The 288,358-nt window shown below is 38.6% G+C and overlaps 4 protein-coding genes and 1 pseudogene across 16 annotated transcripts; 3 read left to right on the top strand and 2 right to left on the bottom strand.

The window, feature by feature from the left end:
- The first annotated feature begins 52,900 nt into the window (after positions 1 to 52,900).
- On the top strand, positions 52,901 to 63,221 carry LOC113114238 (ubiquitin carboxyl-terminal hydrolase 38-like). Of its 3 annotated transcripts, none has more exons than XM_026281091.1 (12): positions 52,901 to 53,050; positions 55,396 to 56,130; positions 57,057 to 57,192; positions 57,501 to 57,630; positions 57,868 to 57,969; positions 58,125 to 58,136; positions 58,244 to 58,402; positions 58,641 to 58,834; positions 59,063 to 59,150; positions 59,266 to 59,372; positions 60,286 to 61,552; positions 62,707 to 63,221. In XM_026281091.1, exons 2-12 carry the CDS (start codon positions 55,449 to 55,451, stop codon positions 62,866 to 62,868), a joined length of 3,039 nt encoding a protein of 1,012 aa, XP_026136876.1. In that variant the 5' UTR covers positions 52,901 to 53,050; positions 55,396 to 55,448; the 3' UTR covers positions 62,869 to 63,221. The 3 variants fall into 3 exon arrangements, with proteins under 3 accessions (XP_026136876.1, XP_026136875.1, XP_026136877.1); XM_026281090.1 differs by having other exon boundaries at positions 59,057 to 59,150; XM_026281092.1 differs by lacking the exon at positions 58,125 to 58,136 and having other exon boundaries at positions 59,057 to 59,150.
- A 3,200-nt stretch (positions 63,222 to 66,421) lies between these two features.
- Positions 66,422 to 134,393, top strand: LOC113114235 (GRB2-associated-binding protein 1-like). Of its 9 annotated transcripts, none has more exons than XM_026281082.1 (13): positions 66,424 to 66,912; positions 67,001 to 67,122; positions 110,959 to 111,256; positions 114,336 to 114,561; positions 114,788 to 114,874; positions 115,799 to 116,433; positions 117,363 to 117,457; positions 117,567 to 117,861; positions 120,394 to 120,477; positions 123,362 to 123,458; positions 123,958 to 124,045; positions 128,334 to 128,462; positions 132,511 to 134,393. In XM_026281082.1, the coding sequence occupies exons 2-13, from the start codon at positions 67,051 to 67,053 to the stop codon at positions 132,667 to 132,669; spliced, it is 2,265 nt and encodes a 754-aa protein (XP_026136867.1). In that variant the 5' UTR covers positions 66,424 to 66,912; positions 67,001 to 67,050; the 3' UTR covers positions 132,670 to 134,393. The 9 variants fall into 9 exon arrangements, with proteins under 9 accessions (XP_026136874.1, XP_026136867.1, XP_026136866.1 ...); XM_026281081.1 differs by having other exon boundaries at positions 123,958 to 124,084; XM_026281083.1 differs by lacking the exon at positions 120,394 to 120,477 and having other exon boundaries at positions 123,958 to 124,084.
- A 549-nt stretch (positions 134,394 to 134,942) lies between these two features.
- On the bottom strand, positions 134,943 to 163,030 carry LOC113114236 (FRAS1-related extracellular matrix protein 2-like; annotated as a pseudogene).
- A 4,373-nt stretch (positions 163,031 to 167,403) lies between these two features.
- On the bottom strand, positions 167,404 to 184,363 carry LOC113114234 (uncharacterized). Of its 2 annotated transcripts, none has more exons than XM_026281078.1 (10): positions 184,232 to 184,363; positions 183,720 to 183,935; positions 183,419 to 183,529; positions 183,028 to 183,069; positions 182,809 to 182,891; positions 182,490 to 182,580; positions 182,087 to 182,176; positions 179,704 to 179,898; positions 179,111 to 179,197; positions 167,404 to 168,559 (listed from the first exon to the last, which is right to left on the bottom strand). In XM_026281078.1, exons 1-9 carry the CDS (start codon positions 184,260 to 184,262, stop codon positions 179,139 to 179,141), a joined length of 918 nt encoding a protein of 305 aa, XP_026136863.1. In that variant the 5' UTR covers positions 184,263 to 184,363; the 3' UTR covers positions 167,404 to 168,559; positions 179,111 to 179,138. The 2 variants fall into 2 exon arrangements, with proteins under 2 accessions (XP_026136863.1, XP_026136864.1); XM_026281079.1 differs by lacking the exon at positions 167,404 to 168,559 and adding an exon at positions 171,433 to 172,289.
- A 61,608-nt stretch (positions 184,364 to 245,971) lies between these two features.
- On the top strand, positions 245,972 to 280,367 carry LOC113114232 (hedgehog-interacting protein-like). Of its 2 annotated transcripts, none has more exons than XM_026281077.1 (13): positions 245,972 to 246,615; positions 249,417 to 249,609; positions 254,850 to 254,991; positions 257,581 to 257,782; positions 263,086 to 263,237; positions 263,845 to 264,018; positions 264,135 to 264,278; positions 264,796 to 264,917; positions 266,212 to 266,335; positions 267,268 to 267,398; positions 268,881 to 268,965; positions 277,721 to 277,869; positions 277,975 to 280,367. In XM_026281077.1, the coding sequence occupies exons 1-13, from the start codon at positions 246,430 to 246,432 to the stop codon at positions 278,169 to 278,171; spliced, it is 2,001 nt and encodes a 666-aa protein (XP_026136862.1). In that variant the 5' UTR covers positions 245,972 to 246,429; the 3' UTR covers positions 278,172 to 280,367. The 2 variants fall into 2 exon arrangements, with proteins under 2 accessions (XP_026136862.1, XP_026136861.1); XM_026281076.1 differs by having other exon boundaries at positions 245,978 to 246,699.
- The last annotated feature ends 7,991 nt before the right edge of the window (positions 280,368 to 288,358 follow it).

Here is a 288,358-nt window from a genome sequence, read left to right as displayed (position 1 = left end):
CTAGTTCTCCTTCAACAGAGTTAACTGAATTAAAAGCAATGTTAAAATTACAACAAGAGCAGAAAAATAAGCTTACCCAGGGTTTAGCTCGTTTGCAGGCTCCAAACTCACGTAGCCGATCCCCAAGTTATGGTCATGTTATCTGTAGGAGATGTCAACGCCCTGGCCATTTTGCTCGGGAGTACAGGGAAGAACCTCTGATTGGTAGTAGGCAGACTCGTCCAGCACAGCAGTCGGAAAACTAATCCCCACCGAGTTGCAGAGCCACAACTCGGTTGGGGAGTTATCAGGCTCAAGGGGGGCACGATGAGGCTTGTAGCAGCAACCTGTTCTGAGCATTATTCTACTGGTACTGTGCAGTTTGAACCACCTGAGGCGGGGTTACCTGCTGGGTTGCTGGCCTCCCCTGCACTGGTTCAAGTGACTCGGGGTACAGCCTATATACCTGTGGTGAATGTGGGTGTTACTGAGGTTGTACTCTAACCGAGGACATCTTTAGGTACCTTGAACGGTGTTTTTGTCATAAGTTTACCTGAAGGCATAAGTGAAGTGAGTTCAGTCACTGCTATGGTAAGTGTTCATATGACTCTGGTGGGTCCCACAGTAGAGGAGCAGATTAACTCTGTAGATTTGTAGATTTTGTCAGTGGAGGATCAAGCTCAGGCTCGGGCCCTACTCCAAAAATACCACTTTGTGTTCTCAGCCCATGAGGGGGATTTGGGTGGCACTAACCTTCTTTCACATGATATTCCACTTTTAGATGATACCCCTATCAGGCAACGGTACAGGACGGTTCCCCCTTCAAAGTACAAGGTGGTGAAGGCACATATTAACCAGCTACTGGAGTCACAGGTGATTAGAGAGAGCTGTAGTCCATACACCTCCCCTATTGTCCTGGTTAAAAAGAAGGACGGTAGTCTACGGATGTGTGTAGACTACCGTCAGTTAAATTCTCAAACCAGGAAGGACGCCTTCCCTTTACCTCGTATTAAGGAATCCCTTGATGCCCTGACTGGGGGCTGATGGTTCTCCACAATGGACTTGGCCAGCGGGTATAACCAGGTCCCTGTCACGGAGGCGGATCGACCTAAAACTGCTTTCTGTACTCCATTTGGCTTGTTTGAGTGGAACCGGATGCCGTTTGGTCTCTGCAATGCTCCCAGCACCTTCCAGCGATTGATGGAATGGTTGTTTGGTGACCAGCAATGCCAATCTTTGTTATAGTATTTGGACGACATTGTGGTGTTCTCTTCCTCTGTGTTCCAACATTTAGAACGGCTGGAAGTGGTGCTAGGTCGATTGGCGATTGAGGGACTTAAAGCTAAGCTCCAGGAGTTTGCATTTTTTCATCGCGAGGTGAAGTATTTAGGACATGTTGTATCATTTCAAGGTGTCGCTACGGATCCAAGCAAGGTGGAGGTAGTGGCCCAGTGGCAGACCCCAACTAGCGTTTCATAATTGCACTCCTTTCTGGGCTTCGTCAGCTATTATTGCCGTTTTGTGCAGGGGTTTGCTAAAATGGCAGCCCCTCTGCATAAACTGGTTGCTGAGCTGGCCGGAGGCAAGTCTAAGAAATGTAGGGGACAGAGTTTTGGTGTTTCCTGGACGGCACATTGTCAGAGTAGTTTTGAGGCACTAAAAGGTAAACTCACCTCTGCCCCTGTTCTTGCTTACGCTGACTTCTCCATTCCCTTCATTTTAGAGGTTGACGCTAGCTATAGTGGCTTAGGCGCTATCCTTTCCCAAGAACAAGGGGGAAAGGTGCGGCCTATTGCCTACTCTAGTCATAGTCTTCAGCCCACTGAGCGCAACATGTCCAATTATAGCTCCATGAAGTTGGAGTTCTTGGTGCTCAAGTGGGCCATGACGGAGAAGTTTCGTGAGTATTTGCTGGGGCACATGTGTAGTTTTTACTGATAATAACCCCCTTAGTCATCTTGCGTCAGCAAAGTTGGAGGCGACTTAACAACGCTGGGCTGCACAACTTGCTGCTTTTGATTTTGAGTTAAAGTATAGGTCAAGGAAAAGTAACCGAAATGCCGATGCTCTGTCGAGGCGGCACCCACCTGATTGCAGTGGGCTGGAGGATTGGCTTCCAGGCACTGCAGTCCCCCATGTTGTGCAGCAAACAGGATGTGTAGATGTGATTCCTCAAGCTACTCAAACAATTATTTCTGTTTTGCCTAGTCATTCTACTACCGACTTGGTTTCTCTGCAGCGGGTAGACCCAGTTATTAAGGGGGTTCTGAGTTTTTGGAAACAAAAAGTGTTTCCTCGTGTAGAAGAACGTAGACAGTTGTCTAAGTCCAGTCTAGTGTTGCTCCGGCAGTGGGATCGTTTGGTGGAAAGAGCCGGTGTGTTATACCGACGGGTTTTTCGCCCTGATGGGGGTGAGGAGCTTTATCAGTTGATTTTGCCCACCATTTTGAAAGCGGATGTTCTGACACAGCTCCATCAAGTGCATGGACATCAGGGCATCGAACGAACCACTGAGTTGTTAAGGCAACGATGCTATTGGCCGGGTATGTCTGCAGAGGTGGCCCGTTGGTGCCAGGAATGTGAAAGGTGTCAGTCTGCCAAAGATGTGCAGTCCATTGGCCATACCTTCATGGGCCATCTGCTGACTTCGAGGCCAAATGAGATTTTGGCCATTGATTTCACTATGCTTGAACCTTCTCGTTCAGGCATTGAAAATATTTTAGTTATGACTGACGTTTTTACTAAATATACCCTGGCTGTCCCTACAAGGGACCAACGTGCTGCAACGGTGGCTCAGGTTTTGGTGGAGAAGTGTTTTTTTAAGTTTGGGGTTCCTGGTCGGATTCATTCAGATCAGGGCCGCAACTTTGAATCCTCCCTTATTCAGAAGCTCTGTAACCTTTATAAGGTGGAGAAGTCTCGCACTATTCCCTACCATCCAGCCGGTAATGGCCAGTGTGAGCGCTTCAATAGGACTCTGCCTAATCTTCTCCGCACACTGCCTGTTTCAAGGAAGAGAGACTGGGCGTCTTGTCTTCCGCAGGTACTCTTCTGTTATAACACCAGTCTGTGTTCCAACATTTAGAACGGCTGGAAGTGGTGCTGGGTCGATTGGCGATTGAGGGACTTAAAGCTAAGCTCCAGAAGTGTGCATTTTTTCATTGCGAGGTGAAGTATTTAGGACATGTTGTATCATTTCAAGGTGTCGCTACGGATCCAAGCAAGGTGGAGGTAGTGGCCCAGTGGCAGACCCCAACTAGCGTTTCATAATTGCACTCCTTTCTGGGCTTCACCAGCTATTATTGTCCCTGTATTATTTGATGTTTGGGCAAGAACCGCAGCTCTCAGTTGACTTTTTGCTGGGGAGAGTTCAAGAAGAGGTGGCAGGTAGCGTCCATGACTGGATTGTGGATCATCAGACTAGGTTCCAGGTGGCATTTGAGGGTGCATGTGAGCGTTGGAGGGCTGTTGCTGAACGACGTAAGGCACATCATGATCGAAATGTGCAGTGTACACAATTAGAGGATTTTGTCACCACAAAATCCAGGATCTGTGGGATTCGGTGGTGTTCCAAATTGTGAAAGCACCAAAAGATGGTGGTGCTGTATACACAATCGCGCCGATGGACGAGCTGAGCAAGGTAAAGCATGTTCACCATTCCCTGTTTGAAGCCAGGATTCAAAGATGTCCTCCAGATCAGAATCCTAATTATAGCCCTTTGAGTGGAAGAGCGTTGCCTTCTGAAGATGAGCTGGATGAGGGTGACTTTGTTGGCTTTAGTGCCCGAAGTCCCTCAAGCTTGCCTCTCCATGCAACCTAGGTCGGCATTAAGAGATTCTGTCTTAATGGTCGAATCTGCACCATAGAGTGGGCACCCTCTGGGTCTGTGACCGGGGTGCCAGAGGCCTCAGGACACTTGTGCTCTGGAGATGGTAGCTTGCCTCCTGTATCCATGGCTGTAACTACAGACCTCCCTGTTCCTGATTTGGCCGTATTGAAAAGGACTACAAGAACTACTGCTGGCCAACACCCTAACATTTATCGTCTCCCACGAGCCGTGGGAGTGGTTAGGGGTGAGCATATAAAAGGTGGAGTTGTGTCACAAGGATGTGTTGCTCTTAGGTGCCCCGCCTCTTTCTGGTACCAGTGTTTACATTGTGGTTAGCAGTGTGGCTAACTTGGTCACGGCTCACTTAGGGTTCTTTTTGTGCATCTATCCAAAAGCCGCATGAAGTCAACTGGTTAATGTTGCGACCGGTGTTTGGTCAGACTGCTTACTAGGCAGTTCGTTGTTGCCCACTCCTGGCTCCCAAACCATCGTGTACATCGTTTATGGCTTTGCTTCAGTGTGATGTTTGGCTGAATTTTTCCAGTTTTGATTAACAATTTTTGGTTCAGATTCAGTTCCGTGCTCGTGCTGGCCCTGTCCTTTTAACGTGGCTGAGGTGCTTGTGTGTTGGAGAGTTCCTGCTGCAGTGCAAGACTCCGAACATCAGTATTAAGAAGTGTTGCTGTCTTGTTCCTAGTTTGTTTGTGCGTTTGTTTTTATTTGAATTTTCTTTGTTGGATGGCTTATATTGCCTTCTATGTACTCAATGTGGAAGGCTGGGTGATTTGAATTATTTAAATTTATTATTTGATTGTCATTTCTTGTTGAGCCAAGTGTGTATTTCATTTTTTTTTTTTTTTTTTTAGTTTGTTAACTTCTTTATTTTCTTGTGAATGTTTTGTTTGGAATTGTAAATTGTCTTCCTTTTTGTTTTTTTGATCTGGTTTGTTCATTTACAGGTGCTGTGGGTCAAACCCCAAAAGGGCAGGGAGGCAGATTTCCACATGTGTGCGATGGTGATGCTATCTTGTCACCATATGCAATGTTGTGCCGTGTCGATCACCAACCAAAATCTCACTGGGTATCGAGTGTGTGTGTGTGTGTATGTGAATGGGTGCACCAAAAGTGTGTGATAATTGCATTTTGTGATTCTTTAGGAGTTGATTCCAGCTGACCACAGCCCTGTAAATCTTTGCTCTTTTTGTGTGATCAGCAACAAGTAACCAAACATTAAGTGTGTCAGTGCTCATGTGATTTCCCCTTTTTTAGCAATTTATTATTTGGATTAATAAAGCTTTGTATTTTGGTTCCCATGTCTCTCGCTCTATTTTGTGGAACCGAACCTGCATTGCCTTGATTAGCACCTGTGAGTGCGTAGTATTTCCCTGGGTGCAAGTCTTGGGGTGGCGTAGTCCTTTGTCTTGTGTTATAGTTTCTTTTTGCCTATGGCCATGCTGCTTCACATTTATAAACCAAAAGACAGCTTATGAGAGAGGAAGATGATTTCGTAATGAAAGTCATTTATTTATGTTTGATGTGACCTTTGTATAGCCCAGTGAATTCTCAGTATGTTTGTACTTCCCCATTCATTCTGCATGCAAATAATTCAAATCATCAGGTTTGGACCTGATGCATATTGACACTAACCACGAATGTAGTGTAAAGCTTGTTGAATACACACACACACACACACACACCGATAGGAAAGAAAAATCAAAAGTAAGATCTCTTTAACATCTCAAATATTTCTCCTAGACGACTTCAGTCTCCTGCTTCTCAAACTTGTCTCCTGAGACAAAATCTCTAACAATCTCTCAATGGTCTCCTTTAAAGATTTTGGATCTCTCACATTTGTCTCTTTTAAAGCTTCAGAAGAGATCACAACAAAATCACACACTGTGATCAGATTTCTTTTCATAGTCTAAAGACTCTGGTGGTCTCATATTTGTCTCCTTTAATTCTTGAAAAGAGATCTCATCAAAATCACACATTATTCTCTGATATGTCTCCTTAGCTAGAGACTCTGGTGGTCTCACATTTGTCTCATCCAAAGTTTCTAACAAGATCTCAAAAACATCGCATACTTCATTTTTCTCCTTAGCTTGAGACTCTGGATCTCTCACATTGGTCCTCTCAAAAATTTAGATTAGAGATCTCAAGACACACACTGCTTAGATTTGTCTCTTTAGCCTAATAATCTGGAGGTCTCATATTTGTCTCCTGTAATGCTTTAGAAGAGATCTCAACTTTACAAAGTTTGTTGTGATAAACTCAGAGTTAAAGTCTACATTGAGAGAGAAATAATGTAGAACTAAAGACACTGTTACTTTTTATACGACAATGTTTATGTTCTTTAGGAACATAATTTTTTGTTGGAAATGGCAGTGTACTGCACTGTAAAAAAAATTGCCGTTAAATAACAGTAATTTTCTGGCAGCAGGGGCGCCAGTAAAGTACTGTTAATTTACAGCTCTTAACCATTAATTTACCACTCTTATTTTTTAACAGTATTTTACCGTAAATTCTACCATGGAAATTAACTCCACTCCCACTGCTTCAAACAGTTCGAGTTTTTAAAACTAGCATTCCTACAATGTTACCACTATGAACTTATTTCATTTGAGTCCACTGAGAAGGAATATTTCTTAATATAACGATGCAAACACTTAATGTGCAGTAATAAAGTAACTAAATACATGACTTTTACTCAAATCACTGCAGCTCATTGTCAGCTATAGCACACATGTATGTGCTGAAGAACTTAACGCAGAGATCATCACTGTATCAGCGACTCCACATTTACTGCCTTTACATAAAGCAGCAGAAAATCAGAAATTGTGGCTCATCATTGACTGAAGCAAAGGCTCTACTCTCCAGCACAATGGTGAACAACAAAACTACATTAAACTAAACGATTTCTCTTGTGCAAACACACATTAATACAGTCAAGTTCAGTATTTACTCTCATTATCAGTGTATGACTTTGCCTAGTTTTTTTTCTATGGATGTTCACAAATATTTTAGTTAAATTAACTTTTTTTTCATTTGGTAAATCTGACGTTTACATTTTACAGTATATTACTGTTTTTCCTTGACTTAACGGCAACAAACTGTAGAAAAACACTTTTTTTGCTGGCAACCATTAATTTACGGCAAGAAACAGTTGAAAAACAGTTTTTTACTGGCAGCAGGGGCGCCAGTAAATAACTGTTTTTCTACAGTTTGTTTCCTGTAAATTAATTACAGTTTATTACTGTTAAATTATGTTTCATGCTGTTTTTTCTTCATCTTAAATCTTTAACCCTTTAAACCCCACAAGAAAATCCTCAGTTTTAAATGAACACTTATAATGTGTGCACACTACAGAGTGTTAGAGTAACACTGAATCAGTGAAGTTAATGAGATAATTCGGTGATTAATTGATGATTGAGCATTAGTATAAACACCTGCAGAATCACTGAAGGAAAGGGAAACACAAGATCTACAAATGACTTCAGCCACAGGCTTAGATGAAATCAACTGAATAAAAGAATACATCAAATCTCTCAAGATCTGATTAAACAACTACTAAAACAGCTTCACCAGATTCACATTACTAACCAGACTGACTTTATTTCTGTCAGATGTCTACAGAAGAACTTATGGAGAGTTAAATAGGTTTAGGTGTTTTTTTTCACTACCATGATGGAGATCAGTGTTTACTTTAGTTGGGCTCTTGAACATGACTTTTCAACAACTAAGGTTTTTTTTAACATGCTATAACAATGTGTCTTTGGAACTTGTTATAGCAAAACAAAAGTACACAGAAGAAAAAAAAATCTGATATTGTTGTTTATATATTGACAAGAACAAACACTATTATTTCTGATCTAATCCCGTGTCTCTTCTCTTATTGAATATTGATACTACAGAATAAGAAGGAACACTTCTGAGCCATAAGTTATAAAAGACTGTTGAGAAAATTTCAATCATAAAAAAAAAACCTTTGCTGAAATTTAGACAGAAACATCAAGAATCAGCGTATGAATCACAACAATGGTGACAATCCACAAAATAAATGAACAGATCAGTTCTGAACATCACAACACATGCTACTAAAACTTAAAACAAATGCAAAATTATAAGCACATAAGAATTCAAGAAAATAAGTGAACAATTCAGGGGCATAATTTATTCATGCCCCAATGCATGCTGGGAGTCATGGATGAGTTTTATCCTGTGCTGGTACCCAGCATGCATTGCATCATAAACCTTTTGATTGTCACCATTGTTGAGATTAATATGCTGATTGTTGATGTCTCTCTTTCAGTGTTGTGAGGACTGCTGCCCAAAATATTTAAAGCTCAAAATTTCATTAAATCCATATCCAGATAATCACATTACCGTTCAATCTTATAAAATTGAAGAAACAAACAAAAGAAAAGTGTTATTCACTCATATATTTCAACACCAAATTATGAATTGACTATAATAGCAACAAGTCAGTCTAGTAGATCATGCTTGACAGAAACCGTCATAGTCACTTGACCATGAAGATTAATATTGCTGTAACAGATGTATCATAAAAATACAAATATAACAATGAAACAAAAGTTGAAGTACAAAAGTCAAGGGTCAGGAGCCCAACTAAAGCAAACACTGATCTCCACAATGGTGACGTCAGACGAAACAGTAACATTATCATCTAAATCTCTGTAATTCTCAATAAGATCTTTTGATCTTTGATCTCTGATCTGATAGAAATAAAGTCAGTCTGGTTAGTAATGAGTGAAGTTGGTAAAGCTGTTTGTTGATTGTTTAAATCTTCAGTTGATTTCATCTAAAGCTGTGGCTGAAGTCAGTTGTATTTCTTGTGTTTGTCTTGTTTCTTTTTTCTTCAGTGATTCTACTCGTTAACAGCAGCTGTTGATCATTGTCTGAATTCACTAATTAGTTTTCATTCTCTCTGTTAGGTGGATTATATTAGTAAACTCATGTGGAATAGTGAATGAGGGTGTAGGGTGTGATTTGAAACACAGCCGCTGAGTGTCGACTTTGAACGTTGTTAATTTACGATATATAGCAGCAGGCTACCTTCTCGAAAACGATGAATATTACCCAGAATGCACTGTTTTACTGAAAAACAGTATGTTACTGTCGAAATTTGGCCGTTTTTTTACAGCGATTTTTAACAGTGTGGTTGCCTCAAAACTGATATACAGAAAATTTAACTCTGGAGCTTTCTTTGCTGAAAGGCACATAAATGGCTATTAATGCATATTATATGGAATATATCATTGAGCATTTGACTTGGTGCATACTTTGTTATTGAGATCACTTCTGAAATTTAGGAGACTTTAGGATAAATGTTTACATTTAAACTAGTAACCCTTGATATTCTGAAATGTTTAATGCAATTTAAATGATTGTATACTGGTTTTAGTATTTACAATGTGAGTAAAAGTTTAACGCTTCTCTTAAAATAAAACTGAAGACAGCGTAAGACAAAGCTGATATCTCAATTAGACATATAAGAGAATCAGCCCTTAGTATCTTGAGCATAGATTAGCCACTGTCAGAGCCATATAGTCTTGTGGGCAGCGCATTAACATGAAAGCACATCTGCACGTCAAAAAACATAGGTTTGAATCCCAGCTAAAGGTACTTTCAATTCTTACCTGTCCAATTGTTTCCAGTCTCTACTCCTACTGTTCCCCATTGCAATAAAAAAAGCAAACGCAACCTCTGTGCAGTAAAAATTTTTTATCATGAAGTCTTGCATGAGATTACAGCAAGACAATAAAGAGATCTCCCATGTTTCTCACATGTTTCTCTCCCATTGTCACTTTGGACTCCTTTCTTTCAGAACTTTCTCATGCCTCAGTTGTGTCTTCTTTTAATTATCCTAAGGATTTTTAGGAGAAACATCTGAGACGCTGTTTATACTAAACTAAGAAATACATGGGAATCATGGGAGTCTTCTGAGGTTAGAAAGAGTAACCACTGAGCAATAAAATATGCACATAATGGAGTCTTGATAGAGATTGCAGCAACACGATAAAGAAATAATTATGTTTCTTCCAACACATTCTCTATTTTGACTCTTATTTTCTCAAATATTTCTCATGTCACATTTGTGTCTACTTCCATTTCTCATAAGAGAAACATCTGAAATGCTGTTGATATTAAAATGAGAGATATATGAGAATCTCATCTAAGCCTCCTGAGTTTAGAAAAAGCAACCACTGAGCAATACATTTTTCCTATGGGCACATCTAAATATTAAACTGTAAATGTGAACTGAATTTATAAAATCAAATACACACTAATTCAATTGGGCCAACTGAAATATTTAGATGTGATTAATAATTCACACAAATTCAGTTAGGACAACTGAAAAATTTAGATGTGATCAGTCAGTAGAAAATTTTGAATTGGAGAGGTCAGATTTATTTTTATTTTTTTACAGTGACATCCTATATTAGTTTCTGTGAGGATATATGCTTTCCTACCAGGACTTATTTAACACTTATTTAACTTGTTCAACAATGAGAAGCCATGGTTTACAGCAAAACTCAGACATCTTCGTCATGCCGAAGAGGATGCCTACAGAAATGGGGACAGAGTCTTGTACATTCAGGCCAGGAACACACTGAATAAGGAGATTTGAGCAGCTAAAAGGACCTACGCTAAAAAGTCAGAAGATCAGTTCACTTCCAAAGACTCAACTTCAGTGTGGAAAGGTCTGAGAGCCATCACAAACAGACACCATCCCCCTGCACTGAGGTGAATCAAAAACTTACTAAAGACCTAAATGAGTTTAACTGTAGATTCAAAACCCACCCACACCCGTTCTGACCATCTCTCTACAGAACCGTAAACACCTCCTGCAATCCCCCCAGCACTTCTGATCAGTGAGGATAATGTGAATCATGTCTTCATGAAGAACAAAAGAAGAAAGGCACCAGGCCCAGACGGTGTGACACCAGTCTGTCTGAAAACCTGTGCTGACCAGCTGGACCCATCTTTTCACAGATCTTCAACAGATCTCTGGAAATGTGTGAAGTCCCTTCCTGCTTCAAACGCTCCACCATTATCTCCATCCCAAAGTAAGCCAAGATAACAGGACAGCCAGGCACAAGAACAGTTTCTTCCCCTAGACAATCTACCTCATGAACAGTTAAATGTTCCCCACATTATGCAATAAAAATGTGCAATAACCTTATATTTATTTGTTACTGCCTCCATCCTAACACATCCCTGCATCTCATTCTATTCTAATCTATTCTAAAGTGCAACTGTGCATACAATTCATTTTTTTTTCAATTTCTTTTTCAATATTTGTCTATTTATATCTACATATATGTTTTTTATATTTTTATTCTCATCTTATTTTTATTGTCTGTGTGTTGTTGTTGTCTCGGTGTACTGAAGCTTTTGTCACTAAAACAAATTCCTTGTATGCACAAAGATCAGATCAGTCTCTAAACCAGGATATTCATAGAAAAGTTCAAATCCACTGCAGGAGCACTGGTGTTTCAAAAACTGCCAACATGATGCTTCAGAAAGTCCCCGCAATCCTTGGGTCATCAGTGGAAAGACCATTACTGTAGTTTATGTGTATGCAAAAACTAAACAAGCCACTATCTTTTGTAAAATGTTTAGCTGTAAGCTGTGGAGTATTACATGAAAATAATAAATTATGTTACAGAAATCGAATATGAAAAATACGTTTAATCACTTACCACCATTTTATAAAAAACATTGGGCTATACTTATCATTAATGCCTTATTCTGCCACATTATTAGAACAATGTTTGTACATAATTTATCAAACGAAGTATATCTATCATTCCTTTCTGTTGACTTATTTATTTAATTTACCTTTATTTAACCAGGGGAAATCAGACTCACTGAGATTGAAATCCCTTTTGCCGGAGTGTCCTGGCCTAGATAGGCAGCCAAGTTTGCATATACAAATGTATACAATAGAAAAACCAACATACCAACAAATAACCAATCAAAAACAATCAAACACCATTAACTCACTCTCTAAATTAGATAGTAAAAGCTTAAAATCAAGTTTTTAACTTCAGCTCCTTTTGGAGAAGATCCAATCTGAAGTGGCGGCATATTTAAAGGAAGTTTTACCAAGCTCAGTTCTGATGAGGGGCCCCCAAGGATGTTTGGAAATGAGTAATTTCCAGACAAAGTCCTTGGAATAAAACAACAGCGATAAAATGGAAATAACTACCAATATGGCTTTTATTAATCAACAGATACAAATGCATTTTTTCAGAATACTCAAAGAAGGCCATGCAACTCTTTAGTATAGTTCACAATGATGAAAGCGTATGGTGAAAGCGTAGCGTGTCTTAGCATGTTTCTTTATTTGTAATATTACATTTGTAGGTAGTTTGGAGAATGAGTTCGTGATTATGGGTCAGCAAATTTTGTAGGCTATAAGAATTATAAAACGAGGTCAGGTTAGAAATCACATTTATTAAAGTGTTAATATAAAACATAATTAATTAATAAATGTGTTCTATTATTTTATAATGATTTGTCCACGTGTCTTCCACCTGGAGCCCAAGAGACAAGCTCCAGCATCACAGCGAAGCGGTTTGGAGAATGGATGGATCTATCCCTCCATCTGCTGGTGAGTCTCCATAAATACATTACATTCGTTGATAGCAAAGACTATCTGGGACTGGTATTGTCTCTACAATTGAAAACTCTTGAAATCCAGATTTGAGGAAATAGAAAAGAATAAACCAAAATGACCACATGATGGAGATACGTAGATAAATAAATACACATACATGCATACATACTCAAACATCTGTCATCGTAATAATATTTGTTATTCTTGTAGTTCTAGCTAATAAATTGTGGACCAGTAGCATGATGCTGGAGTTGTCTTACTGCCCATCTGTATGCACAACCAACACCATTCTTTGTCTTTTTTTAACAAATCTATCCAGTAATAATAAGAAGAATAAGAATAAAATAATAATGAAAAAAAAATAAGCACAATTAAAGCGCCATAAATGTTGCTTTGACCCAGTCCTGAGACCAATATCTTCCTTTACAGGGTGTTTTTTTATTTGTTTTTGCGTGAGGGACATCAATGTCACAGTCCTCAGCTGGTGTACACTAGATGGCCACCAGAGGGCACTCCTGTATATTTGTTTTAGCACATGGCTTGCAGTGTGATTCTCATGACTGCGAAATTCAGATGAAGGGCAGGAAGTGTAAGCAGAATGGATGAGATGGAGGATAGTCCGTACTGTACTGGTTTATACACTATTACAAGAGAAATGTATAAACAGAAAATCACAGCATACATTGGACATGATCCTTATGTTATAAAGAGAACTGATTTTTCAACTAAATTGAAATACTTGCCTGCCATTTGTCACGTGTGTTACTGTTTGTCCTTATTTGGTTTTAATTCCCGTTTCCTGTTCTTGTTATTAGTTAATCATCGTTCATTCTGTTCACCTCTTAAGTTTTATTATCCTTTTTGTCTCCACTCCATTTAAGCCCTGTGTTCTACATGTGTTTCTTTGTCTGGAATGGTTTGTGTCTACTTTTGCTACTTGTGTTAGTTTGTGTGAAACTCCTGTTTCCTTGGACATTATTAAAGACTGTATGTTTGATTTGGACTCTGCGTCTCCTCGTTCCTCGCTCTGTGCTTCTCACAGTGGCAACACATGTCAGATTTCCAGACCAGCAAAGATTGAGTGGTGCCTGTCCTCCCTGTGTTTCTTTTCCTGTTTTGAAAGATTTCCCCGCATCTATGGAAGTTGCCGTTTGGTTCACCGCCCTAGATTTCCTAGATCTCCCTTTGTGGAGTATGCGTGTAGGTTCTGTGGGATCTACGGCACGGCATAGACGACATGACGCACCACTCGCTGTTCTGGATTGGGCTAATGGCAATCACCCCGTGGACCTCCCAGACACCACTGGACTCAGCTGGAAGGAAGGGATCCTCCGATGTTTGGAGAGTGCCTGGCCCGGCCCCAACCCAGAACCAGCTCAACTTACTCGGCTCTCTATTGGACATGGCGCTACCTCCAGAGTTCTCATCTCCTATCCTTACCCCAGAATTTGCTTCAGAAAGTTTTCCTTAATCTCCGCTGGTCTCATCCAGCCCTCCTTCGTCTCCTGATTCACCAGAGTTAGCCAGCTCTGCACCTCCAGAGCACCCTCCAGTGCCCACTCCTCCAGAACACTCCCCATAATTCCTCATTTCCCGGAGCTCTCTGATCCTCTCTGGTCCTCTCTGGTCCCCCCGTGTAACTGTTATGGTTACGGTTTGTCCTTATTTGGTTTAATTCCTATTTTTGTTTCTATTCTTGTTATTAGCTAATCATCATTCATTCTGTTCACCTCTTATGTTTCATTATCCCTTTTGTCTCTACTCCATTTAAGCCCTGTGTTCTCCTGAGTTTCTTTATCTGGAATTGTTTGTGTCTATTTTTGCTATGTGTGTTTAAGCAACTAATAAGCAACTAACTGCAAAAACTTCTAAAGTGAATCCCACTTTTACATGATGGATGCAGTATATATGCCAGTTCTTAAACTTTGCTGCATACACAGGGTATGTTATTTGTTTGTAAAACAAAACTTGTATTCAGAATCTGAATTGATTATAGCCTAGAAAGCGAGTTAAAAGCGCTTCCATACAATCACTAAAAAACTGTCACTCACTTCAGTTTATCACAATCTCACAGTGTTCTGTTATAATCAGTGAAGCTCTCTAAACTGTACATATTGTATTGAGTTGGCAGCCCTGTAACTATTTACAAATGATTTACAAATTAAAAATAATTAAAACAATATGGCCGCAGCATGAGTGAACGTGTCTCAAGCTCAAGCTTTAATTTTGAGTTGTTTTTTTAATAAGTTATCAGAGAATTGTTTGTTTTACACCTGCAAGTGTTTTCGCTCTTTGTCATAATGGATGAGTGGCATATTACGATGCAAACTTTGTGGGATGCTATTGAAAAGATTAAGACTGACATGCTGGCTCACTTTGATGAAAAATCTGACTCCATTCATAGTAGTTTAAGCAGAATTCAGAATTCTTTAAGCACTTTGGGAGATTAAGTTGACTTGTTAGAGCAGCGTGTTGGTGCTAATGAGGACAATGTGCAAGTGTGTGTTATACTCGGATTCAACAGATAACTCCTAAAAAAGATAAAAGATAACTCCTACCTGATCATCAAAGTTGACAATTTGGAGAATCTAAGTCGGCGCTATAATCTTCGCTTTATTGGAACACTGGAATCGTCGGAAGGCAATGATATCACCAGTTATTTGTCAAGCTGATTCCACAACTTTTAGGACGAGATAACTTTCCTACTCCTGATCAATGGGCTTATCGTTTTCTAACAGCTCGCCAAAGTGATAGAGCTAGTCCGAGGCCTATTATGATCCAGCTCCTTAATTTTCAGGACAAAGTGCAGATTCTTTGCATTGTAAGGGAAAGGAAACTGGATTAGCCTATAACGGGACGCGCATAGGATTTTTTTACTTAAATGCATTCAAATAAGGTGTAGTTCATTGAGTTCACATATTTAACATTTACTACATTTTTTTAAGTGTAAAACTGATTGACCAAAACGTTTTTAGTTTGCAGCTCTTCTGGACATGAGAGCAACTATTCCTGGTATCGAGTGATGATGGAGTCTTACAGTTTTATAGTGTTCACCACAGTATGTATAAGCTTCAGTCCCAGTAATCTGACCTGTAGTCAGTCCAAGGGCAAACAGGAAAACTTCAGTGAGAGTCATCATCATCTCTGCTGTGTTGAGCTGCTTTGGTTTAAGGATGGTTGAGCTGAACAGTTTATCACTTTCACTGGACTGCTGACACAGAACATTCAAATTCTACAGCAGCATCATCTATTTTGTTTATTTAAAGAATCTGTGAAGTCACACAGTGTCTTCATCCAACAATGAAAATGGTGTAGAAACATTCAGAATTTGCTAGTAAATTTCACAAATAACTACAAAGAACTAACCCATTAAAGAATACATAAGATTTTTAAATAGAACCACTTAAATATTGTTTTCTTATAAACCAAATAATCTTTGTTTTAGGGCTATTTACAAATTTGAACAATATTTGACAGAGGCATCTACTGAAGCAGCTTTCTTTATTTTAAAACCAGTGAAAGCCATATTATTCACAATCCTATAAATCTCTATAGTCATAATTGATGAAAAGTGATACAGCTGATCACAAACACACGAAAAAAAATGCATCATATTAAATACATATTTAAATAGCAGACTTTGACTTCACTTTTGATATTCATATTTAAGTTTCACTGTCAAAGGGTTAATCAGTAAATACAAAATAATAATCAGTACATCATCACCGAATATGTATAATCCATGGTGTAATAATTTATCATGATCGTGCTAAGAAATTTAAATGCAGACAAAGGCGAATCATAATTTCTTGTATTTGAATGAAGATTGTGGATGTGGATTTTTTATATGCAGAAATAGATGACCAACCATGCAAAAAACAGCTAAGTTGGATTGTCTTTTAATTTTATTTTCAGCTCATGTTTGACAAACAATATGTTGGTCAGGGAAATGCCTCTTCAATGTGTTTGAAACACAGTCCACGCTTTATGTGTTTAAATGAACCTTGAATGACCGATACAGTCAGACAACCAATAAAATAAATAAAACCACAGATCAGATCCATTGCCTCCGCATGTAATTTGGCATAATGCATTTTAAACAGAAGATAGTTTATTAGAATGGGATATGTGTGTTTGTATGTGTCATTTAATCCTTGTTCGTCAATATGAATAGTAAGTTGAATGCAGTCAATCTGTTTACATTTCATCTGTTCTGCAAAGATTTATCGACTGAATTGGAATTGATGTATATTGACATCACTAACCATGATTATAGCTTAATGCTTGTTACAGTACTGTCATTTTTCTCATTTGTTGATGAATAGGAGAAAAGTGCTGAAGTTTATCACACACACACACACACACAGAGAGAGAGAGAGAGAGAGAGAGAGAGAGACAAAGCATTGAAAAAAAACATACTGTGTGTGTGTGTGTGTGTGTGTGTGTCTGTGTGTGTGTTCTTCACTTCAATTAGAAGGTATCTGAAGGTCTGTCAGCACTGAGTATGTATCATGTTCATTCAATGAAATGTAAATGTAGACAAAAGCAAATCACAATTTCACTTATTTGAATGATGGTTGTTTTTGAAGCAATGCAAACAACAGCTACATCTGTTTGCTGTTTTTCTAAATAATTTTAAGATGACGCTTGACAAGCAATCTGTTGGTCAGGACAATACCACTGCTGTATGTAAATTGAAATACTAGCCTTCCATCTAATTACCATCGCCCCTTGAACCTCCCAGACACCACTGGACTCAGCTGGAGAGAAGGGATTCGTAATTAAAAGTAATTAGTTACTGTTTCAAATTACTTCTCCAACACAAATTTAACAAATTTAAACTTGGGTAAAAAGAAACAAAGGCAAACCTGGCCATTAGTGCAAATCTCTGTAACTGTATATTAGGCCTTAAGTTACTGCACAATAAACAGAACACTATCCAACTCTTATGGTGCGTTCACACCATTAGAAGACAAATTTGCGTCTGTTGTGAAGTTAATTTCACGTGCAAATGAAGCGTATGAACTCAAAATGTTCAAGCATCCAACTTACACGTCTAGTTTGAACACAGCATTAAATATTCAGTACAGTAACATGTTAGCATGTGTTGATGTGAGGTGGTTCATAAGATTTGAGTTGCTTTGAAGCAGATGTGGATAACGTCTTTTTTCCTGGGCATAGTGTGCATGTTACAGAAACATTCTCGCCTTTAATTTCTGGTACTTCCAGTTCAAGAACGCCATTATCGCTGATGCTGTCTTGTGTTTAGTGGTTTTCAGAGCGTGCATTGAGACAGCTTGAGCAGGGTACCGCCCACCCAGCAAATCATCATCGGATTTGCAACAGTGTCAGGCAGCTGATGTGTAGCCAAAGCATGACACCTCGCACTTTATTCAACCAAATTGTAGTAATGCAACACTTTACATTCTCAGTAAAGACAACGGTGTTGCAACGATGGGAAAAGTAATTAATTAGATTACTCCGTTACTGAAAATTAAACTTCGTTAGTAATGCCATTATACTTAAAGCAGTTACTTCCAACACTTCTGGAGAGCGCCCGGCCCCGATCCAGAACCAGCTCACCATCTGCTGACACAGTGTTCCTGGACATAGTGCTACCTCCAGAGTTGCTGAGCCGGCTAAGGTCATGGAGGATCCACCATGGCAACCTGAACTGCCAGTTATGCCATGTACTATTGAACTGCCTCCTCCACTGCCATGGCTTCCTAGTCTGCCTCCTCTGCTTTGGCACCCTGAGTTAAAAGCTTCACCACGGCCCCCTGAGTCAAGGCCCCCTGAGTCAAGGCCCCCTGAGTTAACAGCTTCACCACGGCCCTCTGAGTCAAGACCTCCTGGGTTAACAGCTTCACCACGGCCCTCTGAGTTAACAGCTTCACCACGGCCCTCTGAGTCAAGGCCCCCTGAGTTAACAGCTTCACCACGCCCCCCTGAGTCAAGGCCCCCTGAGTTAACAGCTTCACCATGGCCCTCTGAGTCAAGGCGCCCTGAGTTAACAGCTTCACCACGCCCCCCTGAGTCAAGGCCCCCTGAGTTAACAGCTTCACCACGGCCCTCTGAGTCAAGGCGCCCTGAGTTAACAGCTTCACCATGGCCCTCTGAGTTAACAGCTTCACCACGGTCCTCTGAGTCAAGGCCCCCTGAGTTAACAGCTTCACCACGGCCCTCTGAGTCAAGGCCCCTGAGTTAACAGCTTCACCATGGCCCTCTGAGTCAAGGCCCCCTGAGTTAACAGCTTCATCACGGGCATCTGAGTCAAGGCCCCCTGAGTTAACAGCTTCACCACAGCCCCCTGAATCACCAGCTTGACAACGGCCCCTTGAGTCACCAGCTTCACCACGGCCCCTGAGTTAACTGCTTCACCACGGCCCCCTAAGTTAACAGCTTCACCACTGCCCCCTGAATTAACAGCTTCACCACGGCCCCCTGAATCACCAGCTTCACCACGGCCCCCTGAGTCACCAGCTTCACCACGGCCCCTGAGTCACCAGCTTCACCACGGCCCCCTGAATTAACAGCTTCACCACGGCTCCCTGAATCACCAGCATCACCATCGCCCCCCGAGTTAACAGCTTCACCACGGCATGTCTCCCGGAGCTCCCTGATCTGCTCTGTAGGCCCCAGTTGTCTCCTTCTAGTTCCAGGGCACCCATGCCTTCCGGGAGTGGGGAGTAATGTCACATGTATGTTACTGCTTGTCCTTATTTGGTTTGATTCCTATTCATGTTATTAGTTCATTATTGTTCATTCTGTTCACCTCTTATGTTTCATTATCCCTTTTGTCTTTTAAGTCATGTGTTCTCCTGAGTTTATTTATCTAGAATTATTCATGTATACTTTTGCTACTTGTGTTTTCCTGTTTACTTGAACATTATTAAAGACTGTATGATTCAGGGGGAGGGACGGAGGGACGGACGAACAGAGAGGAACAGGGACAGGAGTGAATACAAAAACAAAAAACGAAAAACAACATGAAGCCCCCCGGGGCGGAGCAGAAGACCACCACAGCCATATGGTCAGGATTGAAGCCCCCCAGGGCGGAGCAGAAGACCACCACGTGCTTGTGGTCGGCACCAGAGCCCTCCTGGGCGGAGCGGAAGACCACCACAACCGTGTGGTCAGGGCAGAAGCCCCCAGGGCGGAGCGGAAGACCACCACATCCTTGTGGTCGAGGCCGGAGTCCCCCAGGGCAGAGCAGAAGACCACCACAACCGTGTGGTCAGGGCGGAAACCCCCCAGGTCGGAGCAGAAGACCACCACAGCCGTGTGTTCAGGACGAGAGCCCCCCAAGGCGGAGCAGACCTCCGTGCGGCCGGACCAACGGGACGACGAAACTCTGGTAATCCCCTGGTATCTTTACTGGACTCCAGAAGATCGGTGCTGGCCTGAATCTGCTAGCGAAGATCATTGGTGACTGGCATTTGTTTATGAAGACCATCGGTGACTTGCACTTGTACATGAAGATCATTGGTGGCTTGTATTTGCTCATGAAGATCAATGGTGACTTGCCTTTGTTCGTGAAGATCACTGGTGACTTGCCTTTGTTCATGAAGACCACCAGTGACTTGACTCAGTCCTAGAAGATCACCCGTGACTTGACTCTGTCCTTGAAAATCACCAGTGACTTGACTCAGTCCTTGAAGATCACCAGTGACTTGACACAGTCCTTGAAGATTACCAGTGACTTGGCTTGACTCTGAAAGGTCAATGGTGACCAGCCTTGTCTCTGGAAAGTCCATGGTACCTAGCCCTGCCTCTGGAAGGTCATCAGTGACTAGCCCTGACTCTGGAAGGTCAGCTGTGACTAGCCCTGACTCTGGAAGGTCAGCGGTGATTAGCCCCGACTCTGGAAGATCATTGGTGACTAGCCCTGGCTCTGGAAGGTCATCGGTGACTAGCCCTGGCTCTGGACGGTCATCGGTGACTAGCCCCGGCTCTGGAGGGTCAGCGGTGACTAGCCCCGACTCTGGAGGGTCAGCGGTGACTAGCCCTGACTCTGGAGGATCAGCGGTGACTAGCCCTGACTCTGGAGGGTCCACGAACACCTGACTCGACTCTTGAGAGTTCACTGTAAACTGACTTGACTCTGGAGAGTTCACTGGAATCTGACTTGACTCTGGAGAGTTCACTGGAACCTGACTCGACTCTGGAGAGTTCACTGGAACCTGACTCGACTCTGGAGAGTTCACTGGAACCTGACTTGACTCTAGAGAGTTCACTGGAGCCTGACTCGACTCTGGAGGGTCAGCTGTGACTGCCATCCCGTGCAGCAGCGCTGGGCAAGCAGCCATCTTGTGCCATGACTCTGGACCGGTGGCCATCTTGGGCATTGGCACTGGGTTAGCGGCCATCTTGGGCTGTGGCGCTGGCTCAGCAGCCATGACTTGAACAGTTTTGGGAATCTCGAGGATCTTTGACAGCATAGCAAAATAATCAAGAAATGTGTCAGCGGCCATGAGCCATCTTGCACCGTGGCGCTGGACTGGTGACCACCTTGTGCTGTGGCGCTGTGCTGGTGTCCATATTGCCTCGTGGCGCTGGGCTGGCGGCCATCTTGTACTGTGGCATGGGGCTGGCTTCCATCTTGCCTTGTGGTGCTGGGCTGGTGGCCATCTTGTGCAGTGGCACTGGACCTGCGGCCATCATGGGCAGTGGCGCTGGCTTTCTCCATCCGCCATGGTGAGACGGCGGCTCTGGTCCCTCCCACATGAGCCCTGAGTCGAAGGGGGGCCATGGTGGGGAGCGATGCTGAGCCTCGTCTCGCCCACTTCCTCCTCGGCGACCTCTCCTGGTCCCGCGAAACACGACCAGATGGGATCCCTCAAACCGACTGCTTCTGTCACGCTCGGTGGCTGGGGAGGAAACATCCACCGACATACCGCTGGATCTCGTGTTGACGGAGTCCTTCTGTCACGTTCGGTGATACAGGAATACAGGAAGAGATCCAAGTGTGGGTATGATATTTATTCAGGGGTATTCCAAAAGGGGTAAACAGTCCAGGCAAGGTCAAAACCAGAATATCCAATAAACGTGAACAGACAAAACACAAGGCAGGATCAAGACTAAGGATTAGCATAACACATAAGACATTAGACAAGGACTCCGTGACACATACTCAGACAGACCGGGTATAAATACACAGAAGGTAATGAGGGAACTGGAGACAGGTGGGGAATAATCAATTAACCCAGACACCGTGGGAAAGGAGGACATCTAGTGGAAACCCAGGGAACACAACCCAGACACTGTGACATATTATGTCAATTTAAAACATAAATAATACTGTCTTAATTGTTTAGATTTTTAGAAGGCACACTAACTTCTTTCTCACTTACAACACTATGTGTTTGCTGCATAAAAACGAGTTGATATTTGCATTGATCTGACCAGGGCAGTGGGGTAAGATAAGCCATATTTTACTTATGTGGTCCTCAAGATAAGGAAAAGTACAATGAAAGCATGACACAAGAGAAGTACAGTGAAATAATTTCAGGATGTTTCTTATCATTTTAAATGATCAAAATGTATCTATGACGAAAGCTTCTGAAAAATATGGCTTCTTAAAAAAAGTGTTCCCATGGCTCAATTTGCCCAAGTTTAGGAGTAAGCTGATCCGAGTCAGTGGGTAAGATGCGCCATCTGCGTGTCAACTGACCAACTGAATCTGATTCACACTCATGTGTAATTGATCATTTACCTCTTTTAAAAACTCATTTAACAATCAAATGTGACCCTGTACCACAAAACCAGTCTTAAGTTATATTTTTAGCAATAGCCAAAAAAAAACCTAATTATTTATTTTTCTTTTATGCCAAAAATCATTAGGATATTGAGTAAAGATCATGTTCCATGAATATATTTAGTAAATTTCCTACTGTAAATATATAAAAAATGCTATTTTCTCCGAATTTAGAAAAAAAATTTTGCACCCTCAAATTCCATATTTGGAAGTTAACCCGTTAACTGTCACCCCATCCCATATACAGGACGCCTACATTTACTTCACTATATTACAATTACATCTAAATCTAATCTTAACAAACTATATATCGTTGGAAAGCTCTAAGACTCCCAAATATATATTTTACAAATGTTTTTTGTTAAAAATTATGTAGGAAAAGTAATAGATTAATTTATGACAAGAGTGCTCCCTCAAAAATCTACATCATAACAGGAGTTTTGACCTTTGTTTCAAAAAATGTGTAAAATCACATTTTAGAAATCATCTGAAATTTTGTATCGACTGAAAACTTAAAATCTCAAAATTCATACTTTAAAAACCATTTTAAAATCAGACATTGCATTAACACAACATCCAACCAAAAGAAGAACACTCTCTAGGAGGTCTATACTCAATAGAAGACTTCACGAGAGCAAAAACAGAGCACTCACCACAAGGTGCAAACCATAGCCTCAAGAATGGAAAGGTCAGATTAGACTTTGCCAAAAAACATCTAAAAAGGAAGACCACTTCTGGAGTAGAATTCTTTGGATGAATTTAAGATCAGTCTGTACCTGAATGACGAGAAGAGAAGGCTTGAGAACAGCTCATGATCCAAATCATACAACATCTTCTGTGAAACATGGTGAAGGTAGCGTGATGGCATGGGCATGCATGGCTTCCTGTTCCAGTGGCACTTTCTGGTGTTTACTGATGACGCTACAGAAGACAGAAGCAGCTGGAGGAATTTTTAAGTGTATAGGGATATAGTGTCTGCCCAGATTCAGCTAAATGCAGCAAAGTTGATTGGATAGCACTTAGTAGTACAAATGGACTATGAACCAAAACATACAGCAAAATCAACCCAGGAGTTTTTGAAGGTAAAAAGTGGAATATTCTGCAATGGCCAAGTCAATCTTCTGATCTCAAACTGGTTGAGCATGCATTTTACTCGCTGAAGACAAAACTGAAGGCAGAAAAACCCACAAGCAAACAACAACTGAAGTCAGCTACAGTAAAGGCCTAGGAGAGCATCGCAAGGAGGCAATCCAGTCTTGGTGATGTCCATGAGTTCCAGACTTAAGACACTCATTACCTGCAAACGATTCTCAACAAAATATAAAAAATTAACTATAATAAGTTTTTTGGGAGGAAAGGAAGAGGACAAAGGGGTCGGCTGGACTGCTGACGTATTTATTAAGTTAAAAATAACTTAAACTTCACAAACACCAAATGGTGACTTTTACTCTGACATCAACAGAGACATGTTCACACAACACTTCCGGTTTACTCGTTCCGGTTTCCGTTTCCGGTTCAGGTCAGCAGTCCGTCTCTCTCTCGACTGCTTCTGTCTCTCCTGGCATTTTATAATCTCTCCGCGCCAATTACTGAAACAAGAAACAGGTGTTGATAGTTTTTGCCCAAACCACTCACTTACCGCTCGTCTCCTGATTCTCTCTCCCGCTGCAGACTTTGCTAAACCATGCCCCCCCTGCCACATACCCCCACCGCCCGTCTCAGGCCGGGGAGCCATCAGGCCTGCAGCCCCCCCTCCCCATTTCTGGAGAGGGAGTCGGCAGCCGCCATCTGAACACCTGGCCTGTGGATCACCTTGAACTTAAAAGGCTGAAGAGCTAGATAACAACGAGTGATCCACGCGTTGGTATCCTTCATGCGGTGGAGCCACTGCAGCGGAGCGTGGTCCGAACAGAGGGTGAACTCCCTTCCCAGGAGATAATAGCGGAGGGTGAGGACGGCCCATCTGATGGCAAGGCTCTCTTTCTCTATGGTGCTGTACTTAGCCTCTCTCTTCGAGAGCTTCCGGCTAATGTACAGCACAGGCCGTTCCTCCCCCTCTATCTCCTGGGACAGGACTGCCCCCAGCCCCCTGTCCGACGTGTCTGTCTGCAACAGAAAAGGGAGAGAAAAATCAGGAGAGTGTAACAACGGCCCGCCACACAGAGCAGCCTTGCCCTGGGTAAAGGCCTGCTGACATGGCTCCATCCACTGGACCGTATCTGGCACCTCCTTTTTAGTAAGGTCAGTCAAAGGGCTGGTGAGGTCCAAATAATTAGGAATAAACCGTCTATAATATCCCGCCAGCCCCAATAACTGCCTTACCTCTTTTTTGGTCTTGGGACGTGGGCAGGTCGCAATAGTGGCTGTTTTATCAATTTGGGGACGCACCTGTCCATGCCCCAAAAGGAAGTCCAGATACCTTACTTCCAATCGCACACTTCTTTGGGTTGGCCGTGAGCCCCGCTCCCCTCAGCGACCTCAGGACAGCCCTCAGATGCTGCATATGCCGCTGCCAATCATTACTAAATATAATGATATCATCCAGGTAGGCAGCCGCATAGCAGCATGGGGCCGCAGAATCTTATCCATGAGGCGCTGAAAGGTAGCTGGTGCCCCAAACAAGCCAAATGGAAGGGTAACAAACTGGTGTAATCCAAACGGCGTTGTGAAAGCTGTCTTTTCTCTGGATAATGGGGATAAAGGGGCTCTTTCAATAGCCCTTTGTTAAGTCCAATGTCGAATAAAAACGATGTCGTGCCTAGCCGATCAAGCAACTCGTCAACCCGCGGCATTGGATACGCGTCGAATTTCGACACAGCATTCACCTTGCGGTAATCCACATAGAACCGGACTGAGCCGTCCGTTTTCGGAACTAAAACTATCGGGCTCGCCCAGTTACTATTGGATTCTTCTAATACCCCCATGTCAAGCATAGTGCCTAATTCAGCCTGAACTACTTTTTTCTTGTGCTCAGGTAAGCGATTCGGCCGGCTGCGAACTACCACGCCTGGCTCGGTCTCTATATGGTGCTGAATCAGGTTAGTATGGCCCAGTAGGGGCGAGAAGACATCGGCAAACTCTGCCTGTAATTTCGTTAAATCAGTGAGTTGGGACGGCGAGAGGTGATCTCCACCTGGAGCCAGGGCGAGGGATTGTGGTTTGATATTCGCTTCTGGTCCAAAATCATCCTCCCCCCAATCACCATTGCCAACATCACTGATTCCGCCTCATTCCATTTTTTAGGAGGTTGAGGTGATAGATTTGACGGGACCCGTTCCTATGGGACCGTATTACCTCATAATCGAGATCTCCGATTTGTCGTGCGACCTCAAACGGTCCCTGCCACTAAGCCATTAACTTAGAGCTCGACGTTGGGAGTAATACAAGTACTTTCTCTCCCGGTGCAAATTTGCATAATCTAGTTCCCCTCTTATACAGCTGGCTCTGGCGGTCCTGGGCTTGTAACAAATTCTCCATTGATAGCTGCCCCAACATGTGGAGTTTTGTTCTCAAGCCCAGCAGATACTGAATTTCGTTTTTGCCCTGAGATGGTCCCTTCTCCCAAGTTTCTCTCAGTACATCGAGCACCCCCCGGGGCTGGCGTCCATAGAGAAGCTCAAAGGGAGAAAGTGTTACATAATCAACTATGACTAATGCAAAGCAATGTCCTCGTGCCGATCACTGTAATGGCCCGATGAGGTCCGTACCAATTCTCTCGAAGGGAACCTGCATTAAGGGAAGAGGGCGCAAAGGCACTTTTGGGGCGCCCGGTGGATTCACCAACCGACATTTGGACAAGTCTCATCCTGAGACTGCTCCAGAGGAAAGTCATCACGCTCTGAAAGAATCCCGATTTTGTTTGGTTCCCCTGAAGCAGAACCCAGCGGTCCTGGCTCAGTTTCTCCCACCTGTACCCGCGCGGTATCCTTCTGTGCCTTAATTCCCCAAGAGGCATCCGCACATAACGACCCCAATAAAACCGTAAACGCGGGCCAATTTGTTCCCAAAATTATCGGATGTTGGAGGTGGGGACTAACCGCCACCTCTACACTATGCTTTTGTCCCCGGAATTGAATAATAATTGGGACAACCGATACTCCACCACATCCCCGTGTACGCACCACACCTTAACCAAGCGGCTTGTATCCAATACTCCCGGTTGAATCAGGCTTTGATGGATTGAGGTTTGGTTACATCCTGAATCCACCAAGGCCGGATATGTACTTCCCTTGATACTCACAGGTATTTGGTACTCCCCAGCCTGACCGGGGGTGACCTGTGGGATGACCGGGACCCGGATCATTGTCCCCACCTCCATCACTGGACACCTGTCCTCGAAATGCTCCGGGTCCCCGCAACACCAACAGGCCAGCCCAGACCTACCCGCCGCCCCAGTGGCAGGGAGTGGATTGGAGAATTGGCACGGAGAGAGCAGAGAAACGGAAGCACTGTCCCCTCCGGCAGCCACAAGCCCGGGGCCGGACACGAGGAGGGCCGGGTGGACGGGACCTAGGGAGAGGGACAGGGGGAGAGAGAGAAGGAGAGAGAGAGTTAGAGGGCAGGGGTTCACCGACCCCTGGGCACGCCACCATGTGGTCCACTGGTGGAAAATCACCAGTGACTTGACTCAGTCCTTGAAGATCACCAGTGACTTGACACAGTCCTTGAAGATTACCAGTGACTTGGCTTGACTCTGAAAGGTCAATGGTGACCAGCCTTGTCTCTGGAAAGTCCATGGTACCTAGCCCTGCCTCTGGAAGGTCATCAGTGACTAGCCCTGACTCTGGAAGGTCAGCTGTGACTAGCCCTGACTCTGGAAGGTCAGCGGTGATTAGCCCCGACTCTGGAAGATCATTGGTGACTAGCCCTGGCTCTGGAAGGTCATCGGTGACTAGCCCTGGCTCTGGACGGTCATCGGTGACTAGCCCCGGCTCTGGAGGGTCAGCGGTGACTAGCCCCGACTCTGGAGGGTCAGCGGTGACTAGCCCTGACTCTGGAGGATCAGCGGTGACTAGCCCTGACTCTGGAGGGTCCACGAACACCTGACTCGACTCTTGAGAGTTCACTGTAACCTGACTTGACTCTGGAGAGTTCACTGGAATCTGACTTGACTCTGGAGAGTTCACTGGAACCTGACTCGACTCTGGAGAGTTCACTGGAACCTGACTCGACTCTGGAGAGTTCACTGGAACCTGACTTGACTCTAGAGAGTTCACTGGAGCCTGACTCGACTCTGGAGGGTCAGCTGTGACTGCCATCCCGTGCAGCAGCGCTGGGCAAGCAGCCATCTTGTGCCATGACTCTGGACCGGTGGCCATCTTGGGCATTGGCACTGGGTTAGCGGCCATCTTGGGCTGTGGCGCTGGCTCAGCAGCCATGACTTGAACAGTTTTGGGAATCTCGAGGATCTTTGACAGCATAGCAAAATAATCAAGAAATGTGTCAGCGGCCATGAGCCATCTTGCACCGTGGCGCTGGACTGGTGACCACCTTGTGCTGTGGCGCTGTGCTGGTGTCCATATTGCCTCGTGGCGCTGGGCTGGCGGCCATCTTGTACTGTGGCATGGGGCTGGCTTCCATCTTGCCTTGTGGTGCTGGGCTGGTGGCCATCTTGTGCAGTGGCACTGGACCTGCGGCCATCATGGGCAGTGGCGCTGGCTTTCTCCATCCGCCATGGTGAGACGGCGGCTCTGGTCCCTCCCACATGAGCCCTGAGTCGAAGGGGGGCCATGGTGGGGAGCGATGCTGAGCCTCGTCTCGCCCACTTCCTCCTCGGCGACCTCTCCTGGTCCCGCGAAACACGACCAGATGGGATCCCTCAAACCGACTGCTTCTGTCACGCTCGGTGGCTGGGGAGGAAACATCCACCGACATACCGCTGGATCTCGTGTTGACGGAGTCCTTCTGTCACGTTCGGTGATACAGGAATACAGGAAGAGATCCAAGTGTGGGTATGATATTTATTCAGGGGTATTCCAAAAGGGGTAAACAGTCCAGGCAAGGTCAAAACCAGAATATCCAATAAACGTGAACAGACAAAACACAAGGCAGGATCAAGACTAAGGATTAGCATAACACATAAGACATTAGACAAGGACTCCGTGACACATACTCAGACAGACCGGGTATAAATACACAGAAGGTAATGAGGGAACTGGAGACAGGTGGGGAATAATCAATTAACCCAGACACCGTGGGAAAGGAGGACATCTAGTGGAAACCCAGGGAACACAACCCAGACACTGTGACATATTATGTCAATTTAAAACATAAATAATACTGTCTTAATTGTTTAGATTTTTAGAAGGCACACTAACTTCTTTCTCACTTACAACACTATGTGTTTGCTGCATAAAAACGAGTTGATATTTGCATTGATCTGACCAGGGCAGTGGGGTAAGATAAGCCATATTTTACTTATGTGGTCCTCAAGATAAGGAAAAGTACAATGAAAGCATGACACAAGAGAAGTACAGTGAAATAATTTCAGGATGTTTCTTATCATTTTAAATGATCAAAATGTATCTATGACGAAAGCTTCTGAAAAATATGGCTTCTTAAAAAAAGTGTTCCCATGGCTCAATTTGCCCAAGTTTAGGAGTAAGCTGATCCGAGTCAGTGGGTAAGATGCGCCATCTGCGTGTCAACTGACCAACTGAATCTGATTCACACTCATGTGTAATTGATCATTTACCTCTTTTAAAAACTCATTTAACAATCAAATGTGACCCTGTACCACAAAACCAGTCTTAAGTTATATTTTTAGCAATAGCCAAAAAAAAACCTAATTATTTATTTTTCTTTTATGCCAAAAATCATTAGGATATTGAGTAAAGATCATGTTCCATGAATATATTTAGTAAATTTCCTACTGTAAATATATAAAAAATGCTATTTTCTCCGAATTTAGAAAAAAAATTTTGCACCCTCAAATTCCATATTTGGAAGTTAACCCGTTAACTGTCACCCCATCCCATATACAGGACGCCTACATTTACTTCACTATATTACAATTACATCTAAATCTAATCTTAACAAACTATATATCGTTGGAAAGCTCTAAGACTCCCAAATATATATTTTACAAATGTTTTTTGTTAAAAATTATGTAGGAAAAGTAATAGATTAATTTATGACAAGAGTGCTCCCTCAAAAATCTACATCATAACAGGAGTTTTGACCTTTGTTTCAAAAAATGTGTAAAATCACATTTTAGAAATCATCTGAAATTTTGTATCGACTGAAAACTTAAAATCTCAAAATTCATACTTTAAAAACCATTTTAAAATCAGACATTGCATTAACACAACATCCAACCAAAAGAAGAACACTCTCTAGGAGGTCTATACTCAATAGAAGACTTCACGAGAGCAAAAACAGAGCACTCACCACAAGGTGCAAACCATAGCCTCAAGAATGGAAAGGTCAGATTAGACTTTGCCAAAAAACATCTAAAAAGGAAGACCACTTCTGGAGTAGAATTCTTTGGATGAATTTAAGATCAGTCTGTACCTGAATGACGAGAAGAGAAGGCTTGAGAACAGCTCATGATCCAAATCATACAACATCTTCTGTGAAACATGGTGAAGGTAGCGTGATGGCATGGGCATGCATGGCTTCCTGTTCCAGTGGCACTTTCTGGTGTTTACTGATGACGCTACAGAAGACAGAAGCAGCTGGAGGAATTTTTAAGTGTATAGGGATATAGTGTCTGCCCAGATTCAGCTAAATGCAGCAAAGTTGATTGGATAGCACTTAGTAGTACAAATGGACTATGAACCAAAACATACAGCAAAATCAACCCAGGAGTTTTTGAAGGTAAAAAGTGGAATATTCTGCAATGGCCAAGTCAATCTTCTGATCTCAAACTGGTTGAGCATGCATTTTACTCGCTGAAGACAAAACTGAAGGCAGAAAAACCCACAAGCAAACAACAACTGAAGTCAGCTACAGTAAAGGCCTAGGAGAGCATCGCAAGGAGGCAATCCAGTCTTGGTGATGTCCATGAGTTCCAGACTTAAGACACTCATTACCTGCAAACGATTCTCAACAAAATATAAAAAATTAACTATAATAAGTTTTTTGGGAGGAAAGGAAGAGGACAAAGGGGTCGGCTGGACTGCTGACGTATTTATTAAGTTAAAAATAACTTAAACTTCACAAACACCAAATGGTGACTTTTACTCTGACATCAACAGAGACATGTTCACACAACACTTCCGGTTTACTCGTTCCAGTTTCCGTTTCCGGTTCAGGTCAGCAGTCCGTCTCTCTCTCGACTGCTTCTGTCTCTCCTGGCATTTTATAATCTCTCCGCGCCAATTACTGAAACAAGAAACAGGTGTTGATAGTTTTTGCCCAAACCACTCACTTACCGCTCGTCTCCTGATTCTCTCTCCCGCTGCAGACTTTGCTAAACCATGCCCCCCCTGCCACATACCCCCACCGCCCGTCTCAGGCCGGGGAGCCATCAGGCCTGCAGCCCCCCCTCCCCATTTCTGGAGAGGGAGTCGGCAGCCGCCATCTGAACACCTGGCCTGTGGATCACCTTGAACTTAAAAGGCTGAAGAGCTAGATAACAACGAGTGATCCACGCGTTGGTATCCTTCATGCGGTGGAGCCACTGCAGCGGAGCGTGGTCCGAACAGAGGGTGAACTCCCTTCCCAGGAGATAATAGCGGAGGGTGAGGACGGCCCATCTGATGGCAAGGCTCTCTTTCTCTATGGTGCTGTACTTAGCCTCTCTCTTCGAGAGCTTCCGGCTAATGTACAGCACAGGCCGTTCCTCCCCCTCTATCTCCTGGGACAGGACTGCCCCCAGCCCCCTGTCCGACGTGTCTGTCTGCAACAGAAAAGGGAGAGAAAAATCAGGAGAGTGTAACAACGGCCCGCCACACAGAGCAGCCTTGCCCTGGGTAAAGGCCTGCTGACATGGCTCCATCCACTGGACCGTATCTGGCACCTCCTTTTTAGTAAGGTCAGTCAAAGGGCTGGTGAGGTCCAAATAATTAGGAATAAACCGTCTATAATATCCCGCCAGCCCCAATAACTGCCTTACCTCTTTTTTGGTCTTGGGACGTGGGCAGGTCGCAATAGTGGCTGTTTTATCAATTTGGGGACGCACCTGTCCATGCCCCAAAAGGAAGTCCAGATACCTTACTTCCAATCGCACACTTCTTTGGGTTGGCCGTGAGCCCCGCTCCCCTCAGCGACCTCAGGACAGCCCTCAGATGCTGCATATGCCGCTGCCAATCATTACTAAATATAATGATATCATCCAGGTAGGCAGCCGCATAGCAGCATGGGGCCGCAGAATCTTATCCATGAGGCGCTGAAAGGTAGCTGGTGCCCCAAACAAGCCAAATGGAAGGGTAACAAACTGGTGTAATCCAAACGGCGTTGTGAAAGCTGTCTTTTCTCTGGATAATGGGGATAAAGGGGCTCTTTCAATAGCCCTTTGTTAAGTCCAATGTCGAATAAAAACGATGTCGTGCCTAGCCGATCAAGCAACTCGTCAACCCGCGGCATTGGATACGCGTCGAATTTCGACACAGCATTCACCTTGCGGTAATCCACATAGAACCGGACTGAGCCGTCCGTTTTCGGAACTAAAACTATCGGGCTCGCCCAGTTACTATTGGATTCTTCTAATACCCCCATGTCAAGCATAGTGCCTAATTCAGCCTGAACTACTTTTTTCTTGTGCTCAGGTAAGCGATTCGGCCGGCTGCGAACTACCACGCCTGGCTCGGTCTCTATATGGTGCTGAATCAGGTTAGTATGGCCCAGTAGGGGCGAGAAGACATCGGCAAACTCTGCCTGTAATTTCGTTAAATCAGTGAGTTGGGACGGCGAGAGGTGATCTCCACCTGGAGCCAGGGCGAGGGATTGTGGTTTGATATTCGCTTCTGGTCCAAAATCATCCTCCCCCCAATCACCATTGCCAACATCACTGATTCCGCCTCATTCCATTTTTTAGGAGGTTGAGGTGATAGATTTGACGGGACCCGTTCCTATGGGACCGTATTACCTCATAATCGAGATCTCCGATTTGTCGTGCGACCTCAAACGGTCCCTGCCACTAAGCCATTAACTTAGAGCTCGACGTTGGGAGTAATACAAGTACTTTCTCTCCCGGTGCAAATTTGCATAATCTAGTTCCCCTCTTATACAGCTGGCTCTGGCGGTCCTGGGCTTGTAACAAATTCTCCATTGATAGCTGCCCCAACATGTGGAGTTTTGTTCTCAAGCCCAGCAGATACTGAATTTCGTTTTTGCCCTGAGATGGTCCCTTCTCCCAAGTTTCTCTCAGTACATCGAGCACCCCCCGGGGCTGGCGTCCATAGAGAAGCTCAAAGGGAGAAAGTGTTACATAATCAACTATGACTAATGCAAAGCAATGTCCTCGTGCCGATCACTGTAATGGCCCGATGAGGTCCGTACCAATTCTCTCGAAGGGAACCTGCATTAAGGGAAGAGGGCGCAAAGGCACTTTTGGGGCGCCCGGTGGATTCACCAACCGACATTTGGACAAGTCTCATCCTGAGACTGCTCCAGAGGAAAGTCATCACGCTCTGAAAGAATCCCGATTTTGTTTGGTTCCCCTGAAGCAGAACCCAGCGGTCCTGGCTCAGTTTCTCCCACCTGTACCCGCGCGGTATCCTTCTGTGCCTTAATTCCCCAAGAGGCATCCGCACATAACGACCCCAATAAAACCGTAAACGCGGGCCAATTTGTTCCCAAAATTATCGGATGTTGGAGGTGGGGACTAACCGCCACCTCTACACTATGCTTTTGTCCCCGGAATTGAATAATAATTGGGACAACCGATACTCCACCACATCCCCGTGTACGCACCACACCTTAACCAAGCGGCTTGTATCCAATACTCCCGGTTGAATCAGGCTTTGATGGATTGAGGTTTGGTTACATCCTGAATCCACCAAGGCCGGATATGTACTTCCCTTGATACTCACAGGTATTTGGTACTCCCCAGCCTGACCGGGGGTGACCTGTGGGATGACCGGGACCCGGATCATTGTCCCCACCTCCATCACTGGACACCTGTCCTCGAAATGCTCCGGGTCCCCGCAACACCAACAGGCCAGCCCAGACCTACCCGCCGCCCCAGTGGCAGGGAGTGGATTGGAGAATTGGCACGGAGAGAGCAGAGAAACGGAAGCACTGTCCCCTCCGGCAGCCACAAGCCCGGGGCCGGACACGAGGAGGGCCGGGTGGACGGGACCTAGGGAGAGGGACAGGGGGAGAGAGAGAAGGAGAGAGAGAGTTAGAGGGCAGGGGTTCACCGACCCCTGGGCACGCCACCATGTGGTCCTCCGCCAGCGATGTGGGGTGGTGGCACTGGACCCTCTCGGCCGTCTTCTTGGGTAGCCGAGCAATGAACTGCTCCAGCACCACCAGGTCAATGACATGCTCCACGTCACTTCCCTCGGCCAGTAGCCACTTGCGGCAGGAGTCCCGGAGCTGTTGGCCCATTGCGAAGGCGCTGGCGATGTTGCTTGGGCGACCGGCCAACCCGCTGGATGATGGCCCTCTTCAGGTCGTCGAAGACCAGGAGGTTCGCCACCGGAAGTTGTTGTGCGGCCACCTGGGCTTCGCCAGAGAGCAGGGGGATGAGGCGCACCAGACACTGCTCGCGGGGCCATCCGCACGCCTCCGCCGACTTCTGGAACAGCTCCATGAACGCCTCCAGATCGTCCTGGGGCCACATCTTGTGTAACGGCAGCTGCATGGGCGTGGCGGGCGGCCCGGCGGCCTCGGCGCGAACCTCCCAATCAATCCAGCTCCGGAACCCCTGTGGTCCCCCTGCTGGGCCTGGATGATGGCTTGGAAGCGCCTTTCCTGGTCGGTCCTCAAGTCCAGCAGGGCCTGGTGTTGTTTGCGGTGCAGGATCGCGAGGGAGGCGATGATGTCCGCAAGCGGCGTGGAGGACGGGCTTTGCATGGCGGCGGCGGCGGTCCTTCTTCTTTCCTGGGATTCGGCACCATTGTAGTAAGTTCGTGGGAGGAAAGGAAGAGGACAAAGGGGTCGGCTGGACTGCTAATGTATTTATTAACTTAAAAATAACTTAAACTTCACAAACACCAAATGGTGACTTTTACTCTGACATCAACAGAGACACGTTCGCAAAACACTTTCGGTTTACTCATTCTGGTTTCCGTTCCGGTTCAGGTCAGCAGTCCGTCTCTCTCTCGACTGCTTCTGTCTGTCCTGGCATTTTATACTGTCTCTGCACCAATTACTGAAACAAGAAACAGGTGTTGATAGTTTTTGCCCAAACCACTCACTTACCGCTCGTCTCCTGATTCTCTCTCCCGCTGCAGACTTCACTCCCTTCCCCCCAAATGCAGTAAATTCATGGCACTTTTTTCCTTATCAAAATGCAATAAATCCATTAAATCAATATGAAAGTTATTTTCATATTGAAACTGATGAAAATACACAACATAGTAAGTTTATCCACATATGGCAACCTATGAACTTGGTAAATACTAATTATATTATATATTATATTATATATTATATCAATACTTATATACAGGCACTGGACTAAAAATAAATTCATCAGTCATAGCTTCCGAAATGAATTCAACGGGTCATCTTGTTGATACTATGAATTAATTACAACAATAAAATAACATTTCATCATGAACAAGAACATGAACATCACATTAGAAAAAAAAAATATACGTTTATGCTTCAGAGTCTCATGGTGGTTTAAGATCAACTAATAATATTAGACCTTTTTGATGTAACAGCCATTAAATCTGTCATGCCAAAATTTTTAATTGACCAGCCAAAACGTTTTTAAAGTACATGGGTGCCTTCCACTCCCATGTGTTTCTCCTTTTCAGGCAGAAATTATGGGTGGTTCCAAAATACATGGTCAAATGACAGTAAAAGTGTACAGCTGTCAAAACACAGGGAGTGGGTCAACTTAACCACTGTCTGAACTTACCCTACTCTCTCTTAATGAATGCTGTTGATCCTCAGATTGGTATACCACATTAATTTCATGCACAAAGGAAAACAATGTTCTTTCAAGGTTAGTGCATGCAGGTTAATTTTCATTTCTTTGCTTGCAAATGTGTGGTAAAAATGCAAAAGTGTGCTATTTGACTGAGTATTCAAGTTAGACAGGCATCAAACAACATGTAGAAAAGGGAGATTTCAATATGAAAACAAATATCTCCTATACAGCATGAAAGAGAAATACAAAATAATCACAGATAATCATGGGCTATATCAGGATATACTCATTTACTATTAATCATTCCCTTTAGGTATTCCCTCAAAAGAAACTCTCTGGTCAAAGCCAATTCCATTTTGACTGCAGTGACTTTATGTCAGGTACAGAAACACTGGATCCAGTTGTGAATGAAAAAGGTTTTTATTTAATACTCAAGAGAACAAGACAAGGCCAGATGGAAGGTACAAGGTCTCTGGTCTGCAGGTGTTCCTTGGCAGCGCAGGGACTGCAGTGGGCTGAATCCTTGAAGACAGGAACCGATACAAGAAATACAATGGCGAAAAACAAACTCAGGCAACAGTCCAAGGCACTAGCACCTAACCTGATTGCTCGTCAGCACAGCTGACGCTGATAGACAATCAGACCAGAACAGTAAACACCGAATGAACATAACCGTGACATAACCGTGACACTTTAAACAATCCACAACGTCTGTAACCGTAATATCATACACAACATAATTTTCAGTGAATTCATGTTAATTTAGTTATTAATTGTATTGCTAACTTAACCAATACAGAGATTTATATATATATATATAGACTGTGAGTTATGAGTCACGGTTTATTTAAGGTTAACCTAACCCCATGAAAGGTATTGTTTTACATTGTAAACAGCAATAAAATTAATGTAAAACATCATTACTTTGAAAATGACTCAGAAAAACAAATAACTGTTATTTGCATTTTTCCATTAATTTGAGCATTCAGAAGATTTCCATATCCAAGCCCCCCCCACCCCCCACCTAAATCAGTATATTATGTATTATATTACATACAGTTCTGACATATGGAACTACAAACTAAGCATTGTAATGAAAAGAGAGAGGTGAAAGTGACTTGCTATTCTTGCAAGTTTGAGTATTTCAGAAACTACTGGGATTCTCTGGCCAAAAAAACCTTGTTGATAACGAGCCAGAGAAGAATGACCAGGCTAGCTCAAGCTAAATATTTAAAATAAGCACTTGTTACAACCAGGGATGCAGAAAATAATCTTTTAATGTGCAACACGTCAAACTTTGAAGCAGATGGGCTACAGGATGTGGATTAACAGGAGTTTTGCATCACTGATGTGCAGCCCACAAATTTGCATCATCTGTCATGTAAATATGGATTGGTTTCCAGCACTTTGTTGAATCAATGGCACAAAAATTTAAGCCAGTTTTGAAGGCAAAGGGGGGTCCAACAAGTTGAATTTTGAGCTTTCATGTTCTTTAAATAAACATAACTTCTAGACACTGTCATATCTGCATGAGATTGATGATGTCCTAGGATTTGCATGTTCCATGTCAGAGCCCCAGTGAAGGTTATAAACAGTTCAGTGCTCAACCATCCCTAAACCAAAACAGCTCACTACAGCAGAGATCAAGATGACTCCCTTTGGACTTCTCCTGTTTGTCCTTGGACTGACTACAGGAGAAAATTATAAAATGCACATATATGTGCCCACTCCAATGACTTGGAGTCAAGCGTGTTCATATTGCAGACAATACTATACAGAGCTCTCCACCATCACCAGTCTGGAGGAACATCAGTCGTTGGTAGCAGCCGCAGGAGGAACATTCTCTGAAGCTTGGATTGGTTTATACAGAACAGTTGGAAATCCAGATATCTGGTTATGGTCTGATGGACAACCATATAGCTTCACTAAGTTACGCGTTGAAAAGGACAAGAATCTCGACTGTGTATACGCTACAGAGCTTAAATGGTATAATGGTTTTTGTCCAGATAAACGCCCTTTCTTCTGCTATTACATCTATAATTTGAAGCTTGTGACGTTGAGTATGACTTGGGAAGATGCCCTTATGTACTGTTGGGATAAGTTCTTTGACTTGGTCAGCGCAACAGAACAGTATCAGTTGGAAATTTTGCAAGATGCGAGCAATGCTTCCACTACAGAAGCTGTGTGGACAGGACTGCGTTTCCTGGCAGGAGAATGGCACTGGGTGAGCAAGTCTTTCAGCGATATTCCATATCAGGGCTCACTGCCATCATGCCCAGAAGAGCCGTACCGCTGTGGAGCTTACAACAAAAGAACAGCGCAATGGGAAATGAGAGACTGTCAGGAAAGGCTCAACTTCATCTGTTACTAGAAGTGAAAGAGTGTAACATCTTTTTTTTTTTTTTTCAATTAAATCAAACAGTAATAAAACATTCAGTGGGTTATTTTATTAAATGTATAAAATGCTTATTAAGATTGGATTTGCTTGCCTTAATTTCCATTAATAGTAATAATCAAGCTTTATTAAATGTCACTCATAATATAATACTGGGTGAGATGCATAACAACACCACAAAACTATTGATTTGGCTGCAATATTTTTGTCAACTAGACCATTTTTGAAGAATATATCAGTTGATTAATAATTTGGACTTTATCAAACTTTTTTGTAACACATTGCTTGAAAAGTGTGTTTATGCTTTGTTTTATGTTACCTACATGCAACATGGTTGGGTTTTATTCAATTTTGAAGTGGTTTAAGTGTACAAATATTTATAAAATGTACAGCATTTACAATGTAGGTTATGTTAATTGAAAAGTATATTATCATCAGTTCACATTCATGCACAATACATTAATGTTAAGGTATTGAACTTGAAATGTTAATGGTGTATTATTTGCAGAAATATGTAAAAACATTAACCTTCATTAATAAATAAAGTGCATTTATTGTTTATTATTAACTACTGCATTAATACCATAAATCCTACTATACATTTTATAAATCTATTCTTCTAAATTTCTCAAAAGTACAGGCCTCTAAACTGTCAACAGCAGTTGGGGGTTCGATTCCAATCGTGTTATTGAGGGTTTTTTTAGGTCTCTCTTGAAGTCTTTTTGCTGTGAAGTCTTTACTGATTTTTATAAAGTAAATGTCAAAATAACTTTTATATAGTTATTACAATTTCAAGATGAACATAAATAGACTGAAGCAACTTAGGTTCCCTCGATTTAGAAAAATCATGTTAAAAAGTTAGTATGAAATATGTTACATGAGGGGATGTTTATTTGTTTATCTTTCAATCGTCATTGTGTTGCATTGCATTATATGTTTCGTTCCCTATTCTACGATAAAAAAACACAGAGCATTAATCATAAACTAAGAAATGAAATGTCATTTTACTAAGACATTAGAATTGGGATATATATAGTGACAACTGATATTTACATTCATTTTATATATACTGTTATAAAGATCTCACTGATTACATTACTGGCTATGACAATTTAATCTTTTTTTTCGGCCATATAAATTCCAAAATCTGCACCAAATTGCATATTTTTGGGCAGCATATTTATGACAATTACAGTTTTAACAAGTCTTTCATAAATATGAAATAGATTATAATCCAAAGGAATCGGCATTAATTTACCCTATTTAAACTTTTCATTTGTAGCAGTGTGTTTCAGTACAAAGGATAGCCTTATGCCTAAGGAAATGGTTACTGTTCTCTTGTTATTAAAATATAATAAAAAAATTTGTTTAAACTTGAAACTAGAGTTCTGTTTAATGATTGTGAATCTATTCTATGAGTTCAGATGTAAAAAATGTATTGCCTTTATCTTCAATTTGTTTCAGAGATGAACAGAGAGTAATATTAACCAAAAATTTACTTGGCTTATGTTTTGTTTACAAAAATTACAAATAGGAGAGATGTAGGTGCTTCAGAAAATTGTACTGTATGTGCATGTAAACATATATACACTGATCAGCCAAATTAGAACTATTGACAGGTGAAGTGAAAAATATTGATGACATCATTCATTACAATGGCACATGTCTAAAGGTAGGATATATTAGACAGCAAGTGAACAGTCAGCTCTCAGATTTCATGATGTTGAATTTCAAGTGTTTATGCAAAATTATACAGTGAGCCAAAGATCCAAATGGTCGCATAGTTATGACTAGACATCTAGGTAAGAGCATCTCCAAAATGGCAAGTCGTATGGGGTGTTCCCAGTGTGCAGTGGTTAATACCAACTAATAGTGGTGCAAGGAAGGACAACCAGCTCTAGCCGTGGTGAGGCCATGGGCAGCAGCTCTGAGGGGTGTTCATGACAAGTAGCATCAATAAAACAGTAGCAAACAAACAAACAATGTACACATCCATAGGCAGAAACCCAAATAGTTCTGCCTCAAGCCCAGAGATCAAATCTTTAGAACAAAAGTTTCCACAAAGCCTTTTTTGTTGTTGTTGTTCTTAGGTAGCTTTAACCAGTCATAGAGGTAGTCTGTCAAAAGGAATCCTCCGCTGAAGATTGGGAGATGTAGCTGCATTCTGTAACAGGGGGACTGTTTCTGATGTACAGAGCTCCATTATATGATTATGTGATGATGTGATTTTCTCACTCTGCTCCACTTTCTCACCCTGAGCTTTCCCACACTTACAGGTACCAGCTCTTGGACAAGAGAAGTGGAACCAGGCCAGCCTCCTCCAAAACCTCCAAGTCTTCCTCACCCTCTTCTCCTCTCTCACCTTCCTCTCTCCTCCATCTTCCTCAGTACCAACACGCCTCTCATCACACTGATGAGGATTTGACATATTGGCGGTGGATTGTAATGGTGCACTTGGATGGGGCTATCTGGCGCTTTCTTCACACAAGAAATTCGCTGACCCATGATCACACAAACACACTGTCTCTACAAACTATACACAAAAGTGATATTTCACACCTGTACATACTGTCACATTCCACAACAGTCAATGAACTCTTTGAATTTTAAATGTGACATGATAAGGGAATCACAGAGAGCTGTCTGATAATCGGATATTAAAAATGAAAAAAAAAATAATAATAATCTAATTAATTAGAAACCTTTATAAAGTAGTCTGTTGAACTGTATAAATTAACGGTTTTATCCCAAAACTGCTAAATAAAGAAATAATAACTGCATAAATTAATTTTCATAAATTAGATAATAGTTTTGAGAAAAGGTCTACCATTAGTTGTTAACAGATCCCATATGATTTGATAATGCTGCACTGATTATACTGCATCTTATCCTTTTTAAATTGTTTTACATTCCAAATACATTTAAATATTTTTTTATTCCTTGCTTTTACTTTTTTTCTTATTTCTTATGGATGCTATTTTTATTTCATATATATATATATATATATATATATATATATATATGTGTGTGTGTGTGTGTGTGTGTGTGTGTGTGTGTGTGTTTAAAATCCTGTTTATGTAAAGCACTTTGAATTACCACTGTGTATGAAGTGCTATAAAATATAAACTTGCCTTGCCTAATGCAAAAATAAAAATGTAAATGGCAGTTATAATAAAAAAATAAACCTAAATGAAAAAGTAAATAAATATAATGGATCATTTCAAATGATTATTCTAAAGACACTTACCAGTAGTAAACTGTAATTATTGTTTTTCTTAACTCCCATTTTCTTTGCCATTTAAATAGCAGAATATAAGGGAATTCTGATATTCTGACATTATACAAGAAAGTGTAAGACTCCCTTAAACAAGAGAAACCTATTTGCTTTCAATGAAAGTAAGCCTAATTAAATTAGATGATATAAGCCTGTATTATGGAGTTTTTAATAGTCGCAAATCAGTCCATTTAGCTATTTGACAATTTTAACCTGAATTAAAAAAAAAAAAAAAAAAAACTTTATGTTTTCCGTTTTCTTTTTATTAGTCAGAAAAAAAATCTCTCTCAAAATACTTTGAAAAAAACTCTCAAATATATATTTTTTGCTATCAGTGTGAAAATATTTTCTCTAAAAAAAAAAGTGTTTCTCTCGAAACGCTTTTCTTTGCTCTTGATGCAATTTCTTGCTTTCGTGTCAGGATTTTGCTTTCACTGTGAGAATTGTGTCATGGGCGGGGCCACGTTCCTATTGGCCAGTCGGGTGAGCATCGTCTTGTCTTGGGAGTCGAACTGAATCATTACACCATTGTTCGGTTCACCTGCATAGATGCCGCCTCTGCCTTATGGCTAGTTTAAGTTGAGCACGGACACTCCAATGTTTGGGCAAGATGATGACACACAGCTGGCTGAGCAAGTTCAGTATCACTGAAGATTAAACATTAAAAATTAGCACTCATATTCATGAATGAATGTGTATTATATTATTTGCTTGCTAATCGCTAGTAAAGCTAACCAGCCATCATGCTAGGTAAACTTGCAAACTCACCTGGTTTATACTATGTTTAAATCAAATGCCAAATTAATGTTTTGATTTAGATAGTTTCACGCCTTATTTAGTGAGTAGTGAGCTAGTTTCTACCTTTGCACTTGCTAGCCTCAAAGCACCTGAAGAGTAACTGCTTGTTCATACAACCTCCCGTACAACTTTCAACTAACGTAAGTATGCATGGAAGGTGGCAACCCTACAACTAGCTAACGTTAGACAATGATTGACATACCGTTTGAAAGATTTAAAAGAAAAAATAATTACCATGACAGTACAGGCACAAACATATTTGTGGGTTGCTAATGTAAGAGTTAGTCCTAGACCTGCAATTTACCTTGTCAGCTTTAGACCTCGGCTAGATGGTAAAAAATATTTAGAATAAGCCCCGTGTAGCTGAGTTTGTGAGCTATACATGCAGTGTAGCTAAACATTTAGTGCAACAACCATACAAAGACTATTTTAAACAAAACTAGGTGGGACACTTTCAAACGGTATATCAATCACTGCTCACTACTCACTAAATAAGGCTTGAAACTATCTAAATCAAAACATTAATTTGGCATTTGATTTAAACAGTATAAACCAGGTGAGTTTGCAAGTTTACCTAGCATGATGGCTGGTTAGCTTTACTAGCGATTAGCAAGCAAATAATATAATACACATTCATTCATGAATATGAGTGCTAATTTTTAATGTTTAATCTTCAGTGATACTGAACTTGCTCAGCCAGCTGTGTGTCATCATCTTACCCAAACATTGGAGTGTCCGTGCTCAACTTAACTAGCCATAAGGCAGAGGCGGCATCTATGCAGGTGAACCGAACAATGGTGTAATGATTCAGTTCGACTCCCAAGACAAGACGATGCTCACCCGACTGGCCAATAGGAACGTGGCCCCGCCCATGACACAATTCTCACAGTGAAAGCAAAATCCTGACACCAGAGCAAGAAATTGCATCAAGAGCAAAGAAAAGCATTTCGAGAGAAACACTTTTTTTTTTTGAGAAAATATTTTCACACTGATAGCAAAAAATATATATTTGAGAGTTTTTTTCAAAGTATTTTGAGAGAGATTTTTTTTCTCAGAAAAAAAAAAAAAAATTCAAATGTATATTTTTTTATGTTCTTTGAGAAAATATTTACTCTCAAAACTTTTTTTAGTCTCAAATATTATTATTTTTTGCTATTGGCATGAAAACTTTTTCTCTCAAATATTCTTTTTTCTCTCATGAAATGTTTTTTTGTTATCAGTGTGATAACTTTTTCTCTCAAACTTTTTTTTTTCTCTCAGATCTTTTATTTTCTCGCATGTAATAAAGAACCAAAACTCACTCCATAACTTCTCATTCATTAGGTGATCATTTACTAGAAGAGGTTCTGTGTCCTCTCACACCACAACAAATCTCAGATTGTTGAAAAAGATGAAAAAGTCAGATTCAGAGGTGAAAAAATGTGTCCATTCTCAACGCAAACCATGTTTCTTTCATCTCCTTGAAGTTGGAAGAGTAAAACTGCCAAATAAACAAGCTGATTATTTAGTGGCAACAACGTTTAGTACATACAATATGAATAATAGAAAGTCAACAGAGGTTGTATAAATTTATTAGAACAAACAATTAAAGGTCAACACCAATAGATTAGTAAATATAGCAACCATACCCAAAACAGATGGTAAAATAGGCAAAATTAAGGGAAAAGAAATGGTAAAATGATTAAACAAATGTTCGTTAAGCAAAGACTGGCAAGATAGACAGAGAAAATCTGTTCCCTTTGCTTGTAAAACCAGTTGCAGTGCAGTGGTGTTGGTGTTACATGCTTACAAAATAAAGAAAACGTGAGAAACAAAACCAACATCTTTTAAGATATGAATCCATCCTCTGACTTTAATTTGCTTTTAACTAATTTCAGTCTATGTATGTTTATCTATTTATGTCTACTCTTTTGACTCTCTTTTTTAGATCTAAGCTTTATAAGAATTATTTACAAACCAATGTAAATAAAATAAAATAAAAAATATATTAAAAAGTATACTTTTTTTTTAAGTGTCTTAAATGTTCACAAAAAACTGATAAATGACTTCTTCTTTGTTGCAGACCAATGCATCTGTGCTCATTTCCTGTAAGGAAGAAATTAGTAAATTGTATTAATAAAAAAGTATGCATTTTATTTGTATTGTATAATTCTTTATTTAGAATCAGGTGTAATCTGCAAATTAAGTGAAATAAATGTTCATGTTATTTATTACTTGCCTTTAATAGAGACAAAAAAAGTTGAGCTTCTCCTCACAGTCTCTGTTCTCCCATTGCTCTGTCTTGGTGTTGCGGGCTCCACAACGGTACGGCTCAGGTGGGCATGAGGGCAGAGGGAAGTTGTTTTGACCATTTATCACATTCAGCCAATACCAGTTTCCATTCAGAAAGCGCAGGCCTGTCCACACACTATCTGTCTGGGCATTATTAGTCTCACTTTTAATCTGATTTACTGGCCAACCATAATAAAAAGAAGCCAGATCAGCGTAGTAAGACCTGCAGTACACCAGAGCTTCCTCCCACGTCTTATTCTCCTGCACCAGAATGAAGTTCTCATAGCAGAAGAAAGAGTAAGTATCCAAACATGATGTATTTTTCCAACTGTTCTCAGAAATGACAGCACAATAAGAGGGATTTTCAAGTAAGGTTTGCACAGCTGAAGTATTGGTATCCTCAGACTTCAGTGCCTTGCATGAGCTTTCTTTGCTGCTGATCCAACTTTCACCATATGTTCCCCCAGCGGCCTCTCCGAGCATCTGAAGATCCTTGTTGCTAGAGACTGTAGACAGCTTGTTATAAAACAGTTCGCAATGTTTCTTAGCATCATTGCAGGTCATTAGCTTGTTCACATGAATGTGTACTTTAACTACAGCAGCATCTGTTGTTAGTCCATAAAGGACAAACAGGAGAAGTCCAGTGAAAGTCATCATCTCTGCTGTAGTGAGCTGCTTTGGTTTAAGGATGGTTGAGCACTGAACAGTAGTTTATTCGCTTCACTGAGCTGCTGACAGAACATTCAAATCTTATGGCAGATCTATTTTGTTTATTTAAACAAGTTGGATTGATTAGAATTCAAGTGAAGCCATGTTAAAAGACTTGGACATTTTTGAAGGAAAGAAGTTAAAGTCCAAATAAAAGATGATCTCTGTAATTAATGTGTATATAAAGTCTTTCTCATGAAAGTCGATACATTCAAAATCAAGTGGTTTATACAGGGATTCAAAGATGAAACTATACTGAATTAAATGTTTGGATACGATACATTTCAGAAAATGGAGGATAAGAAAAATCAATAATATTGTTACCACACAATGTCAAGCCATAGCATTTTTTTAATTTGCCTTTGTCCACATTTACATTTCTTAGAATGCACATGATACAGTATTGTTCAAAATAATAGCAGTACAATGTGACTAACCAGAATAATCAAGGTTTTTAGTATATTTTTTATTGCTACGTGGCAAACAAGTTACCAGTAGGTTCAGTAGATTGTCAGAAAACAAACAAGACCCAGCATTCATGATATGCACGCTCTTAAGGCTGTGCAATTGGGCAATTAGTTGAAAGGGGTGTGTTCAAAAAAATAGCAGTGTCTACCTTTGACTGTACAAACTCAAAACTATTTTGTACAAACATTTTTTTTTCTTTCTGGGATTTAGCAATCCTGTGAATCACTAAACTAATATTTAGTTGTATGACCACAGTTTTTTCAAACTGCTTGACATCTGTGTGGCATGGAGTCAACCAACTTGTGGCACCTCTCAGCTGTTATTCCACTCCATGATTCTTTAACAACATTCCACAATTCATTCACATTTCTTGGTTTTGCTTCAGAAACAGCATTTTTGATATCACCCCACAAGTTCTCAATTGGATTAAGGTCTGGAGATTGGGCTGGCCACTCCATAACATTAATTTTGTTGCTTTGGAACCAATACTTTGCCCGTTTACTAGTGTGTTTTGGGTCATTGTCTTGTTGAAACAACCATTTCAAGGGCATGTCCTCTTCAGCATAGGGCAACATGACCTCTTCAAGTATTTTAACATATGCAAACTGATCCATGATCCCTGGTATGCGATAAATAGGCCCAACACCATAGTAGGAGAAACATGCCCATATCATGATGCTTGCACCTCCATGCTTCACTGTCTTCACTGTGTACTGTGGCTTGAATTCAGAGTTTGGGGGTCGTCTCACAAACTGCCTGTGGCCCTTGGACCCAAAAAGAACAATTTTACTCTCATCAGTCCACAAAATGTTCCTCCATTTCTCTTTAGGCCAGTTGATGTGTTCTTTGGCAAATTATAACCTCTTCTGCACATGCCTTTTTTTTAACAGAGGGACTTTGCGGGGGATTCTTGAAAATAGATTAGCTTCACACAGACGTCTTCTAACGGTCACAGTACTTACAGGTAACTCCAGACTGTCTTTGATCATCCTGGAGGTGATCATTGGCTGAGCCTTTGCCATTCTGGTTATTCTTCTATCCATTTTGATGGTTGTCTTCCGTTTTCTTCCACGTCTCTCTGGTTTTGCTCTCCATTTTAAGGCATTGGAGATCATTTTAGCTGAACAGCCTATCATTTTTTGCACCTCTTTATAGGTTTTCCCCTCTCTAATCAACTTTTTCATCAAAGTACGCTGTTCTTCTGAACAATGTCTTGAACGACCCATTTTCCTCAGCTTTCAAATGCATGTTCAACAAGTGTTGGCTTCATCCTTAAATAGGGGCCACCTGATTCACACCTGTTTCTTCACAAAATTGATGACCTCAGTGATTGAATGCCACACTGCTATTTTTTTGAACACACCCCTTTCAACTAATTCAACTAATTGCCCAATTGCACAGCCTTAAGAGCGTGCATATCATGAATGCTGGGTCTCATTTGTTTTCTGAGAATCTACTGAACCTACTGGTAACTTGTTTGCCACGTAGCAATAAAAAAATATACGAAAAACCTTGATTATTCTGGTTAGTCACATTGTACTGCTATTATTTTGAACAATACTGTACATACTCAGAACTGACAGACTGTTTCAGATAATACATTTTACAATAGTTTATTATGCATGTATATTTAAAGTTGCTTAAAGGGTTAGTTCAGCCAAAAATGAAAATTATGTCATCAATAACTCACCCTCGTGTCGTTCCAAACCCATAAGACCTCCGTTTATCTTCGGAACACAGTTTAAAGTAGATATTTTAGATTTAGTCCGCTCTCTGTCCCTCCACTGAAGCTGTGTGCACGGTAAATTGCTGAATTGTTTTCTGGTGCGCAAAATAACAAAGAAAACACGTCAGCAGCGTCGTACGTCAACAGTCACTGCAGTCGCGCTCACAACAGACCCGGAAGAGAAGACAATGCTGAATAAAGTCATAGTTTTTGTTATTTTTGGACCAAAATGTATTTTTGATGCTTCAACAAATTTTTTAACCGCCCCTCTGATGTCACATGGACTACTTTGATGATGTTTTTATTACCGTATTTTTCGGACTATAAGTCACACCTGAGTATAAGTCGCATCAGTCCAAAAATACGTTATGATGATGAAAAAAACATATATAAGTCGCACTGGACTATAAGTCACATTTATTTAGTACCAAGAACCAAGAGAAAACATAACTGTCTACAGCCGCAAAAGGGCGCTATATGTCTTCAGTGTAGACTACAGAGCACTGAGCAGCATAGAGCGCCCTCTGGTGGCTGTAGACGGTAATGTTTTCTCTTGGTTCATTTCTCTCGGTTCATGTCAAATTAATTTTCATAAATAAGTCACATCTTATAAGTCGCAGGACCAGCCAAACTATGAAAAAAGTGTGACTTATAGTCCAGAAAATACGATACCTTTCTGGACATGGACAGTTTACAGTACCAAGCACACAGTTTCAATGGAGGGACTGAGAGCTCTCGGACTAAATCTAAAATATCTTAAACTGTGTTCCGAAGGTGAACTGGTATGGTGAATTGGTATTAATGACATAATTTTTGGCTGAACTAACAATTTAAGCAAAAGTTTTTAAGACTTAAAAAAAAAAAAAAAATTGGGGAGACGTAGAATATATCCAATGTAATGTTTTGAATCAGACAATTTTAAGATTCAATCAAAAACATGATTGTAACACAAGGAGCCGAATTCCAGGTTGAAGACACAGGATGCATGTAAATCAAATCCTAGTGCCAGTGAAGCCTTTGTGGGGCCCTGGGCTAATGCAGCTGTGGGGCCCCCATTCCCCCGGTATAGCCTACGCATGTATATTCAATGAACAAACAGCATATAAAGAAAATCACATTCTGAAATAAACACTCGTGAAATAAAAATAAACAATGCGCAAGTCATAATCCCGTATAGGCTATTTACATAAATTAAACAGTATTATTGAGTAATAATCTTACAAATCAGAAACAACCTAGCAAATAAAATTAATAAAAAAAAATTCTCACCATTAAAAGGGCTTCTTCCTGCTCTTCTTCATAGAGAATTTCTCAATTAAATCCTCATTCGTCATATATAAATGTCATGTAATTGTGACTGCACATAGGTGTAATAATTTAGTAGGTTGTTATACTCTGAAATTACATACACACAATATGAACATTTGAAAGTCTATGAAACGTCAGTCAATAAAGAATTTTTAAACAATGACACTTGCAATTTTGAACTGACATTTTATTGCAACAATGTAGTCTATAAATGCATGAAAATTATTTTATTTCATTTATATTTTTATGAAAGAGAACATATAGATTGTGGGCCGTTTTTTTTTTTTTTTTGCTTGAATTTAGCTGTCAATGATGAGGTCCAAATTTAACAGCTAATACATTAGAAGTAAAAAAAAAATATATATATATATATATATATATATGTATATATATATATATATATATATATATATATATATATATATATATATATATATTAAATATATTTTTTTCTCAATTAAACAACATTCACTTATAATAGTGAAAGACATCTTCCCTCAGGTAGATTTTATGTTTTCTAGATGCAGGACTATCGCTAGCCTGACATCCCGGGGCTAGGTGTTTTCTAGTCGGTCAACCAAAATGTATCAGCACTCTTTCTAAGATCTCCTGCAGGTCCTTAAAACTCCTAAAGTGAATAGTATCAAACTTAATACCATGAAAAAAATTAAACATGTTAAAAATGCACCTATGAGGGTGGAGCTGCTTTGTGTACAGCCGTTACCGGGGAAACCGCTTATTCCAGCGCTCCTAAAGCGCCACCTCGTGGCAGAGAATAATTAGCATTTCCAAAAAGCCTTTCTTGCTGTTTGAATGCTCATGGGGATACGAGCCAGTTGCACCAGCTGGACTAGGTTGGATGTAAAATGCACTTTAAATCATGCATAGAATTTATAACCATTGCACCATCTCAGCATAAATCTACATCTAGTCAGAGACAAGTCAAGTCACCTTTATTTATATAGCACTTTTAACAATATAGATTGTAACAAAGCAACTGAACACCATTAAATAGGAAAAAAAGTGTGTCAATAAAGCAAAAATGGCAGTTCATCATTGAATTCAATAATGTCATCATCCAGCTCAGTTAAGTTTAAATAGTATCTGTGCAATCAAGTCAACAAAATCGCTGATAAATAAGTGTACGACAGCGATGAGAGGTAGGTGTAAAGTAAAAAGTCGTGATGTGCTCAGACATAATTTGTTTATAGGGATTCACATCTGTTTAGTTAATGTTTATGGTCTTTTCGGGAAGGATAAGCAATATCAATCTCAAAGCTCACTGTAGACTATACCACACTGCAGTCAGTAGCCTAATTGACCAATTAAAAAACTATATATCTGTACAGCATGTAATTATGCAGAAAAAACATAACATATGATCCTGGATTATTAAAAGAAACTGAACTATTCTGTTTGCTTGGAAGGATAGTATAAATGCTAGGAAATATTTCACGTTTTTAATTTCATTCATTATTTGTAGCATGCCTAAATGCCATTCAATAATTGAAGTAAGTTTTGTGCTTTATTTATTACTTTTAATGAAATAAATAAAGCTTTTAAATTCAACAAAAAAAGACAAAAAAAAAACAAAAAAAAAAAACAATCTGTAGTTAGAAAAAAAAAAAGGCAATGGGTAAGGAAACTTTATTACGCAAGAATGCTGCATGTTTTTGAATATTACATGGAATTACATGGAAACTTAATGTAAATTAGCATGTATTTGTTTTGTGGATGACTTTGATCCAGAGAATGCAAAGTCAAAAAAGGCAGAAATGTGACGAGCATGGCATCTGTACTGTAGGGGAATTACAGTTGAACCCCGTAGAGAGACCAATATGTAAAATGAAAACCAGCAGTCAAATTCAAGTTCAATCAGTTGACAGAGAGTTGACTGAGTTCTCCACACTTCCAAATGCCATATAAATTTAATAATATAAGCCAGCATTATAATGCAGAAACACTAGTAGGCCTACTTATACCTACTTATAGGGTTCTCAACTTTGGCCCACTGAGTCCATTACCAGCTTTAAAATTACATTTTGGTACTAGCGAAAGAGGCACTGGATGAGATGCCGAAGAAATAATCTTACTCAAAATAGCAATTTAAGAAACAAAAACTGGATGAATCCCTTTAAATAAAACAACGGATCAATGTCTTGTAGGTGTGGTGGTAACCTTAGTATAAGCGGAATATTTGAAGACGCGCCATTGAATTATTAGAAAAATAATGCACACCGCACGATGCAAACCACTTCATATAGTTAATAAATTTCCCACGAAGAGTGCTGTTTTTCGCAAAATATTAACATGATTATTTACATAATCAAAAAGGTAAATAAGGGACATACGTTTTAGACACCATATTGTCTGTTTTTGCTCTATTTCGCCAACAAAAAACTCATTACAAACACAGTCACTACAGTACGGTTTTGCGTCTCTGAGCAGCACTACAATGTTTAGTTGCTGAATGAATCAACCAATTAAATGATTCGGTTCAATCGCAATGACTCACTTACAGTGATTTGCTGCCACCTACTGGCATTTTAATTTCACATTTCAAATTTTTTCCCCATCGATTTTTCTTTTCACGTTTTAAATCAACACAAATATCAATATTTGACGTTTTGTGTCTAATATATCAAAACGTTAGATGCATTAATGTATTGCATTAAACAATGTAAATACATCTAAATGCCACTTCAGATGCAGCTTCTGTGTTTATTTCATTTGCATGGTTACAGCCCAAATGTCTTATTATTCTAATTCACTGATTAAACGTAATAATTTGACTAAAAAAATAATGGACACTTTAAAATGGCTATAAAATGTACAAAAAATTTAGTTTAAATTTACTGGAAAATATTTATTTCTATCAGTGTGAATTAAAAAATAAAAATAATATATTCATGTTAAATAATTTCATATAAAATATATGTATGATTATGAAAATATATGATTACGTATTCATCATAGGCTATGCTAGAAGAGAAGGGGACTGGAAATCCAATTATATTAAAATTATATATATATATTAAAAATATTTTACAAAGCAGAAAATATGGCAAAAAGTATAATGTGCTGGTGCATTTATCTGTGACGTTGCAGAAATGTAAATGTTGAACTTGGAAATGTAAAGTTTTAAAGATATTTTAATGAGTATTATTTCAATGCCTAGTTATTACCTGTGCATGGCTTGAGAACACTTCATCAGTGGTTGAGATTTTTATTTATTTATTTATTTAGATGTAGGCTACATTCTTCAAAAGTATGAATTCAAAATGTTGAGCTCCAGGCCATTTATAACAATGGAATTTACTAGTGCCAAATGCGAGCGAAACTGTCAAATGTACTGACTTGCTGTTTGGAAATTAATAAACAAGACATGTGAGGTATGGCCTATAAGACATCTGCGACTTGAAGTCATAATTAATAAATTTATTATTTCAAATTATCTATATGATTTATTGTAATTAATATGGTTTATTTATCAATTTATTATTGTAATTAATAAATGGATAACACACTACTTAGTATAAGAATACTTATTTATTATTTGGAATAATGAAGTAGTAATGAAGTTCTAAGCGGCCATGCATTATAACTTTTTCCCTGAATTATAATGCATGGCTGCTTAGAACTTCCGTAAAAGAAGTCAATTTGACAAGAAAAAACTGTAGATTAAGCCAGCAGGATAAGGTGAATGGTTTATTCTTTAAGGAAAAAATAACGATTGATGTGTCAGTGTGGTAACCAGACAGTAAAGGGTGGTAAAGTGTGAACGCAAGTTTGGGGTCCTGACCCTTTTACTGTCTATGGTCCTGACACAGTGTTGCCAACTAATTTTCAGAGAAAGTTGCTAAAGGAAGGTTGATTTGTTGCTAAAAGTTTCTAAATGATGCTGTGGTGTCATTGCGTGATGAGGGCGCTATGTAATCACTAAGCAAAATTGTGTCACTGCATTAAATCTGCAAAAATAGCCTACTTGATATGTTAATTTATATTTTAATTTAAATAATAATATGCATAATATAATATTAAAATATAAACAACTGTATTTTTTGATTTGTTGAACACTTACAAAAAATTTTTTTCAACAATTTCAGATTTTTTTTTATAGCTTGTAAAATAGTAAAACTACTACACATTCTGAGCAATAGTTTTAAGTATTGTATTAGTTAGTATGCTACACTCCAAAAATAGGGCAAAATCTATTATGTTAATATGAAGGAATTTTTGATATAGATTTTTCACACGTGTTTTACCTGCATTTTTAATTACACATTGCATTTAGTGTTTTCAGTTTACAATGGATAATGTTTAATGTCCTGGAAAAATACTTGTACCCTTTCCATTTTTCTAGATATTGTTCTTGCAATGTGATAAGTGGTGAGCAATCACAGTTACAAGCTAAAAACTTATCAAATTTGTATTTTTATTAATAAATCAAACAATTGCAAAGAGCAAGTAACTTGATTTACATGATGTGTACTCATATTTGGTTTCCTCTTTTTGTGTATATTAGATGAAAAAAAATTTTTTATCACTCAAGTCACTTATTAAACGTAGCTAAAAGTTGTCAAATAAATGTATACATTTGCTACATTGTTGCTAGGTGCTTTTTGGGGAAAAAAGTTGCTAGTGTAGTCTGAAAAGTTGCTAAATCTAGCAACAAAATTGCTAAGTTGGTAACATGTGGGGAACATGTCTATGGGGAACATTGTACTGTCATCATCTAGTGCGCGCGTTTAGATGACGTACACGTGTTTGAACAGCTGATTGAAAGAGGTCGCAGTTCACCGAACAGCTCTCAACGTTAATCTTCTAAATATATATATTTCGGCTTTTGATGTGATTTATATCCAGTTACATACCAACACATTTTCGGAATGACGTAACTCGGTGAGTATCGATGTAATTGTCCTCTTTTATTAAGGACTTTAGAGTAAATCTTGTTTTTGCTAAGTCAGTGCCGGGGCATTTGTGTGTATCTGCTTTGTCTCGGTTCATGAGTCAGGCTGCTTAACTGCTGATTTAGCCGATAACGATAGAAACAAACCTGATATGTAACGTATAAGCAGTTTGTGCGGATATTTCAGTTTTGTTTTTATTGTGTCGTGCCACTAAATGATTTGTTTAATTCGTTGCTCCTCTTTGTATTATTCAGGCTAGCTAGCTGAGTAGTTAGCAGGTAGCTTTATATTAATGACAGCTTCAGAGAAAACACTTCTGCTCTCACATTTAACAGACAACAACACAAGTTATTGATTATTTCAAGAATATTTTGTCTAGGGGAGTACCACACAATAAATACACATTTGTCAGGGTTGATTTTTTTTTGTAGAAAGACATTGTTTACATTAGCAGTTGGAATCTTCTCTCGTACTAGCAGCTTTTTCGGACTGCTAACTGCTTTATCTTTTTTACTAATTTAAACATCCATTACACCTTTAGGTCAGTGTTTTATAAAGGTCAAGAATTGGCAACATTTATTAAGATATTAAACCAAATATTCTGAGAGGGTTGTACATCTTTACCTTTATTATCCAAACGCCTTTATACAAACGAGTGTCAAATGTTATGAGGATAATTGTAATGTTCTTAAATATCTGGATGATATAGTTTTTCTTCGCTATCAAGCTCAAATTGTGTCTACAGTCATGCACTAATTAAGTTTATTACATGCTGTAATGAGGCAGAGTTGAGACTAAATATAACGAAAACAAAAGAGATGGTTATTGATATAAACATTTAAACAACAACAACAACCCAAAGGTGCAACCAGGGCTTATTAATAAGGATAAATCAGTTGATAGAGTAGAGGAGTAAAAATATTTTGGAACAAGCTTAAAGTTTCAACAAAATACAGAGGCTATTATCAAGAGGGTTCACCAAATAATGTTTGCCCTGAGGAAGCTGAACTCTCTCTGTGTACAAAATTCTATATTGAGTGCATTTAGTAATTGTTTTATTGAGAGCAATTTAAGGTTTCATTCCTATGCAGGTTTATTTCTAAAGAATAAAAATTGCCTCCAAACTGTAGTTAGGACTTACTTAGAAATTATTGGTGTACCACTGCGGAGCCTAACTGATTTTTTTGAGCAGCAAGTGAAAAGGAAAGCTTGGACATGCACTTTGAGATAATGCCTTCTGGCAGACGGCTTAGAAGTATTAAGAGTTTGGCCAAGTGATATAAGTTTACCTTTGTACCAGAAGCCATTCGTATTTGTAATAAAACATTTTTAATGATTCTTATTTATAGATTTTGTAAGTGGTTGAATTTACTATGAAGCATGTTGTTTTGTTGTAATCTTCTGTAATTATGTAAAATTGTCTGTATTAATGTGATTCAATTCTTATGTGTTTTTATGTTTATTTGGGAAGAAGTCTATGATGTGCTGCCCATGCCATACTGTAATTGCCCCCTGTTTATTTATATAAACATTTTTTTGTAAATAAAAAGATGGTATATTATTCAAAGAATAAATAAATGAATTAATTATATACTTGGTATGGATGGTCTGTTTTCGAAGAGTCACATATTTTTCTGGATGCCTATGACTTTGAGGCAAGGTCATAATAATTAAAATGAATCATTTCATTTTGTTGAATTTATTTTTATTTTTGTGTATTTAATAAATTAACAGTATTAATTGATTAATGAATATAATATAGTACTCAATATAAGAATCCTTCATTATTTGGAACATTGAAAAACCATTTGAAAGAAATCTTTTTTTTTGGTTAATACAGAAGTTTGGAGGTAAATGACTTTTTGCATAATACTTTGGAATAAACATAATTCCATAGTTAGAGGGTAATTGTTTCTTTAACATGATGGAAAAATGAGAAACTGGGTGAAATAGTCTTATTAACTTTCATTTTAACACAAGTTCATTTTTCAACTTAGTTCAGTGTAGATATATATATATTTTTAAAGCTATATATAAAAAAAAAAACTTTAAGTGGAATAAAGTTTCTGTGTCACTGACTTTATTATTTCAGAAATGTATACAGGCAGCTAAAAGATAAAGATCTGTTGTGCACTAAAGAAGTTGGCGTATAAACAATTTTACCTCAGAAATTAATATCAAATTGTACAATAGTGAACTGCAGGTACTACCTTGAATTGAACATAACAATTTTAAGTAGAAAGGATTATCTATGTATCTATAGCCAGACATAACTAATACTTTGACACAATCAGGAATTGCACCAGAAATAATATCACTGTCTCTCGTATACAGTTACAGCTCTATTGGCTTAGCTCACCTTTCCTGTGGTGCAATACAGTCCAGCCATGGATAAGATTTTGGAAGCGCTGGTCAGCTCCTCCCATCCTCTGGCTGTCAAACGGGCTATTGTGAAAAAAGTGATGGAGGCTGCAGAAAAGGAAGTGACCGAGGAGCAGTGCCAGGCCTTGTACCATCTCACCACCCGCCTTATTCTCCTGGGTGAGGATGCTTTTCAGCGGCAGGTTGGCCTCCAAGTGCAAGAAGCGTATGCGCGTTACCATCGCGATGAGTTTGCCCGCTTCTTCAGCAAGGAATACATGCTCGGTCTCCTACAGCAGGGCTATGGCTCTTTGGACCGCAGAGACCCTGCCATCTTGGACTTTCTACACAGTTCCCTCCGACTGCTCATCAGCTGCCCGGCTGTGTTGGAGTTGGCGCCGCTGCTACAGACGGAGGTCCTACGCATCATCTGTGAACGGCCAGAACCAGCAACTTGTGCCAAGCTGGCCACCATACTGACGGACTTCCCTCAGTGCGTCCCTCGAGAGAAGGCTGGGGTCCTGTTCTGCCAGCAGCTTGTGCGCACCTTTGCGTATTTCCACTGTCCTGCCACTGAAGAGCAGGAGTTGCGGGAGTATGTGACCCAGGTGACCAGGGTGAGCGTGCTGCTGCAGGGCATCTGGAAGGCTGAGCCGGCCACGCTGCTACCGTCACTGCAGGAGGTGTTTGCTATCATCTCATCCACAGGTCAGTAAGCAATGATTCCTATTGTGAGGAGATTTGAAATCAAGGGAATTAACCCAAAAATGAATAATAAATAATATCTTATTTACTCACCCTCATGTTGTTCCAACCCTTTATGACTTTCTTCAGTGGAAAGTAAAAGAGGAAAAATTGGTTGCTCTTTTACACACAGTTAGAATGAATGTGGATGAAGCTTTTAAAAGAATGCAGAAGCATCATGAAATATAATAAAAACTGCTTACAGTAGACATATAGACATGAAAATGAGTAAATGATCACCAATTATTATTATTATTATTTTTTATCTTTGCATTAACTAATCCAGAAACAGCATTGTTAAAATGTAGTCAAGATGTGTCAAGCTAAAGTGTACTTGCTTTTTTTTTTTTCATCTATATCGGGGTTTCCCCAAACAGTTTAGTTATTATTGTTATTATTATTATAAAAATGTAAAATGAAAATGAGTAATTTTGAAATAAAAACAAAATCAAAATAATTAAAACAGAATAATTCACATAAACTATGAAAATCTGATGAAATATTTATTTTTTTACCTGCCTGTCATGTGACCATGAACATGTGAACGTCTTGTTAAATTATACAGTCTTATCTTAAATCTTTGGGGTTACTTTATGTAAATATTTAGGGAAAATCAGTCAAACCATTAGGTAATCTTCCTAATTTTCTATATTTTACTTATACTTTTTATAAATGTTAGTTTTTATATTATACGATGCCTGCTAGACATACTTTTTTTATATGCATGAATGTGTTTTGTATTCTGAATGTTTCAGGAACCTCTAAAAGCATAGCATAAGAATAATAATAATAGTAAAAGATTAATTCTTACTTTTTAATATTATGCTAATTAGAATACATGTGTAAGTGTGAATTGGCAAGTATCCACCATGTGTTTGTTTTCATTTCAGACCCTTCATTTGAGCCCTCCATTGCTCTAGCAAGCCTGGTCCAGCACATCCCTCTGCAAATGATCACAGTCCTCATCAAAAGCCTCACCACTGACCAGAATGTTAAAGATGCCAGTATGACACAAGCACTCTGCAGGTCAGACTGTGTGTGTGTGTGTGTGCACGCTGTGTAAAGCTTGTGAATAGTGCTTTTGTGTCTGTTTGAAAGACTAAGCCCTTGATCCAAATGCCGTTTTCTCTGCTTCTTGCGGGCTTCAGTTTTGTGGTAATTGCAGTGTAGTGTTCTTCATGGCTTAACAGATTTTAAATGAGTAGTAATTGTGTTGTAGGGTTGAATTTTGAGGTCAACATATTTTCTTTTTTGTGGCACTGTTACTGTTATATAACGCTTTTATTTTATATGTTGCCTGTCCTGACCCAGTTTTCTCTCTCCATCTTTTCCAGGATGATTGACTGGTTGTCCTGGCCTCTAGCCAATCACGTGGACACGTGGGTCATTGCTTTATTAAAGGGACTTGCTGCTGTTCAAAAGTTCACCATCCTCATAGATGTCACACTGCTCAAAATTGAACAGGTTTGTGTGTATGTACTCGTTCAAAGTCAATGTTAAGAGAATTGCATACCACCCCAGCATAAGAGTTCTGATTTGTGGAAGGTAGAAGTGAAATAGATCAGAATTTAGTTGGTTATTTGAGTTTATCAACAAATTTTTTTGTCTTTGATACCTAAGAACTGGTTGGTAAGACCTGCCTGTCAGAGGCTTTTCTATGTGTTTACGTGTATGAATGTAGTTTTGTTTGTCTGTTTGCAGGTCTTTAATCGTCTCTGGTATCCCATTGTGAGACAGGCAGCGCTGGTGGTTCTTTCACACATGCTGCTTAGTTTCCAGCACTCTCCTGAAGCCTTCCACTTAGTAAGGCCACTGTGGACATTGCTTCTCTTTCTCCTTTTCAAAAGCCCTAGTTTTAAAACCCCTTGTGCCCTTAGATTGTCCCGTTAAAAAGTGCTTAAAGCCTAATTAAGCCTTATAAATCTGTTTTTTTTCCCTTTTATATTGAAATGAGTCAGAACATTCTAAAGGTTGGTAGTGCTTTTAAGGACCTTTTTGTTTTTAGTATCTTTTTAATGTCTGCTTTGCAATAATTTCAGTGTGGTGTGAATTGTTTTACCCCTGTCATTTATACCAGGTGGTTCCTCATATAGTCCCACTTGTAAAGTCATTGAAGAACGATGGCCTTCCCAACAGCAAAACCTTCCTGCTGCAGTTCGCAGAACTTGTCCACTGCATGATGTACCAGTATTCCGGCTTCCCAGACCTCTATGACAGCATTCTTGAGTCCATTAAAGTAAGCTATAGACAGGAAATCTCGGTTTCATCTCTTATGAACTGACTTAAATCACTGCTGAATTTATTTAGCATTTTGTCTTTGTATGTATTAACTAATTTGTTCAAGAATTGTTCAAATGTTTGAGGTCGGTATGGTTAATGTTTTTGAAAGAAGTCTCATGCTCCTCAAGACTGCAATTGTTTGATGAAAAATACAGTAATCATTTGTTTTATAACCCCGTCTGGTTCTGTTGTAGGAACTACCTAAACCTAATGAGGAGAAGATTAAATTTATTCTAAACCAAAGTGCCTGGACCTCTCAGTCAAATTCATTTGCCTCAGGCCTGCTTAAGATCACGGGAAAATCAGAAACGGGGAAGACGGGGCTTGTGAATCTGGGCAACACGTGCTACATGAACAGCATCATCCAGATTTTATTTATGGCTACCGAGTGAGTTTTAAATCTACTGCATAATATCTGATCTCTTCCTTAAAAATTTAACTGTTTAACGTTCTCCAAATGCAAATACCATTTCTTTGTATACTATAAAAACGGTTGCATGTAAACACAATATTAATAATACATGATAGAAATACTCATTGGGGATTTAAATGTTCAAAAAATGTACAGTACTTTTTCAACTTTTCAGCTCTTATAGTCTCTTTTTAAAAGTTTCAGACGGCATGTTATGTCTCTTCATCTGAATGGCAGCAGCACCCTCATGAAGAAGCTCCAGCTTCTGTTTGCCTTCTTGGCCCACACACAGGTATGTCTGTCTATCCTCTGAAGTGTTGCACAGCTTGGCATGACTGGGTAGGGTGTTAAATGAGACTGTTAAACATTCCTGCTGGTGTTTATTCATCATGCTATATGCCCACCAGAGAGCAGCATATTCTCCAAGGAGTTTTTTGGAAGTTTCTCGGCCACCGTGGTTTACAGCTGGATCCCAGCAAGACTGCTCAGAGTATCTGCGCTTTCTGCTGGACAGGTAAACTCAGAAAATGGCTATGGCATCCTTTCTTGTAAACAACAGTATGGACCAAACGTTTGGACACACCTTCTCATTCAAAGAGTTTTCTTTATTTTAGTGATTATGAAAATTGTAGATTCACACTGAAGGCATCAAAACTATGAATTAACACATGTGGAATTATATACATAACAAAAAAGTGTGAAACAACTGAAAATATGTCATATTGTAGGTTCTTCAAAGTAGCCAGCTTTAGCTTTGATTACTGCTTTGCACACTCTTGGCATTCTCTTGATGAGCTTCAAGAGGTAGTCACCTGAAATGGTCTTCCAACAGTCTTGAAGGAGTTCACCGAGAGATGCTTAGCACTTGTTGGCCCTTTTGCCTTCTGTCTGCGGTCCAGCTCACCCCTAAACCATCTGGGTTCAGGTCTGGTGACTGTGGAGGCCAGGTCATCTGGCGCAGCACCCCATCACTCTCCTTTTTAAGAAAACTCTTTGAATGAGAAGGTGTGTCCAAACTTTTGGTCTGTACTGTATATGAAAGATGTATGTTTAAAGCCATGTCATTCCAGACAGACTCTGGACTCCTTGGGCATCTTATTGTATTATTACAATTACTGTAAAATAGATATTTCCTACTGACACATTACAGCAAAAGATAACTGGCTTATAAAAAAATAACTGAATTTAAGAAAAAATAAACAAAAAATATTTTGGTGAAAATACTAGTGGCCTAAGATTGTTTTGCACAGCAGTGTATATCATTTTGTAATAATTTTTTATCTGCAAATAAATATGAGGTTTATCTGATTATTTTAACTGATTTGAATCCTAAACAATAAAATAGTATGTTTTCCTATTTACAACAGCAGGGGGAGCCAATGTAGTTCATGTATTTGTGGTGTTCTGTCTTTCTATGTGATATTCAGGTTGCATGAAGAAGAGAAGACTCTTTCGGCCTTTCAGGTGACCAGCCCAAAACCTGAACCTGCAACCACTTCTGCGGAAACTGTTCAAGCTGCTGCAGGTCAGCCAATCACTGATATGCCATCACATCCAGATCCTGTGGCAGCTAACGGAGATGGTCGCACTCTAGTGGAGCGTATGTTTGGTGGTAGACTCTCGACAGCCATCCGCTGCCTGCAGTGCCACAGCCTGTCAGAAAAAGAGGAGCCATTTACAGACCTCTCTCTTGCCTTCTGCCCTTCAATGTCCAAGTGCCACGGTCCTGCAGAGGAGCACAAAAGCTCCTCCTCTGTGAGACCCTGCCAGGGGGCGGTGAATGGAGGCAGTGAATCCTCAGAGGGCTCAGTAAAAGAAGGGGCAGGATCTGGGATGGAGAGGCCAGTGGTGGAGCCCACACTGTCTGTACCAGATTTAGTTGACTACTTCCTGGCTCCAGAAATCCTAGAGAACGAGAACTGCTACTTTTGTGAACGCTGCGCCTCACTGCAGAGGGCCAAGAAGGTTATGCAAGTGGTGATGGCACCTGAGTACCTCATTCTGACTCTGCTGCGCTTCTCGTATGATGCCACCTGCCACGTCCGTCGCAAGATCCTGGACAATGTAGGCATTCCGCTGCACATGAGCCTGCCTTTACGCCAGCACGGTGTCTCGGCTTTGTCCTCTTCCCCATCTGACTCCCCCGAGAGTGGTGAGAATCTAGCTAAGAAGCTCAAGCCTTCTCAAAAGGAGGATGGGATGATGGAAAACAGAAGAAATAGCGAGATAAACGACAGCGATTCGGAGATGCTGTCAGTGCCGTATGTTTTGAGTTCTGTTGTAGTGCATTCTGGGATGTCCTCCGAGAGCGGTCACTACTACTCGTATGGAAGGAATGCGAGTAGCACTAATAGTTATGTAGCTCACCCATGTCCTAAGACCCGGGAAAACTCCAGCCTGGCAGAGAGCTCGCCAGCCACACAGGAGGAAAGGGGATGCGCAGACCACAAGTCCACGGACTGGTTCTTGTTTAATGACAGCCGAGTGTCTTTTACAAACTTTGAATCATTGCAGAACGTCACCAGTCGCTTCCCTAAGGACACAGCCTATGTCCTGGTCTACAGGAAACAAGAGGTCAGTGGACAACCAGGAAGTCCAGGGCCAGTTGTAAATGGTTCAAGACTGAGTGGAGAGCCTCCCCTGCAGAAAGAGCTGATGGATGCCATTACCAAAGACAACAAACTCTTCCTACAGGTGAGAATGTTCTACTTTATGATGCTCTTATGCTCACCAAGACTACATTTATTTGATCAAAATACAATTAATGAAGGTAATGTTTTGAAATACTATTACAATGTAAAAAATATATGTATTTTAATGTGTTCAAAAGTATAATTTATTCCTGCGCTGGCAGAAGTGAATTTTTAGCTGCCATCACTGCAGTCTTCAGTGTCAGATGATCCTTTAGATGCATTCTATCTAATATGCTGATTTGCTGCTCAGGAAACATTATATTATTATCAGCATTGAAAGAAAACATTTGTGCCACTTCATATTTTTGTGAAACAATGAAACAAAAAATCTGGATTCTTCTATGAACAGAAAGTTCAAATGAACAGCATTTATTTAAATATATATTTTTTTGTAATGTTGTAAAAGTTTTTACGGTAAATGTAATGCATCTTTGCTGAATAAAAGTTTTTTTTTTTTTTTAATAAAAAATAAAAATAAAAAACTTTTTTGAATTGTAATATATAACTGTAATATTATCAGTGCATAACACTCATTTGTTTTGTTAGGATCTGTTTTTTTTTTTTTTTTTTTTTTTAGTATATGTATTTCTCATACAAGACTTGCATACAAATTATCTATCAACATTTATGATTTAAAATACATTTTATGGTTGTGAAACTGTTCTGATATCACAATGAAGAAGACTTCTGAGAAAACTTTATTAAGTAGTAATATTTTCACAAATAAAATTCATTTGAACAATTGCTAATAAAATCTTTAAAGTCATGTGGTGCAAATACATGAAGGGGAAAAAACAGGAAATTATATCATAGAGAAAAAACCCTGTTGAAAACTCCCATGACATATATCTCTTAAAACATCAGGTAATATGAATTACACCATTTTTAATTATTAATTCACAAATGTAATTAAATACTTTTTAACTTAAAGGATATTAAAGACTTATTTTTTTAAGCTTTGTTGAACATAATAACAAGATACTCTTTTTTTTTTTTCTGGTGTAATGAAATTATTTATTGTTATTCCACGTTATTTTTATTTTTTTTTTCAAAATCAAATGAAGCCTTTTCCTTTATCTTGGACAAGCTTATTAATCAGTTGATAAGAGTTGAACCTGGAGCATAGATTTAACCCTTCATTTCTTTTCCTTCCAGGAGCAGGAGCTGAATGCCAGAGCTCGGGCTCTTCAAGCAACCTCTGCTTCTTGCTCGTTCCGACCCAATGGTTCGGATGACAACGAGCCCCCTGGCAGCTGTGGACCCTCAGGTGGGGGTGGAGGAGGGGGCTTCAATACCATCAGTAGACTCGTCTTCTAAGGAAGAGTCACAGACACTCCCCTTAGGGCGCTGGACAGTCCCACTGACAACACCACCAGAATCACCAGATTTGTTTTGCCCTAATTCCCCACAATGGGGATAAGTGTGCCACCTCAGAACAGATGTCTTAATTTTTCTGGTTTGTGTGCTTTTTCCCATTTGCTGTGATGCCCATTTGAAATGAACTGAAGCACTTGAGTACTGTAGGTCAAAACTGGGCATGCAATAAATATGTACAGAATACAGTAATAATTATTGTCTCATCCTGGAATCTTAATCATTTCTTTTTATTAAACAGGAATCATTAGACCGAGAATGGTTTTAAAAATAAAAGCAAATATTTTTGGACCATACTATACTGTGAACTACTTGCATGAATATTTTAATTGGGAGTTTTTCAACTTCTAGTTTGGGGATTACAATAATATCTGTTTTGTCAATTATTTGATTACAATTAAGTTATTTTATTCATTCAGGGAATAGTTTTTGACTCAACTTTATAATGATAATTATTATTTTTTATTTTACTTTATGTGCTTTAAATACTTTAGATTTTACAAAATTATTGGACTAGCTACACAATAAACACCTTGCTCTTGCTGTACAGTGTTAATATGTAATAATTACGTTTTTTTGCTTTATAGTGAAGACTCGTCATAACTTTACATGATCTAATTGTATTATTTAAAATGCATGTTATGATTTATCAAATATCTGTCAAATTCTGTGTCATTTACTGGTTAAAAGATTTAATAAGACTGTGCATATTTTATTTCAAGGTTAGATATGTAATTTCAGAATGAAAGCTCAGTGTTATATCAAAAAGTGTTCAGTTACAGTAAGGCACAGATCATTTGACCTAAGGACAAATTCATTGATACATTTTCATTACAATATATAATAACAATGGTTTATACTGAACTTTAAAGCAACAATTATAACAAGTGTTATTCCTGTGAATATTCTGCTCTTGACATGTTCTAAGACAATAATCACGCTGAGGTCTGTTTTGACTATCAGAGCATGAGACCTTTGTTAGTCACCTTGTGGCTATCAATCCATTAGTCCACCCCCAACATCCGTGTGTCCTCAGTTTGAACCACTGCGCTCCTGTCCTTTGCTGAACCCTGATACAATGCTCTGCCTTTGAGCTAAAATCAGTGTGGCATTATTGTTGTGGTGCATTAGCTTAGAATAGACACTTAAGGCTGTGGTGAAGCACTCCTTAGATGCACATTTCTTAATTGAAGAACTAATACATGTAGAAAAATCAGCTTTGTGGTTTTCAAACGTGGGCACCTTTAGTTCTTCATTCCCTCCAGAGCCATTAGCTTTATGTCATGTTGGGCACTGCAGCATTGCAATCACTCACACAAGTCTCTAAAACCATTTGGTTAAATCAATGACTCTCAATTATTCAACAACTGAGAGCGTCACATGTCTTTGGCTACAGTTTAGGCCACTCCCACTGACAATTTATTCTGGGACATAGAAATTGTTATAATATTGTACTGTGATAATTATTTAAATAGCCACTTATATCGTATTCAGGTTTTTAGATCAGTAATCAAAGAAAACGACCAAGGTGTTGGTTGTGAATTATCAAATACTTAATATAAATTATAGGCTACAGCAAATAACACTCTGTTGCATACAGGTGCTGGACATATAATTAGAATATCATCAAAAAGTTGATTGAGTTAGTGTTTTGATTTAATTAGCCTATAGAGTGTGGTACCAGGTGTCTTCAATATTTAACCTTTTCACAATATTCTAATTTTCTGAGATACTGCATTTGGGATTTTCCTTAGTTGTCAGTTATAATCATCAAAAATAAACATTTGAAATATATCAGTCTGTGTGTAATGAATGAATATAATATACAAGTTTCACTTTTTGAATGGAATTAGTGAAATAAATCAACTTTTTGATGATATTCTAGTTATATGACCAGCACCTGTACTGTCATTATAAAGTCTTCATTTTGCGTTTGATTTATACAATTTGACCATTTGATGAGTAAGTTTAACAACAGACTTTTGTAACTGAATCTGATAAGACCATTTATCTGAGAAAAAATAAATAAAAATAATAAATATATACCTCAAAGATAAAAAAAAAAAAAAAAAATCACTGTGAACTGAAGTGAATAAATCAAATGCTTTCTAACTAAGTACCCTCCACCATCTTTCTGTATCTTTTCTATTTCTGATTTAAGTTTTTACATCTTTAGAGTTGTAATAAATGAGCAATAATTAGTAATACTGAAGTTTCCATACGCTACTCGACATCATTATAATTAGCTATCATTATATAAAAAAAGAAGATTAATTAAAATGATTAGTTTCAAGAATAAACCAAATCCTTAAATTGGATAAGTGATTCCTAATTTATTCATTGTATATACATTCTAAGTTTACTGGAAGTGCATCTCCATATTGCAGAGTTCATTTTAATCCACAACCTGAAATCACATGAAGATTTCAGGATAATAAACTGACTAAATCAGTCCTTTGCACTGAGCTGCAGTGAGTAGGCACAAAGCTTCAGAGATAACTAAGGCGTTTATCATTCCAAAGATACCAAACCCACGAACATGAAAGTTCTGTATTGAAACTGTTCACTTTCCATCATTATATTGCTAAGTACCAGTGATATAAACTTCAGTACCTTGTACTATGCTTTTTATGTTGTTTAAACACTGTGTGCATTTCTTCCATTTTAGTCATTATTTATAAACGTATAGCCTATGTGTATAAACTCCTGTATTTAAATAAACATAAGGGTCATAACTGCAGGCTAAACTCGGACAATACATGTAAGTGCAGTCTTTATCAAGACGTCCGCTTGTATATTTATATTGGAAATAGAAAAGTGACTCTTTTCTGCGATTCGGTTCTTTCGAACAGCTCGTTTGAAGAGTCGGTTCAAAATCAAATTCAATGATTCTTTTACGTGCTGACATAATTACGTCATCGTGTGTCGAATATTACATACCCTAGATGTTTAAAAAAGCCAAATGTAGACACACGTTGCTGTTTATTACTTTTTCGAATGGGCTTATTAATTGCAGTGTTTATTGGAATGTTCAGGTCATGTTTATTGCAGCATGATTCAGCTCATACAAATATAAACACACACACACACACACACACAAAACTAAAAAAAAAGTGTCTAAATATAATTTTCAATCTTATTAAACACTACAAACATACAAAGGCTTGCCAAATAATATATATATATACACTGATCGACTATGATTTTTATTGTTATTTTACAAACAAATTATTTTATAATTTTTTTTTTTTTACAAAAAGCTGGTTTGCGAACCGGTTCAGTCGAATCATTAAAAAAAATCTGACTTCAAAAACAACAACATACAAACTATTACTAATTTATTTTAACATTCTTAATCCGAACTCAAGCTATTTCATTTGGGACTTCATTGGGTAAGAGATTTGTTTAACACCGATTATTTCCTCCTCTTACGGAGGAATACTCCAAGACTACATTTCCCATGATGTAATGCTCTGTCTTGACCGACTTCTCCCTGCCTCCGCGGGCCAGAGGAGGCTGAGTTTAGGGAAAGTCTCGACGTCTCTGCTTGTCAATCAGCAAGGAGCCGCGGGGAGTGAAACTGGAGGGAAGGTCGACGACAGGGACGGATTTCTAGTCCAAAAAGCACTTCAGTGCCAATGCGACCACAATGTTTTGGAAAGAAATTATATATTTTCAAGGAAACTGTTTTGGTTTACTTTGAAATAAGGCAATAAAGCAAAGCTTTCACTACGCCGAGCTTGGCGAGTATTACTCGCTGCCTCGTTGCATTTCAGCTTTGGGGAAAACAAACGAAAACAGCGGATGATTTACTCTGACAAAGTATGTAAACTAAAAGGAGGCTCAACTACAGACGGATATTGCTGTGTTTAGACATATTGTGTTTGATCTATCAGAGGAGAGGACTTGATTCAGGAGAGTTTGTACCCGCGTCGCTGTCGGGAAGCTCTTCCCGTGTGGACGTGCTGCTGGAAACCAGGAGTGACGGTATTCCTGTTGTTTCAATACACGCACTCAAAACACTTGGGCGCAACTTCCACCTAATGTTTTGGGACTTTGGTTTCATATGTTGCAGGTTGAAACACGAAACCTAAAGCGCGTATTTTCCTGGAAGGTTAGAAGAAAATGAGCGGAGGAGATGTGGTGTACACGGGGTGGCTCAGAAAGTCTCCACCTGAAAAAAAGTTACGGCGTTATGTAAGTAACGTTTTAAACTTATTCAAATAGCCTTACAGTGTTGTAACCGCAGGACTGTTGGAGCGAGGTTCATGCAAATTAATAGTGCGCTTTTCAACAACCGCGGGTCAATCACTGCTCGCGAGCTTTCTGTTCAGGCTTTCTCGTTTCTGAAATGCTGACGATTCAAGAATAGTTTGAAAACGGGATCCGTTCCTCAAAAATATGCGACAGAGCGTGTGTTTGGACGCTTTGTGTCTGTTCAAAGCACTGAGATTGTTGTGAAATTCGCATGTGCAAAATCCTTTTTTGATCTGTTCCCCTAGACACACCTACCGGTGTTAGGAAATAACTTTTTTTAAGCATTTACACGGAAACTAAGAGCGTTTTTGTTGCTGTTGAGAAATAACCATGAATAATGTACACTTTGGGACTCTGATGCCGGTTTTTCTAGAAAAGGCTGTGTTTTTTTTCTACATGGAGTGGGTCGCTCCCTCATGGGCGGCGCCATGTTGACATCACATGACATAATTGACCTAGGTACGAGTCATTAGTTAAAACCCCTTAACTGTCACTCACGTTTTTGAAGATAGACTTTAATGTGCATGATACAAATCAAAATTTTTATAATTCATGACTGAAAACATTTTGTAATATGATATTGAATTACCATTTACATGCTAATGCAATGTCTGATTTGAAAATGTTTTTAAAGGATGAATATTGAGATTTTAAGTTTCAGTTGATATATAATTCCTGATGATTTCTAAAATGTGATAGAGAAAAAGGCAATGTAGAATTATTTTGGTCAAAACTCCTGTTATAATGTAGATTTTTGAGGGTGCACTCTTGTCATAAATTAATCCATTACATTTCCTACATCATTTTAAATAAAAAAAACATTGGTAAAATATATATTTGGGAGTCTTAGGCCTTTCCAAGATTGGACTAGATTTCATTGTAATATAGTGAAGTAAATGTAGGCGTCCCGTTTTCGGTAGTATAGTGGATGAGATGTGAAAAAACGGAACAAACTTTATGCATCTCTAACTATAGGAATCTGTCCCAAAGTGTCTAGTACAGTTGGGAACGATAAGAGCCAGTTATGCATAAACCTTAATGATGCTTACTGTTTTAATGGAATGTGGCTTGACCTGCAAACACCACGATCATACATCTCAATCTAAACATCTTTATGTTCTGTTTTCTCATGCAGAAGTTGTTAGCAACATTCTTTAATGCAAGAGACTGTGACAATATTGTGTGTGCACAATTTCTTTGCAGTAGCTATGGCTCTTTTGAAATCTAATTGGCCACTTTTGAAAGTCTGGTTCAAGCAAGTGTGTTCATAGATTCAATTTAGATTGAGTTTAATTGTACCAATTGCACTGCTAATCATTGACAGCTGGCTTCTTGATCTGTGCATTAAAAAATAATCTTTAGTTTTGTATTAAATATATAGTCACTTTACATTTTCAAGGATTTCAAGGTTTTTAGAATTTTTCACCAAATACAAGAATATAAAATGCCTTTGTTTGCTGCTACTTTAGTTGTCAAGACAACTGAACACTCACCTCTCCGTTCTCTCTGCACTGGATGACTCAATGCATTTAGTCATTCACACACTCTGTGTGTACCATGGGGTCTTCCCTTCCTCTTAGTGGTAATATACACCAATAATCTGTAATGAAATCACTCACTTATAGCTCTGCCTGCTATCGAGCCCCAACCAAACATGTTAGAAATCGCCTTCAGGCTCATGTGTGATGCTTTTTTTTATTGGATTCCTTTAATCTGGTGGAGCTCTGCTCGAAACATTGCTATTGTTTTGAATTCATGTTTTATCTCCTTGTACAATCAGCATCATGGTTTAGACTCAAACAGCCAGGTATTTTGCAAAAGTGGGATTTTTGGTATATTTGCCATTGTGTAGAAAGAACGTTTGATTGACAACTGTTGCATTTGGTCTTGTAGCTAATGCGTATGCTTGAGAGATGGGGAGTGATTTCACATGCTTTGAGCTTCCAGGGTAAACGGTAGTCTGTTGAACGTGATGAACAATATTTCATGGCTCCAAGTCTTAATTCAAATGATTTCTGAGCTCATCCACACAGCAAGAACAATTAGATTAAATCCAAGCAAGAACAAGTGCTGTGCTGTAACAAAGAATGTTCTCAAGTAATTGGTAGATTTCATTTTGTTTGAGACCTATTTAAGAAAAGGGATTGTGGACCAAAGCCTTTTTAGTTGTTTAGTTGGTTTTTAGAGTGAGATAAGAAACTTTAATTCCATTTATTTCTCCTTTCTTGTTGCAGTACATTCTAGGTTCACTATAGTTTTAAAGTGCCGTTCCTCGATATTGGTCTTCATTCTCAGCCTGTTTTCTGGTGCATGAAGATGGAGTGGTCTCAATGTATCACATGTGGCTGATTAGGACCAGACTGCTTTTATTGGAGCCAAGTGGCTGCTATACTCCTCAAAAGGAGCCCCATGCCAGGTGTACAGGCCTATTAGAGATTTTATATCCGTTTCTGACCAGCTATACATGGATAAACATGATCTCTAAATTTAGAATCCATTTTTCGATTTCTTATGCTGGGTCTGCACTCTGCACTGAGAAACTTCATAGTCGAATAACTTCATGTTATTCGCAGACATCCTACAAAAATGTACTGTAATGTCAAAAATGTTTGAGGATGGTAGGGTTTTTTTTTTAATTTTTTTTTTGAGAAATTGAGAAAGAAATGTTTCTCGGGCACCAAATCAGCATATTAGAATGATCATGTGACACTACTGAGAATTCAGCTTTCCATTACAGAAATAAATTACAGTTTATAATATCACAATAGAAATCAGTTTTTTTATATTGTAATATTATTTCACAATATTAATCTTATAATTGTATTTTTATCAAATAAATGCAGCCTTGGCAAGCATAAAATACTATTTTAAAAACATGAAATAGATCTTGCTGACCCCAAATGTTTGCAAAGTAGTATTTGTCATTCAAAATCCATTGATTATTAACCCTCATTCTGTGCCCTCTTGTGTCTATATTAAATCAATCTCTTCTTGAGTCTTTGAAGATACTCTTTAGGTAACTTATATCCTACTCATTAGTGGAATTCAAAAAGACCTGCAGCTTCCAAACAGGATGAACTTTTTTTTTTTTTTTATAATTAAAAAGATAGCATCATTTACATTTGAACCAGCTGGAAATTTGAATGCTTTGAACATGTTATGAAATCATAACAGTGGAAATGAGACAATAGCACTTTGTTTTGTTTCATTATATGAAAGATCGGAGGTGGTGTCTAGCTTCTCACGATACTTTTTTTGCATTTTATACTCTAAATCATACAAATCTAAATTGTAGGGACTAGAAAAAACGTAGAACAGCTGATTTTTCTGAAAAAAGTCATTGCATGTTCTCTGAATCCTCTTGTGCTGTAAAGCTTTAAACAGCATAGGGTCAAAAGTCTGATGTTTTTTTTGGCAGCAGTTCCAAGAGCAGAGCAGATCATTTGACTTAAATGTTTGCAGGGAATATTCTCGATGGCTCAAAGAGCACTGTTCTTTGCTAGGGTCTTCTCAGACAGTTAACTAACTAGTATTGCAGTAGTATAATAAAAGGGGCTAACTGACTATAACTTGTATTTTTTCTGATACATGTGACTGGTGGCATCAGAAGATCATGAGTTATTACTCCCCACAATAGCCATGTCATATTCCTCAAACTGGACTATTACGTCAGTTAGAAATGTCCTGTCGGCTCTTTTTTTTAGTGTCTTAGCATTTTCCATTTTGGCCTCATCCTCTCTTCTTTGTAAACTTCTTCTTTCACACCCTCCACATAATGCTTGGAGAGACTTATCGTGAAAGAGCCAAATGAAGTTGGTAACACACGTACGGTTAGGCAGCACACATTGAAGACTGGAGTGTTAATGCTCACTTCTGCTATTGAGACCATCTCATGTGATTTCTTACTGGATTGTATTTGCTTGTATATTTATATGTATTGTTTATGGTCCATTTCTGTGTAAACTGTTTTTGAGTGTATCCCAAAATATTAACACGATTCACGTTTAACGGCAATGCATATTTAATCGAATTTAAACCAATCAAATGTTCTTCAAAATCAGAATGCCACTCCCCCTTCATTGTTCATGTAACCTATTGGCTAAATAAAAACGTAGAGATGCAATAATAACATTCTGGCCAATACCTATAAGCCAGTTGATTTCCATGTTATGACTGATAAGCGATATAATATTACAATTAATTTTGCATAAATTAAAAATAAAGTGCTGAAACTAAAACCAGTCATTTAAATGCTACAGGTGAATCTAGGCATTACAACATTATAATATACCTTATGAAAAATGGATTTCCTTCACAAGATTTGCTAAAGTTTTCATCAAACATAAAACTTAATATAAACACAACAAATATATTGGATCTTTAACTATGCATAGATATCCCTTTAAATTAAATATCCAGTAGGGTAATCCTCTATTAACCAATGTTAATATATACAATATATATTGTGCATCCCTAAAAAAAGAGAAGCTAGTCTATGTCCTGCCCAAACTTCTTGTTTCAATAGGAAATGCCCACACATGACCTCTTTCAAGAAGCGTTCTAGTATGACAGTGGTATCGACTACAATATGTCCCACTGACAATAACGTGCACCTCAGTGTTTAGTGTTGCTTTTTCAACTCCTGCTTTGCAGTAGCCTTTTTCTGAGATTGTGAAATTATTGTTTATGGTTGGTATTACATAGCGGCTTTCCACAGTGCAATAAGCGTCAAGGAAGATTGAGAGGTTGGCGCAAAACAGGGAAAGAGAGCCAGAGGGGAAAAATGCAGGAATCTGGAGACTTGTGCAGCTCAACCGATCTAATCAAGAACACACTCCACCCTTCTGTTTTAATGCAACTCCGCAAGCTCTAAGCATTTACAAAGCACGGTTAGCTAGCGAGCCATATGCCATGCTATGCATTGGTGCCCTTGCTCACTACTTACACGTGTGCAGTTGCATTTTAAAAACTTGCTGGTCTGAATTCAGTGGGGTGCACAGAAAAACAAAAGAGTAGTTCTTTACTTAGTGGTTGAATTATTTATTTTAGTCAGGATTTATCAAATCTGCTTAGGTGGGGGAAACATAATCGCACAACTTTTTGCTGAAACAAACATGCATAGAGAACAGAAACAAACAGTGTTTGTGGCTGGGGTTATCGGCTTAGCTAGGTGCTGGTGCAGACATTTTGGCTCATTTGTTTTCTCTCTCACTCTCTTTCTTCCCTTCCCCCTCTTTCCCACCCTGACTGGTCATTTGTGTCCAGAGTAGTTCTGTTAGGGCTGAGAGGGGCCCTGATACTGGATTGCCTCTGCTATCAATTATTAACTCTAACAAATAAGAAAAGACCTTTTGCAATATTAATGTGCTTCACTCCTACCCGATATAGCTTTTCAATAGGTATGGACCGAAATGTAAATTCTCGGCTGAAACTGAAAGTTCTGGCCAAACTGGGCTGAAAACCAAAACTGAAAATGCTAATCTGGAATTAGCTTTTGTTTTCGAATGGCTTGCAAAACAGAGATGCTGTTGTTTCTTTGACATTATTATAATGTGCATACATAGAGAATAGATCATAGAAATCCATAATGATGTTACATATAATTTGACAAAATAATGATGGTATGTTTAGTAAAAGAAGCTTTTCTGCCTTGTCACATGAAAGATGAATTCGATTTTGGTCATTTCATTTGACGTTGCATTAAATAGCATCACAGCAAGCAAATATTCTTTATTATTGTGCCTGACCAAGAGGGTGACTGTTGTATGTTTAGTTTGGCTTGGAGAAAAATGCAAATACACACTGAATACAAACTAGTCTGTTTGTATTTTTCTGTGAGAGTCCCACCACACACAGTGTCTGGACTGACTGGTCAGTGTTAGCCTGGTCCAGGTGCCACTGGTCAATATATAATTTACATGTTATAATTAAAAAAATGGCATGTATTGCCTTTGTTACTGCTTGTTTTGTTGTTGATGTAGTAAACTTAGACGATTCACGTCAAGAGTTTTAGAGGAAAAGCATGCAGTCCTCACTCATTTCTGTCGAATGCCAGCGTTTCTCCATTCTCATTTATAATCACTGCTGAAATGGATTCTTATTTTATGAGTCTATATGCTGTGTTCGGTTAATGCGTGAACTTCATATTATTTGTTACGCACTTGCGATTGCTTTAGCAATTGCTTTAGCGTCTCAATTCAAGCAGCAGGTGAAACCATCATATCTTTCTCTTTATTAATACGAATTAAACATGAATGGACACTAAAAGGTTTATTATAAGATACAGTACAATTTACTGAAATGTCTCATGTAACCTCTAATTCAGTGTGGAAAACGTGTAAAGCTTGTAAACAATGTCACATAACAATGCATTTACTTCAGAATAACCAGTCAGTGTCCATAAGCTCATTAGTTAGCTATAAAAAAAAATAACTATTAAGAGGAGCATTTTGCTAAATCTATGGACTATATTGCATAGGAGCTAAAGATAAAATTTAACACCTCCTATATAATTGCATGTTACTAAGCCCATCCTTAAAAATATTCTTGTTTGCCGTAACCCGACAAAACAACTAATACAAAAGCAATAAAATAATGTTAATTATATTTTTGTAAGTATTGTAAATATATAAATTATCTAGGTCTACATACAAATTAAGTTTAAGTTATTTATTTTAAAGGTGGGGGGGGGTACCTATAGAGTAGTACTGCATCCTTCATATCTCCAAAAATTCTTCAGTTTTATTATATTTATAAGCGAAAAATAGTCTGTGCCGATTTTTTCCGGAAAAACACGAGCCGCTAGAAGCGTGACGTGTGGGCGGAGCTAAAGAATCACGAACGCGAGTAGGCTTTTGTGTTGAGAGCGTTTGGAAGTTGTGACATTACCGTGAGGAACAAAAAAAACATCATCCAAAACAAACCATGGCTAACAGTCAGATTCAGCCATTTATTTATCCCGAGGCTGAAACTGAACGAGAGCAGCAGCAGCAACGACTACAACAGCGTCTCTATGTGGTATGTATTGAAACTGTATATATGTGCTTATGTAACCCCTCTCTCCCGGGTCCTTTCTGATGCTCTTCGCACTCGCTCCGAGCGGGGCCCGAACCCGGGTCTCCTCTAACAAGGAGGCTAAATGGCTACAGCCACTAGTGTCTGTTGCTAGTGCGTCTCTTGAGATCGGGGAGGTTTTACCTGCACAGCACTACTCGCTGGCCTCCGTTACACTTAGCGGTTTTGGAAAATGACTAAGTTCCACTTTGTCGTCTTTTTTTTTCTTTAAAGGTGTACAAGGTTTACTTGATGTGCTTACTCACCGATAGCTAAGTTAACAACACAAAGATATTTGAAGCAGTTTTACTCACCGCCTGCGGTTCCAACACACGATCGTGACCCTTTTTCGTTTGGACTGCATTATCCTTAAGAAATAAACGATATGCAAATCCGGCATCAAACTGGGACTTCTGCATCTTTGAAATGCAGGGACTCCGTCGATGCTCTTTAAAAATAAACTCCGTCCACTGGTCCCTTGATGTTTTTTTTTTTTTTGGTAATCTGTGCAGGGTTGTCTTGCCCTGGCAACCAAAAATACACTTCTTTTGTGACATTTCGCGACGCTCTTGCTCTGATCAGTGAATGCCTCTTGTGCTCTCAGTGCTCTGCTATACGGGAGCGCGCGCTCTTACGGCAGAAGTGACCTTAGGACCCATATAAGGAAATTCCGCTCCATCTAACGTCACACAGAGCCATACTCGAAAAAAAACTTTACGAAACTTGTGACAAACCGGAAGGAGTATTTTTGGAACAAAAATACTCCTTCAAACGTACAACTTAATTTTTGAAACTTTGTCCATGTTTAGCATGGGAATCCAACTCTTTAACAGTGTAAAAAACTCAGTATGCATGAAATAGCATTTCACCCCCCCTTTAAATAAAAACCTGTGACGTCATCTGTGTTTACACTACTGGTTAATGGATGTCACACTATGGCCTGTGTGTTCGCTTCGTCTACTCTCATTCACTGTCAGAGTCAACGGTTTGTGCTTGGTAATGATGGCTGTGGCTGCAGTAAACATAATGTTTGCGGTCACCGTTCAAAGTCATACGGGTTCGCGCACTATAATACATAGAAAAAATGCATTAAAACAGCTCGACACTGCTTTAACTTAGCACAAAGTTCTGGAAAAACTGTGCTCAGATCTTTTCCCATCCCTTCTCCCGTCTAGTCTAACCGTGACCGTGTCGACTGTCACTTTATGTTCGAAAATCTATTGCACGAATCGATTGGACAAACAAACACAAGTTTCGAAAACGAAAATAGGAAATTGATTTTAACGGCCTTCTCTCGGAGCGCGTCCAGGTTTTTTTTTGGGAACGCACGTCACACAGCAACTGCAATGGCCCTTGATCAAGTTCGATTTTTGGCCTTTCACAGTAAAACAAAAAAAATGGGGCACCTTTATTCTTGTCCAGTTATTTGTTTAGTCAGGTACTTTTATTAACTTTAAAAAAATTATTTTATGCACTTTTACGTAAATAAATCAGTCATTTTGTTATATTACAACCAATTTTAATTGGATCTTTTCCCACACTCGCACTGATTTTCTCTGTCAAAGATTCTGTTTTCAGCTGTTAAAGTTGATATTGTTGACATTGTAGGCTAAAAAGATCATTTGTGGCTTCCTCTTTCAGCTGAGGCATTTTGTTACTGAAACCCCTAGTATACAAGTACACCTATATTTTTCTGATCTGGATTTAATTTTATCAGAAAGAGTTATCAGAATCAAGATTATATAATGGCTCAGTATTGTTAAAAAAAACACTGGCCAATTCCATCAATAGCTGTCACAATATCTTATCTGCATCAGTTGTGCTTCTTCTACACTCCGGTAATAAACCGTTTAGAAAAGAAGAAATAAAGGCTAAGGTAAACATTGGTTTAGTGGAGTGCATTTTCAGTCATTTTAATGCCTTGGCATTTAAAAAGCGAACGCATCTATGACTGTGATTATTGTCTGAATGGTTTTTAGAGAGGATAGAATGTGGAGTAACTAATAATATGTTGGAGTAATAATAATAATTAAAAAAGATTCATAAAAGTGGGAAACCGCTGGTATGATCCTGACATTTTGGGATACATATGATCATGTAGCTGCATTCATGGCGATATTTGTGCGGTTTGCTCAGGCCAGCTCTAGTGCCTTAGGTGTATGCAGATTCTCATGAGAGCATTACATTAGCATTGGGTAAGCATTTGTTGCTCGGTTGATTTGATTTTATTGGCAGGATGGTGTGTGTTTTAGGATTCCAGTGGTGAGGGAACAGGCCTCAGTTGTCTAAACTTATTCACACAGTCTGCTCTCTAGAGGGCCTCCAAAGGCAGCCTCTGTCTGGGAGTAAGGGAAGGGGGCCTGTCCCTTTAAAACACACACACACACACACACACACACACACCCCATACATTAGTCCCTCCCTTTACACTATGACCTTTCTATTTTTGCTGGGAAGCTAAAGAGTTTTTATTATTCACCAGGGCTCCATCCGTTTGATCCAGAGCACAGCATTTCATATACAGGCTATTTACATTCCTTATTTGTGGGAAACTATTTTGGAAAAATGCAGATAATAGGAAATGGTTCTTGAGCATATTAAAAGCATATGAGCATATTAGACTGATTTCTGAAGGATCATGTGACACTGAAGACTGGAATAATGGCATGGAATAATAAAAACACATTTCTAAAAATAAAATGTTATTATATTAAATAGGGTAAGTGTAAATATTAGCAGTGCAGTGTTAAAAAAAACACACAAAAAAACCCTGAACTACTGGCCTGACTGGAACAGCTGAAAAAAAATCCTTTGTTGTTGTGCCATGACTAATGTGTTTAAGAGCCCCAGTCTTGTAGCTCAGGATCATAAAATTAATTAAATTATTTTTCCTGCTACCACCTTTCTGTCTTGCTCAGTTTCTCAAGAAGTGGTTTTATTTCACAGTAATTTTGTCTGCATCTAGATTCCCACTGAAGTCACACACTTCGGGCTTTATCTGTAATGTTTGTTTGAAGTACTCGGTCATTGAGCATGACGAGTTTAGCTAATCATAACCGGCTGCAGTGCTCCGTGGCCCTTTGCTATCGATGCCTTCGACATCTGATTCACAACACGTTTGATTAGCTTTTGTTTTTTAATGTGTCATCGTCTACATATCTAGACTAGTGTTGTTTGGTCAGCTGATCCCGGATTAGTCTCCGGCCAAAGTGCTGAACTGTGAAAGTATGTACAGCAATGAGAGGCTTACAGGAAAAGGCAGTTTGTAAACAGATGGGAGCTTTTATTTGCAGGGGATATTTGTTCAGTCTTGTTCTTTTCCATGCAGAGATTAGATAAGAAGGAAATGGAAGTCTCTCACTTTCATTTTCTCAGTTGTTTTTGTTCTCTGTTTACCGTATAACATAGTTTGTTTTTCTGTATATATTTTTTTTTAATTCATTCAGTTTTTTCACAAGATCTTGCATGAAGCTGTAGAGTTATTTGACTGAATTGGTCGCAGTCTTGGGTCTTGGCCCTGATTAAAAGCCATGTCGATTGTATTCGGTCTCCCTTAAAGGGACAGTTCACCCAAAAAGGACAATTTTGTCATTAATTACTCTCTCATGTCGTTCCAAACCAATAAGACATTAATTTGTCTTCGGAACATGGACTAAGATATTTTTGATGAAATCTGGGAGCTTTCTGACCCTGCATAGACAGCAAGGGAACTACCATGTTCAAGGCCTAGAAACATAGTTAGGACATCGTTAAAATAGTCCTTGTGACATCAGTGGTTCAACCGTAATTTTATGAAGCTACGAAAATACTTTTTGTGTGCAAAAACCAAACAAAATAATGACCTTGTCAAGAAATTGTTGAAGCTCCTCATCTGCCCCCTTGCGCTCTTTCTCCTGTTCTCTCCTCAGCTGCTCCTGACGTGTCGTTCTGTTGCAGGCTGGGGTGCCTGACAGCAGCATGGAGACCATTTCCTGTGCTGCTGTGCTGCCACTGCTGATGGTTCCCAGATGGCTGTAGAGAACTCTGTTTCTATTTCTCTTTTCTTTATTTGGAATAAAGCCTAGTTATGGGCCTGAGCACATTAAGAGGAGGTGTTGGAGAGAGAGCGAAATGAGTAGGCTGCAGGACCAGAGCCGTATGGGATTGAAGTATCAGTTTTGGCTATTGCAGTGATGCTCCAGAATGACTGACGACATAATCCAAATTTACTGTAATAGAAAACACTTGTGCCTAATGAACATTACTTCAGAGCATTTACAGAGGCTTTCAGATATGCTGCCTGGATTAGTTTATTGTGCTGCTCCAAAATAAAATGAATGTTTTTGGGCATAACTAAAAAGTCTACATGAGATACTCTTCTTGTGCACTATATGATATGTTGTGCTAAGTAGCCTCACAAACCACGATCTCTGTGCAAGCACGCAAAAACAATCTTCATTAATGCACTAATAAAATCTAGGCATTAGAAGGCACAAACAGTAACCTGAGAGTGTGTGGCAGGCTAAAGGTTTATGGCAGTGATTCCTTCTTTACTATTCTCTGGTGGCACTCCTCCACCACTGCATCAATAATGCTATGGCAAGAGGAATTATATTTTACTCAATTTGAGTTAAAGCTGCAGTAGGGAACTTTTGTAAAAATATATTTTTTACATATTTGTTAAACCTGTCATTATGTCCTGACAGTAGAAATCAAGCTCCTCTGGCTCCTCCCAGTGGTCCTATTGCCATTTGCAGAAAGTCATCCGCTCCCAGTAAAAAACAACCAATCAGAGCTGCGGTCCGTAACTTTGTTTGTGTTCAAAATGTAGAAAAATGAACATAATAAGCGAGTACACATGAATCCATTTTCCAAACCGTGTTAGCTTGTCCTGAATCACTAGGGTACACCTATAATAAGTGTTTATATTCGGACTATTTTAGATTGCTTCGGGGATACCGCGGCGGAGTAACCCAGTACCTTTGTGATTCTTCATAGACAGAAACAGAGAGAATTAGCTCCGGCTACAATGTTCTTCCGCAAGACGCAAGCAGTTATGTTTATTAATCGCTAGAGCGTCAAAAGTTCCCTACCGCAGCTTTAATTCTGTGGAAGCTGTAAAATATTTGTGAGAAAAGCATGTTTATGTTACATTGTCTTTACCTGCTGTTCTCAAAAACAAACATGCACGAAGTATACTTTGGTTTTATCTTTTATTCTTTATGTAAATGTTATCTTATCTTTAGCGTATTATATGTGTACTGTATTTGTACAGTCAGATTTTTCTGACCTTGCATACTTTATGTAATTAAAGTTGTTAAACTTGAATCATTATCATTACTGACTGCTTGTTCATATGACAATATCTAGTTAAAAAGTACTGGTAAGAACACTTGGTATGACGTGTAATGTACGAGTCGAAAACGCTAGGCACGTTAACTTTCACTTAAGCTGGCATATGGTCTTCGCATCAGTGCAGAAAAACACCTGGTAAAAGAGTCGCGGGATAACGTGCGTCATCACTACAACACACCCTTTACGGCATTAGTTCTGGCTTTTGTTCACACAGAGCTCGTTCCAGGACTGAACCTGACAATGTTACTAGGTCCCCAACTCTGGATCGATCCCGAAATCAATCAACAAAGAAAGCGACCCGGCAGTTTTCCGGGTCCAATGTGCAGTGTGAAAGGGGCTATAGTGACATAGACATGTGGGGGCGTGTTTAAATTAACTGTTTTAGGAGGGCATGGATGGACGAGTCTTTACTTTTATGAAGAGTATCTGTTTGGTTCTAAGACTTTAGCTTTTGCAACTTTAGGGATCTTATCTATTCACAAACAGGGACGTTTTATTACAGATGCACGCACTTTTTCACGTCTTCTAAACTGTTGACAACAAACACCTGCTTACCCCTACTGAAAGGCTTGGAAGAGCAAGGACAGTATTTAATATAACCCCGACTGGATTATTCTGAACAAAGAAAGTCACATACACCTAGGATGCTTCGAGGGTGAGTAGAAGATCTAAGACTAACCCATTAAGAGGTGGATGATGATGGGCTTCTGGGTTTTGGTTAGGCTGTAACCCCAGTTTCTCCCTGTCCCTACTCAGGTGACAGTGGGCCACTAGTGTGTAGGAGGGGTCAAGCTGGAGACAAGCTGTTAAATGCCGCCGCCACACGGTGTAATTTCTCAGGTTACTGTGAGTCTGTTGGGGTCTGGCTCACATAGGACTACCCTTCCCCCTCACTGCGAGTGAGTGTGTGAAGGGAAGAGAGCTCTCAGCGACAGTCTGTGAGAGTGCTTTCTCTCCTGATTGCATTAGAAAGGCTGTTCAGTGTGGTTTGATATCTCCAGCCTGGCATAGTGCCAGATATACTCTTCATGTGTATAGCTGTGAGAAGCAAAAGACCTCTAATATAGACCATGCAGTTCACAGGCTTGTTTTTGATGTGAATGCAGTGGTGTGGACACCTCCTTCCACTCCAGAAGTGCTGATACGGGATGTCTTGTTTCCAGTCTACATTTGATTAATGACTTGCTCTGATTATTAGTTCATTACCCTTTTTTTTTTCAAGAACTTTGGATTAAGTTTCACTCCAGTAAATCTGCTCGATTCTCAAGGTCAGTACGGGCTCCTTTCATTTCCTCATTGCACGTTATGTTGTGCTGACAGATCTTGGAGAAAGACACCTTGCTTACAGTGCAGACGAGTGGCTCTGGAGTTCTGTTGTGCTCTCTATATAAGCAGGTGTTTGCAGCCTGCAGGTGTTTTAACCGCAGTGTGTTTGTAGGCTTGACTTTGGAACCTGAACCATTCACTGGGTTATTATATTCTCTGTTTGATGACCACCATTTACATATTTTCCACTAAATTGAAATTGGAATGTGCTGCATGTTTGAAACTTTTTTCTTTTCTTTTTTACTTTCTCCTATCTCAGCTGAATGGAAGTACTGGTAAAGTGAGTGTTTTTGTAGGATGATTTGCTTAAAGTATGTCGACGCTGTGATGTTTTGTGAGATTATGAAAACATTGGCGTTTTGGAACAACCAATGGAAACCATTAGAGAGTGTTCGGAAAACCTGCTTCTAAATGTTTGATGAATCTAGCTGCACCTAAATCATGCAATTTAACTTTTAGTTAGGCGTTTTATCTTATTATGATTGATTCATCCATGTAGTGCTGCAACTTGCTCATTGCATGATTCTGATATTCTTGTAAAGATTAAAAGTTATTGGTATGATCACCCGTAGCGGCTGAAGGAAGTAGGATAACGAGAACATAAAAAATAAAGTAAGTTACGGACACCGAACTACCTCCAGATCTCTGGATTCAAGACAAGACTCTCCGCTGTTTAATCAAAGAAATGTGACCGTGTTAACTTGTGACCTCTGTTTACCTATTATGAAAATAAACCATTGCAGAACCCTGACTACATTTTATGGTTTGTGATGCTAAAGAACATTTCATGACGTCTCAGACAACTGTAAATTTGTGGCTACTGTGGATTAATTATAAATGCTATTGTTAACTATCATAATAATTAATAAAAATTTATTTTAATAAAATTAATCGGTGGAGTAGTCGACTAATCGAAAAATAATCGTTAGATTAGTCGACAGAAAAAATAATTGTTAGTTGCAGCTCTACATCCATGGTGGTTTGTTTGTGTATTTATTTTACTGATTTATTTACTTATTTTTTAATTAAAATTGAATACCTTCTCTGTAATGTATGCTTGATGTTTCCAAAAAATAGTTCTTCACCCTTCCTTACAATCTGCAAACGTGCGTTCACATCTTTCAATCAACAACCAATTGATCGAACAAAGTTTTTCATTTCATTTGGATAAACATCAAAATACAGAAGAACATATTTGTTGCTAGTTCTGTTACAACGCAACTTTAGTAGAAAAATAGCTAGAAAAACATTCTTTAGTTTAGGTTGTCACGGTCATGGAAATATCAGGGAAATGTAAAATAAACCTAGAAAAATCAAGGAAATCAATACATGGAAATGTATTATGCACAGCTCTACAAAAAACCTTTGTCTGTGAGAAGTTGCACTCTGTGATTGCAGTTGCTGTGTTTTATGCATAACAGTAAAGGAAAGTGTTGGAAATGAATTTCCATGGCTTTGTTCAGAAGTAGTGAAAGCATATTTACAGGTTTTTCTAGCTGTTATGTTTGGCTTTGGTGTAGTAGAAGCACCCACGCAAGCTGAAAAACGAAGAAAGTATTATGTGGGTTTTCTTCCTGACACCTGAGTCGTGGAGGTCGCTGTCTGTTTTGGGCCCTGCTGAGCTGAGCACAGAGAGTTGGGTACTAAAAAGAGGGGATTGTTTGTACAGACCTAAGCAGTGCTCTAGTCATGTGAAGAGAGGCTGCCAAGGCCAGAAGAATGTGTTGAATGTGAATGACGCAGCTTTGACGGAGACATGTGACTTTGAGAGCGATAGATAGAAAGGAAAGGGTGTCAGGGAGGAGGGCAGTTGCCTCATGCAGGCAAAGTGCCACCCCGCTGACCTTTTTATGCTAGCGTAACTATCGCCCCCTTGGATCAAAGAGCTGGGATGGAGGGAACTGAAGACAAGAGTGCGCCTACCCTGTTTGCGTATGTCTGAGTTTGTTGATGTCATGCCCCTTTGTTTCTCTTCATCTTGGTCAGATGACTAGCCTATGCTTTACCACTTGGTGTGTGCTGCAGCTATTGCTTAGACGTAATCTATAACCTTTGAGATGTCCTTTTAGATGGCTTTATAAAGGGTAAACACTCTCATGCAAACTTTTGTGCCTTTGTTTTTAAATGTCAGCATTATTATACATATCTTTAAGTGTTGCTGCTCAGTGTGTTTAGGCATGACATGACAATATTTTCTGGTATTAGACCAATATATAATATATAATGATATTATTGGCTAACAGCAGTCGGCCTTGGACACCAGGTAGTCAGTTGAATTGTATCTTATATAAACACATCAGGATTTGCTGGATATTATCATTATATTGACTGTATATAGCAAAAGCTAAATCACAAATTGTTGAGGAAAAACTGGACCTTTTATGCAGAATATTTTCAGTATGCCATTAAATGCTATCCAAAGCATGCAATTGTTTAAAAAATTGTGGAAAACTACACAAAAAAGCATCTTTGGTTGTAAAATAGAAAAAAAAGAAAAAGTATAAGAAAAGATGGATACTTGAGACCAAAGATATTTTAAAGGGGGGGGGGGGTGAAATGCTTTTTCATGCATAATAGTTTTTTTTTTTACACTGTTAAAGAGTTGGATTCCCATGCTAAACATGGACAAAGTTTCAAAAATTAAGTTGTACGTTTGAAGGAGTATTTCTGTTCCAAAAATACTCCTTCCGGTTTGTCACAAGTTTCGGAATGTTTTTTTTCGAGTATGGCTCTGTGTGACGTTAGATGGAGCGGAATTTCCTTATATGGGTCCTGAGGGCACGTCTGCCGGAAGAGCGCGCGCTCCCGTATAGCAGAGCACTGAGAGCACAACAGGCATTCACTGATCAGAGCAAGAGCGTCGCGAAATGTCACAAAAGGAGTGTGTTTTTGGTTGCCAGGGCAAGACAACCCTGCACAGATTACCAAAAAAAAACAGCATTAAGGGACCAGTGGATGGAGTTTATTTTTACAGAGCATCAACGGAGTTGTGCAAGTGTTTGTGTTTGTTCCCTGCATTTCGAAGATGCTTGTTTTACAAACATGGCCCAGTTTGACGACGGATTTGCATATCGTTTATTTCTTAAGGATGATGCAATCCCAAAGAAAAAGGGTCACGATCGTGTGTTGGAACCGCAGGCGGTGAGTAAAACTGCTTCAAATATCTCTGCCTTCTTGTTAGTGCGTCCGCCTCCCATCGGAGACCCGGGTTCTAGCCCCGCTGGGAGCGAGTCGTTGCTGCTGCTCTCGTTCAGTTTCAGCCTTGGGATCTGATTCTGGATCATAAATATACGCTGAATCTGACTGTTAGCCATGGTTTGTTTTGGTTGTTTTTTTCCTCACGGTAATGTCACAGCTTCCAAACGCTATCAAAGCAAAAGCCTACTCGCGCTCGTGATTCTTTAGCTCCGCCCACACGTCACGCCTCCAGTCGGTCGTGTTTTTCCGGGAAAAATCGGTACAGACTATCTTTCTCTTATGAATATAATAAAACTAAAGACTTTTTGGAAATATGAAGGATGCAGTACTACTCTATAGGTACTCAAGATTAACAGGATATTGAGTGAAAACGAGCATTTCACCCCCCCTTTAATAATAATTTTTATTTATTAATAGTTGTTTCATTGCAGTGCGCATAAAAAAAAAGATGAATCAAATTAGCGATTTTAGTATCTAAATGTTATTGTATATTGACAGTGTTTTGCAAGTATTGCGATGTCGATAATAAAAGTCAGTCACAGACGATAATCGCCAGTATCGAGAAAAATAATTACAAATAGGATGGTCCCGTAGTTACCATTCACATATTTATGCACATGAAATAGCATGAATAAATATTTTGTAGCCTATGCTGGTGGCTAATTATTAGGGAATAAAAATCTGTTCTGGAATCACTTAATTTTCTGTGCACAGACGAGGACAGCACAGTATTTAGAGTCCCAGCCTCAGATGAGACCGAGCAGAGGATTTGATTTATTTATACATTGTTGCTGCCACACAGATCTAATATAAACATACGATTTCTTTCCCAGCTGTTTACCTTCACAGACATAAACAACTGTTTTCGTAACTCGTGTGTTTTTAACCTAAACTTGTGTGTGAAAGAAAACTTAATTTAATACTCAAATGCTGTGACCGCTGTTTCTGTCCGTGTGCTTCAGAGGTGTGCGTAAACGTATATCAAAAGTTTAAACTTATGTGGTTTAAAACATATGATGTTAGCACGATAAACATGATAATCAGTACCTGCAGTACGACCTGTAATGGCGCAGCCCTGTTCTAAAAAAGGGGGCGGGGAGCAGCAGCTCATTTGCATTTAAAGAGACATGCTCTAATACAGCATGTTTCTGCTTCCATTCCAAAAAGGCATTATCAGAAAGATATAATACATGATCTGTGTGGTATTCTGAGCTGTTTTGCCACATAAATGGATGAGAAAGAAAATGTGTGTATAACAGCAGACAATTGTTATCCCGGACATCAACCTATCCACTAAAGATGTTTATTTCGGTTTTAACCGACAATATTGTTACATTACAATTAAATTAAATTAGAATGGATAAGCTTCAGTGATTCATTTAAAAAAAAAACATTTATTTTCCAGCGTTTTCATTTTACATGCGTAAATACCATCATAAACAACTGAACAGGAGGATTCACATCACGCACTTGCTGAACAGAATTAATTAATTTAGCCTATATTAAAGGAATAAATACGCAAAAAAATGTTAACAGATTAACAAAGCTCTCCTCACAAACACGCTCAAGGAAAAGGAAACTTGAGGTGGAAGAAAGCGGTACCTGTTTATTTTACAAAAACAATGTTTTGTTTTTATGCATGTACACCGACAAAATTAGACTTGTTTTTACCAAAATGTTTATTTTTAAGTTGTTTTCATTGGTTTCACAGATATATATAAATCAGTGAAATCAGTGAAAACAACTTTATATATATTATAAACTTCAAAATAATGTCACTTACATAGGCTCTTTCAAAGTCTGAGTTTTTCAGTTCAGTTTTTTTCAGAAAGTTAATGTCCATCTCCATTCCCATATGTTAATCAAATCATCACATATGTTTTTACTCTCTTAATGAGTGACTTGCAGGCATGTTTTCTCGCAGTCTGCTCCTGCACACAATGCTCTCTGTAGGGGGTCACTGCTCTAATGGGCTGAAATCATGTGTTGTATGCACCTCTCAACCTTTACCACCTGCTCTGACTTTAACAAGACTGTAATTTATGTGTGTGCACAGCCACAAAAAAAGTTTTTTGAAAGCGTTTTAATGTGTAGCAATTTATATGATTTATTTTTGTATCAATTATCTTAATATTATCATTCGTTTATTCAGTGTATATTAATATTTATTTAGAAAGTTTAAATTGTGTATGCTTTATATTAAATAATAATATAAAACACACACACGGGTGCATTTATATTAAAGAGCAGGTCATATGGCATTTTAAAGTGTCCTAATATTGTGTTAGAGTCCTGTACAACAGGTTTATATGCATCTAAGGTCAGAAAATATTGTAATTTTTTCAGAATATACGTTTAATATTAGAATCATTTTTCAATTATTTCAAAACGATTCATTCAAAGTAGATCTGAGCTTAAGGTCTGTAAACTCTGTTCTGATTGGTCAGCTGGACAAGTCTGTTCTGATTGGTTTTGCCGGAAACAAAACACCCATTACCATTATTATTATTATTATTATTTATTTATTTATTTATTTATTTATTTTTTTGGTTAACTTGTATTAAAAAAAAAAAAAACTGGCCACTATACGCTCGCATTCAGATCCAGTTCTGCTGTGAAAATGTGAATGAGATTGTAGTAGAACTGATCACGAGTCATCTGTCCATTGTCCCACTTTCACATCTCTTTCCTCAAGTCACTCGCAGCATGTTGTGCATTGCCATTTGCCACTTAAAGAAGTTTTCCGTTGCTGCAGAGTTATATGGCAGTCATAAATAACTGAATGACAAATATCAGACGTGGTATTGTTTGGGACTTATCTAATCGGTGCAAGAAAAGCGTGTGAAGGATGCTCCGGGATGCGGCCTCCTTTTCCTTATCTCCACTACACCATGGCTCCATTTCCTGTGCCTCTCGCTTCTTTAGGTATATAGGGGCAATTAGATTTGGCCCAAATAAATTCTAGGCTCTGCACTAAATGTGATTTACTGTGGTTAGCCTTGGTCTGAGATTGGATTATGATGGGGTACTGGGATGACATATATTATCACAAGAGGCTACTGAAGAGAAGTGAGAAAGACTGCTAGTGTTCAAAGACACGCACACATGCTCACTCACAGTGCTGTATCAATACTACTGAGATCTTAGAAAATTGTGAATACCTTATTTTCTTAGTAAGGCTGGATCTTGCTAGTTCATTCTAAAAGTACTTATGCAAAATACATCTTTGTCTATTAACAACGTTTTACGGTCAAAAAACAAACAAACATACAAAAAAAAGCTACTTTTTCTCTTCTGCTTATGGCTCCCATAAACTGAGCATAAATACAGTAATAATACAGATAAATAATACAGTAAAATAAAATAACACTAATATTGCGTATATTTTAATTATTATAATTCCAGCCATTACTTCATTATTCAGTGTCACATGATCCTTCAGAAAGCATTCTAATATGTTGATTTGCTGATCAAGAACATTTCTTATGATTATCAATGACAAAAACAATTTTGCTACTTTTTTTTTTTTTCAGGGTATTTTGAATACAGTTCAAAGGAACAGCATTTATGTGAAATAACATGTCACTGATCTGACATTATAAATTGCTTTAATGTCATTTCAATATATCTCGAATAAAAATATTCATTTGTAAAAAAAAAAAAAAAAAAAAAAAAAAAAACTTTTACTGACCCCAACCTTTTTTACAGTGTTATTATATTTATCACAATTTATTCATTTTAGTTAGTAGTTCATTTTAGGTCATTCTTAGTCAAAATGTTGTTATTAAAAACACTTTAATTTAGAGCATTCTTGTTACTCGTTTTATCTACTTTAGTAATAACAGGTAAATTATGCATAATTTCATGAAATAACCATAAATGTCGTTAATTAGTATTACTCATATTAATTACACATTCATATTAATAACACCCAGTTACTCTCAAAGAGGAATAGTGTGCTTTGTGCAGAGACCTTGTATCAAAGCAGAATGTTCTTTCTAATGGGTATGCTGTTCAGGCACAGTCTTGCCGTGTATGGAAAAGACCCAGTGAGCTCTTGTGCAATCCTGGTGGAGATACAGGGCAAAGCGCTGTCTTGACAGGTATCTTTTGAGTGAATGCAAACTTTCTTCTTCACTGAAAAGGCTGTTGTTGTCATGAAAGGGAAGGTGGAGTGTAGGGAAAAGAAGAGAGGGAGAAAGGGGGAGGAGGAGGCCTCTCGTTATTTTCAGTCTATTGTGTATACTTCCTGTAGGTCAGGGGTTATTGGAGTAGGGAGTTGCAGACTAGCTGTGGAGCAAAAGAAAAAAGACAGAACTTCCATATACTCAGAACATCAACACCACAAAGGCAAGATCAGTTTGCCAAACACGTGGGACTACAAACAGTCAACCTCAACAGGTAGATACCAGACAGTCTGGTTGAATGATGCTGCTTCATGCATCCCGACTCTGTCCAGTTCTGTTTTCCGCATGTTCCCGGTCTGCTAGAACATATCCTGTTTTGGTAGAGCATTTGGTAAAGAATTGAAGTTGAAATTTTCCTTCAGTGTTGCTCAGAGGGGACTCTGGTTCTGCAGTCCATTTACGAGCGTTTGCGGTTTTCTGTGTGCATTAGTGCGCTCATTGATGTGTTTACTGGTTTTGCAGTCTCGTGACCGGAAGAGGTTGGAATTGTTTTTTTTAAATGTCTCTTATGTAACTCGTGGGCTTCTTGAGAGCAGCAATATTAAAGGGAACCTCTTTTACCATTAGCCAATATGGCCATGGCCAAATCACATTAACGCTGGACTGCAGTTCTGCAGGGAAGGATGCAAATCCAAACCACCATATCGTTCCTTCCAGTCCTGCATCACCTCTTGTGAATCAGGTTGGTGACTACATTGTTTTGATTAGCCTAGTTGCAAAAGTGACTAGCTAAATAGTCATTTGTGTGATTTAGTGGTTTCTACTTAATTCCTAGTGAGCCTACTGAATGTGAACAACCCAACTTTAACTGTTCTGAAAGTCTGTTTCTGAAATGCTACTAATAATTATTGTTAGTAGTAATAATACATGATATAATAACTCAAATGAAAAAGTAAAATACATTAAATTTGCTAGAGGTTGTAACGATACCCAAAGGTTAGTAGTTGATACCAGCACATTTTTAAAAACCGGTATCAAATGCAATGAAGTCACAGGATAAAATGTCTTGTGAACACCCTCTCTTATTTAAAAGCATTAAATATTAGCATATATTTGTTTCAACTGAAAACAATGATTTCTCAGTCAATTAAACATTCAAGCATAACAATCTTCATAGTTTTTCTTCAGGAAAAACAAAGAATCAGTAAAGAAGTCAGTAAAAAACAGAATAAGTCAGGTCATGAATGTTTGCTCGTTGCTAGTTCTGACATGAATGTGTTCCTGCACAAAATTTAGAGACAGATTGTTTCTTTAAAAAGCACAGTGTTCCATTTGCGACTGCATGTTAATCATTGTTAATCGTTGTTGTTGCAACTAATGTGTAAGAAGGATACCCTCCTGCACTTGGAGAATTTAAGGAAGCCCCCCTCCCACCACCAACATAAACCAGTCTAAAGTTAGTCGTGACCAACCGTGTAGTGAACGAGTGACAAAGGAGGAAAAACAGGATGTCTTTTTCTCAAAGTGTGTGTTGGGAACAGATGACCAACCAGGAAGATGAAAATTGCCAGCGAAGTGGAAACTTCCACTTTGTATCTTTGTGTTTTTGCCCAGTAGAGACCGGTTGCTCATCTGTTGTCCCACAGCCAAGCATGATGGTAAACTGTAAATGATTAAGCCCCTCTTTCCTTCTCCTGCTTGCGTTTTTGCTTTGCTCCACACTCTATTTCACGCTCCTTGGTTAATGATTAAATTCCATCTCAGTGCAGCATTTAGAGGTCCAGCCACTGCATCTGTACTGACTCACAGCTCACGTTTCTTCTGCAAAAGGGTAGAGAAAGAAACCGAACCAGTTGTAATTCCCTTGGAATTACTGTAAAGGGCTGTTGATCTCTCTCTCTCTCTCTCTCTCTCTCTCTCTCTCTCTCTCTCTCTCTCTCTCTCTATTTCTCTGCCCTAATGATTGATATGGATTGACCTCGGCTTGAAAACATGCTGCCGTTCTTGTCCTGCGTATCTGCCACCTTGGCAGTCATTTGCAAAGGGAGCAGTTTGGAATAAGAGATGGACACGGACTCAGCAGTTTAGGGCAACATTCAAGGGCAGCCACAGCCGGGATGGTGTTTAAGGACAGTGGATGGTGGGGCTTCTGATTAAACTAATATTTTACATTGAATGCGCTGCTGATGTTGCACACAGCTGGAAGTAGGACCATGTGCAGATTTGTATGGAGTCAGAGTTGCGGGACTCTCTAGCACCATCTTTTCATCTTGCGAACTTCTCATGCTGGATCAGTAGGTGAAGTTTCACAATATCCGGATTTCCCCAGAAAGACACACCATTACAGTATCAAGGTGAGAGAAATGGCAATGCATAGTTTTTATACTGAGTCATGTTTCACCGTAGCTTTTAATGTGTGTCCAAAAAAAGTTTGTGGTTTTTATATCAAGTTTGTTATTTTGCTGTTGCAACGGGTTATTTTGTAACCTAGTGCCGGTTATTTATTCAGTTGGTATTTATTCTATTACTTTATCTTTTGCTGGTGGTGTTTCTCATAGGCTGCATTCACAGTCAGTTTTTGGGATTGACAACTTTATTGTCTTTAATTGTCGTGTTCATAGAGAAGGAAACCTAAGAAATGTCTTGCTAGACCTTTAGTCGTATATGCGAGTAATTTGCTCACATTGTACTGTAGGAGGAATTATTGTCCTGTCCATACACAGGTACACGTGTCATCAGAATAGAGATGTGGTTGTGAGAAAGATGTGTTTCGCTTCATTACCAACATTGTAACAATACAAATCTGGTTGAAAATCCAAAGACTTGTCCTTTAACAATCAAACTTTTTTTACAGATTTATTTTTGGCCTTTTTTACATTTATTTTTATTAGGGATGCACCGGTTGACCGTCCATAAATCGGAACCGGACGTTTTTTGCTTAAAATACACGATCGGCAATCGGCCGGTTTTTGTTCTTTTCTCGGACGATTTTTCCCGGAAGTGCGCTCGCGTGCACAGACTACATTGTAATCGTTCGCTATGTCATTTGTGTGGAAGAGTATTTCGAAATCTGTGCGCAGGACACGGGCAGCCGATCAGCACTGCGCGAGCATATACTGTACCGGTCCGCGCCCTGAACACTGGTAGACCGTGATGTTCAGCTCAACTTCTCATGTGTTGGATGAGAAATGAAACGGACTAAAACTGTGACAAAACTGAAATGTTTTATTTTTTATTTTTATTTTTTATTAGAACTTGCATACACGTCTGAAAAGCCAGAAATAAACGTCAATTCTGCATTAGGATGATTATTTTTTGTTTACCTTAAAATAACAGACTTAATTTGATTTAGAAATCACCTGCTGTAGCACACTGAAAAAAGTGTTTCATTCATCCAATTAAAATATTTTAGGGTAATGCATAAATATCTTGTTTATGCACACTTTCCTTCTTTCTTGTTTGTTGCTTAAAAGAAAAAGAAAAATTGGAAATCGGTATTGGAATCGGCCAGTTTGCTTGTAAAAAGAAATTGGTATCGGAATCGGCCATGAAAAATCGTGATCGGTGCATCCCTAATTTTTATAGCTCAGTAAGTATTGACAGGAAGCGAAGTGGGAGACAGAGTGTATGGGGGTAGAATTGTTGCATTATTCCAAATAAGTAGATTATGATCCACAAATAAATGTAACACGAACAAGAACCAAACATATTCACAAAATATATAGAATAAGATCCAATAAATCTTGGTTTCACAAACATGAATTAAATTCACAAATTAAAAAAAGAGACTTGCAAAAAAAAAAAAAAATATGGTAACACTTTAGAATAGGTAACACTTGTTAACTATTAACTACAACATTTCTCTCAATAAATTATTAATTTGCTGCTTATTAATAGTAAGGTAGTTGTTTGGTTTAGGTATTGGGTAAGATTAGGGATGTAGAATAAGGTCAAGTAGAATAAGGCATTAATATTTTCTTAATTAGCACTAATACAAGACTAATATTCAAGTAATATGCATGTTAATAAACAACTAATATGTGTTACCTATTCTAAAGTGTTACCAAATATATATATATAATCTTTTTATTCTACAAACACAACTTTGTGTGGCATTTATTTGTGAATTGCATGCATTTTTAAACTGCTGTGCCCATTTGTGGATTTTGAGATAATTCTAGCATCAAGACGCATAACCAATCCACTAATGTGTGGAATCCAACTACATAATAAAGTGTTTGTGGCTCTCTGGATGACCTTCCTAAAGGTTTGGCTTCATAAAAAAAAAAAAAAAAAGGTTGAGAATGGGTGTTCTGTGAGGGCAGGGCCGCACAGCTGCCGGCATCATTCCCAAGGTTGTTTGAATCAAGGTTGAGACAACCGGCCTATCCCTTCTTATACTGACTATCTTTTTCACTTTCTCTTTTTCTCATGTAATGTCATGAAAGAGAGTGGGAATTCAGATTTCCTTCCAGATCTCCCACAGATTGCTGCTTTCAGAGTCCAGGTCATAGAGCATGAAGACCAGGGAGACTGAGGAATTTACCCAAGAACAGAGAGCAGAGCATTTTTATTCCAACCTTTGTTCCACTGGACTTCACTTTTAGGTCTTCCAGACCGCACATACTGAATGTGGATTCCAGAATAAAGCAGTCCACACTTCATGTTAGGTTATAGCTTACTACTTCTTTGTGCAAATCCTTATGTTGATGTTCTGTAGAAAAAAATGTAAACACATAGTTCCAAAATGTGTTGGGTGCTGATAGAAACTAATGGTAGGTGAGAAAAGAGCATTCAAGTTCAAGGTTGGACTTTCTGACTCATTCGCGTAAACATTCCTTCAGGTACTCGCATATGAACTGACTCTCGGCTGCCCAGCAACATTAACATTGTGAACTTGCACCTATTGCTTGGATTTGAGTAAAGGAAATGCATTTTGATGTGCATGTACAGTGTCTACAAAAAAAAAAAAAAAATGATTGCATTTAGTAAAGTTCCAGGGCTGTTGTGAACGAATTGTTAGCGCTAGTGGTAGTGCTAATCTCTGAATCTTTCAAGTTTATTTGGATGCACTTTTTATGTGTTTTTAAATGCATTTAAATCCTGTTAGCACTATGCTAACCGAACAAAGAAGAGTAATAAGCATTTTTATTTTAAAATCTGGCAACAAGATTTAGAGTATTCATTTATCCATGTTTAAGGGTCCAAGGGTGGATCTTGTTTGTCACTTGCTTACTTCATTTTGTCCTGGATGTTTTTACTGTTGAGGTTGATTTTGGTCAATCGATTGTAAGCGTAAGTATAGTCCAGGTCAAATTTTAAGCTTTAAATGGTGAAAATAATGACAAATATGGCAATATTCACATAAAGCATCACCAGGGTAAAGAGAAACACATGGAAAGTAAGTTTTGACTGAAGCATTATGCAGGGACAACTATCTTATTAGGCTCAGGTGAGTGCAGTCATATTGGCTGAGCTATCTCTAACATCTACCCTCAATTTCACAGACACTTTTTTTCTTCTTTTTTTTCTCATTAAGTTGACCAGTGAGTCCAGAATTGTAAAGATGAATGTAATGATTTCTATAAGTAGATGAGACATGTCTAACCTGTATTGCATCATCCCTGAAAAGCTGTTTAGCTGGTGACCTCATAATATGGCAGGTGTTTTATAAATCTCACTAAAGCTGTTCCTTTAAATGGTCTTCGCTTTATGTTCAGCTAAGAGAATCACTGTGTGATGGCTTCATTTGGTGGGTCTCTCTTGCATTCGATTAGATTACACAGGCCTGGAAAGCATTGGATTGTAATGGGCTGGTGAGCTGCTCAGGAGGCAGAACTTGAGTGCTTCAGAATGCTCTGCCAAAAATCTTTGCTATGAAATGTATTACTGGAATAAAGCATCCCCCACCTCCACAAATTCAGTAGAAACGCATATTTTAAATGGTTGTGGTTTGTGAAGTCTAGGCATTTAATTTTTGATAACGCATACCAAATATCTTTGTACAGAAAATTGCCTTCAACCCGAAAAACATATTATGCCATTCTTGACTCACCTTCATGCCATTCCAAACCCATGTAACACAAAACATTAATTTTTAAAGAAAATTCTGGCACTTTTCCATATAATATTTTTTCCATTTGAATAATATACTGTATTACAAGTCTTAAAAAAAAAAAAAAACATGCAATACATGTTGGTGTGTTCATTACTTGTAGATTTTCAACTCAACTGAAGAAATTTTATTGATTATAAAAATAGCATTTTGACAGGATTTAATACCAAACTTCTCTGGTTTTTGCATGTCTTCTCACATATCATAGTACCACATCTAATTTCTAATGGTGCCATAATTACTGTAAGAGCTACAGTGGGGGAGAACATTTTCAGTGAAGAGTTTTGTCAACTTCAGAAGATGTGTTAGATTTAATAAAGATTTCCATTACTACTTTTATGATAGTCTTTATTTTTATTTTTATTTTTTTTATTTTTTAAGAGCTTGACAACCCCAGTCACCATTCATTTTCATTGATTGGAAAAGAGTGGCCATGGTATTCTTATAATATTATTATTATTTTTGAAGTTTCACAGAAAAGTCAGTTTTAAATCAACATGAGGGTGTCAATAAAGTCTGTATGTATGTATATATGTATGTATATGTGTGTGTGTGTGTGTGTGTGTGTTTATGACTTAAAAGTGTATGGACTTGAGGCCACTCCCAAATACTTCAAAAATATGTTTTGCTTTCTTTTTCTTTCTGAAGTGTCCTGTCAGCATGAGTGCGTGTGTTTGTGTTTATTTGCGTGCACACCCTTTCTCTGCTTCTGCCTTCAGTCAACCCAAGCCCCTCTGATTTAGTGGTCATGGTTTTTAAGGCGTTCTGGGAGGGCCTGATTACCCATGCACAGGAAGTCAGAGGTGGGAGAGGTCCCTCCAGAGTTCCATGTAAAAAGACTGGTATTCTTGATAAAGACTCACTCGTGCTACACATAACAGACACATCCCTCTCGGATCTGCCCTGACTGCCATTGTAAACTGTATTTGAAAGGTAAGGCCGGTTGATTGCTTTAAGGTTTGATTTGACTCAGGATGGGCTCTGTAGGGTTAAGGTGCTGGTGTTTGTAGCAAAGGATAATTTTGCGCCATTTTGTCTTGCTTTTGGCTGCTAATTTGTCTTAAAGTTTTGCTATGGTGCCATTCTGAATTGAGGAGGTTCAGGGTGTTTTCTTTCTGCTAAAGCAATGCACCCTTAGGTTGGCCTCTGGTGTTGATATTACTTGGTGTTACTGTGAAAGTATTTGAATCTGTATGTAGGTAGTCTGTATTTGTGGGTAGTCAAACAGGATTGATACCTGGAAAAACCAAAAGGGAAGATTTTTTATTTTCAGATATTGGAGTTCTAATGTCTTTTTGGAAGCATGGTGCATGAGACAGAGCAAAATATGTTGCACTATTTGGACAGAAAGAATCAAAGTAGATTGATATATCATGGGTTCCACAAAGTTGTTAAGGGGTAAAACATATATCAACGTCATATCAGCATCTTAAAATGTTTTCTGAAGGATCGTGTTACACTGAAGACTGGAGTAATGGCTGCTGTAAATTCAGCACATTGTAAAATATATAAAATTAGATACATTTCATAATATTTCACTATTTCTTTATTTTTACTGTGTGTTTGATCAAATAAATGCAGCCTTAATAAGGGACTACTTTCAATAAGATGAAAAAACAAAACAAAAAAACAGACCCCACATTTTTTGAAGGGTATAGTCTTCCTTCAGAATGGAATGTTCCATAATTGAATGTATGTTGCATCATCATATCTGCTTCCAGTGCAGATTAGTTTTATGCGATTATGAGATTTTGACGGTATGATAACCTTAAGCAAAAATATAACAGTTTCACGGTATTGTTGCAGCTCTAAAATTTACTATTTTAAAATGTCTGAAAAAAAACTGAAAACAATATATTTTATTTTTTGAGCAACATACAGAATAATTGGAACAGTAATATTTTTCCTTTGATTTGTTTTTGAAATGCTGAGCTGTGGGCTGTCCTGCAGCTTTTGATGTGGATGGTTGATTTGCTGCTAGAGCTGCTGTTGCCATAAAAAGAAGAAAAATAAAGTCTGACGTCTTAATTTAACCGTAATCTATTATTTTATTTTAGTTACATTACATATCATTTATATAATTTCATATACATAATTTGAGTTAATACTAACCAAGTTTGATTTAAAAACAGAATGTTCTGATAGCTTTGTGAAATTATGCTGCTTGCCTGAATGAAACAATCAGCAGATGAACTGAATGTGATGCAGATTCACTCTCTGACAGCAGGTGGCGCTTATGGGACAGCGTTTCCTTGGTTGCAGCTGTAAACAAAGCAGTGCTGCGCTGAAACACTGCTTTAATATGAATTCTACAGAGACAAGATGAAAAGAAAATACCATCTAAACTTTTCAGTTCATCTCAGAAATGCATTCACGTTAACCCCCAAATCAATATTTAGAATTTTCTTCCAATAGTTTGTGCATCATGAACAGTGAGTGATCTGCCTGCTTCAGTATTTTTCTTTTTGCATCCGTCTTCAGCGCCTCTGACCTGTATTAATAGCAATTTACAGACTTCATATTTTCACATAAATTACATTTTGGAAAACGATTCCATTGCAATGCAGTTTGTGCAAGTCCAGAACAGCGATCGGCTGTAATAAAACTAAAAATGAACAGTTCCGATGATCACGTAAATTCCAGGGGAAGCCCCCTTCACGCTGCATTTTGGACCCAGAAAATTGCAGGATCATTGCCGGATTGCCTTCTGTGTGAACGCCAATACGTGCCGGGAGTGATTCTGGGATCGATCCTGGCTCAGGGACCTAATAACATTGCCGAGTTCAGTCCCGGAATGAGCTCTGTGTGAACAAAAGCCAGAACAAATGCAGTGTTGTAGTGATTACGTTATTGTGCACTTTTTTTTTTTACTGGGTGTTTTGAAGTCAGATCAACGTTCGCGACGAAAAAATATGTGTAAACAGTAATGAAGCAGAGAGATCAGGTATTTCCCCACTATCCATGCTGAAGCGGAGATCGTTCGCCAGTTTAAAGGAATTCTAACATGCCAAGCGTTTTCGCACGTACACTATACGTCACATCTTGATGTCACGTCATTATGAGATCTTTAAGGGTTGTATGTGAACGCACGCACACATTGCGGGAAATCACGGGCAGTGTGAAAGGGCCAAAATCGTGTTACTCTCTACAGTGCACTCAACATGAGGGAATCCTATACTTTCAGTCTTTCAGGAGACATTAAAAAATACATACCACAGGAAAGGTATAATGGAAAATGTTAGTGGTTTTGAAACTGTGACATTTTAAAATCATGGTATACGTTGAAACTGATAATCGGCCCATGCCTAATCGGAAATATCCTGCCTCCTGACCCTCTAGACCAGTAGGATTTAGGGGCCTGTGTAGAAACTAGAACCACCTCTTGATATTCAAAATGAGGAAATTTAAAGCTCAAAGTATACTTCGGCCATCCATCCGTGATCCTCTACAGTCTGCGGTTATTTGCGACTTAAGTATAGTTTGAAAGCTCTTGCACGGCTGTGCATTAGACGATATGGAATGGAATGTGGAAAGTGAAGTATACCCAAACAAAGACTGAACAGGCTGCTATTCAAACATTGAGTAAGAAATAGAATGAGTTCCTGTTGGTTGTAGATTTTATTGACAGTATAATTTTAGCTGTAAAAAACACACACACACAAAAACACAATGAAGTCTCAAACCAAAAACATCCAGAACAAAATTAAGATTTGTAGAGCAGGATAATTTTATCAGTTTGAATGCAGCCAGAAAGACCTTGGGAACTGTTCTCTTTGCTTGATCGATACTGTGTAGGTCTTTAATAGAAGAGTCTGCTCAACCATTCATTCTGCAAGGCCAGCCGTGCCTTTCAGAACTTTGGCTTTGAAGTCATCGCGAGGATGCAAGATAAGGATAGTTAATCAAAGGTCTTCTCGTCCATGCCATAGATGAGGAATGTGATGACGATGTATCAGTGTGACAGTAGGAGGTCGCAGCGCAACGCTTGCACATAAGTGGCCATCACTAATGGTGCATCGGTCTGACACAAATGCGGACGTTAAAATAAACTTTCATTTTTTGTTTTTATCACAGATAACAAAGGCTGATTTTCCAGAGCTATTGGAACAACACAAAAGGCCATTGTACATTCTCCTCCTCCTAGTCTTCATCTCCTCATGTGCTGTGTTAGCAAGGCCAGGGTGGCCAAAATCTCCTTACACTCCAGAGTGAAACGCCTTCAAGAACTGCATTGTTCCTCTACACAGCCTAGGGGACTTCAGAATGATTTGCATGGTTGTGGAATGGGGTTTGGTCTGATATTCAGAATGCTTTTTACAGATCCTAAAACTGTAATGCAACCTTTAACATCAGGAATTTAAAAATATCCTTATTGTTATTTAAAAAATATTTGAAGACATTCAGTTTACTTCCCTTTTTGCCAGTAACCAGTTTTTTAGTTTAGAATATTTTGTGGTTTAGGATAGTGGTCAACTGTCTACATAGCTGTGATACTTGACTGACATGGTACATATGAGCCTAAAAAGTTATGTAGCATAGTCTGTTTTCTCACCAGGTACTCAGGTTTTTCGTCTTTAACCCACTATACTCTCGTCTTTCAAAACATCTATGACTTTCTTCCTTGTAAGGCAAAAAAAAAAAAAAAAAAAAATTAGATGAACATACTGACATGTAAGGCATAATTAACTTAGAACGACTTGTGTGCATCTCGCTTCGACTCTTGAGTCGGACTTATTGTTTTTTCTTTCCTTTTTTATTAATTCAATTCAATTCAATTCAAGTTTATTTGTATAGCGCTTTTTACAAAATAAATCGTTACAAAGCAACTTTACACAAAATTATGTTTCTACAATATTTAGTAGTAGCTAGTAGTTTGTGCACATTTGACAGGATTTTAGAAAAAAAAATAATAATAATACAAGACGTAGTCAGCTAGACGATGAACTATCAATATTATTAATTAAGTTATTATATGATTCAGTCACACATTTAGCAATAATTGTTAGTTCTGTTTGTTGATTCAAGGTTAGCATCATCTGGGGTCCTCTGAGGGTCAGCATCATCTCTTCTCAGGTGTTCTGGATCCAGACTGGAGCTTGTGTAAATCCTAGTTACCACGGGATGTAAATCCCGTGGCGAAACATAGAAACAAAATACAGACATCATTAGCATAGCTGCTGATCCAACAAAGTAAAATTAGTTTAACCCAAGCTAATGAATAAAAATGCAACTTTGAACAGATGCAACTACACTCACAATTAAAAAGATACATTATTCGAATGCTTGGCGAAAGAGATGTGTTTTTAATCTAGATTTAAACAGAGAGAGTGTGTCTGAACCCCGAACATTATCAGGAAGGCTATTCCAGAGTTTGGGAGCCAAATGTGAGAAAGCTCTACCTCCTTTAGTGGACTTTGCTATCCTAGGAACGACCAAAAGTCCAGCGTTTTGTGACCTTAGGGTGCGTGATGGGTTGTAACGTGGTAGAAGGCTAGTTAGGTACGCTGGAGCTAAACCATTTAGGGCCTTATAGGTAAGTAATGATAATTTGTAACTGATACGGAACTTAATAGGTAGCCAGTGCAGAGACTGTAAAATTGGGGTAATATGATCATATTTTCTTGACCTCATAAGGACTCTAGCTGCTGCATTTTGGACTACCTGTAGCTTGTTTATTGAAGAAGCAGGACAACCACCTAGAAGTGCGTTACAATAGTCCAGTCTAGAGGTCATGAATGCATGAACTAGCTTTTCTGCATCAGAAACGGACAACATGTTTCGTAGCTTGGCAATGTTTCTATGATGGAAGAATGCAGTTTTTGTAACATTGGAAATTAATGTTTTGATCTTTAGACTTGAAATGTAATGCACGTTGAGTGGAAGGACAGAAATCTGTCAGGTTTCATTAAAATATCTTAATTTGTGATTTGAAGTTGAACAATGTTACAGTAAGAAAATGATGACAGATTTTTTTATTCTTTTTTTTGACAATTCTACACTTTAAGAAAATTCTGAAAAATATGACTTGAGTTGAACACCATAATTCACTGGAAGTTAATTGTTATTTGTTACATATATTTTGTGGTGGTAAACAACTTCATTGTTGAAAGCATTATGCAAAAATACTACTAGGGCTGCACGATTAATTGGAATTAAATCACAAAGGCGATACACCGTGAACAGGCAGAAGCTGCGATTGTCATGCATATCTTTCAGTGAAGCACGGTTCTGTGATCACTGGTAAATCTCCATCCAAAGGCCAGAGGGTGCTCTACCGCTGAGTTTGTTGAATCTGAGTTTGCCTTATTATAATCGCAAGTATAATAAAGTATATAATAATGCAATGCTAATCAAAATAACCTTTATCACTGCTTAGTATACTATGAAATATGTTGCATGCCTTATTCTGTGTAAGAAGCCACATCATCTCCCAGAAAGATTTATTTCAAACCCTTGTCTGGCATTATGAAGTGAGTTTGGAGTAAAAGGATGTACTTTCAGATGGAACAGCATTTATTACACAGAGCCATAGTTCACTGGCAAGTTATGCTGCTTTCCCTATCGCAGTACGATATCCTCGATGTCATTATTGAGTGTTTAAATCATCTGGGATTAAGAATGTGATTTTGGGTAGCTTATCAGTGAACTACGGCTCTGTGTAGTAAATGCTGCTCCATCTGAAAGCACGTGATGGAGATTTAGTACTGATTATAGAGCCAGCTTTACTGACAAGATGCGCATGACAATCGTATTATCAGAACAGCATAATACCACTGGCAAAATTGCTGATCTAATGATTCTTTAAAGTTTATGTGCCCATATCCTGTTATAAACATATACATGAATCATTGTATTTGCTAGACAGGATTAAACAATCAACCTTATGGTTTCCTGTAAGTGGCTAGTTGTTGGCCCAAATCATGTTGACGCTTATTTGAAACATTATGTGGAAAATGGGAGAAATGAGAAGTCCGATCTACTGCTCTCAGTTCTCTTTTCTTGTCTTTTTAGTTTCAGGAGGAGGAATTAACAAGAACCAGTATACCACTTACAATTGTGAACTTTCAGTCTTTTGGTAAAATCCTAGAGAAGTGCTAGCTAGTTGCTGTACAGAGTTCTTTTAGTAGTTGTAGTTTTTGATAGTTCATAGTTCAAACTATGCTCATCACCGAACTCAGCACAGGACAACAGGCTTTTCTGACTAAGAAAGCTTAAAACCACCTAACAATAATCTAGAAACTGACATGAACTGCATCCCTTTCGATTTTGTCAAGCTAACATTGGAAAGTCTGTCTTGACAAGCTTTGCTTTCATCTTTTTTTTTTTCAATCATGTTTTTAAGTAGCTAGTCATATGATCAGTTTTAGAATGAAATTAGGAAAACTTATTGCTGAGCTCAACAAAGGGCTATCAAACAAAAAGTTGGTTTGCGCTGTTCTTATTCCAGTAAGATGCATCTGAGATCATCAGAAGCAAGACTTGTTTTGAAAGGCAAATGTTATGTCAAAGACATACTTCTGTGTAAACCATTTTCAAACCAGCCTGTGGTGTTAATGTTTTTTTCTCATGTTGTTTCTGGCTTTTCTTAAGTTTCTGACAGTGTATGTCTTGTATCACAACATTGTAATAGAAACATTGCAGTAAAAAAATCTGACACTCTTTTAAAGTGAATTCCTCAATTGAAACGTTAAAAAAGTCAAATGAGTAACATATGTCTTAAAACCAAAAATGTATGTAGAATTAATAAAAGTATTTTGTCTTAAGCAGAGTTCAACAATAAGGATATGAGAGTGAGAAAATGTGCAAGTTTGTGGCGCTTAAGTTGTAATATTACCTTTTCATGCAGTTCTGCATTGTCATATATACATGTGTGTGTGTGTGTGTGTGTGTGTGTATGTGCTTATATTTATGCATGTAGCAAAACACATACATAAAAACAACTCTTGAATAAATAATTTTGTTGTTTTGAGAAAATGTTGCCAATCTTCCAAATGAGATTATACAGCGTCATTTCAGAGTTAGGAATCCAGGCTGTTTTGTAGTTTCATGCTGTCACTAGAAATGAAGTAAGAGCGAGAGCGTGAGTTGGAAGATGAACAAACAAGTGGCAGGTGTGACCCAACCTGGGCTTCGCCCTGACATGTAGTTGACAGCGTGTTGTTGGCAGAAAGGCATCCCGACACACCCCTCTTGACACTGGAGCATTTCAGCTGCAGCATTTGCATACTTGCACATGCTCTCATAGCTTGTTAGTGCCCGAGCACCAATAGTGCAAAGACCCTCTTGGAATTGTTCTTGTTATTCTTCTCAGTCTCCTTTTCCTTCTCCATGTAAGTGAATCACATTTTTGAGGGCCTAAACACGCTCAAACTCACTAAACTTTGCACACGCATCAGAACTGGTGAAAAATTACATCTGATATGGGTTTCAGAATTGGGTCTGGCAAAATGGCTCGATAGCACCAGTTATAAAATTTCAATGAAGCACCCCTCCCATTATGTTTTACGTACATGTATGAAATTTGGTACATACGTGTTATGTCCCAATAGCTACAAAAAAAAGTGAAGCCCTAAATGCAACAGTAAGTCAGCCATTTTGAATTTCCTGTACAATTTTTTTGCGTTTTTGGGCCTCGTATTTAACAAACCTCCTACAGTTTTAATCGGATTATCGTTAGATTTGGTGAGTGTTTGCGATGCTAAATTGCGAAGATCTTGATGTCATTGAAGGGTGTGTCCATGGCGTACAATGTCTGATCTGCCCCTGAAGACATCTAAAGGCCAATATTCAGTTATAAGCGCCACCTGTTGGCTACCGGATATGTCATGTTTAACACTAACTGAAACATAGCATGTTCAGTCTGCACCAGACTTCATGTTTGATAAAAGTCATGGCCTAAAGACATCTACATGCCATTATTCAGTTATAGTCATAGCGCCACCAGCTGGCAGCAGGAAGTTTGGCACATATAAATGACTTTGACATATTCCTCCTATGTTTACCACTTTAAATGCATATTGCCCAACATTCACTATTTTCCTAAGGCCACCGGGTGGAGGTGGCTCCAGGTGCGAGGGCCCTTTTAATGCTGCATGCAGCTTTAATTATTTCTGTGACCAAACCTGATACCCGACTCTTCCTCTTATCTCCCACATCTGTCCTGGTTTGACAAACTCTGACACACTGACCGCAAGCCACTGCACCATTAGTCTGCACATATACATCATTGTATTTGCTGGAGGTCATTCATGTGGTGCTATCATGTTAGATCTCATTTTTCTATTTAATGAGTGCAAAATCAACTTCGTTCTGCCAATCAAAATCCATTTAAATGAATCATCTTTGCATGTGGCTTAGTTGGCACTGACAGCCATGTTTACTGTTCATGGAATGACCTAAAGAAAGGGCTGTAGCGTAACGAGATGGATGGGAATGAGACTTAAGAGAATGATGTCATGAAGAGAGCTAGTGGATTTGTGAGGGGGAGGTGCCCACATGTGTCTTCATTAGTTCAGGTCTGGGCAGGCCAGTTCTATTATTATGCACTTAGCCGCCATCCCGTCGGTTACTAGCCTTTTAACCCAAACACACAGGGCTGTTTCCTCATGTTACTTAGGGTGGTGGTAAAAAGGAGTTTTATTAAGGTGTGACCAATGAGAAATTTAAATATTGATTAATCAGCATTAATCTCGCGTCACTGCAGGGTATGGCTACATGCTAGTCTTCTAGTCTGTTTGTAGTAGATTGAAGATGTGATCTATAATATGATATTATTTAATGTTATATTATTATGTCTACTAGATAAATGAAGGACGGCCATTTTTTTCATTTTATTAAATATTTAGTTTTATTGAGAAAATTAAGAAAAAAAAGAAACATCACAAAGTGGTAGTGAGCATCAAATAGACCTAGGACCCAATATAACAATCAATCAGTTAATAAAATAAGTGACAATAGTTAACATATCATAACAAACACAAACAAAAACATAGCATTGGCTTTAAACAAAACAGCAGCTTTTTACAATAGGGCTGCACTTAATAGTCGACTAACTTTTAGTCGATCAAAAAAAAAAAAAAAGACTGTCCATGGAAAGTGGCGAAGTCATTATAGTCCGTGACGGACAGATTATTAACAGCTGGTCTATGTGGTATTTACAGTACATCGGACATCCAAAAGTTTATTTTGTTCCTCAACCTCAAATGTGACTTACCATCTGAAACATGTAAGTAGCAGCAACATTACATGGCCGCTCACTTATGGTTAAACTGAATGACTTTAGTCGTTTACATTAAATTAAATTGGTGTCTGCTTTAACAAAAATGTTATTTCTCAGCATGTATCCTTTACATTGTCAATAAACGCACCCATCAAGTAGCTGTCCTGTAAAGTGCACACTATGGGACCCACGATATGTGCTGCTCTTTACTGTACAGTAAAGATGGAGTGGCTTTGGCAGGCAGATGCAAACATGTCACGGTTATTCCGTCTCGGAACGATCTCACACTTACAAATGATCCAACTGTCAGTTCTCACACAGTCTCCAGCTCTGATCTCCTTAGAAACCACTGATCTCATTTGTGTTCTCTTCTAGCGTTCACAAACACTGAACCATCTCATCTTACTGGTATGTGATATTTCAGTCAGGACCACTCTGTTTGATTAAGATTTTTGGTCCTGAACATTATTTGGTGGCAGGCTTTACTCTGAAGGATTCAGATTCTGTGCTGTTAATAGGCAGATTATCTATTAATAAATACTTTGTTTTGCAGGTTCCTTGCACTGTAGTATGTTAAGACCTCGAAATGCTTTTATATGGAATTAATTTTGTGCCAATATTCATCAAACAAATCCAGTGTTTTGCAAATAAACACAATCTGCTTTGCAAAGAAAAACTCGACTTTCATGTGATTTTGCAAATTACAAAACTCTGTTTAAGAGAAAATGCAGAGGTATGGACAAAGTGTTACCATTTGTTGAATGGCAGCTTTACTACACATACCATGGCATTCATTTATCAAAACCATAGTTAACTTTCGTAAGGGATTTTATTGTTTAGATTATATTTCAGTACATTTATACAGCTGAATCACAATAAAGCTTAACTTAAACTAGTTTTAAGTTGATTATAGTAGCCTATCTTTAGAATTAGACTAGTCTACTCCTTTCAGTAGGTTTTCTATGTGTAGTTTTATACTTGTTTAAACTTTTAATGCAGAGGTAGCCTACAACATTTCTCTCCACTGTAGGCTCAACATATATAGCAGAATAAAACATTGTAGTAGGCTCGCTTTTTGAAAACATCTAAATGGTTAATTATAGATAAGACAGAAACTTGCCTGTGCCCCAATCACGTTGGTCTGCTGTACTCCCTGAACGTTGCCAGGGTCAGGGAAGTTGTTTCGGGTCTCGGGAGACTAGCGTAAATTTTCCGACAGCGCCATCTGATGTTTTTGGAATAGGACGTTGCTAAACTGCATTTGTGAGAAAATCAAGCCAAGTTCCCTCATTTAAAAAAAAAAAGGCAAATGAGTCTCACAGTTGTAAAACACTTTGTCCATACCTCTGCCTTTTCTCTCAGTTTTGTATTTGCAAATTACTTTGCATTTGTTTGAAAGTCGAGTTTTTCTTTGCAAAGCAGATTGTGTTTATTTACAAAACACTGGATTTGTTTGATGAATATTGGCACAAAATTAAATCCATACTTTTACCACAGTGTAAAATTTGTAAAGTAATACATTTTGAAGTTTGCATCACATAATCTGCTCCATATGTATGATATGGTAAACTTGCTTGGTAGCTCAGCTGGTTAGACTTGCACCTGTGATGCCAAGCACTCTTATGCTTGTGTATTTTGTAAAACATTGAGACTCGTAGAAGTGAGCTAAAAGGGCATTGCTTCAGAAGATGTGTTGTAATCTCACGTTTGTCTTTGCTTATACTGTCAAATGGGATTAATGTAGGTGGCTACGTTATTGTCGTGCAATAGAGCACATTTTATTCCAACACTACTGTGATGCATACAACAAACAATGTAATGAAACATTGCCAGATCCATGTTCATCTCTTTCGGGTAACACTTTGCATGCTCTTAAGTGCCACTCACTGGACATTTCACTTCGAAAATGTTGCAAAACTTGCAACAATGTAATCTCATTTTGCAGGAATTTCATCACACGAAAGTATTTCCAGTGAGTCTGGCATGTGATTGTACTGTTTATTAATTTACTTGTAAGGTACTCATTTATTAGGGCTGTGCAAAAAATCGAATGTGATTTTCATGCGCATCTCATCAGTATAGACGCTCCTGTAATCAGAAGTATATCTCCAGCACGTGCATTCAGATCAGGGTTGCCAGGTTTTCACAACAAATCCTGCTCAGTTGCTTCTCAAAACTAGTCCAATCGCGTTTCCAGAAGGTTCCCCGATAAAAATTGCTTCCCGGGATGAAAATATACGTTTTTTGGCAGGGTTGCCTTGGTAAAATTCGCATTTTAGGGGCTCAATATCTGAACCTCCTGAAAACGCACTTGGGCTAGTTTCAGACTAGTTTTGAGAAGCAACTGGTCAGGATTTGTTGTGAAAACCTGGCAACCCAAATCCTGATTTGGAGATATACTTCTGATTACAGGAGCATCTTTAATGATGAGATGCGCATGAAAATTGCATTCGATTTTTTGCACAGCCCTAATATTTATCTGGAATCTTACATCCATCCTCTATTTTAACAGTCGTCCTCTATTTTAAGATATCTCTCTTCCAAGTCTTTCAAATTCGTTATTTCTGAGTGATGTATTTATTTTCCTGCTTAAATGACCTATATTCATATTCTGCAAAAATTTTGGACCTTTCAGTGCTCCATTCAAAATCCCAGATTCCAAAAGAGACGTAATTATTTCAAACAACGATGATGAGAACAGTAGAAGAGGATGCTGAGAAGTGGAGAAGCAAAACACTTTACATGTCTACATGTTTCAGAAAGCCCAATATGATTGTGCACCTCATCTAAAATGCGGTGCAGAGTAATGCGCTTGGAATTTCAGGCATGAGAGAAAGGAATGCTGATGCATTGACTGTCTACGAGAGTTGTGCAATTTTGCTATGACAGCAACAGCTTGTGGTCTCACATTGCTTAGAATTTTTTATAATTTCTATTTCTTTTTTTCCCATTGCTGTGCCTGATTACGTCAATTATCTGCAGAGAGACTGACCAGTCAGTGATTCAGTTCGGATGGCATTCCCCTATATTTTGTCCCTCAATGGCATCTCTGTTAAGTCAAGACAGTGACACTGTGGCCCTATGCCTCTGTATGCATCACACTTGTGTGTGTGTGTGTGTGTGTGTGACTGCGTGAGGCAGACAGCTGCTGCCACACTTGGAGGGGCCTCTTCAATTTCGTCCCACCCTGTCCCCACTCCCTCTCCTTCCTTATACACAAACGTTCATTTTACCTACTACTTCTGGAGCTGAATTACTTTTCGGGATGTAGACTCGATCTTGAAACTCTGTAGAAGTGTAAAGGGACTTTTGGATGCCTGTAGGATTTAAAGGTGACCAGCTGTGTCCGTTGTTCTTTGGTAAAAGGAGCATCTCACATGCACTTCTCTTCAGATCAGTCTTGATTTAAGAGTCTTTGGCTTCATGTGCTCTTGCAGGCTTACTGACATTAAACAAAATGGAACAGGCACTTACCACAGGTGGCTAAACACTACACACACTGTGCCTGCACTGGATTCAGGAGCTGGGACTCAAGGTAGGATTGATGTATTACAAAACCAGAGCAGGATGGCTGGACTGGTGTCATGTGGGAGTGTTTTTAACTGTACTGACAAAGGCGAGTGTGTCGATTAGATGCTAGTGTTGTGCAGGTGAGAGAGAGAAAGAGAGAGTGTCCACAAACTGGAGAGTGATGTTTATGGCTCACTCAGCTTGGCCACTTTACTCCAAAATTACCATTTTCAACTAATATAATGATAATGGCATAAAAACGCAGGTACACCTTTTCAAAGATCAATAAACTTTCATTTTATTTTATGGCAGATTCAGAGCCAGAAATACCAACATGTTGGTACAACAAAATTATACATTTTTTATGTTATATTATGTTTATATGCCAGTTAGGGATGCTCCTATAGACCATTTAACCGTTAACTGAAAGTAAACATTTTGACTGATGAAGGGGCCTTTTTTCACATCTTTTTTTGTGCTCAAGTTCGTTCGTATGCCCGCTCATAATGGAAGAGACCCGGTGCGACGCACTCGTTTTTTCCAGGCGCATCCGAACCACATCTAGTTAAAAACATCTCAGCTGATCAGAATGACACAAGCGCAGTAATTTTACTTTTCTTTCGAAAATAAATCTTGTAGCAGAGTTACAGCAAGGGTTTTTCGGTGGTGGAAATCCATTACTGAAATTCCCTTGTTGTAACGGAGATCGCAGCTGATGGATGCTTCGCAACGACAGGCGCCTCAGGAGCGCAACTGCACGAGCGCTTTGGAAAGAAGGAGAAAACGTGCATATATATATATATAATATGCGTGTGTGCATATACATTTTGGATGGAAAAAAGTAGCATCATTTGAATATTAAATAATATTTTATTGTTTTATTACATTTCCCCCTACCATTTTATTGATTGAAACTTTTCAGCAATTGTCTTGTTTGACGTGAGTTCTCCTGAATGTTCCCGGTTCACTGAAGCAGTGCTCTGCAGGATCTTGTTGTTCTGTCTGTGTCGTTGTACCCATGTAAGCTGATCCGTGTGACAGGTTAGCCGGGGCTCTCTCCTGCCAGTAAACATACACATGCACACACACTATCTGTGTAATATGAGCTTCAAATGCTTTGTTTTGAAGCGGCAGGCAAAATCTAAGAGGTCTCTGTGTCAGTTTAACCATAGTAGAGGAACAAAGCTAATGCTGTTAATTGTAGGACTTGTCCTGTCACACTCCATCTGATGTTTTTTTTTCCTATTATCATTTATTTTAAAATACAACTTCTATTGCAGTTAAAAGATTCAGCAGAGTGAAATATTCAGTTTGAGAATGTTGAGCTTTCTTGAACTTTCTTGAATGTTGACCTTACTATGGGAGATATGATGCTTGGATGATACTTCACTGGGAAATTTAGGTCACATAATACAATTAGGTCTGTCATGCTGATCAGATGTTGGGTGTCATGTTGTGTGTGTGTTTGGTTTGGCATGGCGGGCTGTTGCCTGTTGTGTTGCCATGCAGTGGGGTGATATCCAGAGGGCCAGAGCTTGGCTCTTTAACAAAGAGAACGCTGTGGATGGAAAAACAGCTGAGAGGGGGTAAAGTACAGCATTAATCCCCTCCAAACCTGTTGGTAAAAAATAAACAACAACACAGATTGAGATTCCTGGCAGTCTGGCAGTTTAATGACAGAAGCCTGTGATCTTTTCCTCAGGGTTAGTTTCCTAATCTTGTTTAAGACAGAGTGGTCTGTTGGAGTTTAAGGGGCATATCTAAGCAAAAAGTTGGAACTACTACTTGACCATATTTTAGATCCCTTAAACTACCCCAAACCTAAACCTGACAACTACCTTACTGATTATTAATAAGCCACAATTTATGAGTTTATTGAGGCAAAGGTTACCTTTTAGTTAAAAGTGAGAATTGGAATTTAGAATAGTGTAAATCATAACGAATATTAATAATAACTTAAGGTTGACCATTATACCAAACAGTATTATTTATCCAGTTTCAGTCCATCTTGTTGTGAAGGTATGTTTTTTTTTTTGTTCTCCATCTGATTAATTTATTTCATTCTTATGCTTTTAAGAATAGTGTTGCCCTCTTTTATTTTATTTCCCCTGTGCTTTACGGCCTCCCATCTGATAGATTCCTGTAGGCTAGTTTTCGAAGAGTTGAACTGCTGCCCCCTTCGCTTTGTCACATTCCATGACGTTTTGAACTCTGCTTTTTATGCAAATCCAGCATTTCCATTTTGCCTCTGTTTTAAATGGATAAAAGCATGCATAATCAAGCTGTAATTGTCAGTTACCTCTTTTAATGTGAGTGCTTCACAGGCTTTTTGGTGGTGTTAAATTAAAGTCTGTCTGTAGAGGGTTTAGCCAGTATCTCTAAGCAGAGTTTTGCCAGAGCGAGCCTGTATGAACCCACAGTGTCCACTGAATGTGGCTGGATCAGTAGTAGGACTGAAACATCTCTGAGTGCTTTTCCTGCAGTTAGTGTTAATTTGGTACTGTTCTCATGTAATAATATTACATAACAGCATGGTTATTCCAGAAAGTTCTGATGAACTCTTCGTAGGCTGTGGACATGTTCTAAGTTCAAACTCCATCCAGTCGATTTGTTTGATACAAGTGGAAAATTTCACATAAATTTCACCCCCAAAAAATGTTTTCACCAAAATGGCCATTATGGCTGCTGTACAAAAAAAATGGAAGTCTTGCCTTAGTTAAAATATCCTTTTAGTTTCTTCTTGATTTAGATTCATGCATTTAAGCAGACTATTTTTTCCAAAACTTGTAAAGATGGCGGTCAACCGAATTGACATGGCAAAATTGATCAGGAGAATAATTCAGCAAGTGACTTTTTCATCAGTCATGTGACTCTTTGAATGTGTTTCCTTTCAGGCATGGAAGAAGCGATGGTTTGTTCTGCGCAGTGGGAGGCTGTCAGGAGACCCAGACGTGCTGGAGTATTTCAAGAATGACCATGCCAAGAAGCCCATCCGCGTGATCGACCTGAACCTGTGTGAGCAGGTGGACGCCGGTCTGTCATTCAACAAGAAGGACCTGGAGCACAGCTTCATCTTTGACATCAAGACTATCGACCGGATCTTTTACCTGGTGGCAGACACTGAAGAGGAAATGAACAATTGGGTGCGCTGCATCTGTGAGATCTGTGGCTTTAACCCCACCGAGTCAGGAGGTGAATCATGACACATGCAAACACACACGAGATCATTTAATGATTACGATTTCAAATGATTAAACAGTACTTTTGAGGAAGATTTTTGATGGGAAAGAAATCCAATTTGTTCCAAATAATGAGAATACATTTTTTCAAAGGATGTTTACACGGATCATGTTTATGAGCGTGATCTAAAATCCCACCTTATACACATGCACTTTTGGTTATTGGCTAAAATAATAATAATAACAATACAAAGATTTTTAATACTTTTTTTTTTTTTTAATACTACTGGCAAAACTCATAATGCGCATCTTTAACTGCATATTGTGACATGAACTAGCAGTCAGTAACTACTGTGACGTCTCATGAGCATGAAGTCAACATAAATGAATTTCCAGAAGCCATTACTAAAGTCTTCAGGGTCACATGATCCTTCAGAAATCATTCTAATATGCTGATTTGCTGCTTAAAAAAACATTTTTATTTATATCAGTGTTTAAAACAGTTGCGCTGCTGAAATTTTTTGCATACATTGCTCAATTTTTTTCCAGGATTCTTTGATCAATAAATTCCTTTTTGTAATTTTTTACCAAAGAATTGTCAGTTTTAATCAATGTAGGGCATTCTTGATTTCTTGATCTTTGTATTTTTTTAAAATAAGTATTTTATTGACAAATCTATGCTTGGATGCTTGCACTCCTGCAGGCATGATGGTCATTCACTGTAATCCAGATGTGAGTCTGAAGTGCGAAAGCCCAAAGTGTCCCCTTAAGATTGATTCATTGTGGCACCTCAGGGTCTCCATCAGCTCAGCTGTATTGATCTCAGACGCTATCAGCTCACTTTGGCCTTTTCTTTTTTTTTTTTAAGTGATGTGAAGTCCAGAAGCTTGTGAGTACTGTTGTGGTAAATGATGCTCATGTTGGTTTCTAATGAGGAAGCGAACGTTTGAGCTATGGCTTAGGAAAACATTTGTGGTTGTGCATCTGGCCGGTTCGTGAACTTTTGCTCCTGTGTAGGATAGACACAGTCTAGAAAAGACCAGAAATAAAGTCCTAAGCTGATTGGTCAAAAAGTTAAGCCTTCTGGGAGAATAACACGTAACGATTTATAGGAAGCTTTTTCAATTTCAACTTTGTTAGAGTTTCAATGAAGTGTATTTAGCAACACAATCATAGTTTCTAGAAGGAAGTCTGATAGGAGTATTACTGCTGAATTTGGTATTGTGACAACTATATTTTTCTAGTTAAATGTTTGTGCGTTTGGAAATGTGGGACACATGCTCCTTCACTTTTTCAGCTGTATTGCATCATATCAAGAACAGGACCAAACAGTACGTTTCAAACTCTTCATTTTGTCTGTTACAAATACACATAGTCATTATTAGCCACCGATACTAAACAGGGTACTGAGAATGCAAATATGTAGGGGGATTTTCCAGGGCTTGGATGATTCAGCAGCAAGTCTGACAAACAAGAGCGGGGAGGGGAGAAGAATGAGGGAAAAAAAACTGAAGAGACCGAAAGAGACACAGTGGCCCTGACGGCCTTGAGCTGCCTGCACTTAGAGAGAGTCAAATGCACCCAGTAAATGAGTGGGTGTGAGTGGGTGTCAATGTGTGTGCGCACAAGTGATGTGTTTGTGTGCGTTTTACTGAATAACTGAAAGCAGAGTTTGAAGAGAGACTTGTAGAAAAACGCACAACCACCACGTTAACCGCACTCAACTGACCTTGAGAGTAGGCTGCTCAAAGAGAGATGGAAATAAAAATAAAAAAGTCAGATATAAAGAAAAGCTCTTTTAAAAGAACATAGACAAAAAGCTTAGATGCCACATAAAACTGAGACTCCGTCATGGATTAGTGGCACTTTCATTAGCGTCATGTGTTCAGGGTTCCTCTCTGCAGAGTTCTGCACTTTCACAAGGTCAAGGTCCTCGATCAGTCCCTTTACAAAAGCAAGCATTTCATTCTCCCTCAAAGTAACATGGTTATCTCTGTTCTGCCTTTGAATCTCATCTTCAGGCAATCCATCATTTTCAATTTTCAGTTTAATATAAATATGATCATACAATACAAACTTAAACACCCAGTAAAGTCAGAAGGGGAGTTTTGTATTTTTTTTTTTTACCCATATCTATTTGCTTCAAAGCTAATCTATGTTAGTGTACTCCTAAAAATTGGCCTCACGTTAGATGCTCACAATTTTGCCAAAATGACTTGAAGGCACTCTTCAACATGTTGCACATAAACATTTAGGTTTCAGTAGGAAGTCCGTCAACATAGGAAGGAAATTTCATGGGGTCTAGCCTGCTGTCGCCAACTTTTAGCTTTAAAAACAATAGAGAAACATGTTCATAATAATGCACTTACATTGGAGGTGTGTTTGTATTGCAATGGGACCAATTAAATTGGTTAAATCAAGCAGGTCATAGAACTAAAAGCTAGTTATCAATAAATGGCATATAAAATATAACTAATGGCATATATATATATATATATATATATATATATATATATATATATATATATATATATAGTTTATAAACTATAATAAATGATTATCATGAGATGCATCTCTCCATATTTTCCAAATGGCGTATTCTAAAAATATTCCAGTACCCAAAAGGCTCTCTGGTTTAAGCATGAAATAATTACACAAAAAATAAATGGATTGATGGATGGTTAGAAAGATAGATCAAATGTTAAAATAGGTAAACAATTTGCTAAATATTAGTGTTTAATTTTTTTGTACTTCCAATAAATTTACAAGCACACATTTTTACTAATATTTAGTATAGAAATATGCTAAATATTAGTATTTCAATCATTTTTTTAAACACCCAATATATTTGGCAACCACACATTGTATTTTCTTAATTTAATTTGATCAGTTCACACTTAGCTTACCAGAAGTCAGCCTGCGGAGAGGCTTTCACAATGCTAATTTGTTTTGAACAGGGATGGTTTCAGTAAAAGCTTTTGATTAAAACAATGCTGCCCTGAGCTTGGTCTGATCTTAAGTGTATTTCAAGGCTTATGATCTCATAAAGTGTGAAGCTCAGTGTTAATCTCTCCTCTCTTTTCTTTCTACAGACTCTGGAAAGATCTCTCACCAAGCAAATGTGCCAGGCGGTATGGTGGTGGATACGGCCCCTAGCGGCGGGCCAGGAGGAGCCTTAGGGGCTTCTGCACTGGCCAACCTGCCTCCTCCCTACCAGCCTGTTAGCATCAGACCCCTGGGGTCCTCCTCCAGTCTGGATGAGCCTCAGGACTACCTTTGGCTGCTCAACTGTGAGAGCAAGAAACCAGAGCCTAATAGGTAAGATGTGTAACGCATCGCACAACGTGAGGGGTATGTGTATATTAGCTATTTTAGAATGTGGCTCATCCAGTATTTTGTAATGTAGGCCTGTTACTGTTTTGTTTTTGTATTAGCTGTTATATAGACCATCCACTCCGACAAAGATGCTTTAGGACATTCGGGTGCTATGGGGGAAGACCTGCAGATATGGGTCTGATTGTATGTATTTGTGTGTGTGGTGTAGTCCAGTGGCTCCTCTTGCTCTAGGAGAGGAGCAGGAATACCTGCTTTTGGAGGAGTGTGGGAGCAGGAGCGCTCCTCCTGACTGTCAGTGAGTGAAGAGCATCAGTGTGAAGAAAACAATACTAAACAGCACACACAATAACTTTTTTTTTTTTTTACCTGAAAATCTGCACACTTATTATAACAACTTACTATGTATTCAACTTAAATTCTACTGACTAAAATAGGTTGGTATGTGTTTTTGCCTTCAGTGCTTAAAAGAGTGTGTATGCATATTTTGAACCAGGACTTGTGTGAAATGTGACATGCATGCTTGTGTTTGGCACTAACCTTGCCAGATGCTTATTATACAGATTTCTGGAATACTCGACAACATTTGGTTAATCGTTTCCTTATGTGATCAAATGTTGTGTAATGATCGTTAAACTATATTTGACTCTTGGTCCCTGGCTATGGAATCCGGAAAGTGAAGTATACCAGGGCCTTAAGACAGTTATTAATTCCCTTACCTGTCCAAGAAAAAAAGAAAAGGAAGAAACTTTCACTACTATTGGTATTATGCTGTAGCAATGTTTACACTGTTTATTTTTCTTTGTCAACCCTTCTGGTTTCACACCTTCTTAATGTGAAAAACTTTTTAACTTTGCACCAAACTACTGAATGAATGCATCTCTGATTGCCAAGTTGCTGTGTAATAAGCAGGATATTATAGTTGGCTGGTCAATATTGCAAATTAAACCACTTCAGGATTCAGTCATTATGCAGTAATGACCAACTGACTATATATTATCTTTTCCATGCCAAGTTAATTAAAACACAAAAACTAATTCACATTGTGATTTTTCATAATGACAAAAGTTATTTGCAGGCAGCATGATTTCACAAATAGCATAGTATGTGTTTGAAGGGGTGTTTTCTTTCAATATCTTTGTACTGATGAGGAGAAATGAGTTTGTTTTCATATAGTTTGGCAATCTGACAATCTTTATCTCATACGTGGGCTTCTTTACAGGTCCCGTGGTGAATGCTCCAAGTCTACCTCCTCCGAACCCGATTGTAATGACAACCTCCCATCCCACCACACTCCCACCTCCTCCTCCTCCAAGCACACTTCGGTCAATGGTTTCTTTCCTAGCCAGCATGGCGCTGGGCTCTATGATTCTCCTCCTTCACGCGGACAGTCGTTCTCAGCCGACTCACAGGGTGTGTACCACCTGCCCCGAAGTTACTCTCAGGACACTGTGCTGCTGCCGAAGTCGGCGTCCTCCCTTCCGGCTCCTGACGGTGAGGCCGGTGAACTCTATGTCTTTAATACGCCTGGTCGTAAACCCTCTTTAGAGGCCCATATGCGGAACTTGTCAGTTAGCTATGATATTCCACCAACACCTGGAAGTAACTGCACCTACCAGGTTCCTCGTACAGCTGGGATAGAGGCTGTTCCGGGGGCCACAGATGTGGTACCACCCCCCCGTCCGCCTAAGCCTTTACTGACCGCTGGATCAGTCCAACCAGAGCGCTCACCCACGGACACATATGTGGTGCCACGGTCGATGTCTGAGACTGACGGAACTTACTGCGTGCCATCCAGTGCAGGAGGGAGCAAAGCACTATGGAGCAACACTGGTACAGTGGATTGTCTGCGGAAAGGTAGGAGGATATCAGTTATCTCACCTGTGCTATTCCTTCATCATTATGAAAGCAACAGTTCAGTAACAATACAAGCTCAGTATCGTAAGTAGTTCAGGTAGCCTTACGGTTTAGTTTCTGAGCTGTCGATGGATTAAAATGTTTGATGACTCTCATATTAATTGCACATCAAATTTGACAGAGAAATGACCCACAACAAATCATTTAAAGCCATTATCGTTACATGAGAAGAACATGAAATATTTGTTACAAAAAGTGGCTTTAGAATGAGTCTTTTTTTGTGAACTATCCTTTTAATGATTTTTTTTTATTGATATTTTATTTTATTTAACCTTATTTTATTTTACAGTTTGCCAGAATGCTTGGAAATATATGATAAAAGGCACAAAAATGTTACCCACTCTTTTGTTGTTGTTGTTGTTTTTACCATTCGTGAGCAGGTACAGTATGAATACGGATATCTGCGCTGTGGACATTTTTATTTTGAGTCTAAATCCTGATTTTATTGACTTTTTCTTAATTTCTGGCAAATCAATGGCATTCACTCAGGAGATTTTAATAGGTGTTGATCAAGCTGTTTGTGCTGCAACAGTGTGGTCATGTAGTCATCAGTGGGTCCCTCTAGTGTTGTTTGGTGGAATTGTGGGATTGAGATTGTTACATACTGATTACATACAAGACTGGAAGTAATGGAGGCTGAAAATTCTGCATTGCCATCACAGGAATATATTACATTTTAAAATGTATTAAAATAGAAATAAGTTGTTTTAAATAATATAAAACATTTCACAATATTACCGTAGTTTTACTATAGTTTTAATAAAGATAAATGCAAACTTGCTGAGCATAATAGAGGTGGTTCTGTGACTTTATTTTTTATTAATTCTTTTTGCCTGCTTTCATTTTTTATTTTATTTTTTATTTCACAGATTACGGATCTCAAGACTGCTATGATATACCCCGTCCCTTCACCTCAGATAAAAGCTGCTCATTTGATTTTAACGAAAGCTTCAACAGCTATTTTGTAAGTTTTCATGATAATAATAATCTTTATCTATTTTAAAACTTGGTCCTGTCTTTTGAGTGTCTTAAGTATCCCTAACAGTTTCTTCTCTGCTCTTGGATGCATGTAGAAGAATAAAGGCATGGTGCCAGTAGGAGGTGAGGAGATGACTGAGAACTATGTGCCCATGAGCGTCCACTCTTCCTCACATCCGCGCTCCAGCAGCCTGTCAGAACCCATCCAGGAGCCCAACTATGTGCCCATGACACCGGGCACAGTGGAGTTCTCCTCCCTCGGAAAACAGGTGCCTCCTCCTGCCCACATGGGCTTCCGCTCCAGCCCCAAGACCCCACCACGTAGACCGGTGCACATCCCCGAATGCCAACCTCCACCCGTAGACCGCAACCTCAAACCTGACCGTAAAGGTGAGCCCTGGGGTTTGTTTCTTTTGTGGCGAATGTGTGTGTGTGATATACGTGAGGAGTTGTGTTCATGTGTACAGTGCTTTCGTCTCTTCAGCTTAGCAACTCTCATTACCACCTTTCTCACTAACAGGTGCCGGCCCATGCTTATAAAAAGGTTTAATTTCAACTTTTGATCAGTTCTCAGGCTCCTCGTTGCCATGCAATCATAACTTGCTTAGTGAACGAGTCCAAACTGCTGTTTCAATGACCTTCAATGCATTTTAATGGTTAGCATGTGACCTCACGAATAAAAGAAGCTATTGTCTACAGACTCAGAGCCCTGGGTATGAGGGAGCCTGGAGCGGTCACCTCTGTCCCCATTGTGTCTTAGTGAAAGATCCCTTTGATGGTGCAGACCTGCGAGGGGAATTTCAATCTGGTTTAGGAGAAAAAGGGGACGTACTGACAGTTGCACAAGTGGGCCGAAACATCAGGAGCCAGCTAGGACAGCACTATTGAACTAAACATTAATGGCAGCAGCTGTCTGCGCTCATCCGAAACCATTGTGTATCTTCAGTTATGGTTTAATGTTTCCGAGCTAATGTGTTAATGTTCCCGAGCACTGCTAATGCAAGAGACAGCAAGTTACATGCAGAGGAGATGAACCACGTGGCCATAACTATGTGAAAACACAGTGTAATGAACAGGTTTGGAGTTATCAGTGACACCCATGACTAGCAAATGCATGAACTCAAGCAGCAATGCACTCTTAGACAAATATTGTTAGTAGAAAATTTGAGTTATGACTTACATTATTCAAAAGCTGGGTGGAAACACAAAGGTGCAAATTAAACCCTTTGTATAAAGTATAAAAAAAAATCTAGGTGCAAATAAAAGTTTTCATATATATAACAATGAAAACGTTTATTTGCTATTTTTTTATTATTTTTTTTATACTGTTGTTGGAAACTCAGAAGGAGACTCTTGGCTAATCTTCAGCAGAATTATTTATTGAGAACGCTTGCTCTGCGTGGCGCTGTAGTCATCAAAAGTCTAACTAGTCATTAATACATTGTAGTTTATATACATTTCAAGGGGGCGGGATACACAGAGGTGGGAGCATGGAAATGCAATCAGGAAAGTGACAGACATTGGCATTTTCCCAGCCTTGATCTCATCAGCATAACAGTGTCATTTAAATACAGAAGTGCCTGATCGTATCACCAATACCTTCACATTATCATAGAAACAAAGGCACAGCTGTGCCTCGAGTTAAGCAGGCACCTTTATGTTGGGACCTTGCTCTACCATCAAGACAAAAGGTTAATGTCTCAGGAACCTGGGCTGCTTGACCTGATAATCTCAGAATGCCATAATCTTAACCTCAAAATGTAAAAACACAAAGTACATACTATTACGTTGGAAACTAGATTTAACATAGTACAAATTTGTAATCCCACACTGTACATGTTACATATTATTTAGTAATTCAATTAAATTATACATAAAAACAAGAAACTAATCCAAACCAAAACCTAACTCCATAGTAATTACATGTTGTAAATTAATAATTACTTAATCTGTAAATAATAAACGGCTATAAAACACATTGAGACAGACATATATATAAATATATTTTCTTTATTTATTTAAAAAAATATATAAATTACAACTGGTGTGATGTTCGGGTTTTCACATGCTTTTGGCCAAGTAGTGCATGTAGAGTAATGAAATAGGTCTTCTTTTAAAATCATTTTCTATTTTCTAAACATGGGCCAAGCACAACACTCAATGTTTTCCCGTCATTCTCAAATGTCCAGTGTCACTTCTGCTGCTCTTCTGACCACGGCTTATTGTGTTTGTTGTGTATTTGCAAGCTTTCTCTAAAAACGGCGTGATTCAAACAGCTTTGGTGGCATCTTATAGGCAGTTGTTGGGTACTTTGTGTCTTAATGTGTTTGTCCTCTCTCTATTCTTTCAGTGGCTGCTCTATACAGGTCGAAATATCAGTTTCTGTTCTATCTGGTTTCGGTCTCTTCCTGTATCAAACGTTTCTACCTGAACACACACCTAACTTTCAGTCCTAAAAATGATTGTGATATTCTGCTCTTTTTGGCCTGTTGTTTAATTGAGGCCATCATCACTGGTGACCTGTGGTATTTTCTTGTGGCAGCTATATGCATATATGTTGGTTTACTTCTCCTAATATTACATAGACATTACTGAACCCTTCTGTCTGGCTGAGCCACATGCTGGCGTGTCGTCGGTTGGTGTGAATGCTTTACTCACCCACGTGTGTCTGTTTAACCCTGTGCATGTCTCGCCCAAGTCCGTCTTTGTGGGGAAGCCTTGTTCATTGCATGTCTTAAATGCATGAAGAGTTGTTGCCATGGCAGCAGCCCAACACTTATCTGTTCGGTGAAAGAGAAGAGGCACGAGTGATGGAGGTGGCCGTGACTGTGCTAAATTGCATGGGTGTGAAGTTTAGAAGAAGACAAGGCCGATTCTTTCAAAGGAGACATGTAACAAAGAAGTTTTCTCTCACCAATTCAGGTCAGAGCCCTAAAATAAACAGAGCAGTCGGTCTTGAGCGAACCGACTCCCAAACCATAGGTGAATTCTCAAGACTGCGAAGGGGTACGTATCTCACTGTGTACCTCCTCAGTTCTGAGGGGTCATTTCAATAAGCTCTCATTGTGAATGACACATTGAATACAGTAATAGAACAAATAAAATGTAATCAAAAACTGACCTTCACTGTCAAGACCTTGATATACATACAGTAAGTGACTTACAAACTGAGAATTTGGCTATTTTCTCGAAGCAGAAGAATATGGTTCTAACTAGGAAGCTTTTGTAAGTTTAAATTGTAGAATTACTATCTATCTATCTATCTATCTATCTATCTATCTATCTATCTATCTATCTATCTATCTATCTATCTATCTATCTATCTATCTATCTATCTATCTATCTATCTATCTATTAAAAACCCTAAAATGTGATTTTCGGGATTTTTTTGTTTTTTTTGGGGCTGACTTTTTGCCACACTGTATCTATATAATATTGCACATTTATAATTTAATTACCGTGTTTTCCGGACTATACGTCGCACTTTTTTCATAGTTTGGCTGGTCCTGCAACTTATAGTCAGGTACGACTTATCAAAATTAATTTGACATGAACTGAGAGAAATGAACCAAGAGAAAACATTACCGTCTCCAGCCGTGAGAGGGCGCTATATGCTGCTCAGTGCTCCTGTAGACTACACTGAAGACATAGAGCGCCCTCTCGCGGTTCTAAATAAATGCGACTTATAGTTCAGTGCGATTTATGTTTTTTTTCCTCATCATGACGTATTTTTGAACTGATGCGACTTATACTCAGGTGCGACTTATAGTCCGAAAAATACGGTAGACAAAATATATGTATTGATGCAAATTTATTTTATTTTAATTTATTTATTGTTTTATCGGCCACAACATGAAAACGATTAAGTTGGTGTATTCCTTGTACTACTTTTTTTTTTTTTTTTAGAGTGCTCAATGTAGTTCTTTTTTCACATGTTATAAATGAAAGTGAGAATCACATTTTATACTTAAATACACTTCCGTAAATGGACTCATAACCATGTATATTACCCAACATTTACATAAGTAACTGTTATACTGGTTATAGGCATTATTTACAGCTTCATAGAATAGAGGGCTTGACTTTGCTTATTCTTTCATACAGAGAGCGTTTTCAAGCTACTTTGAGACCATTCATTGTAAATATGGTTTCCAGTCCCAAAAACTGACTGTGTGAATGTAGCCTATCATACAAACATTCACTACATGCAGTGTGTGGAAGAACTTGGCTTTCCACTCCAATATTTGTATTATTATGTCACTGATGCTATCCATTGCATTGTCTGTTGTGTGCACAGATTGCGGTCCCTGCGAAGACTGTTTGATTTATTACTTTAATTGGTCAGCTGGTTATTAAGCTAATGAATTTGTGATAGATGAGGTTTTAAGGTTCTGGTAGAGTTGATGCTTGTGTTTAACTGATGGAGGAAAGCTAACACACTTGATACCACAGTTAAAACTAACTGATTAACATCTGACAGACACTCAATCAGCAGTGTCTCTACAAACACCTTTCACTGTCAAACTGCTCACTGACCCACGAGTCATAAACATTATAAACACTTAACCAACTCATTTGCATTAGCATTTTTGAGTCATATTGACGAGCTGAAAGTGGGCGGATGAATCGTATTATGACTAACGGTGCGAAGAGCAATCCAGGTGTCTGGATAAAACCATGGGAGCGAGGTTTGCTTGCCATCAGGAAGTCTGCTCTTCAAAAGTTTGGGGTTGTTAAGATTTTTTAGCGTTTTTAATTGTATCTGAATACTGAATATGCAAATAATAATAATATGGCTTAAAGGAACAGTTCACTCTAAAATTAAAATTAGCTTGAAATGTACTCACCTTCAGGCCATCCAAGCTGTGTATGACTTTGTTTTTTCATGGAAACAGCTTTGGAGAAATGTAGCATTACATGACTTGCACACCAATGGATCGTCTGTGGTGAAAACATCACAAGTGGGTTCATCAACTCTTTGGACTTCTGACGGCACCCATTCAATGCTGATGAAATGCTATCAGAGCAGTACAAAGATGGCTATAAAAAAAAAAGTCATATTTTATACACACACACACACACACACACACACACACACACACACACACACACACACACACACACACACACACACACACACACACACACACATATATGTATTATATAATATATATGTGTGTGTGTGTATTAGCAGAAACTTGCTCAAGCCACATTATGTGTCCAAAAAGTTCAGGGCCTTGAGATGCATATCAGTCTGTGCTTTCTTCCCTCTCACACTGGCACCAGCTGGTGTGCATTTCAGCCAGCTACAGCTATTCCTCTGTTGCCAGATTGGGAGCATCTCATTTTAGCAGAGTTTTTGGCCAGCTGAATTAAATAAATCAGGTGCTGTGTGTATATGTGCGAAGGGGACGAGAGGAGGATGTACATGATTATCATTCGTTTTTTCCCTTCCTTTGGCAGTGGCCTTCTTTTCAACCTTTCCAGTTTTCACTCGGGTGTGATTTCATTTCTCATGACTTGGTCCTGAATTGGGCTTAAGTCTCTTGTTAAGTGCGAAAAAATTAAGTGAAGTATGCTTATTAAGAAAGGTGAATTAAATAAAGGTGACTTCTGACTCCAATTATGGACTAAATAGCAGACATCGCCCTCTACTGGCTAAAAGTAGAGAACCGCAATCTCAATTACATGCAAATCTGTGTTTAAATATTTGTAAATCTTTCATTCACTCAATTTATTGTAATTAATTATATTTTTTAATATTATTTATCTTGTTGATAATAACTATGTATCTGGCCAAACTTTTGGGGCGTATTATGTCATTTGAAAAAAAAAAAAATTCTTCTTTAAACTGATGGATTTTATATATATATATATATATATATTTTAGCAGGTAGGCCGGCCCCTTTGGAGATCAAGCCTCTAGCTGAGTTGGAGGAGTGTACGGCGCCGGTGCGTTCCCCCGTGACCAGGTCCTTCACGAGGGAGTAAGTGTCGGGCATGTTTCCTCTAAAAACAGATCAGTATTGAAGCATGGTTCTGCATGGACACCACAGGCTAAATAACTAATCATTCATGCATTCCTGTAGTCTTGTCCTAACATCCCATTTTAGTAAACTGGTAGAAAAATGTCATAATAAGTGATTCGGCTGTCATCACTAATTAACATCACATAATAACAAAAGTGGTGGTGATGACAGTCCAATAAAAGCATGAATTGTATTCTTGAATTATTTATTGATTTGATACATTGATGTAGGTGCTATGAGGTTCATGTGTCTGGATCGCTTAAAGTGTGTGTGAATCAATGCCACTGAAGGTCTTTTTGACTGCCAGTGTGTTTTGGGTTACACATTATCAGTCAAAGACATACAGCTCAGACCTTGCATAAATCCAGACAGGGAGTGTTTGTGTTGCTGTTCATTGTGTGTGTGTGTGTGTGTGAGAGAGAGCGAGCGTCAGTGTAAATGTTGTCCTGCTCCTCAGCCCTTCTAGGTGTACCGCGGCCCCCAGACCATCGTCAGGGCATACCACTGCCTCCAGCAGCGACTCCGACGACTGTGATGAGAATTATGTAACCATGCAACACACTAATATGTCTACAGATGAACCAGTATGTAAAAAAAACAAAACCAAAAAACACAACGGTTCCACTCAGTTATAAAAAATATATGAATTCAGGCAATATATTCAGTGTGTATATGAATATAAATTTATTTGCACAAACATTAACAGCTGGAAGTTTGAAGTCTGTAATATATATATATATATATATATATATATATATATATATATATATATATATATATATATATATATATATATATATATATATATATATATATATATTTACATACGTACTTATACATACTGTGTCTTATGTTTATCAAGGCTGCATTTAAAAATAGTTAAAACCGAAATAATGTGAAATATTGTTGCAATTTAAAATAACTGTTTTTTTTATATGTATAAATTTTAAAACGTTATTTACAATCCTGAGTGCAACATGAGCCTTCAGAAATTATTTCGTACATTTTATGCTGATTCGGTGTTCAAGAAACATTGTTTATTGTTATCTATATTAAACTCTTTTGCTGCCTAATATTCTATGATCAATAAAATAGAAATATGTTGAAATATCTATATTTTTAACAACGTAAAAGCATTGACTGAGCTTTCGATCACTTTAATTAATCCTTTTGATTCAACTTTTTAAAGTTATACGTTTTCTTCCATATTCTTTTCTGCAGATTTGAATTTAAAATAAACATTATGGATTTGTTCTGACACATCGTATATATTTAATCAATTCATTTTTGTTTTTTTTTGGCATAAATGCTAGGTCAAAAATGTAATAACAGGTTAACAAAGTTATTTTGTGGTCAGTCAACACACTGGATAGAAGGACCCCTCGCTGCTTTTCCTACCTTCACTTCTCCAGTCTTTCTTCTATTTCTGTTTTATCTTTCTTCCATTTTTTTTCTGTCTTGGTTTCACCTGAAGGACCTTTAATCTTTGTTGTTCCATGTTTGGTTTATTAATGTTTTTCTTAAACATTTTCTTGACATGGAGCTTTTCGTGCATGGCTTGTTTTGTTTGTTAACATTTTAGCACGCCAGCAGTAAAGTTATTGGTAACACTGCACAGTGTGGCTTTTGTTGCACCGGATTCAAATGCCAATGCTTGGGAGAGACATTTCTCTGCCTCTTTTCTGTTTCCTATTTCCTGCATTCTGTTTCTTGCTTTCTTTTGTTGATCCACTTGTCTGCCTCATTTGTATTTTGCATTTTCATTTCTAGTTTCTCTGCTGGCCTTTGCCATTTATTTCCTGTTTACTCTTTGATTTTTGTCTATACCTCCTTTCCTCCCGATTCGTCCATTTCACAGAGAAGAGTCCTTCTACTGTACTGTTCCCATCACTCCTATAAAGAGAGAAGTGTCAGGTCTAGACAACCTGGATGAGGTGAGGTGGACTGAACTCCACTCTGGATGTGTTTTAAAGGGATAGTTCAGCCAAAAATTTTAATTCTGCCATCTTTTACTCACCTTATGGAATATCAAAAAATATTATAGGGACCATTAGCTGTGTGGTTACATGCATTCTTCAAAAGAACTTTCTTTTGTGTTCGGCAAAAGAACAAAATGCATACAGGTTTGAGCAATTTGAGGGTGAGTAAATTATGACAGAATTTTTGTTTTTAGGTAAACTATCCCTTTCACAAGGGATGAAATCATGAAATGGAAATCATAGGCATTTATAATTAGTTTCACTGTTTGCATAAATAGCATTGTAATAATGTTTTCCAATATTACTATTTTTATAAAATGCAACCCTGGTGAGCATAAGAGACAAAAAAAAAAACCACCCCAAACTTTCAAACATTAATGTATGTGTCATTAGGCAGATTTTTATTTATTTATTTTCCATATTACATTCTTGTAAAAAAAAAAAATATATATATATATATACACATATACGCACGCACACACACTCTCTGGCCACTTTATTATGTATACTTTGCTAGTACTGGGTTGGACCCTTTTGCCTTCAGAACTGCCTTAATTCTTTGTTGCATAGATTCAACAAGGCGTTGGAAACATTCCTCAGAGATTTTGGTCCATATTGACATGATAGCATCACGCAGTTGCTGCAGATTTATCGGCTGCACATCCATTCCATGATGTTAATCTTCTGTTCCATCGAATCCGAAAGATGCTCTTTTGGATCGAGATCTGGTGACTGTGGAGACCATTTGAGTAAAGTGAACTCCTTATGTTCAAGAGTACAGTCTGAGATGATTTCACCTTTGTGACATGGTGCATTATCCTGCTGGAAGTAGCCATCAGAAGATAGGTCCACTGTAGTCATAAAGGGATGGACAATGGTCAGCTACACTACTCAGGCAGGCTGTGGCTTTTAAACAATGCTCAGTTGGTACTAAGGAGCCCAAAGTGTTCCAAGAAAATATCCCCCAAACCATTACACCACCAGCAGCAGCCTGAACCATTGAGACAAGGCAGGGTGGATCCATGATTTCATGTTCTTTACCCCAAATTCTGACCCCACCATCTGAATGTCACAGCAGAAATCGAGATACCTTGTTTGTAAAGAGGGGTTATTTAAGTTCCTGTTGCCTTTCTATCATTTCTAACCAGTCGGCCCTTTCTCCTCTGACATCAACAAGGCATTTTCATCCACACAACTACCACACAATGGATATTTTCTCTTTTTTGGACCATTCTCTGTAAACCCTAGAGATGAAAGTGCATGAAAATTCCAGTAGATCAGCAGTTTTTGAAATACTCAGACCAGCTTGTCTGGCACCAACAATCATTCCACGTTCAAAAACACTTAAATCCCCTTTCTTCCCCATAATGATGCTCTGTTTGAACAGCAAGTCATCTTCACGAAATCTAGATGCCTAAATTCATTGAGTTGCTGCCATGTGATTGGCTTATTAGCAATTTGCGTTACCGAGCAATTAAACAGGTGTACGTAATAAAGTGGCCAATGAGTGTATATATGTGTGTGTATGTGTATGTGTATGTGTATATATATATATATATATATGTATATATGTGTGTATATATATATATATATATATATGTGTATGTATGTGTGTGTGTGTGTGTGTGTGTATATATATATATATATATATATATATATATATATATATATATATATATATATATATATATATATATATATATATATACACACACACACACACACATACATATACATATATATACACACACATATACACATACATATATATATCCTGTTTATTTCAACATGAGTGGAACTTAAATTACTTGCATATAATTTGCAGTTTCAAGAGGTCTTACAGTATATGTCCAAAGATGATAATCATAGCTATACATGATTGTGTATATATATACTTTTTTATTATTATTATTATTTTTATTTTTTTTATTTTTTTTATTTATTTTTTTTTGTCAATTGTATACATCAGTGATTCTCAACTGGTTTGGTCAGGGGACCCACGATTTTCCCTGTTCATCAAGCCGCGACCCACTTAAATGTATGTGTAATTTGTAAAAAAAATAAATAAATAAAACAAAGCAAATTTATTTCACAAGAATTGTTTATACACTATTAATCAGGCTATTAATCAGCAGTCCCAAACTAGTTTTTGTTAATACAGTTAAGTTAGTATGAGCCAACGCAGTCATTTAAAAGTGTATAAAATAACTCTTAATGAAACATAGAAACTGCTCCTGAATAGAATGTATATCATATATGCAAATCCTTGCCGGAAAACAAAGTACCGGTTCTTTTGGGTTGTGAACCACCAGTTGAGAAACACCGTTATACATTATGCATTACATTGTACTGTTGTTCCCCAGACAGTCATTTGATGATTTCGATTTGTATTGAGTTACTAAACACTGCAGCATGAAATAAGGCTTGATATATTTTGAAACACGTATAGAAAAACTGTTTATACAATGCATAATTATTATATTATGACTCAAATGACTTGCAAATGACACTTGTAGATGTCCACCAGCAAAATCATCTAGAGTTAATAGAGCATTATTTTAAATTTCTTATATTTGAAAGAGTTTAGAAAGAGACTGATTTCCGATTTTGTTGACATAATGTGTACACAACACAACCCATTACCGACTGAATCAATCGAATGAGTGTTGGGTGAACGACCACATGTCACTGATAGATTGGTAGATTGGATTAGGTATTTTAAAAAATTCAGACTCTACACTTACATCATCTAGTATCATTGTAGTAGATTAATATATCTTTTAATAACTAATTCTGACCACAACATTGACCATTGAGCTCTTTGTATTCAACCTTTTTTCTATATATATCTCAGAACATGAAGCTAGGAGCACCAATGAATGCTGACGGAGGTGGCAGTCCCATGGTCAAGCCCAAAGGAGACAAGCAGGTGGAGTACCTGGACCTCGACTTGGACACTGGGATATCGACTCCTCCTCGGAAGGTAAGATATGAATAATAATTAAGCAGATGTAGACAAATTGTGCACTAAAATATTATGGAAGGATGCGTTTGGGTGAGGTTTTAATCATAAGCAGGGTTCTAAATTAACACCCGCCAATCCGCCAAATGCGGGTTAAAATTCATTTTGGCGGGTGTTAATTAAAATTTACTAGCCAGTTCGGCTGGTGATGCATGACATGAGGCTCTGTTCTCGGTCATTTATCCCCCTGGCAGCACTTCCTACATTTCCCATGAACACTGTGCTGTAATGCTACGTGATGACGTTTCATATGCTCATTGTCTGCACGCAGTTTGCAGTGAAACCAGCACGAAAAAACATGGAAACGAATAGCGTCCATCAGAAAACACAAGGAAAAAGAACGAATGGAGCCAGAGCAGGGAGCATAGACTGAAAGAGGAGGGAGTTAGCTATTAAAGAAAAAAATTAAGATTAAACTAAATGTGGCGGTGGTTGGGACAGATTTCTGGGGGCAAAAAGAGGAACGAGGCAGGGGATGAGGATATTACGGAGAGCCCCGCACGTCACCTGTAGGAGAAAAAAAAAATCAATCCGTGACGACGGTTTTGCAATCCGTCCCTTCAGTTTATAAACCGTACTCACGAATTCATAAACTGTTCACTTGGTTTAACAAATCGTGCCCACGGATTAACAAACCGTGCCCACGAATTCCCAATCCGTGCGCTCAGATTGTGTAAACCGTACCCTCGGTTTTTGAATCTGTACCCACGAATTCATAATCCGTGCGCACACTTTCACAATCCGTTCCCTCGGATTTGTATTTGTAAACTGACACGCATTTGTAGCTCCGCCCCCACCGGCAGATTCATTTCTGTTTATTAAACATTATTTTTCATAGTATTCAGTGAGTCCACGATCAGCATTCACAAATAGTCTTCTTTTTAGCATTTATTTTAATAGTGATTATTACATTAATCACCAATAGGATAAGACACAGCCGCCTGTATTTTATGAAAAAAAAAAAAAAAAACGCTAAAAGAAAATAAGGGTAAAAAGCAATACAAAACAAATAATATGCCGGTTATGTTTTCATTCCTTTTCTCTCTAACTGAATGCAATGTTATTTTCGGCCTCATTATTTATTAATAACATTAACAGTGAAAATTGCATCTAACTCCGGCAGGTGGGGTGGATGGAGCTTAGTATAATAAAATCAGAAAATAAGTCTTCATGCATGTTAAGAAAGAATTGTAGACAAACATTTACAAAACTGTCAAAGTTTATTTAAAAATAAAACAATTCATGAATTATTTTCTTGTACTCATTTATTTAGCCTACAAATTAAAATGATAAAAATAACTTATATATTATTATACAGGTTATGCATAAGAATCTTTTATCCAAAACAATTTACAACAGAGGAAAATTGTTTGCGAAACTGATTGCGAAAGTGTGCGCACGGATTATGAATTTGTGGGTACGGATTCAAAAACCGAGGGTACGGTTTACAAAAACTGAGCGCACGGATTGGAAATTCGTGGGCACGATTTGTTAAACCAAGGTAACAGTTTATGAATTCGTGAGTACGGTTTATAAACAGAAGTTTTTCATGCCAACAATGTTAATAAAATGATCAAATGCATTCAGTGGCACTCATAATTTGTTATTTTTACCGGGAAAAAAAATGGCTAGTGGAAATTCTGATTGGCTGGTAACTTTAGAAAGTTACCAGCCACATTGGCTGGTAATCAAAAAAATTAATTTAGAACCCTGATCATAAGGTGTCTGACAAGCGTAACAATATAGTGTTCTTTTCCTCAGGCTCTATGATTATATACCTACTATGTTTTTTTTTTTTTTTTTTTTTTTTTTTTTGCCAATTATCGGCTTTTTAAATAATAGAATTACCCATATTCCTTCTAATAAGCTAAATATAAGTATTTACAATTTAAATTAAAACAACATCATGCATCATGTAGAGTTAAAATATTTTTAAGTAAACTTGGGATGTGCCGATATTAGAATTAAATTTGATAGCCATAAGCCAATACTGGCTAGCACACACACACACACACACACACACACACACACACATATATATATAATTCAATAGAACAGTAACACATTTTATATAAAATGTTCGATATAAAGTTCATGTGCCAAAGGTGAATGAAACCTACAGTAGTTAAAGGCGCAGTTTGAGTGCATCACGTGGAGATACGTTTACTAGCTGATCAGTCTCAAACGTGCGCTGTGTGATCCTGCAAGAAGTGCTTGAATTCAGTGAAGCACACAAATGAGATCTCTACAATTTTTAGTTTAAAATTTTCTCAACAGCTCTGACACACAAGAAACTTTGTGCTATGAACATCTTCGTTGGAAGGCTTTTCCATGGATTTACTGTAGTAATGTTAACTGAACAATGGTATTGTGACAGAAATAAAGGGTATGTAATATGGAATTTTATTATCTTATTAATGTAGACATGTATTAAATGTACTAAAGGAAGTAATGGTTGTAATTAAGCTATAGCATTTGTATTTATACAGGCTACTGCTTTTCATACAAATACCACAGAAACCATATATTTATATGTCACCATGATAATGACCATGGTAGACCTTCGGTAATCCTGATTGTGTGAAGCTTTGAAAAACCTATGGTTAATTTAAATATAAGTACAGTCCTAACTCAAATATCTGCATCGTGCCATCAAGGTCAGGGAGCACAAACCTATTTCCTTGTTTGAAACAATATCACCTGTTAGAACATGCAGACACTTAAGAAATTAGTTTCTCTATTAAGATATTTTGTTCAGGAAAAATACTGAATAATAATTTATTATTGTAATTGTTTTGAATAGATTTAGATTTGTGAAACGTTCTCAGGTTTGCACATTTTAAAACAACAATTAACTGTCTGGTCACAACTTTCTCTCAGAAGAAATCTGCTTTTAAACTTGAAAGAGATATAGATTTGACATTTATTGTGATTGTCATTAATATTGACTGAAAGTTATTGTGATTTTTTTTTTTTTTTTTTTTTTTTGGCCATATTACTCAGCTCTACATATAAAATAGATAAACTAAAATTGTATTTTCAAAATAAAATTAAATATAATAAATAAAGTAAAATAGTAATAAATGAAAAATATATTTTTAATGCCGCAAGTGAATTTAGGATTCACAACATTTTCTAAACATTACATTTGAATAAATTATTAGTATTTTTGCAGATAAGCTTCATAAAAGTGTTACGTGACAGCAAAAGTAATTTAAATGCAAAAACAGGGTAATTTATACTATCATCTGAAAACCGATATTTTACCGATAATTGTGCATCCGTAAAGGAAACATTCTTTTCACATAATTATTCATTATAAAAATGTTTAATTAGTCTGTTTTATACTAACACTTAGACTAGATTTACTAAAATTCTTCTAGAATACTAGAAAAGTGTTGTTACATTGTTTTTAAGTATCAAATTGGTACCCAAATACTGGTACTTTTGTTCTTTTATTTTGATTCAAAGCAAGGTATCAATTTACAAAGCGCGGAGGTCAGGTACTCACTGAAAGGTTTTAACAGATTTCATTTATTTTATTTTATTTTATTTTGCAGCTATAGATGATGTCTTTAGTGTTGCAAATGATATGTTCTCATAAAAACCTTTTAAAATTGCTTACGATGCAAGATGTTATTAAAAAGGCTGTGTGCTGTATGAGATTCCTTCATGGAGGGGCAGAAAAGCCAGTCAAGTAGTTTCAGTAATTTTATGATGTTGCTTTATTCTTAATTTAAATGCAAAAACAGGGTAATTTATACTATCATCTGAAAACCGATATTTTACCGATAATTGTGCATCCGTAAAGGAAACATTCTTTTCACATAATTATTCATTATAAAAATGTTTAATTAGTCTTTTTTATACTAACACTTAGACTAGATTTACTAAAATACTTCTAGAATACTAGAAAAGTGTTGTTACATTGTTTTAAGTATCAAATTGGTACCCAAATACTGGTACTTTTGGTACTGTTTTGACTGTCTGTCCTATCTTGGCCTTGCAGAAGAAGAGTAACGGGGCTGGTATTTCAGCATCAGAGGAGCGGGTAGACTATGTGGTGGTGGATCAGCAACGAACGCAAGCACTGAAGAGCACACGTGAGGCCTGGAGTGACGAACGGCAGTCAACGGATCCAGATCCCAACAACAAAGGGGCCAAATGACACCCATCTCTATCCTCTTTTCTGCAAGGTCATGACTCACAGGGGCCGAGGAATGGAGGTCGCTGCACATGCTCTGAACCTCCTATCCAGTCTCCATGATTTTAGATACAGCTGTGTGACAGCGCCTAGGTCACAGCTCCCAGATCAGCTAGTTTACACTGCTTTCTGCTAGATGACGCACCCGCACAGGGGAGAGCTGATCCGAGGGATCCTCATGTATAAGCTGACAGACTCCAAGTAGGATGGACCGCACTCTGCACAGGGGCTGAAGGACTTGTCGAGCCTTTTTGGCTGAAAGCCTAGTGAAAAATACACTAACAGAGCAGCATTTTTCATACAACGTGGATAGACACTGCCCCCCCTCCACTCATCAGCTCAGACAGTTTCAGATTTTTTGATATCGTCTTTCCAACATCGTGGTGATAAAGCACATTATTCCATGGGCTGGGGTGCATCAGGTCTGTTGAATTTATCTGTCCTTAAGGGCTTTAAAAATAAAAATTAAACAATGTTCCATGTTCACAAAACTGCCACTGGGGTTTTAGGATGTTTTAGTTGCCTTTTTATTTTTATAGTTCCATGAAAATCTGAAACCTTTGCACATCTAGGTTTCTTTTTTTATTCTTTTCTTTTTTTTTTTCAATTTGTTTTATTCTTTTGAGCCTCAGTTGTAATTCGGTAGTGCAATCAAACGGTTTTGAGTTGCTTGAGCCACAAATCTACTAAGGTTGGTTTGTTTGAAAATGAATATAGTTTTGCATTTAAGACAGCAGACAGACTGTATAAAGTGTTACGTACATGAATAAAGGTGTCCTTTATTTGTATCTAATATCTAGTATGTTAAGGCTAAGGTGTAGATTCTGCAGGATAGAAGTCTACACGGTCTGAGATGGCATCAGAAGCTATGAAATCGTATCGGTGGAATCTGGAACTGTGATTGTTTTTAACAGAGAAGAGATTTCTCTGTTTTTTGTGTTTTATCCGCTCTTTTATTTTGATTCAAAGCAAGGTATCAATTTACAAAGCGCGGAGGTCAGGTACTCATTGAAAGGTTTTAACAGATTTCATTTATTTTATTTTATTTTATTTTGCAGCTATAGATGATGTCTTTAGTGTTGCAAATGATATGTTCTCATAAAAACCTTTTAAAATTGCTTACGACGCAAGATGTTATTAAAAAGGCTGTGTGCTGTATGAGATTCCTTCATGGAGGGGCAGAAAAGCCAGTCAAGTAGTTTCAGGAATTTTATGATGTTTCTTTATTCTCTGTGTGAATGGTCTATCAATGCATTTTTATTGCAACTTCGATAATTTATTTCAGATGTCCCACAGCTCTTGGAGACTAATCACCATTGCAGCTTTTTTTGAATGTTGTAAATATGATCCATTCAGTGATTTCAGCCCATGTCAGAATACATCAGCATAGAACTTTACTGTGTGTGTACAATAAAATAGCTTTACTAACTAACATTCTTAAGCCAAGAAGACATTGTTTCTGTGTTTCAACACCATTGGTGGCTTCTGAAGCTGTATATATGGACACAGGCTTTTCAAGCATGTCTTCTGATTCAAAGCTGTGCCTGTATTGTTTCCCTTCTACTCAAAACCTTTTCTTCTTTAAGTCCTCAGACCCTGATGCTTTATATCTTTTTTTTAATGAATCTGAAAGAAATGTACATTTTAAAATAAACTCAATAAAAAAAATAATACTTGAGATTATTGCAGACATTGCAAGTAATGTCATTTGTGATGATTGTAAACCGTTTTCAGAAATGCAATTTCAATTGCATAGATCATTATGGGTTAATATTAAATCATAAATGGTGTCCTGGTAGATGCACATTTTATGGATCTTATGTCAGTTGAATGATAGAAATTCAGCTAATCAGGTTATAGAAGTAGGCAGACACTTTATAATGAGACCAGTATCTTGACAGATTTTTTTTTTTTTAATCCGCAAAAAAGAAAAAGAAAATGGCATTAAATAATTATCAAAAACTGAGAAGCAACAAAATTAATAAAACAACTGAAATGCAAGCAAGGGTGTTAAATTATAATCAGCATATTAAACATTGTTTGCTTTGTCTAAATCTGTAATGATTATTTTAAATGAAAAAAAAAAGAAGTTAATGTGGGTCAAACGTTTTTCAAGTTTTATCAGGGTGTATTTTATCATGTACTAACTTGTTGATATCTTCTTTTAACACCAGATATGTAAATATGTAACCGGCAGCTGTATACACACAGAAGTAATGTGTGATCCTGAACCACATTTTACCTTCCTAAAAAAGGTATCTAAAAAAAGTACATTCTGAATAGTTACGAACTTGAGTTGATATTTTTAAACGTCACGCTCCCTTTACATCGCAACACATCGGTCATGTAAGAACACTGACCTGTGCTGTTGAACACAGCATTTCATGTCATGGAACATATAAAAATAGATACATTTTTACATAAACGTTTGAAGAAGCCAGTTCTTGCATCTTTCAATTTGCCTAACAAATCTGTCACACACACTCGAAGAAGAACTCTTAAATATTGAATGAAAATAAAATTAACTAATAATAATAAATAAATAAATAAACTAATGATCTTGAAAATATGAGTTATTGATGAGTTAATTTATGGAGCAATGCTTGTTATATTTGCAGATATTTAGAGTTTGCCACAAGCTAAAGCACAGATTCACTCTGTCTGAGCAGCTTCACTTTGGCCAAATCTGGTTCACAGATGACAGAAGCATGCTAAAGTTACATTAGTACTACGAAGCTCAAACCTAATCTTAAGAGAAAGGCAACAAGTAGCTTTGTTTGACCAAGTAAAATTAAGAGTCTTGGAGATATCTTCATTGAAGCTGTGGAGAGCTACTTTTGGATGTTGAAATCATCTGCCTCCTCAACTTGGGAAGAAGAGCACCATGGTGAGAGTTAGTTCTGGCATGTCTTAATGAACGGGTGGTTTATACCTCAGAGCTGTCCACATTGTGTCTCATGGGATCCCCGTTGTACGCTGTGCAGGACGAAGTGGAATAAGGTGGATACTTTTTCTCTTTCCTCTTGCGTCGCATCAAGAGAACCAGCAGAACTACAACCAGGCATACCAGCAGGATGAGCCCAGCCACCCCCAGGAATGTGGACGTGCCAGTGGGAAGAGAAGAATCTGAACCAGGCCCCTTACCCAGGCTCCCCTCCACCAGAGGGTGCTCCAGGTAGTTCTCACGACCCCATGGCTGACTCACCCGGAGTCTGTTTGAGCGATCCAGGGCAATGTGTTGAATGTTGGTGCCTCGGTTATTCTCAGCACTGATCTCGAAAGCTTCTGGGCCAGGGACTGCACGTCGGCTTCGGGATTTGGTGCCAGAGTCAGTAATGGCGGATATAGCGTTGTGGTACTCGAGGCTTCTTTTACCACGGCTGGCGTTCTCTCTAGAACGGAGTGCGTAGATGGCATGGATGAACCATTCACGGCCGGCAGCAACCTGATGACTCAAACATGAAAGAAGGTTCAAGTATCTGGTTCAAAATTGGGTTTGACTATGGGTCTAAAACATGGTGAAACTCTGACCTGGAAGAGGGGAGATGATGACAGGGTGAAACCATCAGATCCAGGTTGTTGGACCAAAGGCAGGGATCCAGGGGTATCTAAAGCAAGACTGGCATCGAACTTGACATTTCCAAAGGTGGTGGCTTGAGGTCTGGCTGAGCTTTGTCCTAAAGTTAAAAGACCAACAAGTTCATACATTCAGTGAACACAAGACAGATATTTAATAAACATGCAGTTACATACAATGACTTGAAAACACCTCTTCATGTTTTTATTTCTGTATCAAAATCTACATAAACTCAAAATATCAAGGTGATCCAACTGTCCCGGTGCAGGAAAAGGCATTATCATGGACAATCTTATACGTTATTGACATTTTGATCTTCTTCAATTCAAATAAATATCCACATGGATATACATTCATAATGAACATTTGTATGAAAGGGACAGTAATGTATGAAGGGTAAGAGAAAAATAAACATACCAGGATCTTGAGTCTATAGAGCAAGGATGGAGCATCAGCCAGGCATCCATACTCTTTATTGGTAGGATTGTACTTTGGCACGTAGCCGTCTGTGCCAGTACAAAGGAAAACCTTCTCTATGCTGCAGGAGAACGAGTCGCCCAGGTTCTGCACAGGGTCCACCATCACACGGCCATAGATGTTTGAATCTATAAGGGAACCGATCAGAATTAGGTTTCACACTCAATGCAGGAGATAAATTTATAATAAATTCAGCTGTTTTCTCCTAAACTAATATTTAAAGCATTATATTATACTGCTCTTGGAATCTTGTACCTTCCATGAAGGCAGTGTCCGTGCCCTCCCCAAAGCCCATGGAGCCATCAGACAGCCACAGCTCCTTCTTAGATAGCAGGAACATCTGTGTGTCCAGACTAAATTCTGCTGCTACAGGATCACTCACCTGAGAAACCGCATATATATATATATAGTTGCATCAATGATAAACAGGTCAATTCCTTATTCCAATTCCATGTCGATGAAAAAGCTGAAAGCAACCTGCTGGAAGCGGATGTCCATGTCGAAGGTGAGGGGCTCCCTCGGGTGACACACAGGGGGTATGCTGAACTCCCCGTTAGGTGAAGCAATGCATGGAATCAGCTTCACAGTATAGGTGCCGGAATAGTCCCTCACCTGCACACACATATGATCAGTTTACTTTTGTGATATTCATAAAATCTATAACCTACATTTATGAATACTATACTTGACCATCTAAAAGAAACAAAAAAAGGTTGAAAATAGGACTAAACTTACAGCAAAGTCAGAAACGTAGCTCCATTGCTGCATGGGCTGGTTGTAAGTGGGCTCAGTTCTGATCAGGGAGAACGTGAATGTGAGTCCAGCATGGTCCGCTGACATTACCATCGAGGACAAAGTGGTTCCTGAAAGCCAATACAAATCCCAAATATTTAAAATACTTCTAATTTAATAACTTCAGAAATATAAGAATGTAGAAGTTTGTGAAATGTAATGTCTCGGACAGTAACAGTAGAGGGCAGTAGAGGTCTGGACAGTGTCTGGCAGCATAATTGACAAAGAGAGCATGTCAATAGGTATGAGAGTGTCTGTGCCCATGTCAGTGTATTTTAGGTTACCTGGGTGAGTCATGACAAACTGTCCCCTAAATCGAGCCTCAGTCTTGAAGTTGACAACAAGACGGCCTTCATCGTTTATTCTCATGCTGGTGGGATACATGGCACCTATAAAAATAACATCAGAGACTTTCTTTGGTTTATGTGTAGACAAAAACTGATATATACTGATAAATGTTTTAAAAGCTGCATTAATCTATATTCATGTTAATTTAAATACATTTTAGATTTCTGATGCATCACTGTACTTGTAGTCAAAGCTGTGCTTCCAGTACTTGTGGCAGTTTGGCTTATCTGTACTACCTTGCAGCTCAGCTTCTGGTGGGCTTCCAATACCCTCTTGCCATAAGATGGCAGTGTCATACACAAAGGTGAGCCGCAGCTCAGACCGTAGGTCAAAATGTTGCCAGCCACCAACCGCAACCGGAGAGTGGAAGACATAGGACACAAACAGAGGCACCCGCAGGGTTACATAGGACTGAACAAGATTCAGCACCTAAAGACACGGGAACAGAGGAAAACACATTAAAATGTGTTTGTGTAAGGTGTCTTCATAATAAAAAATGCTGTTTTGGAGAGTTAAGGATTTTCAGTCTCTATGAAAATGTTTATGATAAGAATGTGCATTTATCTCTTTTTTTGGTCTACAACCAACTGGAGTTCTTGTACTTTTTTAATGTATAATCTATATACAAGATATTTAAATATGTTTCTTTGATATGTGACTTATTCAGACTGAACAATATATTATATATAATTACTTACATTTTAAAGTATATCAGAATAAAAATTTTTTAAATGGATTTTACATTGAAATAACATTTCACAATATTACTCTTTTACTGCATTTTTGATTGGAAGAGACTCCTTTCAGAAGCATTAAAAGGTTCATCCATTTAAAAAGGCTTAGAATTTTGATTGAACATAGTTTTGAGTGACACAGATTCTTGCAATCTTTACCTGTCCGTCTGTGCCAATGGATCCCCCACAGTCATTCAGCAGCTCTGACATGTCGTAGTAGCTACTGAACTCCCACAGGCAAGCCTCCTGATTGAGGCTGCGGTAAAATCGAAGGGAATTAGTGCTACGGATGGCCACGCTGTACTGGTACGGTAAAGTCTCGCCAATAATTTTGGGGTTCTTTGTGGCGTCAGTGATGAAACCATGTGCTGTCTGGATCTCGTTGAAATCCAAGAGGTTGGAGCAGCGGTGGTTACCTACTCGTGTGCCATCGGGACTTAGGGTTAGCTCAAAGTTTGAAAGGGGACGTGTGGAGATAACGGGCAGCATGCCTGAGGAAAAACTGGAGATGAATAGCCTGGACATTTTGATTGACATTTGCTTACTTATTAGTGCATTGTTTATGATGGAGGTGGTCCCTTACCATCCATGTGTGGCATGGTGACAGTGAGTTTGATCAAATTGGGGTAGTCAGGGTCATCCGGGCCGGTGTAACGGATTTTAGCAGAGAACGGTTCAGCACCCACTGTGCCAGGTATACGAGGCTGACACAGGCCTAAGGATGGCAGAAAACTTGATTACTACTGATTAATTTTCCTAGAATTTTCAAAAAACTGCAAAACAAACACACAAAACTCTGTGCTTCGTTGAATTTCACATTAATAATTCTTAAAGAATTGAGAAGCAGTCCAAATCATGGTGGCCACAATAGCCTCACCCTCCTCTCGGCTGATGACCACAATGGGTGAACTGAGCTCCAGCCCAGCATCTCCATTGGCATTGAAGGCTCGGGCGGCACACTGTACGCGGGAACCAGCCTGGAAGTAGATGGAGTCCAAGGTGATGGACTTGGTGTTAGTGAAGAAGGTGTTGGTGTCCACTTCTCGCATGGGGCTGGTGACTCCATCCGGTCCACTAGGGGCACTAACCAGCCAGCGGTACTGAGTCATTGTGTCATTGATGTTCTCCACCGAGCAAATGGAGCCAGTCTTGTCAAAGTCAAAGTATTTGGGGTTGCAGGCCTGATAGAACATAGACCGAAGAAAATATCAGAATTATTGATGGGTTGTTTTGGTAATGGGTTATTTTTTGGAATAATGAGAGACTATAACTGTTAGATGGCAACATTTAATTATTGGTTCAATTACTTAATTTTGACTGGCCTTTATGTGATGAGGTCACTTTGCTTTTTTGTCTTTATATGGTTAATGTAAAAAAAAATCAAGAAGATAAAAATAAATAGATCTATGGCATTACTCACCGTAACGCACACAACAGGATAGCCGGTCGGAGGGTGGGGATTGTCCTTGGCCCTCATTGTATCATCATACAGCAACAGTGACACCACCTGAGGCACTGCTGGGAATGTGACATCAGCTACACTATTCATCTCTTCGATGTACACAATAGCCTTATTCATCTACAAAAATTAAGAGAGAAAAAGACAACTATTTAGAATACCTCATTTATTTCATATCTCAGTGTCTCATTTTAGGAACGTCAGTATGTCAATCCTACAAGAACATACAGGTAAGAAGCGGTAAAATCAACTCACTGTGAACCTTTTTCCAAGTAAGCACTTGACATGATGATGACAAAATGTTGGTCTTTGTAATTCAGAGGTCAGTTTCACAAAACATTCTTAAAAAGTTAAGAATATTTTGCATTTTTAAAAACAGTTCTTGACTTCGATTTGCTAAAGACATAACAGTTTTTTTTTTTTTTTTTTTTTTACAAAATATTTTAAAGTTAGGATAATCTCTAAAGTCTGAAATATAAGACGTTTAATTGATTTATTGGGTTGATTCAAATATTTAAGCATTACAACATTGACATATTACAATTACTAGGGATGTGCATGAGTACCCAGAAGTGACACTGATAATGTAAACAGAGTATAAATTAATGCAAAGACCACCCCAGCTTGAGTCAGACTCTTTAAAAAATAAGTCTTTAAAATGAACAGCACATAAAAAAAAAAAAAAACACAAGATGGTGAATGCTAAACTCCTGCCAAGCCTGTCATGACAAAAATAGTGTGCATGCTTATTATGATTGTTGCTGTTATCTGCTGGCAATAATAATAATAATAATAATAATAATAATAATAATAATAATAATAATAAAAAATAAAAATGATAAAAAACTGTCTTTAAAGTATTTTTCAATGAGTTGATCAGCGAGACTTCGGCAACAATTGCCATACAGTGAAATAACACCAAATTACTTTGGAACATTCTTACAAACTTCTTAAAATTTATCTTAAAGAATTTTATAACTTCTTTATCAAGAAGATTTTACTATATCCAGCCCCAGGGCATTTCAATATAGAATTGAAAGGGTAATAGTATTCAACATAGCATTAATGGCCAGTTCAATATAGTAGTTGTAGTAGTCTAAGTAGTACAGTTCTCAACATATTTTAAATGTTCAGTTAGAGACTGAAAGTGTGACATTAAGGTTTTGTGCAGGCCAGTTCAAGAGCTCTTCTCAGTATCATTTCCTGTCGTCTCTCTAGCAACAACAAGATAACAAAAAGTCCACCAAAATGGCTTTTGTACATGTTCAGTGGATAACTGTGTTTATAGGTCACTGTATCTATTGAGGCCCATTTACATCATACAGACTCCTCTGAAAGAGACTGGAGACAGCGTTTGGCTCCTGCTGACAGAGGCTGCTGCCGCATGGCTATTTTAGCACGTTAGCTTGTCCCTGTGCAAGTGTGTGATGTGGCGTCTCTGGGGGTATTTTTAGAGATGACGGTCTCTGACCTGTGTCTCAGCCACCATATACTCGTCAGGCTTCATGTGCACTGTGAAAGCCTCACGAATCTCTCTTTGTCCGTCATAGAGGACTTGGATCTCCACCACATGCTCTGTCTCACCCTCTTTAAACTCCACATCTGTGAGGACATAGAGTACAAACAAAGATAACCATTATGCATATCTATGACTGTAATTGTAATTGTAATTGACTTGAAAAATTGGTTTTGTTTGCTGTGAGAGAAGCTCATCAAGATCTCTATGCAGATATTTGTCAAGAATGAAGAGAAAAAGAATACTTACTATCCTTATGGTCAGTGATGGTGACCAGAGATTCTTTTTGTTCCCCTACTGCAGCTCCATATGGTGATTTGGTCTTAGGTGCGCCCAAAACCAAGCGGAACTCCTCGTCCTCTTCATGGATCGTGTCATCCACTAAAGTCACTACACACGGCTTCTCGATCTCCCCTGTAAATGTGCAGATACACAAGATGAGCAAATCATGAGGGTGTACAGTAGATAGATAAAAGGTTGGTCGAGGAACAGGATGAATTAAAAAACAGACCTGGTAGGAACACGATGACAGACGCGTCAGTATTTGGTCGTTCATCATAGTCCATCATGACCTGGGCAGATCCCTGGCGCGTGTAACAGCGGACGGTGGACGTCTGACTGATGTCGCCACTGCGGTACACCATTGCCTTCACCTCTCCATCAGCCTCATCCACTTTGTACTCCGCCTCCCTAAACTGGACTTTGGGCACTGCAGAAATATTCAGCATTGATTGATCAACCAGTGTCCCTCAACTAACATTTCTGTTTGGAATTTTGGATTGGCACTAATTTACATTTTATCTGCATTTGATGTCTTCTTAAACTCTCAAAAAAGAGAGGTGTTTTTTTTTTTCTTTACTCACGGTCTGTGACAGTGTCGTTTATGGTGATGACAGTTTTGCTAGGTTCCCCAAGGACTGCGTTCATGGGCATATGCATCACCAACTCAAATGTCTCTGGTCCCTCCAGCTCTGGCTGGCCAAGGTCATCGAGAACCGTCACACGAAAAGTTTGCATGGTCACACCTGGAGCAAAGTCCAAGTTACGGCTGATTCCCACATAATCTAGACCGCTAGGTGGAAGAGAGAAGGGGGAGGGGGTTATCATATGCATGCAAATTGATATTATTAATATTATTTTATTTAATTTTTATTTTTTATATTTAAAAAATGTGATATCAGCTATTGTTGTTTTTGAAAACTCTAACATTCTTTACCTTCTGCTGAAACAGGGTCACTCTTCCTGGAACGGACTGTGACGGTGGCTGACTTTGAAAGGTCAGTTCCAGTTCTCCACACTTTCACCTCCACATAACCATCACTCTCATCCACCATGTATTCAGTCTCTCCAAAATAGAAAGATGGCTCTGTACCAAGGGGAAAGATCAGTCAACTTTCAACCAATTTTTTTTTTAAATTCATTTTCTGTATCCTGAGCAATCTATTTGAATGTAAAGGAATTTTAGCATTCAGTAGTTTGTAAAGTTGACATAAACTCCATAAGTCTTGATTCGTGTCATCCAGCATGAATTGACAGTGTGACAATCTCATGCATCAATGAAAGCAAAAACATTCAAACTTTTGTCCAAAGTTCACAGGGTCAGAGTTTTGCCTTTGTAATTAATAAAAACATTTGAAACGAGATTTGAAATCCAAGATTTTTTATGAATTTTCGGTCCCTGCAGTACCTTTAGCAACACAGAAGTCAGGAGGTATCCTTTCCAGCAGCTAAAACTACATTTTAAGCCATTGTTTTCAGAATTGTTAGGTCGTGTTTCATCTTACACAGAGATGTTTTAACCCATTAGTGCTTCAGACAAAGATCTGGATCTGACATCACCCCCATGACAGCACAGGAAACCTACCATCATTTCCTGTATGAGTGATGAAACCAGACCATTGAGTCTACTTCAGTCAAAATCCACTTGTCTTAGATTATTTTTGTATGTTTGTGTGTGTGTGTATGTGAGAGAGAGAGTGCTTGTGAGGTCTGAGAGGCGTCCAGAGCGATATCAGCATAAGATCATGATAAATGAATGCAGACGGCAGAGGGCTTTCTAGGGTGGGGAAAGAGGCCGTAAGTTTGAGAGGCCACACAAAGAAAAAAAGAGTAGTCACCCCTCCATAGACAACAAGTCAAAGTCAAAACAAAAAGATTCCAACTCTGGCTGGCATCCAGACCACAAGTCTATCCAACAGAGTCCCCATCCCCCCTGCAAATAGACACAAATACACTGCCGGGCCCTTCCAGACCCACCAAGACGCTGAACTACATTACGCACATTAATCTTCACTTCTTTCTTCTAAAAAATAAGGTTTAGGCATGTACACACATTATTTACACATAAATATTGTTTGGGGTATTTTGGCAAATTGTGGAGGATGAGACTGTTTGCAACTATTAAGGCCTTTCCACACTGAGCGCGATGACATTTCTATGGATGCATAGTGAAAAAACTTTCTACACATGAAATATGAAAACAATTACATGTGATTATGTGTTTTTTAAGAAGCTCATGGTATTTTTATAACAATAAAGGATGTTTATGACCAATATTTGCAGTGTAGCATTATTAATACAAAGAGTGCATGTATCTGCTTATTATTGATTCAAAATTAACAATAAATCACAATCGGAAGTTATTATAAGCACTCGATGCTGGTTTAAAGTGGGTAAGCAAACCCATTTTCAAGTGTAGCTTGATGCTAATTTTACTTCTAATTATATTCTAGGATATAGCCTATTCTTATCTGAGGAAAAATGCATTGTTAGTCAGCGCCACCTTGCATGCAGGTTTGAATTAGCAGAAGGCCAAAACATACCTTTCACGATCGGTATGAAAGCACTGTTATATATTAAACAGGGCAACCATTTTCAACTGTGATAATAAGAAATACTATAGCACCAACTAGAAACGATCATGTGACACAGAAGACTTTAAAATTCATTGAACTGGAAAACTGTTATTCTTAATTGAGTAAAATGATAAAGGATTTATTTAGTTCTAGCCAACTCACCATCATCACTATCGGCCAAGATTACCACTTTGGCGCTGGGGAACTTGGCTCCCACTTGGCCACCCATAGGCATACTGAGGGACACGTTGAAGCTCTCCTCTTCCTCAAAGAGGGAGTCATCAATTATTGAGATGCGACATAACTTCTCCCGCTCATCCTTATCAAAACGCAGAACACTGGTGTGGTCCTCTGGTCTCGTGATGTAGTCTGAATAGGAGAGCACAGTGCTGGGGGTGGTTCCGGTTGCACTGCCTGTATAGAAGGATTTCGTTTTTTTTATGCAAACAGACTACAGTTTTAGAATATACATCAGAAGTACAGCTGAAGTAAGGCCATGCAAGGTGCTGTAAATTGCAAAAGCCAATATTTGAATAATCCTATCATTGGATGATTGTATGATTAGAGTGATTTTTGTATTACTGAACAGAAAATAGTTCATGTTGTGATTAGGAAAGAAGGATCCATAGATCTCACCTTGTTGTGTATAACAAATAACCATTAGCTCTTGGCTGAAATCTCCTGATCTGTGTACTGGGACTAATATTTCTCCTATATCCTCTTCTATACGATATTCTGCTTGAGGGAAGAACACTGTGGACTCTGAAAAGACAGAAATTCCCAAGCTTAAAGGTGAACATATAAGATATGTTTATTTAATATTAATTTAAGCTTAGGAAGCCAAAAGTATGCAGAAATGTAAATTTGTGCTTTTTGAACATTTGATTTCAAAACCACTGGCATTAATAGGGAGTTGGTCCTCCCAAAAAGCTTCCACTCTTCTGAAAAGACTTTACCATTGTGGTGCACACACACTGATAATAATATGTGTTTTAATGTTCATAAACAAAGTAGGAAGTCATGAAGCATGGCAATAATTACCATCACCAGGATCTACAATCTCCACGGTGGCTATATCAGGGTATTCAAGAACAGCCATCACTGGCTCTGAAAGCTGGATTACAAACATCTCTGAAGTTTCAAACTCTTTGTCGGTGAATATCTTCACCCTCCAGATGGCGGATGTCTGGCCAGGGTTGAACTGGACCTGTTTCTGAGCTTTGCCAAGGAAATCTTTGTCCTGTTTTGCTGTACCATCTTTGGTGGCAATGCCTTTGAAAAAGAAAACACTTATTAGACCTTATAACTCAAAATGAGTGAACAGTTTATGGTATCTGCTGACTACTGCTAACTATATACTTTAAAAAACAGCTGTGGTCAAATTTAACCCTTGTGCATTGTTCAAATTCACTACCCTTTCGAGTTGTTCGTGGATGAAAACATCCACTCAATTAAACTGCTGTAAAAATGTATCAGATTCATATTTTTTTCAATTTTTTTTGCATAAATCTGTTAATCAACTTCAGTCCTGATTAAAACTACCAAATGTTAAAAAAAATCCAAGAATTTAACTCTTTAATTGCCAAGTTCATAAATGATGTCACTGATTTGGGGGGAAAACACACAAATGACTTATTTTCAATATAAAAGCAATTGTGGCTGGATTTTTTTTTTTTTTTTACTTTTTATAACAGTCTTGGGCATGTCAAAGATTAGTAGCAACATTGGCTTTGATGCATTGTTAGTTTTTGTGCAGCATTAGATTAACATTTTTTCTCCCTAATTAGTTGTTGGTGGCTGTTTTTGCCCCAATGACTTCCATTATAACTACATTTTTTGAATGCAAAGCCATGACACCATATAATCATGCTTAATTGTTTGTGGTTTTCCCTTTTGGGAAGAGGTAAAAAAATATATTTTTACAGTTGATCACCACGTGGGACCATTAACCCTTTAGATAGGCCTGTGCAAAAAAAGGCTTAGTTTCTGGCTTGTATATGGAGTTATATGGAGTATAACAGCAAATTATAGTGTTTGTGTATGTGTGAGATTATTGATTGTTGGTGGTTTTCCCTGTTGGGAAGAGGTAACATTTGTTATTTTTACAGTTGATCTCTAGGTGGGACCATTAACCCTTTGGATAGGCATGTGCAAAAAAAAAAGCTTAGTTTCTGACTTGTATATGAAGCTATATGGAGTATAACAGCATATTATATTGTGTGTATATGTGTGTGTGTTTGAGAAAGAGAGAGACAGAGTGTGTGAGAGAGACCTTTGCGCACTTACCTTGATGTATTTCAGAAAATCAAAATGTACACCTCAGCTCTCAGAAGTACATGGAGTAAACAAAAGTGTAATTATGCACCTGCTGCCTTTTAATGGTGGTGAAAGTATTCGGTTGTTAAGTGATGACGTAAGAAGCGCTGTTTCCGGTTCATGCCTCAACTCGCTTCAATTTAGAATATGACCTCAGCAGCCGTTTATGAGCATTTTTTATTCATATTGATAATTTAAGATAAACGCTTTCAAACTTACGATATACCCTACAGTCTCCATGCTCACAGTGTCCCAAACACAAATAATTTTTATATATATTTTTTTTAAATTTATATTTTCATTGTCTGGCTATCTGGTACTTCGGTATGGAGTTAAAGGTTAAGATTATAACTTTTTCGCTAGTATTCTATCACATTGTGAGTTTATATTAGCACCTTTTGTTGTTTGCTCATGGTAACTGATAGAGCGTTTGGACACGGAAGCGCTGCTACGTGACATCAGACTTAACAAGGGAATAGACTAAACAAAAGCAAAGTACATGGATTTAAACACTTGCATGGCATCGTGCTGGTCATTTAAAGGTGAGAAGAGCAGCAAGGAACTTGTACCAAAGTTTTAGAAATGATTATGTAGCGTGACCCCTCCAGCGAGCTGCAGCTTATTTGAAGTTGGTATTGCATTTTGGTTCATAATACATTATGTTCATAAATTTAATGCAAAGTAGATTTTTTTTACAGGATTTTAAGGTTTTAAACTGGCTTTACCATCAAGAAAAGACGAGCATTTCACATATAGGCCATCTGTACTTTTCACCATCAAAAGGCAGCATGTGCATAAACACACTTCTTTTTTTATTGTTTACTCCATGTAGTTCTGAGAGCATGAGGTGCATATTTGGATTTTTTCAGGTACTGTACATCAAGGTAAGTGCACAAAGGTCTCTCTCTCTCTCTCTCTCTCTCTCTCTCTCACACACACACACACATACTATAATTTGTTATTATACTCCATATAACTCAATATACAAGCCAGAAACTAAGCCTTTTTTCAGGCCTATCTAAAGGGTAAATGGTCCCACCTAGTGATCAATTGTAAAAAATAACAAATGTTACCTCTTCCCAACAGGGAAAACCACCAACAATCAAGAATCTCACACACACACAAACACTATAATTTGCTGTTATACTCCATATAACTCCATATACAAGCCAGAAACTAAGCCTTTTTTTTTGCACAGGCCTATCTAAAGGGTTAATGGTCCCACCTAGTAATCAACTGTAAAAATATATTTTTTTACCTCTTCCCAAAAGGGAAAACCACAAACAATCAAGAATGCATGATTTTATGGTGTCATGGCTTTGCAATCAAAAAATGTCGTTATAATGGAAGTCAATGGGGCAAAAACAGCCACCAACAACTAATTAGGCAGAAAAAATTTAAATCTAATGCTGCACAAAAACTAACAATGCATCAAAGCCAATTTTGTTTCTAATCTTTGACATGCCCAAGACTGTGATAAAAGGTAAAAAATATCCAGTCCACAATCACTTTTTATATTGAAAATATGTAATTTTGTGTGTTTTTTTTCCCAAATCAGTGACATCATTTATGAATTTATTTAACTTTATGAAGTTAAAATCTTGGATTTTTTTCAAACATTTGGTAGTTTTGATCAGGACTGAGGTTGATTAATAGATTCATGCAAAACAAACTAAAAAAAAAAAAAAATATCTGGGACATTTTTACAGCAGTTTAATTTAGTGGATGTTTTCATCCACGAACAACTCGAAAGGGTAGTGAATTTGCCCAGAGAGTACCGTTGAGTTTTTTAAAAAAAATTCAAAGCATTTTCCCAAAATATGGGTCAAAATAAGATTTGTCACTTTATTTGTTGGGTTGAAACATCCCAGCATTTTTTAGAGTGTAGGATTCCAGTATTTATTGAACTGTATTTTTTTTTTTTTTTTTATCTCCGTAAGACTAACAATGTTGTTGAACCTAAACAAATATTTTGTAACAGAAAACTGATGATAAAGTTTTTGACTCGTAACTGGGTAAATCCATGACTTTGAGAAGTACTAACTGACAAATGATGTCTCTCCCAAGTATCCCCGGCGTTTGAGGGTGACCTCCAGAACCTTTGCATCCTCATCCACAATGTAGTATTCCCTTTCTAGAGATATCCAGGCCCAATTCAGACGGAACAGCTGTGGTTTCAGTTTGTTGCCCCCTTTTTAAATAGAGAAAAGCACAATGAATGTAAAGATGCAAAATGACAAAATGTATATTTGAGCACCTTGAGAACACACAGTTTGCTAACGAGTTTAGAAATAAAAAAAGAAAGAGGCGCCAAAATGAGTGCAACTTGTCGTAGTCCTGCTTGTGGATGTCCTGGGGTGGTTTCGTTTTCTATTGACATTCTCCACCCTTTTTTGTCTTGCCCTCATGACTACTGTAAAATCAATACTCAACATTTCATGTTCACACTGCCTTCTTTTTTACTACTTTTGTTAGTAGATGAATGAGGTTCAATAGGAATGAGTCCAACAAGGTGTCAGGTTAATGGCGAAAACCCATACTATGATTGTGTAAAGAAGGCAGTTGTGGAATATTGTAGTTGGAGCAAATTAACACAGAAGATGGAGAGTTGAAAGAGAAACGGCAGTAAAAAAAAAAAAAGACTTAAATAATGTGCTACACCTATGTACTGTATGTGCCATCTCCATATTCCAACTGAAGGCTAATATTCAAGTTGACATAAACAAAATAGATATTGTACTGATATTTTAAACTTTTCTTTCTTTTTAATAGGTAGAGCTATTGAAATCTGTCCTCCATCAGCTGCCTTCTTTACCACCCTCCTCTTACTATAGGAAACTGCTCAGCTTGACAAGACAACATTGTCCTTGACCAATCTCAAGTGTCTGACAGCTCGGTCTAAATATATAGAACTCATTTATCATTTTTATCGTTGCACTAGATTGCTGAAGAGTCATTAAACAAGCTTATTGACATAGAAGGTCTGAGGAAGCCTCATACAAATTAGATGTTTTATCTCTTGTTAAGCTTAGTGTGAATACTGTGGTGCATTACAAATACACGGACTAAGATCTAGCTGCATAGCATAGCACATTAACACGTATTAAGCATAATCAAGTATTATGGGAAGAGCACTTCGCAAACCTTCTATCAAGGTGCAGTAATATCATCACTCCTGAAATCACCTCACGTTGGTTGTATTGACAGAAGTTAGAGGGAGAGGGGGAGGGGGAGTTTTCAGGAGTGATGATATTAGCTACTGCGCCGAGGTCGAAGTGCTGCGAAGTGCTCTTCCGCCTTACATTATAATTATAATTTTTTATCCGCCTAGAAAATCGCCACTTTTTTTTAGGGAAAAGATGGAAGTGTTTGGTAGCTTCTAAATTCTGTGTTTGGATCCTAGGGAATGAATGCTGCTAAGCTAAACACAAGCATAGTGACGCCGCGTGCTACAGTAATTGGTCGGGAGAGGTACATATCAACTCGTCTAAGTTGAGGGAAGAAAATAGTGGAATATGGAAAAATGGTGGCGATTTCCTTTCAAATCAAGCTGATTTATTAAACATCCCACAGCGTCACAGTGCGAAGAAAATTAAGCACGTTTCAAAAGCTTAATGGAAGGTGAACTGTATCATACCTTAACCAAGTGCCTCTTTCTTCAGGAGACAATTCTCCCAGGCATACTGCCCAGTTTGAGTATGAACTGATATTGAGCTTAGTGAGGCTGTATTAGAGGATTATCAAAATGATAACATGCAGACTGAAGGCTCTCTTTCAGTTAAGAATACAGCAGTCACCTGTGAGATGCTGAGGGCTTATGACATTTCTCTGGCCCTGGATAAGGGCAATTCGTTGGCAAGATGATGGAAAATAGTTTCACTTACAATGGAGACAATGTCCCTCTATTCTATAAATTCTGCACACAGAAATAATTTATCATGGTTATTCTATAGGAAAATGTGAATACAGGTTACTAAGTACTGTAGGAATAATCATTAAAATAAATAATCATTAAGCAATAATAACAAGCAATAATCACATAGCATGTTAATCAACCATGAAGAATATAAATTAATTAATAATATAATGATTTGAATTTTGTAAGATGATTGTAATAGGCTACATAATGGATTTTATAATTTATAATTCATATATAATATATATATATATATATAATTATAATCTAATCATTAATCAGAAAGTAATTATGAAAATAAATGTGGTATACTATAAAATTGGTTAAATGTGCATTGGACATTTAATAATATCTTTAGAGTTGATTTTCACTTTGACAGCCCTAAAAAGTTAGTTGGTAAAATCTTCATTAGATTTTCCAAATGTTTGTCAAACAGTTACATTTTCTTCACTGAATTGCACTTTATATTGCTAATACAAATATTGACTTGCCTCTACTGGGTTTCAGAACAGACTTTTTAAAACCCTTTTATAACCATGAAATCTAAACAGACCCATTTGCAACTTATGTTTTGATCCACCATCACTAATGTAATCCCGTTTCCACAGGGAACTTAGACGTCAGAGTTTCACTATCACCTGGGGAAATTTCCTTAACGGTTTTATTTCTATGTTTGGAAGGCAGGTGCTGTTTAACAGTGACTGTGGAGGCCACCTCAGTTTTCTGACTGTGCACATTTTCTTCTCTTTCTCACACCATTTCTTAGTGGTTTTCAGATTCCAAGAGTGGGAACTGACAACTGTATCCTCACTCCCTGCATATGACCCCTCCCTTGTTCTCCCCTTTTGACAGCTTTTATCTGTGCTTGGGAGCAACAACTGAGGCAGACAGCAGGCACTGTCTGGGTGGCCCAAACCCACTGGCATGGCTCTTTCTGCTTCTTTCTACACTCTAGGGGAATTTGTGTCTACAATGAACATCAACACAAAAGTGTCTCCCTTGAAATCAGAATGTTTTCTCATGAGTGTTTCAGATTGTTTTCTCACAATGTTGTTTTTAGTTCACTATAAGTCATGAGAATTGGAATGGTGCAATAGCAGTTTTGTGACGTGAAAGTATTTAATTTAAGGGTTTATGTTGTAAGCTGGAGCAGCAGTAAAGCCCAGTAAGTATCAGCATCACTGAGTTGTGCTAATTAATTTAATGGGTTCAGGCATCACAGAGGGTTGCCTGAAGTTCTGGAGGTATTTTTAACTGCAATAATATATAGAAAGAATGCAAGGCTAAGTAATGGTCACAGTTACACGTATTCAAGTCACCCCAGCCTTTGATATTGCAGTAGAAAGGGGGGGAAATGTAGAACTGAACCAATAGTAATTAAAGCTAACACTAATAGCTTTTTATGTCTGTTCCAAACCTGCAATAATAATACCCCAAGGAATTAATTGGCTTTGGTGCTATTATTATGCCTAAAAATACAACTACAACCCCCCCTTCCTGAGCACACACACAAAACAAAATCATAATAACCAATTTTCCCACTTTTTAATGCAATTTTGATATAGTCTCTAGTTTAAAGGAATTTATTAGGTCGACCAAATTATGTAACAAAATGGGTTTGGGTTGTAGAAAGTTTAATGTGCTATATGAAACAACTATTTGGAAAGTCTAGAGTTAATCGTTTTTATTGATCTTCCCCTCAGTGCCACTGGTCAAAAGATGTGTAGAGCCTCAGGCATGGGATGGAATGCTGGGAGGATATCAACATTTACTTCCAGGGGCATATTATAAGACTAAACTGGCCTACTACATCCATATCCCTTTATACTTATAAGGGCCATGTTAGGTATCCCAAACATGCAAAATGTAAGACCATGCTTCAGATTAGACCCCATCTGATTTCATGAGGCAGCATGAAGTCATATTTAAATATGGGTCACATCTTTCTGACCTGAGAAGCTTTGGCCATTTCCTCTGCATCTAATAATGGCGTCTCTGAAGCACTGAGCTCGGAAGTCTATGTTAGATGCCTCAGCTAATTCCAGGCATTCCAGAGAGGGAATATTTGACAACTGGATACTAGCAGGTACTGTACTTGTCCGTGTGAAATCTGCGAAAGCCAGGCACCTGATCCCCAGACTGCAGGGACAGGGGGATGAATATGGCATGGTAGACCAGCCATGACCCTTTTGACACCAGTCACCTAAGTTGTCTGCGTCAGGCAGAGGACGAGAGACCAAGAGAAAGTACTCTTTGGTGGGAAAGGCACCATAGGGTGATCTCAAGGCTCAGATCACAGGAAAAAGTCTACCATCTGTGAAAGATAAGAAAAAACCTAGAACCATACATCATATCCTCTAGCAAATATGAGAGTTGCAAGGAGAAAATAGTTCAATGGAGATGTGGCTCCACTGTTTTTAGTGTTTGTGGCAGCCACCGGCAACAAAGAGCAGTAAATATTTTTGGTGTTTATAAGTCTGACACACAGATTAGGTGCAGACATCTGTGATAAATAAGAAACTACAAAACTTGAAAAAGACTTTGTAGACCAGATATTGTGCATGCAATGCCTCCTTAGAACTTGGCAAGCAGAGCACTTATGATGCCTCAAAAGCTCACTAGGTTTTGGAACAGAGCTTGCTCCCTAGCTTTTTACCAATACTCATGTTTGATTATCTTGAGTAATTGTTGGAAGAATCCCAACCCAACCTAGCAGTATAATCTTCTTCTAAAGCTCATAGGATGAACTAGGCAAGGGAAAGCCCCAGGATTTTCAGCATATCATATAATGGCTTTGAGTTTCAGCCAGGCATAGGGAGACCTTTGAAAGGAGATCTAGCAGTCTGCTCCTTGACACACAAATCCCTTTCTGTAATGACTTCTACACTTGGGTCAGAGTAGCTGGTGCCACAAATCTCAGAGAAAATGCATTCCACCATCTAACAAATTATCATATTCCATTGCTTTGGATATGAGTTATGTTCGTATATAATCTCTGTTATGAAACCTAAGCTTGTACTTTATAGAAGTATATTTTATGTGAACACTGACAGCAAATGGAAGTTAAACTATTAAGTTGGCTAAGAATATGAACATGCAGTATATATATATATATATATATATATATATATATATATATATATATATATAAATTAATTAGATTATTGGCAACTTGACAATAAATAATTATACAAAGCTTGATGAATTAAGTGTATTTGCTCAGTTGAAACTTACAGGCAGTTTCAAATTTATTTTGATCTTATACTTACAAAGCAAGTACATGGTAGGGCTTGTTTAAAAATTAGATATAAGCTATAGATATATAAGCTAGATATAGATATATTAGATATATAAGCTTGACTTAAAATGATTTATGGGAATCCAAATTAAGTCCTTTGTGGTTCAACTTAGCAAATTTGGTGAAAATGTAACATATAGTATGTGAAGTTTAAATAAATCAAGCCAAATGACCTGTGTATGCATGTTATCCAACAGCAAGGGATTAAAATGTTACCATCTAGTCCACTGCATATAACTTTCATATTATGGCTAGCATTCTGCCGGTATCCATAACAGGAATTCCCTCTTCACACCTCATCTTCACACCTTCTGGCCTTAGAAACTCTGATCTATACATGGAAGTGAGTATTAGTGAATAGCACGCAAGCTAGTGTGCCTTTCTATAGCTCCGATTATTTTTCTTAGTTTGTGTGCAAACATGCTTAACCCCCTTAATGTTCTTACTGCAGTCTGAGAAATCTTAAAGCCTTTAAACTTAAACAAGCTTAATGTACTTGATAATCAGGATTATTAATTGGTATAAACAAACTGATAAACTCCAGATGCCCTCCATGAATAATGTTACATCTGTTATGGTTTGCAGAAAATTTATAAAACATCTATGTTCTTTCTTTCTTTCTTTCTTTCTTTCTTTACTAGTTTCTCAAACAGAAACTATTAAAATAATAATAATAAAAAAAAACATTTCGGGTAAGTTTGAAATTACTATTAATGAATTAACATGTCGTGAAAAAGTTTATTTATTTCAGTAATTCAACTCAAACTGTGAAACTTGTGTATTAGATAAATGCAATGCACACAGACTGAATTAGTTTAAGTCTTTGGTTCTTTTCATTGCGATGATTTAAGCTCACATTTAACAAAAATCCACCAAATACCAATCTCAACAATTTAGAATACTTCATAAGACCAACTTTTTTCTAATTTTCCTCTTGACAATACCTCATAGATTCTCTATGGGGTTCAGGTCTGGTGAGTTTGCTGGCCAGTCAAGCACACCAACACTATGGTCATTTAAACAACTTTTGGTGCTTTTGGCAGTGTGGGCAGGTGCCAAATCCTGCTGGAAAATTATATCAGTATCTACAAAAGCTGGTCAGCAGAAGGAAGCATGAAGTGCTCCAAAATATATTGGTAAACGGGTGCAGTGACTTTGGTTTCCAAAACCCACAACGGACCAACACCAGCAGATGACATGATACCTCAAATCATCAAAGACTGTGGAAAATTAACACTGGACTTCAAGCAACTTGGGCTATGAGCTTCTCCACCATCCTCCAGACTCAATACCTTGGTTTCCAAATGAAATACAAAACATGCTCTCATCTGAAAAGAGGACTTTGGACCACTGGGCAAAAGTCCAGTTCTTCTTCTCCTTCGCCCAAGTAAGACGCTTCAGGAGTAGCTTAACAAGAGGAATACGACAACTGTATCCAAATTCCTTGACACGTCTGTGTGTGGTGGCTCTTGAAGCCTTGACTCCAGCCTCAGTTCATTCCTTGTAAAGTTCACTCATATTCTTCATGACAATCATCTATTTTCCGTGACAATCCTCATAAAGCTGCAGTTGGTTGTGCATCTTTTTCTTCCGCACTTTTTCCTTCCACTCAACTTTCTGTTAATGCTTCAATACAGCACTCTGTGAACAGTCAGCTTCTTTGGCAATTAATGATTGTGGCTTACCCTTCTTGTGAAGGGTGTCAATGATTATCTTCTGGACAACTGTCTGATCATCAGTCTTCCCCATGATTGTGTAGCCTAGTTAACCAAACTGAGAGACCATTTTAAAAGTTCAGGAAACCTTTGCAAGTGTTTTGAATTGATTAGTTGATTGCCATGTCACCATATTCTAATTTGCTGAGTGAATTGGTGGGTTTTTGTTAAATGCGAGCCAAATCATTACAATTAAAAGAACCAAAAGACTAAAACTACTTCAGTCTGTGTGCACTGAAGTTATTTAATACCACAGTTTCACAATTTGAGTTGAATTACTGAAATAAATTATCTTTTTCACAACATTCTAATTTATTGAAAGGCACCTGCATTTATTTATAGCCTTAGGTAATCTGTGACCCCACACATAAAGATTGTAAATTCAGTTTTTACAAAAGGTAAGAGTTAATTTGAGAAATGTATATGTAAATACACCTCCAGCTAGGATGTGAACCTGTTTAATTATATGCATCAACTAAAGGCTATATGAATCTTAGATATCACAGTGTCAGTCTGAGGTTTGAAAATGTAATAAAAATGTATTAATGTTTGGAGAATACTGTTTGTAAGTACTGGATTATTTTGGGACTATGTCTGAATGTTATTGTTTCTATCATCTTGGCTAGGTCTCTGAAAATGTGTATTTTCTTGGCTCTTATAGCAGTGACTGTCTCCAGCTGAAATGTTGCCAAAGAGATGCAGTACCAGCCCTAGTGCAGGCTCCAGTTCCTCCGCAGTTAAATTGCCATCAGTTCAACTACTAACAAGCAAATGTCTGCACCTTTCTAAGTTTATAATTGAGGATTTCATACAAATACACAACCTTGTTTGTGCTGATCAAATGAATTAACATTGGCAGTGAATTCACATGTAAGTAAAAATGAATTCCTGGATGAAAAACTACAGACTTGCTTAAGGTAACTGGTAAATGCATAGACATTCAGTTAAGAAAATTATGAACCTCACTTCAAATTAGCCAGATGTTGTTATTTACTGACCACCAAAGATCTACCAACTTGTCCAGGCTCATCCAAGTTAAAAAAAAAAATGTTTAGTCATTGTTTCCTTTTTCATGTTTGAATGCATGTTTGTGTGTGCCATGACAAGGTGGCATACAGTATGATTTTCAAACCAGACACTTAAACTCGGAAAGTGTTGGCAATTTTACCAGATAAAATTAAGAAGCACTGAAGCATCAAACATTGGTTAATACTGACTCTGATAAAGAAATACACTGCTAATTATAAACCAACCTAGAATAGTCCCCTTCAGCAAAATTGATTTAAATGAGCAACTGAGAGCTTCTGAATTCCTACAGTAGCTTTAGTGACATATGACACTTCCAGTTAATGAGGGGGCAAGGAATATACATTCTTACCATTGTCTTCTACTGTGAAGTAGAATATGTCACTTGTGGCATCGGACCCGTCAAGAAGCGCATAGCAAATCTTCATGTCATCAATATCAGCTAATATGGAGAAAGGATAGAGTATGAGAAGTTGGAGATTAATAAATCTTAAATAACAGTTTTTGAAAAAAGACAGGTTTTGCATAGTATATTTCAGAAACAAAAAGGTAAACTAGAATGACTTACCCTGTGAAAATGACATGATGCTATCATTGCCCAAATCAGAATTCATGATAAAGCCATGAAGAGGAGTCTCAGTTACAACATACTTAAGCACTTTGTTTGGGCTGTCTCTGTCCTCAGCCTTTAGAGCTTTGCTGGTAATCAAAAATCCAAGGTGCCCAGTATGAAGGACCCTAAGTGTGGGTGCTGCTTTATTTACAACGATTTGAGGCGCATCATTGTCCACCGTGGTGATGTAAATAGTCATCACCTGAGGCTTACGAGTTTCATATACAGTATCAGGGAAAACATAAAATTCACTGTGAGTCCCATCAGTAACTGTAAAAGAAAAGCTGTCTTCATTTGTCTCTGTGCCATCATGCCTATAAGTTATAAGGTTTTCATTTAGGTCCTGCTTGGTAAATGATGCAATGACTTCTGTTCCATTGAACAAAAGCTGACCGTGAACTGGCACTTGAGTCACTATAAATCTCAACAGGTTGTCTGGAGTGTCACGGTCCTCTATTGTCAATTCAAAGGGTGTTATCAGCTTGGTTTCTCCCTCGCCCAACACCAACTTGTTGATTGTCAAGACTGGCGTCTTGTTGTCGACATCTGTAATGGATACACGGAAGGTGCGGAAGACAGGGTTGTAGCCATCTGTCACCTCAAACTCAAAGCTGTCCATCTTCACTTCATCATCAGATGTATGGATATAGTAGATCTTGTTGCCAGCTAGTTGCAGCTGAGTGAAGGTTGAGATGGGCACCCCTGGGAGATCAGTACTTTCAAGATGGCCCCTGCTAGGAGCACGAGTGATGCTGAAACTAAGATATTCATCTGGACTGTTGATGTCACTTGTGCTGAGAAGATCTGTGGTCAAGCTGACCTTACCTCCCTCTTTGAGGGTCACACCCTTGTTGATAACATCAGGGAAGACCATGTCCATGCTGCCAATATTAATGTAGAAGTAGTGATCAATGAGGGGATTGATTCCATCAGTTACATCAAACTTTAGCAGGTCACGGACACCCTCCTGGCCTGTGTGAACATACTGAATCAACTGTTTGTCAAGTTCATCTTGAGTGAAATTCATTCCAATGCTAATGTTGCCAATGACAAGTCCATGTTTGGTAATTCTCTGAAGATAGCCTTGGCCAGGACCGTAGCGGATAATGTAAGTAAGTTCTTTGTCTTCAGAATCTAGATCTGTGGCCTTCAGCACTCTGTTACTTATTACTTTTGTTTCTCCAATTTCTACTTCCAGGCCATCATTGATGGCCATTCTTGGAGTTTCATCATCAACAGGAATGACCATTATAATGACCTTCTCCTCAACAGTGTGCTTCCCATCAGTGAGTCGAATTTTAAAACTGTCTTCCTTTGTTTCAGAGTCATCATGCTCATAAACAATATTGGAAGTCTCCTTGATTTGCTCTAATGTAAATTTTACCACTGGAACTGTTCCAGTGCTCAACTGCTGAACTATGTTACCATGTTTTGGGTGTTTAAGTATTTCAAAAATTAATTCATTATTTGGGATGTCTGCATCAGCAGCATTCAGAATAGGAGCATCAATAACCAAGCTCATCCCCTCCATGACAACAAACTCACTAATGAAAATCTCTGGCTCTTCATCATTGGCTGGGATGATGACAATGGGGAAAAAGTGCCTTTCTGAAAAGTTACTGCCATCAGAGCAGCGGAAAGTGAATCTGTCCTCCACTGGCTCCACACCCTTGTGAATGCTTTGGACATAATATATGTGACCTAGACCAAGATCTTTAATGGTAAATGCAGTGATGGCAGTGCCTGTTCTGGATTTTTCGGAGCCAGGAGCTGGGGAGATGTTCTCCACATAGCCAGACGTGGACTGAACAATAATAGTACACAAGATGTCATCATTATCAGTGTCAATGTCCTCAGCTTGAATGTGCTCTAATGTGATAACATTTTTCTCACCCTCAACTACTACAAACTGGCTGCTAACAGTAACTACAGGTGGGATGCTGTCTACAGGGAGAATGGTGACATGGACACGGACCCCTTGGACTTTGTTGCCACCAACAACCCATTCATCTGACATGTCAGATATGGTAAGATTGAAGGAGTCATGCTCTTTAATGGGACCAATTTCACCACTAGTGTGAACATAGACAACCACACCATTAATTATGTCTTGCTGGGTGAAGCGCTCAGCTGGAGCTCCATTCACCATTATTTCTCCTAGCCTAGGAGGCTCCTCAACTATGAAAGTCAGCAAGAGGTCATCTGTGTCTTCGTCATGACCCTGGATAACATTACTGGTGATTTCTGTTATGCCATTCTCGAGTACATCAATTGACGCCCCTAACAAACCGGCCGGTAACATAATTTTTGGAGTTTCATCATCGACTGGCTTGATGCTGATCTTGACAGCAATGGGGACTTCATGGTAACCATCACTTATGTCCAGCTTAATGACATCATGAAGTGATTCTTCACCACTGTGGATGTAGGCAAGTCGGCTGTTTTCAATGTCCTCCAATACAAATGTTTGGCCATTAGACATGTCTATTCCTAAATATTGCAGCTGCCCGAACCTGGGAATCTGTGTCACTGCAAATGTAATGTTCTCATCCTCAGTGTCCTGATCAGAGGCATCCAGTTCTTTTTTTGGTTATTATATAAGTATTTCGCTCTAGAACAGTGAAACCAGAGTTAGTAATTAAAGGGGGTTTGTTGTCGACAGGTTGTAAAAAGATTATAAACAATCCATCAACTGAATTACTAGCAGTGTCCTGCACGCTGAATGTAAACTGGACCACTTTGGGAGTAATACCAAGCTCTTGGTCAGGGGGTTTGTAGGCCACTTTATGGTGGTTGACCTGAGCTTGCGTAAACTCACTAATTGTGATGTCAGGGCTATCAGTCAGCACAATGGCACCAAGAGGAACAGGATTGTTTTCATCTGTGTCAGAAGGAGGCTTGATGATGGTGTACTTAAGATCCCTGTCATCACAGTCCAGATCTGTGTAACGTAGATATTTTTTCTTTAAAAATGTCAACTCGTATTCTTTGACTTCCATGGGTAATGTGGTGCCAGGGTAAAGTTCTGGAGGAATGTCATCCACTGGATGTATTTTAATGGTGAATGTGTGCTCTCCTGATTGATTTGGTGGGTCATTGTCATCCTGGACTCTGAAGACAAACTGGTCAATCACAGTTGTGGTACTATGAGGTCCTTTATGACGATAGAACAGCTTCCCATCCAGGATATCCTGCTGAAACCATTCTGTCACCACCTGTTCAAACATCTCATCTGTGGCACTAAATTTCCAAGCAGATGGATCCAGAGGAGGCTCCACCTGCTTGAGGAGTAGCTCACCGATGTATGAGTATGGCTCTTCTAGTATGAATTTAATTGTTGAATCCTCAGAGTCAATGTCAGTGGCACTCAGGATAAAAGGGGAGATTTGCATCACTTCATTCTTGAAAAGCACAATACCAGTGTTTGCATTTATAATGGGAGGTTCATCATCAGTGGGGGCAATTGTGATGGGGAATAAAAACTCTACTTCATTACTGCCATCAGTCATTCTGAATATAATATTGTCACTGTATGTGTCACTTCCATCATGCTGGTACACAACAATGCCAGCATCTAGATCAGCTGGTGTGAAAAATCTTCTTTGAGACCCTAGCACTGTCAGCTCTCCATGTTTTAAGCCATCAACTACTGTAATCTTCACATCATCGAGATTATCCTCATCGCTGATCTCTAAATTTTGTAAGCTGGATAGTAGTCTTGATTGACCCTCAAAAAGCAGTTGTCCTGTATTTTTGGTTACCACTGGAGCTAAAGTTTTCATTGGCTTCACAACAATCATGAATGCAAAAGGATCAGAAACAGCACCATCTTTGTCAACTATTTCGAATTCAATCTGGAAAATTCTTTCTACATCTGAATCCTCAGAGGGAGGCTTGTATGCGATCTTCAGGTCTTTAATGTCTCTCTGATGGAAAGATGTGATTGGCTGGTTTTGATCATCTGTGCTGATTATATAGCCCTGCTGGGAGCCCAGGGGAGATGTTATGTTAAAAATTAATTCGTCAGAATCTGATTCAATATCCTCAGCTGCCAGCATATCTGAAGTAATGGCTGTCATCACAAATTGGTCAATCTCCATCATCATCATAGATATAAAGCTAGGCTTTGGTGATGTATTTCAGTACCCTCTTTGATTCTAACCATTATCTGGAAATGTTCCTGTTGAATAGTATTTCCGTCATTATCTTGTATTTCCACTAGCATTGGAATATAGTCTCTGTTAGGAGAGTTGGTGGTTGCTGTGTGTTGATACTGAATTCCTTTCTTGACAAAATCATCACAATTAATCATCTGGCCATTAACAGAGTTATCAGTAAGACTACCATACCTGGGAAGTTTGCCTGCACCAACCAGTGTGGTCACCTTACATGTAGTGACACCATCTTCAAATGCAAACTCCAAAGTTTTCTTGTCAATAGGGTTACTTAGCCCATTTAGCTTGTCCACAACCAGAGGCATGTTATGAGTGAGAATCTCCAGCTGCTGAAAGACCACTTCTACTTCAAGAATGAAAGGAACCACCACTGTGTCTGTTTGGGAGTCATACCTCAGTTGTAGTTTTATGTGGACTTTGCTTGGGCTCCGGGAACCAAAGTGAGTATATTTGACCTCTTCTGTTCCAAAAGCGCAGGTGAATTTCTTGGGTGTAAGCATTCCAGGTCTCTGGGCCAGTGGGTCATTGTCCAGAACTGTAATGTGACAGCGGTCTCCTGCATGCACTTCAGTCACAAGGTCATTGATAGGGTCCAGATAAACAGAGCGTCCAAAGGGAACTCTTATCCTATTGTTGGCTACCAATATTGTTTCAGCAGTAGGTCCAGGTTGGTGCCTATGACGGAAAGATGCATCAAAAGGATCTGCATCCACTTTAGAAAGATAACATCCTAATGAAATCAATATAAACAGGCGCTTCATAGTTGTTCCTGCTGCACTCAGCCTTCCTCTTTGCAGACAACCAGCCATATTTTTTATAGCTAGCTGCACTGGATGAACTTGCAAAAATAGATGAACTGCAGTGTCCATGCAAGATTTGATTCCCTTGATTTCACAAAGCTTGGTTTTGATCACACTGCTACTTTTCCCCCTCTCTCTGTCCTTACACCCAGCAAGTGCAGCTAACCTACTGAAGCACTGCAGGTAATACTTAACAAGGGAGATAGTGACAGCACAAAGCTCCACCCTCAGTCCAATCTCTCCCACGGCTAATTTAAGGCAGCACAAGGCAGCCCCCCAAAGAGTTGGATTCACTCTAACCCTTCCTCTCTTTTTCTCCTTTCTTACCCGCTGAAGGCAGTGAAGTTCATATTAAGACCAGTAAGGAAATAATTTTGCTATAGGAATAATAATAAAAAAAGGAATAAAATATATAAACCAAGATAAGACTGTTGTGAAATTCTGAAGTCCTTATTGATGGCGCCACTGATTTGTGATATGTGTGACAAATGTTTTAGGAATATGGAGTTGCCCAGGATTTTTTTTTTTTTTTTTTTTTTCATGGTTTAAGAAAAATGGTCAGGACATCTGATGTTCAACATTTCTTCTTCAAAAGTATTAATTTAGTTTACCTTACCAGAATAACTATAGGTATAGCTGAATAGTAGCAACAGCGCCTATTGTTGGAGTGTTTGAGAGAGAGAGAAAAAAAAATCTAAATCTGCTAAAAATATTAATACAAAAATTAAATGTAATATGTGTCCATACTTGATTTAAACATTTGTATAAAATATAAATAAGATTGGTGTCCTTTCTGGGAAAAAATATATTCTGAAAGTATATATTTTATTTTATTTAGTTTTTATACAATTTCAATTTTGTATATTGTTAATGTGTGTGTATGTTTGTGTGTGAATAGAGGTTAAATAAATTATAATTAATTGATATTGTACTTTCTGTATTTTATCTTATAACACTTTACAGACTTTTTGTTTTCAGTGTCAATACATTCATGCTGTGTTTGAATGAAATTGTGTGTCTATTAAGTTATTCATGTGCTTTTAACTTGTGGGGTCATTTCATGGGGCAGTTGAAAGTTCAAGCAACACAATACACATTCCAGTTGGTTAAACAGGTGGACAGAGGCTCTGTAGTATACTGAATAAAATAATAAAACTAGGGTTGCACCTCGAATTGTTAAGAACTCTTGAACTCAAATAATTTTTTATTTACTTTTACTTCCAGTTTTTGCCTTCCTAAAAAAATCCTCTCATATAATTTTATTTATAGAGACCAAATATATATTTTGTGATTGCAGTCACTGGGAATGGGATTTTAAATGTGTCCACCGGATGATGATGATGATGATGATGGAAATCCCCTGTGGCTGTCAGGAGTACATACTGTAGAGTTTATCCATTAATGTGACACATTATTTTGGGTCGCCGATACAAGTGCTCAACATCAATAAAAAAAAAATACCAAAAAATAAATTAGGAGAAATATTTGTAATTCTTTGATAAATATTTATTTATGTATGTATTAAACCTATAAGCCGGCTTTATTTTGTTCATGTTTTTATTTTGTGACTTCAGCGTAGCATGACCTGGAGAATCAGGGTAGATACTTGAGAATACATACTGTGTATAGAAACCCTGTTATAACCCTTTATATCTAGATATAAATACCCTCTTTCCATTTATGGAGCAGTGTTTCAAATGGCTATATGGGAATTGATACAACCGCACATATCCCATTTAATAACCAATAATATTTTTGTTTTGGTCATCAATTTCTCAGATAACTGATATTTCCTACTGTAGATTATAAGAACTCATTAACTCCATTAATGTCATTTACTTAAAGCATTACTGAACATATGCACGTGTTTTGAAGGTTATCATGTCCCAAAATACCGTTTATTGCTGTTTCCAAAATAATTTAACTAGTAAACATCTTGTTTGATAATATATAATGTATTACGAACTAACAATGAACAATACAGTTATTAATCAACTGTAATTTATGATTTGATAGATACTAATCAGATAGATAGATAGATAGATAGATAGATAGATAGATAGATAGATAGATAGATAGATAGATAGATAAGTAGATAGATAGATAAATCTAAAATTTTATTAAATATTTTGCTTCTAATACTTTGTGTGTGTGTGTGCGTGTATGTGTGTATGTGTGTGATTACTAATATTCTAAAAGTTTCCCTTGAAATTAATATAATTAGCATTTCCCTCTGGCACATTGGTGGATAGATGTTTTCTAGCAAAGCTTGAATTTATGAGTTGAAATTTACTGTGATCCAGACCTTTCAGCAGATTGTGAACCAGAAAACGTAAAGGCCGTAAATCTTCATGGCGAGTAAATATACACAGGATTTAGCAATGCAAATTGTGGAACTAGCGATGCACTGATTAATTGTTTGATGCCTTTAATAGCATGAACCAAAATAAAGTGCACTCTGTTTATTCGGATACATGATTCTGACAAAACTATGCCACTCTTAGCAACGCTTGTGAAAAACTCCTGTTAGCATTCACTGAATACCCAGCATGCCAGGTGTGCTAGATAAGTTAGTTTCTATTTTGTAACTTTGCTAAAATAACTTTTGGTGCACTTATAAACGATGCACATTCAAGCACCTTAAGTTTACACTTAGTGTAGTACTGATTGACCGGTGGGACTCAGTCTGCACAGTGCTATACATTTACACTTTGTCAGATTAAGTTAAATGTAAGTAAAGTAGTTCTGATCCTACCAGTCAGTTTTCTGACAAAAAAATAAAAATAAAATAAATAATAGTAATAATTTTACTGATCTAGGACTGCAAAACAACACTTTCTGAAAAGTAATTTACAAAAAATGTTTTGACTACATAAAACATAATTAGTTTAGAAACAAGGTCATACAGTATTAATCATTATTGACAGTACCATTCGCATGTCTAGTATTGTTATCTTAGCTGAAGATCTCCCAGCTTTAAATATGACATTTAGTCATGTTAACATATGGCTGTATCCAGCTGTACACAGCAGTTGTGTCCATGCATCACTGTCTCAGGATACATAGATTACAGACGAATGCCGCTGCCAGCACTCAACCTTTCACCTCTTCAGCCATAGTACAAGTCAAGCATGCTAACAGACAACATGCTACTATGTACTATGTCAATACAGTCAAGGTTGGGCTCTACATGTCCCCCATAAAGTGAAAATATTGTCAACAAGTATGTTAACAGCCAGCTAGTCAATCATCACATATAAATTCTGTTTCTTTAATGCAAAGCAGGCAGACTTTAGTACCATTAGGACATGTTTTATTACTGGGTTCCTAAGGGATGTCAGGATGTTCTGTGCTATACGTTTATTGTTATAATATTGGTTTATACAGAAAAAGACAGCTTAATAAAAATTAGAAATGGATGTTTCTGATGAATTCTGTACATACTTTGAATGGATTAGTTCAGGGCAGGTTCAGTGGACCAAGCCCTCAGTGTCGTTGTAGTTTTGTTATTCAGCTTTGCCAAAACTTTCTCTGCCTCAGAATAACTCTTTCCCAGAAAAGATGCCAGTGTTTTCACGTTGCTTTTGCACACTGCAGCATCCCAATCATCCACTGCTGTAAATATACACACTGTATAAATAGAGGATCCTAGGATAATTTACCCCACTGGATCCAGCTGAGGGTCCTCTTGCACTGCTGTCACGTCAGCATTCTTGCGATACCTTTCCTTCATCTCTCCTCCCTTTCTCCCAATCACACACCCGAATTCTGAGTATTGGTCACCATACTTGGCTGAATGTCATGTCACTTTCACTTTTTTTTTCACTTTCAAATGATTTCAGTTATTTCAGGGTGTGATAAATCGATTCGGTTTAAACTAAGCCTGGTGCGAATGGTCTGATAGTGCTGTTCATTTGAGTAAGTGTGAATGCTGCCATCTGAACCCTGGTGGGTACTAAACAAGCAGACCTTATGATTGTACCATTCGCAGAACCATGATTTTAGCAGTAAAATAGTCTAGCAGCTTAAAAGCTTCATTAATTTTTTTACTAGCATGGAAATAACTGCACTGTTTTTGAAGCAGATAAACTTAAAGTTTTGCTATTGTCTCTCTCTGCATTAATAACTGTATTAATCTATCAGCTTAGATGAGTTGATATGTACCTATCCCATCTTAGTGTGTGCACTTAATCACTGTAGCGTGCGGCGTCACTATGTTAGTGTTTAGCTTAGCACCATGAATTAATTAGGATCCAAACAGGGATGAATTTTGAAGCCACCAAACACTTCCATGTTTTCCCTATTTAAAGATGGTTACAGGAGTAGTTACAAAAGTAAGTATGGTGACCAAATAAAACGTGGCGTTTTTCTAAGCGGATAAAAAATTGTAACTATAATGTATGGCGGAAGAGAACTTCACAGCACTTCGACCATGGCGCAGTAATATCATCACTCCTGAAAACTTTTGCGTTTTCCTTTAATAGAATTCTTGACTTCCGTTTTTTTCTTCTTCTTCTTCTTTATTTATTTATTTTTACTGTGAAGGTCTCTGATGCTAGGCATTATCCACAAGGCAGCATAGATGCCCTCACTATACACCACTTACTATTTCCTCACATTCCTCTTCCTCTTGTTTTTATAAACATGTCAGTTCAGGGACTTCTGATGTTCAGGTGTTTGATTTTCGGAAGTAACAACTAATTCCTATCTTTTATCAGACAGCACAGATGGTTAAGGTATTTCAGTGAGCACTTAGAAGTTCACAAAAGGAGGCAATCTAAAGAAAATTGTACATAATTAAGAAATTCAAATGAATAACACTTTGTCAGAGACTTAACACATTTTAGATTAGTAAAAAAAAACACAATATATATATATATATATATATATATATATATATATATATATATATATATATATATATATATATATATATATATATATATATATATATATATAGTGGCAGCTCATAAATGCAGTCTAAACTTCTTTAAACCAGAAATAAAACTTTTATTGCAGGCTTGTTATGGATTCATCTAGTCTGGCATCTGCTTGGTTACATAAAGCAATTTCTAATACAGTTCTCAGTAAACTTGCTTTATTACAGACAGAACATGCACCTGACAAATTGATTTTGCAACTGTAGTTGCAGTAGTAATCAGTGTTAGATGGGCAGAAAAAACATGAACTTTTAATATTAGAAACTACAATTTGATATAGAAGTCTTCAACTAAAAGTATGTTTATTTAAAAACCAAGTCTGTTATTCCAGAAAGAGATTTATGTAAACTACAAGTAATAATAAATGATATTTATAATCAAGTTCAATTTTTATTGTTTTACTTGACAAAACTGATATAAGAAGGTAGAAGCACCTGATTATAAACCCATGTTGCACCCAACAATACAATAGACCGATATCTTTCGTCTGTGAAAATTAAAGTTTAAGAAAATAGATTAAAACAAATGAATAAAACTTTAACCCAAAACATAATGTCCAATGGACATTTTCAACAGTGAAAGCATTACACAGAGATTAAAAGAAATACAAAAATATAAAATTTAGAAATCAAAAACGTAAAGTGATGAAAGTTGTATTATGCCAATGTCTAAGTTTTACAGTTAACAGTTATAGGCATTATAACATAAATATACATACAACAGAGGAACTGTGAGCTCTATAGCACTATAGATTTCCGTATACGTAACTTTACACATCTATTTTAATTAAAAATGTATTCAATGTACAACGTACAAATATCCTTTTTGCTATAAATGTCAACACTCATAATACACTTTAGATCTTTATATATTTTATATATTGATAAATATGCTCTATCGATCCGACTTTCAAGCATCCTTTAGCTTGGAAAATAAACAGGAATATCAGGGTCCAATAACACGGAAAAAGAGTACACATTGTTCATTTACATACAATCACCAACAATACAACGCTGGTTGAAAATGTACAAATTATTCTTTTTAAGATTAGATTAGATTTTCATAAATTAGTATTAAAACATAATAGGTAATATTATTCTAAATGTAAAAGTACAAACTCCATTAAGTTTCTCCGTTAAGTTTATGTACAGTATATTTCATTTAACCCTTAAACAACACAAACCAATTAAAAATTTTAGTTTTTACAAAAAAAAAAAAAAAAAAAAAAAAAAAACAGTTCAGTTCAGTTCAGCTTTTGCTTCCAGTTTAAAAAAATCCATCAGTCTTGTTCAGAGAGCTGTAAAACAGAGAGTTGATATTGTTTTTAATAGCAATTATATATTATTACAATTATATTTATATATATATATATATATATATATATATATATATATATATATATATATATATATAACAATTATACACATGTATATATATTAGGGCTGCACAATTAATCAAATTTCTAATCGCAATTACAATTATGGATGCCACAATTATGTAATCGTTCAAAGCGGCAATTAATCGTTCAAAGTCCACTTATGTTGTTCTGCATGCTTACGAAATGTTGTATATTTCACATCTGAGGCTTAATACTATAGAAAAGAACTGAAGGATTTCAGTTAGAGGGTTTACAACTTGTTTATTTTCATATAAAAATAAAAAAAAGTGAAGTGACATTCAGCCAAGTATGGTGACCCATACTCAGAATTTGTGCTCTGCATTTAACCCATCCGAAATGCACACACACAGAGCAGTGAACACACACACACACTGTGAGCACACACCCGGAGCAGTGGGCAGCCATTTATGCTGCGGCGCCCGGGGAGCAGTTGGGGGTTCGATGCCTTGCTCAAGGGCACCTAAGTCGTGGTATTGAAGGTGGAGAGAGAGCTGTTCGTGCACTCCCCCCACCCACAATTCCGTCCGGCCCGAGACTAGAACTCACAACCCTTCGATTGGGAGTCCAACCCTCTAACCATTAGGCCACGACTTCCCCCTTCGGGGGATGCAGCATGCAGTTGCAACAAACAATGTTAAACATCACTCAATATAAATTGTGATAATAGCAATATAATAATATTATAATAATTTTGTCAATTGTGCAGGCTATATATATATATATATATATATATATATATATATATATATATATATATATATATATATATATATATATATATATATATATATATAAATTATTATAATGAATTATTATAATGAAATATAATATGTTCACATTTATTTAATACATCAACATACATCATGGGACATTTATCTTGCTAATAAAAGAAAATAGGCTCCAAAATGATCATATTTACTTTACTTTTTGCCCATGAGCTGTAAAGCCTGCTCATAACCTCCTATATGCATTTAGCCTTTGACATAACACCTCAAGCTAAAACATCAGAAGAAGAGCACTTGATGTGATTTGTGAAAAAGCCTGGCATACTGATATACAGTAAATGCATGCTGCTGATATATAATATATTTGGATTATTTCATTTTTATTTATTTCGTTTACAGACATGCTCACATTCATGGAAAACTAATAAGCTTCATGTTTTGTGTAACCTGTAGGCTTGTTCACACAATGGCTTGCAATGACATCTGTATTGAAATTTGTGAACGTCCACTCATTTATCAACAGAAAAGCTGCTTGTTATCCACTTTAACACAACTGCTTTCTTTATAGGCTTGCTCAAAGGCATGAGTGGACTACACATCAGAACAGATTCATTAGGCTTAGCTGGGGTACATAGTAAATTGATCGTGAGATAACAATCTCCCAACCCCCCATTTCATAGAGAGAAGAAAGCAGCTAACTGGAAGACAAGACATTCCTTTAAAGATGTATCAAGACAAAACCAATGGACTAATCCAAGAGCTACAACCTTTTAAACTGAAGTGGAATCTCTGTTAGGGCAGGTTTGTAGAGACAGTTTAAATTTATTTCTCAGTACCTTTTTGTCCCTTTCTATTCTAGATAACCAACTAAACTTGAAGTGCAACAGGTAGGGTGTAAAGCAGTTGTTGCAGTCTCCTAATTGAGATAGACATATATAATTTGTAATTCATCTCTTCTGACAGGACAACAAGATCAACCACTTGTGAACATCAATCGAACACTTTTTCTCCAGTCACAAATATATCTTGTAACATGAATAATCATGAATTACTACTATTTCTCATAATTGGCGCTCACAATGTAACTTTGCATGTCACAGTGTGATTTAATATCATAAAGTCGCAACTTCGGTCTCATGCAATTGCCATTTTATTTCATTTTATTGAAACTTTATTTTTACTTTGAGTCATTGAGTTTGTTCTATTCTCAGTTAATACTGACAGCTGAACATAAATAACTAAGGAAGCTTCTGCAATTTACTGAATAAAAGGATATTTTAATAAATTATAAATAATAATAATAATTATTATGTGACATAAAACTGTACTTCCAGCCACCTCTGTGCATCATGCCAAAGCTGCCTTGTGAAAACTTTCCTTTTACCAGCAGTTAAAAGAGTCTATGTTGTTAGAAAGATGTCCTGTCAATCCCACACTAAGGAATGTGGCAGATGTTTACAAATGTACAATTTATGACCATTTTGCTTATAAAGAAAAACAGTTTATTGTGCTTAGATGACCGCATATGTTGTCAGTTATGCTCACTGTGTCCCATGATTCCTGTTTAAAGGGAAAATTTCAAAATAAAACTTACATTGTTTTAGTGAATCATACCTTTAAGTGTATTAATGTCACCTCTGTGCAACAAACTGTATATATATATATATATATATATATATATATATATATATATATATATATATATATACATAGATGATGTATATATTTAATTGTTTAATAGTGATTATTTAACTTTAGGAATATTAAGAGTCCACATATGGAACTCAGATCCCATGAAATATTCCCTTCTGTGCACTTCTGACCAGACTTTAATGGTGGTCAAACTTGTCTTTGTTGTTCAGAGCAGCTGGTGAGTGTTTATTGCGTTTTAAACAATTGCAGTCTTGTGTTAGAAAATATATCTTTCCTACCTTGTAAACCTTGCCACAAAACTAGTAATAGCAACATAAACACACACACACACACACACACACACGCACGCACGCACGCACGCACACACACACACACACACACACACACACACACACACACACACACACCCATATATATACTGTATAGTGCATATATACTGTATATCAAATGAAATACAAGAATGAAAGAAAACCTATAAAGTTATACACAGAAGTTCCAAGATACTCACAGGATGTTTTGAAATATCTATGTATGTTTGCCATGAACTAATTAGCACCCCACTTAAATGACTTCACTGCTTGTGAAGTCACCCAAGCAAATTTATTCTCACTGAAAGCGACCATCATTAGAAGTGTGAGTAGCACAGGATGGATAAAAAAAGCCTAAGTGAAATGACAGCTTGAGAAGGACAAAATATAGATGAACTTTGAGTCTGACAGCCACTGTGTGACAACAGCACAGTAAGTATCCAGTAAGAGAGAACGTTATGCTTTTTTTTTTCTTTTTGGCTTACATTTTTGTTAGGATTACAAACTGCCATCAACTAAATTAAAAAGATTAAAACAATGTCAGTGTAACTGATTAAAAAAATACATAAATACAGGTTGCATGGTCTTTGAACAGGTGGGCGTATGGGTATGGTCTCAACATAAAAAACCCTTTCATGATTTCTCACTGAGGGTGAATCAGAGAAGCTTAAGAAATATGAGAGGGAATAAAGTAGCTAAATATATAAACACACATTTCCAACAACCTAAACCCAAATTCCCCAAGTCTTATTGCTAAATGGCCTTTAATGTTCATCTCTGTAATGTTTATGATACCTGTTATTGAGTGTCTTTAATACAAGATACATCAGTTTCAACAGAAACAGATTTTGCACACCTTTAAAATAATAGGTTGCCCAAAAAATTTCTGTTACCATTTACTGTTTTACCATTCATCATCCTCGATGTTCCAACTTATGTATTCTGAAGGACACAAAAAAAGATTTTAAAAAATTAGCATCAAACCTCATTGGTTATTGTGTGTCATATGATTTGGCATCATGGCACAAGAACCAATGGGTGATGATATTGATGGGTCACCATTTGTTGGACCCAAATGATTTTTATTGTATGGATAAAAACATTCTTGAAATATCTTTCTTCTGCAGAAAACAGAAAATTGACACAAGGGTGTGCAAATTGGGTTAAAATATCCCTGATAAACTTAGTCTGAACATTGTTTGCAACATTCTCTTTGCAACACTGCCTTTTAATGACTGCCCAAATATGTTTTTTCACTTGCCACCAAATACAGTCATCAGTGTTTGTGTACATGTAAAAATTGACAAATATGTGATTAATCCTATAAATAAAACCGTAATGTATCAATGGAACCATGGAAACAAAGTACTTACAATTAACACCAACAAAGAGAACGTCCCTAGTTTACGAATGTGACCCTAGTTCCTCGAGGGAACGAGACGCTGCGTTGAGCGCTTTTGGGGAACGCCTCTGGCAAGAACAACTCTGAATATCATGTGCAATCAGTCCAGTGGAAGAGCCTGACGTCACGGGCGGGGTGACGTAGCGACCAGGAAGCTATAAAGGCACCTGCCACACAGCTGACTTCAGCTTCGGGTAGGGAAGCAAGCGCCGGCAGGGGTGCAGGGAGTATGGCTCTGCGACGCAGCGTCTCGTTCCCACGAGGAACTAGGGTTACATTCGTAACCTAGGGACATTCCTCTTCGGGAACTTGAGCTGCGTTGAGCGCTTTTGGGGAACGATGTGCCAACGCTGCCAGACTACCAAACCCCTGCCTAGTGTGTATCCGAAGAGCACAGCTAAGGCGAGAGGACAGAAGAGCCAGGAGTGGCTTGCATATCGAGATTGTGAAATCTGGCAAATGTAGAGGGCGTGGACCACCCCACAGCGTTTCAGATGTCCAAGAGGGACACACCTGCTAGAAAGGCCTAGAGGCAGCCATAGCCCGAGTAGAGTGAGCCTTGGCTTCCAAAGGGGAATAACAATAATAAATATTTCAATGCTTGATGCACAGCTAGCATCTTTAGACAACTGGTATGCCATGTCAGATGGCGACCGCTCCACAGACCGCGGGCAGGGTGGCCACTCATGACTGCACCCCAACCGGTGAGGGATGCGTCCGTCGCTAGCATTACACGGCGACCAAGAGCTCCCAACACCGGGTCCTGATTCAAGAACCAAGGTTTCTTTCACATATCTAAGGCACGAAGGCATCGCTGCGTGACCTTGATAGTTTGTAATGGATTCCCCCTCGGGGAAAATCTCTTGGTCTTGATCCACCACTGTAGGGGTCTTATGTGCAGGAGGACAAAAGGTATCCCGTTGGACACAGCTGCCATAAGCCCTAACAGTCTCTGAAACTGCTTGACAGTGAGTGGCTGGCCTTCTCTGACTCTCTTGACTGAGGTAAGGATTGACTCGATCCGAGCAAGAGACAAATGTGCCTGCACTGTGGTCGAATCCCACACTACGCCTAGATAGGTGGTTCTCTGAACTGGAGAAAGTACACTCTTCTGGGTGTTCAGTCTCAGACCCGGCTCCCCCATATGTGCGAGAATGACATCTCGATGTCGAACCACCATTTGCTCTAATTGAGCTTAAATAGTCGATATAGTACAGAGTGCGTATGCCCTGCATACGGAGGGATACCAGAGCCACATCTACACATTTCGTGAATGTGCACCATGTTGAGAGTGCAAGGCCGAAGGGAAGTACTCGATATTGGTAGGCTTTACCCCCGAAAGCGAACCTCAGAGACTTCCTGTATATTTGGAAGTATGCGTCTTTGAGATCTATTGCGACAAACCAGTCCTCGGATCTGATTTGAGCTACAACCTGTTTGACAGTGAGCATTTTGAACTTCAGTGACATAACTGAGAGGTTTAGATGACGTAAGTCTAAGATCGGACGCAACCCCCCATCCTTCTTTGGAACTATGGCTGTACCGGCTGTAAAACCCGGACTCCCTGTCTAGATTAGGGACCACCTCGATGGCCGCCTTCCTTAATAGGGTATTCACTTCTTGTTCCATCACCAGAGCCTGCTGGGGGCTGACAACTGTCAGTGTAACCCCATTGAATGTCGGCGGTGGATGGCCGAACTGAATGCGATAGCCTCTTTCTACCGTGTACAAGACCCATTGAGATACATTTGATGTACTAAGGGAATCAGTCTCTCGAGACTGACCTCTGGTGTGAGAGGCCCCCGAAGGGGCAGCGAGCGTCTCAGCTCCGTTACGCTCACGGGCGGAAATAACTGAGAGCAGTGCTCACTGGAAACTGGCAGGGTTGGCAGACGCACCTCCCGAGGGCACTGAGGTGAGAGGGGCACCGTATAATGAGGCGGACACTGCTCTACCCCAGTAGGGGGCGCCCTCTGTAGTCGTGACTGAAATGCGTCATGACTTCTTGGCCGTGGACCTCCCAGCCTGACATCGGATTCGGATTAGGCTGAGAAGTCGCTGGCCTAGAGCGTTGCTTCAGCCTCTGGTCCTGAAGCGGGGAACACGGGCGGCAACGCTCTGTTTGTACATGGAGGGGGCTGCTCCCGCCCAGCAGTCCCTCCAGTACATCTAACTTCACATGCTCAATAACTGTCATTATATTCCTCAGAATTTAATGCAATCAAACAATCAGACAAGTAAACACGGTGTGGATTGTGATACAATTCACATTGAAGTGATATATTGAACTTCTTGAAGTTAGAAAACGGTCATTAGATTCCTCAGAATCTAATGAAATTCAGCAATCAGACAAGTAAACACAGTCTAGATTGAGATAAAGTACACATTGAAGTGCTGACTTCTCAAAGTCATTATTTTCCTCAGAATTTTAAACAAAATAAAACAATCAGACAAGTAAACATGGTCTGGATTGTGATACAATACACACTGAAGTGATATATTAACTTCTCAGTTATTACATTTCTTAAAATTTTATGAAATCAAAACAATCAGACAAGTAAACACGGTCTAGATTGTGACAAAGTAAACATTGAAGTGATAGAACTAACTCCTCCTTATTAAATGGAGTTTAAACAACCAGACAAGTGGTCGGGTATGTAAAGTTCACATGAAAACTGAAAATTATGTAATACAGGCATTGCCTTGACAGCGCGCGAATAATTAGTCACACAAACAATATTAATCCCCTCGGAGATTAAATAGCTGCTCATATAATGTTAGGCATAACACTGTTTATTGAATATGCCTATGCAACTGTAATATGAAATCTCCATACTCATCGGGAAGAAGGAGGCGGAAACCGGCGCACAATCAAAATGAAACTTTAATAACAAAAATAAACACAAAACAGCGCACCAGCCCCTCACGGACGACTGGTGCGCACAAAATAAAAAGCAAACATAATATAATGTCCCAGGCCTGGTCCTCTCTCGTCCTTCACTATAGTCGCTCCAACTTTATATCCTTCCATCTCCTACGTGGGACTCAAGCCTGGCGGTGGGGAGCAGGTGTAGCTCATCTCCAATCACTACACCTGGCCTCACTCCTCGTTCCCACGCCTCTCGGCCTCGCCCCACTCGCCACATACCCCCTCGCAGGCCGGGGGGGGTACTCCCGAGACTGCGCTCTACCCAGCCACCCCCCCCCCCCTTTCTCCGGGGGGGACCGCTCACGGGGACCCGGGGACCTTGGGGTAGGACAGACGAGGCGAGAGAAAAGGAGATGGAAGGAGGAGCGACAGAGACGAGAGAGGGGAGAGAAAAAAAAAAAAAATCCGGTTCCCAGACGCACTGCTGCTCGGCCCTCAACCAGCTGGAAGATCTCCTCCGCGGTGCCTGGCGGTGGCACTGGACGGCCTTCGGCGGACAGCACGACACTCCTCCGCCGCCCGGTGGACAGCGACGGCTCCTCCGGTTTTGGGCAGCCGGCAGGAGTCCCCCGTTCCCTGCTCCTCCCCGTTTCAGGGGATGGCAGCAGGCTCCGGCCCCCTGGCGAACCGCGCCGACTCCTCCGCTCCCTCACGGACGGCAACCGCCCCTCCAAATCACGGGCGGCCGGCAAGGAGCTCGCCCGTCCCCGGCAACTCGCTCCAGCCCACCGCCTCGAGCGTCCATGACGGCACACTTCATCGCCAGCTCGATGGCACCGCAGATTCACCACAGCGGTGAGGGATCTTCAGCAGCGCGTCCCTCCTTCTCCCGGGCTTCGGCACCACTGTAATAATGAAATCTCCATACTCATCAGGAAGAAAGAGGCGGGAACCGGCGCACAATCAAAATTAAACTTTAATAACAAAAATAAACACAAAACAGCGCACCAGCCCCTCACGGACGACTGGTGCGCACAAAATAAAAAGCAAACATAAAATAATGTCCCAGGCCTGGTCCTTTCTCGTCCTTCACTATAGTCGCTCCAGTTTTATATCCTTCCATCTCCTATGTGGGACTCGAGACCGGTGGTGGGGCACAGGTGTAGCTCATCTCCAATCACTACACCTGGCCTCACTCCTTGTTCCCACGCCTCTCGGCCCCGCCCCACTCGCCACAGCAACTTTATGTTTGTGCAACTAAAAGCTCGCCGACGCCCTCCGTATCAATCTCCTTGGAGAAAGAAAGGCGGAGCGTCAAGCCCGGTGCTCGGGGGGGAAGAACCGAAGAGAGCCTCTCCCTCGAGAGCCAACTCAGCATGCTTCGATCCCAGGCAAACCACGCATAGACTCTTTGTATCCCCACCCATGATGTACGTGGGCAGGGAGGAACAAACAATCCATAGCGCGATCTGGAATCGCGCTTCAAATGTCGTGTCTTTGCTTTGCTCTTAGGCATTATGTTGTTTATTGGGACAGACAACAATAAATAAGACTCACAAGACAGACTTTAGACATGCACACGCAGCTGTGTGGCAGGGGCCTTCATAGCTTCCTGGTCGTTACATCACCCCGCCCGTAACGTCATGCTCTTCCATTGGACTGATTGCACACGATATTCAGAGTTGTTCTTGCTAGAGGCGTTCCCCAAAAGCGATCGACGCAGCTCGAGTTCCCGAAGAGGAACCAAACTCTATACCAGTGACCTTTTATGCATCTTAACACAATTACCTCACCAGCTCTTTCTGGTATGGTGAAATGTTTCCATTTATGTTGCAATGGCTGAGTAAAGGTTGCCTACAACTTTACAATCAGAAAAATACACAAAAGATTGCTGGTTTTACAAATTCGTACGAATAAGCCACCTCGTAAAATACATACGAATGGGTCATGAGATAGCATTGAGCGAGACCAACCACTGTTTATTGTATAAAATATTGCTGACTAATTAGTTTTGGTTTCTTTCTTTTGAGTAGACTAAGCACCATAAAAATTTCTTACGCATTTATGAGAGCCCTATCCAAACCTGGAAACAGGTCCTACAATGACCGGAGAGCACATGAAAGCTTACCCTTATTGGAAAATAATACCCTATATAATGTTCCCTGGGGCTCTAGCTAATTATACTGCTTTATGAGCAGTCATGGTCATTAGTTGTTTTCTATGGGGGTGGAATGACCTCTTTCAAGTTCATGTCTTCAACCTGTTCATTAGATCCAAACCAGCTGGAATGAATGAGAGGTTTTCTCTCTGTGTCCTCCCTTTGGTTCTTTAACTGTTTATTTGTTTGTTTGTTTTTCAATGACTGGACTATTTTCTCTTGATTACAGTTTGTCTGCATGTAGCCTTACTGTATAAATATTATATGTATAAATATATGTATAAAAAATGTTTATTCCATACTTTAATAAATGTTGTACTTTTTTTTACTTTATATTTATCAAAGAATGAAAGAAAAAAAAAATATCAAGCTTTGACAAAAATATTAATCTTCATTATTTGTTTCAATATCAAAATAATTCACTAATATTATTGTTTTTTACTGTATCAAATAAATTGCAGCCTCGGTGAAAAAAATAAAATAAAATAATAATAATAAAAACACCTTACAAACACCAAATTTTAGACCAGTAGTGTGTACATACAGTAAATGTTTTTTTCTTTCATATATATGGAAATAATTCCATAAAGAGAAAAAGTATGCTATATGAAGCAGGGTATCTGTATTCAAATCTGTAATAATAACCTATACAAGTGGGTACATAAGGTTTGAGACCACTAAGTAAATTGGTCCTATTTTTATTACCAATTGTACTAAAATTGGGTGAAAGTACATTTTTAGATTGTCTCAGTATTTAGCCTATGATATTTATTCTGTTTATTTCTTTTTATTTTTGCTGACAGTGTTAAATTTCTGAAAGCAGACTATATACATGTGGTTTGACTACTGTAATAGAAAGCACTATGGAGCATTCCATTGTCTATACTGTGGGGCATCATGTACCGAAATGCTGATGAAGGTCTCTCATCAGCTGTTAACAGAGAAACACATTTCTCTTGGAGTTGCAAACAGAAATAAAGTCTTAACCTGCTGGGGCACACATGTGCAGAAAACACCCTGACAGAGAGAATTTAAAACTGGTATCTCTCTCAAGTGGCTGATGACATGAGACCCAGAGCGGCATCTGTGGAAATGAGATGGAATGCCCTCTACCACATATCCACATGATTAAAAAAAGTGAAATTAGATTGGACTGATCAATATGAATCGTGATATAAATGTGTGATTTATGCCCTTCTGCTCTTTTAGTTACAGCAATCATCAAAGTAAGTTTTTTTTTCCTCCCCCAGAAGCATTTCTTTTGCTTGAGTACATCTCTAATGGAACACAGCACTGTGTATATGTATCTGCATGGACCGCTGGAAAACACTTACCATTGTAAAATGTTGGGAAGAGGCTGATTTATTTTAGAGGTAAAGTATCAATAGAGATTTCAGTGAATTCATGCCCATTGCCGTTGACTGAAACAAAAGGAAGGAGTGGTGAACAGAGAGAGATAGTATTAGTATAACCTCAATATTAATCTCAGTGCTTACAACTAGATTCACACGAGATGTCTGCATCAACATTTGACGGATGGTGTGTCTGAAGCTTGGCATGGGGGCAATCATCAAAGTTACAATAGCCAATTACATTGGACCACAATTGGCTAGCACCTGAGCTTGGGTATTTGCATAAGGTGATTTGATTGGCTGATGTCTCCCTTTAAGCTTGAAAAGTTTAGTCATTTTCAACTTATACTGTGAGCAACGCCAGTGACGCAAAGCCAACTGACCTACAATTCAGTTCGCCAATGCATGATGTCACCCATTCAAAGTAAAGGAGAAGCATTAACGCAGATGCCCCATGTGAATGTACCGTTAGTATATTAAAGTACTACTGTGTTTAATAATATGTTATGATTATGGTCTCTTATGGTCTACAAACCATAAAAAGTCTAACTGACATTAGAAATGTTGTCTCTAACCTTCAGCTCCTGTATTGTTGCTGTTGTTTTCATTTAGGACATCATCTAGGGATTCCATTGAGGTTTTGGTGGAGGTCGTCAGTTCTCCATCAGTCAGATCCACTATGGCCAGCCCATCCGTTTTATCCTTTGTGTTCACTGTGGCCTGAGTGCTGGATAAATTCTGTGGGTTTTCTTGTTTAACATCAGCTGATTCTGTAGGGAATACAGTATTTGTTTTTGCCTGTGGTTATTATAATGGTTCTCAATATCTAAAAGTATGATGTTACTCAAAGAAATAGAATGTAGTAACAATCATAGTACATCATATTTACATTATGTAAAATACTTTTTATTTATTTTTTTGCACAAGCTCACAAAATATTCCATCATTGTAAAGAATTAAGTCACATTCAAAATAAGTTCCTGTTTCTATTCACACCAAAATATAAATTGTGCCAGCAGAATCCAGTTGAACACCAGCTCGCTGAAAAGCCTTCTTTCTACCTTTTTAATGGGTAAATGCAAGTTTACAAAAAAAAAAAAAAAAAAATTGCCTCAAGATTTGTACTAGCCCTATGGGAAAGCTAGCTTGATTAAAGCTAAAGTGACAAAATGTAGTGACACATCGATAGCAAAGGTAAATTACTTCCTGGGATAAATATTAAAAACATGCAGATTTAAGTATGTAAAAGCTGATAGAGCACTGAAAATATTGTTTCTGAATAATTTGTTCATAACATCAAAAATATCGGCTTTTTTATGTTGGATATTTTGTATGGGATATTGTCTGCTGGTATGAAAAGTTCAATGTAAATCATAATAATAAATATCATTTTTGACAGTGTTTGATATTTTTAATTTTTAAATTAAATACATTAAATATACATATACATATGTGTATATACATTACATGCTTGGAATTACATTTTACACAAGGTGGTATTAAAAAGGTCTTAAAAGGTGTTAAGTTGAACTTGTTCATATCTGTAGACACTTTTCCCAACTGTTACTCTTACTACTCTAAAAACACAACTGCACACAAAACACCTGGGTGTCTGGCCGCAGTGGTCTCAAACCTGAAGATATCTTGTGGTTTTTATCATCTTCTGTGCAGTAAATCTTAAAAAAAAAAAAAAATAGCAGTGGGAGAAACCGAATGAACAGGTGTAGAAGTAGGGTTGTGACTGGAAAGTCAGCACTTACAGGATAAAGTGGCATCGTTAAACCATTATTGACTATATCATTGCTCACATTTTGAGTAAATCATTGTTACTTACACTCTCCAACCATGTGGTTGATTTAGACCTGGAGGCAGTTGCAGTAATAAAGCCACTAAAGCCAGGAAATGGGTTGAGACCCATTATTTTCTTAAAACTGGAGCTTGTCAATGACAGATTTTGGTGGGTAAAAGAACCATCCTGTGATTATAGGGAGCTTGAAAACAAACTGGGACCATCTGTCCTGGAGTACCCCCAACACTGCACGTTTTCTTTGTCTAACCCATGTGATAATGAGCTGATGTGTTGAATCAGATGTGTTTAATTAGGGAGACAAAGAAAACGTGCAGTGTTGGGGGTACTCCAGGACAGGTTTGGGAACCACTGTGCTAGGGCATTGCACCTCTTGCTGTAGGCAGACAACTCCACTACACACTTTTAGTCATGTTTGTTACTTTTACTTTGTCATCTTGCCTATCATTTTATAAGGTATTCACGGCCTAATCCATAAACACAAGCACGTTTGATGCTGTACTTGGCAATATCAAATTAATGTTTTTGTTGATAAATTTTTCAAAAAATCCCAGTGTCTCGGTTCAGTTTGAGCCCCTTTAAGTGATCTGTGATTGAGTAAGTAATCTTTTTTTTTGTACTGCTGAAAAATGACAGTGTCGTAATTAAGGGAACTTCTAAAGTTCCTCAAAGTGGTAGACTGTATAGGACAATAGGGTAATATCCTGTTGCAAAAGAGTGAAACACATACTGTAAGCTGTCATTATTTCCAGTCACCTTCACTCTTCAGTTCTCAATAGTGCTGGGGTTCTTGATATCCCAGATAAATGAAAAGCTCTATAAGCCCCCATCCCATCAATGTTCTCTTATAAAAATTGATAAAAATTAATTTAATTTAACAACTACCCTTATTCACTTTTGTACTGTTGGGCGCAGCTCTCTTGCTCTCTCTCTCTCTCTCTCTCTCTCTCTCTCTCTCTCTCTCTCTCCTCTCTCTGTCACACACACACACACACACACACACACCCACACACCGACAGTTGTTTCATCTGGTTGGTTCTTATTCTCCTTAGTTCTTTATATAGGTCTTCACACATTTATGAAAAAATCATTTCTCAAGATTAAATGATTGCCATAGAGTATCTGACAGAAATCAGCTGCTTGTGGCATACCTTTTCCTCCCTCAGGTTTTTCAGCTTCCTTCACAGGCGCAGGGTCTTGAAGCGGCACGGTGGACTCGACAGGAGTGAATGTTTGAATATCTTTGGGAACAGTTTAGAACACAGGGTCAGTGTAAATAGAGAAATCCCGGTTGCACTTTATTTTACAGTACGTGTGTACTAACATGTACTTATAGTGTACTTACGGTTTATTTATCTAAGAAAGTTCTGGTAACACAAGGTAACTACATGGGGTAGGGTTAGGTTTAGGGGTAGGTTTAGGGTTAGTACCTAGTTATTACATAGTTATTGTAATTACTATAATAAGTACATAGTATGTACATGAGGAACAGGACTGTAAAATAAAGTGCTACCGAAATCCCTGTGGTGATACAAAGTTAAGAATGGCAGGTACCTTTGACTGATGTGGTGTCTATCACATCTATATCCACTGTGCTGAGTGGGATCTGAGCATCTTGTTTGGGATGTAAGTCCACAGCGTACTTCTGCATTAAACATGATCAGTATGTAGTATGTGTGTATATATATATATATATATATATATATATATATATATATATATATATATATATATATATATATATATATATATATATATATATATATATTATAAAATATAAAATGCACAAGGACCCATATATCAAGGCTATTCATTTTATTACCGGTTGTATAAATATTCTCCACTTAGTAATAATTTAATTTAAATATCTTACCCTGGAGTTCTTTTGAAGGCAACAATAAACTACTATTCCCGAGAGGCACAAAACAACAACAATCAGGATAATTATGTAAAGTGCTGAGAGTACAAAAAAGAAAACAAACAAAAACAAGATTAAATTAAGAACATATGTGTTGTGTCTGTCTATTCAGAATAAACAAGGAAACTTAAAAATATGAAAAGACACAGACAATAAAGAAAAATAGCCACTGACCTGATCCATTGTTTGTGGCGCGAGGTTTTTTTGCTGGAGTTGCTGTAAAAAGAATACATTATGCATAGATATAAATGCATTGCACAAAGAAAATAAGTACATTTTTGGGTGAATAGCAAAATTATGATTTAATATACTGGTTTTTGTTTGTTTGTTTTTAACACAAATTGCTTTTAGTGGTTAATACAAATATTTTGGCAGAGGATGACAGTTTTAAGAGAGTGCTAGAGAACATACTTCCTTCCTGTGTGAGAATGACTCAGTATGATTCAAATTAAAGGTTAAAACAGAATTTGCACATTGCTCTTTTGTGCAAAATCACATGAGATATTTTTTATGATGAATGGCACAATCAGTGATCATAATGCTTGCATAGTATTGTCTGGCTTACTGGTTGTTCTGCTTGTTGTGCCTTTGATCATAGTTTTTGTGCTGGATTGCGGTTTGTCTGTGGTGTAATTGTTGGTCTGCGGATGTTCTGGGGGCGGAGGCGTAGGTGAATCTGTTGCCCAAAAAGGGGGAAAAAAGAACCAAAACTTTCGTTAGAAGTTCCCATTTGTGTATCATTACTGAAGAAAGCAGCATAGCACATAAACTGGCTTACAGTTTTTCTACCAATTGTACTATTTTGCTGCATAAAAAAAGTTTGGACACTTGAATGATGGCTTGATCAAGCAAAATGAAAAAGCTACCTGATTGTCCATCTGATGTAGTATTCCCATCTGCCATGTTTGACAAGGCGACAGTGGAGTTCGGAGTAGTAATGTTGTCTGGAAAGTCATTAGATGTTTTATAGAATAGGGTGGTGGTGTCAACAGCCATTGAAACTGGAGCAGTGGTGATTTCTGTGCTGCTTATCATTGATGTTGTTGTTGCCTCATTTTCAACAGCGAAGACAAATAAGGCACCTGTATTGTAGCAGATAAAGGTTTGGTCAGATCATGAGGAACCGTTATTACAATCTTAAAATTATTACATCTATCAATTTCAAGAACATCTACAGTAATGTTTGAATGGCCAATAGAAACCATAACGTACAGCAGGAAATAGGGCGATTCGTTAGTTGACTATTTAAATCTGATTTAATTCTGCTCCTTTTCTTGTTTTCAATTAGCTATTCGAGCAAACTTGAGCAGTTTCTCAAATAATCAATAAATAAATGAACAGCAGCAACAACAACAAAAAAATTTATATTTAAACATACCAATGAGGAGATGGATTGATGCGCAGCACATCTTTAGAGAGGATATAGTCTAGTCGAATGTGTGGTACTTCCTCAGGACAGCAAGTGCTCAGTCTGAAACCACATAACTTCCACTTCTATGAACAGCACAGGATGCAGCAGACAGTTACCCAAAAAAGCCACAAAAGGAACTTGTGAACTTTTGTAAAGCCCCGTGTATTGCATTTGCATTATTCAAATAATTAAAGTAAACAGGTTGTGTGTGTACAGATGTATAGATGTATAGGAACATTTGTGGTGCATTGCGGTTAAGTGACTGTATTTATAATTTACAGTCACAATAGATATTTTGCTTCTTCTTAATTTTAACAGCAGTTTTTTAGAATTTCTATAGACCTCTCAGAAAAAAAAGATACAAAACTGTCAGTGGGTTGGTAACTTTTCAAAATGTACAACTTTGTACTTTATTTGCCCCTTAAAGGTGCATATTAGTACCTCAAACATACATTACAGTACCCAAATGATAGCATTGCGATCAGAATTATTAGCCCCTGTGGTAAATGTGAGCAAAAGATGTGCATTGTTTCTACTTTTTATCTTTCATTCGTTTCATTCGTTCATTGGCCACAATTATTGGCAGCCCTAGAAATTCTTATGAAGAAAATCTCCATAAAGTATGTTCCCATTCATATTTAGATTTTTAGCACACCAGCGTGACTACAAACATGAAGTTGTCCAATCATGACTTCCTTTTTCACACGAGTATAAATATGAGGTAACCTAAATACCAAACTCGTGGTGTTATGAATCTACCTGGAAGAGGACAAGTGCCTATATCATCCTAATGCACACTGAGGAGGACAGTTTAAGTTTACTCTCCAAGGATCACAGCGGGAAAACTGCAGAAATTAAGTCTAAGGATCAGAAAGCCTTGAAATATAATGTCTGACAGCACCTACTCTGCTCACCTTCAAAACCAAACTCCAGAATATTCATTTGCCAGACACTACTGGAGCATCTAATGGAGCTGGTTTCTATGTCAGATAAAACTTTTAGCTTTTTATCTCTTGTACACAAGGATACAAATTTCCCCTTTAATGTTGTGGGCCTGTTTTTCTGCCAGAGGTCCTGGACATGTTGTTCAGATACATGGCATCATGGATTCTATCAAATACCAACAGATAAATGAAATCGCATGATGGACCATGGTTGGATCTTCCAACAGGACAGCGATCAAAAACAACAATGAAAATCAACACAAAAATGGGTCACTGAGTGCAAAATGAAGGTTCCCCCATGGCCATCCTAGTCCCTGACATTGAACCCTGTAGAAAATGAGTGGGGGTGAATTGAAGAAAAGAAGCACCAACATGGATCTGTGAATTTAAAGGATCAGGGGAGATTCTGTATGGAAGAATAGTCTTTGAATTCTCCCCCGGTGTTTTCCACTTGTCACAGTGCATCTCAAGGGCTTTGTGTGTGGCAGACCAGGCCTCTGATGACCATTGGATTGTCACTTCAGGAGAACTCAAATGCAGGAGTGCTCAAATGCAGAGCCAGGTTAATGTAGTCCTCCAGCAACTCCTCGAGGTCCCAGAATGGCATCAAGGAATTGAAGGCCTAAGCCAGGCCTCCCCAGAAGATGACCATGAGGCAGGTCTTCTCCATCGCCGAACCCATAAGCCACTCCAAAAAGTCCCTGGTGTACTTCTCATTACTCTGGTCTCCCTGATGGATGTTGAAGAATGTTTGCTGGACCCATGTTTGCAGGCTGAATTCTGTCACAGTGCGGTAAAGGAGCACTATAGAAAAACAAGGTCTGGATCCAAAGGCAAGAGAAACTTCTTAATAATCAAATAAACTGAAATGCAGACAAAAGAAACAAAACAGGTTATAAACTGAATGACAGAAAATGGGTACAAATCCAAATTCAAAGCTTCTAATTAAAATTACAGTGCAGCCAGGCAGAGTGGTGGGAGTGTGGTGCATAAATACAATCAGGAACAGCTGAGGGTGTAATAAGTGACAGGTGTAATTGTTGTTTGTTGAATGTAAGTTGATGCAAGCATGTTTGTTGCCGTGTTGTATCCCATTTATGATCCTGTTTTGGAGATCCATTTTGACCTGTTTTTGTTTCGTTTTGTCTGCCTTTCTGTTTATTACTTAATAAAACGTTTCAACTGTATGTGGACCCAGAGCCTGTTTTTCCACGGAGCTCCCTCACCGCCTCGTGACACCACTCTCATCAAGCTTTATTTATGAGAGTGTATACAGGGTAACATCACTTACATTTAACAACGTTTACTTGGGAATATTTTTAAATATGTAGCAGTTTCACAAAATGCCAAACAAAATAATGAAATGAGGAACAATGACCTTTAAAAATATCACTGAAAGACTTTATCTCTTAGGGCAGCAGGATACTAGATTCAGGTTCAGTTTCTGGTTATTTTACTTAAAGACACCTGATAATAAATCCACCATGTAAAACCACACGCAGACACAAGGTGTCACTGTAGGCATGAGAAAGCAAGACAAGTTTATTAGAATTCCCATTAGTGACACAGTTCATTCATATATATACTGTATACGTGTGTGTGTGTATATATATACACAGTACAGACCAAAAGTTTGGTCACACCTTCTCATTCAAAGAGTTTTCTTTATTTTCATGACTATGAAAATTGTAGATTCACACTGAAGGCATCAAAACTAAGACATGTGGAAATATATACATAACAAAAATGTGTGAAACAACTGAAAATATGTCATATTGTAGGTTCTTCAAAGTAGCCACCTTTTGCTTTGATTACTGCTTTGCACACTCTTGGCATTCTCTTGATGAGCTTCAAGAGGTAGTCACCTGAAATGGTCTTCCAACAGTCTTGAAGGAGTTCCCCGAGAGATGCTTAGCACTTGTTGGTCCTTTTGCCTTCTGTCTGCGGTCCAGCTCACCCCTAAACCATCTCGATTGGGTTCAGGTCCGGTGACTGTGGAGGACAGGTCATCTGGCGCAGCACCCCATCACTCTCCTTCTTAAGAAAACTCTTTGAATGAGAAGGTGTGTCCAAACTTTTGGTCTGTACTGTATATATATATATATATATATATATATATATATATATATATATATATATATATATATATATATATATATATATATATATTGCATATTAAATAATGTCTTTTAATATAATACATTTTTTTGCAGAAAATGATCTTAATTAGAAATTATGTGGTTTTTGACCAAAAGTTTATTGTTTCACTAGAATGAATGTAGACTAGAGTCTCAAAAGTATGTATTCATTTCTTAAATACACATTCAGTTTATCAAAAGTGACATTAAATACATTGTTTTGGATCAAATAAATGCAGACTGTTTTTTTCAGAAACATTTAAATAATATTTAAAAAATTGTACTGACTCTAACCTTTTGAATGGTTTTGTATGTTGTGTATAGAGTTTTAAAAAAGCAGTGCTATTTTGGGAAGTGCTGTAATGAAGAAAAAAAAATCACTTAATCGCTCTAGTATGCAACAAGTGTCAGATTTGGTTCAAGAACCTTAATAAAAGAGTTTATACTCATTATATAATAAATGTTTTCTACATTACTGTTGACCAAATGAAATGTGTGTGTGTAATCTTGACGTGCAGGGATGAGGAAAAAGAAGTAAAGGTCTGTAAATGTTTGAAAATGTTTGTGTGTGTTGATGGAAGGAGGTTGTATATTCATTATTATTGTTTATTTCCTCATGCCAGAGGTAATCAGTGACAGGATTAGTGCTAACTGCCACCCAGTTAGTAGTGCGAGTCCAGATAGCCCACCAGCAGAACTGCACAGCAGCAGAGGCAGCAGCTCCCTCTGTGGGCCTGGCCATGCAGCTCGCCCATGAGGCTCTCTAATCTCATTCTGAATGAATCCAGTCTGTGCCACTGACTGCCACATCAGAGCTCAAGTGCTGGCCAGAGTGGATGAGCTAATCGTTTCTCTTGGAGGTGTTGGGATAGCAGAGAAACTAGAGAGCGGGTGAGTGAATTAGAGAGAGAGAGAGAGAATGGGTGTGGAGAGAGGAGACCACCCACCCAGCGGATTCAAGATTCGGGAGGCCCAGACGCGCAGCTCCATTCTATGACACTCTGTGCCGCCCGGAGCTCCAAGCTGGACCCTTCGCAATTGTGCTGCCGCCCCAATGTCCCCCAACCCCCACCTCTTTGCCTTGGAGAGAGGAAGGGGTGGTGGTAAACAGCCTGTCCCTGTCATTCCCTCACTCGCTCTCTCCTTCACAGTACAATGGGAGGGAATGCAGTGGCTGAAGCACTTTTAGAGTGGTCAAAGGCTGAATGAAACATCTGTGGAGGCACATATACTAAGGGGGAAATACTATTTTGTTTTACACCAAACTAGCAACCTGTTTTCCTGAAATTTTTCCCCCCTAAAATTTGGCATACATGTATATGTGCATACTGTTTAATTCATTTTTACAAGGATGTGAAAGATGTGATTTTATGTGGTTTTTGTTGTTCAGGGGGCAGATTCCTACATATGTTTTCAACATTCTTGTAAATTCATACATATTAAAAGCTGCTAGAGAAATGATGTTGTGGAAGTTATAAACTGGAAACACTGAAGTAAACATTCTTTGAGAGAGAAAAATAGGCAAAATGCCCAAAGAATGTACAATAATCAACTTTATGCCCGTTTCAACTTCAATCAATGTTTTAGGCTCTGAGACTTTCAGTGAAAACCTCTTTGAATGTAAATACTGAAACCACATGGTTTGACTCACAAAGTTTTTATTTGCATTTATTTATTTATTTTTACATAATGAAAGTGTTCAAACTGTAATCGTATAATACTGTAAATTACCGTTTTCACCCCGCTGGAGAAAGTGTCTTATTTCATAGATGTTCAAGCATCTAATAGCTTATCGCCTCTCAGAAGGACCTCTATGAAAAATGATCTGTCATTTTCAGATCATTTGCCCATCTGCTATTTCATCTGTATTTTTCTTGAGGTGTATATCAGATGTTTTTAAACAATAGTTCAAATACAGTGCTTTGCAGACAATGAGCTCTGTGAGTATGACACATTACATGCTGGTTTCATGTTTTAGGAAGAAAAAATGGTTGCAGTAGATTAATGCTGGTGATTATATGCTCCACCCATTTCCCCTAAGGCCCCCCCCCCCATGTCAAACCAGTTGTGATTCCTTTATATTAATTATACCCTGCCTAGTGGAAATGGGAAACATCCACTGCTTTTTATTAGAGGTTCATAAATGAAAATTAAATCAATTTGCATTCTGTGTGCATACTTTTTTTTTTAAATTAAATTATTTGGCAAAATCTACCTAGAGAAATATGCCTGCAATGCTACCTCACAAACATTGTGCACAAGTGTATCCAAGACAAAAGATGTTTTAGTAGGTTGTTCATAATAAATTTTGATTTGATTTAGTCAATAGAAGGTAATTGACAACTGAAATAAATGCATTTATGACATTATTTTTGAGAACATTCTCTCTTTACAACACTTACTGAAAAGTACTTAAAACTTTGCAGAGGACATTTGATTTTGATTTAGATGTTGCAACAGTTCTTAAGCATTTAGTGTGCCACAATTATTATTATTGTTTTATTATTAATTATTATTATTTATGTCTCTCCATGCAATCCCAAGCAGATAATAATGGTAACCATAGCCATATCGTTTGCTGTAGCACTCCTTGTGCACACAAAAACCTTCACTGGTGTATTAAAATTACTGGCAAAATGAATTTTTCTAAGACATTTATATAGTGCTATACTGAACAATTAATGAAGAAATTAAAAAGTTTGTTCAGATATTTTTATGGTTTTTGTTCAGTCTAGCTTCCAAAGGCATTCCTGTTTTTGGAGCTCCAGTTTGCGTCTGTATAGCCACTTAAGATTAGCTCAGCTTGGTAATATCTGAGGTTTGAACTTACAAGACTTCTAATGCCAAGAGGTCAAGAACTGCTGTTTTCCTTGCTAATCATGCATTGTGGTTGAGGACTGCATTAGCTGTTGCTGAATCTACTGAGTGCTCTTGCAGCACATCTTTAACAGACAAACCCAGAGTGACCATTTACATAATAGTCACATGTGGTTTGTTCAGCTCTACAGCATAAGTAATTTGTAAATTACAAGAGGTTTTTTTTTTTTTTTTTTTTTTGAAGAATGTCCAAGCAGGAATATGAAACACTTTTCCATAAAGGCCACACAAAACACATCCTGTTTACAATTAACGCTTCCAAAAAAACACCCATAAAAGCCACATTAGAAAACAATCTCCAGAGAGGCCAAAGAAAAGACCAAAATATCAAGCAAAGCATAAATGGATCTAGAAGTCTGAAGAAAAGAGATGATTATTTAATTAATTGTATTTTTTTATTTTTTGTATTGTTTTTATGCTTTTCTTCCCCTATACATTCTGGATATACACTCTAATATCATATATAAGAGTATTTTACTAAGATTTAACCAGGACTATTGTATTGAAATTGGTCTTTGCTGTGCAAGTCTATGTTAAACCACAGGACCTTCTAGATTCTTCAACATATAGCAAATGTAGAGTCCTGTTTTTGTGACAAAGAAGTTCCCGTTTTCCACAGACAGTTCCTGTTTTTGCTGGCATTTTTTCAAGAGGTTTTCCAGAATGCTCCATTAGAAACCCGAATGGCCTCATCTTTTCAATCTTTTAAAAGTGCATGTTTGGATCATTTTCAACTCAAATATACTTGATGGATTAAACATTTCAAATCTACTTCATGGTTTAAATCAATTCAAAAGAATCCAGTCCGATCAATCAGGCTTAAATATGATCAATTTTGACCACAGTTGGATTGACTGAGGTGTTTACAGTGTCAGTCAGATTGAGTCATCAAACATCAGTCTGATTCTAAAAAGATTATTTGGTTGCATGTGATATAATTGTCATAGAGGCTGCATTTACACTTGGCAACATCAAGTGATTTTTCTATCTGGATAACCAATAGGATCTCACTTTAACTTGCAATATTTATATAAGTCTTCTGATATTTCGGGAAAGAGGGGAGCAGGGTTCCTGGACCAGGAAATGTTGTTCGGATAACATTGCGACTTTTCAGTGTGTATGTGGACAACATCCGGATACAGGTCACATGTTAAAGGCAAGTGTAAATGCAGCCATTGTCAGTCACATCTTCTGCACCAGACCCATCAGCTCCACTCACATGTTCTCAATCACCTGAATTCGGTTGTTGTGATGATGTAAGGTTGTTGTGATGTCAAGTGATGACATAAGAAGTGCTGTTTCCAGGTCCAGGCCTCAACTGTCACGGTTGGGTTAAGGGAAAAACACAAGGAAAGGGTAAGATCCAATAGCAGGTAAGGTTTATTGCACAAACAGGTTAAGTACAAAATAAAACTGTCTTGAGAGACAAACCAAACAAAAAGGGAACCGGATGAAACGGGGAACTCGGAAGAACGAGAAGGTAGAGGAAGTCTCGGGGAACGAGAGCATGAGACACATAGGGTAAGGACTCCATCAGGACGACAGAGAAAGACAGCTCTATATAGGGAGACTAATGACTAAGGATAGTCAACACCTGTGCGATTTAATTGGAGTGCAATTACTGTGACGACATGACCAGACTAGCGGAATTAAAGTGCCTAAGGTGAAGTGCCTAAGGAGAAGTGAGCTCACTAGGGGACACCCAGGAAACAGAGACTGGCAGCGTGACATTACCCCCTCCCCTACGGAGCAGCTACCAGATGCTCCACCTGAAACCCCGGAAAACCCAACAGAAAAAGAGGTAGGAGGGAGGTGTCAGAAAACAGGGACAGGAGAACCAGATGGAATGGACAGAGATAAGGAACCAGGAAAAAACAGAGACGGAACAACCAGATGGGAAGCAAAGGCAGAGACAGGAAGGTGTAACACAAAACAAGGAGTCCAGGAGGGTGGTGGACCGGCGGAAGGAAAGAGGGGAGGGACGGAGGGCCAGGTCCAACGGAGAAAAATAGAAAAAAAAAAAAAAAAAAAAAAAAAAAAAACAAATGAAAACAAAAACATAGGTAAATGGAGGACATTAGGTGATGCCCACCCGGGCGGAACAGAGGGCCATCACACCCATGTGGTCAAAGCAGAAGCCCCCCCAGGGCGGAGTGGAGGGCCACCACCTCCACGTGGTCACGGCCGAAGTCCCCCAGGGCGGTGCGGATGACCACCACGTCCTCTTGGTCACCGCCAGAGTCCCCCAGGGCGGAGCGGATGACCACCACGTGGTTGCGACCGGAGTCTCCCGAGACGGAGCGGATGACCACCACGTCCTCATGGTCACCGCCAGAGACCCCCAGGGCGGAGCGGACGACCACCACGTCCTTGTGGTCAATGTCGGAGTCCCCCAGGATGGAGCAGCCGGCCACCCAGTGACTAGACTGGTCTCTGGAGGGTAACCGGTGACTGGCTCTGGAGGGTCATCGGTGACTGCCTCGGTCAAGGCATCGGGAGCGAACTCGGACACTGCATCGGGAATGGCGTCAAGCACCGCCTTGGTAACGGCCTCAGAAGTGGTCTCTGGCACCGCATCGGACTTGGCCTCTGGAACCGCCTCGGGCACTGCCTCGACCTCGGGCACCGCCTCGGGAACTGCATCGGGCACCGCCTCGGGAACGACCTCGGCCTCGGGAACTGCATCGGGCACCGCCTTCGGAACTGCATCGGGCACCGCCTCGGGAACTGCATCGGCCTCGGGAACTGCATCGGCCTCGGGCACTGCATCGGCCTCGGGCACTGCATCGGCCTCGGGCACTGCCTTGACCTCGGGCACCGCCTCGGGAACTGCATCGGGCACCGCCTCGGGAACGACCTCGGCCTCAGGAACCGCATCGGGCACCGCCTCGGGAACTGCATCGGCCTCGGGAACCGCATCGGGCACCGCCTCGGGAACCGCATCGGGCACCGCCTCGGGAACTGCATCCGCCTCGGGAACTGCATCCGCCTCGGGAACTGCATCCGCCTCGGGAACTGCATCGAGCTCCGCCTCGGGAACTGCATCGAGCTCCGCCTCGGGAACTGCATCGGCCTCGGGAACTGCATCGGCCTCGGGAACTGCATCGGCCTCGGGAACTGCATCGGCCTCGGGAACTGCATCGGGCACCGCCTCGGGAACTGCATCGGGCACCGCCTCGGGAACTGCATCGGGCACCGCCTCGGGAACTGCATCGGGCACCGCCTCGGGAACAGCATCGGGCACCGCCTCGGGAACAGCATCGGGCTCCGCCTCGGGAACAGCATCGGGCTCCGCCTCGGGAACAGCATCGGGCTCCGCCTCGGGAACAGCATCGGGCTCCGCCTCGGGAACTGCATCGAGCTCCGCCTCGGGAACTGCATCGAGCTCCGCCTCGGGAACTGCATCGGGCACCGCCTCGGGAACTGCATCGGGCACCGCCTCGGGAACAGCATCGGGCTCCGCCTCGGGAACTGCATCGGGCTCCGCCTCGGGAACTGCATCGGGCTCCGCCTCGGGAACTGCATCGGGCTCCGCCTCGGGAACTGCATCGGGCTCCGCCTCGGGAACTGCATCGGGCTCCGCCTCGGGAACTGCATCGGGCTCCGCCTCGGGAACAGCCTCGGCCTCTGGGACTTTCTCCAGGCCTTGAGGGACGGTAGACGCCTGTCTCCTCCTCCTCCGTCCTCCACGATGGCGAGTCGGCGGCACCTTGTCTGGAGACTCAGGCGTTGAGTCGTCCATCTTAAGCTGTGGCTCTGGGCTGGCGACCATCCTGTGCTGTGGTGCTAGGCTGGTGGCCATCTTCTGCTGTGGCGCTGGGCTGGCGGCCATCTTGTGCTGTGGCGCTGGGCTGGCGGCCATCTTGTGCTGTGGCGCTGGGCAGGTGGCAGTCTTGTCTGGAAACTCTGGTGTGGTTGTTGCATCCCACTGAGCACGATGGTGCAGGTATTTGGTAAACCCCCAAAAGTCCAGGATCTCTAACCCCTTCATCTCCCATTGAGGTAGAGGATCATCCAGGCAATTATTAAACAAATCTTTTAGTGCTGCATCATTGTAACCTAACCCGACTGCCAAAGTCCAAAACAATTGCGCCAGGCCACCCACCTCACTTCCCTTTTGATGAAGGGTGGTTAAGTTCCGGAATCTCCCCCTCCGTTCCTCCATGGTGGCTGGGGAACCGATTCGAAATCTCACACCGCTGGATCTAGGCATGATGGAGTCCTTCTGTCAAGGTTGGGTTAAGGGAAAAACACAAGGAAAGGGTAAGATCCAATAGCAGGTAAGGTTTATTGCACAAACAGGTTAAGTACAAAATAAAACTGTCTTGAGAGACAAACCAAACAAAAAGGGAACCGGATGAAACGGGGAACTCGGAAGAACGAGAAGGTAGAGGAAGTCTCGGGGAACGAGAGCATGAGACACATAGGGTAAGGACTCCATCAGGACGACAGAGAAAGACAGCTCTATATAGGGAGACTAATGACTAAGGATAGTCAACACCTGTGCGATTTAATTGGAGTGCAATTACTGTGACGACATGACCAGACTAGCGGAATTAAAGTGCCTAAGGTGAAGTGCCTAAGGAGAAGTGAGCTCACTAGGGGACACCCAGGAAACAGAGACTGGCAGCGTGACATCAACTCGCTTCACTTGAGAATATGACCTCAGGAGCCGTTTATCAGCACTGTTTATTCATATGAATAATTTAAGCTAAAAACTTTCAAACTTACGATATACACTACAGTCTCTGTGCTCACAGCGTACCAAACACAAATAATATATTTTGTATATTTTTATTGTCTGGCTATCTGGGACTTCGGTATGGAGTTAAATGTTAAGATTATAACTTTTTTGCTAGTATTCTATAACATTGAAAGTTTATATTAGCACCTTTTGTTGTTTTCTCGTGGTAACTGCGTTTGGACACGGAAGCGCTGCTATGTGACGTCAGACTTAACAATCGAATAGGCTTGGGTAATCGATTTTTTGATTAATCGGTTTTTAAAATGTGGTCAATTCAAAATCGATTCGCAAAGGCCACGAATGGATTTTTTTTTGTAAGATTGTTTTATCTTAAAAATGAAATAACCTGTTTTTTTAAGGAATGCGACTGATCTGACTTTTTTCAGCGTACATTTTTCATCTCTAATCAAATTTTATTGTATTTATTTATCATAATTGAATGCATTTGAATATTTGAGATGGGTTCTGTTTTAATGTACCAAAGTGTATCTAAAATGAAAGAGTTAAATATACCGGCTCTTTTTCTAATTTTCTAATTAATTTTTATTAATTACCCATTTGTAAATGTATTTTCACTGTTCTTTTTTATAAATATAGTATTTGTATGAAATCTATATTCATTGAATTGAATCGAGAATAGAGTATAGAAAATCAAACCGAGAATTGAAATCGAATCGATTTGAGAGCTTGTGAATCGAAATCGAATCGATCTGGAACATCTGAATCGATACCCAGCCATACACCTGAATACTGATCACCTGCACCAGCTCATCAAAGGACTCCTATAAAAGCACTCACCAGTCACTCCTCAGTTGTCAGGTCTTGTTGGTCCCTACTGGACTATTCACCCCAAAAACCTGTGCTATTAACCTGTTTATGTCCAGTCTTCAGTTCTCTTCAGCCAACATTCATCCCATTCTTGTTACCTGCACCTGTGGAAAGAAAGGACTTTTATCATCAGCTTACCACTCATTGAACCCAGTTACTTACATATTTGCATTGCTTATGTGTCTGCAAAATCTGTTAGTAAATAACAGTTCTGGAAGATATCTGTCTGTGGTGCTCTTCTGTAGGTACAATGTCTTCAAGAGGCTGAGAAATCTCTCTCTTAATGTTTGAGGTCTATAAAAGAGCCTCAAAAGGGCAGTCTGTCAGATATTAGACATGCAATCAAGAATATTATCCAATTTTTTAGTGTATTTTATGTTACATTTCTGGTGCTATGGTGTGAGATTCATTTGTGCACTATTATTTTAAAGATTTTTTTTAAATTTATTTTTTTATTAAACCAAGTATTTGAATACTTTTTAGTTGTCAGACTTGGAACATATTTATAGTTAATGTGAGGTTATTACAACACCTGAATGAACTTGAGTAGAACTGACACATCTAACTTAAGTGGGTATAATGATGGAGTCACTTTTGGTCATTTAATTTACTGTAGAATGATAATACTTGTATACAGAGCCTCTTAAAAATGGCTACTTTTATAACAATGGCTGACATAGGATCAGTGAGGATGATTAATAGATGTGATTCAAAGGGTTAACCTAAACTCAGTATGTGTACTTTGCAGCTGGTAGTACCCGCTGAACACTGACGGTAAGTTCATTCATTAGGGATGGAAGTGCAAAGCAGTTCTTTGGTCTCAATGGGAGTCCACCTGCTGAAGACACGCACAGACCGAGGTCCACAGGAGGTACGCAGATGTTGCACATATTTCTCAATGTGAGGTGGGTCTTGGACTCAAAGATAGCTCGCTGCATATGGCACTAATGCTGGAACCTGACATCATTTCAAGTCTGAAATATGTGTGGCCAAGGAAAGGAGACAGCTCGATAAGTCAAAAACAACTGAACTTCAAATGTGCCATGGCCATGCTAATAATAGCCATGAAATCAAATGTGTTACACATTTTGACTGCCTGTGTACTATCAAATGTGTGCTGATGAGCTATTGATATTGTTTGTGTCCTCAGTCCAATCACTGCTGGTTGGTTTATGTCCGGCTCCCGACCTGCAGTTTTTCAAGTCAGCTTTGGTGCTCAATCACGCTTTCAAAGATTGTTTACCTCAAGTTAACCCAGGCCATGTGAATATTTTTATGAAGAAGAATCCCCCACGTCTCCATGATTTGGTTTGTGTACTTAGTCCACTCACTTTTGATTAAGTCTTGCTCTTGTCTTGTAGGTTTTCAAGTCCACTTTAGACAGCAATGTCTGATTCTCCTTGATTAAAAGTATATGTGCTCTGGAAAATGTATTAGTTCTCAAAGACAATTGTTTGTGGCTCTGCTTGTCTTGACTGGAAGCAGAGCTGGTTGTTATGCCGTATGTGTGTGGTGCATGGACTTTGTGTGTTATGATTAAACTTCCTAATGACCAATTCACCCTTTCCCAATGCAGGGCTCAACTTTAATTAGTAAGTGGCTAAGGAGCTATGGTAGTTGTTTTGTTCATTTCTTGTTTATCCCTCAAAGTCTAACAAACCACCCAGAACGAGCACATAAATCAAGGCCTCAAACCTAAAGCAGGGCTTTTGCCTTCTTGCTGAACTGAGTACACAACATTATTCACTGCACATAAATAAATAAACAATACTTAAATCAGGCTTATTTTCGTATTCTTATACATGTGTTCATTTATTATTTTTATTAATTATATGAATCGAATCAAATTTAATGAGGTAATTAATTTTTTCTTATTTCATTGGCTGTATGCATGTACTGTAGGTTTTTTAATTGATTATTTTAATCTCCTTTTATTCTGTTCTCTTTAGAAAATTCTAAATAAATATATTTAAAAACAAGACTTATTATCTTACAGTACATAATTCTTAAGCAAATCTGTCTTGTCTAAAAAAAAAGAAAAGAAAGAAAAAAAGATTGACTTGACTTGCAGGGATGAAATGTAGATATTTTTAGATTATTACATTCTAATATTATGGATTATTACATTTATTTATCAAACTTATTGACTATCCTTGTTAATTACTTATGTAAAATGTAGATTGTATTGTTAATTCCCATTGTGTACTTTTAAAAGAGCTTGAATGAAATGTGTCAAATACTGTAAAGAACAGGACATAGCGTTCAAAAGGCCACCACCCTGCCACTACGTCACCAGTTCCTGGAGCTCTTTGATCTCTCAGATAAGTGCCATACCTAATCAGGTTAAAGCACTGCATGCCACAGAGGAAGGAAATTCCAGTCATTATGGAACGTATCTGTTCCACTCTTATGCGTCACATTCCTTGGGCTAATTAGGAGTAAATATCTGACCCAAGGACCGTCCGTATTAGCCCCCACCAGTGTGGTCCATCTGTTCCACTCGCTTAGCCTTTTTCCGCTCCTAATTTGCAACACAGATGACACAAAACATAAGGAAGCTCTCCATGGCTTGCTCTCTCTCTTACATCCCTCCCTCTTTTCCCCTCACTTTTACTCACTTTCATGCTGCTCTCTTATTCTTTTCATCCTCTTTTACTCTCAGACATTAGCACAGATCATTTCGGCCGGGCTATCAGTTAATATCCAGCTCCAATTATCTGCTGCCACTGACCCAAAGGGTTGACCCAGCATGTGGCTCTCTAACATACTTTCTCCAGTACTTTAGTCATCTGGACATCCATCTTTATGAGGATTGCCAACTCTAAAACAAAGATGCTATTTTTTTTTTTTTTCATGCATCTGTTTTTAGTGCCTTTTTAAACAACACGTAAGTTCACTTTAGCCAAGAGGTCCCACACAAAAAACGTGACCTAGGATTGATTTTTAATGCTGAAATTATAGGATCATTTTTAAAGAAAGAGACGTTATATCATCATTTACACTTAATAGCTGTATATGTGGTTAATTTTTGTCAGTGATCCACACAATACATAGGCATTTGTTTCACTGTTTTGTGTTCAGTTGAGGCATGGGAAGTGAATACAAGAAAGGCAATCTCTGGTTTCATGCTATGAGAACTTTGAAACAACAGTATGTTTATGGATCGAATCCAGAGCCAGACATGTATGGTTAATAACTGTCAATGGCATTTTGATTTTGTCAATAATATCAATACCAATATCAATATATATATATATATATATATATATATATATATATATATATATATATATATATACATATATATATATATATATATATATACATATATATATATATATATATATATATATATATATATATATATATATATATATATATATATATATATATATATGTGGAAGACATGGCATCAGGATGCACTATGGCAAGAAGGCAAGCCTGCAAATGTAGTATGATGCTTTGGGCAATATTCTGCATGGAAACGGTATTCCCTGGAAGCTGTGGCTTCTTTTAGCAGGATAATGTGTCCTACCACGAATCAAAAAATGGTTCAGGAATGGCTTGAAGAGCACAACAATGAGTTTGAGGTGTTTTTCTTGGCCTCAAAAATCCCCAAATCTCAATCCATTCTAGCATCTGTAGGATGTGCTGAACAAACAAGTCAGATCCAAGGAGATTCCACCTTGCAACATATGGCACTTTTCCACTGCGTGGTACATCTCGGTTCAGCACGGCTCAGTACAGTACGGCTCGGCTCGGCTTGGCACGGTTTGCATTTCCACTACAGTTTAGTATCACTTTAGAGTGGGTGGTATTATTCACATGTGGTTATTATTGCACCACCTCTACTGCCACGACTCCTAAAAAAACGTTTTAATTCCACGTCGCCCCATCAAGCTCTCGCTGGATCCGCTTCTCAGCTATCAGCAAGAGAAACGTCTGTACTTCCACAAAAGACAACAAAACTTTTTGTTTGTTAAAAAAATGTTTGCTCATTCAAAACAGTTGTGTTTGATTGTTGACTGGCTGCGCTGATTTAAATCTACTGGTTTTTCCTGTTGGATGCTACTCAAGAGCAACACTATTTGTGGCTTGGTCCGTGACTCATAGAGTACAATTGAGCCACGGTGTGTAGTAAGAATGAATTGAGGGAGGCTGAGGAAAACAAAAGTCACCACAATTATTTTTTTACCCTGAATTTATGAAGCAGTCATAATTTATGAGGCATTCCTAATACTACTGCAGTGGACTTCAAGACAGCTGGCTGCCAATGAATAATAGCGAGTGATGGACATGATGAGAGCTAAATATTACAGTATATCATGCAGTATACCACTTCATAGAAAATCTTAAGACGCATGATAAGAAGTCCAAAGAATGCCATAAATGTATCTTTGACTTTTAAAATTTATGGCTAGTGAAACAAAAAGAAAGGAGACTACTTAAGTATGGAATCGATCAATATTTTCTTTACAAAGGGGCATGATTTAAATGCCTATTAAAGGAATATTTTCTGTCTTTATTTACTCAGCCTTGAGAATTGATTTATTCCTTGGAACACAAAAGGAAAATTTTGGAAGAATATATTAATTGCTTATTTATACATTTACAATTAATTGGGACTGCAGTTTTTAGTTGATATGGTTCACAAAACCAAACTGAATTATTATTAATATTATTATTATTTAACAAATCAGAGTGATTCAGCTCTCTAGTTAATAACGTCATACATAAAAAAAAAAAAGGTACTGAAACTGTTTGTCTGAGCTAGGCCAGACTTTCAGTATTTATTCAGATTAGATAACGAGAATGAGAATGTTTATATAAACACCAGTAGATTTTTTTTTTTTGGGCAATTAATTATTGCACATAACTTTGGCCATGAAATAGGGTTTTGAATATTCTTAAGGAAATTATCTTGAATATCTCTGTTTCCTATATAATCCTAATTATATTCTAATATTATTTTGAATATTTGGACTTTAAAACACTTAAGTTTGGCTCTGTTTAAGCATATTTAGTCTCTATTTGTGGGCAATGTGTGAGCCTTCATGTTCTGAATATGCTTTTCACTTTTGGAGAGAGGAATGCTAGCTATACACACACACACACACACACACACACACTAAAATTGGTAAATATATATATATATATATATATATATATATATATATATATATATACATACATATATATATATATATATATATATATATATATATATATATATATATATATATATATATATATATATATACACACACACACACACACACACACTAAAATTGGTAAATGTATATATATATATATATATGTACACACACACACACACACACACACACACACAAGTAAAATGCAAAAAATCTACCATATTGCCACTAAAATTGGTGTGGAAAAAAAGTCGGCAACATGCCTGAATGACTGTTGCCCCATTGCATTCACCCCTGTCATAGTGAAGTGCCTCAAGCAGCAGGTCATGACCCACATCAAGTCCTCCATCCCACCCACACTGGACTCCTTATCCAGTTCGCTTATGGCCAAAACCATTGTACATCACACAGTTGGCCCTCTCCCATCTGTACAGTCAAAACAATTATGTTATAATACTGTTCACAGATTTCAATTTAGCATTCAAAGCTACCACTGACATTAACTGATGAAGCAAAGACATTTGGACTGTGCACCACACTGCAACTAGATCCTAAACTTCCTGACTAACAGACCTCAGGCATTCAGGATCTATGACCAGACCTCCCAAACCATCGTCTTGAGTACCGGCGCCCCCCAGGGCTCTGTCCTCAGCCATCTATAGTTTAAGCTGTAGACTTACAACTTTGCCAAGGATGTGAGCAACCATATCATCCATTTCCGTAATGACACCACAGTGGCAGGGCTTATTTGATGATAATGTGCATAGAAGAGGTGAGAGAGCAAGAAATATGAACTCTCTGTATGACAACAAGACAAAAGTAATTGTTCGCTTCAGGGTATGTCATGTGCCCCGCTCACCTCTGCATGTCAGCAGGGCAGAGGCGGACGTACCCCACAGTTTCAAATTTTGAAAGAAAAAAACATTTATTTTATACAAAATGTAAGTGCCCATATCACAATATATATATATATATATATATATATATATATATATATATATATATATATATATATATATATATATATATATATATATTTTTTTTTTTTTTTTTCTACATTTTTTGCAGTTTTACAAGCAAATACTATTTAAGTATTTCTACTAAATTTCAAGTTTAATTCAAAGTTACTTCTTGTTTCCTTTTAATTGTTTATTGGAATTTACTTGCAATTTCTTGAGAATTGTTTAGTCGTTTAGAGTGATAACTGAAGAACTCCATATAATGCTAAACATTCTATTTATTGTCTGTGTTTATTACTTGCAGCTTGAAAAAAAAGATGTACAAAATTAAGTACTATCTATAAAATCTTAAAGATATAGTTAAACTTTTACAGATATAGTATAGATTTTAAAGATATAGTATAGATAAAGTTTTCCCATAGTCTTAATTTAAGACAAAGATAAGGAAAAACAACAACAGAGCTTTGTAGAATGAATACATTTGGAATGCAACTGAATTCCCTTAACAAACCCTAAGAAATTTTGGTGGCGTGACATGTTTCCAACACAGGAAACTGGCCCATGGTAGCAAGCAGGGCATTAAGAGCAGTGAGGAAACATGGAGAATGAGAGCTGGGGGCATTGATCTGTGACTGCAGATAGCAGAGAGGCCATGAGGGGTCAAGCAGCCTGCCGGCCAGATGACACCCCCTGCATTCATCCAACACACACAAACCTGGCCACAGCAGACGTGGGTCACCGGCTAGAGCACATCTACTCATTATGGGCTTGTCTGTTTGACGGACACCCGGTGAGTGTGTCAGTTAGTTTGTGTGTGTGTAAGAGTGATTGTGTGTGAGATTTCTGCACAGAGACAAGGTGTGTGTGGCTGTCAGTAGTGTGTATATGAACTTGATATGTGTGGCCCTGTGTATTAACGCCAGTATGTGAGAGAAAAACTGTGTGCATGTTCACCTAATATGTATAACTCAATATGTGTGTGAAATATGGTACTCCACAGGGAGATAAGCATCCCAGGTGGTCTGGTGTGGGCTGAAACATGAACGTCCTCAGTGTCTGTGGCATACCTGTGAAGCACAGCCCTCAGACTGGCAGTCTCCATGTTCAGAGGAAACCCTACACTTCACACCCTGTGCTCACAGCTGGTCCTGTACTCCCATAGGAACCAGGTCTGTCTTTACTCGCTCTCTGCTACTTTACCCAAAATGAGCACAGTTATTACCACCACAACTTTTCCGGAGTAAGGATGGATAAATGCGGCAAACGTTCCCATATTGTGTGTCCTCTTAACCCACTGTTTTGCCCCATCCATCACAGACATTATGGTACATGGATGAGGTATTGTTAAAAATCGCAGCACACACGTTGCAATTCTTTGGCATTACAGGTCGCATGGGGTGTAATATTAACCAGTAATTTTCAGTTACATTCCTTATGTGTGTAAGACCCAGGGCACAAGATATTAGGGAATAAGTAGGCATGCAGTCGATCATATTTCAAAGGGCATAACGGAGCATGTATAACAAGAGTCTTCTGAATGTTAAAAGGTACTGGCTTACTCTGTTTATTTCCATTTACATACAAAACTGGCTTTTTTCCTATTAGGAGTTCTTAAATCAGAAGATATTTTGTCTTATGAGGAAAAAAAAAATTAAAGGACAAAACAACAAAGGACAAACCTCTGTAAAAGAAACACACCCAAACATGAACATATCAACATGTCAGTCTACTTTTTATAATGATTACTAAATGATTAGTAGCTAATCATCTAATAATCATCTTTAACTGATAATCATAACAGTAATATTAATAATAATACTAATAATAATAAGCATTATTATATATTACTGTTATAACATAGTTCTGACATTAAAGGTAAGACAAATTTGGTATAACTTTATACAATCAAGATTCATAAGTGATTTTATTAAATGAATACCTACACTACCATTCAAAAGTGGTCAGTAGGATTTTTTAATGCATCCATTTAGCATGGATGCATTAAAATGATAAAATGTGATAATGAAGACTTTTACTTTATACAAAAAAAAAAAAAAAAAACTATTTCAAATAAATGTTGTTCATTTGAACTTTCTATTTGTCAAACAATTGTTCACATAGAGGAATTTAATTGATAAGCATAACTTTTCATCATTGATATGAAATATGTTTTTGATGAGATTTATTTTGAATGATTTTTGAAGGATTATGCGACACCGAAGACTGGAGTAATGGCTGCTGAAAATTTTGCTTTGTTATCACACAAATAAATTACATTTTAAAATATATTTAAATAGAAAATGTATTTAAATTACATTACTGTAACTATTATTAATATTACTATTACTACAAATGATATTACATTTAACAGTATTCATGTTTTTACTGTAGATTTCATTAAATAAATGCAGCCTTGGTGAGACACTTCTTTCAAAAACATTGTGATGAATAAATAAATAAATCCCAAACATTTGCACGCTAATGTACGAAACTGTGTATAATTTTCATTATGATTGCTTGACCCTGTATAGTTCTATAGTGAAAGCCTTACTTTAATTGTGATTCAAATTTGTGATGGACCCTAGAACATTCCTTTAGCTTGCATAAATAAACCAACTGTTGAAGTTGGGTAGACAGTTGCAAATGGGACCGGTGGAAACAGAGCATTATGTGATGTTTGAAAATTCTTAGGTAGTGAATACTGTAGGTACCTACATGCTGGTGGAATGAAAGGCAGAAGTGGATGCTTGCATATATCATCGTGAGGCCGGTCCATATGATGTTTGAGACTGATCCAACAGTATTAGCAAGGGATGATTTAAAGGTGGACCAGTAGTGAAGTGCTGACAACTAACTATGATCCAGAAGCAGTTTCTACATGCTGATGAGTGGTAAGATGACAGAGAAAAGAGTAATGAGAGAATTAAATGAGCAAGAATGAGAGATGATGTTAAGGGCATCAGATTAGACAACAAACATTGTATGTTGTTTTAGCCTATCCAGACCTGTTGCGGCATCATTAGGACACATTCTTTCCCCTTTCAGCATCCAGTCTCTGTTTAGCAAACATAACCCGAGAAATTTACAGCAGTTACTTTGTTTACTCAGTAACCAAGACACATTCACATCACACTTTTCTGACAGGGAGGATTGAAGAAGACCCACCCAACCAACATGAAAGTACAGTATGAGAACATTTTTATAAATTATGACCTCAGTAGCTGCTGACATTTGATTTTCAGATTTGAGTACTTTACTTTAAAAGAAACAAAAACATTTCAATGTTCCAATGCAGCAAAAAAAAAAAAAAAAAAAAGAGTCAACTATTTACTGCATGTTATGAAATTGTCAGGACTCAAGGCCATGCTTAAATAGAACAACTTTCAGGTGGTCCCTCAGAAATAGATGTTCATTTCTTTCTTATATTTAGAAGCAAGGGCTGGCCAATCTCACTGTTCCATGTGATTATCTCTTTGTTTAGAAGCATCCATTTTATTGTCAATTATAACGTAGCACAAAAATAACGTAGACATGTTGTCTTAATAAAGTAGAACCTTGGGATATACCCACAGCTCTGACACTAGCGTGAGTGGGGCCACATACCTAGTGATACCCAATCATTACTGTAGGAAATTAATGAATGAGTGGAGTTGCATTAGGATCAGAGCACAATGAAGCCTATCTGTGGTACTATTGAGTTGGCATTTTTGCTAATTATTTGGCATTCATTCGCTGTGCTGACCTTGGAGGGAAATTGGTGGGAATTCTGTGGAATTACTTTTTTGTGACATGTTAAAAAGAGAGTATATCCAAAAATAAACATTATGTTATATTCTACCAAATACTCCCAAAACTTATACTTTTCTTACTTTTATGGAACACAAAAAGAATGTTGGGAAACAAACAACAGTGATTTCCATTGTATGGGGGGGGGGGGGTACATTTCTTAAAATATCACCTTTTGTGTTCCACAGAAAAAGAAAGTATTTTTGTAATGACACGAGTGAGAATATGATCACAAAACTTTCATAAAAAAAAAAAAAAAAAAAAAAAAAAAACACATTACCCCTCTCTAATGGCATCTTACGCATATCTGACATTAAGTTATATTAAAAATTGTCCTGGCTCTTCTAAGCTGTATAATGGCAGTAAATGGAGCCTCTGTTTTTGGAGCCGAAAAAAGTGCATCCATCCATCCATCGTAAAACTACTCCACACAATAAAGGCCTGTTAATAAAGGCCTTCTGAAGCAAAACGATGCATTGAAAGTGTAAGAAAAATACAGATTTTTAAAGATTTACAAAATGTAATCTCCAGCTTCCGGTCCCTCAAGCAGGCGCGTTCAAGACAAGGTGTTGGCGTAGGCGTAGCAAAAGTAAGCAAAAGTCGTGGGATTCCGTCTGGTTCTACTGAAACAAAATCAGTCATCTCAGTGAGTGACGTTATCATTTGAAAAATTATATACCAGGCTTGGATGTGAAAGCAGTATATTTTCCTCTGTGCAAAAACAGCAATATCTGTCAGTTTCATAAAAAAAAAATAAAAAAAAATCCACTCTCCAAAACACACACAGAGTCTTAGCACCTCATCCTTTCTCTCGCCTCACTCCTTTTTTTCTGCTTCTTTCTCTCAGCCCTGAGAAGTTATTAATGCTGAGGGTTCAGCTGTTCAAACATGGGGTCGGCAAATGACCCGTGGTTTAGAAAAACACAGTGATTTACTCGGCAGTGTGTGCTAAAATAATCTAAAGGGGAGCGTAATAACATTTGTCATTACTCACAAGACGCCACAACTCACTGGAGAGGAGAGGAAGGGAAAGTGAGAGAAAGTGAGTTGTACTGTATCAACTGTGCCGGAGGGGTGTGGAGGGCAGTAATGAGTAGTTCACCCCAAAACATACAATTCGGTCTTTATTTACTAACCCTTATGTTTTTAAAAAGAAATTCAGAAAAATGTTCTGTTCACTCGTTTTCATGTAGTTAGAATGAATGGGAACTGGAGCTTTCAAGCTTCAAAAAGGATGTAAAACAATCATAATATTATCATTAACCCATTTAATATATACCATGTTCTGTGTTTTCTAATACTTTTAACCCTGTGAAGCCTATGTTTCATATTTGATATCAAGACTTCTAAATCAAAAGCTCTTATTCTTAAAGCTTCTAAGAATCATCTCAGAGAGCTCCTAATTTAGCTTAAAAAAAAAAAAAGAATCTTAGCTTAAGAATGATTCGGGAATTATTTGAGAGCAAATCTGATCGAGGACAAGATCAAGTCTTAGTGAGGAGGCGGGGCTGAATCCATTGCTAGGTATGACAAAGTGTTTTGAAGACTGTGATTGGTTGGTTGTCCAAGAAGTGAGGTTTATTATAAGGCTTCACTTCACAGGCATAATTTTTCATGTTTTACTCATACTCTCTCTGTCTCACACACCTTATATTTGTATACACATTCTTTATTTAACGTATTTGATAGATAATGAACAGCAACACAATAAGAGGTTCTGAAAGTGCTGTAATTTCTGGTGCTATGGCATTTCTGCGCTGACATGTTAGTGTGTCTCATAAGATCGTTCACAAACATGAGAAGCAAAACATTCTGATTTGTGAATGAATCGTTCAGACAGGTTTTGGAAACCAAATCAGCTAATTTCCTCATTTACCCTCGTGGACATGTAAAAAAAAAATTGGATATTGTCTCATGAACTTGATAAAGAGAGCTAATAAAATAAAATAAAATAAAATAAAATAAAATAAAAATTGGTTTATTTCTCACAAAAATCTACATTATGGCTTTAGAACAATAGAGTGTATGGGTCATACAGACCACTTTTATGGAGCTTTACTGTCCATTTGGAGCTTGAGAGCTACAGAACAGCATGAGAATGAGTAAACTATTTTATTTATACACATTTTATATCTTTGGGTAAACTATTGCTTTAAAGATCATGGTCCAAAATCTTATGTCAGGAGAGGCAAACAGCACAGGATGTGATTAAACCCAGAAGTCTGTTTCTCAAAATCCTTTGGTCTTCATCTTTCAAGGAGGTCTGAGTTTTCCATAAAGATCACAGCAGCCCGCATCACCTGTTTAAAGGCCAACGACAGAACCTGTGTCACTCTGCCACTATCCACGCCATTCTCTTCATGACTCTTTCATAATAATTAGTATGAAACACGGATTCAACGGGCACCAGTGGCCAAAAACAAACCCTCCCTCTGAGGAGGGACACGGTATGTGTCACACTTGGAAGCCTCTCTGGCATTACCAATCTCTTCCAGGGAGCAAGGGAATGAGAAAGAAAGAAATAAGTGAGGAAGCACAGAAAAAAGAGAGCAGGAAGAGATTTAGGCAGCGGCCCACTTAGCTGTCTTGCATTAGCAGTATCACTCCATGTTTATGCTTCTGTTGCATTTTCCAGGCTTTAATTGAAAGAGGTTTGAAAGAAGCGGAACGTCAGTCACTCCGTTGTTTCTTTGTTGTTGTTTTTGTTACTGAGCAGTGGTCTGATGATGGAGATCCACCCTTAGGATAATACACATGCCGCCACATGAAGCTTTGCAAGTGTGGAGAATGGGCCCCTTGACATTAAATTATGCTGTCCACAAGTTGATGAATTCAACTCCATTTTCTTCCACAAACAAAACGCTTGATGCATATATCATCAAGAGCTCTCTAACACAAACAGATGCCATCATCAGCTGTGCATGTTTTGGGTTACCTAATATTCACTGTGAAAACAAAATGGCTTTCCTGAAAAGGGAGTTGTGTGGTTATGCTTTAATTCACATTGGCAGTGCATAGGAAAACGATGTAATTCAGTGTATAGTATTTGTGTACAAGGTGCAATGTTAAATTCAGACAGAATCAGAGTATTTACCAATATTAATATGTGGTCACACTTTATTTTAATGTCCAATTCTCAATAATAACTAACTATTAACTATGACTTTTGCCTCAATAAACTCCTAATCTAATGCTTATTAATAGTTAGCTGTTAAATTATGGAGCCAAAAGAGTCATTCATATGTGCTTTACAAGTACAAATAAAAAGCCAATATGCCAGTAATATGCATGTTAGTTAATGGTGAGTATTGATCCTTTAAAATAATTTTTTACCTGTAATGTAGTGTAAGTGTATCAGAAACCTTTACATTAAATTAGCATAAGTTACACATTATATATCATAAATTTTATTAATATACACTATTATACAGTAACGTATACAGCAAGCTGCTCAACAAAATAAATAATTATACATTAAAGCTGCACTATGTAAGACTGGAGCCGGACCGTCTGGACTAAGGGATGACTTCTCCCTAAGAAAACAAAGGACTTTCCTGATATTGAACATTTGAACACTCTCTTGAATACCCTCCATCATAAGTAATGGTGCCATCGAAGACCCACCACACCTAGTAGTTCACACCTCACCATCACACTCCCTCCACTTAGTTTCACTCAGAAATGCCAATAGTATAATATTCTACATTAATGCAAGTGATATTTACAGTCATGTTTGGTGTCAGTTGAATTGTCTCGGGGCAACTGGTACAATGGTCTCTCAACCTTAGAAAAGTACATTAAAAGATAATACAGATCCTAAGAGTTAAGAGATACTTTGATTACTGTAATGGGAGTGCCATTTTCCAGGGTCTTCCATGTAAACCTTCTGTTCCCATTGAGGTGTAAACTACCCTGGTCTGGGACCTGACCTAAACAAATTCCAATTGTTAGTTTCTGTCTTTAGGTAGGAGGTATTTAAAGGATTGCAGCAAAAGGATCAGGGCGATTCTATAGCCAGAAAGCCCGTAGTGTGGTGTGTCTCTTCACTGCATACTATGTATTTTATAAGGTCAGGTATGCATATTTTACTTTTAGATTAATATTTGAGAATTTGATGTTTTATAATGCTATGATTTGATATGTTTCAATTGGATATGTAATTGGCAGAAAACATATTTACCTGACTGATAATAAATTGTTACATTTGATTTTATTCTGTTTTACTCTGTAATTATTGACTTTAGTAGATTACGTTGTATCATTGTTAGCAACACGAGCACCTGAATGAACAAGTTAATATGAAAGTAAAGAGTTAATTAGAATAATCAAATGTCAGAAGAATACTAATTAAAAGGGCATACAACCAATTAGCATTTAGCATCTATAATATCTATAATAATTATATATTTTAGAGCTTTTGGATGGATTTAACAGGAAATAGCTAATTCCTTTGCAGACAGCATATGGCACCTGTCAGATTACATCTTTTTTTTTTCTTATCTTCTTTTATTTCCATTTGCACACCAGTGCAGTGAACCACATTTTTCTTAATGCACCTGAGGGGCTGAATCGAAGCCAAAACCCCAGCCAAACCGATGTTCTTCCTTAACTTGCATGCAGTTTTATTTTTAACCAAAAGTTAATTATGGTTCCTTTAATAATGGCAAGAATTAATAATGTCTATACATATTAGGGGTGTAACAGTACGCAAAAATCACGGTTCGGTACGTACCTCGGTTTTAAAGTCACGGTTCGGTTCATTTTCGGTACAGTAAGGGAAAGAAATGGAAACATTAAACTGCAGGTTGTTCATTACTATAAACTTTTTTTTAACAATTTGTTTACACTTTTTTAAAATACTTTTTAATAATAATAATAATAATAATAATAATAATAAATATATATATATATATATATATATATATATATATATATATATATATATATATATATATATATATATATATATATATATATATATATAAAATTAAAAAAGAATAAGAAATAAAATACTGCTGCAATGTTCTCCACTTAGTAAAATACACTCAGTCTCAAACCAATATCATATAATAAAATATAATTAAAAATATAAATAAATAACTATGATTACAGTGCAGCATTACCAATCCCAGTTTGTAGGCCTGCTCATATTTAAAAAAAACATGTATAACTTTTCCAAAGTGTAAAGTTGCAGCATCAAGAGTTTCAGATTTTAGACCTGCTCAGATTTTGTTATTGCGTTTGACTGATCGGAATTAAGAGCAAAGGTCTGTTTAAATGCCGACGGGATCTGCGTTTGAATTGCAATCGTTTTTTTCCTAGTTGTAGTGATGCCTTTTGAAAACCTTAGGCCGGTGACACACTGGCATATTGCACCTGTCAAACAATACTGTTGAAGGTGTCCTTTATCAGTAGGCTTTATATTTATGCTCAACATGAAGTATAGATATTGTTGTCGTGAAGACAAGATCCTGGTCTGTCGGCAGTCTCCCTCTATGTCATCTACAGTAGCAGCAGCGCGCCAGCACCACTTCAGGCACGGTTCTAGTGTGTAAAGACACAGAAAACGTAAGGCAGCCATTTGGCCTTCCCCACCCGTAAACGGAAGGCCTGGTCGAACGCTACAATCAAACACTGAAGCAGATGCTGCGGCGAGTGGCTGCTGAAGACAAGCGCGACTGGGACAAGATGCAGCCCTATGTCCTGTTCAGCATCAGGGAGGTACCCGAGGCGTCCACCGGGTTTACCCCCTTCGAGCTCCTCTTCGGCCGGCAGCCTCGCGGCCTGCTTGACATCGTCAGAGACAGCAGCCGGCTGTCCACCATGGAGCACGTCCGGGAGATGCGGGAGAGGATTGACAGGGTCATGCCCATCGTCTGGGAGCACCTTGACAAAGCCCAGCAGGCCCAGCAACGACATTACAACAGGGCGGCCCAGCCATGGGAGTTTCAGCCAGGAGACTGTACCATGTGAACCTCATGAAGCGCTGGGTCGGCTTGCAGCCCTCACTCAGCAACCTCCCGTGGCTGTGGACATGGACCCCCACCTCTTGGCAGCCCAAAAGTCCGACCTGCAACACCTGGTCAGTCAGTTCACTGATGTGTTCTCTCCCCAGCCAGGGTGGACCCACATACTCAAGCACGATATCCGCACAGCACCCGAAGTGATAGTCCAGCGGCCCTATCGTGTTCCGGAGGCTCGGCAACATGCCATTGAGAAGGAGGTACAGGAGATGTTGAGGTTAAGGACCATCGAACCATCACGCAGCCCCTGGTCCAGCCCCATCGTCATGGTTCCAAAGCCTGACGGCACCTTCCACTTTTGCAATGACTTCCGCCGCCTGAACGAAATCTCGGAGTTTGACGGCTACCCAATGCCAATGGGTTGATGAACTCTTGGATTGCCTGGGAAGGGCCCGGTACATTTCAACTTTTGACCTCACCAAGGGCAGGTCCCCCTAACCGAACAGGCCAAGCCAAAGATGGCGTTCTCGACCCCTAGTGACCACTAGCAATACCGGGTCCTACCCTTTGGCCTGCATGGGGCTCCCGCTACCTTCCAGCGGCTAATGGACATCCTCCTGCGGCCCCACCAGGCCTACGCCGCTGCCCACCTAGAAGATGTAGTCATACATTCCGAGACTTGGGAGGACCACCTGGAGTGCCTGCGGAAGGTGCTGTCAGAACTCCGCCGGGCTGGGTTGACACCTGTAAGTGTCACCTGGCCCTCAACGAAGCCAAGTACCATCACCAAAATGTAGGTACGGACCTTTTTGGGGTTGGAGGGATATTACCGCTGTTTTATCCCTAACTTCTCCTCATTTGCCTCTCCCCTGACAGACCTGACCTGGAAGGGGCAATCAGAGAAGATCCCATGGAACCAAGAGACGGAGAGCGCATTCCAGCGTGTGAAGACCTCCCTCACCTCTGAGCCCGTGCTCAGGGCCCCCGACTTCAATCGCCCCTTCCTGTTGCAGACGGAAGCGTCCGATACCAGGTTGGGAGCCGTCCTCTCCCAGGTCCTCGACGGTGAGGAACACCCAGTCATCTATATCAGGAGGCACTGGCCATCAAGTGGGCAGTCCTGGACCTCCGCTATTACCTGCTCGGCTACCAGTTCACCCTGATTACAGACCACGCCCCTCTATAGTGGATGGCCCGAGCGAAGGACACCAACGCCAGGGTGACTAGGGGGTTCCTCGTGCTCCCGGACTTCCACTTCACCGTACAACACCGGGCGGGGACGGGCAACGCGAATGCCGACGGTCTCTTGAGGATATGGTCAGCTTCCGCAGGTTTGTCAGGTTCCACTCCCTGCCCTTCCCCAATTTCCCTACTTCTCCACAGTGACAGGGCGACGCTTGGGGGGGGGGGGGCTGTGACGCGTGTCCCGAGCTCTCATCAGCGTCGCCCTGGCACACCTGCACCTGCTCATTACAGGCTGAGTTGTCACACCTGCAGCCCATCAGGAATGGGCTTTATAAGCAGCGACGACGAACACAGAGGTGAGAGATGTCTCCAAAAGACTCAGCTAACAATTCTCTGTGTTTTCCCCCAGAAAAGCAGCATGTGACCGCCAGCCCACAAAGGACACGGACTTCACGGACCCACACAGCACTGCGCACCAAAGGAGAAGAGAAGGCTGAGCACTGAGCACCGGAAACCCCTCACATTGGCTATTTCCCACTTCACCATTACAATAAAATCCACCCCCCTGGGAACTTACCTTGATCCTTGTGTCGTGTGCTTCTTCACCCCGTCACAATATATATATATATTGAGCTTGAAAAAAATTCTAATTTTAGATGAAAATTTCAGATGGCACTTAGAGGCTTTTGCATCTGAACTCTTCATATATGTATATATATGTATATATATATATATATATATATATATATATATATATATATATATATATATATATGTGTGTGTGTGTGTGTGTGTGTGCGTGTGTGTGTGTATTGTTTTATAACCTGAATAAAATTTGTTAATTGAGATCTTACCAAATTAAGCCCAATTGAGATGTTGTCAAATTATAGAGGGGGCTTTTTAAAAAGTTTGATCTCTCAGAACATTTTGCAGGAAATGAAGACACCCAGAGTAGAGTTGAACCAGAGTGATTACAGGATGTTTTGAGCTTCTCTGTTATATTCAAATACCTCAGTCTGTGTGTTACTTGACGATACACATTTCTTGATACTTTGCCTTAATTTGGAACTGCTTTCTTTGGGACTGAACAAATATTTAGTCTAAAATGTAATTTTGTAAGTGCTGTTGTATTTTTTCGAATCTATCTATACCCGTCAGTCTTCATTAAAAATTCATTAAAATTAAAGTTGTCATAATCTGAAGTAAACATTTTGAAATGGCTTTTTTTCTTACTCTTTCTTTCTGTCATTTAGTTACATCAACATGCTCTGCTGTTTTTAGTTACTCTGCCACTGATGTGTTTTTGGAAGAAGAATAAAAGAAACAGACAGGACTTAGTGTGAGAGTATGTACTGATACATCCATTCCATCAGCACCAAATATACATAGGTTTTGAGCCTATGTATGTGTACAATGTTGGTATAATTTATATATTTTTTTCTCTTGATGTCCATGTTGGGCAATCGACCCAAGTAGGAGCGTGAATCAGTCAGCAAGTGGATGTGAGCAGTGAGTGCCTGTATGTCTCTCTCTCTCTCTCTCTCTCTCTCTCTCTATCCATGTCCCTGAAATTGTGGCCCCAGCCATAGCAGACATTTTTGTGGTGAAATCATTAATCCCACGTGCAGAGCTCTCTCTGTGGTCACTGGGGGTCTTGCTCCTCTGCCTTTGGCTGAGTAAATCATAAAGTTTGCTGGGAGACCACACAAGAAGCAGCAGCAGTGGAGGCAAGCAGGCAAGCAGACCCAGCACTGAGCTGAGCAAAGCACAGACACACATACACACAAACCTTTCCATTCTGTACATCCCCTAGCACACCCCACCCTCCCTTTACTTTTTTTTCAACACTAGAGTGCAAAACACCAGAGGAGAGAGCATGAATGTATAATTTGTGAGAGAACGAGTCATAAAAAATAGAAGGAAATGAGAGAAAGTGAAAGGGGGGGGGGGGGGGGGGACAGTCAAGGCAAAGAGTGGACAACACAAATGTATGGATAGAGTTGGCATAAGTATAATATGTAAAGAAGATGAAGAAAAGAGAGAGATTGAGTAAGAGAAAACTCAAAAATGTGGTTCCAATCCAAAAGTGTGTGAATAATTATAGTAAAAAAATAAGCTTACTGACATTTAAAAGGAAAGAAATCTGTGTTTGTATTGTTTGTTGTTGATAGCAAAGGCTGTACATCCAATAAAGTATATTCTGTCACTTAGTAGTAACTAGTAAAATTAGACAAATGTCACCATAAATACATGTTCATTTTCACAATTAGTTGCCATCAGTGCCATCCGCAAATATTTATTTATTTTTATTTTTTGCAGTGAATTATTGGCTGCTAAAAGCTTGAAATTAAGGCATTTCAAAACCAAAATTGTTGATGTTCCTATTCGTCATGTTTATAATTTTTCATATATTTTTAGACCTACTGTGTTGAGTCAACATATGACAATTATTAATATTTGAATCCTAAAATGAAGAACAGTGGAATATCTCTGATATTATTATTTGCATTTGAAGATTTGAAAAATAAAAAAAATTCCAATAAGGAGCTATATGTATATATATATATAAACTAACCAGCCACTTTATTAGGTACATCTGCTCAATTGGGAAAGTTGCGGCCTAATGGTTGTGGGTTTGAGTCTCATACCAGCAGGGATTGTAGGGGGGGGGGGTGAATGTACAATGCTCTCTCCCACCTTCAATACAATGACTGAGCTGCCCTAGGTGTGTGTGCACTGCTGTGTGTGTGCACTTTGGATGGGATAAAGGCTAAATTTAAATCCACCTTCGCGCTTCGGCTGGCAATGATTTTCAACCATTTAATGCTTATTTAAAGTCTCAGAAATTTAAATACACATGAGTACTAGCAAAGACATGCATTTACAGTTTGTAAAATATACGCTGATTTCTGTGGAAAATGCAATTAATGATCCATACAAATATAATCTGACGACATGTTTTTATTGATATCATATACAGATTGTATAGGTAACTAAAGTTCCTCTTCAGCAAGCACTCTGTGTGTGTGTGTGTGTGTCAGTCAGTGCCCAGAGGGGAAACCCACTTTGCATGCTAAAGCTCACGCGGCGGTGCCTACGTGCCTTAGACATGTGGAGAAAACCTTGGTTCTTGTCTCAGGGCCTGGTGCTGGGAGCTCCTTTTTGCCGCGGAATGCTAGCGACGGACGCATCCCTCACAGGCTGGGGTGCGGTCATGAGTGGCCACCCTGCCCGCAGTCTGTGGAGTGGCCGCCGTCCGAAATGGCATATCATCTGCCCGAGGATGTTGGCCGTGCTGCGAGCACTACATTACTTTCTCCCAGACCTAAGAGGTCACCATGTGTTGCTGCGCACCGACAACACAGCAGTGGTCTCTTACATCAACCACCAAGGAGTTCTGCGTTCACGCCGTTTAAACAAACTACCGTACCAGATCCTTGTGTGGTCCCAGGGTGAACTCCTCTCGCTGAGAGCAGTCCACATTCCTGGGCATCTTAATATGAGAGCAGACATCCTGTTGAGGCAGGGGCTGAGGCCTGGGGAATGGCGGCTTCACACTGAGGTGATGAAGCAGAGTTGGAGAGGTTGGCCAGACTCGGGTGGATCTGTTTGCGACTAGAGAGACGTCGCACTGTCCCCTCTGGCTTCCTCTGACTCATCCAACTCCACTGGGGCTGGACGCCATGGAACAGGCATGACCGAGTTTTCGATGTAAATTCCGTGGCAAAACATAGAAACAAAATAGAGACATCATTAGCATAGCTGCTGATCCAACAAAGTAAAATTAGCTAATGAATAAGAATGCACATTTGATCAAAGCAACGACACTCACAATTTAAGAGATACATTATTCTAATGCTTGGCGAAAGAAATGCATTTTTAATCTAGATTTAAACAGAGAGAGTGTGTCTGAACCCTGAACATTATCAGGAAGGCTATTCCAGAGTTTGGAGCCAAATGTGAGAAAGCTCTACCTCCTTTAGTGGACTTTGCTATCCTAGGAACTACCAAAAGTCCAGCGTTTTGTGACATTAAGGAGCATGATGGGTTGAAGCGTGGTAGAAGGCTAGTTAGGTATGCAGGAGTTAAACCATTTAGGGCCCTATAGGTAAGTAATGATAATTTGTAACTGATACGGAACTTAATAGGTAGCCAGTGCAGAGACTGTAAAATTGGGGTAATCATATTTTCTTGACCTCGTAAGGACTCTAGCTGCTGCATTTTGGACAACCTGTAGCTTGTTTATTGACGAAGCAGGACAACCCCCTAGAAGTGCGTTACAATAGTCCAGTCTAGAGGTCATGAATGCATGAACTAGCTTTTCTGCATCAGAAACAGATAACATGTTTCGTAGCTTGGCAATGTTTCTAAGATGGAAGAATGCAGTTTTTGTAACATGGGAAATATGATTTTCAAAAGACAAATTGCTGTCTATTATAACACCCAGATTTCTGACTGTAGAGAAAGTAACAGTACATCTGTCTAGTTGCAGATTGTAATCTACATGATTCTGTGTTTTTTGGTCCAATAATTAATATCTCTGTCTTATCCGAATTTAATTGGAGAAAACTTTTTGTCATCCAACTTTTTGTCATCTTTTACATTTTTAACACACTCTGTTAGCTTAGATAATTGAGAAGTTTCATCTGGTCTTGTTGAGATACATAAGCTGAGTATCATCAGCATAACAGTGGAAGCTAATTCCGTGTTTTCTAATAATATTACCAAGGGACAACATGTATATTGAAAATAGAAGGGGACCTAGGACAGACCCTCCATATTTTACTGATGATAAATGAGATGACACCCCATTTAAATAAACAAAATGGTAGCGATCGGACAGGTAGGATCTAAACCATCTTAGAGCCTGCCCTTGAATACCTGTATAGTTTTGTAATCTATCTATGAGTATGTCATGATCTATGGTGTCGAACACAGCACTAAGATCAAGTAAGACTAGAAATGAGATGCAGCCTTGATCTGACACAAGAAGCAGGTCATTTGTAATTTTAACAAGTGCAAGCATTTAACAAGCATGACGCGTCGCCATGAAAACAATAAGGCAATACATTCTAAAATAACGGTCTTCTAAAAAAACTCATGACGGGGGCTCAGCTAGAATATTTTAAACTCACGTGCGAAAGGCTTCAGGGATTGGGTGATGCTGATAATTAGGAGGGAGGCAGCTGACTCATCACATTTATATACACACGCATATTTATATAACTTTAAATGAAAGTCTACGATCCAAAAGTCTGAGATCATATTGAAAATTAAGTTTAGGATTTTGAAGACTGTAAAACAAATAGTATAACAATTATGGACTGTTTGTGGTGTTTTCTCCCTCATGTGCCCATATTTATTGTTTCTGCTCTCGTTGTATCACTATTAGTTGATCCTCCTCCCCTGTCTGTCCCTTATTAGCACCCCTACTTATAGTGTAGTCTGTTTCATTCTGTCCCGTATTCTGACAGGCAAGTAACAGGTCAGAATCAAAGCGGAGGGTCAGAAGGGCAGGCAGCAGAGAATCAATAAAAGAGGGGCAGTCCAAGATAATGCACAGGTAAACAATCAGAAGTAAATGCTCAGAAATGCTAGATGGGCTAAACAAGATTTTGCATTGAGCGAGAGTCTGGGACTAATTTATATGGGGAGTGGGATTGGGAACACCTGGTGGGGATTAGTCCAAGGTACGGGGCATATGGGTAATGGAGTCCAAAACGGAATCAAAACTCAGGAGAAAGTACCCTCCAGTGGTTCATAGGGAGAGCCATGGAGGCCTGGGACGTGACAGTTACCCTTTGTGTTAGACCCTCTTCTTCGTGTGGATTAACATTTAAAAGGATTTGTTATAATCTTCTTTGTACCTTCGCCAGTTTAACAGCAGCCAAATAAAGCCTGAATGAATAAATATTTAAGACTTCAACAGGTCATTTGTTAACCCTCATGTTGTGTTCCAGTCATTTTGACCCAGAGAGGATTTTATTTTACTCAAAAATGGTAGATAATGTTATTGCATTGGACAAAAACTCACTGACTCTGCTCACACAGGGCATAACATCTATCCAAAAAATATATAATTGGTTTATTTATTTATTTATTTATTTATTTATTTATTTATTTTTTCCCAATCCTGGTCAAAAATGACCTGCTTTTAAAAAATAGCTTATAAAATTCTCATTAAGCTATAGTATTACCATATGTTGGATTCAATCTTTTTATCAACTTATTTTCTTTTAGTTAATACAGGTTTTGCATTTCTTTTTGAAACTGATCACAGGACTCATTGATCTGAGCTTACACACCTCAGTTTTTAAATGAATATTGCCCACAAAATTATCCACAATTTTTTGTTGTTGTTTGTTTAAATAATTCCCAGCATTGCACAAGGGTTAATCAGAGGCACTAAAAGCACCCTTGAGGAAAATGCTGCCGTCATGCAAGTCTCCGTAAAAAATGAATAAAGCAGGGATGAGATAGAAGAGAAGGAAAAAAGGTAATTCTAGCCTAATCTTTAGAGACGGCCAGAGCAGTTCTTGACCCAATGGTTCAAACCTTGTACGATGACATTTGACCCCATAGCTTCATGGCTGGTGTTAGGTGGCTCGGCCCCACCCATCTCATTACACAGGTTGGCCCTGAGCCTTGATTGTGCTAGGAGAGAGGCTATTATTTAGAGATGGTATCAGTGTCAGTAGTGTGAATGACAGATCCAAAAGGTGAAACGCCACAGGTGGCCCCTGGTGTGGTCCCTTTGAAAGAGCTCCCATTAAAACAGACCTGGAGGCGTAGCAGTCAGGCACTGAGGTCCCTGTCAGTATTCCTAAGTAAAGGTGAATGCAAATATCATATGGCAAAATAGCAGTAATAAATAATAATAATAATAATAATAATAATAATAATAATAATAATAATAAAGTGAACTAATAGGAAAAAAATGTCCGTAAGATTTCACATTTACAAACACTTTCTGAATTTAGCTACAAAACTTAAGTCCACGTGTCATTCTATTTAAGAAAATAGTGTGAAAGTGAAAAGGAATTCTATTATTTTTTTTTTTTTCTGGAATTAAAAAACATTTTTTGTAAGTAGAGATTCATTCATTAATTCATTAATTTGTCCATTCATTCATTCATTCATTCATTTGTTCATTCATTTATATATTTATTTATTTTTAGGGGTATAAAAAAATTAAACCATCATTCAAAACTGTATTTTTTGCCTTGCCTTGATTAACTGCTTTAAACCTAAAATTACAATAATGATTTATATCTTGAATGGTCAGGTTGGAAATTGCAGGAAATAAATTACAAATTTTGTAATTTGTCCTTTATGTAACATTTGTAAATAAATAAATATTAGCTAATATGTAAATTACTTAGATTACATTTTTATATATGTTTCACAGGATTTTCTTACTGTACGTTGGTCTTTGTGTATAACTGGTTTTCATGAGAAAAACTAATTAGATCATAAAATATTTAATTTAAAAATAAAACAATCAAAATAAAACAGAAATATATTAGAAATATATTATCTGTAAAAACTGTATTGGTTTAACTGAATGTCATGTTACTGTTAACCAACATTAGAGAACTGTGAATATGTGAATGTTATACATAGCCTAATCAAAATCTATTTTAGATCAAAGTTTCAAAAAAGGTTTCATTTGGCAAAAACTTTTGGGAATCCCATGAGTAAAATGCCAGATCCACTCAAATATGGTGATCATTGATGAAGCAACATATTTTGTGAAAAAAACTATAATACATAAGCTTTATGTAAGTTAATACTTATTCAAAACATGCCACTTCAGTGAAGTTTTACCATATTCAGTTATTTGTTTAAATAAACTGATCTAATTTACTTTTATTCAGTGAATACATTTAGAATATCATTTAAATATGTTCAGCTAAAACAAACTCTAATCAACAAAACAATAATTCTGAAAGCTACTTATACTCCTTACATGAGATCCCATACAAATTAAATATGGCTTTAAAGTAGAAACAATAAATATGATGTTTTACTATATGGTATATTTTATAGGTTGATTTAAAATTATTATAAATATGGTGATTATCTCTAAGGTGTACATCCAACTTAATATAAATCATGATCACCATTTAAATCGTACCAAGTCATCTGAAAAAAAAAAAATCAGCCTGCTGTTTATCTTGTCAAACCTTTTGTTTTACTCCAAATAACATAATTTTCTTTTATTTCCCTTTTTTTTTTACCTCACTTATAAAAAAAAAAAAAAAACTGTTGATTGAATTACCTTGTACTGAGACACATTTAATAAACTGTATTATTCTCATTTGCTATACAAACCTATTATATATATATATATATATATATATATATATATATATATATATATATATATATATATATATATATATATATATATATGTATATGTGAAGAGTTCAGATGCAAAAGCCTCTAAATGCCATCTGAAATTTTCATCTAAAATTAAGATTTTTATCAAGCTCCTGCTTAGGTTGAGTCATTTTACTTTAATGGCAATGTGCAGGTCCTTTTCCAGGCTATTAAAGTGAAATAACTGAAAATAAATATAGGAGCCTGATAAAAATCCTAATTTTAGATGAAAATTTCAGATGGCATTTAGAGGCTTTTGCATCTGAACTCTTCATATATATATATATATATATATATATATATATATATATATATATATATATATATATATATATATATATATATATATATATATATAATTATTTTTTTTATTTGCCAATTTTAATTGCTACTTATTGAAGCATTATATCAACCCAATTAAAAGCTTCACACGGTAAACTGTAAAAGATAGACTAAATAGATTAGTTAATGATTTCGTTAGAGGTTAGATCACCTTTTAAAAGCAACTTCTTTATTTCTTCTCTTCCCTTGGAATCAGCTAACTGTGATTTCATGACACATCTTGCATCAATAGAAAGATAATTTAAATAATATATATTAATCAAGTACCCAAACAAAGGCAACACTAATCACTATAATGGTGAGGAAAATCAATATCAATTCATGAAGTCAGCTGTGATGATCTCTCAAATTTTTCAGTTGGTTTTAAAATTCAACATTCAAATTGACTTTGAGAAATTAGTGAACACAACAAGAGAAAGATAACAGCAGAAGTAGAGGAAATGAGTGAAGTCTATTATGAATCGTGCCACCTTAAAAACTTTTTTTCTTGACAAAAAGCACTTAAACCAATTAATTAATCTTAAACTGGGTATTCTGTGTAACCAAGGAATAATATGTAAATAGTACAGATTACTAGATTTTTACAATTAAGTTAAGACATTAAGTAAAGTTAACTAAAAAGTGTTTGTTAGAACAACTGTTGGATTTTACATGTAGATTTGCCCTTAAGTCTACATCTTTGCCTGACTACAACCTTTCAGATTCAAGACTCAACAGGTGCGCTGCACCTTCAATCCACACATGGGACCAAACCACTGTCTCTGTCATCCTTATATTCCATACTGGCACAGTGTAGAGTCATAGTGAATCTTTTGTGATCTGCTATCTGCTAGGTGGGCTGTCGGTGGGAATAATGGGTGGATTTTGGTGTGTATGTGAGGGCCTACTATTGCACAGATCACTCTTTATGCTACTGTTTATTATGGTCAGGACAAAGTCATGCCGTGTGCACTGCACAAGAGCTGCCATATGTCAACATCTTGCTGGTGGTTCTCAGACTTTCAAACAGCAGATAGGGTGCAATGAACCTGCCATGTAAACTTTGGACAACACATTTAGCAGAACTGTAATTATTTACAAAGAGCTAGTGAACAGGATTTTCCCCCTTTTCTTCTTGGTTGCTGAGAGTATTAAAACTAATTACATTGGTTCATCTAATTGTATTTTGAACCTTTGGTGCTTTAACAGCTAGATGAAGAGTTCTTACTAAACATTATTAATCTTTCTGTAAGATATGCATGTTTGTTCGTGAGAGGTTGTTATTGGGGGGATATTTGTGAGCACTCCTACAATGCCCCACCTGTGCCTCAGCCATACCCCCTCAGACCACCCACTTAGGGGAGTGACAAGGCAGTGAGGAAGGCCTATAACCTGGGTGGGCAATAAGACTTTGAACTCAAGTAGAATATTTCAGACAACATAAGTGCAGTGATAAAGAATCTGTGTATGTGAGAGCATTGAGGTTTTGCATGGATGGGTCATGTTGTACATGTGAATAATGATAATGTAGCTGAAATAGTGCTGGTTAGAAGAGTGTTTCTACTAAATGAAAACAATGTTACATTGAAATCAATCTGGTTTGCATAAAATGCCACCTACTTATGTGCCTCCAAAATAAACGGGCTAAAATTGTACCACCTGGATTTTCAATTGCACACAAAAGGGCAGAGAGAGGGGATTAACTATGGTAAGAAGGACTGGCTGGGGGCGTTAAGATGCTGCGGTCAATGGTGATTAGAGTGCTTTTTGTTTCTGGATTTTAAGAGTTCATCCAGTGGAAACAACGGTCCTAGATCAGCTTCCATCTGATTTTTTTGGCTGTAATTGGAATGATAAAGCTTTCTGTGTACTTGAGGAAGAGGAGAACAGTCAGGGTGATAAACAGGAGGGCGAGGGGAAGAACCACTCCACGGTGGTCTAAAGAAAATGCTGAACTCCTACAGCAACAGTGCACTGACTGCTAGTGACCCTGATCACTCCAGTACTGACATGAAACCGATGCTCTTGTATTCTGTGACTCTCACTTTCTCTATTTTTATGCCATCCATCCTTATAATAATAATAATTTCTTCCTGCCGTTATATAGCCATGGTTTTAAAGGGGTAGTTTACCCAAAAATGAACTGCTTAATATTTTTTCTGAAAATTGGATTCTTTGAATAGAAATGACAATATATTTGAAATATAAATATTTTGTCTTTACTGTCACTTTTGAACAATATAAAGCATGCTATCCTTAGATAGGATTTCTCTATCCTTCTCCCTTACCTAAGACACAGCAGTATTTCCTGCAGTCCAGGCAAGAAACTGATATTGTTGTGGAACAAACATGGATTGGAAGATAAAACTACTTCAAGCATACTGTTCACAGTCAAATAAACATTTAGGGGTTTATGTGTGTGGCAACATGGAGCGAGAGGAACAAAACACACATTCACCAGCAATACAGCAAAATGAAAACCCACCTAATAAAACAATCAAACACTACTGACCCGTGGCATGCCCAGATTTGTTGGTTCACACCCGCGCCACCGGCAACCCCTTCTCTCTTCACTCACAGCCAATCTTTGCCTTAACTTACGAATTGTATTGTTTGGCCTTCCTTGACTATAATTGGCTGTGTTGTATAGATTAACACTTGAGATATACTCAGCAGATCCCAAACATGCCACGCATGGCCCCTGGGTCAGTAACACTTTTATCGCCTCTAAATGGTAAACAGGGTTAATTTCAGCTCCAACAGAGGTCCGCTCCATGACTCCAGTCCTCCAGGACCAAACATACACAGCCAATGGAACAAATTACGCTTTTTCCTCATCTCTTTTTGCCGAACTGATAAATATTTAGTCAGCTCTAAGATGATGTGACAGACTGGTAGGCCAAACAATTCGCTAAACAATTGTCGAGACACGATTTGTATACTGTTCAGCTTCTTTGTGGCGAGTGTTGAAAATAATATTCCTAAACAGAGGGGCATTTGTATTTTCTTATCACTAAAGGACCACCGGATTTACTCAAAATTAAACATATAAAGTCATACAAATGTGATCTGAATTATAACAATGCTCCAGGTCAAACATGCAACCGGTACATTCCAGTGCAATGTGAGGTCTTTGTGCAGAAATCCTTATATGGAATGTGTGGGAAAGGCCTCACCTGCCATTCTGTGCAGGGCGTGACTTTGAAGTCCACTGTAATTAACATAATGTCTTACTTGGAGCTGCAATGTGATGATAATTGTCTATGCAGAGTTTTAAATGCATTCCATTCATAAAAAGGAGAAAGGAAGCTTGGGAACATGAAAGGAGGCAAACACAGTTAGGTGTGAGGTAACTGCACACAAAACAGTTCACTCAGAGTTCGTCCGGTCTGTCTGCAACCTTAAATAAAAGGAAAAGTCATAATTTTGCAGTGACAGTCCCACAATCTAATGTTAACAAAGATTACAAACTAGCCTACTACAAATAGTCTTTTCTGGCTTTACTGCTTCTAGACATTGAAAACGGCATGAAATTTGAGTCAAATGATCTATATCTACATCTTACCTCAACCTATATCCTTTATCAGAGTACTATGGGATGTAATTTAAAGAGTTAATACTTGGAAAGCTCAAGAGTGTTTGGACATGACTCGTGGGCTGCAACCGCAACAGTACACTGTCCAATTGACCATACAAATATTTGGAGTCTGCAAAGTGCTCATATTTGGCAGGCGACTCTTCCTTGAAGCAGCGTGGAAACCGCAGGTTGAGAGCGATAGAAAAAGGGCCCTTCCAAAGGAAAGACAAGTGTTGAAAGGTCTTTGCAAGCTCCTCTGTGCATAGCAGTGATTGATGATCAATCGACTGCTTTGTTGCTGCATCAAAACAGGTCGTGTGAGCTCAGTAATGCAGATTCGATGAGAACCCTGCAAACTTGGTGAGCCAAATGCATCCGATTGTAATGTTTCAGTTAATTAAATGTTTAATAAAAAACACACCTTGTGGCCTTGTTGCTTGGCACATGGAACAGCAGAGACATACTCGGTTTGCAAGAATCAAGGAGGTACATGCAAATTCTACACTGATTTGAAAATTTATTAGGAATACTGGACGGATGTGTGATATGATACGCAAACACACACACAAACTAGGATGCGGATATGAATACCTTCTGAATTAGATATTTAGGCCTCATTAGCTGATTTTCAATATTTCCTATTCAGGCCATGCATTACAATGGAAAATTCCCATCTGTGGCAAACAACACTCAACAAGTGATGACAGCTGAATAATACAGTATGCTTCTTTTCTCTATCCATTTCACATATTGTTCTTCTGATGTGTTTGTGCTGGAGTCTTCTGATAGAATACAGCACATCCATGTGGACTATGGGAACTTCCAGGAGCATTTCTGGACAACTCTATTACAGTATGCTGAGTTTCACTCAGGTGCTTATGACGTGATGCTGTACAGAAGAATCTATAGTATGCACATCAATTATAGCTGTGGTTTAACAGTGTATACATGTTTCCTTCTCTTCATGTTAAGTTTCTGCTTCAGGAGACAGAGAAGAAGCAGAGGCAATGGCAGAATACTGTTTTGCTAGGGAAGCACAGCCAAAACAAGCCAGAAAACGGAGAGCCAGTGTAGCAAAGCCCTTTATCTGAGTCTATATACATCTTAAGTCAATAAAAGGTACTTTGTGTCTTTGGTGGTCCGCGCTATCATCATCTGGAATGCAGCAAATGCAGTGCGGACCACAACTAGCTCAAGGCCTGTCCGTGTGTCTTTGCAATTAGCTTAAGATAAACCTGGGGTTTTGCATTTAAACTGATTTATACTGTGTTCTCTTGGATATTTACAGAATGGGCTTTCCAGCACAAAAGCAGCAGGACCTATCTGTTTATAGTTATTAGCACTGCTTAATTTATTGCCAGGCTAAAGTGGTCCCAGGATGGTGAGGGTGATGATGTTTGTTCAGAGATCGAGTGTATTTTTGTCTTTAATAATATGCTTTGAGTGTGAAAGAATTTATGTGTAAGGCATTTTTAATGTATGTACATGTTTCAAACAGGGGCTTGTAAAAAAAAAATCCCATTGCAAGAGATCCCCTACCTAAACAAAAAGGCAGCTATATATTAATTAAGACCCATATAGTATATTGTTTGTAAAATGAAATAATTGTTTTGAATAAGTAAGCCAAAACATATTTTTGAAATATTTATTATTTAACTTTTATTTTTTTAAATAAATTTTTAATTTCATTTATTATTTTGATTTATTTTATACAGTTATTTTATTTGTGTATATTTTTGTTTAGTGATTTTACAGTTTGACAGCCATATGAAATGCAGTTTGTACATTTTTTTTTCATTATTAAATTCTCTTTCCACGTCCCTGTCATGTAGCTATTACCTGACAGCAAAGAACCATAAATGTGCAAATGTGTTGTTTAATTATCAAATGTTACCTTAAAATCTACGTCAAGTAAGTACTTTAGGTCAAAGGGGTTTGGCTGACAAAGAATGTTTGGGAATCCCTGTTTTAGATTAACACATCTTACATGCATATAAACTATAGTGAGTTGAAGGACAGAAGTCATCATATGCCTGCTGAGGTTCAGCAGAACAGACTGTCCCATGGCTCTCTCTGGCTCCATGACACAGCTCAGGAATGAGAGTAGACGTGTGGTTGTTAGACAGGGTGATGACCCTACTGCTTGCAAGGGTGAAGGCCCTACTGGGAAAAGTCTGTGGCCCTGATCCCAGAAGCACATTCACATTGGCTCAAGCCACCACTCGCTGGGTGGACCTGAAGAACACCCTGACATCCTCGTCACCCAGGAGCTAATGAGAACCTTCAGGCAGAACTCACTAACACCCATATGTATAATAGAAATAACAGACGCATAAATAACAAATGCTTTGACTGTCAGCAACTTTTTGAAATACTCAGGACATTTCGAAATGCACTTCAGAACAAGTGGAGTGAAACAACAGGAAGGGCACAGAATAAATTGTATGTGAATGCTTGACCCGCTCTGTCTGTACAACCAAATACCCGCCATGAACTGTATCAACAAATACAACACTAGCCACAATTTGTGTTTCATTCGGGGTGGCACGATGGAAAAAAAATACTCTGAAGCTGTTGTTATATGGTTTCTTTTGTACTTACTCTTCCCTTTAAGGAGAGAGAGAAAAAATTTTATAAAAATATATGGACATGGAAAGCTGAGCTTACTACTGAAATGAGTCGTAGTAATAAGATGCATGTTAAAGGGAAGTTTTCACTTTGGTTTTTGATATAAAAGAATAGCTGGAGGGCTTAGGTGGGAAATATTATTCTGCGAGACCTCAGACCCTTCCCTGGGACAATAAAACATGGTGCAGTTACAAACTTGTGACCTTTTGAACTGAGATGAAAGTGAGAGCTCAGCACGGAGCACACTGGACCACTGTACCGCCTGCCCACTGTGTATCTGATCTGGGCACCCGTTCTTACTGGAAAAAAAGGCAGACTGAGTCAACATTGTTTCCATGTCACATTTCAGATTCCCACACACATTGTAGATCACAACCTTACAGTGCTTAAAGGTTTGTCAGTTTATCAAAAAATGAAAATTCTGTCATGTTCTTAAACTCATGTGGTTCATGTGTTTCTTTTTGTAGCACAAATTAAGATACTTTTAATATTTTCTCTTCAGTTTTGTCTATCCATAGAAAGTCTAGCTAATAAAAAAAGTACATAAAAAAAAAAACACATGAGCCTTCAGAAATCATTCTAAAATGCTGATTTGATTCTCAAGAAAAATTATCATTATTCTCAATGTTGAAAAAGTTATACTGCTTCATATTTTTGTGGAAACTGTGATAGACAACCATTCAAAAGTAACAGTAAATATATGTGTAATGTTAAAAAAAAAGAAATAAATAAATCTACAGTATTACAAATAAATGTTATTTGTTTTAACTTTCCATTCATGAACAAATCTACAAAAACTTTCAAACCTGAAATAAATAAAAAGTTTTCAGTGTAATAATTTTATGATAATAATAAAAGCCTTTATTAAACATTGAGCACCAGTAATAATTAATAACAACTGAGCATCAAATAAGCATATTAGAATGATCATGTCAAAATGAAGCCTGGAGGAATGGCAGCTAAAAATTCAATTTTCCATCATATTTTCGTTAATATATTAAAATAGAAAACAGTTCTTTAAAATTGTATAGGGGAGAGCAGGGGCGAAAGCACCATTTTTCAGAAAAACTTCATTTTAAAAGATAAAGTTGTATACAGAGATATATTTCTGCTGTGGCCAGTAACTCAGAAGTGTGGTCTAACAATACCAGGTGGTATTTTGTAGAAATGTAGAAAGATTTCAGTATAATTTCACTTTGAACATAAGTTGCACATTGTTACTTTCGACCCCATCGGTTGGGACGAAAGTAACACACAGGTGGGTCAAAAGTAACACAACAATATAAGTTAGATTTTTTTTTTTCTGTTAGTCTTATTTTTCTTAAGTATACCTGATTGTGACCTTGTTAATAAATAACTGCAAACATATGTTGTCCTTTATCTTTTCAAAAAGATTATTAAATTACATTTTCATATTTTCATTTTAAATTTAAGTTTAAGTTTCATCAGATGTCTTAAAACCTGACTGTATTTTTTTTATTTTAAATTTCAATGTATTTTTATATAATAATAAAAAAATTCTAAAGAATGCACAATATAAAAATTTTATCACATTAACATAATAAAAAAAACTCTAAACATAATGTAACAGTGGGCCTATTTATGTTTCCATCCAGTTGTTTTTATGCATGAATTAAAAATGAGCATTAAAACATCTGGAAACACTGCAAATTCACAGGTGGAGGTGTAAAGGCTAAGATATGGCTAAAAACTAAATATAAATGTGACGTAGCAGCTGCCCAGAGAGTGATGTTCCTCTATGTCCAGAAACACCCTCTCAAAAACATCTGGATAAAACCAGACCTCTGTCTGTCTTTCTGACCCTAACTAAGACATATTCTTTTGGTATAATATGACATTAACATTTGTAAGAAATGATGCAAGACACAGAAATTCACAATATAGCTTGCACTGGAACAAAATAAATACTTTTTTGTGACTGTAGCGGGACAAAAGTAACAACTGTTACTTTCGTCCCGACAGAACTCCTGACATTTAAACTAGATTTATTTTTATATTAAAAAAAATTGAAAATGCAAACTTTAGGATGTGTTAAAGCACTAAATAACCTGTAGATTGATCATTATTTTGAACCATGAAACAAGAAAAACAACACGACTAATAAAAAAAAAAAAATACCGCTTCAATAATTTACTTTTTGAACTCAAAAACAGTTTAACGGACCTAACTTCGGGAAACGATGAGGAAATCACATGATATTTCTCAGCTCCGTCAAGGATTGCATGCTGAACATGCTGCCATAGCTGGGAATGCAAATGCAGAAAGAGGCTCGGAGAAAATCGCTTTGTTACTTTCGTCCCGTGTTACTTTCGCCCCGGTTCTCCCATAGTATTGCCATGATATTACTGTTTTTACTGTATTTTGGATCAAATTCAGCCTTGCTGGAATTTGAAGGAAAGACTCCTTTGAAAAACATTTTAAATTATATTACAAACTTTTTTGATCATTAGTGTAAATCTTTTTTTTTTTTTTTTTCTCATATCAAGGAGGACTCTCACATTGTTTGTGTGCCACTCACTCATTTGTCACAAGCACACGGCGTTAGATTTTGGTCAAAACTGGTGGAGTGTCCTGCCAGTCTGGATTCCATAAAATAGTAGAAGTCTGATAGAGATTTGAGTAGGCCGAGTCAGAACAGATGGGCCATGCATGGGCCACTGGTGGGATCATGTTGACGGACCACCATCAATGCTGCTACACACAGCACAACATACTCATGGCCCATTCTTGCCTTTCAGCTCATTTGCAGTAAAGCCCAAGATGTAAAATCAGAATGAAGCCCCTGCTGCAATTTGCACTGACATATGGGAGGCAAACCTATGGGTCTACTTTGGGTAGTGCTGTTGGCCCCTACTGGAACCGTTTACAAATAATTAGCCTAAGGACAGGAAAGAAGAAAATCCATCTGTGTGCTAACCCTATGCTAACCTTTCAGGATGGGAAGCTTTGTGTGATCAGAATGAAATTTGTGAGGCCAAGCATAAAATGGACATAAATGATGTGGTTTATTTGATATTATCCAATGCGTTAGACCTCATAGCAAGCAGTGCAGATTCCCTCTGGTTTGTAGAGGAATCAGAAAGAGATGGTCATGGATGATGACAGGCATGTGTGGGCGTGCGTGTGATGGGGTGGTAATGGTGTCGGGATGGTGTGTGTGGTAAATTAATGCCGAAATGGTGAAAAACCAGCATTACGCACAGGTCAGAGAACAGCTTTGGGTCACGCTTTGGAGGGGTCTCTTGAGAAGCCTGGTTTTGTTATACAGATCACTAATCTGTTTTCTTGATAGGACTGTGCTTCCTATAAAAAAAAATAAACAAATCCGACACCACACTGATCCATTTCCTTCCCCAGAGCAATGTCTACCATCTTGCACCTTAAAAGCAGTATCACTCTTTGACTTTAACATGAAAGAGGGGGAACATTGAAGAATCAAGTGTCGTGTTAACAGCTATTGAACTAATCCAGCGTCTTGACTTGCTTGTGTTACTGTACTGTCTGTATGTACCATAGCTATTATGGGACTGATGCGGTTTCCCGTTGACTTCAGTTACTTAAGAATGAGGGTTTTTGTAGACAATCTCCAAGAAAGAAGGATTTCAGGGGTATTTCAGGTTCAATACAAGTTAAGCTAAATCAACAGCATTTGTGGCATAATGTTGATTACAGGAAAAATAATTTTTAACTCTTGATTCCTTCTCCGTAAAAAGGTTACAGTGAGGCACTTGGGCACAATTTTTGTTGTACTTAAAAACAGAAAATGAAGGACAAAATTTTATTAAAGCACTTAGTGTAATTCATCTGTTAAAACTTTGAGCGGTTTAAAAAAATTTTCTAATCATTTTGAGGTTTCCATTGTTATACTGTCATGGCAACGTTGTAAAGGTTTTTTTGTATATATTTATTTTCTTTTTTTGAAGAAGAAGAACAATAATAAGAAGAAGAAAATAAGAGATAAGTCAAAATCTACATACCATTATACTGTCAATTGATCTGAACTTGAATTTTCCTTTAACAGGAAAAAACAAATGAACTCAAGAAAAACTGGGACCAGAGACATAAAGAGAAAATTAGAGAAGAGGACAGATTACGTGGAAGATGAAGTGGTAGAAAAGCGGATGTGATTAAGTTTGGGAAAAATGAAAAGAGTGATACGAAGAGAGGCAGGTAGTCAAATTGAAGCGGAGTAAAAGACGGGAATGAAGGAAACTTCGTGTGGTCCAGTGGCAAAGGCCAATGATTTAGAGGTTGTTGATCCCGGGCATGCGGCCCAGCGACTCAGCGCAACCAATGACTCACTCACTCTCTCACACTCACTGGGAGCTGGCTCTCTTTCTAAGTCACCACACTTAAAACATCCTTATGTGTTTAGAGTCATTGAAGTGGAAACCAGGGCCTGCACCCATTGCTGGAAAGAGCTACTGAATCCCTCTCTCTCTCTCTCTCTCTCTCTCTCTCTCTCCCGTTCTCACTCTCCTCAATGTTCATAAACAGATGGCTAGACCTCATTAGCCATGTCACAACTACTGAGAACATTATGAACACATTGCAGCCTCTGTGAATATGCAAGCCATATTAGTACTAAAACCATTAGTACTAAAATAAGAAAAAAAAGAAGGCTAGTTTAAAAGGAAGCATTTTTAAGCTTCTTTCCATGCCACAGACCCTCAAATATAATGATCTATCTATCTATCTGTCTGTCTGTCTGTCTGTCTGTCTGTCTATCTATTTCTCCATCCATCCATCCATCTCTCCCTCCCTCCATTCATCTATCTATGCACTACTACTAATCTATAATTTGGGCACAACAAAATATTCACCACAACAATAAAATAAAATAAACATCTTAGTCTACATGCCTTTTAATTATGATGAGTGAATTCAGAGTGAACACATGCTGGAGTACATTATTTAAGTGCACGTTTGGCCTGTGTTTCTCATTGTACAGTTCTTGTGAGGATTTACCGTAATGGAGGAAAATTGTTTGCAGTTCTCCTCCCTGCTATTAAACCGTGTTGTGTGCACAAAAACATATGAGTGTAGCCTAATACACATATAGGCACCACTTAAGAAGAACATTGACAAATGGCTGTCAACAGGACATTGTCACCTTTTCTCTCGCCTCTTAAGTTATTTGCTTAGTGTGGTTTGCCACTTCTGATCTATGAGTTCAAGGTTGTTACTGGATTCTGTGTGGTCAGGGACTATCCACTCCCTGGTGGGGAGTATTTTTCTTCGAGGGCCAGAGCCTTGAGCCTTGTTATTGCTGAATGAGACAACAGATCTAACCCAGGGACTTTCCCAAATGACAAGGCAAGAAATATCCTGCCATCTCCAACCTCAATTGATGACTATGTATTAGGTTCTGGTCAGGGCATAACTTCTCGTATAAAACCAAAAAGGATAGTGCATATTGTTGTTAACGTCCTCGGTGCTAAATCAGAGCATATGTGAAATTGCGGTTCGCTTGAAATTTAAACTTAAAGAGTTTTCTTATAACAAAAATTCATTGTTTGTTGAAACATGGACCTAGATAGGGTTACAAATTACTCATAATGTCTAATAGAATGTCTAAATATTACCAATGGTGTCATCATTTTCACAGTGTTTGTCACAACAGCAATGCAGAACATTTTATTTGAATGCATTTTAGAGCACATAAATTCTTATCGATTCACAAAAAGATTGGAACAGTAACTCAGATTTTTGTGAATAAATTTTGCCTTCTAACATGGTAAGTAGCAATCATTTCAATCAGGACCACTTCCGTCAAGTATATTTAATGACAATTATAATTGCATACAGTTAGTGTTGGCGGTATGGTTATGTTCTGGGCAACACTCCACACGCCTGTCCATGCAGCCATGCTTGGACAGAGCGGGGAAAGCAGCAAGACTAACCCCCCTGGGGTACAGAACAGAACCATAAGCATACATAATTACAATTCTCAATTACATGAGTTGTAAACAAAATGTCATGGAGACTGCTTCCAATGAAGACACTGTAAAGAAAGAACAAATTAGATCAGATTACAGGTTCAGTTGGTGGAGTTGGGGTTGGAGGAGGGAGTTAATTGCAAGCAGCAATGCGATGGAGAGACACTGAATAATGGGAATTTAAATAGACCGCAGGTCATAGGTGTCAAGACTGGATTGGTACACGTCAGGAACAGCTGACTGTCAGCTGATGCAAGCGTGACTCACGTGACCTGACTGAACTAACGCAATGCTCGATATCAGTGCTTTAAGAGGGCGAGAGGATGCCAGTGGAATAATATTGTAGCTTCTACACAATGGGAAGGGTTATATCCAAACAGATGCATACCCAAACCACAGCTGTATTGCACATGTCTTTATGTCACCCATCAATAGTGAGCTGGTCACAAACTGGTCTAAGTAAGCCATCCCTCAAGGACCTCAGCTTTGCCTCTGAAGCTAACTGTATGTGAATCATTGTCATATTATGCAGATCAAATTTGCTGAGCTCGCTTCTGAATGCAGAACAGGCCTGGCTGGATATGATGACAGGCTGTTCAGCGCTCAGGGCCATTTCCATAATTACCCAACAGTCCAATCACTGTGGATTCCTGCAACTCCTGATCTCTGCTGATAATCAGCCAGTGTTCTGGTCAGTGCTGGACCCCCAAGGATGAACAGGTGCGGTAGTGCGACTGATTGCAACTGAGGTCTGTTCAGAGAGGACATTCCCCTCTGGATCTGCAATCTGAAGATCTCTCTATAGAGGAGAAGAAAAGAGGACTTGTCCTGCATTTGGCTCAGTCTTATCAGAAACCCTCTGAAGAGCAAGAATGCCAGACATTCTCACAACTCTGTTAACGTAAGAGTGTTGGAGACTCAGCTCAACAAACTGTCCTGCTGTAGTCCCAATCGCCAAATGAGCTGGGCTGGGGACTAGCTTTTGAAGGTAATCCATTGTGTTTTGCTATTTGTACAAGTTGTTTTGAGAAATGCACTTACTGTTTTGCGAATCTCAAGGATGATTCGAGAAATGTACTAAAGCGACTGAGAAAAACTGTAATAATGTGCAAAAATAAAAAGTGTGCTTGGCAGTTTATGAAAACTAGATTAACAATTTGCATTTAATGACTTATACGATAAACTAAAGACTAGATGTTAGGCTAGATTTGAGGGGTAAGACTATTGTCCAGAGAGCTATATAATAAATTTTGAGCGACATGACATAAGCAAATGATAATGTAGGAAACCGCATATAAATGTGCATAATCAATTGCATGAATGCACAAAAGCAATCGCAACTTGTTAAAGTATAACTAAACCCCTGATCAGAGCCTGACTCTGACAATATTTGAAAAATGCTGAAAAGTGGGCAGATCACAGCGGAGATAGAGGGGACAAACCTAGGGCGGGGCTGAGCGAGTGCGGCGTGAACCTGAGACCTGCAGTGACGGATTGATTGACAGCTGCTGTCAGAGACGCTAAAATGGAGAGTGAGTGTAATGACGCAAGTAGCTTTGCAACAGAGCGATCATTTGAAGTAGAGGACTTTTCTCCCCTACTTTCACCAGAAGTGGAGGATGTCGAGGTGTTCATATCAATTCGAGCCGTGTACCATCCTGACCACTGTACTAAATACAGATAAATCTACGCTAACTTGAAGATCTATAATAACTATATAATTGCTATGCTAAATAGATGCTATAATAATCTATCCTGGTCGTTTTCAATACTCGCAATTCCAACTCCTGACTCACTAGTGATTTTGACGGAACAAGATGGTTTTATACTGCCAAGGGCGTGGTAGCTCGTACCAAGGGGCGTGGTGAGCTGGAAACTGCTTACGTCACCTGCCACCACTTACGTCACTTGCCACCGCAACATCCAATAGGAAAAATCAACTGCAGTAGCCACGGTTCAACCTGAAGAGGGCAGTACTCAGACGTTTTTACACCATATATTGTAGAATTAAAACACTTTATACTCAAATGTCAAAAAAGTTACTCGAATCAATGAACAGCACTTATAAAGCCCCATTCTTATAGATCATTAACTAAAAAAAGTTGGTTTAGGGTTTAGTTACTCTTTAAAAAAAATGAGAAACTGGTTTTATTATGTGTTTAAATGACTAGATGGTGTGGAGGTTGTACAAGTAGTTTTGAGAATTTCATTTCTGATTTGAGAAATACACCAAAGTGACTGTAACACTTTTTCATTTGTTTCACACATTTTTAACACCCTTTGTCAAATCAGTTACCACAGATCTTACTGAAAGACCCCAAACTCTATTGGATTCACTGTGTTGAACAAAATAAAAAATATATATATTCACAGCTGATAGAAAGTACTTGCACAATTATAAATCTCTATGCACCTGTGTGAAACTCATTTGCACAACTCTTCAATCAGAAATCAGTCCTCATCCATCTATAAAAGATGCCACCTCTGTGTTGTTATTTGCAAGCATGGATCAAAGAGGCCCTAGGCAAAGAAGGAGAGTAAGAGGCCATGGCAGAGAGGCCCGAGGAAGATGAGTTTGTATGCGTGCTGGAGGAGCTGCAGCAGCAAGAGGACAAAATTGAGCTCAAGTTTAAAATGAAATTCAGGCAACAATTATTGACCATGTTATCAATCATGGCTTGTCCTTTAGAAAGTATGGACAAAAGGACATACACGCCTTTTCTGAACCCAATCGAGGAGTTCTTCTCTGCTTGGAGGTGGAAGGTGTATGATCACCGGCCATATGAGCAGATGCCCGTCCTGGAGGAAATGAATCCTGGTTGCCTGGCTATTGGTGCAGAGGACTCCCAGGGATGGATACACCATGCAAGGAGGTATTTCCCTCGGTGCATTGCAAGGGAAAACATTCAATGCGATGATTATAACCTGTGGCATAATAGTCAAGAACAAATGGACTAAATGTGAAAGGGGAAAAAAAATGTTATGTGTGTATAATCTATTTTTTTTAAGGGATTTCCACACATAAGTTTCCATTGGTAGCCTTTTTTTTTTCAGTATCCATTTGTAAGGTATCATATTTCATATTGATGGCTGTATTTTATTGTCCATTGTGTAATGATTGATTGAAAAAATAAATAAATTTGACCAAGTTGTGGTGTTTGATGGAAATATTTGCTTATTTTGCATGTTTTCTGAGTGTTAGAGCATTTTGCTAACAAAAGAGTCACTTTGGCCATTGAGCTTCAGTTTTTTCCTGTGTTAACCATTTTGAAAATGTGGTGTCAGAGTGGACAAATGTGTTTAAGCAATCGAGGGAAAACCGTAATCAAGTAGGTGCATAAATAAACCCAGTTTCACAGACAAGGCTTAAAGGGATGGATCACTTTGAAATTAAATTTTGATATGTTTTAGATACCTCAAAGGCATCCAAGATTTAGGTGTCTTTGTTTCCGCAGTAGTTCCCATTTTGATATTTTTCGGTCAAACCGTTCTTGTCTGTGACTCCTATAATGGAGGTCTATGGTCACCACCTCAAAGAGCATGCACAGAGGAGTCCAAATTAAACAATACCCCATCATAAGTACACATTCATGTACACAACTGCGTCCCACTGATCTGAGGGTGCGCGTCCTTCCTGTTGTCGTGTGACATTTGCGTTTGCTCTGGCTTAGTCTGCACAAGCGCGGAAAGCCCCGGAAGTTATCTCTCGCGTGTGTATATCACTCATTGTTTACACTTAATGATTCATAAAATGAGATTTCGGAAGTGTTACCTTTCACTGTGAAGATCACATTTAGACGTACAGGAAATTGCAATGGAAGATGATTTCAATATATCAATCGACAACGTTGAATTTTTTCACAACCATATTTATTTGAATCAGAATACACAGATCAAGTACACAGGAGCAATGGAGGAAGCATCCGCTACAGCAGCACGTCTTCAAGCCTTTAGAGAGACAGAGATCTCTTCAAAACTGGTGGTGTTTTAGTAGCAAGTGTTGTGAGATGCCAACAGAAGTGGAGAGCATATGTTGTCACGAATGGAACAACTACAAGACGACGACGAGGACATTGACATCACACTAATCACACAGTATCGCATCAGAAACCTGCCTGACTGAAGATCCTGAATTTTCTCCACTGTTGAGTCACAGTGTTTTGCACATTGTGTTTTGGTTGCAACGTATAAACTGGAGGCAACGTCCAATGCCAGAGAGACCCAATGGCACGCTGTCAATAGAGTAAGTAATTTGTTGTGTTTATTATGATCGCAAAGATTATAGTGTGCATTATAAACAAATTAGTTAATTACAATTACTGCATTATATTTCAGATTGGTGGCGTATCGTGTGGTAAACAGTAAACAATGAGTGATATACATGAGTGAAAGATCACTTCCAAGCTTGTGCAGACAAAGCCAGAACGTGCACACATGTCACACACCAGGAAGCACACGCCCTCAGATCACTTGGACATGGTTGTGTATAAGAGGTAAAAACAATATAAAAACTGTTCGTTTTCTCACACAAACTGCTCGTTTCGTGTTTTAGGCCATCAATGTGTACATACGATGGGGAATTGTTTAATTTGGACTTATCTGTGCATGTTCTTTGAGGTGGTGACCATAGACCTGCATTATATGAGTGACAGACAAGAACGGTTTGACATAAAAATATCAAAATTGAAACTACTGTGTAAACAAAGACACCTACATCTTGAATGCCCTTGAGGTAAGCTAAAACATACCAAAATTTTATTTCAAATTGAACTATCCCTTTAAAGTCATTCTGATGACAACAAACTCATGCAGAAGTGTGTGCCTTGTTGCAGATGCATGACAAATTAAAACAATATGTAGCTCAAAATCGGCTGAAAAAAATCTAACATGTTTGATATTCTCTGACTGGATGGAATCAAAGTCTGAAGCTAAAAAAAAAAAAAAAAAAATCAGGAGTCTAACCGTCGTACACTGTGATTTTCAATTAAATCTGTTGACTCAAATCTGCAAACTGGCTCTGACTTTTAGGCAACTATTGCGTGAACTTCTCCAGACTGTAAATCAGGGTAAAAGTTGTGTAGTATATTCTATCATTTAGAGTGACATTACATGCTGCTTTGAACATCTAACAGTTAAAAAGTTGCCATATTCAATGGAAGAAACACGGACTTGACAACTCTGCATCCATCACGTAGAAGCTGCAGAATTCAGCCTTAATTCATCACAGGTTGAGAGGAGAGATGACTGACAAGATATTACTGGAGGATTTGCTGCTCCAACAGATCATGAACTCAAGCGTGTCACACCCCTTAGAATGTTTGTGGGAGCGGGTTCAACTGGACAAAAAAATCTTGGGAGCGGAACATACACATTGCAGGAGCGGGCAGTAATGGTCGGTAATTCAGCAGGACCTGGATTAAAAAAACATCTAAGGTTACGTATGTAATCCTGGTTCCTCGAAGGAATGAGACGCTGCATCGATGACGCTTTGGGAAACACCTCCAGCGTGACGTCTCTGAATAACGTGTGTAATCAGTCCAGTGGATGGGCTTGATGTCATAGGCGGGTGACATCAGAGACCAGGAAGCATAAAAGCATGAGCAGCGAAGCCGGTAACCAGCCTCAAAGGAAGAAGCAAGTGCCGGCCAGAGATGCTGGAAGTGTGGCACTGCGACGCAACGTCTCGTTCCTTCGAGGAACAAGGGCTCCATATGTAACCTTAGACATTCCTCTTCAGGAACTCGAGCTGCGTCGATGACACTTTGGGGAATGAGAATGCCCACGCCACCAGACTTTCAAATCTCTGCCTAGTGTGGAAGAGCACAGCTAAAGCAAGAGACGGAGACAGGAGCCTGACTGTAATCGGGCACAACCCATCTAATGGCCAACTTCAGAAGGAGTGAGTCTTGACCCCCAAGAGAGGGAAGATCAGAAGACTCAAGGCTTAGGATAGCATCCTGATCACCGCTTAGCATTCGCTTCTTCTGGCCCGAGGCCTCAGCCTCAGCGCATCATCGAGAGGGGCCGTCACGTAGACCTTCAGGGTGGAGTGGGTCAAGACTGCAAAGAGCCTGCAGGAACTCCAGCACTGTACCAACCGGGCAGTTAACTGGGTTGAGCTGTGGTCTCTGCAACGAGAGGTGAAAAGCTTCCACTTCAAGGCATACAGTTTCCTCATTGAGGGAGCTCTGGATTGGAGAATGGTCTCAACAACCTCGGTTGAGAGATCGGAAGCTAAGAGTTGTGCCTCCTCAGAGACCACACCTGAAGCCTCTAAGCTCCATGTGGGGGCACACACCCTCTGCCTGCGAGAGGAGATCTCTCCTGACGGGAACCTTTCATTGACTGCCATCAAAAAGAGAAATCAGGCCAAGGAACCATACCTGCCAGAACGGGGCTGCTATAAGCAGCCGGACTCCGTCCAGGCACACTATCTCCAGAACTCCTCGGAGCAATGCAATCAGGGGAAAGACTCCTTGGTGGTTGATGTAAGAGACCACTGCTGTGTTGTCGGTGCACCGCAACACATGGTGACCTCTTAGGTCTGGGAGAAAGTAAAGTAGTGCTCAAAGAATGGCCAGCATCCTCAGGCAGATGATATGCCATTTCGGGTGGCGGCCACTCCACAGATCGCGGGCAGGGTGGCCACTCATGACCTAACCCCAGCCGGTGAGGGATGCATCCATCGCTAGCATTACGTGGTGACAAGGAGCTCCCAGCACTGGGCCCTGAGACAAGAAATAAGGTTTTCTCCACATGTCTAAGGCATGTAGGAACCGCTGTGTGACCTTTAGCTTGTGAAGTGGGTTTCTCCTCGGGGAGAACCCCTTGGTCTTGAGCCACCATTGTAGGGTCTCATGTACAGCAGGCCAATAGCATTCACGTTGGATGCAGCTGCCATCAGACCCAGCAGTCTCTGAGACTGCTTGACAGTGAGTGAATGGCCTTTTCTCACTCTTATGACTACAGTGAGGATCAACTCGATCCGAGCAGGTGACATACGTGCCTGCATCGTGGTCGAATACCACACCATGCCCAGATAAGTGGTTTCTTGGTACTGGAGAAAGCACACTTTTCTTGGCGTTAAGTCTTAACCCCAGCTCTTTCATGTTAGCAACACCTCGATGCTGAACTGCCATCAGCTCTGATTAAGCTAATATCAACCAATCGTCAGTGTGCTTAGGAACTTCCGATGAAGAAGGATGGAGATAAGTGCATCTTTTTGATAGATTGTGACACAACAGTCCTCAGACTTGGCCTGTGCAAGCATGGTGAACTTCAGTCTATGCCTGACTGAGCGGTTCAAAAAGCACAGATGTAAAAAAGGACACAACACCTCATGCTTCCTCGGAACAGTAAACTACCGGACCCGTACTCTGCAACCTGAGGAGGGACCACCTCGATAGTCTCCGTCGTCAGAGAGAGGTTACTTCTGTTCCATTACCAGAGCCTGCTTGGGACCCACCAGAACTGGATTCTGTGGCCTCTCACTACAGTGTGCAGGACCCACTAAGACATATTTGGCAGTAGTTGTCATGCTGCTAAATAGCCTACTGAGGGAATCAACATCTCAAGACTGATCTCTGGTGTCATCAGAGCAGTTAGCTCAGTGCTCTGAAGCAGCACACCGGCAGGAGATGGATGAACTAGCTGCTCTGGAAACCTCCCAGGAGATCGCAAGCCTCTTAGCACCGTTACTTTTCTGGGCGGAAACTGACATGAGTGCTCGCCAGAGGCCGCTGCACCCTGGAACACCGGCAGCGTTGGCAGTTCGATCTCCTGAAAGCACTGAGGAGAGATGAGCACCGTGTAATGCAGTGTACACTGCTCTTCCCCAGAGGGGCCTGCCCTCTGATGTCCTGAGCCGCAGCATCAGGACTCTCATAGCTGAAGTCTCCTAAAACTAAGGTCCTCAGACCCACGTCGTCTGCTAGGAAGACTAAACCAGACCCTGCTAGGGGCAGGTCTCCATGAAGCACACTTGGCAGGGGCTCCGACACCGCCATGTGACCTCCTAAGGAAACCAGTCTCGAGAGACTGGCCTCTGGTGCGCCAGGAGCTACTAGCTCGGTGCCCTGAAGTGGTGGACCGGCAAAGGATGACCGTACTAGCTGATCTAGAAACCTCCATAAAGGCAGCGAGCTTCTTAGCACTGCTACGTTTCCGGGCGGTATCTGAGAGAAGCGCTCGCCGGAGATCGCTGCACCTTGGATTTCCTGAGGGCACTGAGGAGAGACGGGCACTGTGTAATGGGGTGTACACCCTGGCCCTTAAAACGTCCGAGGCCTTCGGTGTCAGGAAGTTATGACGAAGGCTACCCAGCGAAAACGACGGTCTGCAGAACCGCTTTCCAATAGAAGCCTTCGCCTGGGAGCGCCACTCTGACTCTGGCGTCTGCGGAGTACAAAAGTGACACCCCCGGCACGAGGGGCTAGAACATGGTTGGGATTGCTCCACCTAGCAGCCCCTGACTGCCTCAACCTCCTCAGAGGAAGAGAGGTGAACACGTATTCTCACATAAGAAATTACATCCCAAGAGCCCCTGTACATCTAACTTCACATAGTGAGATAAATATGCCATTTTATTCCTCAGAATTAAATGTAGTCAACAACCAGACGAGTCCACACAACTACTGGTGTAGAAGAACTCACATAAAACCGAAACAATGTAATACACGCGTTGCCTTGGCAGCACGCATGTCTTTTTTTTTTGCCACTTAGTCACACAAACAACATCAATCTCCTCAGAGAAAGATGAATGCTGCAGCGAGCTCTGCCAACAAGGGCGAAGAAACCGCAGCGCGGGTTTCCGAGCCTCGAAAACGAGCTCTAGATCTAGTGAACATGGGTGGAGATAGGACAAGCCATCTCCAACCCATTCGCCAGATCATGTGCGATTCCCGCTAACGCAGTCGCCGCCGTGCCTCATCAGAAGCGTAACCGCAACTGCAAGATCGCATGCACGGACACACTCCTCGGGGCGTGCCCGGCAAAAGCGGAGCGCTTAGCAGCGAGAAAAGCACAATCAGCCCCCCAAGGTCCGACTGCACGAGTTCCACTACTCATTAATGCTGCTTATTATAATATTAGGCATAATATGCTTGTGTTACTGTTGCTTGTGCAACTGGCGAGTTCATCAACGCCTTCCACATCAATCTCCTCAGAGAAAGACCGGCAATGCATCACGCCCTCTCACCAGGGATGAAGTACTCAAATTCATCCCTGGTGATTTAAATGCTTGACACATTTTTTTAGGTCCAAAAAGAAGGCCTGTCTGGGAAAAAGAGGAGTATGTGATGTAGGGCTGCAACTAACGATTATTTTGATAATCGATTAATCTGTCGATTATTTTTACGATTAATCGATTAATCGGTTTATGCACTTATATTTTAGTTTTTTCCATTTTTTCCCCAAGTAAATTATTAATAAAGGGTCTTTATCATTCAGCATAGATTTTTAAGAGATTTTAACCATTTTGCATTGTCATATCCTCATCAAAAATATACCTGGAGTTGTTTTATTATGTTAGTAATCCTTTGTCGAACTCTTCTGCAATCAAAACACTGACCCATACTCTAGCAAAATTCACAAGGAGATTTCAAATATTGTTTTCACCATGGCAGTCCTTAGAGCTCCTAAAGTAGTTTAACATCCCAAACAAAGCTTAAGGAATCTTTGAGAACATATTTTCACTAAGTATAAGGATAAAACAGAATAAAATTGCAGTGCATTGTATTTTATTATTTACTGGGAAAAAGCTTTATAGCTTATGCTGTGAAATTGTAAACAATCCTTCGAAAAAAAGTGCCAATGGCATGAAAAAAATTTAAAGTAAAATCCAGAAAAAATAAAATTGGGACACACACAAAAAACCTGCTGTGTGAAAAAGAGCAGTGAATACTTAGAAAAGAAGTGCATTTTAAATATACTCAAACATTTACCTCTCTCATTCAGTCATAATTAGGCTGCAAGTCTGAATTGTGAACTGGTAAACGACAAACTGATCACATAACATGTTTGTAAAGCTTTAAATGTTAACTGTTAAAAAGCAATGTTATCAGCTTTTACGACTAAACATTTGCAAACAACCTTGTACTGGAGAATCTGCACAAATAAAATTCTTAGGGGCCGTTCACATATCGCACCTAAAAACGCGTGGAAAACGCTAGTCGCGCCGCTTTCTCCTTCTTTCCAAAGCGCTCGGGCAGAAGCGCCCCTGAGGCGTCTGCCTTTGCTAAGCAACCATGACATACTCTCTCCATGACGTGCCCTCTCCATGATGACCCGGAAATTTCAGCAAAGGATAAATGAATGCGGTGTAGACCAAGGGGCAAGGAACTCGACCGGAAGTTGAAGTCGGGTGGGGGCTGCCATCTTTTAGCAGAACTTCACTTGCGTTAGCATTCCCATTGACTCCCATTCATTTTGGCGTCACTTTGACAGCGAATAACTTTACATCTGAGGCGTTTAAAGACTCTGTTTGTCCATTATTTATTTCTAAAGATACACGACAATGTATAAAGCGCTCCATTACCTTCTATGTTACATTATGGCCCCGTATAAACAGTTTTTGTAAAAAATAGGCTAACGATTGCGTCATAACCACTCGGCTCTCTGTCGCATTACCGTACAGACAGGAGGAGAAGCTCGCAGGCAATTAACTTAATATGGCGTACTGGCGTTATATTTTAAAACACTATACAAAATAATTAATCAGAATACTTACTCCTGCTCACTCACGACAAAGAACTCCCCGCTCAAGCTCGCCGTCTCTGCAAGATTAACGATGGCAGTTTGCACGCACAGCTACTAGCAGATTTACATCTGTCAGACAGGTTGCTGACGTCGTCAAGCTTCGTTTGAGTCTGCGCGTCAGAAACGGAAGTGCTAAAAACGCTAAAACTGGGCTTCATTTGTCTCAATTGAGTTCCAATGGGGTCGCTGTGTCCATTTCTTTTACTGTCTATGGTGTAGACGCGCCTGGAAAAACGGGCGCATCGCACCGCGTGCGTGTCGCGACCGCGTCGCTTCCATTATGAGAGTGCATACTGCGCGCCTATATAGGAAATAACGAACTTGAGCACGCAAAAGACACGATATGTGAACGGCCCCTTAAACAGTTCAGTAGTGCAGAGTTTACAGGTTACTCTTCATTTTGAAGGCTCAAAGTAAAGTACTCCCACTTCCCGCTGAATGCTGCAGAGACGCTGTTCGGGAAGCACGTGACATAAAACGAGGCCAGCTATTGGCTATTCGCTACTTCACCTGCTGTACTGGCTGAGTAAAACCTCCGGTGGCTCATTACTGCCACACTTTGGTCACCGCAGATTTGAAATATGCACGAAATGAGCCGCTTATGGCAAATAAAATTTATTTAGCGACGAATCGATTACTAAATTAGTTGACAACTATTTTAATAATCGATTTTAATCGATTAAATCGATTCGTTGTTTCAGCTCTAATGTGATGTATACAGAATTTGTCTTCTTTCCTTATTTGATTGGGCGGGCCAGCTATCAATCTTATGTAGCCTCATCACTGATTTGGTGATTGTATAGTTTACACTATTTAATTATGCTGATACTATTTATCCTCAAATAAAAGTATTAATATACTTAGTGTTTTAAGTATTATTGTTATTAAAATTTGATTTTAATAAAAATATTTGTAATTATCTTAATTAATGTTTACCATGTAAAAAGTGCAAAAACTATTACTTCACTTTTGAGCAAAAACAGAAATGTTGAAAAGTGCAAGAATCCACACACGTACAAAGAGAGCAGCAGTACTTCCCAGAGGTAGACACTAGAGCTCTTAAACATGGCAAATAAAGTCTTCTGCATTTCATTTAAATATCATTAATATTTTTCTTGTAGTAGGTGTGGCATTATGGAAAGCATAATGATGACTTTGGATGAAGTTCATTAAAAGTGGACTTTCCAGCAACTACGGTCAGTAATAACGCAGACCACCGTGCCACACACAAAGACAAGTCAGTGTGAAACTCATGTCAGTGAAATAACATATAATCCAATATAAAAGACGCATAAAAATATACATTTTATCAGTATTTTACAGTCAATAAAATGGTAACAGGTTTGACTAAATTAATACATATGAACAGTATGCACTCATTATAATGTGTTGAACGCGATGCAACATTATTTCCCGTTAACACTTACAGCGGACTCTTCTTTACTTATATGATGACGCGCGTTCCCGGACTGGATGGACGTCATCGTGCGCGTTCCCCTTCTCGCGCGCTGGTTAAAAAGAAGGTAGAATGAGCAAAGGGAAACATGTGAGTGCACTGAAGAGCATGCAACAGACAACTTAGTGCAACTTTTGATCACACGCATCAACCTTTGTGCACCAACAGGATTTAACTTTTGGGAAAGGAGACATACGATTTCTGTATACCTGACCACTTTTTTTTCTTCTTATTTTCTTCTTATTATTACTATTATTATTATTATTATTATTATTATTATTATTATTATTATTACTTATTAAAATACATTATCATGTTTTTTCCACTTTAACAACATCATAACCAGCACTTGTCTTAATTTATTATTGCAATTTCTTTGCTATTATTTAATTTGTAGTTTTCATTCAAATTAGTTATTCTATAACAACTTTCTGGATGCGCGTGGGGGCTGTCATACAGCAGTCCTGATTTCTGAGCTTGGTCCGCTTTTGGTTTAATCCCTCTGAAAATGAAGCATTTGAAATTTGTGCTCTTGTTGGCCATCGCGGCCAATTTTTGGGAATGTGGTGATGCGAAATTCGGCGAGAAAGGAGAAATAAGTCCAAGGAGGAGGAGATGTTACGATGGAAGTCTGCCGAAACGCCTGAAGAAGAAGGAGAGAAACCTGTCACTGGATGGAAGCGGCGGAGAGGAGGTTTGTCACAGGCTCTATCCTCGCGTGTCCTGCTGTCCGTCCAGGAGAGCTCCGTATCAGTTACTCCATCGGAGAGATGCTCGGGTATGTTCCTGCAGCCTCAAACTGACCTAGTGATTCTCATTCGTGTTTTGTTATGGGAACGGGTCCATGCATTGGTTTTGAGATGTTTGTAACATCAGTATGTAGAGGTATAATGTTTGATCTTATAATGAACATATGGATTGGCTACATATAAGCAGTACGCGCACTGTGGGTATTGGACGTGTTTTTGCCTCAAAACAGCAAAGACACGGAGCAGTGTAATATGGTATTAAAAGTTGAACTTGTTTTAACTTGACACGGCGTTGTAAAAAAAAAAAAAAAAAAACGTGGCACTGACACTGATAAGCACAGTGAGGTCGTTCTCAATGACCAAAGAAGTCCGTCTTGCGCATGTTTACATAGAAAAACAATTAAAAACAGCTCAGACTTGGGTAAAGGACGCGTGCAGTGCAGTTCACTCGCGAGCACGAGGCGTATGAATGAAATCGCATATACTTTTCATGCTCTCCTGCAGCAATATTTTGTTTCCGAAATCTGAATCGCCCTTAAAGCTTTATTCCACCACTTAAATACTTGTATGTATAGATTAGACATTTTGCGCAACTTTTTACGCTGATGTTTTAATGACAGCATGTGCTTCTCGTAGTAATTTACATAAAACAGATGGTAAACAAATGTCTCTCGATCGGCAATGAATCGTACCTTTCTGAGGCTTTCTATAGACGTGAGAAGATTCGTCTCAATAGTTTTATCAATGAACACATTCTGTGCCGAGAAATCGCTCTTTTCTCATGTAAACAACCTCCGCAGCTCGGCATACGCGGCTGGGTGGCATCGCACGTCGGTTTGTGACAAAAAGCCATATTGCATCATTTAATTTGCTCAAGTCATGCAAATAAGAGCGAGGCTGAATGGAACAAAAAAAGAGTCGACATCTCCTCCTCCCCACTACACTGCCCACACACGGAGTCTTTTTGCTTATGGCAAAAGAATAACAACAACACCATTGTGTTTGTTAGTTTCACTAATGGGTGAAGCTGGAGAACATCATTCTCCCCCAGTCCTTGGCTCTGTCCAAGTGTTAGTTAATGCCTTTGAGTGAGTATTTGTCCTGCTCCCCAGCCCAAACTTACTTACACCAATTCCCAGAGGACCACAACGGTTTCACTAAAGCTGTTTAATACAAGCTTACAGGTTTTGTGGGGAAGTTAGCTCAGTTGTGGTTTCATTTGGGGAGGGCTGAACTGTGAATTCTGTGGATCATGTCAGGTGATTCATTCGTTAAATCATCTGTTTGTTGAATCTTATGGTTGTGGTAACTTTGATCATCAGCTGCCTTTTTCTTGCACCTCACTGAGAACTTGTGAGCCGTAGCTGCCCTCATTGTTTGTCGCTAAATTACGAGCCGTTGTTATCAAATAAATTGTTGTGTTTACATTTGTTCAGTTTAAGTGACAAATGATATTGTGTGCCATGATGCATGACCCCAATATCTGCTCAGATTTCACTATTTAAACATATAATTTCCATTATCATCTTTTTCACTCTTTCATGCCGAACAATGCTGTTTCAAAGCATCAATTGTAAACTCATATATGCCACATATTTTCACTTGCATGTTTCTACAGTAGTTATGTATGGCTTTTAAAAGGCTTTAATGTAGACCGTGGTGTGATTTAAAGCGGTTTTGAACAAATTTTGTCATTTTTTGGAAAACGCACACACACACAAAAAGAAAAAAACAAAGGTCCTCTTGTTGCTGGTGAGGGTGATGGCAACACTGGAGCCTATCCCAGCAACATATGGGTAGAATACATGGTTGAGAGCACACAAATGCTTCTCTCCGTGGACCATGTGCCAGTCCATGGCTCACAAAATGAATGGACATTTTAAAGGAAGAGAGTAGCCACTCACAGACCAGGTTAACACACCAAACAAGACCGAGAGTGAAGAGAGCTTGAAAATTCATGTTCCAAACTCTCTGGTTCATATGAAGGTGTCAATACATTTTCAACCGCAAAGATGGTTTTGATTCAGCTGAAAGAATCTGGAGAATCAAAATCAAGGAAATCTGTAAAAATGGTTTACTACGCAGTGTAGTGGGCCTGGAAGGAGGTGAGCCGTCGTATGTTGTCTGCTGGGTGTGCTGGCCTAATTGACTTGGACAGACTGCTAATTTGTTGATACCAGCACGGGAATGATGTGCCCGTCTATCTATGAATTGGTGTTTACACACAGACCTCACACAGAGAGAGGGAGGTTTACCAGACCGCTGCGGCACAGGCGCATGTCTGGGGAAGGGAGCAGATTACATTGTTGTTTTATTATAGCTAATTTGTTACACAAATAAGCCTGCTCTCTGCTTTTCGGCCTTAATCTACTGTTTACTTTTGTTTGGTGACTTAAGAAACATTTTGAGTATCCTCATTTTGGTCCGTTCACTCCAGCATGGGTTCAGATGCCATGCGAGGTGCAATTTTGGCTTAGCTGTTTGTGAGCTCTAATAAACAAATCAGGAGAAATCAAGTCCACATGGATGTGTGGCTTTGTCAAGAGAGATGTTTAGAGAGCGAATAGCATCCAATTAATGAGAAAACATTCCAAAAATGTGTCAAACCACCTAGTTTGACTTTTCTTTTATTATATATACAATGTACAATTGTTATATAGAAACAGCTTTGTAGCATGAGTAAAATTTGGATTAGCCATTCAATTAGAACAGTTCTAACCTTTGCTGGTTGTTTTTCTCTCCTTAGATCTTCTCAACCAATAACACAGAGTGTTCTAGACTGCTGGAGGAGATTAAGTGTGCCCATTGCTCACCACATGCCCAGATGCTCTTCCACTCGCCCAAACTTGAAAAAACACCACACAGAGAACAAGATCTACCCCGCTTATGTCACGACTACTGCCAGGAGTTCTACTACACCTGCCGGGGACACATACCAGGTAACACACAAGACCAATGCAAGAGTTTTGCATAAAGAACATTAGTAACTTCATTATGAACATTCCTCTTCTGACACATGTATTGCAATTATTCTAAGTCCGGGTGAACAAATTACTTCAGATTAGTGCATCAGATTGTAAAGTTGCATAGTGGGAGAAAACAACATATCTGTTGCAGCTCTATCATGGCAAAATTATTTGAAACTTAGGAATTCATTCAACTGATGTTCAAGAAATGCCGTTCAGAAGCCACTTGTTGTGTTTTTTTTTCCCGTTCTTATTTTTAATTAATTTATTTATTTAAATCTTTGCAAGATATTAGAAAAGGCCTTAAATTATTGGTTTTATAGTATATATAGTATACTATATATTATATTTAAAATAAACAATATAACACCCCAAACAAGGCTCTAAAATCTGTAACTGTAAATTAATGATTTTATGACTTGTTTCTTCCCTTTGGTCCTTTGGCAAGCATCTTATTTTACGTCAGAACAGCCTGCCAAGATGTGTTTGGCGTTTATGTACGTCTGTCTCTGGATATGTGTTTGTGTGTGTGTGTGTGTGTGTGTGTGTGTGTGTGTGTGTGTGTGTGTGTGTGTGCACGGTCTGACTACGGTCTAGACGTGACTGACACTCAAACCTCACACAACACACACACAGTATACAGCGGAAAATGAAGCCTGTTCAAGGCAATGCTCACATAATCAGTTTGTTGTTCTTGGTGGCAGCCTACGTTCAATGAAAAGACAAACATTAAAGCCTCTGAAACATAAGGGGGGGAAACAGATGGCACTGGGGAGGAGTCTGAAGTCCTGAAAAGCTCTAAGCCATCATGAGGTTTGTATTTTCTGCCAAACATGAATGACATCAGGAGCAAACATCCAATAGCTGCTCTATGGTGTTGCAACATTTGCTGCATGATGCATTCCATCAGATGGAATGCAAAAGCTGGCCTCCAGACCATACCTTCTTCCTATCAGTGCAGCCACAGATTAGATGGGGACCGATATGCAAACAGAGAGCAAACGCAAGCCACACGCACATATGCACCCGCGGAAATGTGAATAGACAAACAAAAATGAGACATGTATACATACAGTTTACCTTTCAGTTTTCCTCTACAAAACAGATAAATAAGGGTGTGCTGTCTGTTGCGATTCTTTGTAGCGGGAGTAAGCTCATGGGAAATAGAGAGAGAAAACATGGTAAAGACTCTGAGAACAGGAGCTGGGGCCAAAAGACTCTACCCCACCTCCCCCCCCCTCCCAAATCAGCATATGTGGTGACGAATGACACATTTATTTTTCTACAAAAGGTTGTGTATATGTAAAACTGCTGAAGTGTATCAAGATGTCAAGTACTTTGGGTGGCCACCCAGGTTGCTTTGGAAGATAACCAGATGGAAGTATAACTATAGTGCTGAGGATGTAGAGTCTCTTTCTGTCTGTCATGTTTTTTTTTTTGTTTTGTTTTTTTTTGTAGGCCAGTACAATAAAACTAGAGAATATTGTGAAGGGGGTGAGACTGTAGTTGAGGCCACACAGTGTTTTCGCCATGTTTAGGGAAGTCATAAATTTATCAAATTAGGCAGTCCTTTCAGTTTGTGTTTCATTTCTAGCCATATTTTTTAACCATGTTTTTAAGACAGTGATTGCAGATTGGTTTTCAACAGTAATAAAAGTCTCTTCATATTTTCATGGTGTTTACAGTCCCCTGAGATTAACCCTCTGGGGACGGATTGGGCGGTACCGCCCAAAATGGCATACTTTTACAAATGTGTAGTTATCTCAAAAACTATTAATGCTAGAGAGATGCGTTTTTTTTTGCCGTCTTCCTCAGATTCCGCTGAAAACAGCGGTGTCCAGTTTGTTTATTAAACACTTCCCTTATTGCGCAATACCACTGCGTAAACAGACCAATGAAAACGATTGTGCTAGGCAGATTCAACACACAACAGCCAATGGAAAAATTTCCGCTAGGAGGAGTCTTTTTCTAACCCAATCAGAGGAAGGTTATGTCTTCTAGTCATTCAGAGGACTGTGTAGCTCTGCTGTAGCCTTGTAAAAGCTGGCTGGACTATAGTAAAAGACATGTAATCAATAAGCATTCAGAGAATCAGCATCAGGGTGGAGAAAGCAGAAAGCGATCTGAGTATTAGCGAGCACAAAGAGCTAAATTCGAGCGATCCGAGAATCAGCATCACGTGGAGAAAGCAGAAAGCGATCGGAGTGTTAGCGAGCACAAAGAGATAAATTCGAGAGAGATACAGCATTATTACAGCATTGTTTTATCAAAATGGCAAGCAGTAAAAGATCTACGGCAGAACAAGCTCTGGAACAATTACTGAAAAGGCCTTCTGGAACAATTACTGAAAAGGCCTGGAGAGGCCTTTCTTTGCTCACTGGCATGCCTAGGACTGTTTTTATAAAATAGTTATTTTTTTTGTTTTGTTTAAGTTATTTAATTGTTCTTTACACATTTGATTAAACAATAACACATTTCTGTCAAGCAAAGAGTTAGAAAAAATATATTTTCTTTGTTCAAAAACTGTTCTATATTGTGTTTTTCAGTAATAAATGACAAAAATCTAATTTTCGTTTTTGAAATTCTCTAGTTTATTGTAAAATGTTTCACTCATACATCCTTTATATAAACATATTGCATGCATGCTTATGGTAGCTTAGGGTCTTCTGAATCCATAGATACCAAACACAGGGTGTTCCATCTCCTTTACATATGATTTATAAGCCCAAATATAAAAATAGAGAAAACAGACCAAAAAGGGCTTAGTCCCAAAAATAAAAAAACGTCTAGGACTGTTTGTAAATAAAGTTAATTATTTAATTGTTCTTTACACATTTGATTGAACATTAACCCATTTCTGTCAAGCAAAGAGTTTGAAAAATATATTTTTGGGTCAAAAACTTTTAACTATTGTTGTGTGAGGTAGGATTTTCAGTAATAAATGACAAAAATCTCATTTTCGTCTTTGAAATTCTCTAGTTTATTGTACAATTTTTCACTCATACTTCCTTTATAGACATATTGCATGCATGCTTATGGTAGCTTAGGGTCTTCTGAATCCATTGATACCAAATACATGGTGGTCCATCCTCATTACATATGGTTTATAAGCCGAAATGTAAAAATAGAGAAAACGGACCAAAAATGGCTTAGTCCCCTAAGGGTTAAAAACACTTTAGTTCCAATGTATTAATTTTACAGTTGTTGTCTGTTCAGTGTGTTGATCTTACTTGATTAGGTAAAGATTAAACATTGAATTGGTTTTGTTAAATAAGGTTTGGTTTAATTTAAAAAAAAAGCTTAACACATCTAAAATATTCAGTAATTCTAAAGCATAACTGAAAAAAATAATACTAATAATCTAATCAAATGATAGGTTGGAATGTTAAGACTCCACATGTTTTAGATATTGCCACCAAAAAATAAATAAATAAATAAATAAAATAAAAACGTTTTGAGAGTGTATATTCATACCCCATATCAGCAGACACTTTTTTGATCCCCATGACCTCATTGATATAATGAACATAAATAGGTTTCCACACTCTTGAAAAGAAAATATTATAAAAAAATTTTTTTTTAATATATATATATTTTTAGTGAACAGTTCTACTGTTCCAAAATAACTTTAGTGTTACTGTTAAGTGTTAAGAACATTTTAATAATCAGTTTTAATAATCCGAAGAGCAAGGAAACATCAGTGCATTGATTTTAAAGATTCTTCAAGGAACCATAAATGTAAAAAATAACCTTTATTTTTTTTATGTCATAAAAAAAACAAGAAAATATCAGGTTATTTTAAAATGTTGTTCTCTAAGCCTTAGATAAGTCATAGAAATGTTATGGGCTTTATAAATAATGATTTTATAGTGTATAATATATTTTTCAACAATATTAAATTTTCTCTTTATTTTGAATTATTCTTTTGAATCAGAATTGGTGGAACTTATTCATACATTAGTCTGAATGATTCATTAGTAAAAAGGTCTGAATGAAAATGTTTTTCCATCGATATGGAATATGCACATGGAAAGGATATGGAAAAGTTAAAATTGTGGGAACTGCATATACATTCTGACCTCTCAGCTACTATTGACAACAGCTCCCAGACCCTTACCGATCACAACAGCAGGCCCAAGATAACCACTGCGGTTTGTGTGTGGGTGGCATGGCAGTGTGAGTGGAGGTGGGTGGGGTGTGTGTTTGATCTCACTGTTGTGTTTAGATGTTTAGGGATATCCTATCACCTCTGTTGTTGGTGCTGTTGCTTCCTTCCCACATGCAGCCCCCTTCCTCATGTGGCATGGGGGGCTAACTGGAGATGAAAGGAAAGAGAGGAGTGTGTTTGTGTTTCTATCACTGCTGTATTTGCTCTACTCCTCCCCATGAGAGGGTTTAGCTAAGGTGGTAACCATATCAGTGAGGTTTTAAGGTCACAGGGGCTGCCAAACCGAGTCCTGTTCGCTCTCCTTGTTGTCGTGCTGCTCATTCAGCCAAAAGGAAGTCAATTCCTAGAAAGCGATGGTGATTTAATTGTCACATACTTCATTTTCAAAATTTTCGATGTGCATTCCTCAACTCTAGATGCCTGAATTATGGTGAGTTTACTTTGGCCTCTATTGGAGAAATAAATTTAGGGTATTTTCCATGAAAATAAGCAAGCTAAAGTAATCTCTTAAATATAATCAATCAGTTTGGGTGTGTATTTAGCACATTGGACCGGAATGTTTCTGCTGAAAGATAGAAATGCGAAGGAGATAAAGACTGAGCGTTTGGCATTTGTGGGTTTAATTAAACTCACAAACTTTCCACATACAGACCACACATGTCTGAAGTGGTTTGTAATGTCTCACTGGGGTTCAACCATGAAGTGTGTATCATTGTGGCACTGTTAAATATGACTGGTTTTAACAAATCGTTAAAGGTCTGGACCGATATGAATGAACATTACTTGCACTTATCAGATATGAGAGGCAAAAACAAATGTCTTGATTTGATACTCAGTACTTCATAAATGCAAAAAAAAAAAACAACAACAACAAAAAAAACACGGCCACACAATAAGCCATCTGATGGCTGAGGATACTGATACTCGAGTACAGCTTTGACTATGGGGGATATAGTTGGTTTCGGAGGTAATTTCATCATCCATGGACCCTGTGTGGTGTCTATCTCAGGCTGAGACCAGTTGTCTGTATGTCTGTGTTTTTTAGAACTGTTCCAAGCCGACGTGGATGAGTTCTGCCAGTACTATGGAAGGATGGACGGAGGCCTGTGCTTTCCAGATTTTCACAGAAAGCAACTGCGCAGAGATTCCAACTACCTGTTAGATGAAAAAATAGATGTGATTAACAGGTATATTTAATTCAGTTACACACACACATTTTTTTTTTTTTTACCTAAAAAATAAATAAATCTGTCAATATCTTTTTACTCATGTCATCACAAATACAAAAGATGTATTTTTGCCATACATGTGACCCTCGACCACAAAACCAGTATTAAGTATTTTGATTAATAACATGAATAGATAAGAATTCATTTGGACAACTTTGAAGGCATTTTTCTCAGAATTTAGAATTTTTTGCTCTCTCAGATTACAGATATTCAAATAGTTGTATCTCAGCCAATTATTGTCTGATCCTTATAAACCATCTTTTGAAAAATTTACACTTTAGACTGGTTTTGTGGTCCAGGGTCACATACAGTATATGGTATGGTCTGCTCAGTCATATTACAAAAAGTCAGTATTCACAAAAATCTTGACAACTGTACTAGCTTTCCTTGGCACTTTAATTAGTGTATATAAGATGAGTAACAATGTCTGATTTCTGAACTAATTATTATTTTGAGTCAGATCTGTTCGATAAATTGGTTGATCTAAAAAACCAGTCTGAATGATTCATAAATAGTCCTAAATTATTCTAATTGGTTCCACGGTTCAGCTCAGACTTCTGTTGAAACAGCCAATGGCAAGGAAGATTATTAGTGAATAACGGCCTAGTGTGACACAAATTGTACTGTATAACTTCAGAAGACTTGGAAGTGAACAAGTTTTATGTACTACATTAAAGATACTTTTGCATCTTTTTTGATACTTAAAAGTTCCAGTTTTCATTCATTGTAACTGTATGGAAAAAAGGGTGAGCTATTCCCTGTGATGACATCTGCGTGTAACATCGTTCTTCATCAGGCATGAGAGAAGCTTTCTTATCGTCATCTAATGTCCCATGGCCCAGTATGACTGGCCAGCTTTGACTACTAGGGGCAACCTCAACCTCAACAAGGTCACTAGAGACAAGACACGCCTGACTAACCTTCCTTGTCACAACATTCCAGCATGTACTCGTTGACTGGTCCATTGCCCCCTTTTCCAAGCCAGAGCTTTGTGTCCGCAATGAGTTTAGCCAGCTTTATGAACACAAAGAAAGTGCTTATGCTGCAGGAACTCTGAGCTGTTGGTGACAGCTAGAGGGCTTTGAGCATTTGTGACAGGAAGTAATAAGGGATGTCATTTGGGGCTGGCTCTGATAGAACTTAGCTCATAGCTGAATATCCTGTTAATTGTAACCTCAAATTAGTGTTAGGAAAAGACTTAAGTATTCACCTTTCACAACTTACAATGATGGATTCATATGTGTTTTGACAAGTCGGCTGCCTCCCCCCAATTATTATCATCACCCCGTCCCTTAATCACTGCCCTTCACCAGGCTCCCGACAGGAGTGGGTGCATGAGATAGGAGGGGTGCTAAAATAGCCAGGGCTGGCGGCGTGTGATGAGGCATGCCTGAACCGAATGGAGCCTCATCCTTGTGGGTCCAGGAAGGGTGCGTAGAGGGACTACTGTTCCGCCAGCGCCGTGAGCTGCAGGACCCGCTATCCGGACGAGAACCGCACCCGTTATACCGCTGACAGGCCAGGATGCCAGACCAATTATGCCCTGAATGCACCATGGGCCAAGGAGGACGAAGCTGCTCAGAAGAAGACGCCACCCCTCAAATGGCCAAACCACGTAGAAGTCAGGCAGCTGTACGCGCTCCCCTCTTGGTCCCGGAGCACGTACAGCTGCCTGACTTTAACGTGGTTTGGCCATTTGTCCACACTGAAACCAAATATTTTTTACAAACTCCTGCCAGGGCGATGATTTTCAAAAACTCTGGTTGCATGGTTATTGTATAGACAGTATCGTATAAACATAGTTTTTGCCATTTTATGTCAGAGCCTGTGCTGTTATCTCTGCCTACTTGAAACGTTTTCAGGCTTTTGATTGGTCAACATGGCTTTACGGTTGAGATTATATCACCACCTGCTGGTCTGGCTTGCTCTTGACAGTGCATCATAGCGTGCATTTGCAATTTCATGTGGACAGATTTTTTTTTTTTTGTCATTGTAAATGATCGTCCTAATTCTTCATCGGACCTCCCATTGCGAAAGGTCAGTAAAGCAGTATATCTGATCAGGCACAGTCACTGCAAGCACATCAGACTGACGTTATTCTCCTGCTCAGGCAACCGATATCAGGCATACATTTGCTGCCAGTTCACCCCTATTACTTTTATGGAAAATCCCTCCAAGACTTCTTGTTAACAGGAGCACCCACACCGCTGATGCCCTTGTTTTATTTAAGGCATACTGTGAGTTGGCGTGTCCCCACATCAAATGTGTCTTGTGGTTAATGGAACACTTGTTTCACAGCTTGAGAGCCCCCAATGTCTGACTATGTTAAATGAACTTCTCCTGTGGCGTTTTATTCAGTCTACTCGCAAACCAGTCTGTCAAGCAGAAACGATTCTGCTTTGTTCCTTACTGTAATAAACTTGTTTATAACAATTCAACTTGTACAGTTATACTGTTTACAACAAATAATAGATATTAGGCAACTTAAAAGCCTGATTCGTAAACTAACCCATCTATTTTTCGAATCTTTCCAATCCTTTCCTACAGAAAACATAAACACAACTGCTACTGCACTCAGGAGATCCTTAGTGGTCTTCGACAGCCTGTTGGCATGGTGCATTGTGCGGATGGATCACAGCGGCTTTTTATTTTGGAGAAGGAAGGCTTTGTCCGTATCCTAACACATGACATGAAGCTCTTGAAAGAGCCTTTTCTGAACATTCATAAGCTGGTGCAAAGCAGTAGTAAGGTAAGTGATATTTAGCTCTTCCTTGTTGCAATTTTGGTATTATCGGTTGGCTAGATTGACAATGTTTTTGGTTATATGTGAATATGTTTTTCATTAAAAAAGTATTATACATTAGAAACAAATATAAAATGATGTTTAAAATCATGTGCACTTCATGTGTATGAGATTAAGATTCTATTCTCGTCAGTGATAAACTTTTTCTATTTATTTATTTATTTATTTATTTTTGTTTTAATTTTTTGTAATTTTTTAAATTTATAAAAACAATTTCTTGACAAAACATTGCCATATAATGTGAGACATTGCTGATTTCCTTCCTTATTGGTGACAGCCCGGTATTGGATACTGTTTATTCTGAGATACATGAAAAAAGTTGACTGTAAATAGAGCTGATTTTTGGAAAATTCAGTCTTTTTGCAAATACATGCTATAAATCATATAGTAAACAATGATTCATACATGTTTATTAATTTTTTTTTTTATCTCATATTGACTTCTCTAATAATTTAAAATCTAAATCTAATAATTTGTTTCATTCTGATGTGTCACATTAAAGACCAAGACAAATGCCATGTCAGCTAACGCAACTAAACCAAAAGTGAAAGTGCACCTTTTAAAATATTATACAGTGCAATTAATTTATCAGTAGATTGTTTATTCTGAATCACATCCCAGTGGATAAATACATACCTCTAATACATTCTTTCAAGTATTTTTGTTGATCATGCAAATAATGCTGAATTTTAGCTAAAACTTTTCTGCTCCTGACATTGTTGGCATATCTGCCTCTGCAAAGGAACTAGCTCCTATTTGATATTCATACAGCCTGACCTCCCACCATCAGAAAAGTCTGTCTTGCATAAATCAGGAAGCCTCGCTGAAACCTGAAAGATCTGTTGTTCATCATTTTGGTTTGGCACCTTCTTAGACGAAGCCGAGGTGGGAGAAATGAAGCACCCTAACAGAATAGAATCGTAAAGGAGCACAATAACAACTTCTATGGATTTATTTCCATTTTTCCATTCCTCCCACCACAAATCCAAATCTGAATGGAGGATGATGGAGGGTATTATTATACAAATGTATTCTGTATGTGGGCTTCTATGTGTGTGGTTTGCTTGCTGTCAACCTGACTGCCAGCAGAGGAAACCTTGTGTTTGATTGTTGAGGATCAGCGAGAAAGGCTGAAATGTTGCCAGCTGTAGCGTTTGCTTACATGCATGTCTGTCAGTAGTAGTTATGGCGTGTGTCACAACAGATGTTTATCTGCCCCTACAATAACCAAAGCATTCTGTAATTTGAGAACATTTTGTTTAGGAAGTGTCCGGAGATGTAGGAAGAGACCTGTTTTTTGACAGGAAGTTTATGTATATTGCATACCTCCCGTTGCTTCACTTATAAAAGGAGAAAGAGCAATTATGGAGTCAACATGCAACAGCCCCACAGGAAAGACCCCCAGTGTGCCTTATCATCATTAAACATAATTGGTTGTGGATAAAGCAATCATTATGACAATTAGAGTAAGCTCAAGCCCCGACAATCCCCAAGAGTGCTATTCTGTCAAGTTTAGCCGTTATCATTCTGAGTCGGCATTGTTTACTTGGAGCATCAACAGGACATGTGGCCTTTGTGGCCGTGGAAGGCCTGGAGACCCACTGGGACCCGACTTGGGCATGAAGTGGGGTGATAGTGTTTAATCATGACTTTGATTCTAATGTTCTGTATCTCCTAAAAAAGCCCAATCCCCTTACTGCCAGTTAAGCCAAACTGCTTGGAAACAATGCTCTGACTTTTTAAGGGAGTCTCCCAGAGCACCGTGGGTGTTCTCTGATGAAGCTGTATCTCTTCAGTCACTCACACACACACATTACACACACATGTGACATAATCAGCTATTCTGTGTCACTTGTGCTTCTCCAATTACTGACAGAAGTTTTGTCATTCTCATTTTTCTACTTTTTGTCCAGATGTATTAATTGTATACAAAAATGTGATCAAATAAATGCTATTAAATTTCTTAAAATATTAAATAATTTGACCTTTTTTTGATATTCATAAATGAAAAATGAATTACTTAAAAAAAATACTACAAACTATAAAGAACTCACATACATTCAAAGCGGCTGGTCTTCAAGTGCAACCAGTCTGGCTACAGTGTATTGGTTTCAACAAAGTAATAGTGCTATCAGTGGAGGTGCTTAAATAGTTAACTTCTGGTTTTCTATTTTGGGATGTCTTATAAACTAGTTACAGTGTTCCAGATGCCGAAAAAATACAGTCATACAGTGACAAGCAAAATCCTGAGGCATAAGATTTCAGCGCCCTAAAGTGTTTATCTTCTAAATTATTTGTGTAAATAGCTCTGATTCACTTCATGTTGATGCGCTAGGTACACAAGAATGGTATTGCTTTGTTGTTGTCCTTGCTAGACGTAGTGAAGAAGACATCTGCTCAAAATGTGAGCATCCAATATGAGTTCCATTGTGGTGTATCAACTAACTCAAGGGGTCCAGCTGCAAAAAATATTTCTTGCCGAAGCAAATAGATCACAGCATGTTGCGCACTCTGTCACTTGACACGCACAGCTGTTGAGCTCTTTCAGCTCAGTGAGCAGGAGGGCTCTTGACTCTGTCAGAAAATAAGTATCCTAGCTTTGACAAATGGATCTTTTACTCTCTCGTCCTTTGACTCTTTGAAAAACGTCCTCTGCTTAGCTGTCATCTCACATAGCTTCCTCTGAGTTCCTGGCCAAGGTATTGACTTTGCGAGGACCCCTGAGACAGGATGAGCACCTGTGATGGAGCCATTCAGAAGATTTGTGGGTTGCTCCAGAGAGCTGCCGCTGTAATAAGTGAATGTTATGCTACGATTCGCTCTGCTCTTTTCACCGCTTGAAAGTGAATGATCCTCACTCCAGCACTGTCACAGGAATTAATGTGTGTCAACAGGTGGAGGAGGGGGATTTTACATTTTTTCATTGTGTTGAACTAAATAAAACTCTGAATTAGTGTGAGCATTTCAGATTGACTTTAGGGTAGGCAGGTATTATTATTATTATATACATTTTTTTTTTTTTCAATCAGCTCGGATGGAATGCCTTTTTTATGTAGGATTGTCTGAGCCAATAAGGATCAAAAGGTTCTCAGAAACAATGTGCAAGCCAGGCCATGCATCAAGCCCTGGAAGGCAAGCAGCTGCTGATGGGCTGAATGGGGATTCCTGGAGGGGGGTGGTAGTGCTCCCTGTTTCTGTCTACGAATACATCTGACCCTGATGTATTCTCACATACATTATTTTCGAGAAGCTGTTACAACATAATCTTCGTACTGTCAAAGCTACAGTCAATGCACAGAATGTCAACAATAACATAGCGTAGAACCTCTGACCATGACATTTTGTAGCCACATTTCCCAGCTGAACTGTTCCTTTTGTCATCAGCATGCTGCAAGGTTACTCTGATTAAATGTTTAAGAAACGTTCTTGTGGCTGCGACAGTGGAACAGTATGTTAGCAGCGTTGCAACTAAGCAGAGGCTTGTACACACAGCCCTACACATGCTATGATTAATGGAAGGAGAATATCATGAAGTTTGTCTTCTCTTTATTAAGTTTTTAGTAGCACCCAGAGGAATGGGACTGGATAAATAAAGTTATTTTGTGCCCACTTGATGAAGGAACGATCATTAGCAAAAGCTAATATTTCAGTTAATTTTGTTCTTTGGTGGTCCCTAGCCTGAGATCATACGACTGTCTGGAATACTAAACTTGACCTGCTCCCTCTGTGTATATTTTGGGATTCAGGTCAGTGCATCAGGAGTCCAACATGTTAAGAGGGAGTTTCGGGAAAAGGAAGAACTTTTCATTCGATAAATCAGAGCGCGGATAAATGATATCAACCTGCTGTTAACTCAACCCAACCTCGTTGTGTGTTTGACTAACGTAGAACAGACATTCAAATGGTACCGCAAAGTTTTTCTTGTGATTTCACTCTTTGTGGTGTACTAAAGAGTCCTCCTGAGTGTTATTATTCATGTCCCTACAGGTCCAATCCGAATTCCTCCGGAGCATTCCAGAGATGGAGCGCTAGCACCATTCGAATTAGATTACATCAGCACAGCCCAACAGAGTTGCTCTGACCAATTTATGATCTGTATGTTTTGGCGTGTACTTTGAGCTGAACCACACCGTTAACTTGAGCAATCCACAAAAGACCTCTCTCTACTGAATTCCTGTGAGAATTCCGAAAGGAATGCCGCAGAGATGGCACAGACGGCTAATTTCATGAAAACTCTGTTTACTTCTCCGACAGCCAATATCACTAAATTGTTAGTGTATGTGCTGTAATTAAACTGGTGTTATGTTTTATCCTAATGCATTAAATCATAATCATTTTTCAGGGACTTGCCTCAGACTTGTTTGTTCATTCATTGATTCATTCATGAGGCGTGTGCTTAGCAGTCTGTTCATTCATTTCATTTGCATTACCAGAAAGAAAACAAAGTTGAAAAGATGAAAGGGAGGAAAGCCCAACATTATTACTTTCCCCAGGAAGTAAAGCGACATAGCTGCTTATTACAACGGGCTATGATGAGTGGACCACCAGAGTAGTGACAACTCATGTAGTAGCCTCCGGGATGAGAGGTTTTACCTATTACACAAGCAATTTCAGTGTTTTCTATCTTGTTGCCAAGACAGTGGGAGTGTTTTTTTTTTTTTTCTGCCCATTCTTTTTCTTGCCTCTCTCAAATTTTGCATGGGTTTAAAAATAAAAAAGAGAGAGAGGGAAGAGAATGGATGGGGCAGGGGGCTAAAGGAATCTTGGACTTTTGTGCTCTCTATGAAGTGCGAGTAAGCTAATGAATTGTTTCAGCCACTCGGCACTGCATTCACGGATATCCCCCAAAGATTACACACACAAATCACTTACACAATGGAGGCCGCAAGGAGGTCCTGGGCATCCCAGAGGAGCCTGGCCCCAAATACAAGTGCCTATAACCAAGACGGGGTTGGTGAAAAGGTGGGTGTGTGGGGTGGGGGGGGTAGGGGTTTTCTTGTAGTCAAATGTTTTATAATCGTTTGTAATGCAGTAGTCAAGGAGAGGGGAGGTAAGAAAAAAAGCAAGGGGGCAAGAGGGCATGGGGTAACTGGCCCCCATATGGAGAGAGACTGAGACGGAGAAAGACAGAAATAAAAAGGAGAGAGAGAGAGAGGGAGGGCCGGCTTTAGCTTTTTGCAGCCCAGTCCGATTGAAAAAAGGGACATAATTAACTTCTGGATTCTTTGTGTACCCCATCTGACTTTCAGGGAGGAGATGAAAGGGGCTTGCTAAGCCTTGCATTCCACCCCAATTATAAGAAAAATGGAAAGCTCTACGTCTCCTACACAACCAACCAAGAGCGCTGGGCTATAGGACCACACGACCACATTCTTCGTGTAGTCGAGTACACTGTGTCCAGGTAATGAGAAACCAGTCAAAACCTGACCTAACTTATGGGCTACTAACCAAAGCCGTAACCATCATAGACAACGGGGGGGATGTGTCCTTCCTCATATTCAGATATTGTCAATCTGTCTGCCTTGATATTCCAAAAAGCAAAACAAAAAAGGGGAAAAAAGGGACAAACCCTACACTACCCCAATGTCAATATGTGGCTACAGCAAACACTTTACACATGGACGTGTGCATGATGGTTGTATTCCATGCGGTTTTGTATAAATCATGAGAAGCCGAGCTCCTTATGAAATACTTTCACTGACAGTGATGAATGTTTTATAGAGATATGTAATCACAACATATAATTTTCACGAAGGCTGACATTCACTCTGATTGTGTTCAGTTCCCCAGCTGCAATGCAAAACACCCAGTATTAACAAAATGAGCTGAATTATACATTTTGTAATTTTCCCCTTTAATTCAATTTTGTATTTAAATGAATTAAGTAGTGTTTTATATTCTATGCTGGGATACCATGTGGCCCTACAGGATTTTTTTTTTTTTTTTTTGGTAACCCTAGTGGTTTGGAAAAGTTTTAGATTTAAATCTGTTTTAATATTTGGTTTTAGGAAAAACCCAAACCAGGTGGACACAAGGACTACTCGGGTTTTAATGGAAGTAGCTGAGCTCCACCGAAAGCATTTGGGAGGGCAGCTCCTCTTTGGCCCTGATGGGCTTCTGCACATTTTCTTAGGTGATGGCATGATCACTTTGGACGATATGGAGGAGATGGATGGTCTGAGGTAAGTATTAAATGCATGTAGCTGTAATATATCAGGCACTATTGATGAGTTAATCTATATAATAGTGATATCTAAATTGTTTCAGATATTTTCAATAGAGTGTACTTCTGCTGTAGTGATTTCACAGGATCTGTCCTTCGGGTGGATGTGGACACAGATTGGTGTAGTACTCCTTACTCTATACCCAGAAACAACCCCTATTTCAACAGCACAAATCAGCCCCCTGAAATCTTTGCCCACGGACTGCATGATCCAGGGAGGTAAGGTCAAACATTTTACCGAATTTTGAAATTTGGTAATTTGGGAGTTTGTCCTTCGTAACAGCTGGTCTATGAATTATTTCCATTATATGTTGGAATATGGATGTGGGAATTTACACCTGTACATCAGTGAGGTCAGGCAGTGACGTTTTGCGATGGGATCTGGTTTGAAGACGTCATTCCAATTCACTGGGATTTAGGTCTGGGTTTTGTGCAGGCTGGTCAAGTTCTTCTACAATGATGCAGTAAATCATTTCTTTATGGACCTCACTTTGGAAAAGGGCCCACCCAAACTGTTACCATAAGGGTGGAAGCACACAATTTCACAAGAATGTAACTATATGCCGTAGCATGAGGATTTGTCTGGAATTAAGGGATATTGCCAATCTTGGCTGTTAAAAGTAGAACTCTATGCCAACACATATACCGTATAAAAACAAAGTGTCATATAACAAATAGAAGTGTTTACACTGCTGCTGTCTTACAAAATGCATTAAAATGGTACTTTGTGTTCTAGGTGTGCAGTGGATAAGCTCCGCATGGACACCAATGGGAGTCTGCTGATCCTGTGCACAGATACTGTTGGCAAAAATACGACAACAGGCAGGATCCTACAGGTCATCAAAGGGAAAGACTATGGTATGTCTGTTAGAAGTGGCTGGTTTCTGAAAACATGATGGATTACTGTACAAGCAGAAAGGCTTTTCAACGAGCCAAATAGTTCCAACCAGGCAAACACTCAAGAAGTTCCTGTATTTTATTTCACAAAATATTAAATTATCCATCCATGTACTGGTTATGAAATAATGCTAAGATTTTATGCTGAGAACAGAATGTGTTCGATGGAATAGGGGTACTTTCAAAAAAAAAAAAAAAAAAACTATTATAAAAGAATACTATTACAACACTATAATTTCAAAACGTAAGAACATACTTTAAATATAAAAAATACTTATTTTAATCCCTGGGGAACTGCAAGTACCTATTCAAGTATATTATTTATTGCTGTCAAAGAGCGTTTATATGGTCATTTAGTACATTGTTGAAACACAAAACGACCAGCATGTCAGTCCATCTCTCAATCGTGCTAACTTCGACTCTAAATCAGTACCAGAAGTGCATTTACAGGATATATTATTTCCTATGGCTAAGTAATGGATTGGCTTTCTTGTACTCCACCTAACACTTTGGCAACAAACAAATATGGCTCTTTCCCAACCAATGCATTTAAACTCCAAAAAGATTGTCTAGCAAGTGTGCCAAATTACCCCAAACCCCAAGCCTTTTACCATGTTAAACCATCTCCATGGTGAATGACGTACTCCGTTAAATGGCATTTTATTGTTTTACTGGGCTCTGAATATAAGGTTAGAATACTTGCCATTCCCTTAGCTGCTGTAATCTTTGTAGCCATAAAAACTTACACAAATATACATAAACACTGGATAGTAATTGTAGGATTACCTCACCCTTTCCTCTTGTGTCCTTTTCCTAATCAGTTTGAGCTATAATGTGAATTTAACAGTGCTCAAACTGAACATTAATAAGGACATTTAGTGAAATGAACATAGCCCTCGATATGAGGTTTACATAGTGTTTAATAACCGTCTGGGGAATAGCTAATTAAAACCAGCCTGTGTGAAGTGCTAATGGTCTCTTGACAAATTGTGGTAAACGTGAATATCCCTTACACAAACAAAGAAAACTGATATTATGGGGATAAATTAACTTTGCGACACATGGATGGTGATTGAAGACATTTAGTTTGTAAAATGTGTGAAATTGAGTCATTTAAACAATGCGGAGGATTTCAGTTTTGAAGCTCGTATAACCAATAACTCATTAAAATAACCTAAAACTCATGTTGACTTGTTACCTTGGTCTGCTTTTATTGTATTTCTTGATGGTGAGCTGTTGGTGTGTCTGTTCACAGAAAATGAGCCATCTATGTTTGATTTGGGGTCAAATGAAGGTGCCGTCCCAGTTGGTGGATTCATCTACCGGGGATGTCAGTCAAGAAGACTTTATGGAAGTTATGTATTTGGAGACAAAAATGGGTATGCTGTGTTATTATATGATGTTATATTATAATTACCGTATTTTCCGGACTATATGTCGCACTTTTTTTTTATAGTTTGGCTGGTCCTGCGACTTATAGTCAGGTGCGACTTATTTATCAAAATTAATTTGACATGAACCGAGAGAAATTAACTAAGAGAAAACATTACCGTCTCCAGCCGCGAGAGGGCGCTCTATGCTGCTCAGTGCTCCTGTAGTCTACCCCTAATAAACATAGATCGCCCTCTCGCGGCTGTAGACGTTAATGTTTTCTCTTGGTTCTTGGTTCTAAATAAATGCAACTTATAGTCCAGTGCGACTTATGTTTTTTTCCTCGTCATGACGTATTTTTGGACTGATGTTACTTATACTCAGGTGCGACTTATAGTCCGAAAAATATGGTAATACTTATGTCAAAGTATGCAAACTCCTTAGTGTATCCCTTGAACATAGTAATGCTTCCAAAAAAAAAAAAACAGATACTGAGCTTCCGTTTCGTATTGCTCCTCATTGTAATTTTTTGATAAATGTTAAACTGCAATTGGAAACTGTCATCTTTCCTGTGTTATTGACCTTGCCAACACAAACACACTCCACACACACCCCAATGAAGAAAAAGAGCTTTTTCAGGGAAAATTGATAGCAGGTTTCTTGCCAGGTCAATGGGCCGCTGGTATAAGTTTTTCACACTTTATGCAGGTTTGTAATTCATCCTCACTATCAGCCTGCCTTTTTTGTCAACAGTGAGAGACAAACTGTAGAAAATGAACTGTTCCTGGAAATCCAAAGCAGTAAATTATGCCTGATGTTTTGTCATGTAATTTTGTATTTTGTACAAATGAAGATGTTTACTTAAGTCTGCTGGAGTTTGTGCTGGGTAGATAGAGCAAGGACTAAGGATTTTTAACCCTAGACTTTATGATTGTTACAGGAACTTCAGAATTCTGCAGAGGCTTTCAGAAGACAGGTTGTGGCAAGAGAAGCCTCTTTGTCTTGGTACTGGCAGTTCCTGTAGTTCCTCACTGGTAGGCCACATCCTGGGGTTTGGCGAAGATGAATTAGGTCAGTGAGTTCTCAAAAAACTTAATGTGTGTTCATTTCACCGCACTTTTTTGTGCTTCTTTCATAACCTTTACTTATGGTTCTATACGTTTTCTTTTGAAGACTACATTACCTAGACGGTACTTACACTATTGTTCGAATATTTTTTATTTTATTTTATTTTTATTGAAATAAATGAATGCTTTATTAAGCAAGGATGCATTAAATTGATCAAAAGTGACGGTAAAGACATTTATATAGTTAAAAAAAAAAAAAACATTTTCAAATAAATGTTGTTTTGAATACCATTCATCAAAGAGTCCTAAAAAAAAGTATAATTGTTTCCACAAAAATAAGGATCGATAATAATAAGAAAAGTTTTTTTCAAACACAAGATCATCATATTAGAATGATTTCTAAAGACAGTGGAGTACACATTTAAAAAAAAAAAAATGAAAATATAAAACTGTTATTTTAAAAATATTATGTGTAATATGATGTAATAATATTTCACAATATTTCTGATTTAACTTATTCAAATAAGTGGTGTGCTCGTGCTTGGTATGCATAAACATTTGAAAAGTAGTGTACGTACAGACATTTCACAAAATTTAAAAAATAAATAAATAAATAAAACAAAGGATTTGTTTCATTTAGACAGTCTAATGAAGCAATCGTTTTACATTAGAATGTAGTCACAGGAAGAAAAAAAAAATGGCTCCTGAATCCAAGAGTCATTAGAATGATACAGAACAGAAAGAAAACCAATCCTTTGTCCTACCTCCCATTTTCAAATACCTTTCCTCCAAGGAACATGCTGCTATGACACAGCACTCCTTTAGTTTCCTGAAAGATTACTTCCTCTTCTTTTGCTGCTAACAGACAGTACAATTGGAAGTCAAAGGTCAGCACAATCTGTCAGCATATAGGGTTTATATGCCCAGTCTCCTTCATTTCCTTAGTTTTACTTTCAACATTGATAATAACTGATTTCTGGCTTACTGGAATAGTAATAGGGGTCATGTTTATGTGTACGTGATGCCAGTCCCTCCGAGAGCGGCTTGCCAAAGCAAAGTTATGCCCACTCACTGCTGCTAGGAGGTACTCTCTGCCACCATGTAATATCCCCACAGCTCAGTGCATCACAGGGAACATAAACTCTCGAATCCAAACACCAGGTCAAGTGTGACAGAGAATAAATCTTGTGCTTTGCCAAGAGTGGGCCTCTGTGAGGGAGAGAAGGCATTTGTTGCTGATTTGTAATAGGGATTCAGTGGAGGCTGTACTTGAGACCCACATGGCAGTCTCCTGACACATGTTTACAATCTGTGCACAGTGCTGCAAGCTTGCTCCTCATTAAATGACTTGCATGACCATTTAATGAGCCCCTCTCGAACCCCTCTCATGCACAAGTGTCAAGTGCAACGAGTAGGAAGGAAGGAAGGTGAGAGAAGACAAATGAGACAAATGACAAAAGACCTACATGTTTTCCTTCCTCTGCAGGTGAGGTCTACATCCTCGCTTCCAGCAAAAGCACGGCGATACAGTCGCACAGCGGAAAACTCTACAAGTTGGTGGACCCTAAAAGGTGCGTTGAGCTTTGAATACACAGAGCAACATGTTGTATACAACCGAGTTTATGCAACAGCTTCTCTGTTTTTTCCACTTTCTTTGCTCGCATGTGAAATATGTGATGTTACTGCTGAGCAATGCTAATATTGAAACTCGCGTAATTAATTCCATTTTTATTCCGCTTTACAAAATATCCCTCGGTATTCTTCTTCCGTGCTATGGTTTGAACATCTGCGTGGTTAGTTCATACCACCAGACAGAAGGTTATTTTGAAGAATGTTGAAGAACTGGAACTGTTCATGCAATGTTCATCAAATTAAATTTCATTGTGTGGACCAAACAATTTAGAGACATTTTAGAAAACATCTTTCTTTTTGGGTGAATTATAATGTTACTCATTTTCGCTCTCAGACATGCACAAGGGCTCTAGCATCCCTTTAACAAATCATCACACAAATGCTGCTCTTAGCCAACACAAACCTTGGCTATAATTGGAGAGTAAGCATACCATTTCCAAATGTTGGTGTAACGTGTTTCTAACACCAACACAGTTAAGGTGGCTCAGACACAACGCTGGTTAACTACAGTAGCAAGTCTGTGTCGTCGGTTGGGTGTTATCCTTGCTTTGACAGACAAGACTTACACCTGTCTTCAACAGAGGGAATGTTTTCCTTGAGAACCTTGAGTACGTTCATATGCTAGCGAGTCTGCGGCTGAACCAAATTTATCCAAATGACATACATGTGTGCAAGTTCATTGCGAGAGATTCAAAACATGTGAATGGAGTTGGTTAAAGGATTTATGCTAATGGGCATATTTTTTTCAATATGGCGTAATTTAACCCGTGTGTTGTACACCACTAAAAGCCACTTTTACGATAGATCTTGAAAATATGTTGTTCTCACCAGGCAAAGTACATATGAAAGGCATATCATCTATTAGAAATGAGCATATGAATTCCCACATAACAACTGCCAAGTGTTTGCATTTTTTATAGATCAAATATATCATTTCCAGAAAAAAAGGGACATTACAATAGGCGCAGGCAGATATGTGAAGTCTCTAATTAAAACCAATCGCTTGTTCTTTCTACGCTATTCAAAATCCTTTCACTGGACATTTTTATACTATAAATATAAAAATATATAAAAAAATTTTTTTCAAAACTTGAGCAGAATCTATGTCTTAAATTCCAAACCACTTTTTGCTGAATAATTTTGCTGAAGTACACTGAAAATAAAAAAGAGCCAAAATTTCATCTCACATTAAAAAAAGGCACCTTGCTATAATATCTAGTAAGTTTACATAGTCCTATGACTCCTAGGAATTGCTTAAAAAGTCTGCATATTCTGAATAATAATAATTTAAAAAAAATCATTTATGCAACCTTATTTAAGTGAGGACTGAAGACTGTGAAAATGTAAACTACTACAACCATTCCAGGGAAAAGTACAAAACAAGATCAAGATGTTCAGTTATCTGGAAGTGGGAACCACTGACTGGTTGTTCCTCAAAACTTTCCATTCAAACAGGAAGCAAAAGTGCATAGAGGTGCGCCAGTCAATTATAAGATAAGAGTTCTTTGTAACACGGATAGGTATAGGGGACTATGAGACGGCACATCTGAAGTTTGCCTTAGTAGTGGCCCTGTTTCAGTTGTGCTCCAGATAGGGCCTAAGTTCAAAGCAATATGTGTGGGGCAAATCTAACTCTGCCCACATCTTAGTGTACGCTGTACCTGCAGTGAATTATGTTGACGAATGCAGCATAAGGGCTATGTTTCATCAGTAGGAAATGGCTATAAAAAGAATATGTATCAACACCATTTACAGAAATTACAGTAACATGGTCAGTGTTCTACAATGACCTTGTCAAATCTGATTTCAATCCAAACATTTTTCCAGTTTAAGTGAAACCTGGTGCAAATCTGCCTGGAATAATGAGCCAATATCGCATTTAATAAATAAATAGAGAAGGTCATTACTGCAAAAAGTGACTGGAAAATGTTATTGAATCAGTATGAAAACTATGAAAATCAGATAACAAAGAACCCAATATTTGCATGTAGGATTTCAGCAAGAAATGTAAGAAAATTGCTTGAAGGTTTGAATATTTTTGTGAGGCACTGTATACCCAGGTGACGACAGTGCCACCCAAGTCTAATGCTATTAATTACCACAGATGTTTCCATGAGTCTCCTAAACAAGGCCCCTCAAACTTATGTTATTTATGTTTTCTGGCATTGCTGCATTTTTCCAAATAACAATTCTTTCCACTGTTGATTGGAGTTGTTTAGTCTGTAGGACCTGTGGTGTTGGGTCCACTGTTTTATATATCATGTCACTTTTTGTGATCTAACTACCAAATTAAAGAGGTGATATAACATTTCTGAGTGACTAGCACTGTTAAGTGGGGTGGTCCAAAATGTAATTCTTTTTGTACATTTGTATTTTTTGTACATTTTTTTCCTTTTAAGCTTTGCATACTTGCAAGGGATATGGGCTTCAAAATACCTGCATTGTGTTTGGAAAATTATCTGCCACCTAGCGTTTTCGGGTTGTGGAACTGTGGGTTAGGGGAGAGAGCATAAAATATATCATAGAGTACCATATTATATACAAATTCAAATGTTTGAGATGTTACAGTAACTGCACCCATCCGAGTTTGTTTAGCAGTCAGTAAATGTAGAATAATAAATAAGCCACCCCACACTGAAAAGTACAGGTACCAATGTCCAATGTCCACAAGAGAGAGACTCTAGGATTGTTTATTGGCTAGTGGCAATAACTGAGAAGATGCCAGTAAGTGAACTATTTATAATATGTTTTGTTTTTTCTGTAATATTAAACACAAACTGACGCACATCCTCAGTTTTACTATTCACTGGTCCAGTGTATTCTACTGTATGTTGAAATTTAAGTCAAATTTAGCCCATAGTACAGAGTTCACCCCATGGAAGCTACCAGAAATGAGAACTTCATAGTGATACTTTTGGCAGATACGGTCTGTTCTGACAGCTGAATGACAACATCCACACACATCAGTAGAAACCAAAGAATGTCTGAAGAAAACATATCAGAAACACTCTTCTCTTTGTTTTGTCACCAAAACAGATGTGGAGCTCTGGTTGAGTGTTACTTGAACATATTTCTGAAGTGATTTTTTTTCCCACTCACTACATTTTAGAACCACAGACCTGAAGATACTTCAGAAAGAAAGCAAGTATAACTTTGGATTTTATTGGCTGAATAGGTGTCGAATAGGTTCTTTACATGCACTTTTCTGTAGCAATTTAAATATTACAAATTCATATAGGCTTAAGTGTGTGTGTAAAGAACAGGATATACAACATTTTTTTAAAAAGTGTTCTCCAGCTCTCCATCTCTTACAAATCTCCTTTATTTCTTGGTCTTTCCTAAATCTCTCCTGCTCACAGTGTTCCTCCCCTTGACAAAAGACCCTTAGGGTGGTACTGAATGGCCTACAGCTACAATGCACATAAAATTGATACAATTGAACATTTTTGATACAATGTAACCACAAAGAGTTGCTAATAAAAGAGAGAGGTAACAAAAAAGGACAGAGGAGTCACACAGAGTGCCTTGAAGGTTTTTTTAAACTGTCTTCGTTGAACACCCCTCAGCCCTTAACTCCTCTACCCGTGTGCTTTCTTTCATCAAATAACTCAACCATTTCTTACTATCAAAGCCAACAAGTTAAGCCAAAAGATATTAAACTGTCTCCTGAAGAAAAGCTCAGAGCTACTGGAGTCATTACCCATTCCGCAATTCCGCAGAAAACACCACAGATTTCAACAGAGATGGACCACCCATCCTTCACCATGTTATACAAGTTCCCCACCCCGTTTATAAAATATTTGGGCTTTGAGAGTTAGTTCACCCAAAAATGAAAATTAGGCTGCATTTTACTCCTGAGCAATCCTAGGTGTATATGACTTTCTTCTTTCAGACGAATCCAGTCAGAGTTATAATATATATATATATATATATATATATATATATATATATATATATATATATATATATATATATATATATATATATATATATATATATATATATATATATATATATATAATCTTTCAAGCTCAACAGGTGTTGCTTTCCTTCAGTCTGAAAGACGTGAAAAAAAAGTGCCATTCCATAAAAATAAAAAAAAGTGTCTCAGTCGGCTCTGGGGGATTAAAAATATTCATATTCAAACTTGCTTGCTCTCATTGTTGTAAACTAAGCAACAAAACTAAGTGTTTAGCTGTTGTAAATTTATTTCACGTATTTTGGACTGAAGGAATGCAACACCCATTGAGTGCCATGAAACAACTTGAAAGATCAAAGACAATTTGTCTGAAATAAGAAAGTCATATACACCTAGGAGGCCTCGGGGTGAGTAAAATGAAGCCTAATTTAAATTTTTGGATGAATTAACCCTTTGATAAATACTGCAGTTGAAAACTACAGTAGTAATAACTGTCTGGTACTGTTAGGTTTAATACATCTAAATCGATTCCACAGAATCACATGCATTTACAGCACTAAAAACATCCAGTGTAGATGATTTCTGCCTAGATAGATAATGTAGAACAGGGACTGGGATCATGGCAGGCATATTGTGCCAAACAATCACAAAAAGAGAAGTTGGGCAGCTGATGCATTCAACCTCCCATTCAAGCAACACGACTGTCTTAAACTAATAAGCTGGGGCATTCTTTTAATTAATCAGTCTGTGTTTTATGCAAGTGGCCTCACAGAGCTGATACATTCCCACAGTGCCTGTTGACCCAGCTGTCTTTGTCAAGTGCCATGGCAGCAGGTGTTGTTTTCACGGCCACCCTGCCAGTAATACAAACTGTTTAGTAGCGCCGCTGACCCCAACATCATTAACAGTGTTAGTCCAATCCTCTGGGGAGTGCCTCTTTCTTTCAGTTCCCTCCCTCTCTTTCTTTTTCAGTATCCATCTCTATTTCTTTCTCTTCCTCATCTTTTCTGTCTCTCTCTGTTTTTTTTTTTTTTTTTTTCATAATGTAACATTCCATCACAACACACACACACACACACACACACAAGTGTGGATAAGAGACAATGGAGACCTGATATGGGTGCTGATTGTTGTTGAGGGGAGCATGGGAACTGCACCCCCACTAGACCCCCCAGCACATCCTGCCACAATTCCCTTGTTACCACCCTATTCCTGCCATCAGTCACTGAAGCTGTCAGTGGTACTCAGAGATCCAACATCGCACTCTCTCACATAGACACTCCTAAGGCTGGTACATCCGTACATCAATAACTGGCCACAGATAACAGAAAGGGAGCAACTTAAATACACAGACCAAATCAGAATAATTAACAAAATACATGTGAACTGCCTAAAGTAAGAAATTGAAGACAGAAACTAAAGCTGTGTCCGAAAGTCTAGGCAGTTGATTTGTTGCCTCACTGCTCTATCAGGCAATGATTTTGCAGGCAGCGTTTTTTGCACAAAGGCACCTCATGAAACTAGTTTCGGACAGGCCTCTGAGGCAGCATAACGGTTTAATGCTCTACAGCAAAATAAAATGAGTTTTGGTGATAACTAAACAAATATTTAATTACTCTAAAACTGATTTCACTCTAGAACTAACATCAAATGTGCAAAACTTAGTCAGAAAATATACATTTACACAAAAACTGACCACCAAACACAACAGATGCCATGTTTATTTTTTAGCTTAACCATCACAGAATGATACGCATAGGATTATGGGATATCAAAGGCAGCAAAGGATACATCTATAATGCCATCAAAAATCGATCAGGTAGGTTTCTCATGAAAAGGGAAGTGAAGCTAACTTTGGATTCGGATGTGCCTTGATGCCTTCCTACCTTGCATCCTACGAAGGCAGCATTTTAGATTTTCCGGACACAGCATTGGTCAAATTAATAAAACTAAACAGGAGAAGAGGAAATGAAAGAAGCATAAAAGTCTATAATTATGACAGGTGGAAGGAAGAAACAAGGCTGTCAATCACAATTTAATTGATTTTAGCCAATGTGTCAAAGCAATCAGAAAAAAAACTGTGTTGCTGCTGGACTGCTGAAACTAAAATATATATTATAAAACTATAGATATATAATATTTATTTCATCCATATTTTATATATCACAATAGTCACAATGAAATGAAAGTAGTCGCAGATCTTTTCTTCTGCATTATATGACATACATCAGAGTTGAGACTTGGTATTGTCCATCAGAAAAGGTTGTCGATTGTAAGTAAGAGGAAGGGTTTAAGCAGACTTTAGTGATTGAAAAAGTCTAATAGAACTAACTACAAGGAATTACAGGTCAATAAAATACAAATGCAAAAATGATTTGTTCATATTGAAAGCAATGATATGCGTTTAGGAAATTAGAAGGTAACTGGACACAGTTAAATTTGCCTTTGGACCAATAGATTGTTAAAGAGATGAAATTATGCTATTTGTCAGTAATGTGTTAACAAACTGGGGTGAAGTATTTGAAATCTTAAGCTCTCAGTCGAAACCATTAAAGGTGGAGGGAGTAATTTCTCAAACCATAGTGTTGCCCACACTATGTACACTCTTCATAAAAGCTTAAAATTGCTTACCATATTTCTCGGACTATAAGTCGCACCTGAGTATAAGTCGCATCAGTCCAAAAAAACGTCATGATGAGGAAAAAAACATATATAAGTCGCATTTATTTAGAACCAAGAACCAAGAGAAAACATTACCGTCTACAGCCGGGAGAGGGCGCTCTATGCTGCTCAGTGCTCCTGTAGACTACACTGAAATCATAGAGCGCCCTCTCGCGGCTGTAGACGGTAATGTTTTCTCTTGGTTCATTTTTCTTGGTTCATGTCAAATTAATTTTGATAAATAAGTCGCACCTGACTATAAGTCGCAGGACCAGCCAAACTATGTGTCACTTATATACGGTACTTGCTTACTTATAGTCTCTGCACATAAATCCTAAGTATTTTAACATAGGAACAATGACACACTTCAGCTTTAAATGCTCAGATTCCACCTCCATTCTTTCCACAACCCTCATCGTTAAACACAGAATCATTGGCCACCTAACTTTCCCATACGCCACCTCTAGTGAGATACACAGGAAGTTAACTCACCAAGAGCTCTCCAGCCTGTTTCCCATACAGTTACTGCTTCACTGGATTCCAATTATAGTGTGTGTGTGTGTGTGTGTGTATGTGCGTGTGTGTGCTGGCCTGTTGGGTATGTCAACAGCCCTACTGCTCACTAATAGAGAGCCATTAAAGAGACTTTCCTGGCTCATTAAGCAGTGTGTTTAGCTGAGTGAGGCATCCGAATGTTTGGAGAGCTGAACTTCAGGACAGGTTCATCATAAACCACTTAGTTTGACACTGAGGTTTTGCATTTGAAATCCATTAAGCACAAAAACATTATTGTTTCCAGATATTGCCACACTGGGCTCAGGTTGAGATGTGTTATTGCTGGTATTGGTGTAATGCATTATAAAGATGTAGGTGAGAATTAAGTAATTCACAAACATGAACTAATCACATCAATAATTCTGTCTTTGTCTATTCATATAAAGTAGCATCCTTTTCACATTAACAGATCTTTTGCAATAGAAGAACTGCTAGATCAATCTTCAATTAATCTGTTGCTTTAAACCCTGTAAACAATAATCTGTGGTATAGTTGTGGTAAAACATAACACATTACATTCATTTTTTTCATCTTAGATATTTACGTGTACAGTTAACAACCTGATTAAGTAATTGTCATTGGTTTATTTTGTGTAAACTGTCTGAAACAACAGTGCATAAAAAGATCAACATATGATTGCATCCCACAAACAAGTGACTGTAAACATAAAATACAGTATTTTTACAGTTATAAAATTAGAGGTAACAGCTGAGAAAGCCTCTCTATTTGAGACAACCAAACATTCAAGAATATAGATGTATTTGTGTAGTTATGCCCCAAGGTTCAAATTCTGCTTGGTACTAATAAGAGGATAATAATTTTGATCTGATAAATGGCTGATATTAATACTGAAATGAAATAAAAAAAAAAACATCAAATCAGTCATTCAAGTGTATTTAAGCATCACATATAAAGTAATTAGTGCACTTACAGTATCAAAAATTAATTTGCTTGCAGTTTTAATTTTAAAGAAAGAAGGTTTTAAAAGATCTTTAAAATTGCTATTTTACTGATATTGTGCATCTTTATCTTTGCAAAAAAAAAAAAAAAAAAGTCTCCACTCCAATGCTGCATCTCATTTTGGATGCTGAATCCTCCGGAGGTTGTATATATCATCCATATATGTATTCAAGGCAGTCTCATTTAAGAAAAGTGACCATTAGATTGCGAAGAAAGAAATTAAAGTATTAAACGCCTCACAAGGAATAACAGTCATACAACAAATTATTGTATGATTATTGATATTACAGTTACTTTTTTAAATAAATAAGACATCCTTGATGACTACAAATGGTGACCTCCAGAGGACGGAGCCTCTTAACTGAGATACAGCTCATATCGCAAAAGTTACGTACGTGCGTGACCATCCCATGATAGAATGGCTCTTTGTCTCTAAACAAGTTTTCCAAATATAATTTTGTTTATGAAATACTTGCCTGATTAATACACTATTGCATGTTTGGCAAGTGTTTAGTTTGTGATCTGGGATGGAAAATATGTCTGAGTGTAGGGTGAGAAAAGCAAACCTTTCATGGAACAATGCTCTGTGACTCATGCAGGCTACAGGTCCCTAAGGAGTGCAGACGGCCAGTAGAGGATCCAGAGATGCTAAGCACCACTTGCTCTCGTGAATGCAAGAATGGCCACTGTACACCAACTGGCAAGTGCTGCTGCAGTCCTGGCTGGGAGGGCCCCTTTTGCTTACGAGGTACAGAGCTAATCAGAGGACCTTATCCGTCTTTGATTTCAAAGTTGGGCAAACGTCCAATCTTTTTCAATGGCTTTTCAACTAATCTCTCTTTGTCATTCGCAGCTAAATGTGAACCGGCCTGTCGCAACGGCGGGGTCTGCGTGGAACCCAACAAGTGTCTCTGCAAGGAAGGATTCTCTGGCAGCCAGTGTGAGAAAGGAGATCGAGGGACACAAGGAGACGGTGAGAAAGACAGCATCCTGGAGCACATCATTAACATGACGTCTTACCTGCTGGACCTCACCAGTTATATTGTATAAAAAGAAGGGCAGGATGATAACGCACTCTTCACTGGTTGGCAGACTAAACGTAATGGAGGCCTTCAGGACACCATCCCCAATCTCCAACTGCCCCTCATCTGACCCTCCTCTCCCACCACTGTTTCATGAGCCACAGGCTTTGATCTCCATGCTCCCCTACACCCCCTGCACTCCCACCACTTTGCACAAACACACAGAAAACAATAATAGGGTGACCAATGGAACCTCAACAGGCATAGATAAAGGGGTTGCATGTTGGAGGTCCCATGCAGGGCTCCACGGTTTTTACTGCTGGTATTGTGTGTAAATTCTGGTCCACTTTAAAGTCAAGTGTCCCTGCAGGTGGACTCAGAAAATCACTGGAAAACTCACATGAGACCAACTCATGTTCGGTGTAATCTCAACATGGGCACCGGTTTGTACTACAGGACTATTTGGGATTTTAGGGAGTCAAGAATTACAGCACTCATTTAGTTAAGTCAGATGGACAGTCTACCAAACTGAACTGCACACTGCCATGGATTCACAGGTTGTTTGAAGAATGGAGAGGAAGTAGCTGTCAGTACAGCTGCAAAACCATACAGTAGACTTAGTCTTATTCAGCGGGTCTTTGTATAACTGGAGAATCATTATGATGGGACTGGATGCCAGTTAATATTCAGATCTGCTTAAATGACATCCATGATCATTGAGGATCCTGCAGAGTCAAGCTGAATATCGACTGAATCCCATTGATGTTTCATTTCGATGAAAACATCAAGTGAAATGTAAATCTATAAGAACGTTTGGACAGTCACTTTGATTGTTAATTTAATACATTAGTTAAGAGATGACTGGTTTGTGGAGAAACTACCCTGAAGAGGTAACTGCTCTGGTTAAAGTTGCAGTATCAGCTATATCATTTTCCTACAGTTGTTCATGACCATGCACGCTGCTTTCATTGCAAATTGTATATCTATTCATATTTTAAAATGTTCATATATCTTTTGTTTCTGTGTGATATCAAGTACAGAAGCTTATATATAATATATATATATATATATATATATGGAAAACCCTAGCAAATAATGGTCTTTTCACAGATTCTATGACTGTCACAATGGAAAGCTTCATGTAATGTTCTCCATATTTTTTATTGTTTCTAAACACCAAACCATATTCCGTTTTGTCATATGCAAAAGGGATCAAGACTGGTGACTGGTGTAAGTGTCATATAGTACTGTACTGAGATATGTACTACGTAGATTTGCCATTGTTTTAATAGAGGAGGATTCCTTTATTTTTTTAAGGAATAATATATGGGAGAGGATTGGTTTTGCATTAAGCCTGTTAATTCATTTGATATATTGTACTAAATACTTACACAGTTCTATTGACAAGACAACATCGTTCTCTTACTATAAGAGAGCTTTGACAGAAAAAAAAAAATAGAACTTTCCTTCTGACTATGTAATGTTTCTGTAATACATGGCTCAAGCTATAATTTTAGAGGCAGTGTTTTTTTTTTATATATATCCCTGCTCATGAACGACTAGAATAGGATGTTAAATATGGTCTATGATCTCATCAAAACCCCATAGTATCCCTCCAAAAACTGATGGGGCTGAAAGCAATGGGGCTTTTGGGTTTAGAAATTTGTAATCAGAGAGGTCATAAATATTACACAGCTTTCACTGAGCCGGTTTTCTTGTCATTGAAAGGTTACAGTCCCCTCTGAGATAGTCAGGTATATTTGATGTTTTTAGTATAATCATTTATTCCTCCCAAAGACAAGTATATCAACAACAATCCCCACGTGTTTATGACTTTCCAGTGCATTTTAGCATTCTTTGTTACATTACATGTAAAGAATCCATGCTGTAAATCTACTCAATAATTTTAGCACTTAATGTGAAACCTGCATTGGAGCTGCTGGGAGGGTGTCATGTGAATAGAGAAACCCTGATTCTTTTATTATTTAAGTAGTTACGCCTTAAAGTTATTTAAGTTGTCTACAATGTTTTTTACTGTTTTATGTGAAGAAATCATTTATTGTAAATAACTAGGTTTATCTCGGGTTCTTCTCAGAAATATCAATATGTTTATTAAAGTGTATAGCATGTTTGAGAACTTAATGTACGACTCTGCTTTTTTAAATGATCTGATATGTGATGTAACTCACCATGGGTGTTTTTCATAAATGTTTTATTACATGAATCTAGAGTAAATGAGTTTATAGTGTCTATATAGTTTCACAAGCATGCATATTCGTTTTCTCCTGCTAAACTAAGGAAAAGGGAGAAGAGTTTGCAGTAAAATGTTTTACATTAAATTCATCAAGTGCTGGGAAGTGTTTAATTTCTTGTGCGTCACCATCCAAATTTCTATTTTATTTTGCAATAAAGGTAGAGTGGAGAGCAAGGTAAACAGAGGTTGCCAAAGAGGTCACTTATAAGTCACTTCACTGCAGTCCACTCAGATGAAAGTACCATATTTAAATAAGGATGTTACATGTTATGCCCATAAAAACATTCACTTTGAGAATGCCTGTTCGGTGCCATCCTCTGCAAATCTTTACTGGAAACTTAACAAACAGAGTGGTGTAGGTTGATAGCGTTATTAAATTCCATTTCCAGACATCAGTCAGGTTGAGTGGTCGTTATAATAATGAATGAGGACCACCCACATTAATGTAGTCACCCCAATGTATTTAGAGTAACGCAATACTAAGTTGTCTGTGTGTCGTTCGGAGCCAGTCATAATTGTGTTGGGGGAACAGGGCCGATAGGCGTGTATTTGAGTTTATATACTATCTGTGGCATGAATCATTACTTTTCATTTGGAATGGTTTTCTTTCTCTTCCCCAAATGTCCTTTGCCTGGCTATATTTCATAAACAGTGTAATCCAGCACTCCGCATAAACATGACGAGTCTGTATACTAAATATTTGTGAAACTGATGCTTGGAAAACTCACTTCTAATATCATATACACAGAATAAAGACTTATCGGCAGATAATGGGTTTAGATAAAAGAAAAACAAGAGATAGGGACATACTACTTTATATATACAGTGTATGTGGATGTATGTGTCTCAATGAACGTCCACGAACACCGTACTTAATCTATTAAACAGAACACACATCTACTTTTATCACACCCATACTTTAGCAGAGTATTCAGTTACCTTATATATTTATGTGACCGAGTCAGTGAGGACTACTGCTGAAGTGTGTGTGGTCATGACTGAGGAAGTCTGAGTCCCTCAGAGCCTCACTGATGAAGCTATGCATCATAACACACGCTCAAAATTAGAGCAAACATGCAATGGTAGTCTTCTTTAAACCACTTCCTCAGTTCCTGCATGTAATAACAACTGGAATTACATTTATAATTACACTGTTGACCCATCCCTTACACCTTAACGGACCCTTAAACCTACCCATACCACCGAACTTGTCCCTTACCTTTTCCATTTCCCACCCCAAAAGTGTTTTGCAATTCAATATGAACACTAAGTACATTGTACTTATTTTTGACGCAAGTGCATAGTAGTTAAGGCCACTTCATATAAAAGTGGGTCTGAAACTTTCAGTAGACAAAAACTCCATTAAACCAAATCAAAATCTTGAGTGTTGATAACTACATGATCTCGGACTTTCATTGAGTTTCATTGTAAAGAGTATCCTCGTTTAAATTGGTGAAACCTGACTTAGGTCACTATTTTCAAACATTGATAAAAATCAAACCTCATGGCTCCTGAGCAAATTAACTAATCGAACAGAGCTGGATACAAATTCACACAATGAAGACAGGAACAGGAAAGACCAAATAAAGGCAAGGGAGGCACATGGGGAGCGAAACACAGACCAGAGTCTGACATAACTTCCCCCTTTCTGGAAGGCTGATGGGCGCTCTGGAGGCCTCTAAGAGCAGGGTTACTGGAGGGAGGGACTCCATGGTGGATCTGGCAGCTCTGTACCATGGCAAATCAGGAAGCTATTACTGAAGCCTTGCCACCCCTCCAAAAAAAGCTTATGGGCTCTCAGGATTAAAACCAGGGACATAGGGCCCTCCCTGGGCTCAACCGGGGCCTCTGTGGGCTAGACTCAGGAGTGGGGGCCCTCCATGGGCTAGACTCGGGGGCTGGAGCTGACACTGGAGCGAACTCTGGGCCTGGAGCCGACAGTTCCTACCTTGTCAATCTTCTCCTTTGGGCTGAGGCGAGGGATATAACAGTGGGCTGGACTGGGGAACGCCCGGCACTTCTGGGCTGAGGACAGGGATGGTGCTGGGAGGAGATGGGTGGTCGGAATATTTGGCTGGGTATGTGGAGGGTCCTGGTGAGGGGTGAGGCTGAGTGGTTTTTGGGATGGACTGAATGATTGCGCCAAACTTTTTCTACCTCCAGGTTAACTCTAATTTAAATAAAGGACATCAACCAGCTTGATCAGGGGAAAACTATGTGGGAAGATTGCAGCCGATTATGTCATCATCCAGCCCCAACTGAAAACAGACATCGAGAGCAGAGTCAATAGCTCACCTGGTTGGAAAGTTCTAGGAACTCCTCTAAATACCTCAAATACCTCCCAACCACCCTGCCGCAAACACCAAAGCCTGTCTTCAGCCATAGTCATCTTGTTAGGTCCTGTCACAGTCACTTAGGGAAGGACCAATGAGATGCAGGAGACCATTTTAAAACTCGACTTGTAAGGGGGATACAAATCACTGGAACTTCAGGATGACATTTAACAGTGGATGGGAAACAAGGGGCAGAACACACTATAAATACACAGACACCTGGGACACACCTGGGAGCAAATTAACTAATTAATCAAACACAGCTGGATATAAATTCACACAATGAGGACAGGGACAGGAAATGCCATATAAGGGCAAGGAAGGAAGCGAAACACACAAAACACGGACAAGAGTCTGATATATATATATATATATATATATATATATATATATATATATATATATATATATATATATATATATATATATACAGCACATATTTCTAAAATATTAACATGTATATATTTATATTCACATAACTGATATTATAAGTATATATATATATATATATATATATATATATATATATATATATATATATATATATATATATATTATAATAATGAATTTTTGTGTATTTATATATAGATAATAAATACACAGTACACACACATATACTATGTAAATAAAAACTTTTGTTTTGGATGCGATTAATCATGATGAGCACTAATAATACATATTTACACACACACATACACATGTTTTTGTGAAAAGTGGGGACATCACTGTAATGATGGGGGCACAGGTGTAATACACTACACCAACCCTTACACCTAACCCTAACCCTCACAGGAAACTTGGTGCATTTTTACTTTCTCAAAAAAACTTATTCTGTATGATTTATAAGTGTTTTGAAAAATGGGGACATCGGTTATGTCCTCATAAGTCACCCTGTGTCATACCCGTGTCATTATACAGAGTTGTGTCCTGATATGTCACAAAACCATGCAGACACACACACACACACAAACACACACACACACACACACACACAAACACGGGACCCCTACATGTCAACAGCTCCATGCTATCTCCCAGGCTTTACTTCTAGTAGAACCAGGGGCGGCGCCAGGGGGGGTCTTGGGGGGTCTCAAGACCCTGCCAAAAAATGCCTTGACCCCCCATTTGACCCCCCAGCCTCTTCCTGATTAAAAAAAATATATATATTCGGGATAAAGATCCAAAAATGTTTCTCTTCAAACTACGCAGAACAATAATAAATAATTATTTCGATATTTATTCATACACTGAAACGAGAACCGTTTCTGTCAGACGCGTCCGATTCGAGAACCGATGAGCTGATGATAACTGCGCATGCGTGATTCAGCGCGAAGCAGACTGACACAGAGCGCATCTGAACCGACCTGATTCTTTTGGTGGTTGATTCTGAACTGATTCTGTGCTAATGTTATAAGCGCGGGTAAACCAAAGGCTTGAATGAAGGGCAATCATCGCCAATGACGGCATTACATCGAGCGCAAAAGAACCGGTGAACCATTTTTTTTTCAACTGGTTTATTTGATCGAATTGTCCGAAAGAACCGGTTCACTTGAGCACCTGCTCCTTTTCCCCTTAAGTGCCCTTTTGTCAAAGCAAAATTTCAATTTTTTTTTGTAATAACATAAACATTTGTGAATGCCTGCCCACGGCCAATTATAATATTAGTACAATTTATTAATAATAATCTAGCCGTAAATAAAATGACCAGCATGATGACAGTTCACCTGACTACGACCTCATCCAACCGTGAAGATTCCTCATGCTGCACGCGCATTTTTTAATTGCTACAGGATATTTTCAACATCGTGGCAGCTGGTAAGTGGTGTTTCATTCTCAGCGAAGTGATTTTGATGTTTATTTACTTATTATTATTTTACAAGAACGATGTGATGTGAGAACATGCAGATACGTTGTTTATATTGCTGTGTGTAGCCTGTAGTGTAGAAGTAACACAAGCGTGCTGTTTGAGGGAGAAAAGTTTCACAGGCATCGAGGGGTTTGGTCTTTTTTATGTTATTTGAATAAACTTTTATTATATTACAGTAGGCTACTTATTTATTTTTAACACGTAAAAATAATTATCACAACACTGGTAAGGCTTATTCAGATTTTCTCATTCTCTGAATTATCATTATAGAAATAAAAACAATTCAGAAATGAATTAAAATATAATTATATTTTAAATGTGATGCAAATATTTTTTCTACAATAGCAACAGTGTTTACAACAGCAAGACCACTTTAGCCTGTAAACTCAATAATATCTATCTGGAAATAAATGTAAAAATATCAATGTCAATAAAAATGCATAATATACCTGACATGAAAGTGCAGTGTGCAGGATATGAATAACAAATGTAGCCTGTCATTTGTTTACATTGCAAAGGTGTTTTTGTTGTTTAGTAGCAGTAATATGCAGTTATTAGCCATGTCCACTGTATTTTTTTGTTGGTTTTCATGAGACCCCCCTTGAAAAGACCAGGACCCCCCATTGCCCCCCCAATCAAAATTGTCTGGAGCCGCCACTGAGTAGAACTAATCTCTCTTTGTGAAGCACTCTAGCATATTGCATATGACAGATTAGCTTAAAAGAGAAACTCTCTCCAAGGCCTCGAATCTTCACTTCTGACACGCATCCATGAAATGATGCAATTATGGTTCCTACTGGGGCTCAATCTGTCATGTAAACACACACCCAGCCCCATCCAAGGGCAAGGATTGGAGATTGGCAGGAGGAGACAGGTAGATGTCAGGATGAGAGAATGATAGAAGGGGGGTGGGTGTAGAGGACTTCAGTTTGCATGCCAATCTGGTGTTTACGTGTGGTATTTTAGATGCAGGATGTGAATGCAAACATGGGTGAATGTGTGTGGCACTGCACTCATGTGGTTGTGCAATGAGACACTTGTCTTTTTTGTCCATCTTCCTGTACTACGATCCTTAACGGGACTTAGTAAACAATTGGTATCAACAGAACGGGACCACCTAGGTAAAAGTTTCCATGTTGAGAAATTTTGTTCAAACTGTGGCCGCAATTTTACCCAAACATGTTAAAACAAGCTATGCAAATGTTTTATGATGGTACTTGCATAGCGTATTGTTATATTAACCTGTGCAAACTATTCATTCATCTTGGCAAACTCAATGTTTCTTTGCTTCAGATCTATAATGCTCCTTGAGTTTATACAGGCTACATCAAAAGCCACAGTCCAGCTTTCTGCAGAATAATCAAAGGGGATGAATGGGTTTTCACTTGCAAGGTCATCTGTAAAAGTGGATAAGGAAAATATCCTCACCTTTATAAGTTCTGGCTCCAGTTAAGTGATGAAACATTCATGTAAGACCAGCAAAATAAATAAATAATAATAATAATAATAAATTGCAATGAACGTGACCATATTTTAATTACTGTAAATTTTACTGTACACTGTAACTTAAAGGCTTAGTTCTCACTCTCATGTTGCTCAGAGACTTTTTCTTCTGTGGAAAACAAAGCTGATAATTTAAAGGACGTTTTTTTTTTTTTTTTTTTCATACAATGGAAGTCAATGGGGTTCAAAACAAAACTTTAGCACACTGACTTTCACTGTATGGAAAGAAGAAAAAAAATTCCCCTAAGTGCATTCCAATCATATATTTCATCAAGTAATTTATTCCTATGATGTCAAAGTTGAATTTTCAGCAACCATTACTCTAGTTTTCAGTGTCACATGATCCTTCAGATATCATTTTAATAATTTGTGTCTATAGAAACATTTATTATCATTATCGGTGTTCAAAAGAGCTGTGTTGCTTTATATTTTTGGGGAAACTGTAATTGTGATTGAATAGAAAATGTAAAAGAAAAGCATTATATATATATATTATATATAATTATTGTATAATTGTAACTTTTGTGTTAATGGTGTTAAAAATCTACATTGTACCAGATTAAAAACTCTTTGACTTGTCCTCCTCCTCAAAATAGAAAACCCACTTAAGAAAAAAATATATAGTTTTATTTCTCGCAATAGAACTTAATTAGCACAGTATGTGCTTATGACTCAAGCACGCTGTGTTTACAATGGCTCTTTTGTGTATCAGTTGGTTAATGAGGCCAGGCATAGCTGGATCATGATGTGCGTGATGATTTCTTGTGTTGCTGTTGTCTGTGTAAGTTGCCTTACTGTCTGTCAACTCCCTGAGAATCTGGAGTTTACAAGCTGCATCGTGAATCTGAAGGGATAACAGTCAAAAGTGACAGCCCACACACGCTCCTGATAAACATGTACTTGTGCATGCAGAGAAAAACACAAACACACACACATCTTTAATGGGAAACATCCTAATCGGACCGTAGTCTTGTCCACCCTGAACCAGATGTGCATGCTGAAAATAAATTAATCATCCTAATGTAACCTGCATCATTTAATATCATACGAATCCAGTGTTCCTTGTATATTGATATTGTTATCTGTACCTGTGTTTTGTGGTGGGAGACAATGTATTCTGGGTTTATTATGTTTCAAGCCTTTCAACAAGTTAGACAACCAAAAATATGTAGGCCTACATTTTATATTTATATATCTGAATTGCATATGCAATTTCCATTCAACTGGATTACAGCATTTTAACATAAATCTGATTTAATGGCTATTTGAGAGTAAATGCATTATTGTTATTATTATTATTATTATTATTATTATTATTGTTGTTGTTATTATTATTATTATTATTATTATTATTATTATTATTGTTGTTATTATTATTATTATTATTGTTGTTGCTATTATTATTATTATTATTATTATTATTATTATTACTTCTTATAAGTGGTCTTTGACCACTTTAAATAAAGTAGCATCGGAAAAATGGCAAGATATGAGACTTCTAATTCATTATAACTATGAGAAGTATAATTCATTGTAAAAGTTGATGCAACATGTTCATTGTGTTATAAATCATCATACTCTTAAAAGCTATAACCACAAATAAGTAAATATAATATTTTAAAACTGTTCTTATGAATATTCATGAGAATGCCCTTATAATGTATTATAAATACAGGCTTCATAGAAAGTGTACATATATACATTTATCTTAGAATAAATTCCTTTTCAGAACCGGTTTATTCAAAAAGTTTCTTTGCATTGACACTCATATTTTGATATTTAGAAGATATATAGAGAAGAAATATAAGATGCATAAGAACATAATAAATCACTGCTGCCACAGGTGTCATGTATATAGAATGTCTAGTTCAATGAATCGGCAGACAACAAAGGGCCTTCTTGACTTTGAGTTGTTTCCTCTATAACCCACCCAAAAGCTCATCATTTTGGTCCCCCACCCCTGTTGTGTCAAACATGTCACAAATTTACGCATCGATCATGCCTCGTCAGCCCCTCTGCAGGTGTCTTGTCACACCCTCTGAACCCTGTGGCTTGGCCTATGACCTCCAACACCTGGAAGAAGCCCAGTTCCTTACGACCTCTGACCCTGCTGTGTTCATCACTGCCTGACACCTGTTAAATACATCAGAGAGCTCTGCTATTCACATGAGAAACATTCAACATAAGGTCAACAGGTTGTGAGGCAAAGAAACTTTGGTTCATTACTTAAATTTCACAACTTTGAAGTAAGATGTCAT

This window comes from Carassius auratus, chromosome 14, assembly GCF_003368295.1.
Source record: "Carassius auratus strain Wakin chromosome 14, ASM336829v1, whole genome shotgun sequence".
NCBI classification, from domain to species: domain Eukaryota; kingdom Metazoa; phylum Chordata; class Actinopteri; order Cypriniformes; family Cyprinidae; genus Carassius; species Carassius auratus.
Note: the sequence above shows the minus strand (reverse complement) of the source record. Positions and strands in the feature narration are given on the sequence as shown.

Bases quoted from the DNA above. Each gene is read 5' to 3' on its own strand.
- LOC113114238 (XM_026281090.1), top strand. From the start codon at position 55,449: ATGGATAAGATTTTGGAAGCGCTGGTCAGCTCCTCCCATCCTCTGGCT. The intron at 56,131-57,056 runs GTCAGTAAGCAA...TTTTCATTTCAG, and splicing joins TGCTATCATCTCATCCACAG to ACCCTTCATTTGAGCCCTCC. The intron at 61,553-62,706 runs GTGAGAATGTTC...TTTTCCTTCCAG, and splicing joins ACAACAAACTCTTCCTACAG to GAGCAGGAGCTGAATGCCAG.
- LOC113114232 (XM_026281076.1), top strand. From the start codon at position 246,430: ATGAAGCATTTGAAATTTGTGCTCTTGTTGGCCATCGCGGCCAATTTT. The intron at 264,918-266,211 runs GTATGTCTGTTA...GTCTGTTCACAG, and splicing joins CATCAAAGGGAAAGACTATG to AAAATGAGCCATCTATGTTT. The intron at 268,966-277,720 runs GTGCGTTGAGCT...TGACTCATGCAG, and splicing joins AAGTTGGTGGACCCTAAAAG to GCTACAGGTCCCTAAGGAGT.
- LOC113114235 (XM_026281081.1), top strand. From the start codon at position 67,051: ATGAGCGGAGGAGATGTGGTGTACACGGGGTGGCTCAGAAAGTCTCCA. The intron at 114,562-114,787 runs GTAAGATGTGTA...TGTGTGGTGTAG, and splicing joins AAGAAACCAGAGCCTAATAG to TCCAGTGGCTCCTCTTGCTC. The intron at 117,458-117,566 runs GTAAGTTTTCAT...GGATGCATGTAG, and splicing joins AAAGCTTCAACAGCTATTTT to AAGAATAAAGGCATGGTGCC.
- LOC113114234 (XM_026281078.1), bottom strand. From the start codon at position 184,262: ATGTGCTGCGCATCAATCCATCTCCTCATTG. The intron at 182,892-183,027 runs GTCAGTGGCTAT...TTGTACTCTCAG, and splicing joins CGCCACAAACAATGGATCAG to CACTTTACATAATTATCCTG. The intron at 179,198-179,703 runs GTTAGAGACAAC...CTTTTGTTTCAG, and splicing joins CAACAATACAGGAGCTGAAG to TCAACGGCAATGGGCATGAA.